The sequence below is a fragment of the Indicator indicator genome, chromosome 5, assembly GCF_027791375.1.
Source record: "Indicator indicator isolate 239-I01 chromosome 5, UM_Iind_1.1, whole genome shotgun sequence".
NCBI lineage: Eukaryota > Metazoa > Chordata > Aves > Piciformes > Indicatoridae > Indicator > Indicator indicator.
In genome coordinates, this window is record NC_072014.1 from 44365719 (window position 1) to 44608985 (window position 243267).

General features: G+C 42.8%; 2 protein-coding genes across 3 annotated transcripts; both read right to left on the bottom strand.

Annotated features, from left to right (window-relative positions):
• Positions 1-17388: 17388 nt before the first annotated feature.
• On the bottom strand, positions 17389-32456 carry SPOPL (speckle type BTB/POZ protein like). 2 transcript variants are annotated; one of them, XM_054380861.1, is made up of 10 exons: positions 32379-32456; positions 32095-32216; positions 31636-31787; positions 27904-28031; positions 23503-23680; positions 23353-23408; positions 21666-21788; positions 19806-19948; positions 19668-19721; positions 17389-17725 (listed from the first exon to the last, which is right to left on the bottom strand). In XM_054380861.1, the coding sequence occupies exons 1-10, from the start codon at positions 32454-32456 to the stop codon at positions 17581-17583; spliced, it is 1179 nt and encodes a 392-aa protein (XP_054236836.1). In that variant the 3' UTR covers positions 17389-17580. The 2 variants fall into 2 exon arrangements, with proteins under 2 accessions (XP_054236836.1, XP_054236837.1); XM_054380862.1 differs by lacking the exon at positions 19668-19721.
• A 47626-nt stretch (positions 32457-80082) lies between these two features.
• On the bottom strand, positions 80083-212347 carry LOC128967232 (histamine N-methyltransferase-like). Its single transcript, XM_054381277.1, is given in 12 exon segments — positions 80083-80426; positions 182602-182691; positions 191185-191242; positions 195283-195400; positions 196003-196242; positions 197428-197551; positions 200524-200617; positions 201167-201299; positions 205062-205167; positions 209093-209145; positions 210083-210279; positions 212270-212347. Coding segments are annotated over 12 exon segments (1635 nt in total).
• Positions 212348-243267: the final 30920 nt, after the last annotated feature.

Consider the following 243267-nt stretch of genomic DNA (forward strand, 5'->3'; position numbering starts at 1 on the left):
ATACCTCTGGTTGCATCAGGGGAGGTTTAGGTTGGATATTAGGAAACATTTCTTCTCAGAAAGGGGGAGAAAAAGGGAAGGCCCTGGAACAGGTTTTCTGGGGAAGAGGTAGAGTGCCCATTCCTGGAGGGATTTAAGTGACACATAGATGTGGTGCTGAGGGATATGGTTGAGTGCTACACTTGGCAGTGCTGGGTTAATGGCTGGCCTCAATCTTAGGTCTTTTCCAACCTAAAAGATTCTATGATTTCTTTCTTCCACTTTCCTCCCCACAAACTAGACCTCCAGAGTTTTGCCATAGCCAAGCACAACCTGGCTGCTCAAAGTAGAAGTGGCAGCACAGATGAAGAGCATACAAGGCCATCCGGAGCCATTAGGTGAGCCAAGCTCACCAGTGTCACCAGATATCCAAGAATATTTATTTTGTTTGGCCACAGGAGTGGAGAGAGGAGCACGTTTGGATTCACTGCACTACTGCCCTTGTTTGAAATACGAGTGTTGAGCTGTGTTGCCAGAAGCAGATTAATTGCAGCTCCCAGGAAAAACTCTGAGCTTATTTCACATTGACTTTGATTCCCTCCTGAATTAAGTTCCTTGTGTTGCACCAACTCATTTGAATTTTCTGAATTGGTTTTGCACAGTATCATTTATTGATGTACTATCTTTAATTACATAACACACATACATTCTCCAGCTGCATTATTAATGAAAGGGATTTTAATTAAATGGCTCTCAACATAATATTCAGTCATTAATTTCCCCTGCTCAGGATGTGAGGTGATTGCATTGCAATGGTCTGGGGAAACTTTGTGCTTTAGATAAGGGACACTTCCAAGGCCACAGGCTTTAGAGTGAGGCTGAATTCATTCTGAGCACTGAATTACCCTCTTAGCAGCTGGTGCCACAGTTCTGTTCTTCAGCTCAAGTGCTCTTTTGCTCTGCCATAGCAATTCTGAAATGCTTCTCGCTGGGTGCATGTATATCCCACTGTGCTGGGTTGCACCCATCCTGGATGGGGCTGAAAGAACCCAGCCCCCCAGGTGGACAAAAGAAACTTAATCCAGGTGGGACGTGGTTCCTTCCCTGCCGGGAGAAGGGGTCCCCTGGCTCAGAGGTGGTCTATTCCACTCCCCCTTCCTGTCCAGCAAGCCTATCAAAGGGTGGACGTCTCACTGCTTGCTCTCTTTCCTGCCTCATCTGCTCGAAAGAACATCGCTGCTGCCGCTGCCTCCTGCACTAACCACATGCCCGAGGCCTGCTTCTTCCAACTGAATCCACTGGCATCCATGGGAATACAAGGCCATCCAGGCTTGGGTTCGTATATTTTCCCATTGACCCTCATTCCTTACCTTTGTGAGCCTTCCCTGTTACTGATATACATATACACACACACATATTTATTTTTTTTTTTTTTTTTAATTTACCTCTTCTACTTCCAAACCGATTCCAGACTATTTCTTTCATGAATTTACTTCTCCTGTCCCCTATCCCCTTTTTTTTTTTTTTCTTTCCTCCCTCTCTACCTTGCTGGGAAAAAAGGGAGGGGGGAGGAATTTCAATCTGTTATCATTTGAGCTCCTAAACTCCAGTCAGAGCTCAAACCACCACACCCACCAGGAATAACACCGGAGTCACCTTTTAGGAACAGTTCATGCTTCCAGCATGGCACTAGGGCTGCACTCTATACAAGGAAAAGCTCTGCATCCAACTTTCTAACTACAGGTTGCCCACCTGCCTCCACTCTTAAACTGGTAGTGCTCTTTGAAGTAACAAAGAGCATTCAGGCTCTTGGCGATGGGGCTTTTTCCCCATCCATCCACCAAACAGGTACAGACACACACCAGTGCACCATGCAGGCATTGCCTGAAGCATTCTCACCATTGACATGCCAAGAGACAAAAGGATATCAACAAAGCCTTGTTTTCCCCTACTAACGCAAATCTACCACTGCCCCACCCAAGACAAGCAGACCTCTTCAGCCCAGCCCACAGGAGCAACCTTGTGCAAGCTCCTCCCCTTCAGTGTCTCCAGAAATTATTCTTTTTCCACCTCAGTTTATGCCTTCTATTTATTGATTAAAAACAAATTCAGACTTAGAAAAAACAGTTCTAGGACAGCATTTTCCAGGATGCTTTGGAAGCCTCAGAAGTTCCTTTTTCTGTCTTTCTAGGCGAGCACAAAGAAACTGAGGAGCAACAAGGCTGCACACTACCATGCACGTCTGCCCTGTTCCCTTGTGTTCCCTTTGTACATCTTCCCCAAAGGCACCTGCACATAAGCAGGACTCTGGTTGGACTGCTTCTCAGACTCTTGCCATCCCCAGGCAATTAGGTCCTAGGAACACTTGATCCTGGACTTCTGGTTTTCAGCCACAAAGTCCTTCCCAAAAAGCTGTCAGCTTACAATGCTTCTCCCCAGTGCCAGCATGCACCTGAAGAGGAGCAGTTCTTGCCCACCCCTCTTCTGAAAGCACAGCATCCTGGATGGCATCCTACCTGCCAACCCCTCTCTGCTCCACCTCACTCCCTGCTCTAAGGGCTCATGGGTTTGCATTCCTCTCTGCTGTACTGCCCTGCAGTTGCTGTGCTCTTGCAGCACTTCCAGCTCTGCTGCTGTAGTTTAACTGTCATGAGTTCCCATGGTGCCCACCTCCCTTCAGCTGAGCACAGCAAACCTTGTGAAGAAGGAAAGGCAGACAGGGAGGGTATCAATTAGAATAAGCATCCAGAAACCTTTGGTCAGCAAGATGAAGTCAATCCCTTACTTCCTTGGGAACCAAAAAGACCAAAAGGACTTCAGGCAGTAAGTTCAAAACCTTGTCAAAAAACACCTCAGAGCCACCACATCCTAGTGTGGAGAACAGCCATGGAGGGAGACCACAACTGGCTGTGGGCTAGCAGCAGCAAAAGATGATTGCTTTGCAGGACTCTAAATGAAAGGGCAAAGAAAGAGGGTGAACACGGACACAAAAAATGAGTAACAACGTCCCGCGTCAAAAAGCCATCAGGGATGGACCTCCCATGCATTTACAGTGCATTTCAGAGAAGAGAAATAATTCCTATTTGTCTGTGACAAGGGTGCTGCTAACATATGCCTACATGCGCAGAGTTCCATGTCTGCATAAAACATTGCACCATAATGAAGATAATTGGAACTATGACTTTCATCAATATTTAATTAGCATTTGGTGCTAACTCATTATTTTGGACCAATTAATTTGACATCTTGCTGTATGGGCTGCACAGACTTCCTTCCACAGAGTGGTTTTACTGGTGGATGCATGCACCTGCCCTAGGGCTTCTAGAGGACTGCAAAATATGGAGAACATGACTGACACTTCAGTCTGCTGGTGGACACCAAAGCGCAGAGCTGTATCTGACCAATGCATTTCTGAAAGGAGGGGAGCACTGAACCAGCATCTCCAGAAGGCAGATCCTACCATCCCCACGCCTGCCTTCTCCTCCCAGATTGCCCTGCCCTATATGCACCCAGAGACACCTCACTAAGCCAAACCAGCAGTGTCTTATATTGACAAATTGAAACTCTCTGACAACAGCTCTAAGAGGATTCCCCAGAAACATGGATCTCCTGATCACAGAACATGAGATTCAGAGGCTAATGGAATGGATTGGGAGGGAACTTAAAAGATAATCCAGTTCCAACCCCTGCCATGGGCAGGGACACCTCCCAGCAGCCCAGGTTGATCAAGGTCTCATCCAACCTGGCCTTGAACACCTCCTGGGAGACGACAGCCACAACCTCCCTGGGCAACCTGTTCCAGCGTCTCCCCACCCTCACTGTCAAGAATTTCTTCCTCATCTCCAGTCTCAATCTCCCCTCTTCCAGCTCCAAGCCATTGTCCCTCATTCTGTCATTCTCAGCCCTTGTCAAAAGTCCCTCCTCAGCTCTCCTGGAGCCCCTTCAGGTACTGGAAGGCTGCTCTAAGGTCCCCTGAAGCCTTCTTTTCTCCAGGCTGAACAGCCCCAATTCTCCCATCTTGTCCCCATAGTGGAGTTTCTCCAACCTCTGATCATCTTTGTGGCCTCCTCTGACACGTGAGTAGTTCCATGTCCTTGTTGTGCTGGGAACACTAGAACTGGATGCCATGCTGCAGGTGGGGGTCTCACAAGGGCCTGCTGGCCACACTGCTTTTGATGCAGGCCAGGATACGGGGAGATGACTGGGATATGCTTTACAGGAGTAGGTAAGATCAAAAAATGCTTTGCAGTCATTTTGTCCACCAGCGCAACTTACAAGGTAGAGAGATCTTAGCAGCAGACATAATGCAACTCACAGTTGTCTTTCTGCTCTTGGAGCAGTGCTTTCCCCCCCAGAGGGCACCACATACAGCTGGTAAAAGGGGTTTTGCTGCCACGAAGGAAGAGATGCAAGGAGGGAAGTCAGCTCAGTCTCAGCTGGAGGAAGCTGAGAATGCATCCTTGTATTCCCAAGGTGTCAAACGAAGCTCCTGAATAGGTCCCAAGCATTCTGCATGCAGGGGGCCAACACAGAGCCCAGAACCAGCCAGCACCTGCGTGATGCTTGGTTAACACCTGGGCCAAGGGACTGCAGTTGGCAAAATCTGTGACAGGGCCTTCACAGCTGCTGTCACAAATTCAGAATTGTTATTTACTGAAACCTTGACCAGTCTTAAGCACTTAACAAGCTGGATACATCTCCAGAATTTGAGGCTGCTCAAGTGATGGTTTTCCTACAAAGCTTTAATGAGCATCCCAGAGGATGAACCACCACGCCCAGCTGCTAAGTGACACCACTGACAGCAGATTTGAGGGCTGCTTTCCTCCACTCTGCACACACTCATTTTTTGTATTACACAACATCCCTCCCAGGTGAGCTTGGTTTTTTTCCTCATTGTCCATTTTTCAAGCATGCACTACCTGCATGTTTTAAGCCAAAGTGGTTCTTTATAAAGCGACTTTCCAGGAAAGGCAAATTCATAACTTTGTTGCTTTCGACAAACAGTAAGACAAGAATATTCACATCTAGCAAGTTTATGTAGCAACATCTTTAAAGACCAGTAAGCAACTGCTCTTTAACACTGAAAAACATTTCTTAGCCAACTTGGCAAATCCCATTTTTGACAGGCAGGTTCTTGTCTATGTTTTTGTTCAAAGCCCTTTGCCAGGCTCCAGCAGGACACTTATTACATCAGCAAACAGTTCCTGGGCAAAGACCAAAGGAGAGTCTGTTCTCTGAATTCTTCCTGCAGACCTCCCTCAGTGCTATTATGGTAGCTCTGCCATATACCTTCTCAGAAACAGGCTGCTGACCACAGCACTCAAGGCTGCCAGAATCCATTTCTCAGGGTCATTCTTCTTCATCTCCTCTCTTAACAGCTGCTAACCAGGAGAGTGGGAGGAAAAACATAATGGTGTAAACTGAAATGGGGAGAATGACTACTAGAGGTTATCTAGGCAAAGTGAGCCCAGTTTAGAAAAGCCCTTGGGTTTATACCACCCAGAGTCATCCTTCACATCTGGTTGCTTTATGTACTTTGTAAAAACTCTAACCAGATCTAACATTCCTCCTCTTGAAAGTCAAGACCTTCACCTGCATTTTCACCTGTACCTGCCCAAAGTCTCACCCTATTGCTCACTGTGTACCTTGGTTGCTCAGCTCCCACCCACAACACCTCTGAGGATCAACACTAAAGAGAACTTTTTTGGCTAACTCTGCTGAAGGATTTTGAAGTTTGTACAGGATCTTCATAGAAGTAACTGAGCCACAGTGCCCCAGCAAACACCATGGATTTAACTAAACAAGTGGCAAGGCAACCAGAATGAAGGGTTTGTTCATTTCTTTGATACCGCATGTCTGAAAAAGGAGTTTTTTGTAGCTACCTCAAGAGATGCTCATTTGAGATGTATAAACTCTGCAGCTCTTGTAGAGCTTGGGCAGACCATTCCCTATGCTTCTGCCAACTCCTGTGGTCACCTTCATCAGCACTGCAAACCCTACCAGTTCAGGAGTCTTGAACCAGTTACAAGAACCCATCTTAGTACATGGGTAACCCCAAACCCTTCACAGGTTCTACCAAACATTAATTATCCCTACCTGAACTTTCTGTCCTCCAGTCTGCAAGCAGGAGAGTTGAGGAGCTGGAGCAGAAGCAGAGATTAAACCTCAGGTTCTGGTAACAGAGCAGCACCATTCCTGGCAAAAGCACACCGACAGGTTATACCGAACCATCTCCTGCATTTGGGGATCTCCAGCACTGCATCCAGCACCACACTACCTAAGCCACCTACCCAAGGCGAGCCAAGGGGAGCCCTTTAACTGTCTTCTGGTGCTATCACTTTACAGCTTCTGGTTGTTTAAATCCACTTGCTTCTCCTTGACGCAGTGAAAGAGGACAGACCTTGGACAGGAGGTGCATCCCCACCTGTACTTCCTCAGTCTGTGTTGCCTGTCCCCATATTCTCCCAGACATGGCAGAATGTTACATTGACCCAGACCCAAATGGCAGCTGAGCACAAACAGGAAACATGTCATGATCCTGGGCTGTCAGTCAGGCATGCTGCCTTGTTTCTGCAAGGCCCCATCTTGCAGGTTGTTCAGTACAGCCCCAAGGTATTTTTCTGCATTAGTAAGCAGCTCCTGTGCACAAAATCTGCTTCAGCTGATTATCCTGCCAAATTTTAAGGTCTGTTTCTCCAAGTTGAATTTTTATTTCCTGCTAATCTATTATGAAGTTTTACCCTACTTTTTTTTTTTTTTTAATCTTCTGCTGAATGAATACTTTGGTTGATCTCAGTTCTTTCCTCTGGATGAGCATTTGTGTCAGAAGAGGCAAGATTAATTAAGCAGAAACCAAAATAGTTTGAGTCTAAGGTTAGACACCTGCAGGGCATCATGAAAGTTTGGGCTCCTACGCAGACAAACGCCAACCAAACCAATAGCTTTCCAAACCTCATGCTACTGATTTTAAACACAAAATTCACACAATATATTTGGGTAAATCCCTCCAATGTGTGCATGTCACGAGTAGGACAAGATATAGGAGGCATGTAAAGACTCAGGAAATTATGCAGCAAAGCCCAACAACTCTGAAGAGCAGATGCCTGACAGGATTTACTTACTTGTGCCCTGCTGCAGACTCAAGGATGAGTTGAGGCTCCTGACAACAGCTTTGCATCCCTTATTTCCCTACCTATCCACAAAGAGTGGCTGGGAAGAAACTGCTTTACAGCAGACCCAAGCTCTGGGTTATGACCAAATCATTTCTTGTGGAAAAAGCCCATTACATGAGCTAAAAATCTGAGCAACCCCAACACCCCAAAAGAGTAACAGACAAACCTGGCTCCCCCATTAACAGCTGCACAGGGTCTTTAGAAACACTGGAGCCTGACTATGCAAATTCTAAGAATGTATTAATTACCAGCAATCATTCCTTCCAAAGACTAGACCTAATTGGAGAAATCATTTGAGAAAATTGAAGTATACAACGGGAAGCATTAAGTGTCAATTGTCTGGTCTGCCAGCTTGGCTAACCCTGCTCTTCTAGCACTACTGGTACACCACCTATTATCTTCCTCATCTTGGACACAACTTAAGCCCTCTTAGTTTGTTCTGATATCAGCCAAACCTGACAGGAAACCCTTTTTCTCAAAAGGCACTGTCACACAGAAACTCCTACCTCAGTTTCTTTGAATGTGGGAAATGGAGCTCATTGGAATTCCTGAATGTGGGAAATGGGGCTCATTGGAATTCCATTCTAAAGCAATTGCAGGGCTCACCAGAGTTTGTGCTTATTGGTGTTATGTGAGAGGTGCCTACACACCACCTGAAAACCCAAACACAAGATATTTGAAGAAAAAGCTACATTCAGAAAGGTATCTAGATGTACCTTATGCCTCAAATTCAGCTTGGCCAGAAAGGTCAATAAACACTTGACAAGTTCTGGCCATTCCTTGTCCTACTGGTTCCAGCCAAAAGCATCTGAGTATCGATAAAGCAGCAGCAAACAGGCAGCTTAGTGCCTTCTTCATACATAGACACAGATGCCTCAGCAATCTAAATCAACAGCTTTAGGAGATTTCAGCTGCACCTTTGGCAACCAACCAGGCAGAGAGCCTTGGTGAGCATGCTTCCCCCATGCCAGTCCTTACAACAGCAGCAGCAAAGAGACAGATTTTGTGTCCCTCTCTTTGCTGCCCTGGGCTAATCCTCCCAGGTGAGCTGTACTGGTACAGATTCTTTTGCTCCTCTGTAACAGGAACAGTGCTACTGCAAGGGAGAAAGGAAGCCTTGGTCATGTGATAAGTCCCATGTATGTCAAGAAGGACAAGCCCGCCTGCAGCAGCAGCCAGGGACAGTGATATTTTCTTGCCCTCATTAACACAGACACTTCAGGCTCTACACCTGGGGATGACCCAGCAACCCCAGCAAGATTTAGTCCTTGCTGACCAGAGTAGGTAGAAGTTTTGGCTGCATACTTCAGCAGCAAGCAGGTGGTTTGGTTTAAAATGTCAAGACTTTACAAACTTACACAGATGGGTTAGAAAGTTGTGTACATACTACATAAAGCTTAAAGTTACCAACTTTAACATGAAAAATTTAAATAGTTTACCTGGCAATTAAGGCTAAAATATGAATTTAGCCTGCAGTTAAAGCTTCAATGCTTGAAGATGTGACTTTATTAAAATTGTTTTGCACATGCTTCAGAATTTACCTCTATCAACAGAAATGGCTCAGTCAGCTATGCAATAAGAACTGTGGGAAGTCAGAACCCAAACCTGCTTAAAATGCAGCACAAAGCTGACAGTGCAATTTATTTTTGGCGTGACTGTCACTGTCAACACATGAAACATGCATAAGTTTGGCAGAGCAGAGCTTTCCACTCATTACATATCTGCTCTGGATTGAAATACAGCACCTGCACAAAAACAGTCTGCCCCAAACTCTACTGAGGATGCCAGACAAGCATCAGTGTCAGGGAATGTTCTCAAAGGGAGCCCAATCTGCTCTCTGCTTCACAGGATGAGCACCACAGACTGCTCCTGCAGCTCCAAGGCTCCTTCAAAACACTTTAGCAGAGAACTCACAACACTGTAGTTTTTCTATAAGCCAAGGCCAAGCAAACTCTGCAAAGCTGTTTTTTGCTTCCTAGGTCTCAAACCACAAGGTCCTTTTATTGTTATTCGTACTTATGAGAAACCAAATTTCAGACTGAAAGCATACGCTTCAGTGTTCAAAATGTAACTTATTTGACAACCACTGGAAGACCATCTCTGTTCCAAAGCACTCCTGAATAGTCACAGCCAAGTCTGGGGGAGCTCTGCCTAGATGCAGCACTTGTAGTGGAAAAAGCAAGTCATTTGCCCCAAACATCTGAAATGCTTTCTTCCACTTCTGTGCTTGTACTGCTTCCAGCTTTCTCTGACAGAGCAAAGATGGCATCTTCAAAGCCAATGACAATAAAAACATGTTCCTCCCGTGGAAAATTACCAAGAAGTTTTCTCAGAACTACCAATTTTCACAGCAATTACCACCATTTCCTCTATTGTCACACAGGTGCAAAGTTACTTGTGTGTAATGGGAGTAATCTGACTATTCATTTAATCAAACTTGTAGTGGAATGCAGCATACTCTAAATAATTGTAACAGAAATCACATAAAACACAGAAAACCACCAAATTCCATAATGGAACACAGCTAAGTCCTGAATTTTTCATGAAATAAACCAGCAAGGTAGGCAAGATTCTAGAATGAACCAGAATTTCTCATTTGTCAAGAACAGCTATGAAGCTGGGAGAAGGGGCACAGAGATGCTTCAGTTGGTATTTCTCACCTGTGAGTGCTCAGGCTGCACTCTGAAATACTTCAAGTGGCAGCAACAGGGACTGCTTAAGCTGGCACTACGCTGCATGCCTTCAGCACATGGCAGGGTTGGCAGCTTTGCACAGTAAAGGATGCTCTGTACTCCACTACAACAGCAATCTTGCCAGTTGAGATTATCTAAGCTTTCCCTTCTAAAGAAAGGAAAGGGCATGCACATCCGAGAATTCTCAGAAAGCTGCTGATTTGTTACTACTATTATTTTTGTGACATCAGATAGATCAACTAAAAGGAGTAAACCCTTTATTTATGCATTCACTTTCCACACAAAAGACCATTAGAACTCATTCTAGAAGGAAAACCAGTGCTAATTGAATCCATTTTGCTGAATAACAGAGGTTATTCAGCCTGGGGTCCAGTGACCACAAAATAATTGAGTTGTCAATATACGGTGAAACCAGGAGGGGCATCACCCTGGACTGCCAAAGGGCAGACCTTGGCTTATTCAAGGAACTAACTCAGAAAGTTCCTTGGGAAACAGCCCTTAAAAACAAAGAGGGCCAGGAAGGCTGGACTTACTTCAAGAAAGAATTCTTGAAGGCACAGGAACAGGCTGTGCCCATGTGCCGGAAGAGGAGCTTACAAGGGAGACAGCCAGACTGGATGAGCAAGGAGCTTCTAAAGGAATTAAGGGGAAAAAAGAGGGTGTATCACCTTTGGAAAAAAGGGGAGGTATGCCAGGAAGAGTTTAAGGATGTTGCTAGGTCTTGTAGGAAAACAATTTGAGAGGCAAAAGCTCATTTAGAACTTTGACTGGCCACTGCTGTAAAGGAGAATAAAAAAATATTTCTATAAATATATTAATGGCAAAAGAGGCGGCAAGGACAACCTCCATTGGATGCAGAGGGGAATATAGTAACAAAAGATGAAGAAAAGGCAGAGGTTTCTTTGCCTCAGTCTTCAATAGTGGCACAGGTTGTCTTCAGGACAACTGGCCTCCTAAACTGGCAGAGGGAGCCAGCGGCCAGTATAGTCCCCCTGCAATCCAGCAGGAAGCAGTAAGGGACCTGCTGAGCCACTTGGATCCTCACAAGTCCATGGGACCAGATGGGATCCATCCTAGGGTGTTGAGAGAGCTGGCAGATAAACAGATACAGCCACTCTCCATTATCTATCAGCAGTCCTGGCTCACTGCAGAGGTCCCTAATGACTGGAAGCTAGCCCATGTGATGTCCATCCACAAGAAAAGCCAGAAGGAGGAACTGGGAAATTCCAGACCTGCCAGCCTGACCTCAGTGCCAGGCAAGGTTATGGAACAGGTCATTTTGAATGCAATCACACAGAACCTACAGGATGGCCAAGGGATCAGGACCAGCCAGCATGGATTCAGGAGGGGCAGGTCCTGCCTGACCAACCTGATCTCCTTGTATGAGATGGTTGGTTGTGGGGCAGGCTGTGGATGCAGTCTGCCTGGACTTCAGCAAAGCCTTTGACACTGTCTGCCACAAGAAGCTTCTGGCAAAGCTGGCAGCTCGTGGCTTGGACAGATTGACTCTGAAATGGGTCAAGAACTGGCTGGAGGGCCAGGCCCAGAGAGTGGTGGTGAAGGGTGCCATATCCAGTTGCCAGCCAGTCACTAGTGGTGTCCCCCAGGGATCAGTGCTGGGCCCCATCCTGTTCGATATCTTTACTGATGATCTGGACAAGGGGATTGAGTCCATCATCAGTAGGTTTCAAGATGACAAGAAGTTAGGAGCAGGTGTGGATCTGTTGGAAGGTAGGAGGGCCCTGCAGAGGGACCCTGACAGGCTGGATGGGTGGGCAGAGGCCAGTGGGATGAGACTGAACAAGGGTAAGTGCAGGGTTCTACACTTTGGCCTCAACAACCCCAAGCAGCACTACAGGTGGGGACAGAGTGGCTGGAGAGCAGCCAGGCAGAAAGGGACCTGGGAGTACTGGTTCATAGTAGCTGAACATGAGCCAGCAGTGTGCCCAGGCGGCCAGGAGAGCCAATGACATCCTGGCCTCTATCAGGAATAGTGTAGCCAGCAGATCAAGGGAGGTTATTCTGCCCTGTACTCAGCACTGGTCAAGCCACCTTGAGTCCTGTGTCCAGTTCTGGGTGCCTCAGTTCAAGAGAGATGTTGAGGTACTAGAACATGTCCAGAGAAGGGTGACAAAGCTGGTCAGGGGTCTGGAGCACAGCCCTGTGAGGAGAGTCTGAGGGAGCTGGGGTACTTAGCCTGGAGGAGGCTCAGGGGTGACCTCATGACTGTCTACAACTACCTGAAGGGAGGCTGTATCCAGGTGGGGGTTGGTCTCTTCTCCCAGGCAACCAGCAGCAGAATGAGGGGACACAATCTCAAGCTGTGCCAGGGGAGGTATAGGCTGGATGTTAGGAGGAAATTCTTCACAGAGAGAATGATTGCCCATTGGAATGTGCTGCCCAGGGAGGTGGTGGAGTCGCTGTCCCTGGAGATGTTCAAGAGAAGACTGGATGAGGCACTTAAGTGCCATGGTCTAGTTGATTGGTTAGGGCTGGGTGATAGGTTGGACTGGGGATGATCTTGGAGGTCTCTTCCAACCTGGTTGATTCTATGATTCTGTGATTCTATGAAAACTTGTATGACAAGATAAGCATCTCAGGAGAAAAATTACTTCAAAAGGACTGAGGATCAAAATAGAGCCTTCTATATTACAAAAAACCAGACATAATACCATTTAATATTCTTTACCTAAAAGCTGAAGCCCAGCTCAAAAACCTGGACTTGCACAAGGAATTCCAGTGCCCACAGCAGTAAGCAGTCGCTGCTCCCATGGAGCTGAAGGCATGGGTTATGCTGACAGCAATACAATCCCCACCAGGAACTTGAGGCTGAATCACTGCAGAGTAACTGAAATTGTAAGCAAACATGGAGAACTCTGCATGCAGCTACACAAACCAATGAGGAGCTAAGCCCTTTCGTGTCAGCTCTGTGTGCTGCTTTGCTACCCAGGTCACCTCAGAACTATGCCACATCCTCACCAAGGCCTGGCTACCATAGGACAACCTTGTGTCTGTTAGGTGGCTTGCAAGTGACTTACCTTGGCAGCATCGTTCTCTAGAGGCCAGGTGTCCAAAGTTGGGCACCTGGAGCAGCATACCCACAGTCCTGCTTGCCTTTGCACAGTATCCAAGCACACATTAACCCCTGAATTACCCCCATAGACCACTCCTGATGCCACTTCTCCCACAGCAAATATGGCGCTCCCATGGCATATGGTCATCACAAGCCTGTACCTCTTGATGGGAAACAAAACAACTGCTTTGTGATGGCAGGTAGAGAAAGAAACCAAGTCTCTTCAAAATCATGAAGCCCATCTTCATTACCACCAAGTAACTCTTCTTCCCACTAAGAACTGGTTCTGACAGAGTCCGTGTAAAGGTAGAGTCATTTCTCAGGGAGGCAAAGTTATGAGCTGCTCAGAGCTCTAAATTACCTCAAAGCATCAAAATGGAAGAACAACTAGGAGATGAGAGCAAGATGGCAATATGACCCTCCCCAGACTTCCAAGAAGGTAGCTGTGTATTTTACACCAGAGTGACTGATAGTGCTGGTAAAATACTTTTCTGAAAGGAGAGGAGCCAAATGCAGCAATGATGATCACACAGATAGAAAGAACCAGCCCAATCCCAGAGCAAATACAAGGCACAGACAGGTTCTGTTTAAGTAACAACTTTATTGTAGCTTGATGTGCTGAAACGCAAAAATATTTTCAGCAACAAGGTACAAAAAGTATTTCACCATTAACATCAGCTGATAAAAAAAGGCTGGATGGTTGGATACAACTGTTCACATATCTCAATTCTCTTCATCACTACCACCGCAAAACAGGTCTAAGTCATTTCACTGGTTCAAATTCTAAAATAGGACTCATTGATTTAAAGCCTTCACAAACCAGGTTACAAACATGAAGTTCCTTGCAAAACCCCTTGAGATAGTGAATCCCTTGACAAGCACAGTCCATTTACTGCAGGCAGAAACCAGGTTGTGAGACTAAGTCAGGGTCTTGCTAGCTCAGGAGCTAAGTTCTGCACTAAACATACTAATGCCAGACAAGGGGCAGTTAACCTTCCATTTGTCAAGTTAAAAAAAAAAAGATAAATTAAAAATATAGTCAATTAAGCTTAGAAATTCTGATTCACTGCAAGATTCAACAAAACGCAACAGTGTTTCTGCTGGCGATGCCTCTACGTTTGCAATCCGCTGCCTTATGAAACAGTTTCCAATACTGCACTTCATCTTATTCTCCCAAGGGAGAAGCCACGGCACCAGGATTTCAAAGGAACAAATCTCCACATGGTGTGCAAAGGTGAATTTTATACTGAACGCTCAATGTTTAGAAAAGCATCGAACTGGAGCCACTTGTGTCCATGACCATCACACACTGACATGCACTCGGCCTGTAACAGCCAATATTTCCACACCAGCTACACCACTGCTCAGTTTTCAGCCTCAACACTCTACTTTGTGTGCAAGTTCTACCATGGTGAAACCCAACTCAGGAAGCAAAAATGAACATGCAGAATTGGAATGCTGAACTTTTCCATCTCAAGTGTGTTTCAAACTGCATTCTCCTTCACCCCTCGAGACCTCGTATGCTGTTACACCATCCCTTCACCACAACCGCTTCCCAGAAGGCACAATGTGTTGGGATTTCTGCATGCAGTAAATGGACCAGGAAATACAGATCATTTAGTGAAGCATCTTCCACCCAAAGCATCTCCTTAGGAGAGGGTCAAATGGAGAAAAAAATATTATATATAATACATAATAGCATTTTAACAGCAAATTGAGTCTTTAATTTTAGAAAGTCATTCCTGACAAGAACACCACACAGTCATACACACACGCACGCACACAGGACACATGCAGGGCTCTCCCCAGAAAGGTTTGCAAGCAGTGGTTCACATCTGGTCTGAGGGAGTAGTGTTGGCAAGCCAAACATGGCACCTTCATACATTGTATTCCTAATCTGGATAGAAGACTAAGAAAAATCCTCTAAGATTTCAGCCTGGAACAACTGTCCATCGTATTAAGACATGTTTTCTATCTGCTGCACTCTGAACTGACAACTGAGGCTTTGAAGGGCAAGCTCTTGAGATGCGATGAATAAAGCCCAGCTCCTCCACCCAAAGGAGAAGGTAATTCCCAGCTATCTTGTTCCAGTGAGAACACTGCATGTAGTTAATTAAAGAGGTGGGTAATTAGTGCACTCACTTAAGAATACAGCAACTGTTTTACCTTTTTCTTAAGAGCTGACAAAACTTGAAAACACAGATAATAAGTAATCTCAGGTCTGCACAGATCAGTTCTCGTGGTGGTTTTTCTTTTCCTGTCAATGTGTGGTACACTGCCTGACTGGAGAAGTGGACACTTCAGGATGTAGATAATACCACACAGTGTCTGACAGGTTTTGGTACAAAACGTGCTATGAAGCTTCTAAAAACCCCAGGTTTTCATAACGGTCCTTAGGTTTTCATTTGATTCCTGTACGTTGTTACTTTAGAAGCAGCTGAACTGGACAATCATTACAGCATGAAATATTCAAGTCACTTTATATGTTAGAGCTGCAAGTTTTCCCAGTGATAAGTAAGACAAGAGATAGTCCTAATGCACTACACAGTGCAGCAAACACAGCACTGTTTGGGTGGGAACCCTTACGGTTTGTTGGGAAGGATGCTTTAGATAAATAGTTAAAAACTGATAAAGGCTCTCTGCAGAGAGACCATTTGCTGCCTTACATACTAGTGAAGTTTCTGATTTTACACTTTGCCCATCATAAAGATTTAATTGGAAGGGAAGAAAATACACATTTAGATGTTATTTTCTTCTTCAGAACTGGACCAGGTGTTTCTCCCAGCTTCCCTTTGCTCATAGTTTCCCAGATACCAAAGTACAGAACTATATTTTCCTCTAAAAATTTCAGAGTAATTTGGATGAATCTTAATGGAATCAGGATGGAGACACATTTTCAGATTGTGAACCATCTGAAATTTTTCCTCTCTCTTCCCTGCACAACTTGATTTTTAAAAGGCAAATTAAAACCCCTCTGCAAGTGTGTTTATAAATTAGGTGAGATCTCCTCCCACTCCCCAAGACACAACTATAGCATATCGTCACTGTCACAGTAAACTCAATGCAGGAAACATTTAGAGTGTGCACTACTGCAGACTTGCCCTCCCAACTGTAAACAAAGCTATCAAACACTGAGGATGTTGATATTAAAGCTAAGGTTCATACAATAAAGAACTGGCCCATGACAAGCAGTTTACAAAGGTTTCATCCTGTTCACATTTTGCAGAATTTCCACAGCATCCAATGTCAGCACAAGGACTGCAATGCAAGGCCAAGCAAGCCTCTGCCTGCAAACACCACCTGAAGATTCCTCCAAGATGCACACATAACCCCCTCAGGTGCTAATGGAAGCTGTGCACAGACGTCAAAATGGGAAGAATCCCTTCACAATTTCACCATTCCCATGCCTTTGTCAAATGAGCCAAAATCTTCTGTTACTGGAATAAGGAAGCTTGAAATAGGCACCTTGGACTGAGCCAAAAACCTTCTGTTACTGGAATAAGGAAGCTTGAAATAGGCACCTTGGACTGAGCCAAAAACCTTCTGTTACTGGAATAAGGAAGCTTGAAATAGGCACCTTGGACTGAGCCTTAACAAGACATGCCTGCCTTTGCTAACAAAACTAAATCCCATGTGGCTGTGGGTATTTGATAACTTATCTAAAAAGTTAAGCCACAATTACCTGTACCTCATTAATTCATCAAAATCAAAATAGATCTGTACCACACAACATACAAAAGTTACAAGTTGAAAGTGCATATTCAGAATCCATTTGGCCCATTTCTTGAATTTACATTTGGTCATTCTCTGCATCCTCTGCTTCTCTAGGCAGCCACAGCCGGGGGACAGTTCTTTGTTTCCACATAGAATACTGTTCTGTGTTCCCACTGAACTCCTCACCTCCTTCAGTTCTGCATTAAATGTAAACTAAGGATGGACCGTCAAGAAACACAAGCATGAGGTTTATTCTGTGTTTCGCTTCACCTTCTGGACAGCTTGGACACACACAATAAGCATTACAAACTGCAATGAAAATACATTTTTGGGCCAAACCATTGCATATTTGCCCCCACAATGAAAAATAAATTATGTTCAAAGCAGTATATTGCCATAAATAGTCTGTAGGCATCCACTGGAGGTAAACAGGCTCTCCCTGTATTTAGCACTTGTCTAGGCTATGTGATGTGCCCCTGGTTCAAGCGCTTCTGACGAGAGGCTAGTTAGAACCTTCCAGTTAGCACAGGACCAAACTACACTCTTTTTTGCTTTTTTCTTCTGAAAATAATGGAAGATCCCTTTCAAAAACTAAATCTTCAGTTATCAACTTTACTGCATTATGGAACTAGTGCAATCCTGCAGAGCCCAGTCAAAAAGACAAGGCACGTTAAAAAATAATTAAAAAAAAAAAATCAAGATACATTAGACTATATGGACTAGAGAGTCATTGGAGATAATTTAAGGCCTTTCAGTGAATTAGAATAATCAGTCTAATTTAAAGCTGAGGATTAAACCATAAATTCTCCATCTGAAAAGCAAACAACAGGCTTTTTCAGCTTCTGTTCTGTGGACAAGGATAACAAAAACTCTTGTTACGGTTTGTGAGAACGCCTCTGGCCACAGAGGAGCAAAGTCAGTTCAGTTTCTCTACAGTTTGTGGAAGCTTTCAGGACTGTTTTAGCCGTTTGCGTGGAATGCCAAACTGTGGACACTGTGCAGACGCTAGCGCGCGAAAGGCCTCTGCTACTAAGTGAGGGTGGGAGTGGATCATGGACTTCCAGCCCGCTGTCTCCATTATGTCTGTTGCTTGGCTGAAAACAGAAGCATTGAGAACAGTCACACAGTTTCACAGGACAAAGGCAGTGAGGTGCAGCGGGGAGCGGCGAGGCAGGCGGAGGGCTGCAGAGGAGCAGCGAGCGCTAGGAGACAGCAGCCTGCGAATGCCAGCAAGGCTGTTCTGGCAAAGAGCTAGCAGACTGCAGCTTGGGTGTGGCAGTGCCATCACACCTAGGACACAGGGCACTTCCTCTGCTCTACTCAGTACCAGTGAGACCTCAGCTAGCAAACTGTGTCCAGCGCTGGGCAATGTATGAAGACAGCCACCATGAAATTGCTCAGGAGAAGCAACAAAAATAAGAGGAAAGCTAGAAGCAAATGAGGTCTAGCGTAGAGACAAAGAGCAAGCAAGGACATGACAGCCACATTACATATAAGGGCATGCTCAGGTTGGAGAGAGAGAAGGATGACAAGATGAATCACCTGAAACTACAGCAAAAATAATGTGGTTCCTACACTAGAGAAAACCATGAAGGCAGATAGCTGGCTGAGCCCTTCACTGGGAGCTCACCGCTTCTCAGGCATGCTCCACTGGTGCTGAAACTGCTTTCTTCATGATGAGGTCATGCACAATGGCTTTCAGTGGCCACGTCACTTTTAACCAGCAGAGAAGCAGCACTGGATTTCAGCACTGTCATGCTGACATCCAGGAGATTCAAAGCCTATGTATTTACTCAATGTATATATTTACATTTTTTTTCTGAAATAACACAGAACCAGAGCCTAAAATTCCCTCTGCACATGAAGGTTACCCTGGCTGTGGTGCATGCCACACTGACACTGATTTGTAGTTTGGAACCAGCAGCTTATGCAGAAATCCCAGGTTTCCACTGCTCTGTGCTTTCCAAAGCCTTTCATGAGCACCATCATACTGCTTCAGGAACACCATTAGGCAGAAAGCTAGCAGCTGACCTCTACTCTGCACAAGCTCTGAACAACCTTCTGCAGACTAATGCAAGCCTTTAATCTGCTGCTGCCAGTCAGTAAAGATAAGTGACTCAAGAAACAATACCAAAGTTCAGACTCCTTGGTACCCAGTAAAGGAAGCCAGGCCCTCTCACATTATTTCCTTGAGTTCCTGTAGGTGCTTTAGCTGAAGCAGGGATGACCAGCACCTTCACTAGCAATTATCCAAGAGTGAAGTCAGCTCAGTAAGTTCCAAATTATCAGAGCCTGAATACATCAACTACTTTACACTTATGTATTCTGACCTGTTTTTTTACTGGGGTTTTACTACTTACCTTCTATCATCCCCTTCCTTTTCCAAATCATGCTCAATCATTAGGCCTGTGAAGACGGCTTTATTTTTATTAAACAAAAACATTCTAACTTTAAAGCAAATGGTAAAATTTTAAATTCTCTGAGGATTCTGAGAGTAAGCAGGAAGTGCTCTGCTGTCCTCTTACTGATTCAGTCCACCACTAGCTGCTCTGAAGCTTGCTGTTTTCTATTCCATGGTTCACTCAAGCTGTTCTAAATACACACTGCACTCAGTCCTACAGCCCAAGCCACATACTCTCAGCCTATTTTCAGTGCAGGCAAAAGCACCTACGAGTCAACCAGGTCAGAGGAACCTGCCTGACTAGTTGTGTGGCCTCCACAGTACTAGTGCTGGCATGTGGGAAGGTGTACAAACACGTTGCCAAAGGCAAAAAGAGCAACTGGCCTCCCTTCTTTGGAGATACTGCAGGCTCAGACTGACCTAAACTGATACACCTCTAGGAGAGGAACAAAACCCAGCTATTGTTACCATCCCACAACTATGATTTAAGGGCTAAGTGACAATCATTAACTGGGGTAGTATCTTGCTGAATCCCACTTTACTCACAGTCAGTGTGGAAATGAAGCAAGAGATGTTAAGATCTGCAGGCTACTTAGCGGTGTTTGTACAGAACGCAACGAGGCAGGGGAACTTACTTGCTATTCCAGTTTTTCCCATCTTTACACCCAAGTTGTCTAAGAACACTGCACCTGTAAGAGAGAGCTGTGCTAATATTGAAAAAGTACACAGAGCATGAACACTGATACATTTAGAGTCTCATAAACAGTACTTGCCTGTTAATAAAGTCTATTGCTTGTGCTTTTAGCTGCTCAGCGCTGTGCAAATCTGCGAGGATAAGAATGTCAGCAACATTTTCTACCGACAGGTTACTACAGAGTGCTTCCTCACACATCACCTTCAGCCGTTCCAGTGCATACTGATGAGAGAAAAAAACTGCACTAATCATTCTTCAAACTCATTCCTTCCACCCTTAGTCTCTACAGTTCCTAAGACAGTTCCAGTCATGAAAATGCTTGGTGCCTCTCTAGCTTAACACCAAGCCACTTCCAAACAGGTAATTCAAAATCCGGTGTGCTGCATTGAAGGCTCTTCCAATGGCAAGACTCACCTTAGGTCTGACAGAAACTGATTAAATGCTTTACTGGGAGAACTTATTAAAAACAACAACTCAGTCAGAAGTTTTCATTTTCCTTCTGTTTGATAATGGAAGAAGAGCAAGGAATGGACGTTATCAAAATCATCATTAGACAGGTTTACATCTCAAAGTGAGGGGCAAAATATTTCACAGTTGAAAGTTTCATGACACTGTCCAAGGAAAAATACATTAGCTTAATCCAGATTCAGCCCTACCCCATCTCTGAATTTCGTATTTTCTTCCATACCTTTGATACAGTCTACCAGAAAAGTGATGTCAAATAATTGCATTGCCATGTTATAGTCTGCTTTAATAAACTGCTTCTTTTGAAGCATGCCACAGTCCAAACAGCTTTCATTCAGCTCTGTTCATTTCTACTGAGATCTCGCCCATCCCACTTTGTTTAGCACCCATCAGACAGTTTTCAAGTCTGAAAAGAACTTCAGTCACAGAAGTGGGATACATCATAGAATGGTCTGGGTAGGAAGGGACCTCCAATGGCCATCTAGTCCATCATGCCACTCATACACTTGTGTTAGCAGCTGTTCTGTGCAAAGAAGAAATACACTTAAGGAAAGTGAAGTTATTGGGCTAACATCTCTGTTGCTAGAGCTGTGCATTTTTACTTCCATTGTGTTACTACAGTACTCTGCGCAGAGTACTTAAATACCCATTACAAACTGTACCTACCAGGTCATCCACCAGTGCAATGCCTTTGGATAATATGCAGAGCACTCAGATTATTTCATAGTCAGAAGGAATAGCAGAAAGTTTCCAGCAGCTCTCAACTGTCAGAAAAAGCTACAGGGACCTCCTAGCTCACTGGTTTTACTTCCTGGTGTTGCAGACAGTCATAGAGCTGTACATTATAATACTCTCCACACGTATCAATTATGCCCTGTACAAAGGCCAGCATTCACTAAATGCTGCTTGGCTGTACTCGACAAAACACAAGCAGTTTTGGAAGATGAGATGCTGGCAAGAAGAGTAAGTCACAAAAGCCAGGGCAGTGCCTGAAAAGACAAAGAGATTGGGGGAAAAAAACCAAACAAAAACACTTGAAGTTGCTTTAAAAAAAATCCATAACCATTTCTTGCAGCTAACTACTGGGATGGCTTGTATCAGGACTGACTGTGAGAAGAGGCAGTGTTCACTACCAACTCTGAAACAGCAAAGGCAGGGTAAGACAATGCCATACCCTCAGCTCAGAGGGAAAAGGGTCCAGACTACACACACTGAAATATTTCCCAGACTCTAACCTGCTTATGTCTCTTCAAGGAGAAACAAGGATAAGCGCAGAGTCCTACATCTAGGAAGGAATAATAAACTGCAGCAGTACAGGTTGGGAGGTGATCTGCTGGAGAATAGCCCATCCTTCTCCATTTCTGATGAGATTCTCATATTAAGAAAAATAAAAATATTCAAAATATAAACCAATTTTTTTAGAACATTCCACACACAAACATCAAGTTTGAGAACCTAGGAGTCAGTTACTTACTTTGTCTGCAGCTGCCAACAAATTGTCAGCCATGCTTTCAAGGTTTCGTGCTTTTCCTGTGTAAATGAATCTCATCATTTCTTTAAAAACTTCAGGGTCTACATCATTAATTTCTACACGATTCTGGCAAAAGAAGAAGAATCAATAAAAGCCTCTAGAATTTAGCTACAACTTTGTAGTGAACATATCAAATATCATCTGCACACACACTACAAGCTTTCCGTTGCCATCTGTCATACAAAATCCTCACAAATTTAAGTTAACATTCCTTTAATTACTAAAAGTCAGTAGTTCTTACAACCAAGAAGAAATTAGTCAGGAGAATTTTGGCAGGAAAAAGTAATTGCAGCTTCTTTCTAGAAATGTTAAACTCTGGACTTCATTGTACATAAAAATCAAGGCACAGTTTCCGGAATGTGTTCAAATGCTGGAGTTTCCAACCCAAAAATTATGTGCTTGCACTATCAGAAGTCAGAGGGACAGACAGAACCAAGTGAGCCACTTTGGGCTGAACTTAAATTCAGTAAACAACTTTCCTTTTGTTCCCAGAATCCAAAGAGCAAACAAACAGCACATCTAACTGGCATCATATAGCTGAAGACAGTCCCAACAAAACAGGTATTGCTTGCTTGAATCCATCCACTAACAGCATTCCCTATACACAACCAATAATGGAGGAAATGATGTCCAAAATGTCAGAGCAAGCATCAGACTTCTGAGCCCAAAAAGAAACCCCTCCACAGGCTGCCAGCACACGATGTGCACCTGCTCTGATTTCCTACCCACTGACCCACATACAGCATGAACAAGTAGAGATGCACTGGAGATTTACTGTTAACAAAGACAAAGGGCCCTGATGGGGCACACCACTGAAGCTGTGACTTATCTGGGCTTCCTTCAGCCCACAAGTCCCAATGAAACTCTTCCAATACTCCAATTCTGGCTGTGAAAGCCTACAGACTGGTGAAGCTCAGTTGCACCACAGCACCATATATATCTGGCATGCCGGTTCAGACGAGCAGCATCCTTGCAGCCCCCAAGACTAAGTGATGATCATCTGTTACAACATCTCAGTAGGCTGATCAGTTTCCTGCCTATAATCAACCAAGTTTAGATGTTCTTCATGAAGGACATAAACTCCTCGCTGCAGGAGAAACAAAGTGCATGAAAGCAGCCGCAGCTCTCTGTGCTGATGAAGTAACCATCCATCCAAAACACTCACACAGGTCAAGTGCCTGCAGAAACTCAGAATGGAAAGAAGCACTTCACTGCCTCAGGGATTTATCTGAGTCATAATTCACCTGTTTGTATCCTAGCTACTATAAAAAGCATTTTCATACACTATAGCAAAACCTCAGTGAGGTCAGCCAGGTTCCCTGAAGGTATCAACTACCTTCAGCAGTAAGGGGCAGTAAAATTACCAGGTCAGTTACAGCAGCTTGAAAACCAAACTGATCTCGGGCAGATACATGAAAGAACAAATCATCCAGAACCTCTCCAGCCAGCCCTGCCTGTTCTTTCTATGCCAAGAAACTCCATCAGAATTAACCAGGGTGGCATTCAGAAGCACCTCCTCCACTCACACACACCCCCCTCACAGGACTTCCTGCCCTCAGCCTGCAATACTTTTGAGTTTCCAGCAACTTTTCCCTTTTTCACAAGACGTAAAGCTTTCCCCATAGCTTACCTTTTTGCTTTCTTCCATTTCATGTTCAAACATTGCATTAAAAACTGGAGACCGTGCTGTAGCAAGAGAAGTAAATGTTCAATATAATAAAACATTAAACTTTTAGCAATTTTAATTACAAAATAGTAGCAATACAAAAGTAGAAAGTACCTGCAAGGACAGACTTATGAGCTTTGAATTCTTGTCCTCCTACATAAAAACTGCAATCTGTAAATCTTGTTGTTTCCCAGAGATTCCCTAAATCTTCTGCTAGTCGACATTCAGGTACCTTCAAAGTGTTTGTATTAGACTGTCCTGATATATTTACTGAGTCTTGGACCACGCTTACCTAACAGAAAATCACAGCAAGACAACTCCTTCATATCTGAATGCCAATAATAATCAAATTACAGCACCTATTGCTACAAGTTCAGCAATTGCAAAGTAAAAACAGTGATGTTCCCACCATTAGGCCAGAATCATAAACTAATGCTTTACAGTTTAAGTAGAATAAACCAAACAGAGCTTTACTTAGAGACTCTAACCTTGTGCATTCATCCAAGCAAAACAAGACAAGAGCAGCACAGTAGCAGACACCACCTTACAGAAACACCAAAGCAAGAGCCTCACATATGGAATACCAGTGGGATCAAAAAGCAGAAGTCAGCACCATTGCAGATCATCCAACAGTTCAGTCTTTATGCTTTTAAGTAAAATATATACAATGTCAAGTGCTAAACACTTCAGCAGCATCACAAGGTCACAGAAGGGTTTTATAAGAATAATCCATGGAAATTTTGAATAGTATGGCAGCACTAATTTTAATTACAGCGAGTTCATATTTGACCTGTAGTGTCATAATGCAAACTAAGTGCAAGTAACAGGGCACCTTCATTATTTCATTTCACTGTGTGCAGCTGAGACAGGAGTCAGGAATGACTGTGTTCCCAACAAGACCAAAAGCCATTATTTTAGATGCACAAGTCAATAAAAAGAAGATGCAGCAGGTAAGTAACTTCAGTCATTAAATGCATGCTGACACAATGCACTAGTTAAGAACACTGTGAAATAGGGGCTTCATTCCCCACATTCAAGTCTTCTCACATCAGTAGTAAAGAGGACAGCAGCAGTCTCACTTGCTTTTTTTTGCCTATCTTTACATACTAAATCAGTAATTTTAATCATTATTTTTGCAAAACAGAAGGGTTCAGCAGGTTTTACTTCTGTTGTCTGGGAGCACACAGTTGAGAATAAACCATACTGTAAGATCTTGATCACTGTACCTCCCAAACACAGAAAATTAGGATTTCATAGTTAGAGAAAATGCTCATACTGTTGAGATCAGTGCTTTGTTTGATTTCCAGAGGCACAGCATCTGGAATAAATCTGGCATAAATCAAAAATAGCACAGCTAAGCTCTGCAAAAAGTCAGATTACTGCAAACCAAACTCCAGATCAGAAGAGGAAGATGATCCAATTACAACAGCAGCTTGGAGATTTGAATCATTGCCTAATTCCCTGTTTCATCCCATACCCCCTTGTGATTATAAGGCATTCTTCCACCTTTCAAAGGAGAGAAAAAAAATCCCCCAAAGCCCTGCTAAGTTCACATTCACAGTAAAACCATGTATTTACAACACTAAACAAATCCACAGAGCTCTGGTATACTCTACTCCAGTTCTCCCTAACAGCCTGATTTCAGCAGACAGACACACACATGGAGCTTTAGCTAACAAAGCCAGCCTTCTGCTGCCAAAGGAGACTTCTGCTTCTCCAGAACTTGAACTCAAAGGTCACGGTCTGAGCTGCCCACATGGCTATAGACAGTGCCCAGGAAGGCAGTCTAGGTGTTATTTGTGTACTTAAAACTGATCTCTGATGTTCCAAACTTGGCTTGGCATGCATTGTTTGGAGATGGCAACAACTTTTAAAGAGTCTATGAACAAACACTTACAGGAGCCTGAGATTTCATATCTGACTTTTCCAGATGGCATGCTCACAATCCAGTGCATTCTCTTACATTTATTTACATCGAGCTGAAATCCAACCAAGTTATCATCACATAACTACTGAAAATTCATCTTAGGCCAAAACTGGTTTATGATTGTTTCAGCACCTGATATAAATCATTAGTTACTTCAGAGACATTAGGAAAACCCCTTGCAAGACTGAAGGTGTTCACTGCAAGGTGCTAGAACTACTGTCTGAGAGTAGTAGCAATGCAGTCAGGATTTCCAGGTACTCAAGTTCTGATCTACTTCTTCAGGAGGTAGCCAGCAACTAGCCATGCAGCTTTTGCACAGCACGCATACTTCCAGTGCGGAGATGCTGTTTGGATTGCAAGTGTGTAACCTAGGACTGGACTAAGCTCTGTGTGTGATGACAATTAACGCGGATAATCTGCATGGTTTTCTTGGTTCCCAGCCTGTAGAGGTCTAACAGCAAAGATGTGATATTTCAGCCTATTCACAATCTACGCCAGGTAAGAGACCCATGAAAGCACTCCCTAGGAACACCCTTGCAGATGATCTGCTATTCTCTCAGCAGATGAAAGTACATACAAGGCCTCAGTAGTTTCAGGTTATATGGAAAGTGAGAACTGAGTAAGAGAGAGTAGTTTGCTTAAAAGAACACAATTACGAAGCTGTATTTTATCAACAGGTCACTTGTCCGTGGCAGCACTCAACTTTGTCAAGTATCTAACTTAACAGCCCTGCAGTTTCCAATCCAAGGACGTATCTAGCTGATCTTACAAAGATCCAGCAACACAGTGAGAATGCTTTTGCTACCAAGGAAGACCAAATAATCCTTTAGCAACCTAACAAGGAGAAAGGAAGAGCCAACCAGCAGAGTGGGGACTCGGCGACCTTTACCAAGTAAGTGCTGTACCTGCTCAATTTTATCAAGCCAAGTGCAATCCAGTTTGGAGGAGCAACAAGTCAGGCTTCCAGCTAGGATATAGGTAGCAAGGCAAACACAAATGCCAGCTTACAGCTAGGTTTTAAAAGGATACAAACTTCAGACTTGCCTACAGAACCAGGTCCTTCAAACATCACCTTCTAGCTGAAGAGCTAGAAGAACACATCAGAATAAACAAACTTTACAACTATTTGGATTTCCAGTCTTCTCCCTTTAGCCTGGCACAAGCCAGAGTTTCAGAAGCTCAGTGTGCACAACTAGGTGCTGTACCTCCTGCACCGTTAACAAGCAGGATAGCTCCAACTCTTCACAAAGGCCACTCGCACTAAAACACTGAGAAGATTTGTCAGGAAACACATCTGTATTTCAAGATTAGCATTACATTTTCAATAATATTTATCTGGAAAATTCAGTATTTGTTCAGTTCATTTTTTTTTTTTTTAAAAAAAACCTATCTCTAAAATTAGCTAATGACCTATTTCCAAAACCAAACACTATTTTTAAGGGCTGTTCATTTACATCAAAGTATTCATTACCAGGAAAACTTAAAATAAGAAAACACTCAAAAGTATCTTTAGAGAGCCATAAAAGCACTTGTTTCATCTGCTTTTATCACTTAAATAATTGCATTCATAACAAATTTATCATGCAGCTAATTTAAATTAATCTAAGGGAAAATAAGATGCACTGCATTTGCAACATCCAGTCTCAGGGGCCACATTTCAATTATTCTTCATAGGAAGCATAATGACATAATTAAATGGCAATCTTGTCAAGACAATTTTACACATTTCCTGTAAATACAAAGATCAAAGCAAACTTATTAGCAGTTAGAGAATCTACCATCCTCCTAAGTCACTAATCACTTTATGGCAGCAAGGATACCCAACCAATGTATATTTAAAGCACACCACACTGACACTGCAACTTCCTGAAGTGTCCTTTTTTAACATCAAGAGTTTATCTGAACATTAATGACAATTTAGCTTACCAACATCACTGATCTTATAACACACCAAAGTCAAAGGTACACCACAGCTCTCAGTACCAATTCTCAGTGTTAAGCAGCCTTATGAGACACCTCCATTTGTTCAGGAAAAAAAAGTGACAATTGTAATAAAAATGAAGCGTTCCCTTCGCTGTAAAGACCTGCTCATTGGTTAAAGCCATCAAATTTATTACAGAAATATAGATTCTGACCGTTACTTTGGGGTTTTATGACACAAACCAGAAGATAGGCATTTCCTTTTGCTTAGTCAGTGAAAAACAATCCTCTCAATTCCAGATACGATATCTTTAAGTAAAAGTGACCTGGTCAAAACAGTATTTCCACAGACAGCAGATATCAGCCACCTTTTGCATAAATAACTCTGCAGCTGATTCTACAGTAACCCTGGCAGATTCATGGAGAAGCCCAACAGTTTACAACAGTTACAACTACTGAAGTGTAGACAGTCTACACTTCAGTATAGATGTACCAAAAGAGAACAAAATGCAATGCAGACACAGCAAGTAAGGCGCACTTGATCATATTTACAGTTTACAAAAGACAAATTTTGTAGCATGCGACTGTTTAAAATCTATATAAACCTCTACTTATTAGAGCAGAAAGCATTTTATTGAAGAGTTTACCAATTACAAACCTATACTCACCTCACAAAATAATGTAAGCTTGTCGTCTGGGAGAAGTCCATTAGCTTCATCCAGCAAAAAATCTCTGCGGATGAACTTCTTGAAGCCCCAGTCCTTGCCTTGCACGAATCGATATGCTCTTTGGCTCTCTGGGGGGAACAGCCATGCACAAGCAGAGCGAGGTCAGTGAACAACCACCACCACCCACACTCCATGTGAAGGCAGGGCCTTCATACACAGAGGAACCCAGTGAAGACCTTGGATCAGTGAAAACTGGCAGAAGAGCAAAATCTGCAATTCAGCCCACCCTTAGGTGGCATGGCAGGCACTATCAGCAAGAGCAAAGTTTTTCAGTTTAAGAATGCCAGTGTGTCAAAATAGAAACCGCTCACAGCAAAGGACCATCACAATGAATTTGTCATCACACATGCAGCCTGACACCACTTGTGCAGCAGCCATCTGTTCTGACTTCCCCCTGCAAGGGGAAACCTTGTTTCACAGGTTGAAATTTTGAAACACAGCAAAAACTTTAACAAAGAAAAGAGAAACAACAGCTTGCAACTAAAACTATTTTTTTGGCCATAATAAGCAATTGCTTAATTTCCTTTTTGGGCATAGTTATGAGAACGTTTCTGTAATCCATCAGTTTTGCTGTGACCACACAACACCTTTTTGTCCAGTTCTAATGTTCACAGTCTGGCAAAGGGTTCCCAGGGCACTCTGAGTGCAAGCACAATGTAATTCAGTAAGATCACTTCTTTTACATGACAAGATCACCACAAGGCAGGACTTGTTCCACAAACTGAAACCTCAGGAAACAGCACCATCCACTTTTATGAGGAACTAAAACAAGTCAAAGGGGAGTTTGGGGAGTGGTTTTGAGATTGTGTGTAGAATAAACCATATTCAGAACTACATTTAGAAAGATCATTCCAAAATCCAGACAACAAGAACACTGCAGAGACAACAGCAGGTTTAAGACAATTTTCTTTTCATACCAAAAAAGCTGAGCAAGAAGTACATTACCATTTCATCTGCTGTATGGATATAAACTTAAGCCTTCTGGAGAATAGTTCAGAAGTTTAGGGCACAAGGTTTTTATAAAAGTACTTCTCATGACACCATCATTCCTTCTACAACATCCAAAATAAAGACATCAGGAAGTCAACCTTCTCTGCATTAGGTAACTTGGTAGCATCACGGAACAGAGTTACCCAGGTACCACATCACAACATTTTCTGAAACACAGTTCTAACACATTGTCCCACTGCCAACAGTTGGGAAATGATTCACAACAGCTCTTCACTAGAGTTAGATCAAGCAAAGGATGCTGTACAGCTTCTGCTTGTTTTCTTTAGCACAATGAAAAACAACCCAGGAACTGATGAAGCAAGAGGGGTCCCCATCTCTGTCACCTGATCACATTCACATCTTCACACACACAAAATTCTTATCCATGCAGAGCACAGCAGCAGAGGAAAATGCACTTAAGTGCAGTATGGGCTTTAAGGGTGACAAAAATACCATCCACGATGTTAAATCTGTGTGCCAAGGAAGAAAAACTGCTATTTTAGATAATATTGTGCAGGTTTTCTAGCATCTGCATTAGTGTTTTTGTATTTTTACCAACTTGTCAAAAACTCACAAGCCTCATGAGATGGAATGAAAAAATAAAATACTTAAAAGAAATGTTCAAAAATTTATCATCTACATTCAGCCCAATTCTTTATTCTTCAGACTTAGGTTTTACTCTTACCAGCAAGAGCCACTGTTAAAAATCTGAAACTAAGTGCTCAGAGGAAATTTAAGTACATAAAACCAGAAAAATAAAGCAGCATGGAAGTGTAAATGTATTGTTTTTCTTTTCTAATAAAGTTTAAATGTTAGTTCATTGCCCATGCTATACAGCTTCAGCACTTGAAACAGCAGCCTGTGCATGAATTATCCGTTTACAAAGTACATGCGAAATCAGGCATCATTATGTTGTATAAATAAAAACACACACTCTCCCCCAAAGCAGATGGTAAATGGCTGGAAAGTACAAGAAATATGATTTCTGTTGGTAATTTCCCAAAATTAAAATATGTTCAGAATTCCTGCAGTGCCAAATGCAGGGCAGCTACTCTGCAGAAACTGAAAACAAATCTACTTGTAGGACACTGGGGCTTTAGCACCATGTGATTGTTAGCCTTTCAAGCAGTCCTTGGCAACTAATCTTCAGACACTCAAAATCCCTCCATCTTACATTGCATGTCCCTAGTGGCTGAGGAAACTGGGATGGTTTAGTCTGGAAAGAAGGGGGTGAGGGGAGACCTTCTCACTCTACAACTACCTGAAATGAGGTTGTAGTGAGGGTGTAATGCGGTGTAGTAACAAGCGATAGGATGAGAGGAAACAGCCTCAAGTTGCACCAGGGGAAGCTTAGATACAACATTAGAAGAAACTTCTTGACTGAAAGCGTTCTCAAACACTGGAACAGGCTCCCCAGGGAGGTGGTTGAATCCCCACCCCTGGAGGGGTTTCAAAGAGGCAGAGATACAGTGCTAAGGGCCATGGTTTAGCTCCAGACTTGGTAGAGCTAGAGAACGGTTGGACTTGATCTTAGGGGTCTTTTCCAACCTGTAACGGTTTGAGCCACATCATCTATATCCCTACCCTGTCCTTACAGTGCTGGCTGAGATCTGTAACACTGGGGAGACGCTGGTGCAGTCAGGGGGCTTGGAGACATTCAAAGCATGACATGGCCCAAGCAAAGTGCTCTAGCTGACTCTGCTGGGGGGGTTTGGACTAGATAGCTTCCAGAGGGCCCTTGCAACTTCAACCCTTCTGTGATCCCATGCTAATTTTAAAACACTTTTTGATGCACACACTGTAGTTTTATTTAATCACCTGCACCAATCCACTACTGCACTGTAAGACTCTCAACCCATCAAATGTATGAGAGGATAGCTTTGGGGCAAGTTATGTACGGAAAAAGCGGCCTAAGCTTTGGGTATGACTGCTGGAGAACTGTGCTTTTCACCAAGAAATTCAGAACTTGCAACAGGACAGACCCTGCAAGATCTCCTAAGTCCTGGAATAAGATAGGGAAGAAAAGCAGAAAGATTCTTCACACAAAGGACTAACAACAGCATGAATGCAGTGCAGAGCAGCACTGAATAACAAACTTCCATCAGAACTGCAGCTTTCTTAAAAAAAGGTGTTTCCAAAGAAAGTTGTGTTTGTAAGAGCCACACATTTTGCATATCCAGAAGGTAATTAAATGACCAATTATTTCAGTCTTCTAATTACATGGGTACACGGCTCATGTTTTTGAATTGATTGCAATGTAAATCAGATGAAGTAGACCAAAACATCATAAAGGCGGGTCTAAATAAACAACCATGTATGTTTAACCTAATTAATTATGGAAATCAAACACTCCCTCCCATACTAGCTAGAAACAAGCAAATGCACGATTAACAAAGTCAAAATAATGTGCTACCAAAGCCAAGTGACAAGAAGCTCAAGTGACAGTAGACAGTACTGAACTGTAGTTTATACTGCTCAGGATAGAATTAACATAGCTCAGTGATCAGAAATGTGCAAAACATGAACAAGATTTTTAATTAAGTTTCCAAAAGGATATTTAAAAAAATATTTTATAGTTTACCTCAATATTAAATTCTGTTCTGCACTGGACAAAGATTCCAGTGCTGATTTTCTTTGGGGTGTTTTTACAAATCCACACACAGTACATTAAGATGTCCTTACCCATTGCTTTTGTTTCTTCTCTTTTAGCATTCAGCAGGGAAAATTTGAATTTTGCTCTCACTTCACTTTTTGGACAACTAACTAAAAGCAAATATAATGACAGGTAGTCTTTGCTTTCATCATCTAATCCTTTTGGGTTCACTCTCAGGCACCTGAAAGAAATGCAGAAATTGCACACTTTTAAATTATATCCAGAATAAATTCAGCACTCTTTTTTTTAAGATACAACAATAGATGGTACTGAAACAAATGTTTCCTTTATGGCTGTTGAAGCTTTGAAATGAGAACCAACCCACACTTGTAGTAAAACTTTGAAAGTCCAAGTTTTAATACTTGCTACATAGCTTTGCAACTTTTGCAACTAGAAAAGCCAAACACCACCACCACCACAACCAAACAAATAAGCCAAACCCACAACCAAACAAAACCCCCAAGCAGTTGCTAGAATAAAGACCTTACCATTTCATTTTGTCATTTGGCCCTGATGAGAAGGTAGAACTCTTTAAAACTTCACCCATTTCTTCTCGGCAAAAACTGAAGTTACTAATGGTCCACATATAGGAAAATTTTACCACTTTAACCTGAACAAAAGATGTAGAAAATGTCAGTGACATTTAACTTGCATATAAAGCAGTAACTATGAGAACTACTGAGACTGTCAGCACAGCTCAACAATTTTAGGTATTTTTCTTAAAAATACAATTATGACTAGCAAACAAAGCCATTGGAATTTAGGTCATTACCTGTGTGTAACACCAGCTTTCAGCCACAGGTCCACTGGACATCTCCCCAGGAGGAGGTGGGGTGGGAACCCTTGACATTGCCACTTATTGCAGGTTTATAGTATCAAGATAGAAATCCAAACTTCAGTAATTCTCCTAGAAAAAGTAATTCATATATTTTGTTCACACTTTATAAGTGTGGGGGAGGGGGGGAAAACAAACCATCGAATTTTGCTCTCCATGTTACTGTTTACTGACCAAGTTCCCTGCAAAGTCAGCCTGGGGACAAGGGCTTTGCTCTGCAGCCCAGCTGTCACACATGAATGGCCACTTGCACCAAACCTGCAGCAATTCTCACACAGTGCTTTACAAAAGCAAGTGCCTACATATCACACAGTACCACTATCGGTGTTGTTTCTACATCACCTTTGCAAATTACCACCCTGCCATGTCACTTTCTTCAGGATCCTCTCCTTTGGTCTGGAGAGTACCCAGGGCCTTGTGAGCACTCAGTTATTGGTCCCTACAGGCTGGCTGTCCACACAGGCATAAGCCACCTGGGAGTAGAATAGATTCCAACAACCCCAGGATTTCTCAAGGGAGCATAGAAATTAAAGCTGCATTTAAAGCAGTATTTTCTTCACATATCTTTCATGGTTGCCTTGTAACTTTGATACCAACAAATTCCACTGTAATTCCCTATCAAAGCTGAAAGCCAGTTTAAGCCAACTCACCAACAAGAGCAAATGAAGCAGTTTTGTTACAGATCATAACATAACGGAGTTCTGCAGTTTCTCATCTCTGTAAGAAATCAAGTCATATTTGTGAATTCCTCACCCCTAGCTACCAACAGGTAACTGCTCATCCTCCTTGCACTAGCCTTTGTGCACAGCTAAGGGAAGGAGACAGACTTGCAATGCAGAGGGTCACTCTGGGTTACTGGGCTGACTTTCCTTTAGGTAGGGTTTGCTATCATCTTTAGACAGGCTCTGCCAGAAGCACAGCTTCTCACTCAGGCAAACTCATTAAGTTGCTAAAAAAGTGAAATGAACCCTGATCAAACCCGATGAAAGTCACACCACACATTTTCTTAGTAGAGAAAAGTTTCTTTAAAGGCATCCTGCTATCACTAAAGCAAGGTCAGAGGACTGCAATCTTCCTGCATCATCTGAACACTTCACCACGTCTTTCATTTGTGACAGAATAACTTTAACTGATGTGACTGCACATCAAGCAGCCTGGAACTCTTCCTTCAGGACTAGGCAACACTTAAAAACAAGGTTTTATGCAAGCATTGGTAAGAGGACACTGCAAGACCACATGCTGTTCAGCCATCACTTGAAGAGCCTCTGTGAATCACTAGGACCCTCCAGGGATGCTTTCCCTCCTGCCTTTCTGCTACCCCTTCTCACTCACAAAACCAATCAGCCCTTCTACATTGAAGCCTGATGACATGAGAATTGCTCTGAATCAATGCATAAAACCTTGAAAGCAACACTCATCATTTTCTAGCTGAAGAAGCAGCAGATGCTATATAATCAGCCCCATCGATGGATCTCTAAGAGATCTACTATGACAAGACAAAAAAAAAAAATATCCTTGAATAGATCTCCTGCAACATACGGATTGAGACATTCCAGTGTAATCACAAACACAACTCAGCTGCCTCTCATAAGTGGCTTTTCTTTCCAAATAAAACTTCTTTATGACAATGTTCACTTTCCATAAACGAAAATGAGTAACAAACAGCCACCTCAAGATACAGGAAGTCACTGGCCTCCCTTCTTTTTAAGCAGGAACTGCACGCCACAGAAGCAGTGTTTGCATACACTATTACAGGTTTACAGTTCGGCTTCATTCCCTGTACAGAACTACCCAGAGTAGAACTCCTGGGAAGGAGAAATGTGAGCATTCTTCTTTCATACAGCAAGCATTAGCACTTATATTACCATTATTTCTGGAAGCATATCCTAGTCAATGGCAAAGCTGTTACCCAAACAGATTTCCCAAAATCTGTTACACAACAGATTTAATCCAAAAGTACATCCTGAAAGCGTTAGAAAGCTTACCTTAGCCCCACTGAACCTGTTCACTATTCTTAGCTCTCCCAAGACTGAAAACAAGAAGGAATGTAGCCCCCTCCTTACTCTGTCATTTGCATGAGAGTCACAGGACTGTCTCAGCTCTAATCTGTTCCTCAATGCTTTCAGTCCATTAGACCAGTCAGCTCCTAGTAACCGTGAAGGAGCAGCAGATCTGAGCCAAGTTTACTCTGAACAGGCCTCTAAATTGAAGAAGGTAGAAAATAACTGCGGTACAGTACCATCCTCAAAGTGTCAAGTGACCTTATGCCAGCTACCAGCAGCTATCTGCCCCCTCCTGTCTGCCAGCTAATCCAGCTTGATTCACTGAGCCTTTAATTCCAAGCAGAGACGGTCATTTTCCATTATTTTCAGGTGTGTCTGCTGTTTTGTTTCTGTACCCAGGACATTTGTACTTCAGAGGCTGTGTGGCTTCTATTATCTATTTCAGGTTCTCACAGAAGCCGTGATTTTACATAAGGACACTTTTCAGATGCTTATGAATAACTTCATCTTTTTGTCAAGTTTCCCATTAGAGCATTAGGATCAGACAACTGATTTTCTTGAGCTCTTGATACAAATCCATTCCTCAGAGGTAGCTCACTTTTTTTTTTGGCATGGATTTACTAAGGCCAATTTTTTAGACTGAGCAAACTAGAAGAAAGCAACAACTTTGAACAGTTTAATATCACATTGGGAGCCTACACTGAGAAGCAATCTCTTTTAGTTTTCAAGATGCCTGGATGCAATTTTTTTTTTAAAGAAAGAAACAAGCCAGCATCAAACTGAACAGTGGAGAGTGCCTGCAAAGAGTGCCAGAGAACAGCAGGTAAACAGTTTGGCAGCACTGCTGAACTGCCCCTCACTTTACCTAATCCATTAACCAGGACTTGGGTGGGGATGTGAGGACATTTACCAAACTCTAAGGAGAAAGAGCACAACCTTTAAAGAGGTTATCATGAAGCATGCAGATGTTTGGGTAAGGAAGGATTTCTTCAGTTCCCATGCTGACATCCAGACTGAGTGAGCGACCACATGCCTTACTGCTTGGGGCCACCGATGGCTACCAGGGCAAAGTGGACCTTGCATGGGCAAAGTGAAGGTGAGAAGAAAGATGCACCTACATGCTCACCATTTGTTCCATGTACCCTACTTTGCTGGAGAAGACTAAACACTACTTTGAAGAAAACGTTTATGAGTCATTGATTAGCCACTGCCATCAGCTCTGACAGAAAGGTTTTCAAGTACCAAACCCTCATCATAGCCAATTAGCTCAAGTGATCGGGAGCTGCTGCAGCCAGCCTGAGAATGACTTGGGTGGAATTAAATCAATGAAGTGCAGGCAGACAGGCCTCTCATCTACCGGACAAAACAACTGACAGGGACAATTCTCCTGCTAGAACCCGCACTTACTCCTCTGCTGGACAAAGCACCAGAGGTGACAAAACATCAGGCGATACCTCCCAGAGTTCTCAGACAATGCCATGCCGTCAACAAACCAGTCAGTGTGGCCATTCTCCCAGGCACCAGTGCAAAAGAAGTTTCTGGCTTTCAAAAGGGAAATGAGGTGTCAGGTACTTTGGATTTTCTAATGAGGTGATATAGTTAATGTGGTGCAGCAGCCAGGGAGGATTTCACTCAGTTTGCTTCATTGTCTAAACTCAACAGACAAGAAAAGCTCAAAGGTATTGTACTTAACCTGTATTCCCAGACCCCAGACAGGATGGGCTTATGACTGCTCCTACCGGGCTGCTGAGGAAAGTATTGGTTTAACTTGCTAATCACCCTGTTAATGAAGGCTGGCAAACAGCTGAGCCTCACTTATGGAGCAGTAGCGGCCAAGTGTGCAGAGCTAACATGGGAAAAAGGGACTTCTGAAGCACATCTCATTTGGGAATTGACTGAGATGCTCTTTGTCAAACAAATACTTGTATTAAACATCACAACATCTGAAGTTGATTATTGCTAGTTAATTACTGGCAGAGTGTAGCATGGCCTACCTTCCATAAACCATCAAGAAGTATCAGCTCTCCATTTTCCAAACTTTTAATACAAGATTTTAAGATTCAAAACTACTTCATACATCAGTATGACATGAATTTCAAACATATTGTCTTGTGTCCCCTCCTCAAAAATGACCATTTGTCAACATTACCTGAAATTACTTTTCAAACTGTTAGAGCTGAACAAGAACACATTCTGAGTATCGGAATCACCTCAACTTCTCTGAAAAAGCCTAACCATATCATTCAGCAATAGTTTCCTACATCCCAACAATAAACCCACAAAACATTTCACAGTATTTGCAATTGTCCTTTTTGTCTCAAAGTGGAAGCTCAGTGTAACAACTACAGCCTAAAAGTTTTCTGGGAGTGCAAACAGTTTCACAGGTGTACAGGTCAGCTAGGGACTGTTGCACTACTTCACCTCTGATATCAGTAAGGTGTTAGCCACCCAAGGACTGGCAGGACTAGCAAGATAACTGCCTTCTGCAGGGTAACCAACACACCCTGCAAGCCACAGCCAGCCTTCCAGAACCTAACCTGCAGATCAGTCCACTAAGCAAATCTTGCTGACCCTCTCATCACTGCTATTCCTTCTTCCCCAAATTCCTTCCTTCCCTCTCCCCAGAATCTAGCTGTTTCCCTCCTGTCTGCATTTTGGCACACAATAGGACTTTGAGTCTCCTCAACTGATGTAACTGCACACAGGTTGGGCACAGCACAGGCTTTTCTCAGGTCTTGCTGAGAAGCTGAGGAACAAAGCAATACTCCACAGTGATGTAAAAGTGCTCTTCCAGTCCACGACCACACAGTCTCCCCACAGCCACAGAAAGGCCACGGAGACTGTCCTGCCCAAGAAAGCGTCTCTACCCCACAACCTACTTCAAGTACTTAACAGCTAGTGTAAAAGTTAGAGTACCTTGCTGTTCAAGAATGTCCAATTTTAATACCATTTAGCAGTCTTTAAGGAATGCCTAATAAATGACCATGTCAACAAATCCCACATGTATTGCATACTCCATTGGAATGGTGACAGCCTTTTCCTGAACAGGGAAGAACAGTTCAAGAAATGCAAAGCTGTTCTGAATTAGCTTTTTTTACCTTTGTAAATATTGGTATTTCATCACTGGCTGAAAAACCTGGGTCAGGCTTGTCCTGCTACTATGGCTGATCAAACTAGCCTGAATGCTGCTCAGATCCACACAAGAGACATGACCTTTCTCTCTGAACCACAGGCTTAATCCAGCTGAAGACTGAAATTTACCATTTTGTTCTCTGTTTAAGACTTTGTCTTAAAGCTGATTATGCTTACAAAAATCTGTAAGACTTTAATAGTAGAAAAATAAATATTCTGAATTCTGTAAAAGACAGACTCATTTCTTCATTAGCAGCATTTGCATCCCTTCACAATCCATCTTCCTGAAAGAACTGTTGCCTGTTTCCCACAGAGCTACCCATTAACTGACATTTTCTGCTGCATGACACAACAAAACAACAGACACTTGGAAAGGTCTGTTAAGCTCAGGCAGTTTCCCAATTTGTTCAGTATCATCATTTGCTTCTCTGAAAGCAGACTAGAGAAATGCCTAGACAATGTAAATACTGTGTGTGGTATTTATTGAAGGTAATCTTTGCCACTGAACACCTGAGTGAGCAGCAACAGTAAAACAAGTGCAGAACAACTGCCACTAAGGCAGAACAACTGCAAGCTGAGGGCACACATTTTACATCCTTTGTAGTACTTCTAACATCCAGAACATTTCCTTTTCAGGGCAAGCAGAAGGGAACAGCAGCTGGACTGTGTACAGGAAAGCCATGTGACACTGAAGTGAGGCCTGGGATAGCTACAAGGAAGAGGCTTTGGGGGATTTCTGGAACATAGTTAAAAAAATGTTTAAGTATGTGATTGCTTTGGAACCACACAACAGCAACCAAGTTTACACAAACCCATGCCAGCTTTGGGACTTAAATCATAAGCTCTGGCTGCTCCTACATGCTTCAAGCTTAAGATCTTACCCTTGTCATCCACCAGCTCCGCTGGAAGCTGCAACCCAGCCAAGTTCAGCACCCACACCACAAGTCAATTCATAACCCTCTCCACAGTTCTCCAAGGAGAACGAAACACTACCCTGGACTGGCCTGTGACAGCTGACAACCTATATGCATCCCCTGTCACCCCTGCTCCAGGGACAGCAAAATTCCAGTAGAGATGGGGCAGGCAGCCAGGGTCACAGACATCTTAAAATAGCTGCAACTAAGACTCCAGAATTTAAAAGTACATCCTTGAGGTAGTTCCAGCAGAAGAGCCCCAGCAAGGCAAAATCCAGCACATGTGAAATGCCCAACTGTTCAGAAAGATGGCGGTGTAGCTGTAACTGGTAACACTTCAGTCAGCAGCTCAAGATTCACAAGACCACACCATTAGTTGTAAAAAAAAAAAAAAACAACACTATAAAACTGAGTACATGCACTTTTGAGACTTTATCTTTCCTATCTTAAGCCTTTAAAAACAAAGCTGAATTTCACCTCAGCTGAGAGAAAACCTAGTGTCCAGCAGAGCTTGAAGTGTAATAGTCCAGTTTACATCAGACAAGTTTATTAGTAAAAAGTGCCTCAGCTTTAGCCTTGCATTATTGTTCTGTACTCCAGGAACGCCTTATTAGATAACCATGACCATTCCCTCCAGGAGTCAGCTATGTGTTTCCCTAGAGAAGAAATGCAGGATTATTTTTTACAGCATATTTCAATTTCACTGCCCAGCCTAACATTATTGGCCCCAAAAGATGGGTATTTCCACTAGGATTCCTCTCCAGAAGTTATTCCATTCCAGTAGCCTACTGCTGTTGGGTTTTTCCCCTCGTATACAGCCAGGGTGATTTTTCCCCTTAGTTTCATTCCATTACACTCAGATAAATAATTGGCATGGGAAAATATACAAATGAAGGTATTTTTCCTTAAATACTTCAGTAACAAACAAAAACTTCACCAAATTGAAAATGCTGATCTTGACTTTTTTTTTTTTTTTTGCAGGTGAAACAGCACTATCCACACTAGCCAACTGAATGTTGACCTCACCTGTAATCAGAACAAGTAATCTTTCTCCAGCAGTTTCACAGTTAGCTTTGGGGTATTTCATTCTGATTTTCTTTTTAAATCCTCCAGACTTGTGGAAAGCACTGGACTATGCTCTCTGGAGACAGGTGCTTTCATTTGTGCAGAGAAGCTGCTCAGAGCAATGCAGCACAACACTCTTCTCATTAACCTCTGCAGACAGCTATCACCTGGAAAAGTCACACTGCAGTGGTACCACTGCTTTCAGGAGGCAAAAAAGCTCCTACTCAGAGATGTTATCAGGAGAGGGTTTTGATCAAATGAAGGTTGCCTTGTTACCTATTGTGGCAAACAGCAGACATTTAGGCATACTGCAGCACCTTCATGGAAACTGAGAGGTTTCCATGGCCAGCTCACCTCAGGCCTGTTCTATGCCTCAGACCAAAGCAGCCACAGAGAATATTACACTGTGTTCATACAACTGATACTTAGAAGTTAAGAAAGGAAGAAAAGACCCCGTGTGTCACTTCCAAACCCTGAAACTCAGTTCCACCAGAGGACCAAACTGCACTTGATGCTAGTTCACCCAAACAGTCTTGAAACTGAACTAATTTCAATTGACCAGGAATTAAATTTGATCCACAACAGCTAATTCAACAGCATCCTAAGAAAGGCAGGTAGGCTGCACACTCACTTGCCTTGGAAGAGTGCTGAGGAGGAATCTCTGAAAGCATAGCCATGTGGAGATGAAAGCTGTCAAGACAGGCAAGACTTGACATCTGTCTTGGACTGCAGCTGAACAGGTTCTCACCCACAGAGGTAAAAGAGAAGATGTTAAAAGTTCACAGAATACCTCCAGTCAGAAGAAACCCATAAGGATAATCAATTCCAGCTCCCAAACTCAGTCCAAGAGAAACTGGTTTCTGAAGTTCAAGGGCAAGTACACTATCTCCTATTCTAGTGTTTCAAAACCATCCAGAGACTAGCTGATTTGCTTACACATTAAGAACAATTCCACCATAATCTGCTTAAGATCCATTTTTCCACAACCTTTTCAGTTCCCTACGACTTTTCCCCACTTACAGCACATTCTGACTTGCTCAAGAGAACAGATGCTATGAAAATTTTCTATCTCTAGACAGAAAAGCTGAGCAAACTCAGCAGCTACAGTAAGTCCTGAGGTCAGAAGGAATATTCACATTGTTTCATCACAAAGGTTATTTCTTTGAAATTAGTTTGAGCATCAGAAGATTTCTACAGCTTTCAACTGATGCCTCAAAAGAAAAGGCTATTCAGCAATAACCACTTCTTGCTCTGCAACACCAAGCCCCACTGCTTGTTCAGCAGCAGTTGAGACTGCAGAACTCACTGCTTACTCTGCAACCTCAAACTGCTTACCTGAGGTGAGAGGGAAAGGCGGCAGGGGATGATGCAGCTTCCTCCACACCAGGCTCCCCTGCTTCAGGTCTTCCTCCAAAAGGCTAACATGTCAACTGCTCACTTCATAAAACCTGTGCAAACTCTTTAGAGTTAAACTGAAGCCCAAGACTACATTCAAATGTATGGGAAAACATTGTCTTGCTAAAAGCCTGTTACCAAGGTGTGTGTAAACTCTTACTCACACCTTGTCAAACAGGATGTCTGCTCACCTTTTTCCCCGCTTCAGCACAGCCTCCCTGAAGCCATCAGTTTGTCCCTCCACAGGCAGATCACTTTAATGAAGTTTAAAAACACCAGCAAGGCAAGCACAATACTAACAGCTGATGCAGGGCTTTCAGGGTGGTCTGGCTAATCCAGGTAGGGTTAAGCAGATTTGTCAGACAAGAGCAATGGGGCTGATAAAAGGCAGTAAGTTCTATCAAACCAAACTCTCCTTTCATAAGCTGCTTCAGCTGCCTTCAAGAGACTCTTGCTGGCAACATGCTGCAGAAACTATCACGGCATGCACACCTGCTGCAAGCAACTGTGCCACTGCAGGTCAGCAGCACCCAGAAAGGGACTGTACAGGCTGTGGAGCACCCAGGCAACCACCCAGCAGCTACACCTGAGCACAGGAGGCCTCCCTCCTTGCTTTCCTGTTGTCCTAGCACAGCTGGGCTTGCAAAGGCCTCTACTGGTCAGTAAATAGACCTGGTTTCATCTTTGGTGCTGTCAAATAAGGCAGACCAAATGCAGATGCAAGGCCGATTACAAACCAGTGACTCTGACAATTAAACTCAGTTAACAAAGAATCTATCTGTTTTAAAACCTGAGAAAAATTGCCACCAAAGAGCACTGGTTTGTTGCTGAGCTACTGTTTAGAGACTAAGAAATTCAGAGCCCTATTGTGTTAAATACTGAAGACAAACAAATGCCACTTCTGAAGAACTTTAAAACATTATTAGCTAACTGATCTGAATAATCAGATTAACACATTAATGTGCCTGAAGCAGCAAACGACCTCTATTCAGATTTTATTTCAGCTTTAAGTAAAAAAATCCCTGGGTTAACTGTCACTCACAGGCTACAGGCTGTGCTGATGGAGAAAACAGATCCATTGCTTCAAAACCAACGATGAACAAAGCCGGGAAAATGAAAACTTTTCCCAAAATTTTTTCCAAAGCAAAAGTCAATGTGGAACAGAAAACTAGGAAGTATGACACAGAGGAGAAAATTATACCAGCTAATCTCAGGCCAGAATGAGTTCTGCACCTACACATAATTTCAGTTGTTCAAGAATCAACAGCTGATGAAACTAACCACAAACCCTTTTAAAGACATCCAGGTCTACTTTTCCACACACTTAATACACAAGCAAACAAGCCATTTAAAAGACACCAACTGCAAGCCATTGCTTCCCCCCCCTGCCTTTCACCGTCATTCGTAATCCCATTTGTGAACTGATTTTGCAAGTGACTTGAGCAACTGGTAAGTGAGCTCTTGGGAGGGGATAAGCTTAAAAGAACAAGCAGGAAGGAGGCAGAGAGGAAGCCTGGCCTCCCAAGTCTCACCCAGTGATCCTCTCCTCTACACAACAGAGGCAGGTACAACAATAAAAGGTTCCCATCCCATGAACTTTGGAAGTTTCCCAACTGCTGGAGATGTTTACTCCCCCCAGCCTGGCGCTGCCTACGCCAAGAGCTACTCTGTTGCATCCTCCCCGGCATACAATTGTTTTTCCTTTCTATAAAGCAGCCAGTTAAATTCACCTTTGAACTACTTAAGAATTCAAGTCACAATATAGTGCAAAGAGCAAATGTCACACGAGCAAAGGTCGATGGTGCGGGCACAGACTGTTCTCTATTCAATTGATTAAGTACCACTAATTAAAGGCTAAGCAGCTGTCAGTTCTAAAACAATACTACAGCAAGAGTACAATCAAACTAGAGCTTCCAATAATGCTTGTCAGCTCAGTGCGCTGAGAGCTGAAGTGTAATTAAAAAAACCCTTCAGACACAGAATTACCATCTTGCAAGTGCTCACAAAACCCATCAGCTCCATTCCATGTATGCAGCAATGACATCAAGGGAGAGCACAGGAGACACTTCTAATGCTGACAACAAAAGCTACAGACAGCAGCCTTTTTTACAGGGGCAAAAACTCAACACAGGAGTTCTCCTCTCCTAGCATTCAGCTTCACATAAAGTCCACTTTGAAAGCACTTAGCCCATCTTTATCTCTGAAGAAACAGCAAAGAAACTGTCAAACTAGAAATAACACACTACCTTTGTTTCACATCACCTAGTTTAGATGATTTCCTCAGAAAGAAAAAGACAAGTAACCAATGAAAAGTGGCAATTGCAGTATTTTCCACCAAAATCAAATACTAAGTGGCTTAAGGGAAATCAAAAGCAGTGTCAAGGGTAAGCAATCTAATTCAGGGGACTGGTACATACCAGCTCCCTAGGTTATTCCATGCCAACGAGTTTCTGAATCATCTCAAAGACTATCTCACTTTCCACCACATATCCTAAATGCTACATGCAAACACAGGTCACAACAACATTGACAGATGCATGCTTGCAAAGCCATTTCTTGTAAAGAACATATAAACCCCTTCATAGCTGACAAAGGGTCACTTTAAACCAGTTACCCTAAATCACATTGGAAAGCTATTAAACTTGGGTAAAATGGAATCAAGAGAGCTGAGGGTTTTTGTTTAATCTCACTCCAATACTGAACATACACTCCTGCCAAAATTCAGACCCACCAGACAAATTTAACAGCTAAAACATTAACAACCCCCCCACACCTTTATGCACAACAATCCACACTCTGTAACGCACTACCTGTACTTCTTCAGAAACCCACTCAACTAGGGAAAAGTGATCATGTCTTCTCAGGAACTATTACAACCTCCAAATTGCCACTATGAAAACACCTCCCCACCCCTCACATCATTGCAACCATTCTCCCCTAAGCATATAACACAAAGCGAAGCAGAGATTTCCTAAAGCTCCTAAAGTTCCAATAGGAGTCTTTTGGGTAGGGGTGGGACAAGAAGAAATTGTTAGAAAAAACGTCTTGAGGACACAAGCTAGAAAGTTTCCTCAAGAAATCAAAGCAAGGAAGAAGTCTCTTGTGAATATGCAACAGATTTTGCACAAGGAGGATAGGGAACCAAGAGTTAAGGTATGAAAACCTCTTGGAGAGCACGTTTGATGTGACAGAGAAGGCATTAGGCAACCAGAGGCAAAGGCCTTCTATTTTGTCCTAAAAACGCAGGGTGCAGAATACACATGGCAAAACTACCCAGATGCTCTTCCTCCTCAGACTATGACCCTTGCAGACTCAGGAGAGGGCTGCATGCCTCTAGCATCTTTATGCTAGCAGACTTCTGAAACTACCTAATTCACACAAGTTCATGCATCATCAGCACCTTGTTTTGCCACTGTTACCATCAGCTGTGTGGCGCTTAGCTGACTTGACGGAGACTGTTAAGGAAGCACCAACTGTGACTTTTAAGTCAAAGTCCTTTAATATAAGTAATGAAGGAAGATCTAAAACATGAGTGGGAAGGGAATGCCACTGATTCTTTTCTGCATGCTTTGATCCACGGCACAACATTTTGAAGATTGCAGGATTTTCTAATCACAACTATCAGGTTGCTGCCTTTAGCAATCTCACTTGGATTGCCTTACTCTTAACCATGTTTTGCTAAATACACAGGTAACAGAAAGGGCAACATGTTGTAGACTGGTTTTTAATTTTTTTACAAAGAGACAGAAATGCCTGTAAGAATCATAGAATCAGTCAGAGTTGGAAGGGACTACAAGGATCATCTACTTCCAACACCCCTGCCATGGGCAGGGACACCTCACACTAGAAGAAGCATATGAGACCCTCACAAAAACAAAAACAAACAAACAAACAAAAAAAACCCGCATACCACAAATATCTACTTGTTATCAAAAAAAAAAAAAAAACCCAAACCACCAAAACAAACTGAACAAAATGGGGTGAGGTAGTTTTGTAATACAAAGCCTATCCCTGAGCATACTCCAGAACCTGGAAACTAATCCAACAGGACAAGCTTATAACAATGTTCATTTCTACAATGGCGTAAGAGGTAAAGAGAAAAAAAGGTGAATAGATAAGGCAGAGACATAAGGAGACTGTATACCAAAGAGTGGAAAAACAACAAATGCAGACAGAAAGCCAAGGAAGAATGAAAAGTTCACGAGCTCTACATGCAAGTCTTAATTATACTACCTATTACTGCTTTAATTGATGCTCTTAATGACAACTGGCTTCACTAGCTCTTCTGAGTATTTATGTTCAGGTGCTTCCAATGTACAAAAATGAAGAGATAACTACAATGCATAAAGAAAAAAGTATTTTATATAATTTCTTCCAAGCATCCAGAAACAATAAGCAGTAGGCACTTAGAGTTAAAATCAGTGATCAGGCCACAGAACTCTTGGTGGCTTTTCAAATTCATTTTATGTTTGTCTATAGCATATTCAAGTTTCTAGTAGCAACAAGTGGCTCACAAGGCCTATGCAAGTTCAGAATGTAAATCTTTATTTTCACTGATAATTTAAAAGCAGGCTGCAAAGAGCTGAAGTTAAAAGTTTGGCAGAAAGCTGTTTCTGGGCAATATAACATCAAGAATATTTTACATCTCAGGTTTCCAGAAGAGTTAAAAGCAGTTTCTGGTAATGTACTAAATCTTTGTAATATTTGCAGCTTCATACACAAAAGCCATATTGTTTAAAAATTATTTTCCCTTTCCCAAGCAAATATCCACTTACAAAGCGTGGGGGGAAATACCATGCAGAAGACCCAGACTGGAAATCCTTCACAAACATTCATGTTTTTCTTAGTCACACATGCCTGACGGCCTGGATAGAGAAGCCAGCTGAAATACATTCAAAAGTGACTGTGACAATTAAGTGTCTCTCCAGAAAGGGATTTTTATTTCCAGAAATCATAATTTTTTTAGTACGAAGAGAAAAGGGAAACAAACTTTTTTTTTTTTTAAAAAGCAGTTAAAATGCCTTGGCAGTCATACAAATGGCTCGGCTTCAGCACCACTGTGGTACGAATTCCTTTATGCATATGGGAAAGCTATCAAAGTAATGCATTCTGCAAACTGATAACAGCAAGGAATGGCCCAGCCTGACTCTCACAGATTGTTCTTCCCAGCAGCAGGTTACAAATAGTCCTTTTTGTTAGAATGCTATCTCCGTAACTCCTAAAACCATTTTAGAAAACAAGAATATCTTCACAAAGCAAAGCCACATCTTTAGATCTAACTGGGGATTTTAGAACGTCACATTTTAAAAAACATTGTGAATTTATCAATCACACTCATGTTGGTATCCTGTGTTTGGGAATTTCTTCCATTCTTTAAGATCCTCGACTACTTCTGCTCTCAAACAGTAAATTTCACAGGGCTTCAGTGAATTCCAGCAGATGACATCATCAGGTGAAAACCAGTGTTAGTCAACCCCACTTCCTGACCACGTATAAAATGATGCACGCAGCACAGCTGAATCAGGTGTGAGCTTTTCAACATTATTAACTTGCTGCTACAGCATCCCCGAAAGTTTGCCACGGCTCAGAGAAGGGAGCCACCCCTCCACGTTTTCTCCGCCGGAGGAGAACTTCCCAGGCGCAAACGGTCGCACGGCGGTTAGGGATCAGCAGCGTACAGGCAGCAAACCAAACGTTACGGGCCGCCGGTAGCAGTGCCTGCCGCAGCCGTGCAGCTGCGAGCACTCCTGCCAGGGCCTGCATGAGCCCATCGGGAAGCGCGTCCTGCCCACGGTATGGGTTACATACATTTATCCTGTCAGTGTGCGCGTGGGAGCCGGCCCCAGCTCCTAGGCGAGAAGGCTTCGCCAGCGCAAAGGCGGGTACGAAAGGCGCCCTCCCACTAGCCCCGCGGCCTGCCGCTCCCGCTGCCGGAGGGAAAAGCCCGCAGGCCGCTGCCCGGGGCAGGGGGACCCGGGCCCGCCCCGCCGGCACGAGCGATGGGCCGGGAAGAGCACAACAAAGGCCTCTTCCCTGCACACATACACCCCGTCTGCCGGCAACACCCCCGCGCCGGCCCGCTCGCTCGGTACGTACCGGAGCGCAGCGCTGGCTGGGCAGCCAAGCGGGTCTCATACTGCCGGGGCGGGGAAGAAGGTGTGACGGTCACCGGTGCCCAGCGGGAGGCGGAAGCGGCGAGGCTGGGCAATAGCGGAGCCGCATCGCTGCTCGCTCCGAGACCCCGCTCCTGCTGTTCTTCTGCCGTCGCTCCTCCCCCGCGCTCGGGACCTCGCCGCTCCCGTACGGCTCCGCTGCTGTCGCCGCTCCGGTCGCCGCCGCACTTCCGGGCAGAGAGAGGTCACGCCGTCTCGCGCCGCGCCGTTTCCATCCGGGCCCTCGCGCGAAGCCCCGCCCCTCTACCTCGGCGGCCGAGGCGGGGCGCGAGGGAGGCCGGCCGTTGGGCGGGGCGCGAGGGCGGATGCCGCCTCGGGAGTTGTGCGATGTCTACGAGTTCCCGCAGTGGCCCTCAGCCCCCAGGGAGCGGGATGGGGAAAGGCGGCCAAGCGGCTGCAGACAGGCGCATTATGTCCGGAGCAAGCGGCGGGGCGCCTCTGCGGGCGCTCCGCATTCTCGAGGAGGGAGGCAGGCAGCGGCGAAGAGAAGCGCGGCAGTTTGCCTGAAGCAAGTTTCCGGTCGTCACCCCCTCTTCCTGACTGGCCCACCTGAGGACTCCTGTTCTAATTTGTTGTTTCAGTTGAACTTACCCTAAAAAATGACGCTCGTGAACTGCATCTGTTATCAGGTACTAGGGCCTGACAAGAACCAGCCCACCGGTAATGCTGATTTCGTTTTATTTTTCTGAGGGCCAGGGTTTTAAAGAAAATACAATCTAAGGAGACAATTAAGACTCGGTGACACCTTCATTGCCCCTCTCGAGAATGAACACTAAGACCTGTACACAGGGTTGTGCTGAGTAAGGACACCCAAACAAGCAGGGTCTCAAAATCAACACATCTGCATTAGTGAGGCACAATGCCCTGGATAAATTCATCCTGCAGAGCAAAGCTGGCCTGACAGGGCCATACTGCTCTTGGTATTTCACTCAGCTGTCTCAGGAACCTGTACAACACTGCACTATATTTTCAGGTGGCTCAGTGGTTTTGTTTATTTGGAGTCTTTTTCATACCAGTCCTTGTAGGAAATAGCTTTACAGCCGTGGCCAGGACTTCATTTAGCTGAACTGGATGCTTGGAGGAGAGCCAGGTTGTTGCCGTTTCTGTGGACCATTACTTAGAAGCAAACATACTCAGCCTTTGTGGGTTGTGTGAAGTACAAGCAGAACACTAACAGCATTCCTGGGTTTGTGAGCAGAGTAGTTCTGTGCCTGGAGACACTGTTGCAAATGAGAAGTAAAAAATGTCCCATTTCAGAAAACAGAATTCAGGCTCTACTACTGGAAGTCAGAAGTGCATTCCTAGTTTTAACTGAAGAGTCTGTGTGGCAGTTTAGGCTGGGTGCCCCCTGCTACTGCTACATGAGATACACCTCTGGTGTCCTGGGTGCCCACCCAATAGGGGTGGACACAGGAAACGGGGTATTTCTACCCATAAATCCTGCGCCCATCTGCAGAGTCATATTCTTTCTCTTTCTTCCCTCTCTGCTCCCGTGGGAGATGCTTTCTTATCGGGTAACGGTGGAGGAGTATCTCTGTAGGCCACTTAGGCCTGTCTAGGCCTAATGCCAGGAGGAGAATGGAGGGGGGGCAGTCTCAGACCTGGCCAGCCTGAGACTTGCCTAGCAGCAGGAGGGGGAAGAAAGAGCCCTGAGGTTTACCCCTCAGGTGGGGAGAAGGGAAGGATTGGGAAGCTTTGGGAATTCTGTGAGGGGTTCTGTATGCTTTTGGGATATTCTTGGCACTATCCTTTGTAGTCTTTTGTAGCTTCACCAATTGCTTTTCCATTTAAACTTTCCATCACTCTCCAATCCGTTTGTGTGAGTCTCATTCTTTTGTTCCTCTTGGGGCAAGAGAGGATCTGTCTGGCCGGAAACCAGCACAGTCTGCAATGGGAATATTGCATTTTAATGCAAAGCAGGGAGCCCTGTGACTTTTCATCTATAATAACTAATTTTCACTCTAGAGAAGGTCTGCAAAGATGGATCGATAACAAAGCCTGTGAAGAACGCATGCATACTTGTCAGCAAAGGTGAGATTACAGCTCATGACTCCCTTGGGCTGAGAAGTTCTTTTGCTAGCCTCAGATCCATAGTGTTCTTGTGTCGGGGGCAAATGCCACAGAAGAGCGTGTAAATGGTTGCCAAGAAAAGCAACTACCACTTTTTAGATCTGGAGTCTCCATTTGGTTTTAATAGAAGTTTTATCTATTTTCCTGTTCTTTTCATCCACCACTGCGTCCTGTTCCCTGCTATTCCCCCTTGAATTCCCATTTTCATAGCCTTGAGTTTGTTTCTCTTCTCCTTGCTAAATAAATGTGCACCACTATAGTACCAGCCTCCTGCACCATGCTCAGGTGCAGCACTGCTGCCTCAGCACACACCAGTGTCGCTTGCCTCATGGCAGCACTTAATGGGTCAGCTGGGATATAGAAAACACACGAGGTAAACACAGAGGTTGTAATCTAATCAGGACAGAAGATGGTTGAGAAAAACAAAATTACAAAGCACATGTACAAGACAAAGATGCTGGCAGAGACCCAAGAGAGGACCAAACTGTCCTGGGCCTAGAGTGAATGCCCTAGATCATGCTCTCTCAAAGCAGGCAGGAGGCCCCATGGAAAAGTGCAGTTACAAAATACACTGCTTTCTGCCTGAAATGAGATGATTTGTCCCTATCAAAGCTTTTCAGGGGAAGGCGCTGGTTTACTTTATTGTCTAAAAAAGAGATTAAGGTCAAAAGAAGAAAAGCATCCTTTACTCCCAGCATCCACTGCCACAGAGCAATGTTTCCAATGCTAGCACAGCATAGCATAGCATAGGAGTAGAATAGAATAGAATAGAATTAATATTTTGGTTGGAAGGTACCTTCAACAATCATCTAATCCAACTCATGATGTTCCTCTACTACTTTAAATCTGGGTCTCTTCTTGAGGGCTGACTTTCTGAAGCATCTTACCTAACAATTCTTAAGGGTTTCTCTGTAGAATAATTTTACTTACAAAAGAGCAACAAAGCACATCCAGTGATAAAGAGATTAGTGTGTAATCTAGTCTAGTGCTCTGGTCTGGCCAGGCAATACAGTCTTCCCTCCTTCCAGAGCGATTAAGTTTCGTGCTGTTGGGACTCTCACCTTAGACAAACCCTTCAAAATACAAGTTCTATTTGCTGTGTGTTAAACATCAGATATCTTGTGTTTCTTGCTGGAGAGAGTTTATTCTCCGTTATTGACCAGATTTCTTCATCTTTGTCTTGTGAAGTGAGATGAACTCCCTGAATTCAGCAGCAGTAGGTGATGATGTTAACTCTCAGAGCATGTAAAACAGATTGATTTCACCATTAGGTGGATGAGCAGTCCACAGTTTTAAGAGTAGTTGCATATGTAAATACAGATTTACATTATTTACAAGGTGAAGTTACAAGTGGAAATCATTCTCTACCCAACCAGTAATGACATTCCAATGGTGAAACAATAGGACCTCATTAGAGATTCAGTATAAACTCTTTGAGATCTTACTGGTGAAGGGAAGCATTAAATACATACATTCGTGTGTAAGCACGTTGCTGCAATGTTTTCAAGATACACAACAGGGTTATGTAACTAGAATAAGCTTTTTGAAATAAATTTAAGACAACAATATTAACCTCTTATTTTTAATGAAGTTAATTATTTGTGTTCATTTATGCTCAGAAAATCAATGACAAACCAAGACAGTGCTAGTGTCACATACTTCCTGTTATCTTTTGCTGTCTGTTGTCCAAATGAGAGTGTTACTGCAGGAATCATGCTAGATCCATAATGTCTTATTTCACTTTACCCTATTTACTTTCAAAAGGGAAAGCAGACAACATGGCATATGTACTGCCAAGATGTACAAGTGATGTTGCACAAAGTAAACGCAGAACCTGTCCTAGCTGATATGAGTCACGATTTTATGGGCAGTTTTAAAAGTGTGCAAAAATTCAGCTGGGAAGTTTTCAGTCTTCATAAAATACAGTGGCTTCAGAATTTGAATTGCTTTCTGACTTTGAAATTGCAGGGTATTAAGGCACTACCCAATTTAGATTGGCTTTTCCACCTTAACTTCTTTTGATCCTGAAAAGGAAAATAATAAAATCTCATAAGCTGCAACAGACAACTAATTTCTTATAACTTAGTGATACAGCTTTAAATTATTCAGTGAAGTTTCAGCAGAATGGGTCTTCACCTGAAAAGGTCGATGTTTTGAAACCAACATTCTTCCCTGTAACACACAGGCTGGTTTTGGCAGAAGGTCTTTAGCAAAGAGGCAATTTCTGCTGAGAGGAGGAAAAAACTGTATAGATAAAGTGTTCCAGTGGCTATAGAGAAGAGCCTAGGGGTGCTGAGTGAGTCAGATTCAAGTTTATTTTTCCTGATTCATGGAGAATTTTGAGATCCTATCTTTCACATCACAGATGCAGCCTGAACCGCCAAACTACTAGCTGGTATGCAGTTAGAGTCTTCCCTGTTCTTCCCTGTTTATGCTTTGTATAAACAAACATTAATTTTATCTGAGACTTGAACATGGGGCTTCCAGTCTTTGCCTGAGTTCAACTGTTCTGTGTGAGCTTCCTTCTTTTATTCAAATCAAATGAATAAAGACTTAACAGATTTTCACACTAAATGTGAAAACATTTGAGTTTTCCAACTTTCACAAGACAGGCAAATGTTTCCCACAGGGCTTTAGTCAGCTTTCCATACATTTCAGTTCAAGCACAGCTTATATGCTAAAAAAGAGTTACTCAATGGAATTTGCTTTGTATAGCCATGTTTCTTTCCCTCCATTTCTGTTTCTTCATTTGCTCGTGCTTACATCTTAAGATAGACATCAAGAACTTCAATGCAGGTGTTATACCTTCTTGTGGATATTTCTTTAATGCATAATGGCAGAAAACTCTTTGGAGATTGGTTGCAAGACTACATGGCATTGGTTTTTCTGCAGAATGGTGGGCTACAAATTGCTGACCATCTTTGGTTTGTTTCTCCCCAGTGTTCTCTAACAGATTGTCACCAGATTCTTGTCTAAAAAAATCCCATATTCCTTTCATCCACTCCTACAAATCTTCCACTATTTCCCTTAGTTTTCCTTCATGTGCACATAAGTTGTTGAATTCGTTCACATTTGCTAGAACTCCACAACCAGGATTGTGCAGCTGTGTGTTGTGTCCTAGGTTCGTTCTGCTCTCTTCACTGCCATTCCAGTGCCGCTGAGGAACACAGGTAAGATGGCAAAACAGTGGTATTATTTGATGTGCAGATACTTGACAGCCACTACTGCTTCCAAGTTGATGTTCCCAGCTGCAACCATGATATGTTCTCGGGTCTTTCAAGTTAAACAGCTCTTTTCCCACCACACACGTGTACAGTGAGATTTCACAATGAGAAGGGAAGGCAATCTAAACAGAGGAATCAGTACTGCTGGTTGAGTGTGCAATTCAAAACAAGGACTACAACTGCCATTTAAAAATGTCGTTTCCTAGGTTGCAACCTGGAAATTAAATATACTCCTGGATATGGTAAGATTTTATAATCATCTCTAGTGGGAAAGATGATTTTTTTATGGTTAATTGAATAGATGCTTTTCAGGTCTTGCTAAAGGAAAGAAAGCCTCTTTAAAGCTCTTTGCAAATCAGCATTCCTCGCCTTTCCCAATGAAAAATAAACCCAAACTCTGTATTTTAAAATGTACTCTGTATTTTTTAAATGCCCAATCTTTTCTCCTCTGCTCCCTTCTGCTCTCCAGAAAAACAATGAAACAAAAAGGGGAATACCCTTTTAAAGTTTTTTTTTTTGTTTGTTTCAGGGAGCGTGGAAGCTTCTTTTTATACCAGATAGCAACAATAAAAAGCAAATTTGTGGCTTATATTCATAAACTTGATAATGAAGCCAGGTGTAATTTTTTCCTAGTTTCAATGCCAAGTAGCTTTTAAAATGCCTTTAAAAGTCAGTTTCATAGAGGGAAGAACAAGCATGAAGTTCTGAGTTTTACATGGATGCCAAACACCATCTTTTATAAATTCAGATACAACCAGCATCTGAGCACAATTCATTTGGCTGAGAGAATCCAGCTTCAGAGAAGAGACAGTAGATTCTTCACCAACTGAAGATCAAACTGCTAAGGCACATTTAGAGAGCTAAAGCTACGCTTCAGAATGTAAGGAAGACAAGTGGTCTTGAGCTTTATTACCCTTTTTGTTTCTGAGATTCTGTGATGTTGCCTCTTTCAATGGCCTCCTGCTTCCTAGCTGATAAATAAATTCCTTAATGATATTACTCACAAGAGTACTTCTCAACATCAATATTCTCTACCATTGTCATGGTGACAATGATGTAATTGCCATCAGGAGGGCTGGGTTCAGTGTTGGGTTTGTATATATTTCTGTTTCTTTTACTTTGTGTTATTATTTTCATTAAAGCTGCTTTCATTTCTTCTCCAATCCATAAGCCTCTCTCCCTTATTCCCTTCTCCCCCACACTTTGGGAAGACTAATAAAGAGCATCTGTCTCTTGTTTAGTGCTCAACTCTAACCCTTGTTTACCAGAAAAAAAGAAAAACTTGGAACACCTCTCAGGATTATTGGAAGGATACCAACACAGATATTGAGTACCAATCTGAGAACCCAGAACAGCCTTACAATGATTTCTAATAGAGTTATGCCTGATAGCTGGAATTCTGATATAGCCAGATTTTTCATTTTGAGAATATAGGGGCTTTTAATCTGTTTTTATTTATTTTGGCCTCTATTTAAACTTAACAGATTTTTCATCTAGCCCATTTCTTCTTGCTGGCAAGGATTGTGTGTCTCAAGATATATTACGAATCATAAGCTGAAGAGCTTCCTTTTGCTCTGGGGTTGAGAGACAATCATGGAAGGATCCTACTCCCAGAATAAACGCTCAGATAACATAGTACAGCCAGAGTGTGCCACTCAGTGATGGAGATCATCTGAGTAGATAGCTTAAAGCTACTGGTCAGAAAAAGGTAGATAAAGGTAGATACTGGTCTTCTGAGTCAGATTATCTCTGGCATGTGACATACCTAGTGACAAAACAGTGTTTGAATCCATTTGCAGTACTGCAATTGAACACAAACCTCATCTGAGATTTTAGCTTTCAACTGCTTTACCAAATTTACACAGCACAAATGCTAGGGGGTGAAGAGAAGTAAGGGAAACTCCCTGCACATTTGCTCAACTAACGGTAAAATCTTCTATTGAATGGTGAAAGCAGCTTCTTCTTTTAAGAACAGTGTGTTGACACTATTGATTTGCAAAGATGTGAGATTTTCAGTGATTACACATCATGATACAGCACATCTGCATGCAGGTTTGTTTCCGTGTCCGCTAAAAACAATTGTAGATAGTTTTCCTACACATACATCAAAAGCTCATTTCTTCAGTTGCTTAATTTCTTTTGACTCTTACTTGTTCTATACTTTGACTACTTTATACTGTCTATGTTTAGCCCGTATCTGGGCTGCATCCTATCACCAGCATGGCTTCTCTGAAACTGCTTTTGAGCGCCTATATGCAGGTGGTTATTTTGCATCAAAGGGGGGGAAAAAGCAAATCAAAAAGCTCAGAGCACGGTGGAGGAAAACCTCACATCTACAATTTAAAAGATAACGTGTCTGTCTCTGAGGCTGAATGGTGGCATGTTATGATTAACAAACAAACTTACAAAAGGAAATGCTTTCCAAAGTGGTGTTGCTGCTCCATGAGAAAAGAACTTGCCTAGCCAAGTTAAGAGGAAAAAATACGATTAACCTGCAGAGTGCAAGCTAAGAATTTAATTAGATAATTCTCATGGCAAAACCTGCTCACACTTCACCAAAAGCATATGTTGGTAATGAATACATCAGATTTTATCTCAAAGGTTTTATATAAGGAGAAGGACTTTCCTGTATGTTAATACTGTGGATGTACAGACTATCTCAAAGCCTGGACTAGGGAGGGCAATGTTGCATTGGTACAATGGTTTGGCCAGAACAGCAGTATAGAATGCAAGGGAAAATAAAGCTTTGTCTATAGAAGTAATTTCCATAGCTGTGTCTGAGAAAGCAGAAAGCCTAAAGAAATCCTAAAGCGAGGGACAAGACCTTACCAGGTGTGCTATACATATATGTACAGCAGAAGAAGTCTGTTACTGAGACACATTCAAGCTGATGCTAGAATGACTACTGTCATGCTTTCTAATGGCTTTTAAATAAAGCTTTGCCCATACCATGTGTCCACCTGCAAAGAGCCAGCCCTCTAGGAAGCAGAATCTCCTGCCTTTAAGGGAAATATGTATGTTCTCTCTTGTGCTGTGTATCAGAAGGATCCAAACCCTCTGAATTCTTCCCAAGTACTGGTTTTCTAGCCATGTAGGCCTATCTAAACTCAGTGTATGGCATCCCTAGCTTCTACCCTTGTTTTCTTGGAACTGGCTTCTTCAGTCAAAGGAAGGAGAATTAACTCTGAGCCCTGAAGTTAACAGAGATCTATCTGTGCTTTTACTCATCAGTACTATCTGTTTCAGATAAACTGACTTCCATAAGTCTGACATGAAATCTCATTCTAGGCAAACTTTAACCGCATGATCTCTTCTGGAGAAGGGAAACAATTCCCTTGTACTGGCCAATTGTTTATCTCAGGTAATACTACCTTTCACTGGCTTCTAGTTCCTGGACTGCTTATGTGCCTAGAAGTGATTAAGTCTTATCTCATGGATGTGTGCTCCTTGTACCAAATGTTTTTACCTGAGCTTGGGAATTTGCCTCTTTTCTGCCCAAAGTGAACTTAAAAGAAACTAGTTCATGAGAGTTCCTTATCAGTGGCAGATATATTTACTTATGAAAAATGTGGATGGTGACATTGTGTTTCTGTTAGCTTCTTTAAAAAGATAAGCCTGTCAATATTTTGCTTGGAAATACATAGAAAACACTGGTTTCACATTCAGTTAGTCTTTTTTATCTGAGTATTTCAGCTACAACATTTAGTTCCTAGCAAAGCTGCAGTTACTTGGTATGGAACCTGATTAATAAAGCCTTAATTAGTTCTTTGTAAACCCAGGCAGCCTCAGAAGTATAAGGCCTGTTTGTACGCTCCTGCTGGCTGCTCTGTTCTACCTGGAAGCAAGCACATTAAGAACAGTGTTAGTGGCAGCCAAGTAGGAAAAGCTTCAGCTATACAGTGAGAGTGGCTGAAACTCTGCAGCATTTGAAGCTTTTCCAATTCATACATTATAAGCCTTTTGTGCAAGCAGTAAATTGGATGGCACTTAGGTGAGAAGCACAAGTTGCAAGAGAGGAGTATAGATAAGAAAGCAAGAATCTCTATGTATGTGACTCAGATACTTGCCACAGTTCTAGGATTTCTTTAAGTAGCAGGTAAAGAAAAAAAATTATTGTAAAGCTTGAGCTGGTACTATTCAGCACTCCCTAGATGAAATTTGATGTCCTGAGCAGATTCATGACACCCACAACATGGGACGAAATGCAGTTAACAAGACAATGTTGAAGAAATGAGGATAAAACTGCGTTTTTCTCCTTTTTTGTCTTTTTAAAACGCTATTCTATTGGGAAGCAAGAACATAAAATGATTGACAATCTTACTAGGAGTAACTCCCAAAATACTGGAATGAGTAATAAGTGTCTGATGAGAACTATGATCTGAGGTTGTAGAGTGGAAAGGATCAGAACACTGAAAGATGTTATTGCAGAACAAATACAGAAGTTCAAGGTAAAGGCACACTGAGATGCAGAACAGGCAGGCACTCTCTGTGAAAGCAGACTCACTGTAGAGAAAACAGACAAAAGGCAGGAAGTGAAGTGATTAACCTAAAATATTATTGAGTGTTCTGGGTGAGAAGAAAGTATCCCAGTGTTTGCTCTCTGAGGGAAGCAAAATATGAAGCACATGTGAGCACATGTAGGGGCTGCCAAAAAAAACCAAAGGTTGTGTGACAAGACTGTGTCCAAGGCTCTCCCCATGTACACTTCTCATCCAGAAAAACCTGACTGCTGGTTTTTTCTCTGCTGTAAGACCAGTAACAATGTAGGTTCTGGCTGACTGACGGCTGTAATCTTATTCCAGCAACATTGATAAGCAACTGATAAGTGACCATGAGAAGAGAACTTCAGCACTGTGAGACCAGTGGCGTTGCTCTCAAAAATATTCCTCACAAGATAATATATTGTCACCTGGGTTTTGTAATAGGTGGCACAGAAATGCCCTACCTTCCAAGAAAACTGCCTCTCCAAACAGCTGAGTAAATAAATCTCAGATGAGCTGTCAAATTGCCCCACCAGAGACATGTTTCACTTTTTTCTAAAATCAAGTTGTAGGATTTAATTTTTTTCCTATTTTTTTATTCCATTTTAAAGTGACTTCTAAAGTGTTTCCTAATGAAAAGCTCAAACTAGACAACTGTGTAACACAGAGCGTTTCTACTAATCCAAAATGTGTTGACTTCTTTCGTTACCTACTATTCTTTTAGACATACCTAGACAAAATTTGACTTTAAATTGGGAGTAACTTTGTTTCTCTTCAGTATTTTGGCAAATAATAAATAGTTCTCTGAAGGAACTGAGGAACATGTGCCACAATAATAAAAACTGCCTTGATAGTGAGTATTATGTAAAATTCACTGCTCTGGAATAAGGAACTGATTTCACTCTCCACATGTGAGGTAAGAGGAAGCCTGAATTTATAAAGCTGTGCAGAAGGAGAGAGTTTGAAGTCAGCTGTTTTTCAATGTTTGTGAAAACAAAGCCCTCACACCTCACATTTGCACAAAACCCAGTCTCTGCTCTAAAAAAATCTCACAATTACAGAAGCAGACTAACAATGTTAACACTAACAGGATATGAAACATTCTCAGTTCAGCAGCTTAGATATAAACTAAAAGCTAAGAAGACGGGCACATGTTTCTGTACTTGAAACGCTTTCTCCAGAATATTCTTTCAGGGATGTCTTTAAAAGACAAATTGTACTGAAGTTCTTCAATCTGTCACAGTAGCGGACAGCTTCTGAGCTGTGGAGAGATGCTTTCAAATGAATCATATATAATTTTACCTGAGAATTTATAAACCTTTCTCATTCAGTTGTTTTTTTTTTTTCTCTTCAAATACAAGAAATACACTACCCAACTGTAACCCAAGTACATACTACCAAAATATCTATCTTAATCCAAGCCAAGTGTTGGAGTGCCTCATTAGTTGAATTTTGTGTATTCTTTTTAGACTAGTTCTCTCTTCAAAACTGAAGTGTCAAGTAAAGCTCAGTGAGTAAGCATCCCTGTGTTAATGGGAGCTCTGGGCTGAACACAAAAGCCCATATTGTATGAAGCTGGAAGGCAGGCTTAGTGGATCTCATTAGGGGAAAAGATGCAGTACAGGTGAGAGGCTATTGGCTGTCATGAGCAGAGAGAATATGTACAAGACCTTACACAACAGGTTAGTTTTAAGGCTAATGAAAAAATACCAGCCTCTGACTCAAAATATGTGGATTTAACCTGGGAGTTTTTCTTGTTTATGAGCAATCTGCATCAGTACACAAAAGCTAGTGGAATCTCATCCTGTCGCTTTCGTGGCAGACTAGCGTGACATGTACACACTTATAGTCACAGATCAAGTAGAGTATCAAGCATAGACCGCCTTTATTATTATTAACAGCACACATTTATATGTTTTCTATACTACTGTGGCCACTTCTAATTGGTTAACAAGTTGTTTTTAACACTCTTATTGGTTATTACTATATCACTAGGGTAGTAGCTATTCTTGCTAACTTTCACACGGGATGATTCAAACCTTATATCTCACAGTTTCCAAGGCACTCTTCATCCTTGCAAACCACCTGCACCTCTGGAGCCTCCCATATCTTCACTGGAACACAGTAATCTGCTCAAGGCCAAGTTCCTCTTTCCCAGGCAAGGAATCTGCAGACTCGCCACAGTTCCCCACATCATCCTGCTCTGACAAGGCACATACAGAATGGAGAAAGAAGGCAGTGTTTTCTGAGCCAGTGATAGCAGAACTGCTGGGGTTCCTGCCTATGCAGTACTCATTTATGATCTTTTGTGGGGTTGTACTTTCGTATGAACTCTGTTCCAGCATCCTGTCATGGGTGATAGCTTTTGCAGTTTGGTACAGTGCTTAAAAATTACCATTTTGCAGCTCATTTCCTTTTCCTTGTGATTCCCTATGCTAACTGTAAGTTGGTTTTCTCCCTTGAGGAAGGTTCATATATATTATTTTTTATTTTGCATTTTCATTAACTGAATCATCAAGACTTTCTGTGAAGTAAGTGAATAACAACATTCGTGTTTTATAAATGTGGAAGCTGAGGAATGGAGGAGGAAAGTGAGTTTTGTGGTGAGCAGTACTGTCAGTGGCAAGGCTGGGAGACCACTGTTCCACAATTGACATCCCCACACAGAACTACACAGAACATCATCATCAGAGCAAAGTCAAGGGTTCACAAGATAAGAAGTGACAAACCAAGGATGCTGATGTAACTTCCAGCCTGTAGGTGTCTGCTCTAGTCTCTGTCTTTCCTACCACCTTATTTTCAGCTTGCTCCAGTCAATGTTGACTATCATCTTTTTGCACAAATCCTGACTGCTGCATCATTGCCTGATTGCAGTTCAGCTGCCTGAGCCTATCCTGTCCTGAATGCTACAGCCCATTCAGACTCACTGTTATAAGAATGTCTAAATACATTTGCTTAAAAGCACTGGCAGATGCAGGGTCCCATCATAACCCTTCCCTACTGTTCCTGATTTTTCAATTACTTTTATTTTTAAAGTCACTGTCCTTGTGACTGACACAAATAATAGGATAAGTGATGCCTTGAGTCACCTTTAGCAGTATCATGCAATGTTATTACGAAATAGTAGGTGATAATTTGTCAGTGTTTTGGAGGAGAAAAAATGCAGATCTTCATTCTGGTTCTTTTGAAATTTCAAACATTAGAAGAGAGTTCAGCAAATGGAGACATATAAAATTCAGCAAATTATTAACAATATTCAAAGAAATTGTTATTAAAGTGAGAGGTGCAATGTCTTAAGGGAAAGGAAACGTGCAGTGGAGTTGTTGTGGTGGTATGTGACACAACACCATTCCTTTGGGATGGTGATGTGCAATAAATTAGGATGTTGAACTCCTAATGGCAGATCAGAAAAAAATCCTGTTCCATCTTCAAACCATCTTGCATAAGATTCACTTGCTAGTTAAGAAGCTGTCTGTCTTCACATCATAGGAGAAAACCATCATAAACTTTATAACTGGTTCAGATAACTCAAAAGCATTGCAGCTTGCATCCATGGGTGACGTGGATCAGCTTTATACAACAGTGATTTCATACTGTGCAGGTATGGTCTTAGTGTGTGTGGAGTCACTGCCCAAGTCAGGACAAACTAAAAAGGGACCTGCTGTCATCACTCCTTTTACTATGGTAACAGTCTCATCCTGTTCTGCTTTCATTCCCATTCTGGCTCATTTATTTGACCGGTCCATGAACAGTTTTTTGGTTACAGCCCTTGGTTATGTCTTAAGCTGACTGTTCACAGTTGTTGGTGTGTTCTTGCTTCTTTGTTTTGTCTCATTTCTCAATGGACATACTATGTCTGTTCATTCCACCAGTATAAGACCATTCCCTCTCTAAAACCTATATGCCAGTGGGATCCTTATTCTAGGAACATTCGAATTCCTTATATTGGTGATAGGCAGATACAAAGTCAGTAGATTGCTAGGGACGTTCTCTGATTGCATTTAAAGCTCTAGTCAGAAGAGCTACTTGCTGAGCTCTTCCCCATCTGCTCTTGGACAGATCTAAGTGTTTCGTTTAAAAACACACTCTTGCAAACTTTACAGCAGATGGCAAACTGAGCTTACTGACCCCTTACCAGCATGTTATAATGGCTGAAGAGCACCACACAGCAGCTTCTGTTATTGTTTGGGGATGGGAGGTGAGCTGGGTTGTGCAGAAAAGCTGCGTGAAATAAACTATGGCATTAAATAACACATTTCAGTACTGAGTAAGATTTTTATGCCTGAGTGATAAAATTCTTGTAATAGAAACTGTAATGGTGTCAATATATTAAGATGAGTAATATTTTCTAAAGGTGTATACTGAGCAATTTCAGTTCCTTTTACTTGCTTCATTAGAACTGAATTCTTGGTACTGTGCTGATTTAAGAGCTCCTGTATTGGAGGTGGTCACCTTCTACCAAGCCTTGGAAAGCACTGCACTCCTAATGCCACCGAGGTTGTGCTGGTGTTACATGCCTCTGGCTTTCTGTAATCTTCATCTGACCTGTGCTAAATCCATGCTGACTGTTCTCACCCTCAAGGAAATGAGGTGAGATTAATGCTTCCAAGGGTGTAAAATTTTGAGAATTAATCTCATAGTCCTGATGCCTCTTGGCTGTTTAAGGAAATGATACAAGTCCACTGGTACAATTGATGAAACTGTTTTGAGGAAATACTAAAACTTCTCCTTGGAAAAGGGCAATATCAGTTGTTCTTGGCCAGTGAAGGTCTCCCTGAAATCCTGCTTGAAATTTCAAACACATAGAGAGGGAATCAGACCAGTATGTTCCATGTCATGGTGGCTGTCACATAGCAAGAGAAGAAAGCTGGCCTAAGTCCTTTCTCTGCCTAGTTCAGATCGAGTATTTGAGTCTTAGCTAAGTCTTTTTTCATAGCAAACACATCATCTGGTCCAGGTTGTTTGGGGGTTTTGTTTGTTTGTTTGTTTTTTAATGTTTATGGACTAGAACAGTTCTTTGGAAAGACATTGAAAACAGGAATTGATGACTGACTTTTAATTTTGAAACATTCTTTGAGTGGGAACTCTTTTGCTCAGATCTCATTCTTCAGGAGCAGACTGAGTGCAGTGCACACAAAAATACGTTAACCACAAATCAAGGCAAAAACCAGAAAAGTCTTAACCTAAAGGGATAGTCCTAAACACATCTGAACAGACACACACAGCAGAATTCTAACCTAAATTAAGAGCTGTGGCTGAGAAAACCATTCTTGTTGTTGGAAGAGGAGAACAATTTTTTTCCTTAAAGAGTCTTCTTCACTGGGTTCTTTCTTGTTGTGCATGAAGTAATAAGGTTATTTTATTCTGTTACTTGCTCTCCTGTGTTCTTACTATGCAAACCTCTGCATATGCTACCGCAAACAGAATCTTTTTTACAGCACTGTAGCAGTGCTTGTCATTATTTGTCTGGCTGCTTAGTATATCTGGGAAACAGGCACTTCTGCAGAAGCAACCAGTAAAAAAATATGTATCAGCAGGAATTGTTCCTTATTTTTGCTGAATGTTCATATTCTCAGGGGAAGTATTTCCACAGACTTTCTTTAAAGGAGTGAAGTACTTGGAAAGCCTAGAGGGACAAAAAAACCCATTTCCTCTGACTAAACATCTCTAAGTTGCTACACGTCATTTTCAGAAAACACACAAGTATCAGCTTCTTCATTTGACTTGCTCCATAAAACACTGTTTTTCTGCCAGCCTGTTCTGTACTTAGCTTCTCTGAAAAAATATATTTGCATTCTGAGGTCAGGTACAGAAAAATTAAGGAATCCCATCAATGGAATCAAAACCAATATCACCTTTATAAGAGATGAGATTGGACTATCACAAAAGAAAGAAAAATATTTCTCTTTGCTGTTACTCACTTTCATTGTGATTTATTAAGGCGTATCCAGAAAAGTTCTTATTCCTGTCTTCCTGTCTGTCCAGGAGCATGTGCAAAACAGTAACTTCTTGTTTTTTCCAAATGCCAGGTACCTACTACACAACGTTTATCACTTTGAGTTCCAGGTTGCTCTTCTCAAGAGATCCAAAGACCCAAAATAAACCTTGTGCTTTTAATCTACCGGGCTACCAGAATCAGCGGAGCTATTCCGATAGATGTAAGCTGTGAGGGGCAGCAGCTTCCAGCAGCACCAGAGCACTGTCAGGGGGCATTTCTGCTGGCACCAGCTATGCTCTGTCTGCTTTGTTACTTGCTCATTTTCTCTGCTCTGAAATTGTGGAGCTTTTTCCTTAACTGCTATTCATTATTTCTCTCCTGGAAAAATTTAAATTTAGAATGCTGATGTCACTGTAATTACAGCAGAGGAAAAACATTTCTGTAATTACTGTTAATGCTTTCTTGCTGTTCAACCAATAGGACATGGCCCCTAGTCTGAGATGGAAGGTGGGTGTAGAGATCTGTGTGAGTGAGAGCTTGCGACAGGGTGATCAGGCTAGTGCAGAAATGATGCGTGAGTCACTTCAGAGCACGCTGGAAATTGGTCTTTAAGCAACCCACTTGGGAAAAACAGAAGCCAAAACATCAAGGATGAGCATGTCATAAAAGTGTAGTTTGTGGACCTGGCTAGCCTGGAAAAAATGTCACTACACTGCATTACAAAGAGACTCATTACATTAGGAGGTTTACATTTCCAAACCCAGGTGGTGATACTGTGGAACTGTCCACATGGAGCATCCTGTGATGGTGACCCCCAGGGCAGGGCTGGAAGTGGTTGCACCCAGATCATTATTCCTAGGGCGGTTTGTTGGTGCTGCACCTGGTCACATGCACAGTCTGTGCCTTGAAGTGCCTCATTAGGTGGGAATTTGAGTTTCAGGCCTCAGTGGATGAGCTGTAAGCAAATGGAGTAGCTGTGCTGGGCAGGTTTTCTGTTCTGCCTGAATGGCTGGAAAAGACCCTCCAAGCTGCACTATTCTGGGGTGTCCCAGGGTGGAAATAGAAATCTGTCCTGCTGATGGTAACTATATCCAGATGATGGCTCCAGGTACCCTTCTGTGACCTGGCCAACAGCAGTTTATCACCATGAACAATCCTTACTACCTAACAGGTTTACCTGATTGAATGAGTGGACATAAGCCATATCCTGGCTGCCTGGTGCTCTGCAGGTTGTTGGTCTCCTGGCAGCGCTGAGGAACACAGCCTGTGTCAGACCAGTCTCACAGTATCAAAGTATATCAGAGGTTGGAATGGACCTCAAGAGATCATCAGGTCCAACCCCCCTGCCAGAGCAGGATCACTTAGGGTAGTCTGCACAGGAATGCATCCAGGTAGTTTTGGATAATCTCTAGAGAAGGAGACTCAACAACCCCCCTGGGCAGCCTGTTCCAGGGCTCTGTCACCCTCACTGTAAAGAATTTTCTCCTCATGTTGAGGTGAAATCTTCTCTGTTCTAGTTTGAACCCATTGTTCCTTGTCCTATCACTGTGTACCACCAAAAAGAGCCTGGCCCCCTCTTCCTGGCACCCACCCCTCAGATATTTATAGACATTGATCAGGTCCCCTCTCAGTCTTCTCTTCTCAAAACTAAACAGCCCAAGGGATCTCAGTCTCTCTTCATAAGGGAGATGCTCAAGTCTCCTAATCATCCTTGTGCCTTGCTTGCAGTGCCTACATTCACTCTTGGTTTAAACTGCAATATTAGAGTGTTGGATGTCAGAGTTTTTGCTGTGAGAGGGAGAATGAAGATATGTGATAAAATGTCCCAACAACAACTGCATTTGATACATGAACACTTCTTAAATCTCTTATTACCCATAATGACTGCATCTGCCTCAGCTGTGTTGTTGGTTCAGCATGTTTTCATTTCTTCAAAGGAGGAAAGATTTACTTTCAGAATCTAAGTTATAAATCTTGCCATTTTAACTTCAGATTCATAGATTTCTGAGCTTTTACTTTACATCTCCCTGTCTGTGATTTGTGCCCTAAGTCTGACTTCATCATGATGGAGATTTCTCTGTTCTGAAGAACTTATATTTGTGGATAACTCTTAATGCAGATCTTACTGGTCAGTCACACTGGTTTAGGCTAGCCCAGCTGGTTCCTCTCTGGATTACAGGCGATTCTCATTAGTCAGAGTATGCTTAGGCAGTCTCTAAGCTGGGCCTAAACTAACTAGTGTACTTTTGCCTTCTGGAAGCTCTTAATGACTGTCTTCATCTTCTAAGTTTATTTCTTCTGACAGTTTATAATGTGACTTTTCCAAACATCATCTTAAATATAGATTGTAGTCAGCAACACTTAGTGGCTGAGACCTGTGCTCCTTGAACAGCTTCCTTGGCTCTGCCTATTATAGTTATTCAAAGCTGTAATGTGAGCTTCCATATCAGTGCATAGCAACACCTGCACAGGGCAGTATAACCTTGAAATGTCTAGAAATACTTTTGTACCATTTAAAAATATATATAGAAATTAAATTTACAGTTATTCAAATTTATGTAATGTTGAAAGAGCATTAAAAAAGAATAATTTCTGCATTGTGGAAATTGCTTCAAGAAATGTCAAGAAATTTCTTTACAGGTCACAGGATCACAGGATTGCAGGATGTTAGGGGTTGGAAGGGACCTCTGGAGATCTTCAAGTCCAACTTCCCTGCCAGAGCAGGGCCATAGAATCCAGCACAGGTCTCACATGAACGCATCCAGACAGGGCTGGAAAAGTCTCCAGAGAAGGAAGCTTCACAGCTTCTCTGGGGAGCCTCTTCCAGTGCTCTGTGACCCTCACAGTGAAGAAGTTCCTCCTCATGTTGAGGTGGAACCTCCTGTACTGTAGTTGATATCCATTGCCCCTTGTCTTATCAGAGGGTGCAACTGAGCAGAGCGTGTCCCCTCCCTCTTGAACCCCAGCCCTCAGATATTGACAGACATTGATTAGATCCCCTCTTGGCCTTCTCCAGAAACTAAACAGCCCCAGCGCTCTCAGCTTCTCCTCATCATGCAGTGCTTCAGCATCCTTGTTGCCCTCCCTGCTCCCTCCGGCAGATCCCTGTCCCTCTTGAACTGGGGAGCCCAGAACCGGACGCAATATTCCAGGTCTTCCTGTATGTGCACCCACTTCTGGGTGATCAATCCCCTTGATTTCCTTCAGCATTGAATATATTTCTTCTTCACACACAAATTACTTGTTTTTTATCTAAGTATGTGTGTATGTATTCAATGGACAGAAGTTCAAAGCTGATGGCTTTTTACTAGAAAAAGTGCTTCTTTGCACACACATAAAACCTGAAGAAAAAAACTGTCCACAAATAAGCCATTATATGAGTTTTGCTAGCTGTAGTGGAGTTGCATTTGCAGAATTACAAACAGAACTGGACACTGATGGATCCTGAAATCACGAGGCTACCACTGAGTGCATTGGTACAGCAATAGGACAGAGCACAGTGTTGTGGAGACAATAGTAACTTCCTTCTTTAAAACCCTGGAAGGTGGCCAGCATGGCACTGTGCTTTGGCTAATGAGCTCTGTCCTGCAGATCCATCTCATTCAGCAGTAGCTCAGGTATCTGGGTGTCCTGTAATATTGTACAGTGCAGCCCCAGCCTGAGAAACTAATCAGTGAAGAGCAGAAAAGAAGAATTAAGTTCTGTTATCGCTATTTTTGCTGTCAAATATTTCCCAAATTCCCTTTTATAGATCCATTGTTAGTCACCTCATAGCCTGCACATGTCACACTAGGTGTGGGATTTTAGAAAAGAGTTTGCAAAAAAGCTAGTGATATGTTTCAGTTCAACACTGGCATCCCCTGGAGGAGCTTGGAATGAGAGAAGCAGCAAGTGCAGGTGAAGATCAGAGATGCTGGAGAGAAGCTGGATTATGTCATAATAGACAGGAGCAGCTAATAGTAAAAGGAACAAGCATGCTACATTAGGAAGAAGATAAATAGGCCTTTGAAACTTCAGATCTTCTCCTTTCCAATTTAACACACAAAAGTGAATTATGCCTGAATGCTTATGGGGATCTAAAACTGAAAAATAGCCAAGCTTCTTTTCTGACTTATTTCAGTGTTCCAGTAGCTCAGTTTTCACTTTGAAACATGAATGGCAAGCAAAATCCCCATAATGGAGTGTATAGATTTTAGAAAGGCATGTCCTCTGGAGATGATTATTACAACAGCAAGAATGCCTTTTTTTGTGTCATCACTGCAGTGATCAGGGCTCCTGTATGGACTCAGAATGTTGTACCAAACTGCTCCTAAATGATTTTAATGATTTGGAATTGCAAATAAGTTGTGGTTTAGCTGTACTAAGAGAAATGTAGTACTGAAATGGTGTCCTTGAGCATGTATTTCTGTACTGCTTTTCAATAGACTAAATTTTTTTATTTTTACCTGGTGTTGTGTCTGTAGTTTGCATTCAATTGTGATCATGGCTAAAAATCTGAGACACCTGAGGTCTTCATGGTCTCAGATTTAGGGCAGGCTCTTTTGCCTAAGTTTATTGTTTCTAATCCTTTTAATCTGTTCTGACTGACTGTGACATGGAATGTCCAGAAATTGGAAGAGCTGTACACCTTTTGTAGAGTTGTTAACCATTGGGGTTATAGAATGCCTGGGAGAATGAAGGATATCCTTTCAATCTGAACAAAACTTCTGTTTTCAGAAACCAGGAGTCCAGCCCTTCAGTTAACTGTAACTGCTGTAATGCAAGGCAAACACTAAATATATCACTTCAGTACACTGGGAAGATCACTGTTCAAGATGTGGTTCATCCCCTTGCTCTCAGGTTCTGTTTCCAGCACCAGCTTTTTCCAACTCTCCGTTCTGTTTAGACTACATCAGGCTAAATTGAAAGCAATCGAAGACGTGCAGTGTAGTAAATCTGCTTGACCAAAACTTAACTTTCACTCCCTCTTCTCATAGGACTATGTCCTAACACTGTGCTCATTCAGCCAGCCTTTTCCCTCTGGTCATAAGGGTGACTAATGGGCTTGACCTTAGTGTTTCTCTGTCTCAAATGCAAAGCATAACACGGGAGCCAGGTTAGCTAAGTATGGCCATACCAGAAAGTGGACCATCATGTTAGACACTCAGCAGTGCTTGCGTTGCTAGAAAATGGAGGGAAGCTGTGGCCTTCTCCAGGAGCTCCCATGTGTATTTCTAAGGGATGGTTCACCAGGGAGTTGGAAGCTATGGTATTAGTGTCTGTGAGCTCTTATGCCTTGTTGAATCTTTCTTTAATATTAATTTCTACTTCTCTTGTGATTTTTGTTGTGCAATGTTCCTTGTTCCCCTTACTCCTTTAACCTTGGATTCCTGAAGACATAGCGAACAGTTCTGTGTCGAGTTCTTGAATACAACGTGTCTTGTTCTGTTTCATTTTGATTTGGTACAGTATGGAAAACAGTGGATGCTGTACGGAATCCACACTGGCTGGTGAGAACTTCTTCAAAGAAAAATCAGATATAATGTACGTATTGATGGAAAACAACATTTCATGCTCTCAGATTCATAGCCAATGGCACAGAACTCTCAAGGACATTTAAAACAATGAGATAGTTTTGTAAAAGAAGTTGCATGAGTTAAACAAGCAAACACCTTTAAAACCAGTAAGTGTTCATTATTGCTCCTCCTCTGAAGCTGTGAATAACATCTTTACTTCATTTTCAAATGCCCATACTGCAAGATTATTTGAGTAGCTTCATATTCAGGTTTTTATCTTGCAAGATAATTGGCCCACACAAGTTCTGCAGTTTTCTGGTGAATAAGAATAGAGCAAGATAATAGCTTTACTACTGCATTTAAAGGTGAAATTTTTTCTTTTAAACTGGAAAATATTTTAATAGATACCAGGCATAAGGTTACAGACAGCTTTATAATCACATCCGGAATCTACACTGATTTTCAAAGTACTTGAGTACAGAAGGAGAGATGGGATGGACTTGGGTTCTGTAGTATCTGCTTTCATAAGACTGCTATCAACTGCACTGGTTGAGGAGAATTGCCAAAACAGGCAAAAAGATTCTGTATCTTTTATAGTAATCTGAAACTTATCTTCATGAACGTTTGCACGTTCTTTAAATGCAGTAGTCACTCCAGCTGAAATTATTTTCTCTTTTACCTTTTCCCATATGTCTAAGCACCCAAGGACAAATCTGTTTTAATTTGGTTCTGTCCTAACACAATAGCTACCCAATGTTATTCATGGCAGAAACTCACAAAGCTCTTAATAAAAGCAAACCAAACAAACATGAACAGGGGAGAAAGGAGAGGAAAATCTTGCAAAAAATGTGGGATAAAAATCTATTACTAATGTTTCTATGAAGTGATGCCTTCGGTGCCCTTTGACTCACAGTTTCCCTTGCCAAATGACTGCTCTGTTTTCATGTCCTGGCTTTTGCCTGCTTAGATAGAAAATACCATTGTGGTAGCATTAATAGTGCATCCAAATGGGTTAATCACAGGAAGGGACAAGAAGTGTTTGTGTAATTAGATAAGAGCGTCTTCCCCTAACTGAAAGTTTAGTTCGTGGCCATTCATAACCTTTCTATTTTCAGCTGAAACCCAAATCCTCATTCTTTACATGGGGAATGATGCTTTCTATCAATCTTTGCCTATAACTGAGTGGAGGGCTTGATTGATGAGTGTGTAGTTATGGATCAGTATTAGGTGTCTAAATTTCTCAGGGCTACATTCACTGCTTATCACATTCTTCCCTGAAAGTGGCAGTTGTGCTCTGTAGCTCTGTAGATCCCCTGACATGACTTAGCTGGCAGTGAGACATAGGGCACACTTTGTGACCCACTACTCAAAACCATAAAGCTGTATGAAGTGCAAAGGTTAGGAGGAGTTCCTGCTACAGCTGTATGCTGTTGTTCAGTGCTGGAGTATCCTGCTGTTTCCCCATCCCATTTTAAGAGACTTTTCTTATCTGTAAAATGGTAGTAGAAATGCTAAGTACACCCAGTGTACTTGGGTAAGTATTTTATTCCACAGCATGGTTGTTAACAGTGAGAAAAAAAAAAGAAAAGAGCTATTTCATGTTTTTCTGGGCATCAGTGGATGTTTGGTCCCACAGTTTTCACTTCAGGGAACTCATTCCTTCCTATTACAAAAGCTTCTGATTAGAACAAAGTATTTTCATATTTGCTTATATTATATATGAATATAATATATATATATGAATAATATATTATTCATACTATGCTTAATTAATATATAACCAAGGTTCAGTCTATGTGATGAGATGGCAACCTCTTTCGGTCCTCACTGTTGTTCAGCTAAGAAATGGTAATTAACTTGGGAAAATACATGTCTGTTTCACAAGCAACTGCAGCAGCCTGACGTGCCCCTTGTTCACAATCTTATAACCAAAATATGATTTTATTAAGTGAGGTTGTATTAGGTACACAGCATGAGACTGTATCATACAGGACCCTCCTTGTTGGTAGAGGCAGATGGTGTATGATATTCTTCAATTTTAAGACAGGGAGAAAAGTGTAAACCCAGGATCAAACCCTGTTAAATGGCTTCATGTTGTTATTTAAGGTGTGAGGACTGCAGCTTGTTACAGATTTTGATGGATGCAGTACAGAATTTGTGTTTTGCCTGTGGCACAGCATAAAGAAAGACAGTTATTGCAGGACCTAAGTATTGAGTGCATGAAACTGTCTGGTCCTGTATTTTAGTAACAATTCTGTCATTATTTTTACAATGTAAAATTGTAGTTACCCCCAAATGAGCTTTAAGTTGGAAGAGTTTCCCAGGTATGGATTTGCTTGAACTGTCACTTGCATTCTCTTCTCATGTGTGTGGTGGGCTGTGGTTTTTCCGATGACACTTGTCTGCTCTGTCTACTCTGTCACTAGGCATTTAACTTGGTTTTGAAAACAGAAGGCCTTTCATGAGTTAGCAGATTTTGCTTTCAAAACTCACTGAGCTCCCAGCCACAGAAGCCCTCTGCAAAGTTAATTCAAGTCAACAGCGGATTTAAAAGTGAAAGGGGAGAAAAATCAGGTCAGCAAGAAATAGGAATAGAATGATTAAATCAGTGGGAAATGATGTGGTAAAAGATAGAGGATTCCAATTCCAGTTATTATAGATGCCTAATAGCAAGGAGGAAGAGTATGCCTTGAGAATTGGATTGCCTTGGCAGAGTACATCAAATCAGTTTCCTTCTAACAGAACAGTTGAATATGTGGTGTAATGTGATCCAAGTGTTTGGTTTCTCTGCGTTTTAAAAGCATTACTTAGCTCCAGAGGAAAAGATCATTTGTGTTTCCTCTTACCACAGGGATGAAGCATCTAGGCACGTGCTTGATACTGTGTGCTTTTGTATTTTCTCTTTTAAAATAATGCTGACAAAATCTGTGTGGACCTTGATCATCATCCTGTTCAGAAAGATCAACATTAAGTCCTGATCCAATGGTTAGTGCTAGAGTCCATATCCCCAGTCATACCTTGGTATCAATATCTTCCAGTTTACTGTCTTTTAAGTCCTAGCTTTCAGAATAGTAAAACCAATCTCTGCTGTACTGGAAATGAATACAGTCAGGAAAGAGTGTGGTTTAGATATTCTTAGAAGAGTTAAGCTGAAATGAAAACCCTGCCTTCTCTTCAAACCTCTTCATAGTAGAAGTACCCAGACTTGCTAAAGGGCTGTCATGTGGGGTTTGGATCATGAGAGGCAGATGTTCCCTGGGGTTTTGTCACCTTCAGAAGAGATAAATGTTCTAGACCTGTGGCTGACTTGTTACAGAGACACACAAAATTACTAACATGGTGGAACCCCAAACTTCATGGGAGATGAGACAGACTTTCTCCCTATGGCAATTATATATGCACCCAGCATGATGGCATTTTAATTCAGTTCCTAGATGGCACAGCACTGTCGCCCCGTAGAAATCAGAGATGAAAAAGCCTGTATCACCCTGTACATTCTCCATGCTACATGGAGGAAAAGCTAGCTGGAGTAACTGAGGGTGCAGAGTCAACAGAGTGCCTGGATTACAGCTTGATGACAACAGTGCACATACCCTGAAGATCTGCCTCGTGTCACTGTCATCTGACACTTCAGAGTGCTCTGCAGCAGTGTGAATCCATGGCATGCTATTTACTCCTCCTCCTGCTAACTCCCTGTGTGGCCATGATTTGTGTAAATGGACTCAGCTGTTGTCACTGCACGGGGACTGAGGCAGATCAGTCAGAGAACTGGATCCAGAGTTTTTTAGCCCAGTTCACTGTCTCCTAACTTCTTTATGTAGAGAGACCCTACCCTAATTAATTAAAGCCCTTCTAAGTGTCCACGGAGAGGTTTCATGCAGTTAAGCATTGATTTTTCCCTTTGCTCCTCTGTGTGCCCTAAATATATTTACCATTTTTTTCTAACAGCCTTCACAAACCCCTCATGAGTCCAAGTTTCCTGATGTCAGAACAGGACTGGGATCTGCAACCCACTTCAAAGTTAATTTGTGGCATTTTTCTTTGCTTTGCTCTTTATAGTTACGGATGCTAAGCTTTAATAATGTGTTTAGTGCTGTAAGAAGCAGTAAAAATGATGCTTCCTGACCCATGGAGTGTGCAGTCTGACAATAGCCAGGCAGCACAAACTGTGCTGGGAGACCTGGGGAACATACTTCTGAGAGAAATATTTGTTTTTTAGAGTAATGGTTGCATGCCTGACAATATTTACATTAACATAGGTTAGTATTCATGGCTTCAAGAGAGATGAGAATTTGAGAAAAAGGATTTGGCTTCTGCAGATTTTATTCTACCACGCACAGAGGGATCAGATTACTCGGCCATTGATGCTAGAGTCATATAGGGTTCTTCTTTTCTTTTTTCTTGTGATATTTGAGCTTTCTGGTTGATCTGTGCTGCTTACATTTTGCACACTGAGTGTCAGGCTACTCACAAATGCGGAGCAGTTTATGTCCTGCCAAATGTGTAATTAGTGCAGTTCTACAGGCACTTCTCTGCATACTAAGGGAGTTTGCTGGCCTTGCATTGATGTCAGATACTGCTGTACCAAAGAATCATCTCCAAGAAAATAAGCTTCTTTAGTCTTTGGCCTTATTAAGTCCTTCAAAGTAAAACTGATATACTTGGGCTCTCATTTCCTCTGTCTTTGTTATGTGGATATGTGTAGGATTAAAACTTCTTCCTCTATTAGTGATCTTCTCTCTCCTAGTTAAATCAGTACATTTTTTGAAGGGACAATTCTGTTAGTAGCAACTGGTGTTGAAGTAAAAAGTGACAAACTTTCAAGTTCAATAAGAGTGCAAATTGATAAACTGGGGGCTGATTTGAAGAATACACATGATAAAATAATTTGTTATGTGCTTAGGTTTTGTTTGGAATGGATTTAAGAGTATGGTATCTCAAATAAAAGTGTAATAAAAGTGAAAAAGTTTGGCACAGCACCCAAGTGAAGCCAGTGAAATTCCCACCTTAGGAACTGGAATAGGCCCAAAGATAAAATAAGAGGGTCTTTGGGGTAAAGCTGGTGATTACAGAATACTTCCTTTTGCTCTAATTCTTTTGCCCTGTTTGAGCTTTTGTTTCAGCTACAGATTTGGTGCTTGCCTGTGTTTTAGTCTTGGTTCTAGAAGCAGCTGAAAGCTCCCTGTCTCCCATTGCACATGTGTGAGAAATCCGGTCTCAGCACACAGTAGCTATCTTTTATTTTGATTGTAGAAGATGGATGTTCCATTTCTAGTAATGATGCTGTCTCGCACTAAACCTGAAGGAACACATCCAGTCCAGGCCCTAACAAAGAAATGTGCAATTATTTAAGTGGTAAATTAGTAGATCTGTAGCTTTACTCAGATAGCAGCAATTACTGTGGTCATGGTTTTTCATAAGTAGTCTGAGAATAGTACTTATCAATTTCTACTCAGTCTGTTTACCCTGAAATAGGTACTAACCACTGATAATGACCAATTTCTCATGGACTGGTTGTATCACCGTTCTTTCCTGTGTGGCTGCCATTGCCTTTAGCATCACCTGCACTGCATGGCTTCAACCAGTAATATACTCTCTCTATTTTGCAACAGCTTCTGCAACTCATCTGCTCTGAGTTCAGAGTCCTCACAGGGACTACTTTTACTTGCAGTGTTTACCTGCTATGCAGTGTTGTAAATGGTTGTTTTGTTGTCTCCTGTACAGTGGCTAAGTGGGAGCTCGTATAGAGTGCATCATGGGATGCCTCTCTGGGGTTATGAAATCCTTAGCATCAGTTCAGTTGGGCCTCTGCACCATATCAAACTTTGTATTTGTTTTAAACTTCTGTGCCAGATTCTCATTAAAATTGTACATTGCCTGTACAATTATTATTTTTCCTAGTACTCCAGACTACACTTCCTTGTGATCTCTGACTTGTGTTTCATAAGAAATGGCAATCACTGGGAGGCTCTGTTTCTAGCTACTTAGATCTAGAAGCAGAGAACTGAGTTTAATTAAAGAAGAGTGTGTCCTGATGATGTGACATGCAGGCTTTGCCCAGTACCACTGGCAGCACACATGCTGCCACAGCTCCACACCTGCCTGATCCCACACAGGGCAGACTGCAGGTCAGAGCACCCTTGTTGACCAGATCATGGCTCCAACAACAAGTCTCAGCTTGATACATTTCATCTCGGTGTGCCTGTGAGTATCTCAGCAAAGATTTGCAAGTTTTGACTTGTCAGTTGCTAAAGCCTCAGTCTGTTGTTAGGCAGCACAGGCCGCTGGGCATATCAGAGCCGGCTGCATTTCTTCCATGGGTTGCACACTGCTATGCGTGTTCAAGCCAGACATCATCAGCCTGTTCTCATGAGTGGGAGGCAAAGCTTTGTCAACAGAGGCCACTAATAATGTGGAAACGGAGCTGGTGGCTCAGCTGTACTAGAGTAAATCAACAATCCGAGTTCAGTCCTTCATTTTCAAGCTGGCAGAGACTAGGAGTGCTGATAGGTGACACACTCAGCTGGTGCAAATGTGCCTCATTTCCCTATATCTCAGCTGCTCTCCAATGTGGGATACATCCAACTTCCTGTGACTGTATTGGTGATTCAGTATGAGACTTCTGCGGGTTGTGGTGAAAGGGGAAGTCCAAAACCGTGACAAAAAGAGGAGAAATCTTCATTTTCAGAGAGCAGCAGGGAGGACAAATTTTGAGACATGGTAATAAAAAGTAGGAGGAAGAAACTTACTTTGCTGTGACAAAAATGTTGCTCTTCACTGCTCTTCATATGTGAACTTTCGTTTGCAAAGGTGTTTAAATATAGGTTATGTTTTTACTAAATCCATGCTGTCATTGACAAAGCTATTTATTTTGTCTGATAGCAGTAAACAACTTTTAACCTTCTAGAAGCCATATTCAGCAGCTATAGAGTTTTTGAGCTGCATATTGTGTGGTTTTCTTTTATGTTGGAAATTGACAGGCTAATAAAGATACCAAGCATTTTTCTGAAGTAGTTGTTCAAGTTGAAATCTCACAGCAACAGTTAGGTGTTTCATAATGAGCTAAAGAGACATATATATCTTTAGGTATTGACTCTTCAAAGTGTGTTGTTACAGTTTGCCAGCCGTTTTGGGATCTCGGGTAAAGGGGTTTACACTCTGAGCCTTCATGGTCACACTCATGCAGAAAGCAGCAGGAGGTTAGAGAGCTTACAATGTTGCAAGTGAAGGCAAATACTGCCTACTGCTGAGAATTGTTTGTGGCAGTGAATATTTTACTTTCCTGAATTCAGAGGTCATAAAACAACACAGAGGAGAAAACATTTGATGTGTATAAAATATTAAGTTAAAGGCTGTGTTGTGGGAAAAGAGTTCTGTTGATGTGGAGATGCTAGAAGCATATCACAGAGCTTTCAGGTCACCTGAAGCTGTAATTGCTAAGGGGTTGTTATCTTCTCCCTCAGCTTTGACTTGTAGCCTCTGCCTGTCTTGCCAAAAACATCAACCTCCCAATCTACGTTTGCTAACAAAGCTGCTATGGTTTTGCTTGTTTCTCCATCCTGGAATGGTTGGAGTGAAGAAAAGTGGTCAGTGCAAGCTGTTATCTGAGTGTGTTTTGTTTAACCTGTTGACATTAGAGAAGATTCACATAATCCTGTAAAGCTTCCAGCTGGTCTGGAGGCTGACTGTGCAGATGGACCCAGAGAAATGGAACAGCTTCTGTGCCCATACAAGCAGCCAAACTTTTGATGTCCAGAACTCTCCATTCCCACTATTGAACTCCTGCAGTGATTTCCAGAATCCAAAATTGAACACTCAGACTCTCTACTGCATGACTGCCTCATGACAGATGTGTCTATAGCAGAGAGTTCTAAGATCTGGCTTTTTGCAAACAGTGCCATTATCAGGTGAAATGAAAGGTGCTGGATTTACAGCACAAAGTTATCCTGCAATGTGGAGGGAAGGAAATCTGGCATGCATCTGTGAAAAGCTGGAAGTTTGCAAAGGTGCAATCCCACAGCTTTGCTGTGACATAGAGACCTATGTACTGGTTGTCTGATCAATAGGTTTTGCTTCTAGGATGATTACTTCTTGGCAGCCAACCTAATGTAATTATGTATGTTTTCCTGCAACAAGCAAACACTTTATGTGGTTGAGGAAGCAGCTGCAGTACACTGAAGAGCTTATTTGCATAAATGTCAGTATAGTTACAGAATTGTAAAGCTACATAGGGCTGCTGTCAATGACAAGGATTATAAATAAATACCTATAATGTCCTTCTAGTTAAAATGAATTAATATTTAGCCATTTTTGAACATTGAAAATGTCATCTGACAATTTAAGTGTGACTGTTTAGTCTAATAGTAGCTGAATATGACTCTGAACTGGAGATCTTTGCATCTTTTATTTTCTCTTTTGAGCTGCTCTTCAGAGCTGGAGAGGCATGGGGAAACCTTCAAAAAGGATGGCCAAGCCAGATAAAATTTGCTTTATTTCGTTCAAACCTAAATTAGGCTTCTTGTTTTCAAATTCATAGATAAGTTTCTGAAGCAACCTAATAAAACTTCTTGTATATGAGCTAGATAACACAGAAACTAAATCCCTGGTTGCTATTAATCTGCAGGCTGCTAATACATGACCAGAGCTATTTACTGAGTAGTTACATTAAGTGCTTCCAGAAAACTCCTAGTTACATCACAAGCATTTGTGCAGATGTGTGCCAAAAATAGAGATATAGTGGAGCAAAACTTCAAAGAGTTGTTTCAGACCCTCACCTACATCACTTTGTGACCATACAAGTGCTTGTGCCATACAGAAGGGGTGTGTAAATCAGGAAAGAAGACTAAAACTATGGAGATACGGAGACAGCATCAGCCAATACTGCCCTAAATTATATGCGGAATTGCAGCACTACACTGGATAGTTGTGCTCCTGCCCTGTGCAGGGACTCCTCAGAAGGGGCACTTCATGAAAAGTTTACAGCTTAAGTGGTCTTTAGCCCAATGTTTTAAAAGAAACTCTGCACCAATTCTGGGTTACCATAAGACAGGAGGTTATAAGATGCCCACACATCTGGAGTGGGTGCAGCAACCTTTCAGAACAGAGCAGTGTAGGCTTCTGGGGCTGACAATTATGAGATCAGCCTTCTCTGTTTCTGCATCCAGACCCCTGCGTACTCACGGGGCAGTCAGCACAGAATGGTACTGACAGAGAAAGGCGTTCAACTGAAGCTTTTGATGCTCTCCCCTTAGAAATGTGTTGCTTTGATTTCTTGGGTGGTTTTATGCAGGTTTGATTGACGTGGTTAGTTTCAGCTGACAGATGCAGTTGTGCAAAAGCTCTTCATGAAGTAAGAACAAAAGACTGTTTCAAGTGTCATGAGAGCATAAGATGAGCTCTAACTCATCTGTTCACGATATTTCAAAATATGTTGCCACATTTTCCTCCAGTTGTTCATTCTTCCCATCTGCTGGAAGCTACATTTCTTGGTGGCAACAGGAAAATCAGCCTCAGTGCCCAGGGGGTGATCGGGGTTATTTTAGAGTTGGTTTTGCTGTCAGTTTTAACTTGTACCTAGACTTGGCACTGAAGCAGGTCAGGATCGTGAACACAATTTGTTGGAATGATGCTGTAGTTCTGAGAGATTGCTGATTGCAAAGAGGATGCTCTACTTCTGCCCCTGCCTCTTGGTTTCTTCCTTTTCCTTCCACTAGCTTTGGCAACAGATCTAGCATTAACCAGAAAGTAAACTACCAATCTCTTTTACCAAAGCAGCTTAGGTTCACTGTCTAGAGAGCACAGCAAGAAGCAGAGGAAGGAGAAAGAGGAAGGGTACCAGCCCTCCCATGGGTGAGTTGTCAGACTGGCTTGTTCAGATTGCTGATTCCGTAAGACGGCAACCGAAATCTGGAGGGAGATTTCAGAGCCATTTTTAGCTTTTCTGACAGCAGATTGTTGAAGCTATTGAAAGACTCAGTTGCATTGACACTTTGGGTCCTGAGGAAGTCAGCTAGTACTGTCTTATTACCTTGGGAAGCAAGCACTGGACCTCACAGGAGCACACACTGTTTTCAGCAGGGTAAAATGGATCACAGAAATTCTACTTCTGTGGAAAGAAAACAGTAGAGAGAAGGTGGCACAGTCTGGGGGCTGAGCCTGTGAGCCTGTGTTTCCACACCAGCTATCACACTGTGTTTGTGCCTGAGGGTGCCACAGGCCAACACAGATGAGTTCTGCTTGCCAGCAGAAGTGCTGGGATAAAGCAGCTTCAATTTGGAAGGTGTCTACATGTGTTAGACATCCAAGACTCTGAGAAATCTGAGTCTAAGCTCTATGTGAAGTGAACAGCCTGTGAAGTGGCTGACGAGCCCATTCCATGTGGCACGTTTGAGAAGTTTGTCAGTAATCTCCATGAAGTATTATACTTAGTCACTGTCAAAGGCAGTGTAAAAATGTAGTGATGAACCCAGACTGAAAGGAGATACTAGAATGTGCTCAGATCATGCTTTGTGTGAGCTGCCAATGGTCCTGAAAGAGCAGGATAAGTGGGTAGAGGTTTGGTGGTAAAGCATTCTTACAGTGCAAGCTGTTTCAGAACAGCTGAAGAGAATCATCTGGCTTTGCATCTGAACCTGCACAAATGATGGTGATAGACTGGCCAAAAAATGAATACTGTCTTGGGTCAGTTTGTCTTCATTTGAAAATTGTAAAGTTTGATCACACAACCTGCAGACATAAAGGGATTACAGTTGTGCTTAATCTCAATGAAGTAAATGAGGTTTTAAAACTGAGATTTAACAGGAGTAGAGTCAGGCTTCTAGGAAAAGTCTGAGGTGAGACTGAAATGCTAGCAGTGGTGTAAAAGCTAAATGAGATGAGTTTTTCTGCTGAGGGAGAATGTGAGAGGATGCAGGAAGTTCAGGTAGGAAGAAGCTGTCAGGGCAATAAAGAAAATACTTGCATATAATGCTTATTTCCCATGAATATTCAGCTGTGAAGACAGTTCACAGTCATTTCTCCAAGTTTAGATTAGAAGTGAGAATTAGAGGTGAGTTGTATAACTATCAAAGTCTTGTATTTATTAGCTAAATGATGTATTTGTATTTTAAAAGCCCTTTACACACATAGGGAAAAATACTTCATTTGCAGGCAAAACTGGCTTAGGACATTCACAGAATGCCTGTTCTCTCTAATTTACTTCTCAGAGTACAGAAACTACATAGTTGCAATAACATAATAAAAGATAAAGGAATGTATGAGGTGAGAGGGGTTAAGGGACTTTTAAATCTGGCTTTTCTACCAAGAGCAAGGGTGCAGGTCCACAACAACTTAAGTTCGTTGGTTCAGGGACATGTCCTCCCATCTACATATTTCTTACCTCTTTCTTTGTGCCAGCAGTGATGCACAGGAAGCTGATTGGTCAGAATTTCCTGGGGGGAGGGGTAAAGAGCTTAAGGTGTGATAGAGATGCTCCTTTGTGTTAACATGTTAATACAAGTATGCGATGAGCAAACTGCTGATACCCCTGAAACTAGAGTTTGATGAGACAACCTGGAGCTTCTGACAGTCTCCTAGGACGCATACTGGCGTTCTTATGTGAATTACAGTGCAAACTTGCTCTTCTCTTACAAATTTCCAAACGAAAATATTGATCAGTAAGCTCTCCACTGGCAGGCTTCAGGCTAGATCCCATGCCAGCTCTCTTTCTACACACTGCGTGAAGCTGAGCTAAAGTCTGAAGCTTACAGACTCTTATGTATCAGTTTGGCAGGTGCAGACCTGTGTGCCGACGTGATCTGGGGCAAATTTGTGCCGGTGGGTGATGAGGGAGGGCACGGAGATGGTTCTGGTGGATCCTGGAAGCTCTACCTGGCGTTCGGTGGCAGGAAGCCTCTTTTCAAGTCGCTGTGCCAGCAGAGCCTCCTGCTGGAGATGCAAGCACATCAATGCGTTTATGAGGTAGACGCGCTGGAGCTCTCTGCATACCGCTGCCTGCACAGGCACTGCTTGCCTACGCTGCACAGGAACTCTTCCTGGCAAGCTGCAAGTGCTGGGGCCTGGCTCTGCTGTAGCTCTGTGCAAGTGCAAAGAGGCATCTGCAAAAACAGAAGCTCAGCCGAGGGCTACAGCCTTTCTCTTTGAAAAATGCCATCTGCATGGCTCAAACTGATTAAAGATGCCTGCTCGAACTTCCCTGGATTCACACTGCCCACAGAGCTCTGCTGGGCAGGGAAGAATGTGTTGGAGAGTTTATATTAGTGTCTCTAGCATTGGCAAGAAGCATGTGCAAAGCTTCCTCGTATGCTTGCACGGGTGCTTAGGTGCCTTCAGGGCTTGATGTCACTTCAGAGTGAAAAGATATCCTTGAACTTCTCTGTCTTGTTCTTGGATGCTGGACCAGGAGCAATGCTTCTGTGAATGACCTTGTTGCATCTCGCAGTGTGATGTTCAGGGTTGAGGAGGGTTCGTAGGGACAGAAAACTCCTGGTTTCTAATGGCAATGTATTGGGTTGAGTTGGAAACTTACACAAGAGTCCAGGTTCAGTTTTGGGCTGTAGCAAATACGCTGACAACCAGTAGGTATTTATAAAAGAGCTAAAAATAACTATTCTAGTAAAGGACCAAGGAAAAAGAAATTAAAACTATGTGGAATGGAAGACAAGTGGTAAATACGAGAAATGTCAATTCAAGTATGGAAGGTGCATGAAGTAGAATTGCTAATACAGTGCCAGTAAGTTATTGTAGACCGATCAGGTGTAGATATAATGAGGAAAGATGAGTGAAGGAGCAGCAGTTCTCTTGTCATTTAAAAAGGGGAGCAGAAATCTGAATGTGTATTTGATGAGCATGAATCTATTTGATATGCCTCCTGGGTACTCCTGCAGCTCTCACAAGGTGCGGGAACTTGTATCTGGTTTCAGAAGGTGACACCTGTGCTTTTGAGATGATCTTGCTGAGGCGAATAAACAAACAGGGCTGGGGGTATGGAAGTGATGGGTTGGGAGGGTCTTTCTAGAATTTAAACAAGTGTTTTATGCAGTTTGGAAAGGCTGTCTGAGAACTGATGAAACCCTGTGGACTTAGACTGGGACTGTTTAGCCTGGAGAAGAGGAGGCTCAGGGGAGACCTTATTGCTGTCTACAACTACCTGAAGGGAGGTTGTAGCCAGGAGGGGTTTGGTCTCTTCTCCCAGGTAACCAGCACCAGAGCAACAGGACATAGTCTCAAGCTGCACCAGGGGAGGTTTAGGCTGGAGGTGAGGAGAAAGTTCTTCACAGAGTGGTTGGCCATTAGAATGGGCTGCCCAGGGAGGTGGTGGAGTCACCATCCCTGGAGGTGTTCAAGAGGGGATTGGACGTGGCACTTGGTGCCATGGTTTAGATAGTCATGAGGTGTAGGGTGACAGGTTGGACTCGATGATCCTTGAGGTCTCTTCCAACCTTCTTGATTCTATGATTCTATTCTATGATTCTATGAAAGAATGGCAATGCATGTGAGAGCTGAAGCTGAAAAGGCATACCAGTTAAAAGTGAGGCTGGAAACGCAACAGGATTGTGTCTTGTTCTCCAAGTTGTTTGAAATTCTCAGGCGTAAGCTTCTTAACACTTGCTGGAAGAAGACATGCTAAAGATTATCAGCCTGAAGGTATTAGGGTATGCAAGGCATTAGGAATGGTAATTACCATGAGCTCATACATAAAAAATCATTTAATAACACAGATGATTTTAACAGTGTGCTGTCAGTGCAGGAAATACAAGAAGAAAATTTCTTGAAGCAGCAAATACCTTCAGTCTAAGAGCCTACAAAAGAAGGAACATTTGAAAAACAACCAAAAAAGCACAAACATGATCATGTTCCATAAAAAGAATGAAGCTGAACCTCCAGGCAGGTTTTCATACTTTGCCAATTTTTACCAATGCTGATGGTACGCTCCCAAACAGAGCAGGCCAGGGTTTGGATGGTACTGGAAAATACCAGCTCCCACTAGGTCAGTACTTTTTTGGTACCTTTTCAGGTCAGCTGATTTCTAATTTATTTTCAAAATATGAACATGAAATGCAAATTTTAGACATACTTGTGTTTGAAAAGTGGGACTTTATCCATACAAATTACTTTAAAAGTCTAGTTTGTTATCTTGTTTATCACTCTATTTTCTGAAATCACATCCATCAGCTTTCAGGTTAGCATCAATTCTGGCTGTGTTTCCAGAGTCCAAAAGAAGCTGCAAAGCATCTCCATGGTGGAAGATGTGTGCTAACTAAAAATTCACTGCCCATTCTGGCAATAATTATTCACAGTCTTAGCATTTACAACCTGATAGATGATTGTAACAATATTGGTAAGAAGGTTCTCAAACAAACAATTCTGTAGCTAAGCAATCATGATGAATTTACATCTGGTGTGATAAATACATTTGATTTTTGATTTAAATGTAACTCCAGTTGGAGTACCTCTGAAGTCATTAATGGAAAGATGATGAAAGTTCATGAATGCTATTAATTATGAGTAGGAGACTAATTATTGTCTCTGGGGTACACTAAGTAGAGTGGCCAGAGGGCCCCTCCACTCTGGCCTAGTAAGGCCACATCTGCAGGTCCAGTTCTGAACTCCCCAGTTCAAGAGAGACAGGGAACTATGGGAGAGAGTCCAGTGGAGGGCTGCAAAGATGATGAGGGGACTGGGGTGTCTCTCTTATGAGGAGAGGCTGAGAGACCTCGGGCTGTTTAGTATGGAGAGACGTTTACAGAATGGGTGTTAAGAGGATGGGGCCAGACTCTCTTCAGTGATGTCCAGTGATATAAAAAGGATCTATGGGCACCAAACTGGAACACAGGAAGTTCCCCCTAAACATAAAGAAAAAAATTCCTTACTTTGAGAGCACTGGAACAGGCTGCCCAGAGAAGCTATGGAATTTCCTTTTCTTGAGACTTTCAAAACCCATCTGGATGCGATTCTGGGCAACCTGCCCTAGGTGAACCTGCTTTAGTAGGGAAGTTGGACTGGGTGATCTCCAGAGGTCCCTTTCAGCTCCCACTGCTTTGTGATTTGGTGTTCCCTGCTGTTGCAGAAGGCTTACATTTCTTATAAACAAGGTTTTAAGAATGAGTCCTAGATCCTTGGTGCAGATTTCTACAGGCTGAGATCTTTGTTAAGGAACACTGGGTAGCCAGTTAACTCAAAAATGTAATGGAAAATGGTAACATTTGATTAAAACATGTAGATTTTGCTTTTTAATATATATTTTTCTCAGTTAATGTGATGGTTTTAAGACTGTCTTTTTAATTTTTCTTCTCACAAAGTTTGAGCAGAGAAAGTGAAAGAATGTAAATAAATCACTATTGGGTGTAAGAAAGCAAAATAATGATTATTCTAAACACTTCCATTGGAGAGATAGAAACGTTTAAGAATCTCTACTCAAAACAAGGTTGGGGAGTTGGGCAGTCTCAGCTTGCTCGGCTTCTGTCTACCTGCTTCTTCTTTTCTGGTTGAAGATAACACACTGACCTTGATAGCTAAGTCTAACAGTCTCTCTGCTTCTTGAGTCTCTGCCTTCTGCCAGGGGGACTTGGGGGGAGTTCTTCTGGCTGGTGGAGGAGGCCCCTTGGGGAAGGCCCCTTGGGGGAAGCAAAGGGGGCTTGGTTGTGATTTTCTGTTGATTGTACATATTTGTAAATGTTTTGAATAATGTATATTTGTACATATTCATTGCATTTCATCGTAGATTGTAGTTTTGCTTGTAAATACAGCTTTCATTTGCTTCCAGACTGAGCTAGCCTGGTTATTGTTGGTGTGGGACAGGGATTTCAGCTCTCACACTGTTACAACTACATAGGATGCAGTTGATGGAAGTTAAAGAATGAAGTACAACAGAAGTTTCCATGCCTGCACTAATTTTTATTTCTTTTTCTCACTCAACATTTAAGAGGTGTGTTTTCTGAGGGCAGCACTAAGCTAGAAATGAATTATCCAGAAGTGTGGGCTTGGTTGTGGGGACAGTTGCTTTTTTTTTTTAAACATTCTCACACCACCCTCTGAGCAGTTGCAGGTTAATGAATTAAGTTAGTTACAGAACAGAAGTAATTTGAGCCAAATCTACTACTAATAATTTCAGCATTTGTTTCCATAACAAATTCTTTTGCTGTCTTTTGACTGTTACTTATTACTGAGAGGCCACCAGGAGGATTGGTGACTGTTCTGTTCAATTCATTTTGTTTCATAGCTCAAACCATTATTGTCTTCTTAGCATTGTGCTTGAATTCCCTCAAGGTTACCTGCAGTACAGAAAGCTTTCTGAAGAGCTCCCATCGCACCATTGTTCTATACAAGGCTTTTTTTTGCTGCAGACACTACTTTGTATGTTGAAATGTAACTTCTTTATAGTTTCCGTTGTTCACTGAATTTTCCAATTAGTGTCCACATCAGCTGAAGCCTGTGAGAATTGGCAGTGAATTTCAATGTTATGTTGAGCTGCAGCAGTTATGAAGGTGCTGTGTCAGAAGATATGAAGCACTTTTCCAAAGCACATATCTGCAATTGCATTTATTTTAAAACTTGAAATGAAACTTTAAATTGAGGTTTTCGTTGAGCTTTCTTTCTAATCTGTGTTTTTCAATCTCCTCTCTTTTTATTTGAGGATCAATACTATATATTGTGCCCAGAGGGTACATTTGTTTGTATTACAGAACATCTCATGAGCCGTTGTTTCCAAGCTGCTGGACTGCAGAGCCAAGCTGAGTAGATTCTCTGCTTTTCTTTTCAAATGTCACTGACTTCATTTCAGTTTTTTTTTTTTTTTGAGTTTTGTTGTTTTTTTTTTTTCCTAGGATCTTGACGGCTAGCTTTCTTTTGTATCTCTTCATTCAGCTAATATTTCAGTATAACATGATTTTCCACACAACAGTTGAAGGCTGTACACCTCTCTCTCTCTCCAGATAGAGAAATCCGGTAATGTGAGTTGGGTTAGGCTGTTGAAATAAATGACTGAAGGGCTTGGATGATTTTGCTTAGCAGAGACTCCAACAATTACTACATCTGATCACTGCTTTGACTCCCACTGGCTACATAATGGAGCAGGGTGAAATCTCTGCATTCCTTCAGGGCATGACGAGACCATCATTGTAATTGTCTACTAGAAAGTGGGCAGCTGAATAATTCTTATAGTCCCCAATACCCCAGTGACAGCTGGAATAATACCTAGAGGCCAGGAAGACTTAGCCTTGTCTGGTCACATGTGAACCTTCCACTCCAGGGTAATTGGAATACCTAAAGCAGAGGGCTCTCTAAAGGGAGCCATCAGCAGTAAGTCTCTGGTATTTCTGCAACCCAGTTTAGATGAGTCACATCAAACAGTTCCCAAAGCTGATGCTGCATTGTTGTCCCACTTTTCTCTTTAGATGAATGTCATGGTTGTGCAAGTGGTCTTTGTCCTTTATGGTTTTCTCTGATGGAGGTTTGTGGTTGAATTCCAGAAGCTGTTCCTCTGAACTGGACACGGTATTTCTGAAGCTTATTCCACCATGATTCAGGGATTGTCTACTTCTTTTCTTCCCATTATGTTCACAGTTACACCAAAGTCTTCAACCTGTGCTTCATTGGGGCAGCAATAGATGAGGGACAACCTGCAAACTGAAGGCAGCAGAAGAGAGAGTTCCATCTCCCTTTATAAAGCAAGAAATCTGCCTCCTGCTTCAATAGTGCATAGCTACACTGGGTGTCCAACAAAATACAACAACTCATTAAATGGTGTTTGGGGATGGTTACTATTAAATCAGTCACTGCTATCATTTAATCAGTTTCTAGAGTTGTGAATGAGACTCCTGATGTCAATAATAGATCATTCATTTCAGAAGGACTAAATCAATTTTCTTGTTATTTATCTTGCAGATGTGAAAAAGCTCAATCAGTCTTCAAATACATAACTACAGAGTGATAAGTGGGATCCTAACTAAGGATCTATTGTTTTGTCTTGTATTAGTAATTGGTTACAGGGAAAAATTATTAACATTCTTGATTCCAAACCAAATTCTTTCTATTAGAGATGGCCATATGATTTAACACAACTGGGAGAGGAACAGAAGAAGGGTAGGTGATAAAGATGAGAAACTCCAACATCTGATCTGCTTCTGCCAGGTTTCTGTTCTTTCGGAACTGTTTTAGAAAGTCCTGTCCCCTACACTTTCCCTGGATCTGTTCTAATCATGGAGAGCAGAAACCTTCAACAGTGGGTGGAGCACAAACGAAAGGTTCATGGTACTGAGAAGTTCTTGTAATACTAATAAAAAGCTAAACTAATTCTTATGCTGAAAATAGTGAAAGAGTTAATATATGAATCCTGATTTTTATCCTTCCCATCCTGTATAATGGATCCTCTTTGAGAGATATTTTAACCTGAATCCTGCTTAATTTAAACTGTGACCTTTCTAAAATACCACTCAGGACAGCTAGGTGTTTTTGGAGGGTGGGGGAAAGAAAGTTACCTCATCTATAGAAATGTTCAAATCACAGACTGCTGCTTGAGTGAAGAGATCCTACTTTAAAGGCAGGTCTAGTTATCAATTTCCTGTAGACTACCTCCTTAGCCTGAGAGTACTCTTGTGTTCTTTCCTCCTACCCTGAAATCCTAACAAGAGTTTGATGCCTGGTGTAGAGCTCAGCTGTTAATTACCAGAGCTGAAAGCCACTTCTCTCTCTAAACAGAGGCAGTGCTGAAATAGCTGGCACACTTTTTTCCCTCTGGCATCTGAACCAGAATGTGTATGGTGCTCAGTGACAGCAGACATTCAGTCTAGAGTCCACTCCTCTTTGATTCAGTCAGGTCTTGGGCTGTGGTATAAACAAAATTTAATCTCTAGTTTTGAAATTGAATTTGTGTTTGAACAGCTGGATATCAGAATTAAATTACTGCATTCTAGGTTCTGCAATAAAGTGTTTTCTTCATATTTGCTACATTTATCATATTTATCTCTTTCTGAACTTGAAAGACCAAATTGTTATATTCCTTGTATTCAGAAACTCTTTGAGATACTGTAGTGGCATTTTGCCTTTTTTTGGGATTAAATAACAGCCATTGATGAAAAAACATTGAAAATCGGAAAAGTAAAAATGTTTTTGTGAGTAAACAGCATCATTTCGACGTAAGGTGATGTCTGTTGCATAGTGTACCTCCACAATTAGTTGTGGTTACTGGAAGACATTTTAACAGCAACAAGAGAAGCTAAGAGATAAGGTGATTTTACTCAGTGATGTTTTTGATAGAATAGTTGGGGAAATGTATCGAATCAGACAGGGTTAACTCTGAGCTCAGATACTTCCTGTGGAAATGAGGCAAAACTGCTTTAGGAGGTTTAGCATTTAAAAGAATTTTTAGCCTTGTAGCTGTGTTAAAAATACAACTAGTTCCACGTTCCTATTTGGCAAGTTTTTTACGTCACTATTTTAATCAGATACCAAACCCTTTCTGTAACCTTGCATCAGAAGCATTTACTCTTTTATTAAACATGTGTTGCAATGTGACAGTCAATAAGTACATGAGGATGGATCAGAGTAACCAAGACATTTATTCCTTGGAATAGCCATAAAATAACCTGAATAATTAGGTGGGTGATAGAAAATCTGCTGTGGATTTGAGCAGGTCTGGCTTTGGACATAGGTGCAGCTGTCTGGGACAGACAGCCACAGCTTTAAGCTGGGGCAGTGAGTTTTGCTGTAGGCCTGACTTGGATTGGCTCAACAGCGGTAGAAGTACAGGTCCTCTGGGCACACTCCTTCCTGACTAGCTCTGGATTCCAAAGATCAATGACCTTTTTGGGCCCAAATTAGGCAGTCCAACTGCTACTAATATCTGCATTGCTCTTCAGTAGTCTTCTTTCCCAGAGGAAGACTGGAAAGGGAAGGAGGCCTGGTGCAGTAATATTTACTAATTTTTTTTCCCCTCTTCTAAGTATCCCAGAGGAAAAGATGCTTCACAATGACTAGCTTGTTGGTTGATTTTAAACCCAGTTACAAACTGGGAAAAAGCCTTTTCCCAAAGCAAACCGCACATGCTACCTCTGTCTTGTTTCACTCTTTTTACTGTCAGATCATGAGTTGTAGGAGGGACATGAAAGAAATGCCTGTTCTTTACCACTCTTCAGTCTTAAGGAAACTTTCCCTTGACCCTATACAGAAGATGTACTAAATATAAGTAATGTGAAAACTGAGAAATCAAAATCCTTGGTGTCCATGACAGAAGCCTGTCCACAATGACTCAGGACAGGGATTTTAAGCCTGGATCTGTTTTGTTGATGATCTCAATTTTTTTAGCTAACCTTGCACAGAGGATTTATTCCAACAGATCATTCTCTCTGTTATGGTCTCTAGTCTTGCTCTGTTTTACAAATTGCCTTTTTTTTTTTTTTTTTGAGATGAGGAATAAAATAAGCTCACATCAAAGCTGTTCTTTCATCTGTCTGTTTTGACTCTCAAAGATGAGTCAGAGGACACTGGCACATACACTTAAATCAGATCCACTGTTGTGAATGGATTTGGACCATCCATTAGAGCTAAAGACTCCGTAAAGGAGGCTGACAAACTAGCCAGGCATCTGATTAGGCACATAATAATTTCAATGGCTAATCAAATGAATGAATCCTTTCTTGATTACATTTCAGTTTTGTATCAGCTAATCATGAAACCAGAAAATACACTAATGGGTGCTGGTTTCTTGCAGCACCTGTTCACAGGTACAATTGCTGTAATTTGAGAAGGAGAAGGGAGGGGGCACTAATTTCCTAATCAAGAGCTGAGACAAGTAGCAAGCTCTAATATCCTTAATGCGATAGGTGGGGTTTCTCTAGAAGAAAGCTACAGCTGCTTCAGGACTTGCAGACAAGTCAACAGTGGGATGCTGGGATCACTCCCCCACATCTCATAGCACACATTTTTGTAACACATATGTGTTGTTCCTCAGGAAACCTTCTGTATCACATGGTGAAAAGAGATCTTCCTGGGACATTGTTAAGTAAGTGATACAGCATCTCTTTCCTCCCACCCCTCAGATCTCTTTCCATACTCACCGATCTGCATTACCAGAGACAAGAAAGGTCCTTGCAGAAAAAAAAAACAGAAAAAAATTGTATTCTGTGTGTGCTTGCACATGTCCACCTTCTTTTGGTGCTCCTGGTGTCTTAAGAGCTTTGATCTCAGATATAAAAATCAGAAGTTGTCATATGGGAAATAGTTCCTGAATGATCTCCTCCAAGGTCCCTAGCTTAAGAAGTAATAAAAATCCCTAGGAACTGTTGCAGTGCTTGAAGGAAATCCAAAGCTGGGCCCTGATTCTTGAGAAGTAGGTCCTACCCTTAGAGAAAGCCAGCCTTCTGCTGGCCTCAACTTTCCATTAGTGTCAGGAAAGATGCACAGTTTGGGCTGGTGTACATTAGGCTGAAACCATTGCTAACAGAGCACAGTGCTTACAGGAATGGCTTTAAAACCTCTGCCAATCAATACTGTCCAGTTCTTTGAAGAACTCTTAGTTTAATGCTGCTTACCCACACAGGAAGGGCCTCCAAAGGCTAAGCAGAGAAAATAGAAAGACCGAGGACAGCTGGATTAGCAATATTAAGCCACAGCCAAACTACTGCATGCATTTTAGTAGCTTTTGGAAAATTTGAGCTCTAGATTTTCTGCTGTGTAAATCAGTAGAGATCCATTTAAACTGCCAGAGCTGTGCTAATTTACACAAGCTGAGGACTGTCCTCAAGTCTTCCAGCAACAGCTGTTTCAAATGGTAGGGTTTGATCTGACTTTTGAAATACTAAGCCACCAGACAGACTGCATTTAAATTATCAGTGCTGATCAATATATGAGATATATCATAAATCTTTCCTAAACACTACTCAGCTGTATTTCCTTTATTGACTTATAAGACATTCATCCTGAATCTCTAACTCTTCATACAAGATCCTAAGTTGTAGGAAAATAAAGTCTTTGAAAAGGCAAACATTTCATTAAAGAGGCATTTTGTTATTGTTTGTCATTTCATTGCTCATATAAAATCTATGTCTAAAAATAATTAAAACCAAAACTACATTGCCTGAAGTATCTGAGTGTAAAATCTGAGTTGCTAGAATCACATCTGCTTTAGCAGTTTTTCCTACTTCTGTGCTTAAGAGAAGGAAATTAAGTGCCCATCTTGCAGAGAACTGAACATCCTTTCAGAGGTACTAAGTAAACTTCTGACCCCTTTCAGAGTTATTGCAGGTTTCCTGGTACTTCAGAGCAGATGCATGGTGTTGAGTCCAGATCAACACAATAGTTGTGTGAACAATCATAAGCATTTGTGACATGAGTTAAAGCTTAAGAAAATACAGTACATCTTTACTATAAAGACAGGAATTATGTTCTGGATGCATTTTAGAGGTCTAAGAAGGAAAACTGTTTCATAGAATAGAATGATATAATCATAGAATCAACCAGGTTGAAAGAGACCTCCAAGATCATCCAGTCCAACCTATCACCCAGCCCTATCCAATCAACTGGACCATGGCACTAAATGCCTCATCCAGTCTTCTCTTGAACATTTCCAGGGATAGCGACTCCACCACCTCCCTGGGCAGCCCATTCCAATGGGCAATTACTCTCCATGTGTTTTCTTCCATAATGTCATAGCCCATAGTCTTCCCTTCCCACTCCTGCCCTGCTTATACTTTCTCTGCTGTCTTTTGCCTCTTTTCTCACCCATGTACCCGAGGGCTGTGCTGAACACATCACTGCTTCTCAGACTCATGCATCCAGAGTCATGCATCCTGAACACCATGCTTCTTCATTCCTCTCTGTCCTTTACTCTCTGGATCTCTCTTGACATGATGCTCTGACAATTGTGCTAGCACTAGTTATTTAATTTCTTCCAGAACTCCCTCATCTTCCATCAATACCAGGAATATTTTTCCAGGTGTAATTTTAGAGGTCATTGCTGTCACTCTGTTCCAATTCATCTCCTCCGTTTCTTCCATGAGGAACTGGAGAACTCCCTAGAAATTCTTGAAAACACAGAGGAAGGAAGAAGTACAGCAGCTGATAAATACTGGTTGACTTTATTTACCTACTTTCTGTTTTATCTTCCTGTATGTTACCGGAGAAAGAGGGAGCAGCAGAAGAATGGTAGTCATGGACCAGAATCGCAAAATCACAGAATTAACCAGGTTGGAAAATACCTTAGAGATCAAGTCCAACCTATCACCCAACACCATCTAATCAACTGAACCATGTCACTGAGTTCCTCACCCAGTCTTATTTTAAACACCTCCAGAGATGGTGACTCTACCACCTCCCTGGGCAGCCCATTCCAATGGTCAGTCTCTCTCTTTCTGTGAAGAATTTCTTCCTAACATCCAGCCCAAACCTTCCCTGGAGCAGCTTGAGACTGTGTCCTCTTGTTCTGTCACTGGTTGCCTGGGAGAAGAGACCAACCCCCACCTGGATACAACCTCCCTTCCGGTAATTGTAGGCAGCAATGAGGTCTCCCCTTAGCCTCCTCTTCTCCAGGCTAAACAACCCCAGCTCCCTCAGCCTCTCCTCACAGCTCCAGACCCCTCACCAGCTTTGTTGCCCTTTTCTGAACACATTCCAGCATCTCAACATCTTTCTTAAACAGAGGGGCCCAGAACTGGACACAGGACTCAAGGTGTGGCCTAACCAGTGCTGAGTACAGGGCAGGAGGACTTCCCTGCTCCTGCTGGCCACACTATTTCTGATCCAGGCCAGGATGCCATCGGCCTTCTTGGCCACCTGGGCACACTGCTGGCTCATGTTCAGCTGCTGTCCACCAGTACCCCTGGTTCCTTTCTGCCTGGCTGCTCTCCAGCCGCTCTGTCCACAGCCTGTAACACTGCATGGGGTTGTTGTGGCCAATGTGTAGAACATGGGACTTAGATGTGTTAAATCTCATGCCCTTGGACTCTGCCCATCTGACCAGCCTGTCAAGGTCACTCTACAGAGCCCTCCTACCAGAACCCCCTGTGCTAGCTGCTCTGTTAACCAAAGAAAAAAAAATAGAAGATAGTCACCACCACCAGAGCTTATACCCAAAATGTGAGACAGGAGACAACAGATGGAGATGGACAGATGGTGAAGTGTAAAGAAACTACTAAACCAGTTGATAAGCACGAAGGCAAACAGTATCAGCATAACAACTGCCTAGCGTTTGTCCATTGGAGACAGCAAGCCAAGAAATGGTACAAGAATGGCCTTGAAGAGTAAGGGCAGAGCTCTGTGGATGGTTGGGGAAAAACCATCCCAAGTGAGGATGGCAGCCGGGAACATTTTGTCTGGAAACTCTGCTAGCAGACAATGGAGGCAGGAGTTATAATTTCTAGTGAGAGACAGGCTACGAAGGGCATGAAAATGAGAACAAGTAACTTACATTTAACATGGCCAACAGGTGGGACCTGTGAAAGGATGAAAAAAAGAGGGCTAGCAGGTCACAGCAGGAAGTAGAAAAACTTATTCTGTACATAAAGATGAGGTAAAACACTTGTAAGACTGAAAAAAGAAAAAAATTAAATCATTGCTGAAAGCTGTGATTTTTAGCATGTTATTAGAAAGAAAAGGCAGTTTCATAGGTTGGATGTAGAAAGAATAATCAAGGCTTTGACACGTCTTAGGCTGCCCTCTCAGTGCCTCAGTAACAGGCAAAAAACATTCCGAGGGTGAAGAAAAGGACTGACAGCGTTATATCCATCAGAGAAAGGAGGCTAACAGCAGCATTTTAGTCATGCTTACTGTAGCATAAAGATAAACACTTGTAAGCAGATACCAGGGAGAAAGGCCAAGATACTGTTTTAGGCTGGTAGAGACATGTACAAACTGGAGAGGTGGATTTCTGTGCTACGTGGATGGCAGTCTGTATAAAGGGATCCTTTGGATTCTGCTCATCAATGTGCTTACCCAGAGAAGGAAAAAAAAAGGACCAGGGCTGTGTGTTGTGGAAACCCTTTGATGAAGGCAGATTCTGAAGAAGAACGACCCTTTAAAGAATGCCCCAAGTGATTGGGAGGCATTGATATGTGCTGGGGAAGGGAAAGATTTCCAACATTGTAGTTGGCTATGAAGCCAGGAAACTCTCTTGATGGCTAAGTGACTCCACTGTTAGAACTTGGCCATACACAGATGATGTGAGTTGTTTCTCTCTTGTTTTTTAATTCCCTGTGGCATTTTTCTTTTTAATGAGAGCCTGCATGGCAGATAGTCCATTTAACTGCAGCTGCTCACTCTTCTCAGAGGTGTTTGGAGAGTGAAATAGATTAAGAATTTAAGCACAGGTGATAGCAACACTGCTTGGAATGAGCAGAAATGTAATATTTATGACACAAGCACATTAGCCTTTGGGTGGGTAAGTGGTTCATAAAATTCAGTGCAGCATAATGTGATGTAGCCAATTACTAAAAGAATAAGCACGAAGATTGCAGTCTAAATAGGAACACAACATGGAATTCTATTAAGAAAAGAACTTAGAAGAGACTGCAGATAAGAGTAAACACTTAGGACTATTTCCTGGTAACAATAACAAAAATGAAGAGGAGCAAACAAGTTTCTGACATATGGCTCTGGCAGTGTGGTGCATACAGCTGCAGGAGTTACTCTGACCTGCTACTAGTTTCATTAGAAAACAGTGCTCAGCTTTAGCCACTTCATTACAGGAAGACATTGCAAAGGTACAGCAGGGGGCAATTCAGGGGGATTTAATAACCAAGACATGATTTACAGAGAAAGGTTTTTGGTAACTAAGGAAAGAGGGATTAAGGGAGGATTCTTTTTCCCTGAAAAAAAGGGAATGGATCAGTGCTAAAATTCAGTTGTTATGGTCATGCACAAACTAAAAACAAGAGATCTGTGATTAATGTTAGAGAAGAAAATGCAAGCAGTTTTTCAAACACGAGGAGATGGAGCTTTGTGCAAATGATGGAAATGGACATAATTTTGTATCAGCTCACTCAAGAAATATATAAGGAACTGACTGTAAATGTGTTGATGGGATTGTTAAGATTCTTCATTTTATTTTTTAAAGGATTAAGTGATGAACCAAGTATTAGTTCCTAAATTTGCTACATACTGATGAAGAAACAGCCAACAATAGACAAACAGATCCCCGTCAGCTGAGCGCTTCAAATTGCAGTTGCCCAGAGGCAGAGCTTTGCTTTCAGTGACCTAAAATCCACCTCTCGAAGGAGACAATAATGTGTAAAATCTACAACAAACTTACCAGGTTCTAAATTCATCATAGCTGTAAGTGTTCCCAGTGCAAGCACCTGGATTTCCTTGTATGGATAGCTCTTTTAAAATTGATCAGGTTGGAGCTGAGGGAAATTGGTCAAGAACCTGAAGACCAGACCAAATTTAAATAGTTAGGGCACTGCCGACCCTCTCAGTTTAGTCCCTCAGATACTGCTGCACTGGTAGGCTTGTACAAATACCTTCAACTGACTGAGATAGGAGCTTCTGTTTGTTCCCAAACCTTTGGCTTTGCTCAGATTACTGTTGATTTACAGTGATCTCTGCTGATTCCCAGTGAGCCTGACACTCTCCCACAACAAAAAAGGGAAAGGAGTCTGTATGCACGGCCACCTTTTACACAGACAAGGGTGATGCAGCTCTAGCCATACCTCTGCTCTGACTCTTCTTCCGATCCAGCTCCCAGCTTTTTCTCTAATTAAGTGAATTTGGTGGTGGACAGAGGAATGTGTTCTGGAAAGGTGTAGGAGAGTGGTAGAAGTAGTGATGAGCACCACGTTAGAGTTTCTGGTGGAACCAGTATGGGCAGACTTCCCTGTATTCTTTCAGCAAATGAGATGGTTGTCTCTCTTTCCTTCTGGCCACAGGTGCTGTCAGATTACAGCCACAGCTAGTGAGATGCAAATGCCACCACAAGTGATGACAGAAAAGACAGCAGTAGTAATTTTTGGGAGAAATTATAGAGGAATGGTTTGAGTAAAATGTATAACAGAGATGGAATATTTTTGAGGGACAGTTTTTGGCAGCAGAACATTAAGACAGTCTAGATTTTCATTTTGAAGGTCTATACACTGATGATTTGCATCCTTTAAAATAAACCTAGGGTAACTATAAGAAAATCAAAGTATTGCTATGTGGTGAATTCAGGTGAGAGGAGCCCACACTAACTGTGCTAATTCTTGCTGATGTGATACATCCCATTCACATCAGTGGGGCAGATAAGCCTCGTCAACAAAAGTCTGCAGGAATTATACCAATGCTTTCAAGCTTTTCCTCCAGTTGGTGACAGTTTTGTCAGAATTACTGACTGCATTATTTAGCCTGTGGGTTTAGATGCAGCTAAAACAACTGGATTTAAGCACTTGTATTAGAGTGATAATGAAATGTACAGTTACTGCCTAGCCCCTGGCCATTAAAACATTGGACTGTGCTGTGTGAGCTCAGTGCTGTGCACAAGTCATGGTGACAGTGAATTGGAATGGGAATGCTTGGAATGCTTGTATGTGTCTTCTCTGCAGTCTCACAGACTTGGAGTCTGCTGCCAGCTGGTTCATTGGCAATGGAACAGAATTTTTTTCTCAAAACATGGTGGGTTGTTAATGATTAAAAGTGGCATTGAGGTGCCCTATCAAGAAAAGCAAAGTGGTCATCTCTGTGGAAGAAAAATGTTTAGTTGGTCTTTGAAGCTTTATGACCTTTTTTTTTTTTTTTGGGGGGGGGGGGGGGGGGGCGCGGTGTTGGGGACAGGTTGTCTGTATTTGGCCAGTAATGTCTACAGAGCAGGAACAGATCAGCTAACAGGAGGGAATTCTCCAGTCACACCCACAGAGCTGTGACTCCAAGTGAAACTGCAGGTGCCTGCATGGTTTTGTAGCATGGATTTCAGTGCATGGAAGCACTACTATAAATTTGGGGTTTTTTTAACCCATAAGCCCACTTTGCTACTGTTTGTAGCTGTGGAGCCTGAGATTGGCTACAAATCACAGAATTGTTAGGGTTGGAAGGGACCTCAAGAATCATCCAGTTCCAGCCCCACTGCTGTGGGCAGGGACATCTCACACTAGATCAGGTTGCTCACAGCCACATCCAGCCTGGCCTTAAAAACCTCCAGGGATGAGGCTTCCACCACCTCCTGTTCCAGTGTCTCACCACCCTCATGGTGAACAACTTCTTCCTACCATCTAATCTAAATCTACCCACTTCTAGTTTTGCTCCATTCTCCCTCAGTCCTATCACTCCCTGACACCCTAAAAAGTCCCTTCCCAGCTTTCTTGTAGGCCCTCTTCAGATACTGGAAGGCCACAAGAAGGTCTGCTTGGAGCCTTCTCTTCTCCAAACCGAACAGCCCCAACTCTCTCAGTCTGTCCTCATAAGAAAGGTGCTCCAGCCCTCTGATCATCCTCCTGGCCCTTCTCCGGACACGTTCCAGCACCTCCAGATCTTTCTTGTAACGGAGGTGTAGTAAGATGTCTACCTGCAAGTGAAATAGCATTTCAGCATTTGGTTTCCACTCAGGCCTGAAGGACTACTCACTGTCAAAGGAGAGCCTTTCCTACAATGCCAAGTACTGGACCGTTCATGCCAGTGCTTTTGTTTCCTTGAAGTGGTTCTATCGCCCAGCCAACTACTGCCAGCAAGCAGGCAAGTTAGACTTTGGACAGTCGGTGAAGCTCACTTCCCTCCCTGGCAGGCGTGTTGTCTGTAGCTAGCTCCAGAGGGCAAGTCACACATCCTCTGCCTCGATCAGTGAGTCAGGCACTGCCTGTTGTGCCTGAGGCACACCTGAACCGGGCTGCTGCCCTCTGCTCTGCTTGGGAGTGGGAGCGTGGGGAGCACTTTCAGTTCTGACACAAACTCTTTGTGAAGCTGCTCCAGACGAGGCAACTTTTTGGAGGGATGATTAATCAAACACATCGAATGACAACTTGCTGTTTGTTTAAGAACATTTTTCAATCACCAATCTACCAGAAAAGCTTTGCTGTTTTGCGGGGTTTTGATACAAAATCACAGTGATATGCTGAGTACTCATCATTATGACATTTTCATATTCCTCATGTCCTTTAGAAGCTTTGTGCAGGATATGGGCTGCTTAATGAAATGTGAAATGTACACTAACCCAAATTTTTCCCATGCAACAAGATAATAAGATGTTACATTACTCACAGGTCCCATTTTAAATTTAAATATAACTTCACTGAATTTTACTTTGCAATCAGGTAAATTAATGAGAGAAAAATCAAAACAATATGCTGTAATTACATTTGGAAATTACCCCTTCTGTCCTTCAAGAGTGTTCTTTGTGTTTAAGATATTGAAATTTGGTGTCTAAATATAAAGTGCAGCAACATCTGGTGCTAATTGCTGGTTTAATGCAGACAGACCTTCAGACATCTCATGCTTTTGAAAGGAGGCTTTTAGTAGAATGTTCTGAGTCAAAGGTTACAAAAAATTCTATGCCACTAAAAATAGCTCATATTCCACTTGTCTTCTAGATCTAAATGATTTTACACAAAAAGATTTTGCTTACTGAAGTACAGTTGTTTTAACTTACTTTATTTGGAAAGAAGCAACACTTTATATGTCTTCTACATCTGCTGTTCATTGATACACGTAAACATAGTGCAAGAGAATGTTTATTTATAGACTCACCAACTGTTGCTTCATCCTCAAGGCCTCTAGTTTTCAGCACGGACCCTTGCGCTTCCAAAATTATAGATCTAAAGTCTTCTATTTGCTTACACTTTGTAAATTATTTTATCATCAAAAGAGGTCAGATCAACACCAATGCTGAAGTGACTTTGGTGAGTAGCAAATGAGCCAATGCCCAAAAATTATTCCTGCAAATCATTTGATGTATTCATAAAAACAAGAGATATATTTGAGGAAAATCATCAGTGGTCCTTTTGCTTCTCAGCTTTGTGTCTTTTTTAATTGAAATGCCTTCATATATTTCATAATAAGCTATGTAACAAGAACTGAGTGAAAGTACTTCACCCATTCTGTGTGTGGTTGGTATGTGAAAAGCACATGTCAAAATGTTGCTGGATCACAACAGTTTTACATAGAGTACATTGACAGGCCCAGACTTGTCATTGTCAGCTGGCCAGGACTCCTCAAGCAGCATGGGCAAGGTGTAAGATAATTTTGACTGACACCCATTTAGTGTGGATGTTTGTCAGGGCCCTGAGGGCACTCACGGTCCTCAATGGTCCCTCTCTCCAGAGATCTCTCTCCTGGCCCTGCCTCTGGATCCTGTGGCTCCACAGAAGCTCAGTCCTTGCCTGAGCTATGATTCATGTGTGTCTGTTTCTAGTCCTGCCTTCTTTAATGAACCTTGGACCCAGGACGCACACTGTATATTATGTATATTATAGCTTGTCTCCAGCCTTATCTTTGACTCTTTGTACTTTGAATTCACATTGCATCCTCGTTCTCTCCAGTCCTGTCCTTGTCTGTGTTTCCTTTCATCCCTTTCCGGACTTCCTGGCTGGACCCTGGACCTGTTTTATCACTTGCCATTTCTGGGGTTCTTGGTGGACCCTATCACCAGCCCTTGGCTCTGACACCATAGTCAGATCCTGTAGGACTGTGTCCTTGTGGGAAGATTGTAGCAAGAAGTGTGTCACTGAAACACTTATGACTGCTAAGAACAGGAATCTTCAACATCAGGGTTCAGTCAACTCTGTGTCACTGGTCGTTGGTGCTAATGTAAGAATGCAGCAATGAGTGACTGTAAGGTGCCACAACGTTCTGGAGGTTTGTGATCAGGGATAGCTTCCACTGCTGGCAGACACCAATTGTGTCCATCTGTTCTTTCCCACTCCAAGAATCTCTCTAATCCATTCTTTAACATGGAAGTTCACAGCGTTATTTAATTGTTGGAGGTAAGACCTTTGGTTGTCTCAGGCTGACACCTGCTGCTTTCATCTGGTGTTCCTTAGATCTCACATTGGAGGACACATGCAACAGCCATTCCCTTCTCAGCTCAAACTGCTCTGTTGGTCTCCTCACTCCTCTGGAGCAGAATCTAGTGGATCTGACTCTTTTCTTTGACACTGGATTTATGCCATTCTATCACACTTACTGCAAAAGTGCTTCAGATTTGGGGTTTAATCCAGAAAAGAATTTAAGCACATGCAAAACTGAAAATGCTGTGATCTCCCACAGATTTAGGAACTCCCCAAACTTAACTAATCTCACCTCTGTAAGTGCTTTCCCTTGGGGAAAGGTTTGGCTGAAAAAGTGTTTCTGTTTTTCTGTGAAGGGTTTGGGTTCTGTGATCATTCCAGCCTTCCCACAGCATGAGTTAACTTGCTTCTAATCTGTTCACCCAGCTGTATACAAGAGCTACAAATTCAGCCTCCCTGAGCCCACATGACCTACAAATGATTCATCGTCTCAGGCAGCAATATTTATTAGTATTCCTGGAAGAACCTCCTCCCTCTCCATCCCACTGACCCCAGGCCACCTTCATGCAAGCCTGCACTTCATTTATTGTCAGAAACCCTGAGAAACAAATCTAAGCAAACCAAGTCAGGATCTGATCTCTTGTTAATCCATTCCCTGTATTTACCATTTAGGCACGGAGATGAAAACTACATGGAATTATGAAATATGGTAAGTGTGCCTTGTGCACCAAAAAGTCATCAACTGATAAAAAGAAGAAAATTCTTCAACCTTGGTAAGGAAATAAATGTGCTGATCCAGATACTGCTTGCACTTTGGCTCATTGGCCTGAGATACTGTGAGATTTTCTGCTATAATGGAAATTTCTTCCAAGCCTGCCTGGCAGTAGCTCAGATCAAGCATAATTCTTTTCACAGCCAGAATGTGCCATCTCACAGCTACACAGATGTGGCAGTTTAGGCTGGGTGCCCCCTGCCACTGCTGCATGAGATACACCTCTGGTGTCCTGGGTGCCCACCCAATAGGGGTGGACACAGAAAACGAAGTATTTCTACCCATAAATCCTGCGCCCTATAAAGCCATCTGCAGAGTCATTCTCTTCCTCTTTCTTCCCTCTCTGCTCCCATGGGAGATGCTCTCTTATCGGGTAACGGTGGGGGAGTATCTCAGGCCTCTTAGGCCTGACTAGGCCTAATGCCAGGAGGAGAATCGGGGTGGGGGGGGGGGGCAGTCTCAGACCTGGCCAGCCTGAGACTTGCCTAGCAGTGGGAGGGGAGAAGAAGGAGCCCTGGGGGTTTGGGTAGACCCTCAGGTGGGAGGAGGGAAGGATTGGGAAACCTCTGGGTACTATGTAGGGAACTCTGTATGCTTTAGGATGTTCTTTTCCACTATGCTTTGTAGTTTGTATTTTTTTTCTGTATTTTCACCAATCGCTTTTCCACTTAAACTTTCCATCACTCTCCAATCCGTTTGCGTGTGTCATTCTTTTGTCCCTTTCGGGGCAAGAGACGATCTGTCTGGCCCCAAACCAGCACAACATTGGACATTCAAGAGAAAAGCTTGTACTATCCAGCATGAAAATACTGACATGAGGGGTTGGTTGTGATAAAAAATAATATCTCAGCATTCCACACAGTCAAGGGCAATACCTTCAGCTTTCCAACAGCAAACCTCTCTCTTAGGATCTGGCCAACCACCACTAATTAGTTCCTGTGCTCTACTGATAGCTACATGATGACTTGGAATCATGCAAGAGCAGCCAACATGAGATCATCCATACCTACAGTCAAATATCTGCAGTCAGGTGAACCAGACCTGCAGCCTTGTACTCTTAAGGAACAATCGAATCAGTTACAGTGGACCCTCTTTAATGTTTTCTCCTTTAGTTTTGAAATAAAGACAGGTCTTAGCTATTTATGGGATCTTTTTCTGTGTTTTACCACAGTTAAGTAGGAGCAGAGTAATAGAAGGTATAAATTTGAGAAGAAAACTGAAGCTCTGAACTCAGGGAGAGCTTAAGAGATCAAAAGCTTCTTTAGCTCTAGTCCCAAACACTCAGGGCACCAACACCTCGAAGACTGAGGTTTTCTGAGATCTGCCTGACCCATGAAAAAATCTGACCAGTTTAGAATCCTAGAATTGTTTTGGTCAGAAGAGACCTTTCAGATCATGGAGTCCAACCGTTAACCTGGCGCTGCCAAGTCCACCCCTAAACCAAGTCTGTATGCTTTTTAAACACTTCCATGGATGGTGACTCCACCACCTCCCTGGGCAGTCAGTTTCAATGTCTAACCACTCTTGCAGCAAAGAAATTTTTCTTAATATCTGATCTAAACCTCTCTGATGCAGCTTGAGGCCACTGCCTCTTGTTTTATCACTAGTTACTTCAGAGAGGAGACCAGCACCCACTTCACTACAACTGCCTTTCATATAGTTGTAGAGCAAGAAAAATCCTGAAAGTGTACTGTGGGCCATTCCTCTGCTGTGGCCATCTGAATTCAGAGAAATGTGGTGGCTCCTTTGTAGGGTATGTGAAGTTGTTACACTTTCTACCTTGCTAAATTTTGTTGGGAAGGTGGTAAAGTACATATTTACCTTCTCCTGTTATTTCCAGTAGGATAAATGATTATTTGGGAAAAAGAATTACAGGTAGTGATTAATAATTTTTTAAAAATCACATCACTTCAGTTTTTAACTGCTCAGCCACCTGTTCTTATGTTAGCTTTCAATACATTTTCATTTGAGCTCTAATTGTTTAGGCAGTAGTACTCTGGTATGATTATTATCTAACAGTCATTCACACCCTGGTCTATTTTTAATGCTTGCCATGTTATGCCCTGCTGGTACTATATTGTTTCATAGTTTTCAGCTTCAGGAATATAGATTATTGTATTGCTTTTTTAGCTCCTATAGATTATTGTATTGTTTTATTTGCTTCTCTAGATTATTGTATTGCTTCATTGCCCCCTATAGATTATTGCATTGCTTCATGGGGGCTCCTAGAGACTTCTGTCTTTTGTGGTTGCTAGAAATCACTACAGAGGGTAGGAAATGGGCTGCGTATTTCAAAACAGAAACTTCAGTCACTGAGGCTGTGGCAATCAATGTCAGTGGTTTGAGTGTTCTGATAAAGATACACAAATCATACTGTGTTCCCATGTGGTGGCAGGAGGGGACAGCCATTCTTTCTTTGTTTCTTCGTTTATTTTTCTTTTGTTCTTTTTATTTATTTTTCTGTTTCTTTTTCATACATTTGAGAAAAGCAAGGCAAATGCCCATCTCAAGGACCATGTTGGTTGTCACTAAAATCCTGACACCAGCAAAATTAACTGTTTAAACACCCTTAAAGCCACTGAATTCCAAGGTCATGCATAACTTGACTGCATAAATATTTTCTTGGGTTGGTGACTTTGTGAATAAATTATTTTAGAAGCCAACTGGAGATACTTACATTTACACTCAGTTGCCCATTTTCTTCTTGCTGCCTTGTACTTTCTGTGCTGTTATTTTAGTTCTTCGTGTGACCCAGTCTAATTTTCTTGAAATTTAAGTCTCTGTGGAGTCCTAGGGGGAAGTATTTCAGCACATTTTTAAGTTCATTCTTCCGACAGTCATTTAAGCCCCAGTGTAATTTTTAGTCAGTGCTTCTGTCTCATTGAACTCAGTGTGACTACAAGACCACAGATAATTTCATCAGTATTGGATAATGCTTTCTTGAGCTGGTGATATAAGTAGTGGGTACATATCTCCTTGGAGTAACTTCTATTGTTTACCATTTCTGGTGCCTGGTGGCACACCACTTCTTCTGTGCTATTTACTACTATCCATCAGGTGAGCATTCATGTGCTTTTCTTCGTCCAGTTTAAGTCCAAGGCACATGATTTTGTTAAACAGTTTAGATGCTAGCTAATCAGTTTGCTTTGATTGAAATAAAGGCAATAAAAGCTTTTTAAAGTGTTTAAATGTACTTATTTTTAATGAGATATTGGCTAATGTTGGCCAAATTAGAAGCTGATCAGTAATTTTCTTTCATTTTCATAAAATCATAGAATCATAGAATGGTCCAGGCCGGAAGGGACCTTCACAGTCAGCAGGTACATCCCCAACTAGATTAGCCTGCCCAGGGCCTTGTAAAGTCTTACCTTGAATATCTCCAGGGAAGGGGCTTCAAGCACCTCCCTGGGAAACCTGTTCCAATATTCCACCACCCACATAGTGAAGAACTTCTTCCTAATATCCAGTCTAAATCCGCCCTTCTCTATCTTGAAGCCATTGCCCCTCATCCTGTCCCTGTAGCCCTTTGCAGTCTCTCTCCATCCTTCCTGTAGCTACCTTCAGGTACTGGCAGGCTGCTATTAGGTCTCTCTGGAGCCTTCTCTTCTCCAGGCTGAACACCCCCAGCTCCCTCAGCCTGTCCTTGTAACAGAGCTGCACCAACCCCTTGATCATTTTCATGGCCCTCCTCTGGACCCTCTCCATCAGGTCCATGTCCTTCTTATATTTTGTTCAACCATATTTGGCCAACAGAATGAATGCTTGTTGATTCAACATCTCATGCATGTTCAAACAAGAAGGTCAGAAAGAGGTGGACAGAGAGGTGATGGTGAGCAATGTTGGTGCAGGTTTGGATCAGTATAGACTGAACAGCTTTATCTGGAAAGCAATGTGAGATCAGAAACTTCAGAGTGTTCTGTCTTGCAAAGAATAATAAAATGCTTTAATACTGACTAATCAAGAAAACTGGTGGGTTTGGAGCTGAAAATGGGTCTATATTTTATATTTCCAAGAGACTGAGGGGCTGCTGTATGACAGATTTATGTCCAGTTGTTTCTGGAGGACTGTGCCAGGTGCTGTCCTGGGATGTGGTCTTTGCAAGCCTCCCTACAAACTGGACATGTTTGGATCTAAGGATTTCAATATAATTAAGATTAGAGCACTATGTGAGTCTCCTGCTGTGAGGAGACTTATTCACTCCTGTGAGCAAATCAAGATTTAAATACCAGTTTCCACCTTATTTCATGCTTGTGACCTTCCACAACTTGTGTTCCAAATAAACATCTTTCAAAATATGTTCTCCAAGTGTAATGTTTATATCAAACTCATCTGCATTTCAGGAAACCCTGAAGGCTGACTGAAATACCGGTCAAGTCTGACATCAAGTGGTCAGATGCTCCCCATCCCCAGTGGAACTATTAACATAGTGCTGCCCCTGGTATCTTGTCCGAAGAAAATCCTCCCTCTCCAGTTTTTCTCTCCATAATTTTTCTTTTGTTTACATGATTTCTCAATGTTCTTCCTACTCTGGTTTCCACCAAGGTCATGGAGTATCACATTACCCTTCCACTCGATCCTGATGAGTCTGCCAGCAGAATGATGGTGTTGTGTAAATAACGCCTTCTTGATATGACAGTGCATAGAAGACCTCTGCACACTCTGTTTATTTTCCCCAATATATTCTAACAACATCTACATCTTTTTAAAACACTCCCAGCCCCTGAGACACCAAGTCCTCCACCTGTGCAGGGGCTAACTGTAAGAGCACTCGCACATCTCTTCCTGTTAGAGTATACTGCAAATGTTAACTCCATTCTCATCTGTACACTCTGAAGAAACTTCGATAGTGATTCATTCCATGATATAGGAGAGGGAATTGGGAGAGAGACCAGAGAGAATTTAAATCTTTGACCTAAGACCTTAAGTTTTCCTGAGTGCCTGCCTTGGGTTCAGCCCTCTGGCTTACTGAGATGCTGCCTTCATGTTTTAGTGGTATTTGTACCCAGACTGACTCAGGAGTAGCTCTGGAATACATGGTTCATGCTCAGCTTCTAGTTCTCCCTTTTTCCAGGGTGAGGAGTTACCCTTTAGCTGCCAGAGGGACATTTTTCATCTCTCTTCTCAGTGATCAGCAGGCTTAGTTTGGCCTGTTCAAGGGAAAATGAATGGCAGGTCACAAGCCGGACAAGATGAACATTTTTATCTACACTAGTGATTTGTCTTTCACTGGAATATTGGTGTGGTTCTGCACCCTGTGCACCAAAGAGACAGCAAAAACATCAGTGCTTCTCGGTGCCTTCCAGTGGAGTCAGCAATGCAAATACCAGCTTCCAGTTTCTCCCAGAAATGCCCCAGCTTGTTAAGAGTCACCACCCTGTTTGTGATTCTGGGGCTCTCCACTGCCTGTTCACAGGTAGGCACCATTGTTTACATTCATCTCAGAGGTGAAGTTATTCACTTCAGTGTCTTTCCTTCTGGTGCAAATTTGCCGTTTTATTCTGGAGCCATATTTCCCCAGGGACCTCAAGCTGGCATAAACCAGTGCTGCTGTCAGAAAATACAGCCCTTCCCCTAGTTCAGCATGGCTATGTTTGCAGCTCCACAGTGAGCTGGATTGGGGAATTGGAATAGAAAAAAAAAATCAAATAACACAAACAAACCCCCCAAACACCAAGATTTCTGCACATCTGATTCAGAGATCTGTTATAATTTAAGTGCTTGATGGTGGGTTTATCCTCTGTGAGCAGAGCTCCCTGCTTGAACTGTGTTTCTTATGATAAAAAGTAGTTTTCATGTGAGCTAAGCGATCATTGCTCACATTCCCAGTCTGTTAGCTGTCTGGACAGCCCAGCTCACTAAGGAGAGTGGATCTGTGATGTCTGTGGTTTAAAAGTCCTACATCTGCTTAACTGGGAATAGTTTGGAAATAAAGTGAGATACACGACTGAACTCTGCATTTAAAAACAGTGCTGTACCTTCTTTTCTCCACTTAATAGGCTCTATTTTAATGTATTTGGGTATGTTTCAGTTACCACTGATCTAATGTTGGTTCATTATCTTTAGTCTCCTATAGTCTTACTGCCTAGATAAATGGTGATGAATCCACTAAATGTTAAATGCACACACATATATTTTCAACGATGACTCCTACTAAAAATTAATTACTACAATAATTATTATAAATTGAAATAGTTTCTTTTTACATAGTATGTGATTTGTACTAAATCATTCTGTTACTGAAGTCCTGGATCAGGCCATGACTAGTCCCTGGACTAGAGTTGGGATCCATACAACACTAAGAAGATGGCAGCTTTTTGCCCCAAGGAGCTGGCATTTTGAAATAGATGGGAAGGATACAGGGTTTGAAACAGGACCACAGAAGATAGACTTCAAAATATCTCCTCAAACATATTTTCAGATCCCTTTCCAAGTTTTAAGGCACAGTGAGCATGAAATGTCAGGGCTGCAAATTAATTTCCAGGTGAAAAGAAGTTCAGAGTAACCCTCTTTTTTTATATATTCTTACAATGTCCATCTTTTTCAAATAGAATATTTCTAGTGAGCCATGCAGTAGGCGTTTTAACCAGATAGCCACTGAATGGCATTGTGGTGCATTTTGAAAGGACATTTTTGAAATGCTAAACTGATGGGTACACTGAGGTTCACCACAGAAAATAAACCCAGTGGCCAAATGGCAGAGCTGTGGCGAGCTGCATCTTATGAGATTTGAAAGGAATTTTGGCCAGAGTTCACAACTGTATTGCAACTCATACAAAATGTACAGTAAGTTTTAGACAAATCTGGGCAGTTCTATGCTGAACAGACTATTCAACAAAAGTGTGTGCATTTTTAACAGAACAAATTATTTTCTTGTTTAAAAACAAACCCAAAACACTACATATGTTGCAGAACTATACTTGCCATTCTTTATTTTAAAGTCATACACAAATGGTTTGTTCTGCTCTGATTAGCTTATTAGTTAATGCTGGATTTGAAAGGCAGTTTTGGGGCATTGTCTGTCAACTTAGTGGAAATTAGGACAGTGAGTGCCTTCAATAGTCTTTGTTCATTAAACCATATCTCTGCAGATGTTCAGTGTTTTACCATTTCGAATGCTTTTCCAAAGCATTCTCATTTTCCAGCTAATGAGAAATATGTGACTGACTACCATTCATGGAGTCATTTACTAAGGACACAGAAGAGGTAGGTTCATTCTCAGAGGCCAACACCTTACATTCATAAGTGCTAAGATACATTTACAAGCCCTCCAAGAGTAAGATGAGAGAGTTTAAATGGTATATTGAAAGGCTTGTTCTCAGGAGAACGCTGTGAGAATCTTCCTGCAAACCAAGAAATTACTAACCCCATAGGGAAATCAGCTGTAGCCAGCTGTGGTTTTTGTGTGAAGAAAGGTTCATACACAACTTTTATCTTAAATTACTATAGGTGCCTATCCAAGCTAGTATACCTTGTGTCTGTAAATAACTAATGAAAAGGGAGATCATCTTTCTTGGTTCAAACCTCTGGTACCTTTGAGTCAAGACTCCTGTCTGAATGGCAGACGGGGTGCTGTTGAAGGTGAAAAGCTTTCTCTTAGTGATGAAGTCAGCAGACAGTTCTGACTGATGCTGGGTTCTCATCACAAGCAGAAATGCTGTATTTGTTGAGAAGTTGAAGCAAAGACAGCTGTACATACTTGAAATGCAGTTTGGAGTAATGGGCCTGGCCAGGGATGGCAAATGAGAGCTGTAATTGATTAGCCAGGGAAAAGGTACTTTATCTGCTTCTCTTTTGTGAGCTTTCCATGGAATTGATCAGCAAGGTGCTAGTGCCGTTCCTTACAACTAATTTCTTCTTCAGGGTATGCACATCATTAGTCAATAGGATGGATGGGAAGGTAGTGAGGTAGTTGTTTGTGCTTCTAAGTAGATATTCATTATGCATATGACTGAGTTTTGTTAGGATTTTTATCTCCTTTTAACTCCAGGGTTTCTTTGGTTGGTTGGTTGTTTTTTTTCTTTTTGCTTTATCACCTTCCAGTTTGGTTAGAAAGTTGCATATACATAGGTAGTGCTGTTCTTTCTAGGTAACTTCATGTGCAAGTTTGTGTGAAAGTCCACTTTCATCAATCTTACCCATTCTGACTTGGTCTTATCTTGAAAGTATGTATAATAACCAAAAAGAAAGAGGGGCCCTCCCTCCCTTCAAATAAGTAGAATCAGCTGTTTATAGCAGGAAAGGTTGTGTGTTTTATCTTGCTGCATGCTCTCAGGTATTGTCTGTGCTTACGTATAACAATGTATTGCAGTGAAAATTGAGATAACACTACAATATGTGGAAATATTAGATTGTAGTAATATAACTGGCTACTGGTACAATGTGCTCTTTATGGAAACGTAAAATAGATACAGGTTGATAGCATAACGAAAAGGGCAGATGTGGTAGCTCAGTATATTAAAAAGGAAAGCATATCACATATGGCAATTACACTAGCCATCAATCTTCAATAGTTTGTGAAGAATACTGCTAAAATGCAGTGAAGCTTTACAAGATTTATGATCACAGAGTGTAAAATATAACAGATGCTACAATATTTAGATGCCTACTGGCATTTACTGTTACCCTACACAGCTCATTTCAGTAATATGAAAATTTTATGTGCTCTGTAACCTCTCTGAAATAGAAACATATTTATAAAGAAACCACAATGGAACAGAGCATTTTTAATATATACACTGCTTGATTTGTTTAATAAGATAAAAAGACAGAAAATGGCCAATCAAATTAAATTACTCTTAGTTCATTATTAAATCACTATTAATACTGAAGCTTTGATACGTCTGATGCTTTCTAATCTGGGCTCTTTGCCAGATCTGTATAGCTCAGAAATGGCTGGGGAGTCCATGCAGCCATTGTTCAGTGCACGCTGAAGTCTTATGGGGATGATCACTGCAAGTCAAACCAATGAGATTAGAGCAGAGAAGACAGCTCCTGTAGTTTGCTGTGCCTTTCAGCTGGGAAGCACAACAGACACACTTTCTTTGTGCAATGTGAATCACATAGAGGAGCTACCAAGGTAGTTGCAAGCCCTTGTGATTACTAGAGGACTGTTAAATTAGGGCCTAGATATACCTGCTCAGTAATACTGTCTTTTGGAAGGATGCCCAGAAGCACCTCTTGCCATCAAGCTGTGTAAGTTGCCATGCTTCTGCTCTTGTGGATGCCGGTGTTTCATTTCATCACATCTCTACATTATTTAGCTTTGCCTAGCTTCCCCTGAGGCTGCTGTATTACAAACATTTCATGGCTGAGTATGTCTGATGTAATTCTGGTAATCACACTAAACACTAAATGAATCAAGGTCAAAGACATCCTCTCTAACTTGCAGGGCTTGACCTCATAGATGTCTGACGCAGTCTTTGATCAGGAGGAGCAATTCACTCAACCCAGACTTGCCAGTGCCATCAAGACTTGCAAAAGTATTTGAACTGGCAGTTTGTCCACCTGGCATTTGGCTTGGCTCCTTTTCTCTTCTGCGTTTCATGGACTGGTTTTGCATGTGGTAACCTCGTAAGTCTACAAGAGTTGGGTCTGGAGGAAACCAAAGGCTCTGGCTGTTTTTTGGGGCAGGGATTATAACACAGATCTGGTCAAAAAGCCACAGCACCTCTTGGGTAGCTGTAAGTCACTTCTTTTTATCAACCCTGTTTTGTTATTTTCAGGAGGAGTCTGACTCCTACTGAGATTAGTGGCCGGTATTTTTCTTAATCCAGACTTTTGACTTTCACCAGCACGGCTTACAACATTTTGACTACTTTTATTTTATCTTCTGCAGCACCGTGCTTTTTGTGTTTCCTATTTACAAACCAGATCCCTTTACACACATGAAACCATGTGAGTGGCCTGGACACGAGATACACTTGAGCCTTGGAGTATGTTTCTCATGTGAGCTCAAATTTCTTGGGCTTTAAAGAGCCATGGCAGAGACCCTTCACTCCTGTACAGTTTTAAGGTACTTCACTGCAACTTGACACTATGCATGGTAACCAAGCTACACTACTACAGCTATCCATCCAAGCTGGACATTCTGTAAATCAAAGCAGCACCTTGTAGTGATGCTGAAAAGGTGGAGAAAAGCAATTTTGTGGCCAGATTTACTATCTATCTCACCTGCTCACTATATAAAAAAATACAAGCAGTTAGCCACAGCCAGACCTGCTAAATCTAAGGTCTGTCTTTCCTGCTGCAAAGAAAACAGCTGCTTGGGATCCTGGAGCGTATTAAGAACAGTGTGTCCAGCAGATCGAGGGAGGTTCTCCTCCCCCTCTACTCTGCCCTGGTGAGACCTCGTCTTGAGTACTGCATTCAGTTTTGGACTCTCCAGTTTAAGAGGGACAGGGATCTGCTGGAGAAGGTCCAGTGGAGGGCTACAAGGATGATTAGGGGACTGGAGCACTGCCTTATGAGGAGAAACTGAGGGACCTGGGGCTTTTTAGTCTGGAAAAGAGAAGACTTAGAGGGGATTTAATAAATGTTTATAAATATCTGAAGGCTGGGTGTCAGGAGGAAGGGTACAGGCTCTGCTCACTTGCTCCCTGTGATAGGACAAGGAGCAATGGGTGTAAGCTGCAGCACAGGAGGTTCCACATCAACACAAGGGGGAATTTCTGTACTGTAAGGGTCACAGAGCACTGGAACAGGCTCCCCAGGGGAGTTATGGAGTCTCCTTCTCTGGAGATTTTCAAGGCCCGTCTGGATGTGTTCCTCTGTGATCTGAGCTAGATAGTACAGTCCTGTTCTGGCAGGGGGATTGGACTAGATGATCTCTTTGGGTCCCTTCCAATCCATGGCATCCTCTCATCCTGTGATCCTGTGATCTTGTTTCCTAGCATCAAAAACCATGCTAGAAGTTAGCAAGCAGTATAATTCCATTTTGTGCTTCTGTAAAACAAATCATGTTCAGATCAAGGTGACAAGACCTACCAATTTCCCTTGGAGATGACTGGAGCTGGTTCTGTATGTGTCTGAGAATATTGAACAGGGTATTCATTATTGTAATTTTGCAATGTGATCTAAGCTTATTTGAAAATAGAAGTGTTTAAATAGTTGCTTGTGGTGGAAATATGTTTTTATCATAGAGTTAGCACTGAAACTTCTGAAGTCTTTGATGTAACTGAAGAAGTGTAGATAAGCAAAGCAATTCAGAGAACTTTAATCTGTAGTATTTCATTGAATTAAAAGTGCTCTCCAAATGCAGACAGTTATATGAAATTAGGGAAAATGTATTATTTTAATAGCCAAAGAATCAAAGTCAATATCTGAACTCATGCCATCTCACCTGGCACATGAAAAACAATTATGTACAGAAATATAAGTTAGGGCTGTCAAAAGCCATTCACTCATCTCTGGTGACTGCAGTGTGTTTGATGGCCACAGTACATCTGGTCGGAGCTGAAACAATTCTGCCTGTGGTTTCTAGAGGCCACTGTGACTGCAGGCTGATGGGATGTCATCTCTGCCCTTCCTGTAGTTGCTGTCCCTAGTGCTCTATCCAAGCACTGATTTGCCCAGGTGGCAGTGGCAGCAGCAGCAGATGGCATGGCAGGTGGTGGTCACAGAAGTTGGAGAAGCATTTTGATATGCTTCCTAGGTGCCCCAGTTCCTTCACTGGAGCCTTGTCCAGTGAAGGTGAAGGAGAGCTTGATCCTTGCCCTCCAAATAATCCCAACTCTAGGGCCATTCTCCCTCCCAGGAAACAAGTGATGTTCTTATAATCTTGAGTCACCTACCTCCTGTCTGCTCAAAGTACAGCCACAGGCAACTCATTCATCCCATCAGATTCCTTACTACAACCTAGCTATAGATAGTTGTATGTACTAGTAGCTACTAGTAGTTGCCGTATCAGTAACTGAGGATGACTTCTGAGCTTTGTTGCTACCTATTTTTAGGATCCCTCAGAGAGATGAGTGATATAGAATCATAGAATCATAGAATCAGTCAGGGTTGGAAGGGACCACAAGGATCATCTAGTTCCAATCCCCCTGCCATGGGCAGGGACACCTCACACTAGATCAGGCTGGCCCTCTTGTACTAGGGGCTCCAGAACTGGATGCAGTACTCCAGGTGGAGTCTCACCAGAGCTGAGTAGAGGGGGAGAATCACCTCTCTTGACCTGCTGGCCACACTTCTCTTGATGCAGCCCAGGATCTGGTTGGCTTTCTGGGCTGCAAGTGCACATTGACAGCTCCTGGTGAGCTTCTCGTCCACCAGCACCCCCAAGTCCCTCTCCTCAGGGCTGCTTTCCAGCCAGTCATTGCCCAGCCTGGATCTGTACTTGGGATTGATGTCTCTAGTCATTGGGCTTCTTCCATTTCCCAGCCCATCTCCAAAGCTTCAGGATCTCTCTCAGTGTGGTAGTTTTAGGCTGTGCCTAGAAAATTTTCCACAGATCTTGAACAGAAAGTGACAGAATGTAAATAAATTACTATTGGATGTAAAAAGGAAAATAATGATAAGGTCTAAATAATCCCATTGGTCAGATATCCAACAAAGTTAGTTTGTATAAACTAACTTTCCCCCTTTTCAACTCCTTCGCTCTAGCAGATACTAGCTTCTGGCTTTCTGCTGGCTTTGCTGACCTTAGCTGCATTGCTTTGGTGTGGCTGAGTATTAAAAACCGTCTCTCTCTGCTTTTTCTCCTTTCTTCTCTTGTCCTGTGTACTGGGGAGAAGGGAGCAAGGAGGGGGAAGCTGTCGGTAGCCCCCTGGTTTTGTCCAGGGGGGTTCTTGTGTTGTTTATAAATTGTATATATATGTAAATATCATATATTTTGTACATATTCATTGCATTCTATATTTTAGATTTTAGTTTTGCTTGTAAAAACAGCTTCATTTGCTTCCAATTGAGCTGTTCTGGCAATTTTATGTTGAGGGTAATTTCAACTTACCACACTTGGCTTAGCCATTTGCCTAACCTCTGCAAGCCTCTTGCTTGGTGGCTGTGCAGAAGATGCAAAGCTGTAGGGAAGTTAAGGAAGGATGTAGTGCTCTAATTCTGGATCTGCCAGTCTGTTCCCATGAGCATCTTCCCACTGACCTCAATGTCTTTTGGATAAGGCCTTTATTCAGATAATATGCTGGAGTAAATCTGCTACTCAGAGATCACATCCCAAGAGGCACAGTTTGCTCTGCTTCACATTCCATGACAAATCCGTTCTGAATCCTTTTGTTATTAATAATAGACAGCAAATTCTCATCTCAGAGTTCCTGAGGTAGAGTCAGTGATATCTGTGTAATTTAAACTAAACCTGCTCTCGCAGCTCTAAGTGAGTTCTACAGACCTTATTAGTGCTATTTCCCTGTGCAGCTGGGCAAGCTACTGCATAATTGGGGATAAGAGCCAAGAACCTTTGGAGTGCAAAAGGTGTAACTAACCTTTGCTAATGAAGGAGATCATGCAAAGACTATTTCATATTTGTGTGTGTCTGATGCTACAACTGAACAAGCTATAGAAAAGCACTAAAATGGTGACTACTTCCCTGCAAACAAAATAGCGACACAGAGATTGTTGCTCTCTGTCTGGAGCTGTGCATGCCCCAGAAATCCAAATCCATGGAAATAGTCAATGGAAATTAGCAATTGTTTGCTAAAGCAATTTTTATTGCCAAGTCCCTGAGAATCAGTAGGACTCCCTGTGTCTGCCATTGCTCAAACCTGGCTCTCTGCTTCTGCAGTTCCAGTAATATGACAACTTCACAATCCACACAAACTTCTGGTAGTTCTTTTGCAAGCTTTTCAAAGGCAGCCTAAGAACTAAAACATGTCTGCCTTAGGAGGTTTTGCTCCTGAGAGGTAAGGTGAGGTGACAGGAAGGTTGGGCTATGTCAGTGCCAAGGATTTTGGTAAGGTTGTTAATAGCATCCCTGTAGCCCAAAGGCCTTTGTAAAATCATCCTTACTCTCGTGGTGCTGCAGATGTGGATGTGATATGCATGAATTAATGTGCACCTGAAGGTACAAGGTCCCCTGGGTGCATTGCACATACAGTCAGTGAGATGGTCTGAATTATCAGCAGGCTTTGAAGCATTCCCCAGGACAGCATCTTCCTGCATTTATTGGTAGGATACTGTTGTGCTAGGCCAAGGAGACTGGATAAATAGCTAGCAAGTTGCTAGCCAGGTTTTCTTTCCTTGACTGTTTTGTAGAAGTAATTCAGGTTGCAAGGGGACTCAGGACGTGTCCAGGACAAAATTCTGCTGAGAGTGTGGTCAGATTTGGGGTCAGACTAGTTTGCTCAGGGCTTAATCCAGCTGTTATCTGAGACCCTCAGGTCCTTTTCTGCAGTTCTGGTCCCCAACCTCTATTGTTTCTGGGGACTATTTGCATTTGTCCTGTCTGAATTCCCTAAAATTCCTCCAGCTTGTCTTAGACCCAAATGGTGACTCTCCTGTGTATGCTTTGGATTTTTTTTGGAGTTTTTATAAGTGTCTGTTAGTTGATCTTTTCCCTTTTCACTTTGCTGACTAATTCTCCAGACAAAGTAAACACCTTCTGGTCAGGGTTTTTCCTTCTAGCCCCACAGTTATTGGTCTCCTGTTAGAGTTTTTTAAAGAAGTTAGTGCATGTGAGCTGTGATCCTGGGTTACTGCTAAGTAATACCTGTGCTTTCCCCATGCTGATGAAGAATGGAGCTAATGGCAGGAGCAGGATCATTACACTGGTGGTGGATTTCCCTCCTGTGATCCAATTAACATTTTGCACACTGAGCACTTCTTCCGGTCTGTAGTTTGTGCTCATGGAGGCATGAATACCCTGGGAGCAAAGTGCTGCCTTCTTGGTTGGGATAATTATATATCCCTATTATAAGACTAGTTGATTTTATCCTCTCTCTGCAACATTTAAGCAGCATTTGTGTAAAAGAGAAAACGCTATTTATTTCCATGTTAATGATAGACTAACTACTGATAGACTAACAGAGGTCTTAACCACTGGTGTATAGCCATTGATTTAGACAGATAGATAATGGAGTAAGTCTGGTACAAGCTGTCAGATATATGAAGCCCTCTGGAGGGTGGTAGTGAGAATCACTTGGTTCAGGAATTACAGCCACTGTTTAATAGTTAGAGTGATGCAGGTATAGCTACCTCAGTCTCCTCCACAGATCTTCAGAGGGCTCAGTCCATAAACAGCAAAATTTTTTATAAAAAAGTTGAGATGAAACCTTGTTCAGTAAATATGACATGTGAACAATATTAGAGCATTTGCTGCTGAAGATAACTTCCTTCTTCTGAACTCTAAGCTCCTTTGGAAAACAGCTATCTCTATTACAATCTGTTAGATCATCTAACATGATGTGTCCTGCTCTGTCTGGAGTACTCCACTATTGAAACTAAGGAACAATAGTATCAGTTTAGGACAAGAAAGTGATAAGCAGTCAGGTACTAACTACAGAGGGTACATTTATTTTCTCTGAAAGATCTGCCAGAGATGAACAGCTACAGAGAGCCAAGAGTAAACTGCCAGAGATACTTTCTCATATTCATCAGCACAGGGGTGAGCATGATACAGGGAGGAGCACACTCCCCTTGCTGTCACCTTGCCTGCTGTCCCATGCAACTGCACCAGTACGTGCACCAGTATGAGCAGTGAAAGCTGTCAGAAGGAAATTGGTTTGTTCATGCAAAAAGAAGGAAAAATGCAATGAAGACTCCTAAAGCATTTGACAGGGAAATAAAGAGAATCCTAACAAAGGAAGAATGACAGCAGTGTATACCACAAACAGTACTAAGAAATGTGGGAAGTAGATTTACTATCTCTACTTGGTAGCCTCCAGACTGCAGGTTCTTGTGAAAATGCTGAGTCAAACCCAGGAAGCATTATTTTTTTGTGTGAGGTGTTTCTATTATGGCCTGAAATGTGGACATCAGCCAGAGCTGGTCTTCAGATGTCCTGGACATGCGTTGGATCTTTACAATGGCCAGACCAGTCTTCAATATTGACCTTGTGCAGCTGGATACCTTGGTGTACAGCTGTGTTCCTTGAACATTTCTTAGCTTTTCTGATTGCTGCCCAGAAGTGCAGCTCAATTTTGGCCCACCAAAACAGAGAGAAATGTATGGATGACAAAGTTGCTAATGAGAACTGCCAGAGTTTCTAATAACTGTTACTCATAGAGCTTTAGTTTGTTTCCTTTTCTGATTTGCACTGGAAATTTTGCAGCATTAAAGGAGGCTGGTTAAATGTGCTCCCCTTTTTGTGTATCATCAGTGACACTCTTGCTAGAGAACCACCTACTGAACTGTTACCTGTGTGTGTGGAGATGTACAACCCTCAGTCACCCCCTACAACTGCCACCACAGCAGGCTACATGCAGGGCAGCTTGTCACCACTAACTGATGAAGAACCAGAAGATCCTGCTCTGACTTTCTGACTTTTTCTTCCGTGGGTACCTGTAACAACAGCAGACTGAAGAATCCAAACAGATTTAATTACACTGATTGATGTTACTAGCCCTTTCTGGATTGTTTTCCCCCTCTATTTAAATAGCAAAACATACTTGCTTGGAATTTGAGGACCAAGATATCCCCTCTATATTTACATTTAAGTCCTGGGAAATGACCAAAAAATATTTATTTTGGTTTTCTTCTCATCTCTCATAGACCTAAGTGGTTCTGGAAGCTGTAGTCTCACATGCTACAAAAGTACTATTTCAGCAGCAGACTTGTTTGCTGCTGAGAAAATAGTTGTTAGAAGTCATGTAACAACCACTGCTGATCCCTAAAGGGGATTGCTTCTCCCACTAGCTGTTATCTAAATGGAATGTTTTCTGGAAAGAGGAACTGAATAAATAAAACAACAGTAGCAAGGCTGGAATGCTAAGGATCCAGAGATTTTGACTCATCCATTTTCATGTTTGCATAACTCCACCAAACCCAGCAGAGTTATTCTGGTTTTTAACATAAGCCCTGGAGCCCAAAATGCTGTAGGGAAAGAAGCTGTCTGCTCCCATCTGAACAAAGGGAAGGCCACAGCATGACTTTATTTACATAAACTGTCTACCAGATGGAGAGGAACCCTGGGGAAAGGCAGGCACTCCCTACCCCCTTCCCTCATGAAATGTAGGACATGGGAGAAGGCTGCATTTGAGAAGTATCTACCTAATTTCTTCCTGTAGCTCCCCAGAAACCGTTCTTTGCATTTCAGAATTGTTTGCTCAGTGGGAATTAACTGGGGGAGTAAAAGAGGGCAATGACATTTGGGACTGGACCTCCTGACATGCATTTTACTCAGTGAATCAATGCACTGCTGGCCTGTACTGAGGACCCTTTTTCATTAGGACTTCTTGATTGGAAAGAGCAGGAGCAGAGTTAGGTCCTGCCTTTTATCTACTCCATATATTGAAATAATTTGAGAACTCAGCTGTATTAGGGTGTAGAGTAAGAGAGCTGGCCTGAAGAGGAGAGGCTCACTGGGGATGCCCCATCCTCTGCACTGGAAGTTGGCAGGGAGGGAGGAAGGAAAGAATGTAAGTTCTAGAGTTTGGTAGGAGTTAACATGCACTTTAAAGTGCTGGGATTTATTCATATAGATGTGGTCTTACTGTATGTCCAAAAGCTGATTTTCCCTCATCTTCTAAATATTGTTCCCACTGTTTCATGTAAGGCCATGGAGGCTGTGTGAGCTTATACTGCCTTTGGAGGACTATAAGGATAAGTCAATGATACTACTATTTGGAAGGGAAGCTGTCCATTTGTCAGCTTTAAGACCTGATATGTTTGTGCTTTCTCTTGTTGCTCTAGCACACCCTTTAAAGGAGCCATAAAGCTATGACGAAGGTGGCAGGTGAGTGTGCTCAGGTGCCTGGCACAACGCTGAAAGGGCTCAGTTGCTGCTACTGAAACCAGGGAGATACAGCAGGAGGAAAGGCAGAGCTTGCATCAGCGGGATTAAAAGGCTGTGTGGACTCAAGGCTGCAAAGCTATGGAAGCAATTCTGAGGAATTTGCCTTCCTCAGAATGAGGCTAATATCACCTTTCAGAGTCCTTATCGCCTCCCCAGGACAAAGTGATGTGAAGGGCAGGGATTTCCTACCCTCCAGATAATGAGCCCAGCAGGAACCCTGCCCTTTACTACAGATAACAAGCAGGTGCTGGCAAAGCCATCACCCTCCTGCTGCCTCCAGCTCCCAAGGCAGCAAGTTCAGCTAGCTTGTCTGTTCCTCCTCCTCACAGCAGACAGAAGGTGCCACCATTTGCCTTTCCCTCAGTGACAGGAACCAGTCTTTGTTAGTGGTTGCTGGGGGATTGCAGCCTTCTGCCCTGGCTGTAACTAAAATCTCGTGCATCGTCCTTACAGAGAGCTGAGGAGGGGTGACAGTAATCTGAAATTTGCAGAGCCATAGTTCTGGTGCTTCATTCTCACAGCTTAAAGGCTCTGAGTCTGAGACTCAGGGTAACACATGGGTCTTGCAGCTGCCTGACCACGTTTTTTTCACTCTGCTCCCATAACAGCTTCAGCAGAGGTCAGCAGAGAATTTGATATCTGAGACAAAGGAGGCTAACTCAAGTGTTAGAGTTTTTTGTTTCAATTTGGTTTTCTTGTCATCAACTCATCTATATAGGATCTCTGTTTCTGGAAAGAGGCAGAGTGAAGAGTTTACTTTAATCCAGTATTTAAATTCCATAAACAAGACAGAAGTCTAATAGCAGGCAGAGAATATATATTGCAGCAATAAAACTTCTCTGAAAGAATTGCAGCAGTAGCTAGAGAATGCTAAAAGGTGTTTCTCTATGTGTGAAGTTTCATTTACAGGCCTAGGTTGGTTTGATTTTCATTTAATAAAAACACTACATTAATATAATCATGATTATATTGTGAAGAGGAAACACTTTGGAAACTTTTTTATTCTTTTCATTAATTACTTCTCTCTCCAGCAGCACCATTGCACTGCAGAGATAAAAAGAGGAGAGTACTTGATACTGAATTTCATTTTTAAAGGAAAATGTGAAGTTTAAATTGGGTTTATTATGTAAACTTTCAGGTAAAAGATGAGATAAAAATACTTCTGAATAAGGAAAATAAATTGCAAACCATTGTCTTCCGATCAGGCCTATCCCAAACCATACACAGACCACCACCAGAAGGTAGAGATTATCTGACATGCTAATTGTGCAGGACAGTCTGTGATGCTGAGAGAAGTGACCTGAGATGGACAATGCTGTCTAGTCTCCGTATCTTGGCCAGGTTTTCAGTTAGCATTTAGTTTTCAGAGATGGGATCTAAAAATTACATTCAAACCCAGAATTTTTAACCTCTGTGAGCTCAGAATCTAGAGGTTTGTCCTGAGACAGGGGCTCCCAAAGTTTAGGATCTAGGGCCAAACCCAGCTGCAACTGTAGGGATCCCCGGAATTTTAGTCATAATTTTTTGGCTACACAATGAATCAAGTCATAGCAAAGATCAAGTAGAAGCTGGAAAGCTGGGTGTGAAAGCAAATCATGTACAAAAGATGAAAGGAAAAAAGAAAGCACTTGTGTTTGTGAGAAACCCTTTTCCATATGTTCTTAGAGTGTTTTTTAGTTGCCGTGTTTTTTAGTTGCCATGTTTTTACAGCATCGGAAATCCTCAACAGCACAGTTAAAATGATCAGAATCTTCACGTAGAAGATTCACTGAGGTGGTTGGTTAAGGAGGGCTGCACAGAGAACATATCATTTCCTTGTACCTTTTAAAACCACTTCTGGAACTGTCCTTTCAGCCTTATGCAACTCCACACTCCAAATAGAAATTACAGCCCCACATGGGCAAGGAGGCCAAGAGCTGGCTGAGATCCTCTGCTGCTGCCTCATACGTTTCCCTCTCTGTACCAGGCTGCAGCTTCATGTTGGCTCATACAAATCTGAGCTGTGCACTGAGTCACAGCAACATCATCTGCCTTCAGCCACAGGTAGCTACCAGAATTTCTGTGTTGCTGGTGTCTTGAAAATGAGAAAACACAAAGAAATTCCTCAGGAAACAGAGTGAAGCATATGCCAGGAATTCATGGTGATAATGCAAAAGAACTGAGTGTTGTGTTCTAATGCTCCAACCTTGTTCAGAAGCAGAAGTATCAGAAAAAAAAGTATCAGAAGCACAATGAAAATGAGGAACTTACTGTTTATTTGGCATATCTGAGCCTGGTATTGGCACTATGTGCCTTTCTCCTTTGCAAGTCAATAGCAATAGCCTACCAAAACACTTTGCCTTTATTTTGTCTGTGAAGCTGTTGGTGTAGGCAGCATTCATTATGATCAGTTATTAGGGAGAAACAAGCTGGCCCATGTGAAATGCCTTCTGCCCTGGGGTTCCCTCTCTGCCTGCCTACTGGCAGCTTCACAGTACTCTACTGCTTCATTTTTTACTTCTCTCTTGCCAGTAATTATATTTCATTGGTGACTGTTGTAGCATAGAGTTGGAGGCAAGGGCTTCTGCCTTACCCAGGAAGCAATATTTTATACTGTATATCACTTCCAATGTACAGAATCTGGGAAATGAGTGATTGCTCATTTCATTTCCAGCATAATTTACTGTGCTGAAGGAACAGTGCTGTCAGCTTCTGTTGAGAGTGGATGCGGTGTGTTTTGTATCTAAGGGCTTGCCTTGCTTCCGTGTCCTCCCCCATGTAAGGCAAATACCCCTTGCATTTCCAGAACAGCTGTGTAGTTCTTGGTACCCCACTCTGTAGTGTTGCCAAAGGAGCAATGACCTGTTGTTTTCCAGAAAAATAAAAAGTGTGAGCACAGAGCAGCATAACTGCTCTCTGTACGAATCCAGGTACATTTTTGTGGAAGTCACTGAAACATAAAGCCTAGAATTAATGTCTGCACAAAATTGTCTCACTTTGTCCCTTTGGCAGCAAACTTAAAGCAGCTGGTGCCCATAGGTAAGAGTAAATGGTGGAACACATGGTACTGACACCATACAATATGTGTCTATGTCAAAGTAAGCTGAAGTGTTGGTGGTGTTACACAGACTGCTTTAAGCTGGAATGCTTCATAGCTGATAGGAACATCTTTACAATGAAGAAGTCAAACATACAGTTCATCTTGTGCAATAAGTGGTTACAAAAATGGAATGAGTTCCATGATTGCTCTGGGCAAGCTATAGATGCAATGATACTGAAATCTTGCAAAATTACCACTTGCCTTCCTGAAGGTCTATTGAACAGAAGTCCTTTGTAAATTGGAATTGACATTCCATAAAACTTTTCTAAATAACCATAGCTAATATATGAGAAAATGTGACTACGACATACTGATCAGCACCTCTTTAGCTTTTCCTAAGCACTGTTTAGAGACAAGCAATGTCCACTGGCATCAAAAGTCCATTTTATTTAGAACATTTTTTAGAACATTTTATTTAGAACATTTAGAACAGGTTTTCATTTCCCTTCTCTTCCCCTCTCCAGCAATTTGGAAATCTGCAATTGTCTTGGCCTAAAACAGGTTTTGTGTAATGTGCCAGGCTTGGGATCCTGGCCAAAACCAAGCTGAACATGTCTGAATTTGTGCTAATAAGATATTCATGCCCAAACTCCCTTGCTTCAAACTCAGCACCATAGGATCCAGTCAGCAGGTGTGCAAGGCAGGTTACATGAAGCCTTGTGCACACAACCCCCAGAGAAGCAGCGTTGGTGGTTAAACATGGTTCAGGTCATTGAGACATGATCCGGCACCTGACACATTCCTAAAGGGGCTGATGTTCATGTTTGTGTGGTGCCTGGTAGCTGACACATTTCAGTGTATTTTGTGGTGTTTTCTGGCCCGTGGAAGTCCATACCTTCCTGCACAAGGTGTCTTATCAGCCTGAGTGAACCAAGCCTTCAGGGTTTTGACCACTGTTCATCCTGTTCAGGCAAGTGTGTTGGATAAGAGCAGGACTAGCTTCTGGGAACTTGCTGTCACACTCTTTGTCCAGGAAAAAAATCACTTGCCATAAAATTAAAACATCCTAGTTGAGAATGTAACAGAGGTTGCTCCAAATTCATCCTCCCTGTTGGACTGGCAGCACACTGCCAGACTTCCTGGCATCTTGGCATCGTTGAAGCCTGTCAAGCAAATTTCTCTTATTGGGGCACAGGGGGCTGACCCAGAGCTAATATATTCCCTGACCCTGGAGTATTTTGGGAAGCCTCTGGTTCACTGCTGGGGTTTCAGAGATCTGAAGGCTCTTGAAAACATTTGCAAACACTGAAACAAAGTGAGATTTTGATGGTTGATTGCAATGTGACATTTTAGAATTTTCATTTCTTGTAGAATTTTTGTTTTCCAAATTTCCAAAATATAGATCAGGTGACCTTCTATCATTAGACCTGTAACACCTGGAAGCTCTTCCAAGCAGATTTCCTTAGAGGGATGAGCTAAGGTTGTGTTAAGCAGAGCATTGCTGTGTGTCAGCAGTTTGCTGTTGCCCACTTCCCTGTTAAGCTGGCGTGACCCGAGCAATGTCCCCTTGATCAAGACACAGTGCAGCAGAGGTTTGACCCTTTCTATCAGTGACTGTGACTTGCCATGCTCTCCACTCTTGGTGATACCTTGCTCCCGAAATAACCACAACAGCCCAACTAATGCTTTTTCTTTGCAGGAGAGAGGGCAATGGCCATATGAACAGCACATCCTAATGTCCAGCAATCTTTTTGCACCTGTGCAGTATGGAGTTACAGAGCCTAGGTGGGGATGAAGGAGCACTCCCTGCCTCAGTTTGCCTTCCAGATGTGTTTCTGCTGTGAATCTCTGCCGCTGACCACGTAACACCAGCCTGTTCCCCAGCTCTAGTGCAGCAAATATTCAGGTGCTGCGGCAGTCAATCCATCATGAGTAGTAGAGCAGATGGATGGTAAAGCAGCACCCAACCTTCTGCAATAAGATCTATAGTATTTTCAAAGCATGGTCTGGATGGTCTACCAGTAAAATCAGATTAAAGAGAGCAATGAAAATGGAAAAGCTGTAAAAAAGAGTGGGACATTGTTGCTTTAAAACTAGAACTGACCACTTGAACAGTATGTAGCAGAGATGTCTTGCCTTTCACTGAGCCTAGAGGCATTTAAAATAGATATCATTAGCACCAAACCTGATAGATTCTTTCTATTAAACAAAATGAAGCAAGTATAATGCAGCACAGCTAGAGGCATGGTAGTGGTGTGAATGTTAAACTGTAAGGTGCTTCAGCTGGGCTCCCATTGTGCCCAGTGTTGGTATTTTGAAATGCTTTGAAAGCTTCTCATTAGTGATAATGAGAGTTGCCAGGTGTCTAGCAGCTCATGAAATGAAGGTCTGTGTCCAAATTATTTTGATTGTCTTGTAAATGGATTTCTGTTGTCTTCTACAGTGACTTGCAGTAAATAAACTAATGCTTGTTAATCAGACCTCTGATACCATGAGCTGTTTGGATGGATCAGCTCGAAGCCATTTTGAATAATACATTCACTGTGACTATATTTACAATGAATATGCTATGCTTTATGGAGCATAAAGGGTTTTTTTAAGTTTAGTGGATGAGAATGGCTTTTATCTCAGTATTAATGGCTCTTACACATAATTTCATCTGAACATGTAATCTAAATTAGCTGTCTTTTGAGGTGATTACATTGCTTACATTTTTTTTTTCATTCAACTGGACCATGTGTTTCTCAGCAGCTTAGTTTGCTGATACTTGATTTGTGGTGATACAGATCATATACAAGTTGGCTTGTTGTTTTTAATGATCTGGATGTGTTGTTTAATAGAATTGCTAGGTTTGTGTTAAATTACAGCTTTGGGACTCATTATGGTGAGATGCTATCTACTTTGAACAGGCTTACTTTATCACAGAGGAAGAAATTGCATTTGCTTAAGATGGCAAAGGCAGCAATAGATGGGTTGGCTGGGGAGTGTCTGGGGGCACCCCACTGAGCTGAGGTGTATTTTATCTGATCTAATTCACATTCTGCCCAGAGGATGCCTACACCAAGACATATGTCAGAGTCCCTATAAAAAAGCCTCAAACAAACAACAAGCACAATATGTTGTTGAATGGTTAAATAGTACTCTTTAGCCATTGGTCTTTGACCATTCCAACTGTAAATTACTGAGATCCTTTCCTTAGGGTATTTTGTTCCAGTTTTCACTAATGTGCATGCAGAAGCTAATGGTTTACTTTTTCCACATCACCTATTTAGCTGCTGCATGGAAATATTTCAGCACATGCACAGAAGCAGTTATCAGGCATTGAAGTTTAAGTGTGTGCAACAGGATATATTCTGCAAAAGCCAAAAAATTTATGTTTCCTTTGACAATTGCAGGCTTGGAAGATGAAGCCTCCATGTGTCATCCTTGGCATTTCTTTTGCTTTGAAAAACATGTTGAGCTTTTATCCTAATGCAGTGATGTTATATGGGAAAACTAGATCATTCTGTTTACTGAAACAGTGTCAGCTGCTCTGAGTGATGATGTACGAAACCACTGCTGTGCACTGACAGAGACTATAGGCGCTCGATGAATGCTTCTGCTCAGTTTACATCAATGAGAAAGGGCTTCAATTCACAGGTGACTTTAACAAAGTGCTGAATGAATGTAATTTAGTTATAAACTCCTCTGGCATATGCTTTCATCTGGCTTCCACTTGGCTGCCTGCTTACTTCTCTAAGGATGCTAGACATCGGAGATGTTAGCATACAATAAATATATCAAATATGAACAAATTCTGCAGTGATCTAAGTTAATAAGCGATTCACTGGGCTGTATCTGCCCCTACTCTTTCATCCTCTAACAGACTCTAAAGTGGTGTGAGGTGTGGTACCTGAAAAGGCAGGGAGGTGTTCAGCGGAGCAGGGAAGCAGACATTCTCCACTGATGCAACAGCCCACCTCCACTTGCACCAGCTTCCACAAACAGTGCTCTGGCATGGAGTGTATTGCTCTAACACTTCTCAAGGGCACAGTTAAGGGCAGGAACTTGTGTTCCTTTAGGGAACCAGAGTAAAGGGAACATGCACAGAGAAAATACCAGGAGCTGAGAAACCCAGAGCCAGCAGCTCCCATGAGCTAGGAGCAGATTCTCTCTGTGTCTTGCTCTGGCTTTGTCTTCAAGTCACACAGGACATAGAAAAATACTCCCTAGAAAGTCTTTGGGGACTTTGTTGCCCTGCAGAGTTGGCTGTTCCCAGAGATTACATGTGATATGAATCCAGCTGAGTGACCCCAGACCTCCTAGTGCAGGGGGTTCACTTTGGCACTTCTACTTTGATCCTGCCCATCACAGCCAATGCATCCCACTGGTCCTTCAATGCACCATTCAGGACCCCAGCATTTTGCAGTGATGCCCATGACGTGTAGGGGCTGATGGCATTCCCTAGGCCCATTCATGCTGGGCACACACATCTATCTAGGCTCCTGGGAGCATTGCTGTGGCAATTTCAATTTTTATTGAGTTGTTTGAATCACTGCAGTTAAAGTCAGAGTTTTATGATAAATGAAAGGAGTTTGGTAGCTATGGGAGCTCAGATGTGGAATGTCACAGTAAAGGTTGTTCTTTGCAGTGCAGCATAACTACCCTCCCTCCAAAAGTAAGCCAATAAGCAACAATAAATATTTTCCTTTCACAGTGGGCTTAGTAACTCATTTTAAACGATTCTTCTAAACTCTCTGTACTCCAGCACCACATGCTGTAGAGGGGGACAGAACTACTAGCTATTTGCTCTCTGCATTAATATTTGGGGTGGATGGCAATGCTGAAGCAGATATTGAACTCTGCACAGGTAATTTGCTTTTGTTGAAATAACCTTTATCCTTCTCTTAAACACACTTCTTTTTTACACGCTGGTAAGTTCTCTGTCCTCTTCATATCCAGCATGCTGCTTTATATCCTTTTTTCCTTTATCTTGCCTACCATTTTTTAATAGATAGGACACTATATACCATGTAACATTTTTTTTTCCACTTTGTTTTTCTGGCTTAAGAAAGTTCCAATTTTTGCATGACCTTGGTTCTGGAGGTCTTATATTAGCAGCTTTACAGAGTCTCTTCAGAGTTTGCTTTATTGAAGAAAACCAGAACAGGTTTACTAATAGAATTTGCTGTTCATTTTTTCCCATGATTTTGCATATGTTCATGTTTTGGCTTTTATGCCACTGCTGCTGGTAATTACGTTGCTTCCCTTATTTTCCTTTAATAGAGAGTAAATGAGCATATGATATTTTCCTATAGCAGAGCCTGAGTGCATTTGAGAGATCTTTTACAATGGGGAGAATGCTGTAGGCATGATTAATAGCATCTTCTTTGTAACAGAACTTACTTAGAAGGACTTAGCTGATCAAGTGTCCTGCTCTTCACTAATCTGCAGCCTAAGTGAGCTGTGTTTCAGGGGCTTACATCCTCGTTTCTCTCTTCTCTAAAGATGCCACTGGAAGGTTCAGACAAGCCTCTATAGTCTCACACTGTAAGCAGTGGAAGTCAAATCAGTTCTTACATGAAACCTAGTTTCTATAAAAAATGAATAATTATAATTCTGCAAAAGGAATAAATTAGTTCACTAATTACATCCATTGCAGACTGAAGTTGGGACTAACATCTTCTCTAGAATAAAAAGAAATGTAATTTAAAATAAAGAAAGCTGTCCTTGAGAGGCAAAGGGGAAATTATTTACAGCAGATAATGCCTACAAAAGCATGCATTATAAGCCGTCCTTGAACCTCACATGGACCTTTTATTGGCCATTAAAGGCACCTCTGTCTTCACTGACTTCACACAGCTCCTTGGGCCAATGTTGCATTTAATTTCACATGTCTGTGCTTCAACACAAAATCATCTGCTTTCATGAAATCCTTTCAAAACTTACTCACATAAAGTGAATTTTTTTTCTTGGTTTTCACCCATTTTTTTTTTTTTTTTTTCCGGTGGACCATTCTGTTTAGCTACACTTCCCACCTGACTCTTGCATTTTGCAGGAATTACCTGTGCTTTCTTTCACCCTTCTCTGTGGTCAAACCTGCCTAGCTACTGAATTCAGGCTGTCAACAGAGCCCAATCAGCTCAAGTATTCTCTAGGAATCGCTCTGCTGGTCGTACCCCAGCAGGTGAGCATGCTGGTATGAAACACTGCCATGTACAGTGGCATCATTTCTTCCACCATCATCTGGCCCTTCTTATCTTTCTAATTACCTCATTCTCTTTTACCAGTTTTGTCTTTCTGGAATCCTTTGCCCTCTCATGTTATCAGGCTGCTGCTTTGCCCTGCCTGGTCAAGAATAAAATCAAACATCTTTCTGAATAACTCTCTAATCCTAAGGCGGCAGAGCCTATCCCAGTCAGAGTGGTGGAGCACCTTTCAGGAAGTTGTGAGTCAGTTCTTCACTGAGTTGGTTTTGTGGATCATTTTCCCCTTCATTTTCTGCTTATGGCCTGCTCTATTCAGACACTGAATGTTTCAGATGGAGGTGTTTTGCCCAGCATGCATCACAGTGGGGCCTCAGTCTTTGTGACAGCCTTTACAGGGGAAAAAAATGGAGTTTCCACTATATTATAGATTCTCATTACCAGATTCACATCATGGCACTCAAAGTGGGGTGCTTGTCCAGAAATATTTATTGTGCATATTAATTAGAGAAGGATGAACAAAAATGAAAAAGAAAAGATCATAGAATCACAGAATCAGTCAGGGTTGGAAGGGACCACAAGGATCATCTAGTTACAACCCCCCTGCTACGGGCAGGGACACCTCACACTAGATCAGGCTGGCCAGAGCCTCATCCAGCCTGGCCTTAAACACCTCCAGGGATGGGACCTCAACCACCTCCCTGGACAACCCATTCCAGGCTCTCACCACTCTCATGGGGAAGAACTTCTTCCTCATGTCAAGTCTGACTCTCCCCATTTCCAGGTTTATTCCATTCCCCCTAGTCCTGTCACTACCTGATATCCTAAAAAGTCCCTCCCCAGCTTTCTTGTAGCCCCCTTCATATACTGGAAGGCCACAAGAAGGTCACCTCGGAGCCTTCTCTTCTCCAGACTGAACAGCCCCAACTCTTTCAGTCTGGCCTCAAAGGAGAAGTGATCCAGGCCTCTGATCATCCTTGTGGCCCTTCTCTGGACACGTTCCAGCATGTCCATATCCCTCTTGTAATAGGGGCTCCAGAACTGGATGCAGTACTCCAGGTGGGGTCTCACCAGAGCTGAGTAGAGGGGGAGAATCACCTCCCTTGACCTGCTGGCCACACTTCTCTTGATGCAGCCCAGGATCTGGTTGGCTTTTTGGGCTGCAAGTGCACATTGACAGCTCATGTTGAGCTTCTCGTCCACCAGCACCCCCATGTCCCTCTCCTCAGGGCTGCTTTATAGCCAGTCCCTGCCCAGTCTGTATTTGTGCTTGGGATTGCCTCAAACCAGATGCAGGACCTTGCATTTAGTCTTGTTGAACCTCATGAGGTTGGCTTGTGCCCACCTCTCCAGCCTGTCCAGGTCCCTCTAGATGTCATCCCTTCCCTCCAGTGTGTCTGCTGCACCACACAGCTTGGTGTCATCAGCAAACTTGCTGAGGGTGCACTCAATGCCTCTGTCCATGTCACCGACAAAGATATTGAACAAGACTGGTCCCAGGACTGAGCCGTGAGGGACTCCGCTTGTCCCTGGCCTCCACTGGGACATGGAGCCGTTGACAGCCGCTCTGGGTATGGCCATCAAGCCAGTTCTTTATCAGTCTAGTGGTCCACCCATCAAACCCAGACTGCACCAGTTTGGAGATCAGGATGTGGTGCGGGACAGTGTCGAAGGCTTTGCTCAGGTCCAGGTAAATGACATCAGTTCCTCACCCATCACTTCGGTTCTTCTCATCTTACCTTCCGTGGTAGTTCAGCTGGGTGAAATGACAGCTCCCTTGGTTCTGCATTCTGACCTCTAAACAGAGGTGTGCACACCTGGCTCTGTGCTTCAGCCAGCAGAGCTGCAGTATGAGAAATAATGATACTTGATCTCTTTTGGCTGCTGCTCGTACACCTTTGACTTCCTTGGCTTTGTGCCAAGTGCTAAGCACTCTTTTATTTCCTGTACTACTGGGGTGGAGAGCAGAGTAAGCAGTGAGTTGGTAAGTGCCTAGTTCTGACTTAACACATCACTTCACAGAGCCAACACTCCCTAGACCCAGATGCTCTTGCAGGATATTGTCTAATCATTTTGGTACAGAAGAAGCTCTGTAAAAGCTATGGTTCATGCTACCTCAACAGCCTTCTACTGAAAAATGTAATGGGCTTAAAATTAAGATCCCCTTCCATAACGGAAGTCATAATGAAGAGCACGGTTCGTAAATTCCAATTGTTCAGTTGTCTCAGCAGGAAAGGTGACTTCACGTTCCCATATTTGAAAGATTTAAAATCCACCTTCAACAATAATGGTAGAGAGCTTAATTTTCAGCTTATATTAAGACCTGAAGACGAGGGACATTTCAACTCTTCTCTACGTGAGCTGTAAGCATTTGACTGAAGATTTTTCTTACCTCCAACGACTCACACTCTAAAGGTATTTTTATTGCATACCTGTTTGTAAAAATCAGACCTTATGGATGCACTTAGCCTAAAAAATCAGAACTGAGCCATGTGAAAAAAGAAGGCAAGAAACCCAGTTTGGTAATTTTTTTAATGTTTGCCTTTACACAAAATATTTTCCAGGAGCATACTGCACATAAGGCCTGTCAAGAGCATTTAAGGAGGTCACTTAATGGCCATTAGGCACAGCAATCAGTAGTGCTCCCAACACAGTGATGGAATTTGTCCCTTTACACTGCAACCTTCAACAACTCTTTGTGGTGCCTGGGAGCTCAGTGCAGCATTACAGCAGTGTCTGTAATGGAGCAAATGCTGCAACTGCCTGTTATTTGATACAAAACTCTTGTAGTTTGTATTGGTCTGTGATGTCTAAGATTGAAAGTCCTACTATGGTAAAAAGGCCCTGTATGGGCCTTCCACTCTGGGGGATGGAGTTTATGGTTTTCTTCAGGCTGGGAAAGCACTGATCCTGTGGTGGGCCCTATTGCAATAGAAATACATAGAAATGACAATAGTAACAGTGTAAGGCTGCAGCAAGTGATGATGTGCTGGCAACCACTGCTGGGACTGAGGTAGTGAGTGATGACCATGTTTAGCCAGACTGCTGATGCAGGAATACAGAAACTGGAAAGGTATCAACCAGCCTGATTTAAGACTTGGAGAGAGTACAGAGCTGCAAGATTGATAGCACTGAAAGGAATCTTTTGGTTGAGGTCTACGGCCTGCATCAAAGCTTTTGGGATTGATAGTGTGCTGCACTATCAATCTCACAGCAGCAAATGGGATGACTGTTCCCCATGAAGGATGGCCCATATTAGATACCCTGACATCCACTAGATTGAGAACTGCAAAATGAGTAAGGAAGAGTACATGTTTGTAGAGATAATGCAGTGCTGATCCTTCATCTAGTTTCTTTTGCAGCAAAAAAGCCTCATGGCTATTCCAGGCTCAGCTCCTGGAAGCTGCAAGTCATGCTGGAAAAAACAACCACAAAAATACACTGAGAATGAAGAGTGACTGCTTCCCAAACAGTGCTGCAAAAAGAGGAACACAGCTTATAGTGACCTGTCTACTATCTTCCATTTGTTTTCCATCGGATATTTTGGGTCTTACATCTTCCATTCAGAAACTGGTGGCAAAGTTTCTTCTTTGTGGAATTTTGTGCTTTGATTATCCATGTGTTACAAAGCTCGTGAAACTGAAAACTAAGTCTGGTTTTGGTAGATGTGTCTTGCTTCAGGTCTGTGGAATTACCTGCAACAATTAGCTTGCATTTATTGAATTCATGTTTTTTAATACAGCCATATAGTCTTCTAAAAAGAATCCTATATAACATTGCTCCATCAGAAAAGTATAATTTACTCACTCTAGCCTTTTAAAGGATGTGGAAATCACCATTTTGCCTGTGCAGACACAGTAGCCTTAGCAGACTTTGCTGTTCACAGCATTGCCAGATGCACTGCTAAATGAACAGAACTACTTCTTGTGTGACACAGTTTCAGTAGCAGTAGTTCACAGATAAAACCATTAAAGGATGCAACCCAACCAGTAAAAAATGTTGTTGCCTTCCAGTGGTAGAGGACTGTGTGAATAGTAGAGGATCATCGCTGAAATCTGGAGCCTATTCACTCCTGTAAATTCTTAAAATTTACTAATGTATTTAGATGCTCCACATAAAATCAGGGGGGAAATAACAAACCTTTGTCACACAAAATAATCTCTTAAAATGTTTGTTCAGAGGTCTGTAAAAAACTGACTTTTACCTAAATGTATCCTGTCTAGTGTCTGAAGGCAAATTCCAATATTTATAATAAAGAAGCAGCCAGTTGCTCTTGGTGGAGAGAATCCCCAACTTTCACTAACGTGACACCAGATTTTAATGTTCATGTGTGACATTTCTTTTCCCCCTTTTTATATTCTAGCTTTTAAAATCTGTTTTTTGTGATTTCCTTAAGTTTTATTTTAGAAGGCAACAGGATTACTTGTATTAAAGATCTTCTGGGCTTGACTTTGCTGGCATGACTCTTAAAGCATTTTGGAAGATGGGAAGGACTTAAAATATCATGCACCTCAATCAGGGGAAGTTCCCATTTCCAGTGATTCAGGGCAGTGCTAAAATAAAATGATGGCAGGCTACAAAGACCACACCTATTGTCTGAGAAATTAATGTTTCCAGCACCAGTGATAATCATTAAGGAAGAGCTAATCATATTTAGATTCTTAGAAGACTATTCATGATAGCGCACATGGGATTTTGAAGTCAAAGGTGCAAACTAAAGTCAACTGAAGAAGTTCTAGAGGTCACTGACTCAGACTTCATAAGGAATGCTGGAGTGAGGCTTACACTAAGAATCAAATGTTACATTAGTGTCAGCTTTTGACTGATTGAAATAATAGAGCTGTGCAGAGGAGAGCTGCAGCTGGTATCTGCAGAATATGCTCCTTAATTATAAACTGAATCTCCAGGTAGTGATACTAAAACATCAACTGAGCATACAAAGGGAAAAACCCATGTGCAGTACAGCTGTTGGGAAGACATCTAGGTTATGGGGCCTACCCATGACAAATGAAACAGTCCAGGTAAATGAATAAACAATGAAAACAAAAGCCATTCATGAACTGGAAAATGTGCTGATATCTAGACAAATAAAGCAATCTGTGTATTTCTGCATTAAAATAATCCTTGCAGTATTCATCCCTATGTGTGCTGGCAATGAAAAACAAATTGAGCAGCAGACTGAATTGAATTACCAGGTCCTGTGCAGTATAAATCAAAAGGAGACCCGAGTGGTTTTATTGCTCTATATGGCAGAGTTCCCCATTATCTAGAGTACTGTTTACAGTACTATTCTCATCAAAACAGGGAAGTTAAAATCGCTACATAAGACGGATCACAGAACAACCTTGAATAAGTGTTAATCTGATCATTAACAGAGAAAAAAAAAAGAATGATAATTCAAATGAACAGCAGCCAAAGGTAAAGAGCAGGGCAGAACTGAACTAATTCTGAGATCTTCTGATCACTGAGGGGACTTTGTGTCTGAGAATAGAGGCCAAAATGGGATGTTGAGGAGGTGAAAGAGTTAAAAAAGAGGGTGATCAGGCAAAATTCCACATTGAAACAAAAATGCACATTTAATAATCTGTGTTATTCCAGTCAGTGGTAAGCTGATGGAAGTGGCATGACCTGGTGTTCTCATGCATGCCTAAAACATATGAAAGGTGGAGATCCTTAGAGGATAAGCTGTGAGCTGGATGGCAGACAGCAATGTATGGGTGTACTGCTGAATTCAGCGTGATTGTTCTTAGAGAGCAGATAATCTTCAGATCTCGAACACCAGCAGTGATACCCCAAGAATTATGAATTAATGAAATTACAAAAGGTGATTTGAGAAATTAATGCTGATGATGTCATTGCCCAGTTTTGTATCACATGTTTGCATAGTAAGAGAAATTAGAGGTCATCGAACTTGGTTCTACCAAAAATAGTGATGGGTGTTGAGTTGGATCTGTTGTCTGCTGCAGCTTGCCTTGCTTATAATTCTGGAGGTCATTGTGCTGGTAATAAAAAAGACAGCAACTCAGTAAATAGCTGGAAAGGCCAACGACACAGGAAGGGTTCCAGGCAAAACAAGCCACCCTGCTAAATATCATCTGGTAGGGACAAACCCAGGTAGCTGCTGGAAGGGTTAACTGCAGCTGTCAAGCCAACTGGAGACCTTAGAATGCAAACAGAAAAGTGTTTGAAAATGAACTGGTGCTCCCTCAACAGGTCTTTTAGGCACACAGAGACCACATCTTGCTATCCCACAGTGCTTGTTGTCAAGAGGTGCTCAGGCAGCTGGCCTGGGAGAGCAAGAGAAGTTGAACAGGAGTGAGGTTAAGGACACAGCCTGATGGAGAAGGCATCGTGGCATGACGGGTATGCAGCGTGCTTTGGTGAGGCTATGACAGGCACAGCTGGGTCTGCAGTGTGCTTTGCTGAACTGTCTCACTGGCACAGCCATCGCTTCATGCTGATGCCATTGGCTGAGAGTAATCAAGGCAGAGAGTTCTTTAAGACCTGTTCACCTTTCTACTTTTAAATTGGCAGGTGGCCTATTAAAAATTTTCAGGTGTCCAGTGGTTTGAGTTTATGTATTTGTGCTTTGTGCTCCAGGGAGGGCTAGCTGACACAGTTTGTTTATTGTAACTTGCCTCAGGACTAAGAGTTTTTCTTTGTGAAATGATAACCTTAGATTTAGGAATTTGTGGACTAAAATAGCTCATTGAAGCAAGCAGATGGGAAAGAGATTACTCTCCCTTTCCACTACATGGATTGAATAGAAATTTTGGAGTCTCCAGTTGAGTTTTCCCTTTTATGGAAGCATTTGGCACTTGTAAGTCTAGTAGAACCAGAATGAATTTTAAACATGTTTCCACTGAGAACAGTTAAACGTATTAGAGCCTGGATGAATTGTATTGTCCTATGCCAAACTAAAGACTGGAAGGAATAAAATGAATTAAACTGAATGTCAGAGCGGAACAAAATCAACATTGAACACCTCCATTAAGATCAATAAAAAATTTGTTGTTGAGTACATTTAACAATGTCCTGGAGATGTGAAATTGTGTCTTCGTCCATTAAAATTAAAACATTGCTAGGAGAGCACAGGTAATGTAGCTACTTGAGAATAGACCTCAATTCTAGCAGCAGCTTGATCATCAAACCTTTGTCTCAAGTGCCAGACTTCTTGCATATAATAGGAACTTGTGTAGGTGAAATGTTAAATGGAAGCAGATGTTTTAATTCCTTCTTTTTAGACACTTTGGTAAAGAAGCCAACATTGAAGCTCAATTCAGTGTATTGCTTTTCATTCCCCAAACTAATATCTATGGGGTTTTGCATCAATAAACACATTAATCAGGAGGAGAAAAATAGAAAGCATTATTCAATGATCCCATAAAATTGATAATATGAAGCTAGTGATGAATAAATTGACAGATGAATGTGAACAGTGATATCAGATAAAAAATAGAGCTTCCCAATACATTGTTTGTGGTGTTTGAGTTTCAGAATTTAGGTATGACAAATTATTCTAACCTATCCCATTTTTAAAGGTCCTCTGAGCTCTTATCATGTGAATTTATAGCATAGTACTTAGACACTGAAGAGCTCTAGAATTTTTTCTGATGTGAGGGAGAAGCCCTAATGAAAACAACAACCCATCCATCTGGGAGAAGCCTGGGAGTTTCCCCCCACCTTTGTTACAGATTCAAGCGATATTTTTGCAGCACGACATAACCCAAAATATCATATTGAATATTATTTTTCTTTGTAAAGGCCTTGCTGTCCTCTTCTACTTCTTCTCACCTACCTTGCTCGCTTGTTTCTCATGCCTGTTCTCCTTTTGTATACTCCTTGCACATAAACTCACAAGGTATTAACAGGAGCTTTTGTTTGTTGGGGGGTGATTTGCCCAGCTCTTTTGTTTGCTTAAACTGCTTAGAGTTGTAGTGAAAATGGAATTGCAACAAGGAATCAGAATGCTTCCAATTTAAAAGAAATAAAACTTGTACCTGATTTGCTTCCTGCCCCCACCCCTTCTGCCCCCTGCCAAAAATACTGATGCTGACTGCAGTTTGCCAAGGTGGGCAGCAGGCTTGGGTGGCTGTGCTAGAAGTGTGTGTTTCGTTAGATTTCTGTCTAGGTGGTTTTCCATGTGTTCACCTGTCTGCTCCTGGGCAACATAATATATAGAACTGTTTACTGACTATAGCTGACCTTCAAAATTGTTATTAAGTATTCACTCTAAGGACTGCTCTGTATATTTAACTACAGCCTCTGTTTAGAAAGGTTGTGAGACCACTTCTACTTAGGGCTTGTCTTCCAGCTTCAATGGAAGGCAAAAAGGAATAGCTGGAAAACACACAGCTTTGCTACATACAGTTGACAACAACCAGTCCAATAGTTTTTGATGCATAGCCTTATTTTATGCCTCTAAATGTCCACCTCAATGTGCTGGATTAGGCAATATTTTATTCATTCCTGTTTCCATGATGTGCTTGCAATCTTCATATCTCTGAGGCTGTGTCCTGACCGCATCTACTGAAGTCTAAGAAAGTGCTTTTGTACCAGTTGTGTGCCCAGGCTGCGTACCTTCCTGTGTCTGCTGAAGCAGAGTATCTTCCTCACAATTTTGTTAAGAAAAACGTTTCTTGTAACCATATTCCAGACAGCATATGAAACTGCTGTGCTTTAGAAGGATAGAAACACCCTTTAAAAAGATACTACAATGTGTTAGCTAATCCTCTTCAATGATGCATTTTTACAGCCTAATCAAGATAAACCCCAGGAGGGAAAGAGAAGTTTGCGAGATGGATCTGTGCCCCGTGTGGTTTTGCAAATGGATTAGAAGTCCATTTTATTAACAGAGTGCAGTGTAGTATGAAATAAACCTGAAAGCATGTGGGTTTGCCCTGCCAGAGAGCCACAGGTTGAAGTTCTGCTGCGATTTTCCCTGTCCCCACCTTCCTTTGCCAGGAAGCTTCAAGAGTGCTGGGCCAAGAGCTGGACCTCACTGCTCCTGTTGCTTTGAGGCTACAGTGGTTACAGTGATTGCAGAGAGCTGGATGTGACAGTGGTGCCAAACTGACTGAACCAAGGTGATCATCCAAGGCTGGAGAGGGTGAGGTTGGGAGTCTTCACTGGAGGTGGCACACTGTTCTGGGTGCACTTGAGTTTTGCATGCTTACAGGGGAATGCCCCTGGGTTGTGCAGTGAGAGGGCAGAATGCAAGGTTGCATTTATGGTCTGCATGGCAAAAGCCCGTGCTGCAAATGGAGCCCAGAAGGTCTTCACATGCACCACATCAAATATGCCACATAGTTCCCTGGCTTTCTGTTGTATTACTTAATACTTCCTCCAAGAGCTTCAAAAACGTTTTAAATTAAGTCAGTTGCAGCTGCTCTGTCAGGAATTCACTAAGCACTGCAGCCACTGAAGCAATTAAAAAAATTGCACAGAAGGTAATTAAAAGCCTTACTGGTTCTTGCTATTAGACTGACATTTTAAACGTCTCTAGATGTTTTATTGTGCCAATAACCTATTTCCCTAGTCTCGAAGAGAAATACAACTGACGTCAGTAATTTACTATTCTACAGGTATCATAACATTGCCGTTAGAAATCTATATTAAATCACTGTGCTTTTCTGCTCTGCACAGCCCTCCCCACACAACTTAATGAAACAGTGGATAGCTGTTAATGGTTATTAGAGCTTAGTCTCATTCTCATTCCCTGCAGTGAGCTGTGTAATATTTGTATCACTTGCGGACAAAGAGATGCTTTCTGGTTATCAGCATCGTGTGAGCTGGAGAGAGGCAGACACAGGTTCTCCTTCTGTACAGCAGTAGAGCAGGAGTTCTGGTTTATTGTACAGGGCAATGCAAGAGGCCTTTCTCTGCTGCAGTGAGCTTTACTGATGAGCAGGGCTACACAGCGTGTGACTGGCTGCTCTCCAAAAGGTGAGCAAGGACATAACTGGGCTTCTTTGGGCAGCTCTGTGTTTGCAGGCAGGTTAAATGAAGGAGGTGCCTCCCAGAGACTTGTCTCAGTCCCCACAGCTAGAAAAGTTAGACTGCCTTTGTATATATCCCTTTCCAAACCACGTATTCCCAGAAAGAAAACCAGGTAGGATATTGAGCAGTTTGCTAGCTTTCCATTGAAGGTACAAGCACTGACTTTAAAAGGATGCAGGGGAAATATTTTGTTATAATATTTTCCATGATATCCCCAAAATGTAAACATGCTACTCCTCTTATTTTTAGCATGCAATTAAAATGCTGTTATTCCTCCCCGATAGGAGGTTATAGGAAAATCACATGCCAGACTGGAATGCAACCACAGATTGCCTAAAGTTTTTTCCTCTTGGTTTATTTTGTAGATCCCACTGGAACATACATTCCAAGTATATTACACTTACCTGCAGAGCACACAGAAGCAAGCCTGTACCAAACTGCATTGTGTTAGGATGGTGTCATGTCTTCAGCTTTGACAGAAATTATTCTGATGTGGAGCATGAGGAGCAGCATTAATGCTGAGCTTTCAGCTTTTATTCCATTTCTTCTCTCCTGGGTAACCTTAATACCATGTAAACAGGGGTAATGTGGAAGGGATTTCAGCAATAAACAAACCCACTCATATTCCTGTGACCCATGAGAAAGCCTGCCCAAGCTGTCTTGCATTGACCTCTGCGGTGCCTCTTGCATGCTGATCAGCACTGCATGTCTCTGCAGAGGGAACGTGGCACAATTCTCTTGACACTAATCTCTGAAGCCACATCTAATTCTCTTCTGTAATGAGGCATTGAATTATTCCATACGTCAGAAGTCTGTCACTTGCCTGCACAGCTCTGTGCATGCTGTTGTGTCACCAGAGATAAACAATCAGTAGGACTGATCAGGCAGACAATCAGTTAAACAAATCTGGGTGGAAAAAAAGTTTGTGCTTGCACTGCTCAGGATGAAATAGATATTTAGATAAAGTTGCATAATGAAAATATGTGATGTTTGAATATAGTGACTGGCAATAACTAATTAACAGAGCTTCTGTATGAATGATTTATTTTCTAAAGGTGCAGTGGAAGGAAGCTCTAGAATCATAGAATCATACAATCATAGAATCAGTCAGGGTTGGAAGGGACCACAAGGATCATCTAGTTACAACCCCCCTGCTACGGGCAGGGACACCTCACACTAGATCAGGCTGGCCAGAGCCTCATCCAGCCTGGCCTTAAACACCTCCAGGGATGGGACCTCAACCACCTCCCTGGACAACCCATTCCAGGCTCTCACCACTCTCATGGGGAAGAACTTCTTCCTCATGTCAAGTCTGACTCTCCCCATTTCCAGGTTTATTCCATTCCCCCTAGTCCTGTCACTACCTGATATCCTAAAAAGTCCCTCCCCAGCTTTCTTGTAGACCCCTTCAGATACTGAAAGGGCACAAGAAGGTCACCTCGGAGCCTTCTCTTCTCCAGACTGAACAGCCCCAACTCTTTCAGTCTGTGAAAGCTCTAGGGATCAGAACATGGAGATCCATTGTCCGTCACCCTGTTTTGCCACAGACTTAATATTCAGTCATTTTGTTTCTCCTCTTTGTAGCAGCTCAGCTCCTCTGTTATAGAAACCAAAATAATGGTGCAAGATACACCTTGCAAGGGCAAGGGTGGCCCTTCTTTTCAAGGGGAGAAGGCAGGGAGTATTTTATGTACTTCTGAGAGAAACATGAGGCAGATATGGAGCTGGCTGTCTTCTTCAACACTGGACATCTGTGAGTGCAGCCAGGTAAGCAGGAGTCAGCAGACAGGTCATGGCAGCTGTGTGACACTCATTAATTGGTTATGTAGCATATACAGGTAGTAAGCAGACTTAAAAGACACAGCACCATCCAAAACCTAGCTATATCCTTCCTACCCCCGTTGCTAAGCCATCCTAACTATACTTGCTGTATACATCCTACCTCTATTTCCTCCCTATGAGGACCACAACAAAATTCTTGGTATATACTTACTCATACCTCTAGGAAATGGTTCAAGTACTGCCTGTGATATCTCAAGTGCTGTTTAATAATCTACGTCATGATCTCATACCACTGAGCCAACATTTTGGTCACTCAAAACTACTCTTCTTTTACATTAAGTCAATGGATTTCTATTGAGTTTGAAGAGCAGCAAATAATCAAATCAGGCATTTTATCACCTGGGTTTGCTGTATCCTGGTTTAACTGTCACTATTTAAGTCCAAGTGATGGATATATTGATTTGTGCATTTACTATATCCTAGCAAGCACATAATTTCCTTTGGATTTATTTGTGCTCAGAGGTGTTCTCAGCTACTTTGCAGAATCTTTTTTTGAAAAATTGTCTGTCACAGAATGTTACCAAATATCAAAATTTCACTAAAAAATTACCTTTGTCCTCTCCTGGGGCTAGAGTGCATTGAGTGTCATTTTAGCAAGACAAGGTGGATCCTTTCTAGCAAAACCCTATGGAACTGGACTCATGCTCTGGCATCTTTGCACATAGAAAAGATCACTCTGAGAAGCAGTGATTCCTTTTGAGCTTCCTACCATGAAGGAAAAGCACATCTGAAGAAGTCACTCTTCAGCTGCTTGTAACAGCTCTTGTTGCCAGAAGTTACCTCCCCTTTGCCCTGCTGGCTGAGCTGTTTATGGGATTTCTCCAAATTAATCATTTATCACAGGCAGCTTCCATATTAACAGCTTCTCAGCAAGCAGGTGAGGCAGCACAGTTAGATAAAGTAGAGGACATGTGCCCACAGCTTCAGGGAATAGGGTTTTACAGGGAGCAGGATCCTCACCTCGGAAACAGATTTCTCTGTCTAATGTGAAAGGCTGATGTAAAGTCTGATGCTCTAAATCCTATAAATATTTTAATTTGAAAGCATATAGATGGCTGAATTTAACTGAGTGATAGTCTGGGAGTGTTTGGGTGGGAAGCTTGGCTGTTTAGATGGAACTGTAAAGTCGTGAGCTAATCCATTGACATGCAGTGTAATCTGTGATTAAGGTTATCTGCAGTATCTAGCCTGTTAGCAAATGCCAGCTGCATAATGACTGTCAGATTTCTCTCCTCAGATATTACATTGCAGAAGGTTCCATCTGACCATAAGAATCTATTTAATAAGACCTTAATGGGAAATGACCAGTATCTGAGTATTACAGATTAAAAGTGGCAATGCTAATTGACTGTGGAGGTATCTGCATGAAGAGGGGCCAGAAAAATCATTTAAGTCTAAATGAAATTGGACTGATTTGGTATTTGAGGAAGCATTACATTCCTCTTGTGTTTAGCAGCATGAATTAATTGCTCCTGGTGTCAGGAGGAACTGGTTTCTGTGTAACAATAGGCTAACATTGATGGGGAGTGAAGCACATGAACTTGGGCATTTAGAAATACATTCGTTTACTATGATTAGAAGTATATGAGAAGGTTTGTATTGGGCATCATTTTCATGGTGAGGAATGAAATATTTTCTATATGCAGAAATAAAATGCTAGAAAAATTTTAATGACTTGCTTCTGTGGATTTGTGATTTCTGGCAAAACAAATACAGTGCACAACCACATTTCTGCTCTTAAGATGCAAATTTACCCTTTTCCTTAGCTTTTTAAAAAGCATTTTGTAAGTAAATAGAATAGGGAAATAGAAAATCACAGTTGGTTTGTATGAGGAGTAATTGATAGGAATCGTAGAAATAGGGAAATGATAATACATGGCATTTGCTTGTCTCCAAAATTACTTAAAATCATTAGGTATCGGTTAAATACATGCTCTTAATTTCTGTAGTCTGCTATGCACAAATCTAAATGTTCAGTCAAAGAGATTCCAGTACAAATTAATTTCTCTGTAGGATTTTTCACAAGTCAAGGAAGGGAATCAGACACAGAGCACTGACTCCAAGTAACGTGCTATCTGCACATAAGGGAGCCCTTTCCTATGTAGATGTATTACAAGGTTTTGGAAAATAAACATCAGACATTCTTTGAAAGTCCCAAGGCAGTGAGAAATATTCTCTTGTGGCATGGCTCTATGTGCCTCAAAATACTACAAGAAATAGAGGTGAGACACAGAAAAGGCTTAGGGGTTCAATATAGGCTGCCACCACCCCCCACTTCCCCAAATGGAATTCAATGTCTGTTGCATTACAGCAGCACACGAGTCACCTTGCCAGCTCTGATTTGATATAGAAGTTAATGTTTCCATTCTCTGGTTGCTTTTAAAACCTACATGAATGAAGAGAAAACTGCCAACGAATTCAATACAACATTCAGTGAGTTGATACAGAAAACAGTTATGTATGTGCTCAATTCAGTGGGTACCAGTTCTGTTGAAGCTGGGGGAACACATGGCATGGTTCAAACTAAATGAATCCGTAAGTCTTTGCAAAATCATCTGCTCAGTGTCTCTGGTGGAAGATAAAGAAGGAGAGAGAGGCATGGTAATTTTACAGGAATATGCATTGAAATATGCCCTGCTTTTCTCTGCCCCTGCTGTAACCCCAGCTCGCACCTGAGACCGTGTGCAATGTGCTCTGTGGCACATTCTGCCAGTGTTAGGAAGGAAATAAAGATGGGAAACAAAGAAGCAATAACTCCAAATTCTTTGAAATAACTGTAATTGCATTATTGTACAATTTTCAGATTAAGGTCCAGGTAATTTATTTTTAAGGTAATAATTTTTGTATTCCGCTTATATAATGCATGGGATTAAGGTAAAATGAAGACTGTTCTTAAATTGCAGAGTGCAGGTTACCTTTACTTTTATACAGGAATTGATAGACCACTCATATAGCTGCTGCAATGTAAAATAATAACCCACAATTACTTACAAAGTGTAGAGCTGAAAAACATCACAATAATCGGCATGAAAGTGAACCATAGAATGTGTTGAACTTAAATATATGGCCTAATTCTCCCTTTGTTCAGCTTAAGGACAATATGGCTCTTGCAATATAAATAAAAACAAAAATAATTTCACTGATTTCAGTGCAGCTAGTCCTTAGATATGTGAAAATGTTTAGACCTTCATTCTGTGCTCTTCAGTTTGCAGTGAAATGCACAATGTTTTTTCTTGCCTTCAATTTTTCAAAATTAAAAAGGAATCAGTAGATTGCTAAAGAAAAAAAGTGTGTGAATATTTATACAAATACTGTAACTTTGGTTAATTTTGATCATAATGGCCTCTGAGGTCTTTCTGTTCCGCAAACTCAAAGCTTTCTGGAGCGGTTCTGCAAAATTCAGTCAAGAACAGATACCATATAGCTGAATATTGGTATTTGCTATTCGGCATCTGGCTGAACTCCTATGTTTGCATCCAGCTCCCTAGTAATTTGGCTCGGCACTCTTATGGCTTACAAATCAAACCCCAGTGTGAGTCTTTTCACATGTGATCCATAAACTGCCACATGCTCACTCCTCATTTTAGAAGGAATATTTTGAAACCTGGTGAGATTCATCAGTAATTGGATGAATTCATACATGTCCTGCAAAGGTCAAAGCTGACCAGGTGTTCTTACAGAGTCAGGTACCAATTAACCAGTGGCTAACTTGGTGAATAAAGTCATTTGACTTTCTCTTTGCAAGTGCTCTGTGGATATCATGCAATTATGTTACCCTTTCCTGAACTCACGGCTTGCCTCAAGGTGAAACTGGGAATCATGTTCCTCAGGACATTTTATGATGAGCATTAGCATGCAGCGGTTCTGCAGAACCAAAAGTGAGACCCTCATCTATAAGGTCTGGTTTATTGGGCCAACTTCAAGACACTAACATCGTTTTTTTCCAAGCAAGCATTTTCTCTCCTGTACAAGCTCACCTGCTCTTTGCTGAGCTAGGTTCTGTTCCCCCACTCCCCACTCCAGCTTCTAGATGTCAGCTGGGAATGTCTGTTTCCCTCTGTGCAAACTCTACCTAGATAATCCCGTGGCTGAATACTGGGGATGACCTCTTTCTCACTTTAAAGCAGAGATAAAGGGTTGTTTAATGTTTTTTTATGCTGTTATGATAGCAAAAGATATGACTGTAGTCAGAAACAAGAACACATTAGCACGAGAAGGAGGTCCATATGAAAATGCATGCCATGGTTCCTCGGAATGGTGTTTACTGAACATTGTGGTGATCTAAAAAATGTGACAAAGCAAAGATCTTGAAATACTTTACTTTCAAGAGGTTTAGCCAGTTTCAAAAGTTATCCCTTAACCAAAATGTAACTCAGAAATGGTATTTTATTTTTGTTTTTCATAATGTAGTGAAGGGATGAACACAAAAGTTAAGAAAGGTTCCTCTTTCTGGAGATCACCACTGTGCAGAGGGATGTGTGTCTGCACAGTTTTGCACCAATAGCTCCAGCAGGCAGCAAACAAATAAATCATTTTGAATACCACAAGATACAACAAAAAATAGTTCTGATAGTTTTTCCTGGTTTATCTTCCCTAGTTTATGTAGGGAAAATGCACATATCCATGAAAAATATGGCTTACTCTTTAAAAAAAAAATCAATATTGTGCCAGAATAATTTTTAACCTAGCTGTGGAATCCATCGCTGTCAATAGATTATAAGAATGGCTTCATTTTTTTTTTCTTTCCAACAACTTACCACTTTGACATGTAAGGAAGAGTCATTTTGTAAAATTCTAAACTTTTACAAAGGTAAGAAATGGCAAAATAATAACAACATTTGTCTTCTGTCAAAAAATATTGACATGGTATTACTACAGCAAAATTGGTTTGTGTTGTGAAGTGTGTCTCACAGATAAATCAGGTCTGAGATTTTTTTTAACCTAACTAAATTGTACTTTAGTACTGATATATAAGAATATCAAGACATGTGATGCTGAATTTCTGCTTTTTTTTTTTTTTTTTTTTTTATTCCTAAGGTGGGATAAGAGCACTTCAGTTGGAAAAAAAACAAAACAAAACCAAAACCAAAACCAAAACATCTCCTGCTCTTTATCTGCCTTCACCTTTTTTACACTTCACTCTAATATGACTCTATAGGTCAATAACTGGACAGTGCATGACTCAGCCTCATCATGAACAAGCAGAGGTGAGGTCATATATATACAGATTTATGGAAAGATGCCTTTTCCTTGTCAGGTTACATAGATACCATCCCCAGCATTCTATGATTAATGTGTGAGACACAAGGACCCCAAAAGGCTCTGTAAAATCTTTAAGAGAAAACATTTATCAGACTCTTCACTGAATAATTCTGCAGCAGTTGTACAGCTTGGTAAAAGACTTGCATAAGGTTGGGGAAATAATGCTCCTCATGGTCATGCTTTACTGAGAGTTGTTAAGCTGACATCTGGCTGAGCATCTTCTTACTTCAGGGCATCCTCCATGCAGTTATAGGAGGTGCTAGGCCACTTCTTCATGCCTTGCTCTGCAGAACACCAATGGCTTTCCCCGGTGAACTTGAGAGAAGCAGCAGCAAACAGTTCTTAGCAGTTCTTCAATACTAGAAAATATTCATCTGCTCTTGGCACAACTGTTTGTCAACATGTAAATAGCGAATGGAGCGATTTCTGCATCTGGCACATGCTCCTCCCCTCCCTGCACAAGTGGCATTTGCAGTTCCATAAAAGGAATGAATATATTCCCAAAAATGTCAGTTCTTGCAGCCTTATTTTAAAATGAGAAGTTTCAGCAAATAAATGGAAACATGGGGATCCGTTGGAAGTTTTTTTTGCTGTGTTTTGTGGCACTCTTAGGGCACTTTCACGCTCAAAGTGGGGTAAGGAACATGTCTGATGGGCTCCATTTAAGTTTGCTTTTTGTAATTAGTCACCTGGTGGAGCTTCTCCCAGCTTTTCTCTTTGCTTGTATAAGGGCTAATCCTAATCAAGAGAGAAACAAGTCATTCTGTGACCAGTGGAATTTAAGAGGCTTCATTTCCTGCAGCTCCCTCCCATGTGGTTTCTCTAGTGTCTAATAGCTTGGTTGAGTTCACGCTGCAGGTTGTCCCACAAGAAGACACCCAGATTAGTTCCCTTTCATTTGACTTTTGCTTTTTTCAGAGCAAGTAGAAATTTCCTCCAGATGTAACATCATGTAAAAATATGGTCCATTTCTTTTTAAAAAGTCAGATAAAAACATCGATGTTTTAGAGCAACCACCAAACTGCATTTTACTTTTTCCAGGTAGCCAATGATCATAAATGTATCTGCCGTGCAATGCAGCCAGTGGTAGTGCTTACACAGCTGTTGCTGCCCTTGATCCCCACACTGGGCTTTCTGAAACTGCAGTGTTTGAGCATTTGGAAAGGGCAGATAACTCAGAGTTTCCTCAAATACCAACAGATGCTGAGTGGGAAAACTACTGCTTTTTCTAGAGCAGCCTTTTCTGTTCAGAAGACAGAAGATTATACATTTCTGTGTTTGCTGTGGGGGATTCCTGGAACTGTGTCTCAAGACTTGGAAGCTGTCATACCTGTGACAGGTAAGGCAGGCATCTGTTGTGCAGTAAAGTTTGGGTCAGCCCAAGTTCTGCCAGTGAAGGCACAATCTGACTCATGTATTTCCATCTGCCAGCTCCCCTTCCTTCCACAATTCTGTTAAACTGCAACAGCTACTCTTAGTGTCTGTTGATTGCTGAATCAATGAACCCTTAGGCTTATAATCTAATCATGGTGGGACCTAAGAAATAGCTGCTAAGTCTGGTTTAGTAAATTCAGTGTTGGTTGCATTTTTTAATTTGTTTTAGAATTTGTTGCATTTTTAATCTGTGGGTTTCAATCCTCTGCAGCAGATTTGAGAGTCAGGTTACAGTTAGCTTTGTTTAAGTTCAGAGAAACTTCATGCCTTCCAGTTTTCCTGGGATTGAGATTCACGTGATAGGAGGGAATAGGCAGAGTGTGAAGCTTTGTTTGAACTTGTCTTCTAATACACTTATTGAACATAGCAATACTAGTGATACATTAATGAAAAACTCTTACAGAAAGCTCCAAGGGATTCCCTGAGTCCAATCCAGATTGAACTGGAATTATCTGTTGAAGAGTCAGGTGTTACTGCTTAAGCATTGAGAGATCCCAGATGACCAAGCTCTGATCTCGTACCAACTCCATTTGCTTTCAAACACGCTGGCCCCTGTGGTTTCTCCATTCAATCTGGCACTGCTTAGACATTCTCATCCTAAGCGTTAAATGCTTGTGTAAAGCAGTTTGGTTTCTTCCTCGTCTGGTGGTGTCAGACACGTTTAAAAAAATGTGAGTGGTAGAACAGACACAAAAGGACCTCCTTGTCATTGCTAGATCTTTGCAGGTGTTTAGTTTCCTAGTATAAGAAAGTATTCTCCGTGGGCTGGATGTTTTCTTCTATAAATTGCAATCAAGGTAGGTTCCTGTCATTTGCAGGTTCTCTGTGCTCCTGACCTAGTCTCTTTTCAAATCAGCATTCCGTTTTGAGGAAACGAGAAGTGGGGAGAGGGAAAAAAAAACCCTATAGCACGTTCCTGCTGAATTAGTCCTTCCAGACTCACTGGCCAAGCACAAGCCATGGATGTCGGTCACCCAAAATGCACAGGCTAGGACACATAGGGACTGGGAGTTACTTAAATAAATTTGAGTCTACCATTACCACTGAGGAACAGAAACTCTGATGTGATTTTTGCAACAGCCTGTCTGCGTGCAAATTCTTGTCGTGTTGCAAATTTGATGCTTTTTTTTTTTTCCCAAACTGAAGGTGACCAGCCATTGTGCAGGCGTGGTGCTGGTCAGTGGGATTTGTGCTGCCTGCAGAGTTGTCTTTGACCTGAAGATGTCCTGTTGTTGCTGTGTTATTGGACTTCTAGCTGAGAGGGTACTTGCTTCAGGAGCTGGGAGCTAATATTGACTAACAAGTGGCAAGACTGAGATTTGCAAATAAATTTCTGTATAGGTTGAGCCAGAGAGATGAAAGCCCAGGTCTGCTATGCTTCATTTCCCAAGGCTGGAAGCAGCCCCTATTTTCAGTATAAATTTGTCTGAATTTGGGACCCCTTAAACTAGGAAAGTGTTCAGAGCCACTCTGTCTCATTAGTAAACAGGTAACACTAAACATTTTGGATCCAGATCAATTTTGCATAGCAGGGCTTGATATGTTCATTTTCTTCAAATCACAAATTTGTCCTATGCCACCTAGGTTACGCCTGAGATGTATGGGAACCTGCCTGAGAGGATGGTTGGTCCTCATCACATCAGCGGGATATTGTGCTTTAGGAGCTTTTTAGCTGCTTATATACTATCTTGAAGAAATAGTTGCTGTTTGTATTTACCTGATGGACTACATGTTAACTGAGAAGATATTTTCAGAAGCCTTTATTCTTGGTCTAATAATGTTGGCGATACTCAATGCCATTAATGTCAAAGCCTCACCTCTATGTATTTACATCAACTATCATGTAGCAGTAAATTGCCAGATAGGATTTCCTTCATGTTAGCAACTGCTGCTTTAAGTCTTGAGCAAGGCAAGCTGAAGCCAAATCACCTCATTTCCACCTTCTAGGAAAGCAGATTATGGCATTCATGGCATTCTGTGATTCATGGTGCTGGGTGTTTGCTCCTTATTTCTACAGTGCCATTTCTTGGTGCTTGGATAACTGGGAGATGTTTCATCTGCCCAGAGTTTGAATCCAGTGACCGTTTCTCTGAGACAGATTCAAAAGGAAAAATTTCTCTTGTATGCAGAAGAGGAAAGATTGGGTTGTTTGAGTAAATGTGATGTTGGAGTGCAAAACCACAGAAAAAAGCAAGGTGATTTTAGATATAATTCACTCAAAGAAGTATAGCTCTTCTATTAGGTTATTTGTTACGCATTTTCCTTGACAAAAAGTCAAGCACGGCTTCTTGCAACGTGTGAGGTCAGTGTCTGGATTAAGAAACATGCATTTGATGTCTCCAGATGTGAGTACAAAAAAAGGAGAACTCAGACAGGAATTTAAAACTGCATCCTTGGAGAGTTTCTTCCCATTCTTGCCACCCTTCCCATTACATTGTGGATGCCTCAGTGGATCTAGGAGACAGGCACACTTCTAGTGATACAAAGCTTCATCTTGCCATCCTCAGATTCACGACTGCATCCTGAGGCTTCAGATTTAAGATTCTTAGATCATGGCCCATGGAGCATAGGACTGATGTGTTGCAACTATGATAGTAAAGGAAGCAATAAACCCCCAACCAATAAAAACAAACAGCAGAAGAAACACTTGGTGAGTGACAACGATATTTTGCATTTGTCACCAATAGCTTAGTCCCTTCAAATATTGTGCTCAGGCTCTGCTTTTAGAAGTTTAAGCACATGTGGACAGCACAGCAAAGCAAGGTAGCATTGGTGGCCTTCAGAGCTGTCATTAAGATTTCTCAGGACTTTCCTCAGTTTCTCTCCAGAGTGTTATAAGCAGCATGGGGGGACTGAAGGGGGTTTTGCAACTTCTGCTGTTTTTCATATGATGACTCCCTTTTAATTTCTCATTTGGACCAGCAGACCTCAGTGCAATGATTATGCACATGGTGTGACCCAGCTCCATGAACACACAATTCTGTCTGCACAAAATGAAGTGGAAGCAGAACGCTGCTTCATAGTCAACATAACTGGCAAACAATACCATACCAAATGGTATTTTTTTAAGGCAAATAGTGTGTTTTTGAAGGGATTTTAGTTTAGTAAACTTTATTTACTTTTGATGGACTTTCCTCAGGAATATTTAGGATTTCCAGAAAACAAAAAATAATATTGTGTGCGTTTAAAACCAAAAATCCCTTGTGCTCTGCAGAGAGAATAGACCTGCTTTGGTATGCATACATTCCAGAGTAAATAAAACCCCTGTGGAGTTTGGTTATAGACTAGGTATAAATTCAGGCTTGATGAAAAGCTCTGGAGCTACGAAATGCTCAGAAGCAGGGAGTTTCAAATCTTCAACCCTGGCAGCTGGTGATCAAAGCAAGGTGCTGCCAGCTTGTCCAAGGGGTTGGGAAGACCCCGCTCTGTCCAGCCCCAGGCTCAACCCCTGTTTGCTGCAGGCTGGTGTGATGATATTGAAGCACTTGTGCCAGGAGTCTGTGGTTCCAGCATCTGGACACAGTGGTGGCACAGATCCTTTTTGACTAAAATCCTGCCCTAGAAACTAAACCTAGAGTAATTCAGCCATTGTTAACCTAAATATGCCTTCTCATGTTTCATTCAGGCTGACTTCAGTGAGGCTGTTTCTCGCTGATTGCAGCTGAAATGAAGACAAATCAGGCTTATTATGTTTAAAGCTTGTGAATATTTTTATTTTTGGTTTTTCAGTGGGCCTGATTCTAAAGTGGTAGCCATTTCTGGCAGAGTAAATTGGGAGCAATCACCTTGCTCCTCGTTGTCATTCACCCTGAAGTTAACTTAGACTCTTATTCCTGGGGGCAAAAGGTGTCTGAGCTCTGGATAACAGTGCCACACGGCAGAGCATTTAGCAGAGCAGGGACTGAAACACCAGTCCATGGTTCCTGTAAGTGCCCCAAGAGCCTGCAGAAAGTGGCTGCTGGCACTTGTTTCTTTCTCTCTCTTCCCGTTTACATAAAAACCTAAGCAGGGGGAAAGTTTCACTTTACCAAGAAGAGAAACTTGGTGTCAAGTGATGATAATGGGAGATGTGGGGTTTAATCCCACTGGAGAGAGCAGGCATTGAAACAGACACCTGTGAGCTGAGTGAGCTCATCTGCTGGATGAGCCTTTCTTTTACACAGGAGGCAAGCTTGGGCTGCAGCTTGGAATAGTCATGATGGGGCATATGACAAAAGTGTATGAAACAATGAATGGCAGAGACAGGGTGAACCGGGTCCTTCCAGTCTCTTTGAAGACAAGAGCATGACTAAAACAAACAGGATCCTTTTTTCTGTTGTTTTCCCACCAAACCTGTGATTTAACTTAAGAGCTTCTTGCCAGATGAGGCTGTGAATGTTGGAGGTTTAAGTGGATTTGGGCAAGACCAGAGAAGTCCATGGAAGAGAAATCTTTTAAAGCTCAGGGAATGTGGATAAATCACACTTTGCATGGGAAGGCCAGGAAGCACAGGTTGTTGGAGGCTAGGCTGCAGTCACATTCCAGGGGAGGCTGTGGATACTCCTGCATACAACCAGCTGCTCTGCTCCTGCCCTTCCCAGCACTGCTGCCACAGACAGCAGTGCGCTCTAACACCCTCAGCCTGAGCTAGTTTGGAATGGATAAGGGACTGGGGAGGGTGTAGTCTCCTATTGTCCCCACCTGTGAATCCTGAGCTTTGGCTATGTCCTCTGCATGACTGGGTCCCTGTGTGGCAATGCTGAGCCAGAAAATCCTTCTGGGATACACACAGGAGAGAGCTGCCATGTGCCGGGGGGAGAGTGAAGTCTCCTGTGCTTCCCTGATGTTCCCAGGCATAAGTTCACATGTTTGCACATCCCATGTCACTCACAGAAGTTCTTACAGGCCTGGAAAACTTCATCTGTAGGTGAAGTCAAGTTCATAGTCGAGTTTAGATTTTACTACCTGAATCCTCTTGTAGATCCATCCTTAGAAACCATTTCAAGGTCACCCAAACATGCACTCACTGGGACCATGCAACTTTTACAATTATTGGCATAAAACTTTTTTTTTTTTTTACAAAGATTCAGCAGCACTGATTAAAAAAGAGGTTTCTCTGTGATAATACTTGCATTTAATTTATGAAATTCTTAGCATAAAGGAAGTCTGGTTACTGTAAACCTGAAAAACAGAAGCCTTTGAAAACACTTTTTTCAGCTCGTGGTAAGAGCAACCTTGAAGTGGTTTGCCAACCTTTGAATTATAATGTATGTCCTCAGTAATGTAAGTTGTTATAATTTAGTTCTGACATTAAGATCTTGCTTTTGGGCATATAGTTGCAAATGTATCCTATTCACTTTCTTACTTTCTAAATGCCCTCCATGTTTCAGTAAGACAATCCAATCAAAACTAAAGACCAAATGTATTGTAAAACAAATCAAGCATACAAACAATTCTTAAGCATTTCTCTTACCCCTTAGCTTGCTTGCCCAAAGCTTCTAAACTTTTTAAGCCATGTAATTGTGAGGCACACACAAGTTTACAAAGGGAACAGTTATACCACACATTTTCTCTGCTGCTCAGGTTGGAATTTGTGAAAAAGAGAGTTGCATAGATAAAGATTTACCACAAATCTAAACAGATTGGTCTAATGCTCACTGCTGCTGAACATCCGTATTCAAAATGTGGGAGCTTTCCGATTCTCTTAAGTTACAATTTAAAATAAGTTTCATGATGACAGCGCTCTGGAGGTGACTAATTGTGCTGAGATACGCAACCACCACTGAAAAAAGTCCCCTGTGAGGAGAGAAGCTTTAATTTAATGATAGTCATAAAGCCAGTTTTTAAAGCCATAAAATTCACTGCTTCTCTGTCTTTAGCCTTAGGCTGAATCCCATATTCTGAATGTGCTTTCCATCAAGGCCGTTTCGTATTCTGCTCACAAAGACACAATATGTGTGCTTCTGCCTTTTCCCACCTGCCAGTACAAAGCAGATAGTTCTTTTTTCAACAAGGATCCGTGAAAAATGCTTTGAAATCTAGGGCAGGAGTGTGGTCTTTATTAAATCTTGCTATTAACCTGTGCTCCAGATGCACCGGGACTGTGCACCCTGGTGGCAGTGTGAATGCAGATTCTTTGGTTTGGCAGTAGCTGCCTGAGTTTGCAGAGCATCCAAATTGCTCCATTCGCTTCATCTTGGCAGCGGAAGCAACCACTGGGGGGTTTTGCAATCCCAGCACTGAGGACTTTGTTGACAGCTAAAGCACAGCAAGGAGCAGTGGCTTAGAGATTTCCAGGACAGGGTCTCCATTCAGGGAGACTGTGGACACGTGCTTACAAACCTCCTCTAAACCTCTGGAAGAAATCATGCGGCTTAAAAACCACCAGCAAACAGAAAAGAGTCAGGTGCTGACAGACAAGTTACCAGGGGATGGGACTGAGGGAAGTGCAGGAATCCTAACCGAGTCCCCTGGTTTGGGGCTGATGCTGACAAAGCAGAGGATTAGATTTTCCTTGTGTGATAACCATCTCCCTGCCCTCCTCAGCTGCGAATAATTAAATGAGTTTCAGTAAGTGTGACATACGATCAGATCCCAAGAGTTCCTGCCAAAGAGCACTTATGAGGCATGAATTAAATAAAGGTTGAAGTACTTTTAACCAATCATCCAGTTTCTCACAGAGAGCCAGGAGCTTCTTCATTTAGGAGCCTGACATTTAGTTGGAGCTGTGCTGAGCAGAACAGATCACGCCAGTTAAGGCGGTAATTGAAGAAGTGATGGTGGCATTTGCACTTGACTCCAACGTCAGCATAAATTCTGCTTCTGGTCCAGGCCAGTACGGCTTCCCTGAAATAAAACATATTATTACCTCATTAACCAATTTAAGATCCAAAATGAAATGAGATAAATTGAAACTTAAATCCATTATATCGAGGCTGGGTCTGTAAGGCTGCTCCTGCAAGGTAAACTGTTCTGGGCTTTTCAACAGGCCCACCTATCCATCAAGTTCCAGCTGTAGATACTCAGCTCAGACACATGGAATTCTGCTTTCTTGAGGTTACTGCCACCCATGAAACCTTGCAGAGTGCCTGAATGAGAGGTTCAAACAATAAACGAATTTTAGTGTGTTAAAATGGTCCATTTATCATTCAGCCACCAACACAAAATTAAAGCAATAACTGCATTTTTTAAATGATGCCTGCACTGTAGAATAGCCTTTACTTCAAACTGTAGATTTCAGTTATGTTCCCACCGTATTAAATCTGCTTCAATACTTTCACTTTTCCCAAAGTGGACAGCTGAGAAATAAAGATTGAAAGGAAGTTACATTTGCTGAGATACCTGTTGTGAGAACTGCATTGTGGTTCTCCAGGCTCAGCCCAATAGGTGTAGTTTTTCATGAATTAATTCATTTTCTCTCAGCACTAGTACAGCCAAATGTAATACTCAGAATAACCTGTTTCTAGGGGGTCACCTCTGTGTGACACCCCTGTGTTGGTGTCATCAAAATTAATAGGAAAACTTGCCTTAAGCTTAATTGGTATTTTAATGCCTACGTTTTTAAATTACTAGAACATTTTCTTAATTAAACTGGAACATTAAAAATGAAACTGCTCTTTATTTTTTTTTTTGCTGTTTTATTCATATTAAAATATTTCAAAGGTAATTGCAATCTATATGGAAGAGTGCTTTTTGAAAAAAAAAAATCTTGTACTCAATCCTACATGTTAATTAAAAGAAAGAAACAGCAGGGGGGAAAAATGCAATGGGTAGTCCAAAGGCCAGCAATGATTTCACCTGACTGAACACAGCAATTGTTTCCCAGCTGCTTAGATTGTAATCTCATTGTGGATTTGTATTGCTTCCACCCACCATATCTTTAGTATCTACATGGACAGATGCTACTGTGGTTGTTAAGACGTTTTAGGAAACTTGCATCTTCTATCACCATTGTCACAAGTTAAAGGTCCAGAGCCCTTCAGCTGATGGTTCAAACTCATCTTGCCAAAGCAGTGAAGTGAAAAGTGTATCTGGTTTCCCTATTGCACATTTTAAAGAGAAGAGTGATGAGATTTTTCTGCGTCAATAAAGTAATTCTTTCCCTCAGCTTCCTGTGCTTGTGGAGCTTTAGTCAATGGATAACTTCTGACATCTTTCTTATTTATTGACCATTTACTGTGCAGATGTATTTTAACATCCACCCTGTTCTTGCATGCTCACTCTCCATCCTGGAATTAATCGTATTCAGCAACTAAACTATACACTTGTTTTCACCCAGCAGTATTCCAGTTAAGGGTAGAAATGTGCTCTTAAGCTTAAATTAATGTACTGATTCATTAAATATTTTCAAGCTGTTTGCCCATATTTGTTAGAGAAAATGATAGCCAGCTGCTGTGAAAAGCCTTTTACACTCCAGTATAAGCAACCTAAGCCACCTCAGCTTCAGGCTCACACAAATCTAACCTACACTGAGCTGTGGCTGCTGGAAATTAGATAATTTTCAATTGGTTGTTTTACTCTGGTCTCATTTTCTTTCAGGTGCACCTGTGCCACTTCAGAGTGACTCCACCACAGCCTGTTTGTATCAGCATAAGCAAGACCAGAATCAGGTCCTAATTTCTCTCCAGTGTATTGAATCAGTTTGGGCATTGTGCAGCTCTTCATGCAGAAAGCCAGTGGCTTACCACAAGATACTAGGCTGCAGGAGGTTTGTCCATATTTTCTTCTGAATCTGTTTAACCTTGGTATTTGCTGGAAGACAAATACATTGCTAGTGCCATCTTCCATCAGAAATGTCATTTATTTTCCAGTCTAGGGGCTCAGCTTCTAAAGCATAATAAGGCACCTCTAATTAATTGAGGCCTGGAACTGTAAATGCCTTCTGAGTTTGTAAGCAAGTGATACTTTGCAGAGAAATTAGCACTCCTCCATTTTTAACATGGGGACAAATGGAATTTCTGTCATCTCCTGAGCTCAGAGCCATTGTTGTCTTTTCCAAAGCTGCTTTATGCTCAGTTGCTAGAGCAGCCTCCCTGATGAACCTGTCCCAAGAGAAGCGGCAAAAGAGGCAGAATTGAAGGAGAGAAGGAACAAAGGTGCTTGTTTGCCACTTATCCATGGTATCTTCTGAGCAGGGCTGCTGTTTTTCCAACAAGACATCAGAGCAGTTCTGTGCTCTGCAGCCCACCTTACCCGCAGTAGCTGTAACCATGTGCTGACCACAGCCTGACACCTATGCCTGCATCCTAGCCAGTGATGCAGCAGTGCCACACCAGTCACTGCAGGGAAAATCCTCTGGAGCAGCTTGGCCCTCCTGCAAGTCGTGGAGAGGGGCCACCGGTCTGTCCCTAGACAGGGGACAAAAGCTGCAGCCATTCCCTCCTCGTATATTGACGGAAAATAGGAGAAATTCTGCTGCCTTGTTTATGGTGGTAGAGGCTGTGATATTTGGCTGGCTGGATCCTGCTGCTGGGTTTTTTTCTTCCTCTTCTTTATCCAGCAAAATACATTGGGTAGCGGGTGCACTCGGAAAGGGCCTCTCATTTCCTCCCGGTTAATTCTGCAGCTGAGCCCGTGGTCTCTGATGTCGCTGCTGTGAATACTGATAAAACTTCAGGAGCTTTGGAGAGCGAAAGCTGCTGCAGCCAGTTCTCCTGGCTGTTTGTGTGTCAATAGCCTATCGAGTCAGCAATTATCTCAAACCTTTATTGCAAGTCAGTGCAAAACAAAGGAAAAATTTCTCTGTAATCCTACTTTAAAAGACCCTTCCCAAGATCCCTCTCCACGTGCAAATTCACATATGCCCGCAGGGCTTTACAGGGTTGCTGGAATTACTCTTCAAATTGTTTTCACTGTTATTGCAGGTGCTGGTGAGCTACCCTGTTAAGGTTAGCATGGAGGAGGGAAGGGCATATCCACCTAGAGACACTGGTGACTAAGCTGACAAGATTTACCCTTCTGTGTGATACTTCCTCCCTTGCATTTGTAATAATGTGTTTCTTGAACACACCGGGGGAAAGGATTCTGCATTTAAAAATGCCACAGGAGTGAAGATTAAGAAAGGAAGAGCAGATGTCCAGCTGTTGAAAGCAAAACTGGGGGTGGGGGACAGAATTAGCATTCTCCTCACAGGCTTGCAGCCTGCTCTAATCACAATGCAGGCATTATCAGCCAGCGTTGAATCTTTGTATTATTTCCAAGTTTCCCCTATTGTCAGTCATTGTGACAAAGTGCAGGACAACCTGACACAATGATGAATCGCTACAGACATTGAGTTTTCAAATGGCTTTCAGATGATCTCAGTAGGCTGTGTCACCTGAAAATGCCAGGAGACTAAAACCATGTTGTACTTCAGAACAAAAAAAAAAAGGAGTTTGGTAAAAACTCCACCGATTCAGGATATCAACATGGGAGTCTGGAGGGTTGCCTCAAATGTCTTTTAGCCAGGAAATCTCTTCATTTTTCATCCAGATTGAATGAAATCAGAATCAGAGCTCAGGATTTGTTAACATGTCAGGATTTACTTGCATGTCTTTCATGTAAACCAGGCAGATAGGTCGTCTGCGATTCTAAATTCCATTCCTGCATGGAAGGATTTGTGCTTTGCACATTTTCTAAAACACTCTGTTGAAGATGTAATGACTATCAAAGTACAGGGTGGTTTATCCTAATAGTTTCAGTTGCAGATGTAAAAATTAGTTTCTTGGAGTTTCTTTCTCCTGCAGTTCAAAGTTATCTTGCAGGCTTTTTCTTTTCCCTGCAGGTCAGGTAAGATGTAGCTGTGATGATAAGTGATTGATATATAGTCAAATGCAAATACACTCACTGAAGTACACGCCTTGCTTTTATGTGTATTTGCTTGTTGGTGCTATTGTGAGTCCAGCCCAGAAGAACATTGCTCTCCTACATTATTATTCACAAAAGCAGCTTTCTGAGTTATTTCTGTTCCTGCACAATATTCATGATAGCAATTTGATACCTTAGCAGTTTCAAGGTTATCAAGTGATTGAAAATCCTAGTGCTTACTTCAAGGTGTAACATACACACCGTACTGCCATCCATTCCAGTAATATAATAGTTTTTCTTAATGCCTTTCATGAACTCCCGATTTAAAGCATAAGCTAACTTCAGAAAGGGCTTATCAACCCCAGACTTCTTCAGTGCAGCTCGGTGGCTGAATACAGGCCCCCTGAGTTTGTATCACTGCATGTAGCACTTAAGCAGGCAATATTTAATCTCTTTCAGAGATATCGATAGATCAGCTGCTGAATGAGGAGGTATAATGAGAAACAAAGAGCAGGTTATTTATCTGCCGTGCCAAAGGACCGGTGCTCCTCTGATATGCATCTCCCGAGCAGGAAGTGCAGGTTATAGATCCTGGGGATTCACTTCAGACCAAGTAGCAGCCACAGAGCCATACATACAGCAGCTTCTTTAATGATGAACAAATAAATGCCATGGAATGCTTAATGAGGACGTTGAAGAAAAGCCTCAACCTGGTCTGGAGGCTCCCAACCACCCACGCAATTTTGGCTGCAGATGTAGTTTGGGTGGTTTGTGATTGGTGGAGAGTATTGCTTGGTGGAGCCTGCATGGTGGCATCTGCTTAAGTAACAGATGTCTGTACCACTAAGGTGCTATGTTCTCACTTTTTATATAGCAAGAAATTGCTTCTCAAAGAGTTTTTATTGTCTTTATGCAAATTAAAATACAAAATTCCTCTCCTTAAATGATCCTCATTATAACAGGAACCTTAAATAATCATAAATACATATGCAGCCTCATAAAATCTTTTGCTCTTTAGATATCAAAGAAGTTCCTTCTGTGCTGCCAATTGTGCATGAAATTAGTTCTTATTTCAACTACTGGTATGGAGATACCAGCTTTTATTTAGTGAAGTCCCACTGGATTTCTAAACAAATCATGCAGAATAGTTGTTTGTGCCAAAGCATTTCAAGGAGGAAATTTTGCATTCTGCTTCTTATGCAGTGCGGAAGAGTAAGATAGAGCTCTGTACTTATTCCCTAGAAGCCTTGTGACAGCAGTATATGGTTTTTATCATTCCTTTGTCAGTTCTCTTCAGTAGGCAAATGCTTGACATGTTTACAGATTCTTTTTTTTTTTTTTTAAACTAGAAACTGAAAGGAATTCCTGTGAAGGAATCACGCCTAGAAATGTGCCCACACATGCCAGCCTCCTTTGGGCTCAGTGTTAAGGCACCCAAGTCCTTACATTGGTGGTTGATCTCGCATGGTAACTTTGCAGCAGGTATGACTGCTTTGTACAGCACTAGATTCCTCATCTATTTTGCTGATTTTTATTGACAGAGATGGATGAAGGACCTTTATCCTTTGCATTACCTCTGTATGGACCAAGCAAGATGAAAGGTGCTCCTTAGCACAGCGTCTTCAGGCAGGATAAAAGGAAGAGCTGCTAAGGGAGGCCAAAACCCCAACCCAATTTGTACAGGAGTGAAACCAGACCCTGTGGCAGGTAAGACTGTACTGCAATAGGATGTGTTGGAGTTTTTTCCTCTGGGCTATACAGTTCAGGACAACAGACTCTGAGCTGGACAAAGTGATCCTTGATGAGGAAGGCCAGACTAGAGCATCTACCAATCGCTTCCAGACCCTCTACAATAAATGAACTGAAAAACACCTGCCCCTCACCTCATCAGCCTTAGGCAGGACAAATAACCCCACATGGACCTCTGAGGTCAGCCTTGGCTGCCAACCCCAGAGACGATTTGGCTGCCCCTCCGCCTCCTTGCCACCCACACAACTGGGGCAAAACAGACACAGGGCTGCTGCCCAGCAGATGGTGTATCTATGCATGTTCTCTCCCTTCATGTGGGCTCAGCCATCACCAAACCTAGAGGAAACTTGAGAGAAATGCGGGAGCCTGGATCATGTCTGGTCTCATCATGTAGTGCTGCCTTTTCAGAATATATTGTATTGAGGAAAAATGAAGTGAAAAAGAAAGTGAAGGGTACAGAAATGTGATTCTTGATTTTTTCCTACCTGTGGGATGTGATGCTGTAGAGTACAAAACCAAAGCCAGTTCGATATTTCAGTGGGCAAACTTTATTTTAGATAGATATTTCTGATACAAACTTCTCCTAAAAATTCTTTTTCATACATCTGTCCAGAAGACTGAGTGAGGAGGCAGTGGGTGTGTGGTGTGTTGTTAACCTGATGGCAACGTTAGTAACACAGAAGAGTGCTTTATTCTGCTGTGAGTGCTTGCAGCCACTTCACAAACATTACCAAGATGCTCACATTCTTCCTGCATCTGCTTTGCTTTAGCTTACACAGATAAATTCAAGGGTAATGCACCTTGTCTAAGCCAATTCTAAATACATGCCTCAAACAAAACCAAAAGTGCTTGGTGTGTATTTTGACCCAATGCACTACATCAAACTAATGACATAAGCTGTGAAAGCTTTGAAGAAAATTGAACAAAAGGTGGCATTTGTCCAGTCATGGTTCTGACTGGCAGTGGAGTTTTAAACATTCCCTTTATGTGAATATGCATCCAATCACAGGGCATCTGTAAGTTATTCAGTGAGAGCTGTGCTGAGATAAAATGTACAGCAGACAGTGGGTGCTCAGGTCTGAGATCAGTCCTGGAACTAAGACACAACCTTTTCAGACATCCTACAGGTTATCAAAATTGCCTGTATATGATGACACATTTAAGACCATGCTCCTAATGTGGAAGAGCTCTGGGTCTAACTCACTGTGACTTTGCCCAATGGATCCAAACATTAACTCCTGAAAAATGGAATCATGAAGATTATTGTTGAAAGTGAGGTTAAATGGAATTAAGCAAAATTGATAAACATTGTAAATTATGTAGTTAATAAACCCAGAATGTTTGTTGTTCATTGAAAATCAACAAGTGGTAGCAACTCTGAAGGAATCCTTACACCCTTGCTGGAGCTGTGCTGGTTGCACACTACATGTATCAAATCCTGGTTAAGTGATACCAGTGACCGCTGCATCAGCAACTCATGTTAGGTACTGTGATCAAGTAATAATCTAAGGTGTGAGAAGCTCAAAATAGTAGCCAGGAAGGAGGAGAATTTATGAAGGCATCATTAGCATTTCCTTTTCCAACACCATGCAAATTTCTTGGAGCAACCTCCTCTGCGAGGCCCCCATTAGCACTTGGAGCCAAGAGGAGTCTCCTCCTCAACACTGGCTGCTGCCTGGTATGTTCTAGAAATTATGCCACGTGCTTTCAGGTGGCTAACTCTACACTGACCATCATTCCCTTCATAAGCTTCATTTCTTCTAATCAGAACCCGTTTTCAAATGTTACAAGTCCAAATAATCTACTCCTATTTGCAAGCAGAAATAGCTTAACCAACCTTATCAGTGTAGTTCAACTGGTGCTCGACGGACATTACATTGAAGTGCCTGTCGACATAAATGAGCAAACAAAAATGAGGACTTTTCAGCCAGCTCCTAAGGTTTTACAGACAGAAGAGGTAACTCTGAAACCCTCCTAAAACAAAACGCATGTAGCAGAGCAACATCTGGAAAAACAAGATGGTAAAGACGAGTTTTCAACAGGCTTCAGTTCTTCCTCTTTCAAGGCAACAAAAAAAGGAACAAAGGAAACAAATTAGTTACAAATTAGTTTATCTCCAGTAGGAAAATTATTTAATGTCTCCAGTAGGAACATTATTTAGTGTCTCCAGTAGGAACATTATTTAGCACTAAGAGATCTATGAGTTTTCTCCCTATTGCACTAATCATGCACTCATGGAACTGTAGCACAAATCTGACTTGATGAGAGTCCTTGTTTTATCTTATGGAGCTGCATCAAATGGTGGGGAGTTTGTCCAAAGGTTAAGAACTGCACCAACAGTCAAAAGACATCCTGGATTCAGTCACTCATGTCACCAATGCTGTAGATTAAGTTCTAGGGACTAATTTCAAATTCAGTTGGGTATAAATATGTGTTAATTTATGCCTATTTTATCTTTCTTTGCTTTTCCTTTTCCAGGTCACTAACATACTGCTTTCCTACCTTGTCTCTACTGTTTTTCTATCTATGTCATTTTTAACTTAAGATTTTTATAACGTTATAATTGCTGTAATTCCTCACAAAAATCTAATACAATCCCATCATTAATTAATCATTTAAATTATAAGCAATATGTGATTGGAAAACTTAGGAAATCTTTGAGCATGCCCAGTGGTATTCAGATATTGTCCAAATGTAATCTGGCTTGCAACCACTGGTGCTGTCCATGACAATCCCTCACGGCCAACAGGAGCAGGGAACAAACCAGGATGAAAGGCTAGATGCTTCTGCAGCTTGTAGGAAACAAAACACTGCCCTGTCACAGGGAGTAATAGGCAACAAATTGGTAGAGTCATTAGGGAAATGAAAATGAGAAGTATAGGAAACAGCAATTAAGCAATTTCAAGCCTAAATCATAACAGCACAAGAGAAACTCCCCAAATACCTTCACAGCCTTTCAAATAGTTACTGGGCAAGTTTTGCTAGAAAGAAAAAAGAAAAAAAAAAAAAAAAGAGAGAGGGAAAAACCCAACACACACACACACACACAAAAACAGAAAGAAAAATCAAGCATATACTCAGGAAAACACAAGACTGCAAAATCAACTTAACGAGGAAATTCCCAATGGAAGAGGAAGGGACATGCAAGGACTGCACAGTCCCCCGGGCCAGTGGTGCAGGACATGGCTTTACAGGGAGGAGCTGTGCAGGAGCACTGTGGCCACCAGCCCTGTCCCAGAGCCCCGCTGCGTCCAGCATGCTGTGTTCTCCCAGGGACCTCCTTGTTTCAGCATGGGATTTCTATAACTGTGTCCATGATGGAGAAGATTCACCTTCAATAGGTGATTCAGAGGACTGGAGGGATCTCCTTTGGGAGGCTCCCCTAAGAATCTGTTCTCCCTACAGCCTCTCCCCAGGCTCACACCCATCAATCTGATCCTCTCGTCTCAAAACACATCCTGGTAACCAGAGCATCCTGAAATCCTTCACCTTCACAGTCCAGATAAGCTGACCTGGATAACCTGGCCGCCTAGGAAGTGTCCTCAGCAGAACTCTAACAGCACTGCCACCCCTTGTCTGTCTCTGCTTGTGAGTTCACATCATCATAAGCAACACTATCTGATCTTCCTAGTCCCCCAAATCTGTGCAATTACTCAGATTTATCCTTCTAAGCAATTCTGCAAGGGAAATAATTTGTCTGTCTCTGATGAATTCTCCAGGACAGTTTAATATGGAAGCCCTCAGTCTCTTTGCCTGCTGATGAAAAAAGTGCTGGGATTTAACAGGCTTGATATTGCCTGTGGTTTTTCTGGTGATGACCTGAGCTGGAGCCCTAACACTGCTGTGAGTTATCTTTCTTGAGGCCAGCCTCATTTTCTGCCAAGCAACATTCTCCACATGTATATTGAGAAATATATATATATGTATATTAAATATGTTTCCAAACTAACTCAATGACTCAGGATGAGTCTGACTGGGAGTTAGGCACGGCAAATACCTTGTAGCTGTTGGTCTAACATCCAGCGTGGCCTCAAAATTATGTTTATCCCTTTCAAATTGCAAATGTATTTTGCATATTCCCAGAAAGCACCATGTTTTTGAGACAAGCTTGCTTTGCAGGCATGTGCCAACCATGTGGGCAGTGTGCATGTAGGAAGGGGCCTGTTTTCTGGAGAATCAGCACCCATTACACACAGGTATATTTCTTCACATATAATGTGAAATATACCTTGCCAGAGCTGTGTCTTTTCAGGACTAGTAAGACAACAATGCAGTGGAGGTCTTGAGCATCTGTTTATGGTTAGCAAGTCATGTCAAACATTAACAAACAAATAGAAGAATCAAACAAGAGACAGATAACTATATGGCTCTAGGTAGTGCAGGTGTCTGAATATCTTTCTTCCTGTTTGTGTGATTAATTGACATCTTGTTAACTGCTCATTAGGGACACAGCAAATCAGCACAGAACAAAATAAACACTTTCCAAAAGAGAAGAAGGTCTCTAATTGTGAATTATATGGAAAACAAAGCTGGATTTTAAAAATACAGCTAAGGAGTCAACTTGCATTACAGGCAAGGTAAACTGGAGATTAAAATCTCTCCGGGCTGCTGCTGGAGAGTGTATGTGGCAGCATGCGCTGCACTCGCAATGCTGCTCTTACTTTGACGAATTCCAGACTGTGTGTTCTCTCTGGCCGGTGACCTGAACAGTGAGAAGTAGTCACAAAAAGTGTTTTTTAAAAAGTTATTCAAGCTTATTGACATATTAGTCCAATGGTTAATTTATACACATCTGCATGCTCAGGTTTATATGTGAATAAGATTTCAAGCCAAGAAGCAGCCTGTCCTGACGATGAAGGCTCTGCTCCAGAGTTGTGGTCTGTAGATATAGAGTGGCAATATCTAATCTACAAAGTACCTGCTTTCCGGAGTACTTTAGAGGTAGTAGTGCTGAAGATGGAAACCAGAAGTAGTCCAGCATGCAGAAATCCAGTGCTTAAAACTTTTCTGAAAGGTCTTGAGGTCCTTTCTTTAATAAATGAAGGCCAAGCAACCAATATAATTTACCTGGCCCTGAGCAAAGCCTTCAACACTGTCCCGCACCACATCCTGGTCTCCAAGCTGGTGCAGTCTGGGTTCGATGGATGGACCATTCAGTGGATAAAGAACTGACTTGATGGCCGCACCCCAAGAGTGGCTGTCAATGGCTCCATGCCCCAGTGGAGGCCAGTGACAAGTGGAGTCCCTCAGGGATCAGTGCTGGGACCAGCCTTGTTTAACATCTTTGTCAGCGACATGGACAGAGGCCTTGCATGCAGCCTCAGCAAGTTTGCTGATGACACAAAGCTGTGTGGTGCAGCAGACACACTGGAGGGAAGGGATCCATCCAGAGGGACCTGGACAGGCTGGAGAGCTCAGGCCATGACAACCTCATGAGGTTCAACAAAACTAAATGCAAGGTCCTGCATCTGGGTTGAGGCAATCCCAAGCACTGATATAGGCTGGAGAGCAGCCCTGAAGAAAAGGACTTGGGGGTGCTAGTGGATGAGAAGCTCAACATGAGCCAGCAGTGAGCACTTGCAGCCCAGAAAGCCAACCAGATTCTGGGCTGTATCAAGCGAAGTGTGGCCAGCAGGTCGAGGGAGGTGATTCTCCCCCTCTGCTCAGCTCTGGTGAGACCCCACCTGGAGTACTGCATCGAATTCTGGAGCTTCTATTACAAGAAGGATCTGGAGGTGCTGGAACATGTCCAGAGAAGGACCACAAGGATGATCAGAGGGCTGGAGCACCTCTCCTATGAGGAGAGACTGAAAGAGTTGGGGCTGTTCAGTCTGGAGAAGAGAAGACTCCGAGGTGACCTTCTTGTGGCCTTCCAGTATCTGAATGGGGCTACAAGAAAGCTGGGGAGGGACTTTTTAGGCTATCAGGTAGTGATAGGACTAGGGGGAATGGAATAAAGCTGGAAGTGGGGAGATTCAGACTGGATGTGAGGAAGAAGTTCTTCCCCATGAGAGTGGTGAGAGCCTGGAATGGGTTGTCCAGGGAGGTGGTTGAGGTCCCATCCCTGGAGGGGATGGCTGGATGAGGCTCTGGCCAGCCTGATCTAGTATGAAGTGTCCCTGCCCATAGCAGGGGGGTTGGAACTAGATGATTCTTGAGGTTCCTTCCAATCCTAACAATTCTGTGATTCTTTCCATGCCTCCAGGCAGTTGTCCATAAGTTTGGTAGGATTACGTGCATGCTGGGGATGAACCATTACATTGATACTTGAGTGCTGGAACCCAGTTAATACGTGCAAGCCCACTTGAGATACTCAGGTGGAAGGAAGTAGCAATGGGCTGAGGTTCCTTCTCATCAGGAAAGGCTGTAGCTACCAACTCCTCCTCATACACTGGAATGAAATTATTTTCCCTTTATGGTCAGAGTAAGAACATTGAAATTGCTAGCATTAGCCCCACACAGTTCTTTGAACCCCTAGGAGTGGTAGTGTGAGGACAGCCTTGATTAAGAAGTTGATGGCTGCAGTTCTTACTGATGGTGGGAACTTCCTAATGACTTCCCAAGGAGTTTCCACCATGACACTGTGGCTTCCTGCCACCTTGGAAAGGGGGCAGCGCCGGGACGAGTGGGCAATCTTTGTGCATTCCCCTGTGTGGTGCTTACCCAGGAGAGTTAACAATTGCTTAATGCTCTTCATATCACAGCAGCTGTATTACGAGATTTTTCTCCCTGTTGCTGCCTGGCAGTTCCAGAGGGAATTCTATGCTAAGCAGCATTTTATTTCCATGCACCAGAGAGTAATTTAATTTGTTTTCTCTCTTGCTTTTTTGTACTGCTGCAGCAGAAAGGACAACAACTGATAAAGGGAGAAAGCAAGAGAGCTGTGGCAGTGATTTTCCATTTTATTTATGGTGAAACTCTGTGGCAAAATGTAAAAATAGATCTCCGTGCTGACAGGTTTGTTCCTTCTTATCTCAGGCTGGCACTTCAGAGCTCCCACCAACACCATCTGTGAGGAGCAGTGCCTGAGCAGAGAGATGGGGCAAAGGCCTGCATCTGACAAATGGGGTGGCTCTCAAGAAAGCAAAGGTGGAGGCAAAATAGTGAACAATTTATGGTTTCTTTTTCCTGACGGAGACTAATTCTTGCTGTCATGAAACTGAAGTCAAAAGGATAAGTCCTGTGAATGATGATAGAGAAGACTGGGAAGAAGAGACACAACAAAATCCTCCCAGAGGACAACATGAGAGACAGCATTATAGCTGAAAACACAAATCTCTACCTTCTGTCACAGTCCTTTCCAAAGAGTGCCCTATTTGCATGAGAGGTGAGCAGTGAAGCTCTGTGAGATTTTTTGATCCAAAAATACCATACTGAAGGAGACAATGAGCATTTCACAATCAATGGCCTGAACAATCAGCAAGGTATCAGCGATGATAACTGCCTGCTTGGAAAAAAGGCAAAAGAGCCCTAGTGCGGTGCAGCCCAGGAAGTAGAGGATCAGTGATATCATTGACTTTGCTTTGGACACCCATTCTTATAGAGACACACCTCTCACTGCACTGCCTCTCCATGCTTCTTATTTTATTAGAAAAAAAAAATTATTTTTAAAGCATGTAGGCAAATGCTGAAGGGGAACAGTGAGATGACAAAGGAGACTGACAATGGTCATGGTTTCTTTTCAATCCAGAGGACGTGCTCATGGAGCACAGAGAAATAATGTGTTGGCATCTTCTCAAGTAAGGCCAGCTGCATCGAAGGGCATGGGTTTGTCAGCCCTGCCTGTTGCTTTGGCTGCCTCTCACCACACCCTGCAGGAGGTGGCAGCTGCAAGGCCTGTTCCTGGCAGTGCTGCAGGTGCAACGCCAGCAGTGCCACACTGCTAAGCTTTTCACGTCCTTGAGGGACTGCACAGGGGAATGACTTTGATGGATTACAGCTGCACTTGAAAGCGAGCTGGGAAAGATTAGTATTGTCTGAGATAGGGAGATTCCACTCACCTGATGACTTTTTTTTATTCTGATGAGATAATTTTTCTAATTAACCTTGATAACATTTCCAGACACACGAGCCCATCCACACCTAGATTGGAACACATCTTTAAATGGATATTTCACTTCTGCCCATGTTTTCTAGTAGACAGTAAAGAATTTTAACACCTTGGTTGCCAACTGATTAGTTTGGAAAACTGAAGCTGAATCTCTTTAGCAGAAGTTGACACAAGAGCCTCTGGCAGAGAGTGACACTTCCACAGGCACTGATGTGTTTTGTACACTGTGAGTGAGGAGAGGAACTTACAAGAAATATTACAGTGTCAGGTGCCAATCCCTGTTTATTCTTCTTGTGATGCTTATCAAGGAAGTCAGTAATACTGTCATTTTCTGAGCAGGGTCTGAATGACTGTACAGGAGTTCTGAAAGTCAAAGCATGCCAGCACTTGGTCATCCGGCAGTGTTCAGTGTCAGATGTTGGCCCTTCACACCATCTCATAATCATGCTGTATTTACATGAAAATCAACCTGGAAGCAAGTTGAACTATCCCCCCTGCTCTCACCTGCTTCAGTTTTGAAAGCATTCAATTGTCCAGTCAGCATCCTTCCCAAAAGTTTTTCAAAGCATTCCTGAGTCCCTTGATCTTGCTTGGCCTTACACCAACAGTGATTTTCTGCTACATATACCTGGAAAAACAGTTCTGCACTTCCCAAAATTACCCGTGACACCTGTCAGAAAGAACCCAAAAGACATTTGCTCATGATGGCTCACAACATACTTGGCAAAACCTTTAGGCTTGATACTAAGTATGTATTTCTTTGGTTGGTGAGTAACACAGTCCTGGGAATGTATTGATTTTCCAGGCCTCCCTGGTGAGAGGTTTTGTTTCCCTTTGCTCAGTTCTGAGGCATACAGTCTTTCTATCTCATCAGCCTTGCCATAACATTTGAAGGACACAGGCAGGAAGAGGCCAGATGAAAATAATGCAAATTGTTTATTGTGAACATTGCAAGAAATGCAAAATGCCAATAAGGTCTCATCCTTGTACTTACGTTGCCTCCATGAATGTAGGACTTGAGCACCTCATCAACTTTTAGGAATTTATCCTCAGGACTACAAGAAGTGGGGGAGTATATTTTTCCCTATTTCATAGAGGCAGAGAAAGACTTTATATGCTTCTCAAGGTTATACACACTGATGGAGCAGAAATTTGTAGCTGTGTTTCGAATTCTTTCCTTACTATGATGGTAGCCAAATCCTGCATGCAGTCATGCTGAATAGGTGAGTTCTGGATCCAGCTCACTCTTGACAGGCATCTGTCATCTTTCATCCTTCCAGCCATGTGTGAAGTGGAGTACCAAGTGTGATAGTCTGCTTTAAACAACTTGTTTGGGCTAGTCACACTTGAAGGTTTTATTCAGACAGAGGCATTGGTACAGGCTGCCCAGGGAAGTAGTGGAGTCACCATCTCTGGAGGTGTTCAAGAAATGTGTGGACAGAGCACTGTGGGACACGGATTAATGGCCATGGTGGTGTTAGGCTGGCAGTTGGACTCAATGATCTTAGGGGCCTTTTCCAACCAAAACAGTTCTGTAATTCTCTGATTCTACATGCACCAAGTGGTGGATCTCCTCCCTTCTGGATGAAAGCGGTGAATAGTTACTGCGACAAGCAAGCCTGCAGCAAAGGGAGTCTCACCAGCAACCACGAAAGTGATTGTTTCTGAAACAGAAGGCAAGAGTGCTGGTTCTGAAAAGACATGCAGTGTTTTAAACAACACAGAGAGTAAAGTGAGATTTGAGGGTTAGAGGCTGGGGTGATGTTTGAGTTTGGTTGGTTGTGGGGTTTTTTTATTATTTAAGAAATAAACCCCAGAATAATACACAAGCATTCTTCAAAATTCTATCTACACATCTACTACACATGCAGTTCTTGAAGAGTGCAGTTCTGGGGCACGGTGTGTGACACCTGTAACAATAACACAGATACTCTTTGGAAGTCAACATGTACTGCACACCATGCTTGAGTCGTTTCCAGCGACTGCCTAAGGAGAGCATGAAGGGCTTAGCCATGGGGATTGAAATCATTGAGGGAACTCAAAAAACATAGTTAAAGAACTTAAAAAGAACATCTGAAAAGATGAACCTTTTGATAGGATTTAAACTGCCTATGGGATTCGAGAGCTTTAATCAACAAAAGCAGCTTATTCCAACGTGAGGAACAGCAGAAAAGGCGTTGTCAGTGCAGAACACTGTAGAAAACAATTTCTTAGGTTTAAAAATCTGTTTAGAGAAATATGAGACTCCTCCCTTTGTCTGGCGACCATCTGGATGGGTTTTGCCTTGGAAAGCCTGTCCTGAACTTGAAGCAAACAAACGTTTGTTCAGATGGTGGGAAAGATTGAATCAATGTGCCAGATCTGGAAAAGCTGCTCATGCATATCTGTATATTTATTTAGAGCAAGGAAAATGTACTCTTTGTTTCTAGAACATTATTTGTACTCCCCTTGCAAAGGTCTCCTTCACCATCCTGCATAGTCTAAAGTCAGGGAACATACGCTTTTTTTTTTCCCATGTATGATATCTATTTCTATAACATACCTTTGCACTCAGTATCAGCTACCAGAAGGTACTTGCATTGTGTTGAAGGCTCTGAGGGTGAATTTTCATGTTGCTTAATGTGATTTTAGTCACTCCAAAAGCAGCTTGTGGTCAACAGTTTCATGGGGAAGGAGGTGCTGCCTTGGCCTGGCAGTGCTGCTGGCAGCCCAGCCCCAGAACACACCGTGGGGTTGCTGGTTAGTTGTGCAGGACTGGTACCCAGCAAGGTGGCAGTGCCAGATGGTCCCCCCTCTGCCAGGCTGGGCTGCCAGAGCCATTTGGGGCAGCTGGCTGTTGCACTGATGGACCCGAAGCCATCAGCTGGTGCCGGGGCCCTATCCAAGACCTATAAAGCTAGATGGATAGATTGTAAACTCCTTAACGGGGAGGAATAATGCAAAGAAGCAGAAATGTTTATTTTCTTTTTCTTTCATGGTAAGCTGTTACAAAATTGGGTGCCACTGTTTTAGATGGACCCCAGACAACTCTGTCTCTGTGCTCCATAAATTCACTCCAACACTCATTGAAATGAGCTGGCAGTTCAGCTGATGCTTGTTGCCTATTTCAAACTATTTAGCATCCCTGGCTGTTCCTTTCCTAACTGAAATATCTGATATCAACAAAAAAACAGTGGCTGCTAACTATATACATACGCAACCCAGAGAGCAACTAGATTTTTATACTTTTTAGCATTCTGTATTGCCAGTTTTTGCTAGACCTCTGAACCTGCCTCACCCGATGCACAAAGGCAGGAGGAATATTGCATTTCCTATTTCTGTTCACAGTTGTGAGTAAAGTACAAGTAACCTCTCCTCTAAAGTCAGCTGATATGATCCTTTATCTCCGACCTGTTATTTACAAATGTAAAAGTCATGGGACATCACATTTGTATGAAAATGTAGAGCATTTGGGAAGGAGCTGATCGGTACTGCACAGGGGACACCAATAAATCACACCTCAGCTCTTGCTCATTGGGGCACAGTCACTGCTCTCCCAGAAATCGCATTGCCTGACTAACATCATGGAGCTCAAGGCTACTTTGCCAGGGTTTGTTTCAACAGTCTAATGTGCTTTTCTATCAGGTGCAAATAGAGATATATCTGAGAGATATACCTGGGAGATTTTATGTTCAAGATACAAAACCTTTCCTTTAAATAAAAAATTGGACTTTTTATGTTGCAATTACCTTGAACTAAAAATTACTCAGTGTTAAAATGATCAACAGAAGTTTAAAGAAAGTATATGTATTAAAATGTTAGTCAAATCTTTCTGAATTTCTTTAGAGCAAATTGAGGGCACCTCTGCAGCCACACATTACCATCCCATCAGCACTGCTGAGTCTGAGAGCTGGATTACTAGGAAAGATCTTTTGTTGGGTTTCAGACAAATCACTTTAATATGCCAAAACTGATTTGGCATGAAATCATTGATAGACTCTCCAGAATACTAATAGCATCAAAGGCAGAGGCCAGGGCTGTCAAACTTGCCTGGCTAAAGTTAAGCTCATGAGTTTGTTGTTAGGCAACCAAATGAAAGTCTTCTACTTCCAGATGTGCTGTGTGTCCGTTGGTCCAGCTGAGGACATTTCAGTGGAATGATGGGAGTACTGGGATGTTGAAGAGGAGAGGAAGATTTTCTTTAACGGCTTTGCTTCTTAGCTTGAATCTTCATCTACAAGCCTCAAATACTCTAGGTAATCACCCCAAGTACTTGCTAAACCACTGCAGTTTCATACATTTGGGATTTTTGTTAACAAATCACCGGAACTTGGCTCTGAACCACTCATCTTTCTTTTCATCCATTGGAAACATCAGTGCAGCCCAGTGCTCTGAGAAGAGAGCTGCACTTTTAACTCCTGTGACCTCACGTGAAACTTCTCCCAGCCTCTATTTTCTTGTCCATAAGACAGTGATGACAATGTTTGTTTCCCATGTATGCTGTGAATAGCTCTCATACTCAACATCTCTCCCTGAAGTACAAATGTAGTGTAGAATATTTGGTATGAAAGTGTAGAGCAATATGCTTCCCCTGGCTAGTTGTATTTATAGAATTTAAGAGTATGAAGTAGAATTTGGACCAGGTCTTTAGTCAGTGAGATACATATGTGCTTTCTCTGTAGCACTAGAAACAGAAGCCCTGGGTGACATACATTTGCTTAAGTGAACTTCAAAGAATTACCTTTGGTGGAGGTATTGACTCAGTTCAGCTGAGGTCCAAGGCTCTACCTTTTACTAACAACATTTCCTAGTATGATTGGGAAAAGTACAGTACAGGAGAAGATCTGCAGCCAAGCAGCAACTCAAGGGAACTAAAACTGTCATAGCTGATTAATAGAAATGAAAGCTGTTCAGAAACAAATTTGAGTATGAATTTAGAGCACATGAATTAATTGAGAAGGGGATTCTCTTTGTACTTCTTTTAGTAGGTTATGCAGTTTATCCACTAAGATGCCTTTGAAGCTGCCAACAAAAGAGGCATCACTGGAAAGATGAAACAAGCCAGTGAGTGAAGTCATCTGTTTGTCCTAAGCCCCACTGTCCTCACTGAATTCTCACTGCATGGTGAATAACAGGAGCCTAAAACAAAGATGCTCCATTAGCCTTTCCAAAGAGAGGATAAGAAAGGGGTAGCTGTGGTGAGGGATGTGTTGATGGTAACATGTGAAAGAACAGGGGTGTAATTTCTGCTTCATTCACACAGCTCTGTGATATTTCTGCTTTTACTGCAGAATCCCCAAAGCACTGAGCACAAACCCACAGTGCTCCCCTCCTGATGGCCCTCATTGAACAGCAGTGTGGGGCAAGAGAATGTTACGGTGATATTGTGGTGACTTAGTGGACAGCTACTCACAAAGCCAGGATTTCAGTGGGAGTTTTTACATTGATTTTAATGGAATGTGGCAGAAAAGAAAAGTAAAGCGAAGAGAAGAGAAGAGAAGAGAAGAGAAGAGAAGAGAAGAGAAGAGAAGAGAAGAGAAGAGAAGAGAAGAGAAGAAAAGAAAAGAGAAGAAAAGCGAAGAAAAGCGAAGAAAAGAAAAGGAAAGAAAAGGAAAGAAAAGAAAAGAAAAGAAAAGAAAAGAAAAGAAAAGAAAAGAAAAGAAAAGAAAAGAAAAGAAAAGAAAAGAAAAGAAAAGAAAAGAAAAAAGAAAAGAAAAGAAAAGAAAAGAAAAGAAAAGAAAAGAAGAAAAGAAAAGAAAAGAAAAGAAAAGAAAAGAAAAGAAAAGAAAAGAAAAGAAAAGAAAAGAAAAGAAAAGAAAAGAAAAGAAAAGAAAAGAAAAGAAAAGAAAAGAAAAGAAAAGAAAAAAGAAAAGAAAAGAAAAGAAAAGAAAAGAAAAGAAAAGAAAAGAAAAGAAAAGAAAAGAAAAGAAAAAAGAAAAGAAAAGAAAAGAAAAGAAAAGAAAAAAGAAAAAAGAAAAGAAAAGAAAAGAAAAAGAAAAGAAAAGAAAAGAAAAGAAAAGAAAAGAAAAGAAAAGAAAAGAAAAGAAAAGAAAAGAAAAGAAAAGAAAAGAAAAGAGAAAAGAAAAGAAAAGAAAAGAAAAGAAAAAACAAAAGAAAAAAGAAAAGAAAAGAAAAGAAAAGAAAAGAAAAGAAAAGAAAAGAAAAGAAAAGAAAAGAAAAGAAAAGAAAAGAAAAGAAAAGAAAAGAAAAAAGAAAAGGCATCTATAGGTGTGGCAGTTGATCAGTACTACGTAGGAAATGGATTGCAGTTTCTGCTGAAGGCAGCAGGAGGAAGGATTTTCACTAGTGACATACAGAAAGATGTCCAGGAAAAAAAAGTGCATATGGAGCCAAGCAAGTGAAGTGTTTGTTTGTTCTAGCCCTTGGCTGCTTCAAGATACTGAAAGTAGAAAAATTCATTTTCTAAAGCTGCTGTTTCTAATGCAGAAAGAGAATGTGGGATATTTGTCCCAAAGAAAGCAGGAATAAAAGAGCTATTAAGATATCCCAGTCCTGTTCTTCTCCATCAGAGAGGAGCTGTGGCAGACCAGTGTCCTCTGCCTGCAGCATTCAATGTTATACCTGAGGAATCACTCATCCCTTGCTGAGGATCACTTAGGTGTAAGAAATGGATGCTCTAGTCACAGAATATGGCACATTTTAGGAAGCAAATTGTGATAACAATTCTTGCATTGCCCATATTTTTCTGTACCTATAGCTCCAAAACCAATAAAAGAGACCTTTTGTCGTGATGCTGTATTATGTTGTATTTATTATTTTTCTCCAGCCTAAAGTGCTTTGTGTGTGAGATTAAAAAGCTGCAAGTCTCAGACCATCTGGCCAGCCAAATGGATTTAGTGTACACATGTATGCCAGTTTTAAGTTTAATTTTTGAACATATAAAGTGCCTGGGGTTCTGTGTCTGTTCTTCAGAGGAAATCACGTTCCAGTGTTCCAAAAGGATCCAGGTACAGTTGGCTTGAAGCTAGAAGTGTTCTCTTCTGCACATGTTTTAGGGGCATATTCTTTGTTTCTCGATGGCAAGAGAATTTTGCATGTACTTTACATGTTACATATGTTTGTCACACCTGTCTGACCTTATGGAACAGCAAGAAACGAAGCAGTACGTTTTCTTAGGGAGCTTCACTGAAATTGTCTGAGTAAAAGATAAAATTTCACAGAGTACTTTAGATTAATTTGCACTTGCATTTGTTTGCAAACTTGGAGAATAAATATGTTTACAGGTATATAATAGTTTATAATATCTTATAAATTATATTCAATTGATTTGGTTTATTTTGAATGAGATATATTTTTAGTTTTACAGACTGTAAGAAGGATAAAGTGCATTTAACGTTTTCTTTTGCAAATGTTTTCATGTAGCAAGGTCTACAGCATATCTGAGATGGATATTGTGAACATGGGGAAAGGTGTGAGCACAGATAGCTCTGGCCTTTGCAAACAAGGTCTAGAGGATGCTGCTTAAAACCCTTCAGCTGAAATCCAGAGTAGGGCATTTCTTTGCAGCTGAAATACCGAGGTTGAATTACCTTCTCCTAAACAGACCTGAAGGCCCAGTGAATCAGAGATAAATGTCTGGAAAGTAAAGACTTGTTTGTCATGGCAGAGTTATTCTGCCCTGTCTGATGGAGCAGCAAGGGATGGGCTGATAAAAGCCAGACATCTGCACCAGCCAAGGGATATTAATGTGCTCAGGAGGCATGGTGTGGGGGGCATCCCAGCCCACTGCACTGTGGTGGGATTTGGCCATTTCTATCACAGTCGAGCTAAAGTATGCATAGGCAAAAATAGAATCAAATGTGTGGAAAAGGAGAGCAGTGAAATGTTGTTAGGTGCTGCAAAGAAGCACAGCCTCTGGTAGTAATTAATTTGTAAATGTCTCTAACACTAAAACCAATCTCAGTCTTCCAGAGCAAGAACTGCATTAGCCTTGCAATCAGCAGGGCTAATTGCATTCTTGCACCTGGAGATAGTCAAGAAATTTTGGTCAGCAGCTCAGGTGCAGCTCAGACAATTACTCGTTGAGAAAGAGCTTCTTGAGAAGGTTTCTGATGCACCTTTCCAATGAAGAGCCATAAAAGAAAAGCTGGCACTGTAATTTGTACATTTTTTTTTCTTGAAAGCAATTTTCCCTGTGATATTAGTCATTATTTTTTCTCCTGTAAACTCATCCAGAGGAAGAGAATTAGGGAAAGCAAATAAAGAGTAGATTTCATAAAGAAAGGAGCAGCAAATTGAGCAAAAGGAGGATTATGAAGACTAAATCTTTTGTTCAAAGAGTGATTAAAAAGCATTAAGTTGGATGAAGTCAATCTAGAGCTTAACTGCATGAACCTCTTGCCCTGTTTTTCTTCTGTTTGCTTTTACACGTATTAAGAAACTAAAGGAGTAGGAGAGACCTCTTGAGGCCTGATGATGCTGAAGCTTTTTAAAAATAATAGTTTAGCAAAATCAGTTGGACATAAACTCTGTTTCCTGGTTTCCAGGCAATGTAAATTGTCCCAGCCAGCTGTGTCAGAGAGCAGCAAGAATAAGCTGAATGCTCTTTTCCAGCAGAGGACTGGAGCTATTCACACCCAAATGTGTGTTCCTTGGGGATTCCTCCAGGCAATGAAATTCTGAGATTTCTATCCTCCTGGCTTAAGTGAAAACAGTTCCCCTGCCCAACAGCAAATACAACTGCAGTTCACTGCTGAAATAAAGAAGTGGCATGGGAATTGCTCTTTGCTCTGTCTTCAGAACACTTTTTTCCCCCACTTTTTTTCCCCACTTTTTTCCCTTTTTTTTAAAATGTGGTTTTAGATGAAACCTGCATAAGATGAGGGTGTCCAGATCTTGGGGTGATGTTCACCTTAAAGAAAACTGTGTTTAGAGCAAGCAGCACAACTCCTTTACAGGGAGGAGCAGAGGTGTCATGTAGGTGTTAGCAGTGTATGATGTATAATAGCCATGGACATATATCAAAGAGAGACTAAACCAGACAGCTGGCCAGGTTTCTGAACTCTGCACTTGGAAAGTCCTGAGCCTTTTCTCCTGTTGTAGTGTGGTGGGCTGAAATTCCCCTCCCACAACAACAACTCCAGACTAGTTCTGTTCAGAAACAAATGAAGCTGTATTTACAGGCAAAACTACAGTCCATGATGAAATGCAACGAATATGTACAAATATACACTATTCACAACATTTACAAATATGTACAATTAACAGAAAAACACAGCAAACCTCCCTGGCCCCAGAGGGGCCCTGCCTCTTTCCCCCCGCCTTCCCAGAGCTATCAGGCAAAGGGGAAGAAAGCCAAGAAGCAGAGAGGTTGTTAAACGTAGCTTTTCAAGGTCATTATGCCAGTATGTTATCTGTGAAGAACAAAACGCATAAGAGAAATGCAGACTGCCCAGCAGAGAAACACCAGACAGACTAACAGACAGAGAGACTGCCTGTACCTTCTTTTGAATGCTGACTCTTAAATATTTCTATTTCTCCAATGGAAGTGTTTAGAATAATAATTATTTCTCTTTCTTACACCCAACTGTGATATATTTACATTCTTTCACCTTTCTGCTCGAACTCTGTGAGGAGAAATTAAAGGCATAACCTTAAAACTATCACATCTCCACACTGTTGGCATTTATTTTCTTTATGCACAGCTTTTCTGTGTTCTCTATTTACTGACTTAATTGTTTTCTTCTGTTCAGACTGTGGTCTTAAATGAGTTGCTAGCTAGATTTAAAACTAATTGTTATTTCAAAATCATCTCTCTCCAGCAATTTCTCCTCATGGGCTCATTGCTCTATACATTTTTGTGTCCTCCCAGTTTGGCCTGATGACATTTTCTTTATCTGAAATATATTTATTTCTGGGCTTTGATGTCCTTATGAACATGATAATTTCAATCTGCTTCTGGAGAACACTGCCCTTGGACAGGAGCTGTGCCCCATAGCCCTGCCATGTGGAGAGAGGGCTTGTAACACAGCAATGTGAAGCTCTCCCAGTACAGCAACATTAAACTGAGTTGTACTCAGTCAAAAATGTGTTCTGAAGCATTTTGCTGTGCTTGGATTTTACACTTCTCTTTCTGAGGAAAATCAGAAGGAGATGTTGCCTGTCCACCCCCTTACCCACCCCAAGGTTCTTGAATGGAGCTTGTAGAAAAACTTTCCTTCCAACAGTTGTTTTTGGTATTTCAACATTTTTCTCACCCTATGATTGAGTAAAAAACAGGAATTTTGATAAATAGGAAGCTTCCCCCTGTAAAGAGTTAACAACTAACCTAAGGGCAGAAGACAACAGATAGCTCCTCAGCCTGGTCCTTACCAGAGACTGAACTTAGCTCTTGTGCAGTGCATGTTGTGGGGTGCCTGATCATCTTCATCTCCCTTCTGCTTTCCCTCTAGACATTCTTATCTCTCCCTCCAAGTCACTAATATTCCCATGGAAACTGGCTTCATCAGACATTTAGCAAAATAATCCATGAGGTTCTAGACAAGAAAGTTCAACAGCTGAAACAGAACTTGAGTTGGTTAGCTCCAACCGTAACGGACATACATATTTTATATAATCTTTTTCTTCCTTCCTTTCAAGTATAGTGGATGATCACAGAATCATAATGTCCTCTCAGAACTGCTTTTCAAAGGGATGATGTTGCATAAATCATGAAAACTAGACATGGAAAATGTTGAGCAGGTCTCCTGGTCCAGCCATCTGCCAGGAGAAGATTGTTCCCTGCAGAATTTTTACCAGGGCTCTGCTGTAGCAAAGTAGCAGAGAGATGCCTCATCTGCAAAACAGCTCCATGCCTGTTTATAGTCCTGCAGAACTCATTATCTTTAGTTACAGAGAAATTACTTTAGACCCCTTCTACTCCCCTCCACAGTGATGCAGCCTGGTTTGCTCATGGGCATTTCCCCAGAGCCACAAGTGTGAAAGTTGCTATGCATTTGCAGCTCATAACTAAATCAGAAACATACCTTATCCACCACGAGTACACATCTTGTCCTTCTATCACACATTGATAACCAACTGGCAACCACTTGATTACTCCTCCATGAATAATAGGCACCACAGCAAAATGTTCCTGTGCTTTTAAAGCAGAGAAGGAGGATTTCATTGCCAGATCCTTTCTTCTTCACCAGAAGCTACCAAACAATAGAATGGAAATGAGAGATATAGCTTGTGGCATCTGTCAGTGCAAGCATCCTTTGGTTCAACCTGGGCTGTTATAAATATTATATCAGAAGCATTAGGGAGAGCAGATTGGATTGCAGCACATCCAGAGCGAGGCAGCCTGAAGGCTTGCAATGAGGCTGGGGAAAACGGAATGGTTTGGCATAGGTATCTCCTGCTTTGCATTGTGCAAGGAATGAAGAGGGAATCTTTCTGCCTTGAGTCAACTCATGTGACACAGCTCTTTAGGAGAGCCACTTCCAGCCCCCTGCCAGAGATGGACCAGGCCTGCATGGGCCAACACTGTGCCACATGGCACAGTCCTTGCAAAGTCCATTTAATGACCCTGGGCAATCTGCTGTGCATATCTGGGGGTGTTTGTCCTTTCACTGAGGTTGGATGTGTGTTCAGCCTGCACTTTGGGCCAGGAAAAGGACTACCTAGAAAGCTGATGGCAGGCAGAGTAGGGAAGAATCATTCCAGCCAGTTCTTAGGCTTGCATCCTTTGCTTTACAGCACTTTTATCACAGCAGAAATATTCACACAAACGAGAATAGCCTTCATCATCTTGGGCAGAAGGCTATTACATAAACAAGTGTATATTTAGTTGTCCTCTTTTTGCTCCCTGGAAGGACTTTACTCCTGGTTCACGTTGGGGATAGGTCTAATGTCAAGAGCACTCAGCACAAAAAGGCACTTGAAGTTTGCTGTTTAAGGATGTGTAGTCACACAGCCTCTTGGAGTAACTTCAAAGAGGTGCCATGAATGGCAAGTGGAGAAGATGCATTATTCTTAGCTCCCACCTGAGGGGGAACAGTAAGACACTGTCTGACCCAAGATGGATCAGAGGCACTGGCTATCAAGGAAACAGCAGTAAAATATTCCCCCCTGCTCTGCTACTGTTAGCCACTTCTGGTGCTGTGCCTGCCTTATCAGATGCACCAAGGTTAATCTCCACATGCAGGACTTTAGCCTCTGCAGGATGGGACAAGGCAGCCACACATCTTATGCTGCAGTTATTGATGTCCATCCAAGACTCAGTCTTCAATAGTGGGACAGGCTGTCTTCAGGACAACTGGCCTCCTGAACTGGCAGATGGAATCAGGGACCAGTACAGTCACCCTGTAATCCAGGAGGAAGCAGTAAGGGACCTGCTGACCCACTTGGATCCTCACAAGTCCATGGGACCTGATGGGATCCATCCTGGGGTGCTGAGAGAGCTGGCAGATGAGCTGGCCAAGCCTCTCTCCATCATTTATCAGCAGTCCTGGCTCACAGGTGAGCTCCCTGATGACTGGAGGCTGGCCAAGGTGATGCCCATCCACAAAAAGGGCCTGAAAGAGGAACCAGGAAATTACAGACCTGTCAGCCTGACCTCAGTGCCAGGCAAGGTTATGGAACAGGTCACCCTGAGTACAATCACACAGAACCTGCAAGATGGTCAAGGGATCAGGCCCAGCCAGCATGGATTCAGGAGGGGCAGGTCCTGCCTGACCAACCTGATCTGCTTTTATGATCAGGTTACCCATCTGGTGAATGCGGGGAAGGCTGTGGACGTAGTCTACGTGGACTTCAGCAAAGCCTTTGACACTGTCTGCCACAAGAAGCTCCTGGCAAAGCTGGCAGCTCGTGTCTTGGACAGATTGACTCTGAAATGGGTCAAGAGCTGGCTGAAGGGCTGGGCCCAGAATGCGGTGGTGAAGGGTGCCACATCCAGTTGGCGGCCAGTCACTAGTGGTGTCCCCCAGGGATCAATGTTGGGCCCCAACCTATTCAACATCTTTATTGATGATGTGGATGAAGGAATTGAGTCCATCATCAGTAAGTTTGCAGATGACAAGAAGTTAGGAGCACATGGGGTATAAGGGCCCTGCAGAGGGACCTGGACAGGCTCAATTGGTGGGCAGAGGCCAATGGGATAAAATTTAACAAGGCTAAGCGCAAGGTTCTACACTTTGGCCTCAACAACCCCAAGCAGCACTACAGGCTGGACAGACAGAGTGGCTGGAGAGCAACCAGGCAGAAAGGGACCTGGGGGTGCTGGTTGTTAGTAGGCTGAACATGAGCCAGCAGTGTGCCCAGGTGGCCAGGAAGGCCAATGGCATCCTGGCCTGGATCAGGAATAGTGTAGCCAGCAGGACAAGGTAGGTTATTCTTCCCCTGTACTCAGCCCTGGTCAGGCCACACCTTGAGTATTGTGTCCAGTTCTGGGCTCCTCAGTTTAAGAGAGATGTTGAGGTACTAGAAGGTGTCCAGAGAAGGGCAACGAAGCTGGTCAGGGGTCTGGAACACAAACCCTATGAGGAGAGGCTGAGGGAGCTGGGGTTGTTTAGCCTGGAGAAGAGGAGGCTCAGGGGTGACCTCATTGCTGTCTACAGCTACCTGAAGGGAGGTTGTAGCCAGGTGGGGGTTGGTCTCTTCTCCCAGGCAACCAGGAGCAGAACAAGAGGACACAGACTCAAGCTGTGCTAGGGGAGGTATAAGCTGGATATTAGGAGGAAGTTCTTCACAGAGAGGGTGATTGCCCATTGGAATGTGCTGCCCAGGGAGGTGGTGGAGTCACCATCGCTGGAGACGTTCAAGAGGAGACTGGATGAGGCACTTAGTGCCATGGTCTAGTTGATTGCTTAGGGCTGGGTGATAGGTTGGACTAGATGATCTTGGAGGTCTCTTCCAACCTGCTTGATTCTATGATTCTATGATTCTATGACTGGAAATGGTTTTCCATTGCCAACCCTGATACTCCTGGACTGTCAGTTTGCTGGTTTGAAAAATCTGTCTGTGGCTCTCTTAATCATGACCCACGCTGATGACAGCAAGTGAAGCCCTTGTGGATGTGTCTTGCACATCTGTAAAGAGGAGAGCGATGCTTCTGTCTTCCCAGGTGATGCAAATGTGTGGTGTGAGTTGCTCCTGCCCCACCTGCTGCTCGACCTCAAAGAGCTGTTTCCCATCCAGCTGTGCTGTGAACAACCTGCCTAGTACTTGAGCACCGTTCTGTTGGGATGATGTCCAGTGTCAAGCCAACAGGTCTGGCCACACAGCCTCTTGCCGTCCCTTTGCTACAGACAGCTGCTATTTGGGGTTGTATTTACATCCCCCATGCAGTACAGGGTGCATACAGTCATTTCCCTTCTCTGACTTCTTCTTTCACACTGCACACTGCAATTTGTGCTTTGGCTCTCTTCCTAATGACTGTATTATTAGCTCTATTTTCATCTGCTCTCAAGCTGTTTATTCTGCATAGAGTTATTTTGGCTGCTCTACGTATCACAAACTGAGTAACTGAACCAAGTCCACAAAACCTAACAGAGGAAGTACCCTGAGCAGGGATCTCTCTGATCAGCATCACTGTCACCCTTGCATGTGTGGCTGCTCCCTGCCCACGCTGCCATCCCTACTGCCATTCTGCTGCATTTCCCAAAATACAGTGGCACAGCGAGGAACAGAGTAACCATATGGCCTGAGGCAGCTGGGCCATGAGAGTCTGCATTTGCAGCACCTACTTTGTGCTTCCTAAGACACAGAAGGTGTTTAATATGTTATGTGTCACTCTATGGCCTATTCCAGCCTTAATTACACAATCTGAAATGGTGCACAAAAGCTGTCCTCCTGAATGTGTTCCCTGCAGGAACAGAAGGCTTTGTCCTTCATTCAGAGTGTTTTTCCCATTTGTATCCAGGACATCCAGGTAAGGCAGCTGATGCTCTGCAATATTCAAGGTGGCTGGGCCTACTCTTTGCCATCTAGCTGTTATCCTCCTAGAAGTCTATCTATGGTTTTAGTACAGGTGATGGAAATGACTTGCAAAGGGGTGGGAGAGGCTTACAGGGCCTTCCATGGGTTTTTGGAGGGGAAAAGATCTGTGTGATGCCAGTTTTCTCCTGGTGTCCTGGCAGCTTCTTTCCACAGAGGTGGGTTATTTGGGTATGACAGGGATGGAGTCATCCTGAATTAATTTCTCATAGACGTCTCTGTGCTTTCAGAAAGGCCTCATTTACATATACATATTCCCAAAATATGTCTCCAGAGAGCCCTCACTGTGACCAACATCCCGCAGGTATGAGCCCTGCAGACTGCAACTGCATAGGAGCTCATTGGTTTCCCAACAACTGCCCATCAAGCAACAAAAATGGGAATTTCCATCTGCACTGTGCAAAATGTCCCCAGATTGTTTGTACAGAGGGAATGAATTGAGAAGGGAAGGAGCCCTCACCTTCTGCTTTCCTGGGAGCAAAGCTTTCTCAAAGGTCCCATTTTCTTCTGGTTCACTGGAAATCCTTGAGGGAATGAGAGGAGGAAGGATATTAGGAAGTTCCCTAAGAGCATACAAAGCAGAAGCACCTCATTGCCTAGGGAAAAGCAGAAACAAGTGATCTCCATTCACATCTTCTCTTCCTACTAAATAAAGCTGAAAGCTGAAAAATTAGGTAAAGCTACCTGTCTCCCTGTCTAGAAGAGGAAGGAGCATAGGTTATGTGTACATGGTGTTACAATAGAAAAGTTATGTAACAATTTTAGCTCCATCCATGGTGTTAGCAGCAACCCAGAATCTCTGGTTGGTGATGGCTTCTGTGGAAGCTGAGTAGGGTCTTCAGTGTTTAATGACACAAAGTCAATTAGAAGTGGTGGCTGGCTTCCACAATCAATTTCAGAAGATATCTCAGAGAACAGGAGAAAGCAGGAGAGTTTCCATTAACCCTGGAAATCTCATCAAGGAAAGGAAAATGGTTATAAACAACCCCACACTCCAATAAATGTATTAATAATTTTGTCCTCACTCATTTCTCATGTCTCTGTAAGAGGATGCAGTTTGTCACTGTTAAGGTCGTATCTTGGTTTCTGTTCCACCTTTTATTTGCACAGACACAGAAACATCCATATGTTTGTCTGCACCTGAACAGGGCAAGCTCTGAACCATGGCTCACAGTTACTGCCCCATGAGCTGCGCCTGGGCTGGGATTATCCGAGGGGCAGGAATCACAGGGATTAATCTCCCTGCCTGCAGGCTCTGTCCCGTAGCAAAAGGTATCTTAGCCAAAATACAGGGTAAGAAGCTGTGCCACCCTATAGCTGGGTGTGAAGGGGGTCCCCAGGGAAACACGGGGCTCCTCACATGGCTGCACACAGGAACCTACTGCTGCCAGATTCCCCCAGATGCTTGTGGCTGGCCACACTCAGGAGCTGTTGAGTCAGCAAAACTTTGCCTGCTGATTTGGATGGGCTTTATGCCATTTACCAGGCTTAAATCTTCGTGGCATGAAGTGCGCTTTTTCTGCGCTCATTGTGCCCAGGATGGGGGAGTATGATGCCTTCTGCTGTCTGGAATCTGCATGGGGGTTAAGAAAATTTACTTCTTTTAAAAATCCCAGAAAGGCTCTGCAGCCCCTACTGCAGCTCAGCTTTAGGAGTTTGCAGGTTCACCTCAGGACTGCAGCTAAGATAAGGGAAGGCAGGGTTTAATGCACAATGTAATCAGTGAGTTTGTGGAGCTGGAAGGTGTGCTTAATTCAATATTGTTTCTAATGGCCATTGTCTTCATGCCTGCCTGCTTCCCTGGTGCTTTTTCCTTTTGTAATTACTGGAATGGGCACTTCCAGGTGCACTGCATATATTAACAAGCACTTAAATTCTGGGAATGAGTGAGAGGCTTTTAGTGTTTATTTCTGCATTGCCCTAATACTTACTTTATTAAAGGTCTTGATTCTTCTAAAAGAAAAAAATGGACATTTATTGCTCATTTCTACCTCATTTTCTTCCACATCCTTATGATGCCCTTGAAAACAGAAGAGTTAAATTACTTACAGGCCAGGTTTAGACCAGCTTTATATTATCAGAGAAAAGTAAAGATGACACCCCTCAGGCTGTGCTGCCGTCCAACGTGACCTGGACTGGCTGAGAGCTGGGTGCAGGCAAACCTCATGAAGTTTAATAAGGACAAGTGCAGGGTCCTGCATCTGGGGAGAAATAACAACAGGCACCAGGACAGGTTAGAGGCTGCCCTGCTGGAAAGCAGCTCCACAGAGAAAGACCTTGGAGTGCTGGTGGACAGCAAGTTCTGCATGGGACAGCAATGTGTCCTTGTGGCCCAGAGAGACAATGGGATCCTGGGGTGCAGCAAGAAAAGTGTGTCCAGCAGGGCTAGGGAAGTTCTTCTACCTCTCTGCTCTGCCCTGCTGAGACCACACCTGCAATATGTATCCAGTCTGGGGCTCCCCAGTTCAAGAGAGACAGAGACCTGCTGGAGAGAGTCCAACAGAGAGCCATGAGGATGCTTAGGGGACTTGAGCATCTCCCCTATGGAAAGAGACTGAGAGCCCTGGGGCTGTTTAGTCTGGAGAAGAGAAGACTGAGAGGGGATCTGATCAATGGCTATCAATATCTGAGGGGTGGGTGTCAAGTGGAGGGAGCCAGGCTCTTTTCAGTGGTTCACAGTGATAAGGAACAATAGGTTCAAACTATAACATGGAAGATTTCACCTTAACATGAGGAGAAACTTCTTTACAGCGAGAGTGACAGAGCACTGCAACAGGCTGCCCAGGGGCGTTGTGGAGTCTCCTTTCTCTGGAGACTTCCCAAACCCGCCTGGATGTATTCCTGTGCAGACTACCCTAAGTGATGCTGCTCTGGCAGGGGGGTTGGACCTGATGATCTCTTGAGGTCCCTTCCAACCTCTGATATACTGTGAGACTGTGAGACTGTGGAAAGGAGATGCTAGGTCAACTTATAAATTCATAGAATGGTTTGGGTCAGAAGGGACCTCGAAGATCATCTAGTTCCAGCCCCCTGCCATGGGCAAGGACACCTCCACCAGCCCAGGTTGCTCAAGGCCCTGTCTAGCCTAGCAGGGGACATCCACAATCTCCCTGGGCAACCTGTTCCACCAGCCTCACTGTCAAGAATTTCTTTCTCTTATAACAATGCCTGTCCTCAGCCCTTGTCAGGATAACAAGTAGAGAACCACTGAACCTAAAGCCCCTGGCTGTCAGGATCTCAGGGCTATTTCAAGCTCTGTTAAGGGTACCTGAAATGCCTGTCTCCTATTCCCCATTACTATCCCTTATTCTTTGAGCCTTTTTCTGCTCCTTGACCCATGGCTTGCAGCCCGGAAACTCGCGGGGCAGGAGACCAAGCCTTGCCCGGCCACCCCAAGCTGCTGCTTAATGCCGTGGCAGGGTTTCAGCATCAGCTGACAACCTCCACCCTTTGCCACATGCCAGTCTAATTTTCAGATTAACTGTCTATTAGCATTATTACAAATACAGCTCTTCATCTTCTGTTAAATGGTGCTGCAGCCACTGTGCTCCCACGTGGAGCCTGTAGTGAAGCACTTGGTTCACCAAATTATCCTGCAAATGTCAGACTTGCTCTGTGTTATTTGCTGTATGTCTTACATCCTCTTTATTAGGATTCTGTGTCTTGAAAGTGCCCTGTGACGTAGAGATTTTTTAAAACACAAACCCATGTCACTTCACTGTTGAAAAGAACATTTAATTAAACTGGATTCATTGCTTGTAAGGGGGAAATTAAATGAAAGCTAAATAGAAGGCATATGATTACATGTTATTAGGAAGAGTGGCTACTCCAGAGACCAAACTCTTAACATTAAACTGAGCTTGTTTCTTATGCACAGGTTAGCTCTGGCCTGTGAAGAGAACATATTTTGAGAAAATCAGCAGAATGGGCACTGATTATGGGTTATGGGCACTGAAGAACTTTTAACAAAATGCATGTTTCAGGGAAGGAACGTTTCCTAAGCTAGCTAAAGACAGAAATCAAGGCTTCGCACTCATTCTAGGTGACCTTTTGAAAATTATCTCTTTTTCAGTGTCAGATGTAAATGGTAAGGTTGGCTTTGTTTGTTATTTCACTAGATAGAAATTAACAAAGGGCTACAATGAGTGTAAAAATAAAATTTGAAGCATTTTGTAATCTTGAGTTGTTGCTCATATCGTGACTTTTTAATGCTTTTTTTAGGAAAGCAGAAAGCACCTTATTTAAAAGCTCCTTTACACAATTTCCTACTCCCCACTCCATTTATGAGAACACTGCTGGTACAATCCAGTTTTGTTTTATGAACCCCACTCATCAAATTCCCTTTCCAGGAATCCTAAGGTGCTTTTTGAAGGTCTTTCACACCCATGTCCTTCTCCAACCCCATCCCTAAAATTCACCATGGCTGTGAGCCTTCAGTAGTGGTGTGGCACTCAGAGGGCTTTTTTTGCTTTCTTGTTTTACTCATGAGTTGCAGCTGTGCCATTGTGCTCTTACAGCTCCCAGTAAAGTTAACCTTTCCAGAAGATTTCAGTTTATGAATGTTTATGGTGGAACATGAATTTCCTGTGTCCACAAACAACCCGTCTTTTGGTCTGAGGAGAGTAAAGCAGTGTTCAGCCCTGCTCCAGAACTGAGAAGCCCACAGAGGGTGCCCAGAGAGTTTATGGAGTCTCTTGTGGAAAGATTCCAAAGTTGCCTGCACATCCTGATTCAGGGCAACCTGCTCTGGGTGACACTGCTTTAGCAGGGGGTTTGGACTAGATAATCTCCAGAGGTCCCTTCCAACGCCCACCATGGTGTGATTCTGTGTGAAATGTTTCTGGTAGTGTATCTAAATCTGGAACTACCTGTTTCTTCCAGTAAAGTAACCTAAAGTCAGGCTGTTGGATGCAGTAGCTGTTGGTAGGGCCACTGCTGTGTTCCCTGAGCGTCACTGCATTTCATGCAAACAGCCCATGTCAGTGGTGAGGACTTTGCTGTGGGAGGATTTAGCTCACAAACCTCCAAATCACACAGCACAAGGGAGGGGCTTCTCACATGTGAAGTAGATGATCTCAGAACCCCTCGAGTATGGCTCCCCTGCCCTCTCTGGAATGAAGTGCTGGTCACCCTGTTCTGCCTGACCCACCCAGTTCCAGCAGAAGCTCTGTAAATCCCCTGTGCATGAGGATGCCTAAGAACCAGGATAAATAATTAAGTCATAAAAATGGTGGAGCTTAACTTCCCTGCTCAGCATTCTCCTGAGTGGGTATAGGCAACTCTGCTTGCTACCCTCATGCTCCTAGCATGGCTCTGGGCACCTTGCTGCTGGGCTGCTCCAGCCCCTAGGATGCTCCAAGGATTGGGCTGACGAGTGCTGCCACATTACATGTCCTTGATTCATAAACAGAATCAACGTTGCCTGTGCATTAGGCCAGACCTGTCCCTCTACCTCTATCTAGGTCAGCAGGAGCCTTGGGATTGCAGAATTGTGCTCTGACAAAACAGAGGAAGGGACTTCCCTATTTTGAGGTTGTTTTAATGGCTTTTATGCTTTTCATAACATCTGAGAGGAAACTCTTCTCTGGGAGTGCCACTTCCCCCACTTAGGCTTCTTCTGGGAAGACCTAGAGATCTCAGCCTCTCCTGCACCACAGCCCAGGTGCAGCACTGGCTCTGCTTCTCTTGAGTCCTTCTCCAGCTGATTTCTCTTGTCTCCTCATCATGTCCACTCTTCCTGTTTCTTTGCTGATTGCAAAAGGAGCAGAGCCCTTCTGTCTACTGCTGATGCCAGCATACAGCCACATATACATGAGACACAGAAATGTAGCAAGCAAGCTGAAACAAAGGCGGTTGTCTTGGAGCAAATCTGCCTTCCAAAGGGAAGTGTGGCTGTCCAGAGGTCAAGTTTATAACTTCTGGGCTTTGAGACAGGCTCTTAATCAGAGACCCTGCATCTTTCTTGTTGGTTAACACAGCCCACCCTTGGGGCACATCGGTACAGCTGCAGCTTTGAGGCAAGTTGTAGCCAATACAGCAACATGCAGAGACTTAATTAGCAGGGTTGGAAGGGCTGCTGTGGGCAGATGAGAGCCGAAAAGGCTGTGCTTGTTGTGAGGCAGGCTTTTATACATATTGGCCTGGGAGTTTAAAGCAATGTGTGATGAATGAACCTACACATCAGTAAGCCATTTGAACATCAAACCATGGCATCTGTGTCCCTTACTTGGCTACAGAGCAGTTAGACCCTGTCTATAAATCATGCCAGAATGAGGTTTCCCTTAGAAATCTGAGTTAATCTCTCCTGCTGTCTATGTTAGCTACCCCAGGGTTTAAATCAGCTGTCCAGCTGGGTGACCTGAGGTTCATCTGTGAGGTGGAAACCCACAGATTTCTCTGGCCATAGTCCTTTGCCTTCCAGTAGACCCTGGGTTCTGCCTTAGATGCTGTCAGGCACAGCCTCAAAGCCTCAGCAAGGTGAGAGAAGGTGGAGCCAGGACCAGACCTGTTGTAATCAGAAGTACCGCAAAGTTTGTGCTGCAAAGCCAAAGGCAGAGGATAAGCCTTCAGTTGTTGGTTTATTATGTTTTTTCAGCCATAGTTTTTTATCCTACCACATCGCTGCCTGCTGCCTGTGTGCAGAGTTACAGCAGTCCTTAGGTTCTTGAGTGTTCATGCCCTAGTGTGTGCCTTCTGTCTGAGCACCACCTCACCTGCCTTACTTCAGGACAGATCCCAGTCCCACTAATAGCTTCTGATGGCTGCTGACTATTAATCTTTCTTGAGTTTTGTTTACCAGAAAGATGTAATTTTGTGCAATCTTTGCATTGACTTTCACATTTAAAAAACCAAGAGGACTATTTTGTCCACATGCACAGAAAAAGCCTTTTACTCAGAATCTAGTTACAAATATGTTTCTAACACACCACTGCCTGTGTCTTCTCTGGGACTAAATGCAGGACACCAGAGGTCACACTCCTTTGGGCTGTGAAAGCTCTGCTTTCAACAACCTAATAGTTGCTATGGGCTCGGACATCAGTCATTGTTAGGAGGAAAGAGCGGACCTGAAGAAGAAGAGATACAGTGTGTAAAATGGGGAACAATACTTCTGTGCCATGATATCTTGTAAAGTATCTCCAGGGATGGTCATTTCATCTAGGGCTTGGGCTACAGCAAGCTCTAAGTGTTGGGACTACCATGATGGTTTATTCAGTGTTTCTCTAGCTATGGTTATGGGTGGAGACCAACGGAAGGGTGTCCTGTATGTCTTATACACACACAGGGGTAAACACATGTGACAGTTTTCCTCAATACATTCTCACCCATTTCGGTTCTGGAACTTCCTGCACTGAGGAGGAACTTCGTGTTCATCCTCAAAACTTTTCTCATCTATGTGAAGCTTTAACATCCCTTCCCCTTTCAGGAGGAAAGTCCCAGAAGTCACCCAGCTGCCATGGAAAGAGCCACCTCCTTCTCTGGGGTTTACAGAGCTGAGCAAAAGCAGTCATAGGGGAGGCAACTGCTGTCAAAAAACCCCAAGCCTCATCCATGATCACTGATTCAAAGTTGAAGAAAATTCTCTTCCATAAATAATTCTCTGTCCTTCACATCAAAAATTAATTTGTTATTTCTACCACAGATACACCTAAAACCCGCCAATAAGTTGCGCTAAGCACTATGGAAACAAGCAGTAATCCCTCAAAGAGCTTTTAAAGTAAGGAACAGACAGCTTAGTTCTCCTGGGTTCTTGATAGCAAGCACAAAAGCTAAACATGACTGCGGCTTGAGTTCCAGACAGAATATGTGTGCAAATCCTGCCAGATACCTTTGTTGGCTTCTAAGCAGAAATTTATCTCTGAATCAGAGAAATCATGAGCAGGGCATGATATTCTCTCTTAAAATATCTGCCCTGCAGTGGAAAATCTGATTGCAACAGGCTTCAGGGAGAGGAGCAATCCCAAATCCTTAACATAAAAGCATATTTCTGACTTCCTGCTGTTGTTTTCATGGACATGCTCAGAACAATCATTTTTAGAACAGCTTGACTCCTGAGCTTGCCTCAGTGCAGTTTGAAACAGTCTGTTCTAAACAAGTCATGTTCACTATCCTAGTCTGACATGAAGCCTGATGGAAAAATCTGTGATCGATTACAGCAGCAGGACAAAGAGATAAAAGAGGAAAGCGATGCAAAGGAACAGATATCAATCACTGGCTCGCAGCCAGCCTGAAGAAGGGAGCTGGTGATATTACCAACTTTGAAAGCAGCATAGCACATCTTCTTACTGTTGTAGGCAAGCATTCCAAACTGCAGACTGTTTGTCTTACGGATAGACTGATTTGGTATGAAAAGTGGGTTTGGAAGTATGGATTTTGTTGGAAGGGGACAAAATAACCTGTTGCTTTGTTACCTTGAAAATGGTGTAGCATATAATAGGTGTTTGCATAGGTTTCACAGCTGTGTATTGCTGTTATTTTTAAGCTTCCAAGTGCTTTTATAGTTATATTTTATAAATTGATTTAATATAAACTATGTGACTGAACAGATTTGTATTGAATAAGAAATAATGTTCAGTTAGGTTTTTTCTTGTTGGTGGACAAGATTATACTTCAAAGCAAATTAAAAATGTGAAGGCAAATTGTGATGGCAGTGCAGGCAACAGACATCTTTCTGTCAGCCTCAATAAAGCAGTGTAAGTTCTCAGTGTTCATCCAATTCATCCAATTCACATGTCTTTCTGTCTTTATCTAATCTAATACATGCTCATGAGATAAATTACAGAAGGGTATGATAAATTGCATTGCTATTCAGTTTTGGCAAAATCACCTATACCCTGGCCACTAATTCATCTCTGCCAGGATCCACTGTAACATACTAGATCCTTGAAAATGCCTCCAAATAATGTCATTTCATTTTCTTTAAGAAAACAAATAAATTATATCTGCTGACAAATACCCTGCTTATCCTCAGCAAAATTAATGAGGTCAGTTGTAGGAGGTTTTGCAAGGCCAAGTACCGGGTCCTGCACTTGAGTCATGACAACCTCATGCAACACTGCAGGCCTTGCACAGAATAGCTGGAAAGCTGCGCAGAAGAAAAGTACCTGGTTGACAGCCAGCTGAATATGAGCCAGCAGTGGGCACAGGTGGCCAAGAAGGCAACCAGCATCCTGGGACAGTGTGGCCAGCAGGAGCAGGGAAGTGATCATGACCCTGTACTGGGCACTGCTGAGGCTGCACCTCTAATACTGTGTGGCCCCCTCACCACAAGAACATTGAGGTGCTGGAATGTGTTCACAGAAGGGCAGTAAAGCTGCTGAAGGGTCTGAACATGTCTTACCAGGAATAGCTGAGAGACCTGGGGTTCTTTAGTCTGGAGGAGAGGAGGCTGACAGGAGACCTCATTGTTCTCTATAGCTCCCTGAAAGGAGGTTGCAGTCAGGTGGGGGCTGGGCTCTTCTCCCTGTTATCAAGTGATAGGAAAAGAGGAAATGGCCTGAAATTGTGCCAGGGAAGGGTTAGGTTAGAGATTAGGAAAGATTAATTTACAGAAAGAGCAGTCAGGCATTAGAACAGGCTGCCCATGGAGGTGGTGCAGTTAAAAAAATCTGTGGCCATGGCACTTTGGGACTTTGGTTTAATGGCTATGGTGGTGTTGGGTGGATGGTTGGACTCAATGATCTTAAAGGTCTTTTCCAACTGAAACTATTCTATGATTTTCATTGCCACCTCTTCAAAATCATGGTTATACAAATATCAAAATGCATTTATAGCATGACGAGTCTCAAAGATATTAGCTCTTTATATTCTCTTTGAGTGGAAAACTGTGACGTAATTTAGGTTGAGGGATTTCAAAATGGAAAGGGTAACGTGGTTTAGACTTAGGGATTTCAAAGACTCAGTAATTCGGTTATTCCTGTGTCCGTTGTTTTATTGGCTAGAAAATTGGTAATACAGGTAGAATGCACAAAACAGTAGGAAATCTGCTATGTGCTGTAGTATTTTTTTTTCTAGGGCTTATTTAGAGAAGTTCACCACTCTTGAACAAAAGCATTATCCTGATTCTCACCAGTAGCACCCTGGATCCATATACTCATGCATCTATGATAGGTACCATTCATATCCATCTGAAAACAGAGAGAGGAATAGCACATTAAAGCAAAAAAGGAAGGTAACTTCTTTTCCCTTACAACCATCAGCTCCATTCCTGCCTTCTATTTGAACTCTGCTGGGCAACGAAAGCTGGCAGTGACCTCCTTATGTGCAAGAAAACAGTGAAGATTCGGGTGTGAGGGAGGTATGAGCAATTGAAGGCTGACTTGGTAAGGTGTAGGAGAGCTCCCCATTGCCACTAGTGTGAAGGAGCACCAGGACACTGCAAACGGGTGGAGCTGCAACACGAAAGTTGGCATCACACCTTTTGATGGTAGACAGCCTTGGTCTCACCACCAGCATGAACTGTTGGATGTACTGGTGTGGTAGTGGGCACTGAGCTTTATGTGAAGCCAGGCCCACATCCCACCACTCTGCTGCTGAGGAAGAGGGGAAGAAGTGAGCTGATGGCAGTTTTGGCCAGAGGAGTACCTATGCCACCGCTCAGTGCCATCCTGGGTAATCACTTTCTGCTCCTCCTCCTCCTGTTGCCAGTTTGCCTGTTGACAACCACCTCCTCTTTGTCCTGCCATAAATTTCTGTGAACCATCCAACAGCTGCTGAATTTCACCCAGGAGATTGCTGCAGCTCAGTGGTAAGGGAAATGGTTTTGTATATCAAGATTTTGAAGCAATTTGGGGCATTTTGAGATAGAAGATGCCACTGTAAATTCCATTATCTGCCCCATAAAAACATGAGCAGCACTTCAAGACAGAGTGTGTATTGCAGGATGTTGTGGAAACAAGGCTTTGCTGGTGGGAGGAGTTTCCTGGCGATTTCAAGGAGGCACAGGCTTCCTATGCTGCGTAGGAGCAGTTGAGGCATAATGGTTTCATCCAGCTAATTGGATATATTACTATAGGCACTTGAGAAATACGTTAGACAGATGCATTCAAGTAGGTAGATATCTCCTGGTGTAGAGAGCTGAAGTCAGACACGGAGTCAGATTGTGAAGATCTGACCTGAAGTCACTTATACCTCGAGGCATAATTAACACTCTATGGCAATAATAACACTTCAAAGCTATATAGAGCTCAAGGAATTGCACAGGTGTGATGCAGGATGACTTGAGTGGATGCCAGAGTTTCAATATTAGTAATCAATCCTCAAAACAGGGTAGATGGGCAGCATCAATTCTCTTCAGCTTCTCATTTGAGGAGAAGCAGATTTGCCCAACACCTCCCCAAAGTCTGTGGCACCTGGAGATAAGGACTGGGGCTTTTTCAGGTGCTAAACCAGGGAACACTGCTATCAGCCCAGCTCTCAGCTCTTTGTCTTGATGCATTTTTTCATAATGTATTTTTAAATTCTACCAAAACCTTTAGGAAGATTATGGATAAATTGCATGTCAGTTGGCCTGGGTTTTCCAGTGAGCAGATATGAAAATGCAGAAGAAAAGATCTGCCATAAACACAGCTTCTGCTTCCAAGATTTTCATGTGGGGGAAATACAAATGTTACTTGGGCAAGAAACACGCTTTTGGGTTGAGAGTTTGTAAGCTGATGTTCAGCTTGCTGCAGATTTTTGCGGTCAAGTTATAACTGCCTGTAAAGCAGAGGTTTAAAATGGAAGCGCTGACAAAACTTTAAAGCTTACAACAGTGGAAATGGCGCTGCAATAATTTATAATCTACAGGCAGCTTTGGATTTATTATCACAGTGACAAATGCACAGTCATTGTTAATAGGATATTTCCCAGCAAGGACTTATTGTTATGCAAGCCAGGCTCACTATGTCATGCGGCATGATAGCAATAAAGTCTACAAGAATTTGTAATGAACTTCAATTACTAATAGATTATGGTTAATGGGAAATATGTGCAGTAAAGATATGGGTTTTTATATGCGCCTTCTGGTACTCTACAAGGCAATGATTTATGCTACAATTTATGCTAACGTTTCCCACTACAAAAAAAAGCCTGAATTGGTGGCAAGCCACTTCATCCATAACAAATATTTAAGATAATTCTGTACATCATGTAAATGAAGATGTAAAATTAGATATTAATCCGTTTCACTTTAACATTTCTGTTTCTATTAAAAAGGAAGGCTCTGTCTCACTGTGTAAGGACATTAAACATTCCCATCATGGACTGCCAGTGTGAACCACACCAAGGCAGCAATGGCCACGGCAGCTGAGCTCTGGGTGCGTTTGCTCCATTTGTTGCTGTAATTAACAGAGCAAGGAGAATGGTTTTCTCCATATGATTTAAAGCCACAGCTTTGAGGCTGCTCAGGCAGATGTGTTTGATGTGAGGGGATAGCTAGGTGAAGAGCAGGCTCCTTTGGAGGGCTCAACCTTTTCCTTACCCATTTGTGCTCTTCCCCAGCATTCCTACATGGCATCCCTCCAAAGCCATGCCTCCCCCACCTTTGTCGGGTGGTTCCCTGCCCTGCACAGCCAACCTCCTGCGGGAATCACTGTGGGAAGTAATCACCTGACACAGCATCAGAGCCACCAGCTCATGCTCACTTATCAGAGGCACGCAGGCCTGGCTGTTTGCTGGCTATTTCAAAGAAGAGTTGTTCCTTCTCCTCCTTTCCTCCAGCTTTTTCCTGATGTACCTGTAACACAATCTGTATATTCCAGGTTTGTGTGGCCGAGATACAAAAGGAACAAAGAATGTCTGCCAGCTTAAAACCAAACACTGTTCAGAACCACCTCTGGTGAGCACAGGGGTACAACATTAAGGATTGCATTTACCCAGTCATGTTTCTGCACAATATTTGCACTTCCTGTGTCAAATGTGTATTTAGTCAGAAAGGGAAACCCATGCGTAAAGAACCTGCAGCGTAATTTCTAGTGTGTTTAATACAGGTAGCCTGATGCCCATCTTGTTGCAGTGTTAGACTGGCGTAAGACAGTAGCTGACAGTGAACCACTGTGTAGAGCCTGCAAGGTCCCTTTCTGAGGGTGCAGCAAGGAAGACCCATCCCATTGCACAGGCAGCTTGCACTCCCCAAGTAAGCTCTGCAGTAGCAGGATCTCACTGCATAATTAAGGGTGACTCTCACATGAAGATGTGGTTCTCAAGTCTATTAGGAAGTTGTTTGAGAGATTTACACAAACTCAAAATGAGCATGAAATTGTGCTTCCCCACACTCATTTCCTACTAAAGAATACTTACAGTACTTTCTTGCTGGAACAAATGTGTTACAAATTTTCGATTAATTTATCCTTGAGGGTGCTCTTCTTGTTCAGTTTCCCCACAGCCCCTTAACAGAAGCCACTGTACATGGATTGAGTGTTTTCACCCATTTTTTTTGGTGACATTCACCAAAGAAGCATATGCAATGGCCTGTCTGGGTTTAAATGAGAAATTTTATTCTCCAGCCTGCAGTGAAACTGCCTTTTCACCTAGTAAATTCTGCTTTTGAATAAGACTCCATGCAACATCATGCACCTAGCGAGTGCTACCTCTCCTCAGCCTCTCCTTTTCTGATTAAGGAGAGGAAGGAGCATGGATTCACTTTGAATTTCCTTCTTTTGGGTGTGTGTGGTCATATCCTCCTCTTTTTCCTCCAAATAATTTCATTTATTCCTCATTTTTCCATCTCTCTCCCAAATTTTCAGCACAAACCTCACCCCAAACATTTAAAATCCTTTTTTCTTGTATTTTTACAACTGCTAAACCAAAACCCAAACAAGCAAACAAGCAAAAACCAACGAAACAACAGCAAGAAAAAGGACATGCACATGTATCTTATTGCTGGCTTTTGTTGTTGGATTTTGTGGGGTATTTTTGGGGTTTTTGTTCTGGATTTAATATCTGATTACTGGGAGAAACGTATGTTTGAAATAATTCACGCTAAAATTAATATAAGCAGCTATTAATACCCAACACATTCTCTTGCTAATCACTTCAGAGCTTTAATACTCTATATTGTATCAGCAATGTATATGCAAAAGTAAAGCATCACTTCATGCAGCTAAAACATTACATAACGTAAGCCATTTCAGTGCTGAATCAAATCATTTCAATGTCAGTAATCAAAGCTGTCTAACAAAGGCTTTACATCAGGGCTCTTTAGTGAAATCCACATCTCCAGGACAGCTGTTGCCACTGGTGTGCCTTGATCAACTTCAGCTGCTCTGCTTTTGCAGTGCCAGTATGGACCTGGTCCACAAACGGTTCTGCAGATGCAACATCATAAAAATGAAGTGAAAATATAAGGAGAGGGAAGCAGTGCCATTAAATGGAGTTGACTGTGGAGACAGCAGCAACCAACCACAGTATGCACAGAAGCAGTGAGGCCACTACTCTGGTAACTGGAGATATGAGACCTTGAACTCACAGCAAGTTCAAGATACCCCACTGAGCAATCGCCCAAATGATCAGTCATCCTGAGCTGCCACTCTTGCCAGCTGCACCGAGAAGCTGAAATTTGTCTGCTTGGTCTGTAGAGAGTTCTTGAATGAAGATGATAAAATCATGAACTGTTCTGGGTTAGACTTAGGAAATGCTCAGGTGTCTGCAGCACCTGAATGGGTGATCCGACCTACATTTGATTATGCACCATCAACTGCTTACCAAATCAGACATTCATAGACCAGTGCAGAATTAATTGGCTATTAAAGCTCACTTATAACAACATGTATTAATATCTGTTTCTTAACAAGATCAAAAAATACAGGACTAAACTAAGTCATTTATAAGTATGAAAAACGTTATTTCAGCTGTTAACAACTTATGCCTGACAGTTTGTTTTGGATCAAGAAACAAGAAGTTAACTCACAGCTCAAGCACTATTGCACTCATGTTATTAAGAAGCACCTTCCCAACTCTTTCTTCACTGCATACAGGCTTTCTTAATTCTTCCATTACCTGATGCTTTAGTTCAGGAGGAGCAGTTTTAGAAAAGTCACAAGTTGTTGTCAGGAAATCCAGCAACAGCTCTCTGTCCTTGTTCCCCTCAGTAAAGCAGCTAGTTATGTCCAAGTGGGATGGGAGCTCCTGGACCTGATATTTCATGATTCTACGATTCTTTAGCATTTAAAGCAAAGACTTTAAATCTACGCCAGTGGAGTAAAGTGCCCCAGGTTATCCACCCATATGTGAAAATCCTGGCTGAGGCAACGTGAAGCAGCATGACAGCTGAGCTTGGCCTCTTTCTCTCAGTCCCTTCCATCAGCCATAATACTGCTGCACTAACCCTTCCCTCCCCACTACTGGAAATTGTGCTGCTCAAGAAAAGCACCAGCTCAGCCACAGGATACTCTCATCCTGTGGCTACACTTTCATCCCAAAATGACAGGCACAAGGGATCTTCCCTTTCTTTCCAAGCTCCACTGCCAAATTGCTCTAAGAAAAGCAACAAGCTCTCCAACCTAGGGACCAGCTCTCATCAGTTATGTTTGCAATGATGTGTTCATCAAGAAAGGGGCTAGAAAATAAGATTTTAGAAGGCCTTATTATGTTTTAAACATTTCATCCATTTTCAAGTTTTCATTTCTTGCCTCTCCCAAAAGAACCTGAGCTGCAAATCCTGCCAAACCACAAAAGCTGGCTTCAACTTGCATCAAATCAAAAGATTGAAGGAGAACCCAGGCTGTTAGCAGCAACAAATAGTAGTAGTCGAGGATTATTTGAGTGCTGTATTTTTGCTACCCTACTCCTGCTTCAGTTCTTGGAGACTTGCAGTGTCTGCTGAGGACCCACAAAGAGCCTGTGTATTTTCTGAGTTGCCCATCCCCTTCTATGTCAGTTTTAGCACAGACAGCTTCAGCATACCAGAAATGCTCTAATTTAGATAAAATCAATTACAGAAGCTGAGATCTGGCCACAGTTCCTTGTGGTTTACAGCAGTAACTACAACAAGACAAGGATGATGAAGATGATTTTGCACACCCAGGAGATGGCTCATTCTGACTGTTAATTTCCAAGGAACAGCTGTTGACAGCAAGGCATTATTTTGAAGTACTGGCCCTCCAGTTCTGAAGGCCAAATAACAACTGCTAATGCAGTGCAAGTCTGGAATAATTCCAGAGACCTGAATCTGCAACTTGAAAAATTTTACTTGGGGCCCCATCCCTGGAGGTGTTTAAGGCCAGGCTGGATGAGGCTCTGGCCAGCCTGATCTAGTGTGAGGTGTCCCTGCCCATGGCAGGGGGGATGGAACTGGATGATCCTTGTGGTCCCTTCCTACCCTGACTGATTCTACGATTCTGTGATCCCAGCTGAATCCAGAATCCTTTTGATGTCATCAGAGGAAACGTAAGTGCAGAGACCTTCTAAAGAGAAGGAAGTTTCATACTTCCTCCACAGCCTTTTCCAGCCACTGTTTTCTGAGAGATAAACCACCAGGAAAATGCTCAGGAATCAGGAAAATCACCATTTGAAGACATTTCTGATTATCTGGGGTTTTTAGCAGTTGTTCTAGTTAGGAATAGGGTCTCTCCAGAGCAGGGATGTGTACTGAGGCATGGTGGCCACAGCTGCCTCCCTTGTTCTGTGCCTCGGAGTTGGGGGCTGCCGGAGGGGTGGACATGTTACCTACCCTGGAGCTCCAGCACCTCCCACCTAGCCACCAGCTGAGGCCAAGGCAGTTCAGTGCACTGAATCCTTCCCCCTTCTGCTCCGAACCTGCTGCACTCCTCTGCTTCATGCACACAGACAGTTTCTCACAAGGACGTCTTTACAGTCCACATACTGAACATGAGCTATTCAGTGCCATTTCTTGTTTAAAACTATTGCCTAGATTTCATCTGCCTGTTTGGAAGACCAAATCTCCTAGGAGTTCCTTCACCTAAAAAATGGTTGAGCTACACGTGTGCTCCATTGAAACACTCATTACCAGTAAACTCTGGTAATGCTCTGTGAAATATGTGAGGTACAAAACCCTATCACATTGTTCATGCAGCTGGATGGGTGGTGGAGAAAAGGGTGAGACGCACAGACCCTGGGAGGAAGATGTGCCATCCTCCCAGCCTTCAGCATTTGCTCCCATCATGCTCACACGCTGTCGGGCATGGGCAGTGAGAAGGCTGTGTCTCACCCCAAGCAGATCTTCCTAGTAGTGCCATAAGGACTTTTTGGTTGTGTACTCTTTGCAAAGATGAAGAATGAGGAAGGAAAAGATTTCTACACCACCACAGTCACCTCCAGAAGTAAGCCCATTCCAAGCCCATGTTTGTGCATGTACCTCTTCTCAAGGACCACTTCGCAAAGAAAACCAGCTGGGTAAGCTGAAACCTCCCCAGATGTGTCTTCACTTCTCTATTTTCCCTCAGCATGGATCTCTGATTCAGCATTTCTGCTATAAATCATTTATAAAGGGATCACCCAGGATGACTGGACAGGATGAAAATACATCGAGCCTAATGAGCAGCTCTTGAGAGTAGTGACTATAAATCTCCATAACTACTAAAACAAGTTGGTTGGCAGTTTTGCAAATGCTTTATCTGCAAATAGTTATTTATAGTCAAATAGACAGTTTGGTGTTTAGAAGAGGGGCCACAATATTTTCTTTCACCTGGTGGAAATTGAATGTGGAGCACTAATTGCAGAAAATGTGCTGGTGTCAGTGTTGTGTGACTCAGTGCCAGCTCTGAGCCCAGTAATTATGCACTACCTGAACACAGCATTATTGTAAAAGCTCTCCACAGGCTCAGCATCTGGCACTGCTTTTGTTTTCAAGGCCATGTAAACACCCTCTCTAAAATGTGTTAAAAATAGCACCACACAGCACTCGCCACTCACCTGCTCTCTAGGCAGGGATGGAACAGGAGGGATTGCAGCCCTCACAGACTGACCAAGCCCTCTCCTATCAATGCTGTTCGCAGGCTGTTTTTTAATTAACACATCCTAATGTGTTTGTGTTGGAGACAACATTACCTTCATTTTTGACAATGAGCTTTGTTCTGCTTATCTTTCACCCCCTCTTCTTGCTTCAGTGCTCATTTTCACAGCACTTCTTCCTCCCCCTCTCTACACTTTCCTTTCTCCTTCCTTTCCTCTCTGCTATTCTGAGCCTTACTGCTCTCTCCCATTTTCTTTCTGGCCCCAGCAATTTCTGGTCCACCAGAAAACACAGCATTGCCCAGAGAGCACTTCAGATACTTTTCATGACTTCAGATTTTGAGTTATGTTAATTTTGAATAGACACATTGCTCCCTGTATTCACATTTTGTGAATATCCAGAGGGACAGCTTAAGCAACTGGAAGAGTTTCAATTAACTATAAGCAGGTAATCAGCAATCATCTGATATTATGATCTGTTCTCATTCAGCCAAAGAACAAGAACGGTATCTCACATCATTTGAAATACAGATTTCTTGTAGTGAACTGCTTGAAAACACTTTAAACCAAAAACATTTTGGAGATTAAATAAATTCAGGTCAGAGAAGTGTCACTTGCTTGTGGATGCAAAAAAACGGAACTTCATCAAACACATGACAATTTGCAGTCATGGCCAAATGGAATGAAAAGTTAAGCTTAAACCTCTGAACAAATAACACAACATCCCTGATAAAACTGTCAGCTGTGACTGTTTACACAACTACAATGTCCATAGCTTTGTAAGGCAAATTAAAGCCTTTCTGGGCTCAAATTAGACCCCACCATTGCAGTCTCTGTAGGTGCCTTTCCCACAGCATTCAAAGGTCATGGTTTACTCTTTTGCCTTTTCCTGCTTGACTGACCACAGAGCCTCTCTTTGAGATCTGAAACAGCCTAAGAATGCTGTTCTCCATCCACAATGCTATATTAGGGAAATAGGTAATTTGAAAAACAAATGAACCATACATGCTCCAACACCTGCTGTACGGCATGAATGAGCTCTGGCATAGCTGTTTGCATGATGCCTCAAGTCTCCAGGAGCACAACAACGTGGTGCCCAGCCTGAAAAGCCTTTTACAGAAAATAGCAGTGGCTGAAGGAGCCCCTGTGAGTGAGAAACGTTAGACAGGGCCTCTTGCCCACCTCAGGGCTATCTGCTGCTGTCCGTCATTGGCCAGGCTGTAGGATGGGGAAGGGCAAGAAAAAGGCATTTTGTGCCCATGGGTTTGCTGGCTTGCAAAGCCTTCAGCTTTGCCATCTGCAGCACAGAGCTGTGCAGATGTAGACAGCATGCAGATGTCAATGGATGTAGATGAGTGGACACATTTGCTAGACAGCTAGTACACCTCTATATGTGATAAAGGCAGTTTGAAGTAAAAACATGCATTGGTTTATAGCTGCACTGTGTTGAACTAACAGGAAGCCCAGAGGTCCATGCAGGCCTTGCCTGGCTGAGCAGCACTGCTGGAGCAGCTCTCACCTGAGCCCACAACAATGAGGAGCCTCACCTGGGTTTCCAGGGAGCTGTGGAAATACCAGATAGTTCCTGGGATGTCTTTCACATAATACAGCACCTGGAAAGAGCAGAGATGCAGTCCTAGTGAATATTATAACTGGTACCTGAAGGTAAAAGAGACCAAACTGGGGCAGTCTTGTGAGACAAGTAGCAGGACCATAAGACACCTTAGCACAAGTCCAGGCAGTGGGCTCATGCTGCAAGTTCAGGGCTGTCACCTCCTTCTCTGCTTTCTGGCTCTCCCAGGACCAAGCTCATTCCTTCATTAACCTGAGAGAAAGAAATTTGCCTTTCTCAGCACTGAAGATGACTTGCAATGGCTTCTGTAAAGTTGGAAATACAGAGGCAGTTTCATTGAGAGGACAAGAAGCTTTGAGAATACCGGTTAAAATGTACTTCTGGTTGACTGCCACCCACAGCCTGCTGTGCTCAAAGCTGCTTTGCTGTAACTCATCTTTCATTTTTGCAGTTCACTTATGCTTAAGTATTTCAAAATTCCAGGGAAATAAACTCACCCTTCTTCCCTTGATTGGATAATGAGGTTACATACTTCATGCACACTTGTACCAGCTAAATCTTTGACTAATTACTTTGCAGAGACCTTTACCTGAATCATGTGAACGAAGTCCCATTTTTTAGACTTCTTTTCTGCATTCATTCAACTTTCAAATTTGTAAGATGTCTCCTTATGCCAGGTAAACTTTACATTCTCAAGGTCTGACATCTTAGCCACACGCTCTGAAATACAGGAGAAGGCAGGACAGAGTTATGTCAATTGCAAATTCAGGACCACTTTCCATTCAGGACTTCGATACATACAGAAGTCCTATTTAAGTAGGGAGTCTTGGTACCAGTTTAACACAGCTGTTGAATAGTTAAGACTCTGGGTCTGTATGTGAGAAAGGAGCAGCCTTCCCGTACCTGAAAGAGGCCCACAAAAAAGCTAGAGAAGGAGTTTGTACAAGGGCATATGATAGGACAAGGAGGAATGGATCAAAGCTCAAGGAGGGCAAATTTAGACTGGAGATTAGAAAGGGATTTTTTGCAGTGAGGGTGGTGAGACGCTGGAGCAGGATGGCCAAGGAGGTTGTGAATGCCCCCTACCTGGAGGTGTTCAAGGCCAGGTTGGATGAGACCCTGAGCAACCTGGGCTAGTGCAAGGTGTCCCTGCCCATGGCAGGGGGCTGGGATGTATCTTTGGGATCTCTTCCAACCCAAACCATTCTATGAAACCATGATTCTAAGGTCTTTGTAGGATTAAAGGCTTAAGAATGTCTGATGCTTTTCCCTTTGCACTCTCATATGGTCTCCTCCAGTCTTTACCTGAAAACAAAACAAAACAAAACAAAGAACCTCTTTCCCATGACTGGCTCAAACTGAATTAAAAAGTATTGGCTGGAATTAACAGTTATGGGGTCCAAGCAGCATATTTCATGTTGAATGAGAGAAGAGCTGATGGCTTCTTCACTTAGGTGCCATGCAAGACCTATGTGGCTGAGTGAAGACCAGGCCATGGCAAAGCTTTTGCCAGAAACTGAACAATGGATTGAAGGGGTTTATATTTGAGAGAAGCACAATTAAAAGCTCAAGAAGGGAAGAGAAGGCAAATGGCTTGCTCTGGGAATGTGTCATGGAGATGGTGGGATAGGAAAGGTGCTTTGCTTGGTGAACAAAGACCCATCTCTTGACATTTGCCTTCTCTCGTCTTCAAAGAATTTTTCAAAAACCCACAGTTTTGGCCAACTGTTTCACGTTAAATGGACAATGGTGTTTTAAAGCAAAGACTAGTATAAAGAGTGACAGATGGCATGCTCCCAGACCTTGATACGATGCTCATTCAACAACTGAGGAAAGCAGAAATCTGGAGAAGAGGATTCAGGGAATAAGTTGTTCTGAGAGCCTGGCTCATTTCTGCATGTTTTTGCCTGTTCCTGTTATGGGAGCAAAACTGAGAGATAATTTCATAGTTTAGAGGATGCTGGAATACTAATGTCCATCTGCTGGCATATGGAGCTCATCTCACTGCACTCCTGCCTGGCATAGGGATTGCTCCAGGGCAAACCCAGCCCTGATGTGATTCCTGTACTTCACTGAAGATAACATAAACTTCGAACTTAGATGGCCCAAAGGCAGACTGAGACTTAGCTACAGAACATGTCCACGACAACATGATTTGCTAAAAACAGTGCCTTTACACCACTAATCACAATGGGCTCTGATAAGGACATAGCCACATCAGGCAGACGAGAAATGCTCCATCAGTGCTTGTCTCTACTCTTTTATGGTTGTAAATAGGCCACCCCTTTCAGACTTCGATTCTGTTCACTTCCATTTATCAGTCACCAGCCCCAGGACTTGCAGTTGGGATTTAATTTGCTCTTTTAAACTCAGGTTTCATTCAGCAATATTTCAAGTCACCATCACAAATAATCTGGTGCAATCTGGTTCACTTCAATTGCTAGACAGCCTGCAAGGAGACGCTAGAAAGAAAACTGAATTGCTTAACAAGGTGGGCTGTGGAAGCCAAAATTTCAGAAAGACAAACTCATTCTTGTTATGGGAAGTTTCTGCCCAAAGGTTCATCTGAAACCACAGCATATCATCCTAACCATTTTGAAAAGTTTTCCTTAATTTTCTGCTGAGTTCGACCCAGACTCTTGTCTGGGTCAGAAGCTGCTTGTGTGGCCTTAACAAATGCCATCAAAACTGAACTGCCTGCCTTTGTGCCATGCAGGCACTGGCAGCACAGCTCAGCTGGGGGATCACCAACACTCCAACCATGGTCGCCCAGAGATTTCACCTGGACACCAACCAGGAATGAAGGAAAGCTGCATTCTGGACAAGTGGCTTTGAGGAGAGCCTCTGTCATATGACACAGCCTAGACAAACCTCAGTTTGTCGTCACTGCACGTCCCAGTGTGAAGTTGCTCTTGTGAGCATGGCTTCTCCTTCCCAAAGAGAAAGTATCTGGTTGGGTAAAAAACATAACTACTGAATCCTCAGAGGCACAGATAATGTTTCTAATTCTCCCTGGAAAACCTTAGGGCTCAGAAACCTCATTAATGATACCTACTGGGGATATGATTAATTACCAAATAATAAAGTTTAATGAAAAAATTCAGATGAATATTTCATTTCTAGTTTGGCATAAAACTTAAAATAAGGACAATGACTTATATTTCCCTTAACTTTCTTCTACATAGAAACTCACTGAAGTGGGATTGGACTGCTGGTTCATTGGTGGTAGGCGGTGGGACCACTAGGAAGATTCAGCACAAATCCAGTCTCTCATAGTCTGTGGTCCATGGCCAGACAGTATAGCAATGCTGTGTGCAAGCACCCAAACTCTCCTTTAAAGAGGGCAAATGTTCTGCTGCCCATTCTTCACCATCTGAGCCTGAAGAAACGTAAAACCTCCTGGGATTTTGCATGAGCCATCTTTCCAAAGATCAGGCCCATGTAACACAGAGACAGATATTAAAAAGCTTGTGTTTCCTGGAAGCCTTTGGTGCTTCCAGTGACTCTGAACACACCCCACCCCACTGCAAAGAGAAAGGGGTTGTTACTACTTATAATCCATAAATAGTTTTTCTTTTGACTTCCACAAGTTGCTTTATACTGGGATTGCTTTCTTTTTAAGGACTTGAGTAAGTCTTGGAGATTTACAGTGTGGTTCTGCAGTCTGCACTCTGCTTTGGAGCATTTCCAATGACACAGACTGATGATGAGGTTCCTTCATTACTGCCGTCCATTCAGCAACCACCTTCTGGCAAGGGATGCTCCTCCTTTACAGTGTAGCTGGTGTCACTTCCAGACCAGGCCATAATTACGTGCTAAGGTAAAGCCTGGTAGGTTTTAATCCAGTGCTAATCAAACTGTGGATTGATATTTAATGCTTACTTTGTTGGGAAATTCAACCAAAACACCCCTGCTAACATTCAGTCCTCCTTGGAAAATGCTTGGTTTTCCTTCACAGATGTTGCTCAGACCTTTGGGCTGGTAGAAGGAAACAAGCTCTAAGCCACAGAGCTCTCTGCAAAAGTCTGTCCTGTCTCTTTTGCTTTCATTTCCACACTTTCTGATTCAAAGGATGGTGACTAATTCAGGGTAGCACTGTGAGGTTTAGCTGTTTTTTATTGGGAAAAGATTTTTAAGATATGCAAGAATTACCATGAGACACTAAAATTTTCCCTTTGATGCTGAAGAAGGATCCTGTTCCCATGCAATCACCCATCAGTTCCCACCTTGAGTAGCTTTTAAAGTCTGCCTAGCCCAAGCATTTGCCACACATTCTTTGCTGTGAGACTACGATTTTAATGAGACCAAACACTGTTCAGAAGCAATGCTGGCAAAGAAGCATAAAATAGTGACTTTTTTAACTTTTAAGAGCCAGTATTGACAAAAAGGAATTTGAATGTTGGGTCATCCAATGTCATTCAACCCCTTTTTAATGTATTTGTTGTACTTGATGTAAATTTAATTTATGTAGTGGAAAAATATCTTTGTACATTGTGATGTGGTCACCACTTGGCTCTATCGCTTCATTGTTGACGGTAACCCCTGGATATCTGCCTTGTACTTTGAAGAGGATCAGCAGATCTGTCTCACCTAGGGAAGCAAGAGACATGAAATACAAGATGAAAGCAAAGTTTAGTCAGATGTCATCTCCACCATCATCACATCCCCAGTTCTGAAGCCTGACACTTGCCCTTCATGTACAGAAAGTGTACCACACAGACACGTGTAGCTACCTTGTATTCTCACCTGATTTCCACCGAAGGTTTAGCTCAAGAATTTGAGAAAAACATAAAGCTCAGTTCCCATTATCTTAAGCCCTCCCCTCTGACTACCACCTTCAGTTGCAAGGGAAACCCAGATACAGGCATGCATCTGGCTTGACTCCGTATCTTCTGGACATAGCCTTGCCTCCTAGCAGAGATTCTAAATTACTCTGACAGCTCCAGTTCTGGGGCTCCCACGTCACCAGCAAACCTGGCATGATTTCTTAGGGGCCAAGCACCTCACTGGTGGGTGAGAGAGAAGAGAATGTGTGTTGACACTGCAATCAGGAGCAGCACTCATGTCTGTCTGTCCTTAGTACCCTGGGACCTTTTCCATGAGTACAATGAGCAGCACACACACCACTTGTGTTTGTCCAGCCTTGTTTACAGATGACCCAGAACCAGCTGCACTTTCTTTGTGAGGAATAGTTCTCTCTGGACACTGTTCAAGCCAGCAGCAATTATTTCACTGGATCCAGCTTGGTTAGCTTTCCTAGGGATCACTTGTGCTTATTGTTCTTGAATACATTTTATATGGAAAGTATAACAGAAGAATAAATTAAGGCAGAAAGAGTGAAGCAGAGAGTAGCTGTGGTGAATGATAGATCTACCCAGGGATTGCACTACAGACAATTATTGAGAATTTTCTTGGCTCCTACACACAACTCCATGTTGTAAAATCCCCTGCAAATAAGCAAATGAATGGAATATCACCCAGCAAACCCTGATGGACAGACAGGCTCTTGCTGAGGGACTGTGAAGGGAGGGCCCCATTGTATTTGCACATTCTCTGCCCGTTCTCATGAGTTGCAGTGTCCCTGGATTCCCAATGGGTTGGATCCATTATATAGAGGATTTGAGGTAGAAAAAGAAGATATTGGGGATTAAACAACCATGCTGTGTTCCCCAGAACTCAGCTAGCACACCAGGTCCTCCCCTCAGAGGGTCCTTTTCACTATTAAGAGCTCTCTGTCTTCCACCACCACACATCAACCATAGGTCAAAATCAGACACTCCAGCTGCCCATTACTGACCTGAGAATTTAACATAAAAAATGAGGAAAAGTCCGCTTTTTTTCAGATTTGTGTGCCCTAAAGCAACCGATAGCACCAAAATTTGCATGGCATCTGTGCAAGCATGTTCTTTGGGGGGGGGAGAATTGAATTTCTGAAGCAGCAGAAATAACTGCAGCTTTGCTATCACTGCAAGCCCTGCAGTCAATTGAAAAATCAGAGCAAAACCACTCATCTGTGGACTGCCCTGGTAGAATCTGGGAACACAGACTGTGTAATGAGCTACTGGAATGTACTGATTCTTGGTTACTTTACCAACTTTCTGTAAAACGCATCAGCCCCTTGCAAAGGCTGAATTTTGCATTTCCATATGCAGACAGGTTAATACTGTGCTCTTCTGTGAGCAAACCACCATTGTGGTGTTCTTAACCAAAATCCCCACCCCTGTGTTTCATAATTTTATCCACAACCTTAACCGACTTCCCTTAGCTCTTTTGTATGCAAACAAGCGTCCTGAGGCATTTTGCAGTGGAATCAGTGGCAGCTTGCATTATCAACAGTTTGGCAATCAGGCTATCGAATTATTTAAACTCTCCTACACAATTACATTTTAAAGGCTACCGCTATGTTCACCATTAAGTTTCTAATTAAACATTTTATGGAACAGGATAGTTTATAGCACAGTTGCTGCTTTCTAGCAGCATTGCTGACTTTCATGGTTTTTAAAGGTACAGAGTCCGAACTTAATAAGGCAGTGGCTGTAAGCAAAGGCAAGCACTGTGGATGGGGACTGCAGCAGGACATGATGCTACATTAAATGCTTTGCTTGTCTCCTGAGGTGGAAAAGCAGAAAGGAAATGTTTTCCTTCTATGTTCCCACCCTGCAAATCACAGGGTCAGGTTGGTCCAGGGCAGCAGCTCTATCACTGCCCTGTGACATCAGCCAGGGTTAGCTGGGGGGATTTGGGAATTTACACCCTCCTCACCTCCCACAATGGGAACAAGCCAACAAGCAGCACAGTTTTGGTAATTTGGGGGCTTTTATATCAGAAAATGAGCTTTGCTTACACATTATTGTTCAACATATTCATCAATTTCCTGGATCAAAAGGACAGAGTGTACCCTCAACAGTGGTACACTCTGATGTACGTGCTGATGACATGAAACTAGTGTCTGACACACCATCAGGCTGTGCTGCCATTCAGCAAGAACTGAGCAGGCTGGAGAGTTAGGCAGAGGAGCCTAGTGAAGCTCAACAAGGGCAAGAGTAGAGTCCTGTACATGGGAAGGAATACCCCTTGCATCAGTACAGATTAGGGGTTGACCTGCTGGGAAGCAGCTCTGCAGACAAGGACCTGGGAGTCCTGGTGGACAACAAGCTCACCATGAGCCAGCAGTGTGCTCTTGTGGCAAAGGCAGCAAGCCTTTGGTGCATTAAAAACAATATTTGAGGGAGATTCTCCATCTCCTCTACTCTGCCCTAGTAAGATTGATTAATCTGAAGTATTGTGTCCAGATCTGGGCTCCTCAGTTCCAGAGAGACAGGGAAATACTGGAGAGAGGCCAGTGGAGGGCTACAAAGATGATGAAGGAAACTGAAGCACCCCTCTTGCAAGCAGAGGCTGAGACTTGGTGCTGTTTAGCCTGGAGAAGAGAAGACTGAGAGGAGATCTTCTCGATATTGATCAAGAGCTGAAAGACAGATGTAAAGAGTATGGGGCCAGAATCTTTCCAGTGGTGCCCAGGGAGAGGACAAGTAGCAACAGGCACAAACTGTAACACAGGAAGTTCTATCTGAACGTGAGGAGAAACTCCTGCCTGGACACATTCCTTTGCAATCTCATCTAGGTGAACCTAGACATTCTGTGATTCTATGATTATTGATTCAATGTCCATCATGTTAATTTGCAGTACCCCAGGTTAGAGAGTTAAATAACTCACTGAGTAAAGTGTTCTTGTTAAAACCTTTTGTTTTGGCAGAAGAATGATTTTGTTTGTTTGGAGAGCAATGTTCCTACTTCTCAGTCTGTCTGGTTTAGAAATATTGTCCACCATTCACAATTATTTGTACTTCTTAGGAGAGATTGACAAAGCTGGGATTAGTCTTTGGACATGGCACAACTAAAGCATTTAAACCAAATTAACTAAATTCCTACAAAATTTAAGATTGATGACCTAACGGGCAGAGTGGAATCACAAAACCCAGGCTTTAGTTGGGGGGGGACTTGAGCAAGAAGAAGCCACTTGGTGTTATTGTTTTTTCCACCCAGGGAGCTTCTTCTGATTTCTCCTGGATTTCTTCTGCAGCTTATATTCAGCTTTGGTTTTGGGGGGACAGTAGCTCCAGGAGGGGGTTGTGCATTGACCATAGTCGGCAAATATCTACAGGCAAAGCCGAGGTCAGCTGAGGCTGTCGTGTAGCACGTCAGGAGGCAGCAGTGATGGGGAGTTACCCCTCCGTAAATAGTTACAAGGGAGAATAATTACCATGCAAGTGACAAAATTACATTCTGAGGAATGTGAGACATTATGGTGCTACTGGGGGGTTTTGTTTGCTTTTTCGGGTGTGTTTTGTTTGTTTTGGTTTGGTTTTTTCCCACAAAAATGCTTTGGGAGAGTTGAAGCCTCTCTCAGCCTTCATGGAGGCTTCTCATGGAGGACATAGAAGAATCAAGACATTTTCAGACTATGTAGCCACACACCAGTGAATGCATAGCATTGTTTAAGTTCATAGCCTACCTGCTCCACTACCAACACTGAGAATATTGATTGTAGACTTCCCATTTCCAATACTGAAAAAAAATAGTTATACATTGTAAAAGAGCTACCCAGCAGAGAGTGGTACATCCATTTGATGCAGCACCAGAGATCCCATGAAGGCTAAAGACTGCAGGACAAAATGAAATGCAACATGGACATGCATAAGCATGTCTGTGAGCTGGAAAGATGGATCACATTCAGAATTCTGCTCTTTGGCGACTTCTGATTTCCAGTTATTTTGGCAATTTGTAAAGAATTCCTGTGTTTATTATGAATGCACACAAGCAGCAGCAGATACATCTCCATGTCTGTGCTTTGACGACCAGAGACCTCCCTGGATCTAGACCAGCAGCTTAAAAGCCATTTGTAGAAGCTTTAGATTTTGAAGATGGGAAGGAAGAAGGAACAGTAAAATACATTTGAAATCCCCTAGCATCACTTTGATAGGTCCATGAAACCCCGGGCCCAGAGAAGGGCCTCTCTAGAACCAGGATTTGACCCCAGCTGCCTGCTGCCTGAGTCAGCCCAGAAAGTGAGGGGTTCAGCAAAAAGCACACACTAGCAAGCAAACCAGGAGTGCTATTTACACATGCTGGAGAGAGACTAAATATTTACTGAAAATGCTACTTTAAAACTATTAGTTCAGTCGAATTTCATGTTAGAAGGCAACAGCTGTTACTGCGTTTTTCACATGTTCAGGTTAATTCAAGGTAAGCTGTATCTGCATGCAAGGAAACAATTTAGCCTTATCTTCTCCCTGCTAGGCAGGCTCCATCCTAAGAGCATCTGTTCCGTGGTGTGTATAAAGGAAATCTCCAGCCAAGCCCTGTTAGAGATGTATGGACAGGACTGATGAGGAACAGCAATCTGCCCCTTGCAGGCAGCCCCCTGAGCCTGGTTGAGCCCATCACCACCACGGGACCATGCCCCAGGCTCTCCTTCATCTCTCTGTGGCCACCTGAGTGCTACCTTGCTATCACAGATGGCAGCTGTGTCTCCAGGAACTCCCTCATGCTCTGGTGCTCGGTTGAATTGGCAAGGAAGACGTTGAAAGATTAGATATATCTGGCACGGTTGGAGACCAAACCTTTCATGGGAGTTGCCACGCTGGGGATTGGAAGGATGCAGGAGCAGACAGATTGTTCCCTGCAGCTCTTCTTTAAGACCTAGAAAAGGAATAAAAAATGTTGAAGGGGTAGCAGCCAGCACATACCTGGACATAGCTTCTCATCCTTGGCCCTGATACAGCACCTCAGTACACTTGAAAAAGCGTTATGCAATTCTGCAATAGAAACTGTAAATCAGGTCTGAGCAGTAAAAGGTAATAGATCATCTTTAATCTGCACAGAAAAATGCCAGCATTTTTAAACTCTGCTGACACAGGGCTCTGCTCAAACATAGTAAAAGGGTCTTTAGATGGTTCTTAAACTAAAGAAAAATTCCCCTAGTTCTTGAAGGCATGGAGAGGCTCCAAAGACTTTGTCTAGATTAGAAGAAAGTGCAGCACACATCTCCAGAGATGCTGGCAAATACTTTTTTAATCTTTTGATGTTCTTAAAGGGAGTGTTAATGGTGGAGTGAAAACAATAACGACCTTTTAAATGCCCTCTTTCTTTTTCTGTTTCCTCTGAAGATAACAGCATGAGTCCCTTGGGCTAACCAGTTTAAATCATGAAAGACATGCGAGTTGGTGGAATGGATGTTGTGCTAAACCTGGTTTGCACAGAGCCAGGAGCAGGGAAGGCAGTGTGCTACCAGGAAACGTCAGGTTGTACCTTGAAGAGCTCACACAAACATGTTCATCCCCTCTTGAACCGCAGTTTAAGTCCATCAAGTTTTGTTTTAAGTGGCAAGGAGAAAGAGGAACCCTCTTCCTCCTCATGGGTTCCATGCATAAGGACCCCCACAGTGTTTCTTATCAACTCCTCTGGCTTTCCTGCAGAGGTTACATCCCAGCCACCTCTTATTAGTTTTATTGCTCCATTTGAACAGCCTCCAGGCAAGCCCTGTTGTTGAAGTGCAGCCCCCTCCCACCACTGGCATCCCCTGGCATCAGCACAGCCAGGACAGTTTCCCTCACCCTATCGACCTCCCATGCCCCTTGCCCTCTGTCATGATTTAACCCCAGCCAAAAAGGAAGCACCAGACAAGCATTTGGTCACTACTCCCATGGGTGAGGAGGTGAATAAGAAAAAAAGGTAAAACGTGTGGGTTAAGATAAGAATACATTCATAATTGATATAAACTATAATAATAAGAGTAATACTGTAATGAAAAGGAAGATAATAAAAAGAGAGAGAAATAAGCCCTGAGAAAGACAGATGAAGCACAATGCAGTTGCTCACCACCCTGCCTAGACAGTACCGAAGCGGTGATCCTCCCCTCCTCAGCCACCTTCTCACGGTTTATGTACTGAGCATGACAGGCTGTGGTAGGGAATATCCCTTAGGATAGGTCAGGTCAGTTGTCCTGATTTTGCTCCCTCCCAGCTTCTTGTGCACATTCTCTCTGGCAGATCCTGGGAAAGTGAGAAGTTCTTGGCCTGGGATAAATGCTACTTAGCAAGAATTCAAAAATCAGCTTGTTGTTGGCCTTGCACTAAATGCAAACCACAACACTATATGAGCTGCTACGAAGAAAATTAACTCTACCCTAGCTGAAGCCAGGACACCTTCTCTTGCCAGTGTGAGCACTGAAATACAAACTATGTGCTTGTTTGAGACTAGCTGTCTCGTCCCTTTGAATTAGAATTCTGTTCTCTGTAGCACTGAAGTCCCTCCCAGCTCCACATCAAATAAGAACAGTTTTGTCCCTGCTTCAAATCATGAGCAGAAGTATAAAAATGTATCAGGCTCACATTCACACTCATCATCACATTCACCATCACCTCCCTTTCTGACAGCAGACTGCTGGTAACTTTTCTGACTAACTGTCCAACCAGTTTCTCACCCACCTGTCTCATCGAGGCCATATCTTCCTTACTTGCTTATGAGAATGTCAGGCAAAGGTGTTGCCAACCCTGAAGTCTCTGCACGGGAGCATATCCTTCTCCTCTATACACTGGGACAGTTACACCACTGGTGAAAAGATGAGCCTTGCTGAATGTCTCCGTGGCATCATCCCATTGCCTGGGCAGACCCTTATTCTCTTGCTAACGCCCATTCCTCCTTGAAGGACTGTTTCTAGGGACCAGTCATCACGCTGAGCTCTCCCCTTTTCAATAGTAACGTACATGCTGCTTGGCTTTGACCACTTTCTTTTGCTGCTCATGCCAAAGAGAAAGTTAGGACATGTTTTGGGTTTACATCCTATGAGCTACGTCTCTTTGCATCCTACAAGGCTCCTGCAGGAAGATGCATAGTGAAGACTGGCAGCAATACATATTGCTACCAGAGTCATTAGGTCAGTTAGCAATGACTGCTACTTGCTGGCCTTGGGTCAGTCCTGAAGGCCAGTGGTCCAGAACAGGACCCAAGGTATGACATTCCACTAATATCACTGCCAAGGCAGACTCCCCCACCCTCTCAGACAGTATGGATGCTTACAAGGGAAAAAACAAAAAAACCTGAGTGTGTTGAAGAGCAAAAGGGAAGAGGCCTGGTAGCAAGTAGAGGGGAGAGCTTTAAGAACTTTGCTGGGTCCCAGATGCTCATGAGGGTCATTCAGAGTGAAGTGAGATGGCGGTAGTCCCTCCACGGCCACAAAGCTCACCCCACTGCTGCCTGCTCCAGTGAGCCTGGTCATGTTACTTGACAGAAATGATCAGACCAACAAATTGCAGCTGAATTGACTCTGTGAGGTGAAGGATCACAGTTCAGGCTCCCAGTGTGGTATCTGCTCCTCATGTTGCTACCCACTCAGTTCAGCTGCCACATGTGAGCCTCAGACTGACAGCCTCAGATCTCTTTCCCAGAAGACCAATGCTTGAATCCCATCAAAATCCCAAGTAACCTGGAGAAATTAAGAATTTATTTTGCCGGAGAGTATAAGGAAGAAAACTCCTGGATGTACCTTGGGTGAGAATTACTCACTGCTAGCCCACCCTGAAAATAAAATGGTGTATTCCTTGTTTACCCACTCCTCTGCCCAACTTCTCACCTTCTACTTCAGGATGAAGAGGCTTTGCCATTTACCACTAACACATTTTATTATCTACAATTGTGAAAAAAAAAAATGTTGCTGTTAATAAGAGGACATATAGATAATCATCTTTTTTTCTACCCTCCCTCTGCTTCCTGTGATTTAATGTGCCATGTCCTCTGCGTGGCAGTCTCTAATGAGCAGCTGAGATTAGGTGCAGTTCAGGAAATTTGTCTCATTCATTTCATTATGCTTTCAGCTGTTTGAATCTGCCTCGTTTATTTAATTAGGTGTTTTACTGTTTAGATTGTGACCAGTTAACTTTAAAAATGAGTAAAGAGAAGGAAGAAAAGGATTTTACTCGGAGTCAGGCTGATAGAAATGTTTGGATAATATTGCTGGCTTGGGCATGTCCCCTTGGGTGATAATGCCAAGTTATATGTAGCTCCCTAAAAAGACTGAGGAGTTCAGAAACAGGCTCAATGTTTATGCTGCAGTTACTCGACCCATCCCTACTTTGTGCCAGCATTAGCAGAATTAGACCTTCTTTAAACTCACTGTAAAACCCTTTAGCCCTTCCTCATGAAGCCAGAAAGCAAAGTGAGCATGCCCTCAGCTCCAAACTATTTGCAGCAGGAGCTTGGGCTTATTAGCACAGGACTAGGTCTTGTGGCTGAGTGGTAGCAAAACAGAATCCTTCCTGGAGAAGCAGAATGGGTCTGGTAAGCTGGTGCTCACCTGGCAGCAGCCACACTTACTGTTGGCAGTCTGTGCTTCTGGGGCCCCAGGCTCCCATGATGAGATGCTGTCACGCTGCTCAGGACAAGCTGCTGGCCAGACCCACTCCCATGATGCCACATGGGAGGAAGTAGCATGGGGGAGGGAGGTTTTGCTGCCTCGAAAAGGAGCAGGCAACATCATAACCTCATTAGGCAGCAGCTGCCTTCCGTTTAAACCGTGCCCATCAGGCATACCCTACACTCTGCGTGTTCCCTGCCAGCTGTCTCTCAAGACACACAGACTTCTGTCAAGGTATTTGTCCTTGCGTGAGCTAGAACAGAGCTAATTCTGTCCAGTGACCTAACTTTTCATCTCAGGTTCTTCTCATGAGCTGCACTTGCTGCAGCTAACAGCACGTTCTCACAGACAGGCCTGTGTCCAGTGGTGGTAGCGCTCAGTTTGTGGAGCTGCTACCAAGGATGGGTGTGCAGAGCAAGTATAGAAAGAAAGGCTCTTGCTTATACTTGCTCCTACGGAGACGAAGGTCACTGCTGAATCTTGGGCACTGCATTGAAAGTGCAGTAAGAAAGAGTTGACATCTGTGGGGGTGGGGTTGGGGGAGGGGGGAGGGAACAGACCCTAAACTGATTAACAAGGGATCTCATTCCATATAGCTCATACTTGGTATAAAGCTTAGGGATCACAAGCGTTAAACCTTCTCTTCAATGGCCAGCATCCAAGAAGAACTCTGTCCATCCTGCCTTTGATCCCAGTTCCTGTGTTCCTGAATCCAGGTCCTGAGTCCCATCTGAGACTACCCCCCATGCCCGGCACAGCATCAGAGGTGACGGTGACAGAATTTCCATCAGGGAGTTTGGTTCCATATTGGTTTTGTACATATTAGTGTATATTTAATTTCATTATTATTATTTTTATCAATGCTGGTTTAGGGACTGAAGCCTGGAGTCACCGTATCACAGTCTCACAGTATATCAGAGGTTGGAAGGGACCTCAAAAGATCATTGGGTCCGAGCGCCCTGCCACAGCAGCATCACTTAGGGTAGTCCACACAGGAATGCGTCCAGGTGGGTTTGGAAAATCTCCAGAGAAGGAGATTCCACAACCCCTCTGGGCAGCCTGCTCCAGGGCTCCAGCACCCTCACTGTAAAGAAGTTTCTCCTCATGTTGAGGTGATAGCCATTGATCAGATCCCCTCTCAGTCTTCTCTTCTGCATACTAAACAGCCCCAGGGCTCTCAGTCTCTCTTCATAGGGGAGATGCTCAAGTCCCCGAATCATCCTCGTGGCTCTCCTTTGGATTCTCTCCAGCAGATCTCTGTCTCTCTTGAACTGGGGAGCCCCAGACTGGATACATATTGCAGGTGTGGTCTCAGCAGGGCAGAGCAGAGAGGTAGAAGAACTTCCCTAGCCCTGCTGGACACACTTTTCTTGCTGCACCCCAGGATCCCATTGTCTCTCTGGGCCACAAGGACACATTGCTGTCCTATGGAGAACTTGCTGTCCACCAGCACTCCAAGGTCTTTCTCTGTGGAGCTGCTTTCCAGCAGGGCAGCCTCTAACCTGTCCTGGTGCCTGTTGTTATTTCTCCCCAGATGTAGGACCTTGCACTTGTCCTTATTAAACTTCATGAGGTTTGCCTGCAGCCAGCTCTCACCCTGTTCAGGTCACACTGGATGGCAACACAGCCTGAGGGGTGTCAGCCAACTCCCCTAATCATCAGGAACTTGCTCAATGCCCTCACTCAGGTCATTGATAAAGATATTGAACAAAACTGGACCCAGTACTGATCCCTGAGGAACACCACTGGCCACAGACTTCCAATTTGCCTCTGTGCCACTGATGACAACCCTCTGAACCCTGTTGTGGAGCCAGTTTGCAATCCATCTCACTGAGAGCCATCTATGCCACATCTCCTGAGCTGTTCTATGAGGATGTTATGGGAGACTGTATCAAAGGCTTTACTGAAGTCAAGGTAGATTACATCCACTGCTCTGCCCTCATCTACCCATTTGGTCATCATTTCATAGAAGGCTATTAGATTAGTCAGACAGGATCTCCTCTTGGTAAATCAATGATGGCTACTCCTAATAACCGTCTTGTCTTCCATGTGGGTAGAGATGACCTCCAGGATGAGCTGCTCCATCATCTTTCCAGGGATGGAGGTGAGGCTGACTGCTCTGTACTTGCCTGGCTTCTCCTTCTTGCCTTTTTTGAAGACTGGCGTGACATTTGCTTTCTTCCAGTCGTCAGGCACCTCTCCTGTGTCACAGCTGAGCAAAGCTGAGCTTGGAAACAGGCAGGGGATAGATCCCTGTGTAATGTCCCACCTGCCTTAATACAATCCAGGAGTCTAGAGTATGTGGGCCAAATCTAGGAAACTGGATTTTCAAGAGGCAGTGGGAAAAGCTGGGCAGGAAAGACCTAATATCTATCCTGTTACCAAAGTTCAAAACATTTATAGATGGAGCTAGATGGAGCCTAGAGATCCAGAAGTTTATTTGGCTTACCTCTGGATCTGATTTAATCACACTCAGCCAGCCCGATAAAGCAGAAGCCAGTCTTTGCTTAATGTCTGCAGAATTATTTCTGCTGACTCCTAATAAAGCACACCGGTGTAAGCTGGAGTTGATAACAAGATGGCTGTGCCGGCGTAGCAAAATATCATTTTACAGGACAACTGAACTGTCAGTGCCAAAGAGCAGACAGATTATTACTCATGGTCCTCCAAGACTGCATGCACACACGTATGGCCACGGTGCAGGCATCCCTTTCATGGATGAGGGGACAGCCATGAGGCCATAGTCACCGTCCTTGTGCAGTTGAGTAGCTACAGCCCATGCAAACCATGGTACCCTGGGAACACAGCTGGTACTGCCCCAGCTGAAGGGCTCCATGTGTTCACAAGCCACATGCTCACCATGGCTTTGGGGTGGTTTTGGCAGGCTCGGCAGCCTCAGGCATGTGCGATGCACTCCACAGCCGCACCCCATGAGTTTCCCACGTGATTTTTCTCTCCCTCTTCAAACCCAGAATAGGCATCATCATGGAGCAGAGTGGAATAGAATAGAATAGAATAGAATAGAATAGAATAGAATAGAATAGAATAGAATAGAATAGAATAGAATAGAATAGAATAGAATAGAATAGAATAGAATAGAATAGAATAGAATAGAAAAACGGAACTCTTTCCATTAGAAGTAACCTGTGATAACCATCCAGCAACCCTCCCCATATATATATATATATATATATATATATACACACATATATACACACATATATACACACATATATACACACATATATATATAAATAATCTCACAGTCTCACAGTCTCACAGTATATCAGAGGTTGGAAGGGACCTCAAGAGATTGTCAGGTCCAATCCCCCTGCCAGAGCAGCATCACTTAGGGTAGTCTGCACAGGAATGCATCCAGGTGGGTTTGGAAAGTCTCCAGAGAAGGAGACTCCACAATGCCCCTGGGCAGCCTGTTGCAGTGCTCTGTCACTCTCACTAAAAAGAAGTTTCTCCTAATGTCGAGGTGAAATCTTCTCTGTTCAAGTTTGAACCTATTGTTCCTTATCACTGGGAACCACCCAAAAAATCCTGACCCCCTCCACTTGACACCCACTCCTCAGATATTTATAGCCATTGATCAGATCCCCTCTCAGTCTTCTCTTCTCAAGACTAAACAGCCCCAGGGCTCTCAGTCTCTTTCCATAGGGGAGATGCTCAAGTCCCCTAAGCATCCTCGTGGCTCTCTGTTGGACTCTCTCCAGCAGGTCTCTGTCTCTCTTGAACTGGGGAGCCCAAAACTGGACATGGTATTGCAGGTGTGGTCTCAGCAGGGCAGAGCAGAGAGGTAGAAGAACTTCCCTAGCCCTGCTGGACACAACTTTCTTGATACATCCCAGGATCCCATTGAGTCTCTTGGCAACAAGAGCACATTGTTGTTCCATGGAGAACTTGCTGTCCACCAGCACTCATATCTATGAGATAAATGGATAAAAATTAATGCCTGTCTGTTTTCAGTTTTTGTTGTTGTAATACATTGAGCAACTACAACAGGCCAAGTCTGAACTTGTCTGCCAAGAACAATGTGTTCAACAAAAAAATATTTTTATCTTCTCAAGTACAACTGGGGAGCAGATTAATTTTTTACATATATGTGTCTTAGTAAATTTTTTTTTCTCTCCCCCTTCTCTGAAATTACTTAAATCAAAGATTGTTAGTGAAAGGTCTCTGAACTGCTGGCTTGAAATCAGTGCTCTATTGCCAGACAGAACACAAAACAAAATTTAAACTATTTCAATTAGTAGTTTTTAACCAAAATTCATAATTACATCAATCTCAGAAATTCAATCTCATAAAAAGTCTTGGTCAGTGATTTCATTATTGTGTCTGGCTTTGGAGTGCTAAAGGCTGATGTACATCCTCACTGACAAGTGGTCCTTAGCAGAGAGAGCTGAGAGAAAGAAATTATGCTCAATATCACCCAAAGTCCAGCTCTTGCCCTGCAAAGCCATGGCATGACACAGGAGGCACAGCTTTTTGCTGCCTCTGGGTGGTATGCAGCTCACTTGTTCCTTGGGGCTTCAATCTCTGCCAGGAAACTTGTGCTGAATATACCTGAAGGACTCAGCAAAGAGCTGGCTCAGGTTATTGAGGTCATGGGAAAGCAGAATTGTGCCAGGGAGCTGGGTTTTCCTTTGCCACTTTTGCTACTGGTAGAGGTTTTCTACACAGGATGGATTTTAGCAAGCAACTATCATTCATTATAAAAAAAAAATTCTTAGGGCATCTTACCTATGTATGGGAATAGTTGTTTTCCCTTTTCAAGATACAGTGATACAGGGCAGAACTGACAGAAATCCTCAGCTACCTGTAAATGACAAATACCATCTTGAACAGGTTTTTTTCAGAGCCTATCCCATGGGCCTGCCCTTGGTACCTGGTGGGGTTTCAGACCTCCTTGATGAAAAGGGCAGGAAGAATTCATGCAGCTCTCGATACCTGCTCACGTTTTAACTTGTAACAGAAAAAGCCTGTTGGTTATTTTGAAACAAACACTCCAAGATCAGATGATCACTGTCTTCTCAGTACCTACACACTATACAGTTGTGATCAGCACCCTCTGCATTATTAATTTCTACTTACCTCCTCCTCTAGCTGTTGCAACAAAGAGGAGCAGAATGAGCTGTATCTGAAAAGCAATGACCTGAAATTAGCAGGGCTTTCTCTGAGCCCCTGTCTGGGAAGCCATCACCCCCCCAGCACGTGGTGCTGTCACTCCAGCTCTGACATGTCCCTGCAGGGAGCGCAATGGTTACCATCACAGCATTATTTTGAGAACTGAATATTCCACTTGCAGCTCCTTGGCATGGCCTCCTAAACCTCTCTGCTTGAAGTGTAGCATTTTCATGCCATTCACATCTCTTCCTACAGGAACTTGACTCTGGTGATCCCTCAGCTTTTTGCTGAATGTGACATGCATGGGATGGAATCCCTTCTTGGTCAGTTTAGGGTCACCTGTTCTGTCCACTTCTCCCCAGAGCTGCACCCCCAGCATGGTACACACCATTTAATAGTTACTGTGGTTTCTATAGGAGTAAGTACAAGCAAAAGCCTTTCTGCACAACAGTCCTTGGCAGTAACTACAAAAGTCAAGCATTAGCACTTCAGAAGCAGACATTATCTGGAAACATGCCCTTACCTTCAGAAAGTGCCATCACTTAGAAAAAACTGAGCTGAAAAAGAAAATCACTGAACAGAGAATTGATTTTATTTTAGCTCAAACCAGGATACTGGGAGAGAGAAGGATGTCTTGCACATGGGGCTTCACAGCCAGCAAGTCCAGTCCCTCCATACCAGCCACCTGGCTTTGCTTTTTGTTAGTTTGCCTTTCTTCTTCCAACACTCAAGTCTTTGTCCCCTCTGCCAAATGCATTCCAATGACATGATGTCCTCTCAGTGCACTGATGAAAACACATTTGATGTTGGAGGGCCAGTAAGCATCCAGATCTGCTGTGTGAGCAGCCAGCTCAGCAGCGCTGGACTTTCTCAGGGGAACCATACAGCCCCAGACCTCCCCCTGGCTTTGGGCACAGATGGGAAGAGAAGTGAAGCCATACTGTTGTCATTTCTCCCAGGCCTAACAATGGTTCAAAGGCGGAGGGATAAGGAAAATAAAGATAAAATACTGCTGCAAGCAGCATGAGTGGAAACAGAGGGCTGCTTGGCTGCACAATCGTCCACCTCTCCAGCCTTCAATTTTCAGCAAGCCCAACCAGCAGACTGTCTTAATGTCATTGTAAAACTTGTAACCACGAAACAAACTGCCTTTAGGACCACAGGCACTGGCTGAATGGTTTGCAAACCTGAGATTAGCAATGACCTCACTTGTTTTTTTTACATGGTGTTATGACCAACTACTGTCATGTGTAATTAGACCCTTGTGTGGAAAGCGGATGGTCTGCCAGGGTCCCACATTGCCATGCTATGGCTTTGCTTTGAGCACACCGAGGCTTTAATTTATACCGCATTTTGTAATACAGTTTGAACTAATATATTAGCTTCAGAGTGTACCACCTACTTCAAAACTAGTATCAAATGTTGAATTTCACAGTGAAATATTGGTACCAACCCCCTGCATCCTTGCTAGCAGTTATCAGTGCTAGGTATGTGGGTCATGCAAAAGCTCTTGACACAATACTCTAATGTTCCTCAAGCAAAAAAGTGCTGTGAATATATCCCCCTCTGAAAAGTGATTCCCAAAGAAATGATTGTTGTTTCTTCAAGCCCTAAACTAAATATATATTTGCTTGCACTAAACCAAATATGAATAATTTTGTCTGAAAATGATTTTTTCAGAAGTTTATGTGTGGAAGAAGGGCTCTCTGAGGGACATATGCAGGTAGACTGACCCCTGGCTTGCAGTAAAGTGGACCTGAAAGGAGGTGGCTTGATGCTGCCCGCAGCACTTGTGGTCCCTGAAAGAACTCCTTTGAGTTCTTTCCCCGATCACAGCCCAAGTAATTGCCATTCCCAGCATGGTGTTCTTGCCTTTTTACTCTCCCTCCTTATCTACAGCAATGCTTCTTGCTCTCCCTTCCCTTTCTGCCCTGCAGCCCTACAACTGTTGCTTGTGTAATTTATCTTTTATACCATTTCTGTCTCTCACCTCACTCCAGCCACTGCCACTGTAGGCAGTTTCCATGTGTCACTGCTTCTTTCAAGAATCATATCCTTCTGCAAGATACCAGCAGAAACAGAACAAGTGCTGCGCACCAGACTCTGTATCCATGTGTGGCCTGGTAGAGGGAAAGTGGGGACAGGTTGGGGATGTGTTAGCCCAGGTTTGATGGGCTAACCACAACAAAACCCACCAAAAAAAAAAAAAAAAACCAACCTCCCAAAACCCACAAAAAACAAACAAGGGGAAAAAAGAAATGAACCACAAAAATGGCTAATGAGTCAAACTTCCAAATTTCCCAGAAGTTAAAACCAAAGCACACACCACAGAAAAGGTAATGTGGCAAGAGCTAGGGAGAACCCAGGGGACTTCCAGCCTCACCTGTGCATAGCCTTAGGCCTTTGTGTTTCTGTATGGTGGGGACAATCCTCCTTTTGTCGACCCATCTTGTTGCATAGGTGGCAGAAGAAGTTTGGGGGGCTCCAAATGTCACTATAATTAAAACTGGCTTATAACTCCTACAGGTGGTATTTATCCAGCTCCTACCTTCAGGATATATGTGTAAAATACCCCAATTGACTCTAATTTGTATTAGAGCAGCCCCTCACTTTGAAGTTATGGTGGCCAGCTCCAGGTAAAAAGAGTTGTCCTTGTTGTATCATCAAGAGAACTTAAAAAAAAAAAAAAAAGTGTGAGAATAGCAATGAAAGCAGAAGAAAAAAGGAGAAAAGTGTAAGAGCAGAGCTGTTTGCATAAACACTTTTGAAAGTTATTACCTAAGTCCATAGGTCAAGGTGCAGGAGGGTTAGAAATCCACTGATGCCTGCAAGGGCAAGCTGGAGCTTGGGAAAAACCTCTAAATGACTGGCAGTTGGATGAGGATAGAGATAAAGCCCAAGCATTCATCCTGCTTTCACACAGCTCAGCCAGCAGCAGCTCCTCCTGTAGCTGTTTCTTAGGAACTAGGAGAAAAGCTTCAACTACTGCACAAGTAGTGCCTGTGTTGTAAAGCACTAATGAGCCAGAGAGGAGCTTTGACTGATGGCTTGGGCAGTTTGCATTCCCCAGGCTGCAGGGTGGCCAGGCAGAGGATGGACTCCTGCCATGTGCCAGGTCTTAGTTGTGGCTTGTCCTGAGCAATGGGCAGCTGCATCCTAAACAGAAAAATTAAGAAAAACATATTTATCATAGAAGAGAATCATAGAATCTTTGAGGCTGGAAAAGACCTCTAAGATCATCAGGTGCAACTGTCAACCCAGCACCTGCTCACTAAATCATGTCCTAAAGTGCCATGTCTACATCTTTTTTGGACCCCTGCAGGGACCGTGACTCCATGTCTTCCCTGGGCAGCCTGTTCCAGGGCTTGAATATCACTCTTGATGGAAAAAATCCACCAAGTCAGATAACAAGAACCAAGGTAGAATTGCTGGGTATGGTCACCCACAAGCCAAAAGCACCAATTTTGATGAAGCCCAGTTTCTACCTGAGACACTAAAGTGTTGCAGTCATGATTCCCTTCGTCCATCATGTCTTTGTCAGTGGCTTAGAACAGAAAGATTCTTGGGAGAAGGATAGTCAGAGACGACCCAGGATTTTAAGAAAGGGGATATTCAGAAACCACTCAGGATTTTGGGGATGGGTATAGTCACAGACCACCCAGGATGTCAGGATGGAAACAATCACAGACCCCCAGGCATCTTTCTCTCATCATCAGAGACACTAAAGCCTTCAGGTGCAGTCTCATTGCAGCCTGAGGTAGAACAGTCTCCTCCCAAAGTAAATGAATTTAAGGCCAGACAGAAAGCAAGAATTCCATTTTGTGAAACATTTGGGTTTGTTCCACAGGGACTTAATTGCCCTTTGTTTTGCTTTTGTGCAAAAATGAAAGTGTTTGGCGGAGAGAAACGTGCTGCAGATAAGCGTATAAACCAGGGCTTAAGGCACTCACTGGGGAGACCAGAGCCTCTACATCAAATCTGTGATTTATTCCAGGAATTGGGCTGCTGTTAATCACCTATTTTCTTGGTTTGTTGGCCTAGTTGTATTTTGGAATGAATGTAGCATTTTGTCACATCAGAAATGGAACATTAATAGGAAAGTGACGTTAATTTGAGAATGCTTGTACCCGCTGAAAAGAAATAAATGATGCTATAATTAAGGTTGAAAAATAATTCACTCAACCCCCCTGGAACACTTACAGGATGCAGAAATGCAATGCAAATTTTCATGCTTGAAATATTCATGTTGTGAATCATTACGTTTCCCCTTGTAAACAATTGTTTAGGTAGCCAGTGCTTCACTCTCAGGTTTGTGCTCCTACTCCTATGGGCTGAGGATTCTTGCAGCCTCACATCACACCCAGGATGGGTTGGGGCCCTGGTCCAGTGTGTTGAGGCTGGGCTGTCCCACCCTGGAGATGGAGATACCCTGTGGTTTGAGCAGAAACATGGCATGGCCTTGCCAGTGCTGGGACGCCTGGGCTGAGCTGGGGAAGAGCCAGAGCCACACCTGTTGTAAATAAGAAAGAGGGCTCCCAGCCACACTGGCAATGTGAGGACAGGCCCTCAGCTGGGGATGTCACAGGTGCTGAATGCAATATTGCACTGTGGGACCCATCCCTCCCCTTGGATCAGGGATTCACATGGGCAACCATCACAAAGACATTTGCAGCATCTTTCTCTGTTGCAGACAAACCCTTCCCTGCAAGAAACCTCACAGCACTTCCTGGGCCAGTACCCTGAGGCATTGTCTCCTAGAAAATGTTTTTCACCTCTTGACCACCCTGGAGCTGCTTCCTCATCCAAATTCAGTGCTGGCAGAGGAGTCTGAAGGCTGCCAACAGTCCTGGCAGAAGTGGAGGAATGAGTTTGTCAGAAACCCTGCTAGTTGCCAAGCAACCTGAGAGGGTAAAAAGTAGGAGAAAAGGGGTTTGGGCACCTGTGGCTGCTGAGGGGGTAAGTGAAGGCTCTCCTGGTCTCTTCAGCTGGGCTTGATCTCCTTTGTGCACCAGGACCAGTGGTTCCACAGTCACTCCTGCTGATCCTGCTTCTGACATCATTGTCAGGATCTGGGAGGATTTGGCACGCTGTGAAGAGCCAAGCTAGCCTTATGTTGATCCCTCCAAAAAGAGACACTAGGAAGTTTCCGCAGCTCTTAAAAGCTGCAACTACCATGAGCAGTGGATTTAAAAGAAGCTTAATATAAAACCTTGGAGCCATCTTTTTTACATACAGAGACTTTACAGCATGAGAACAAGACATAAAAATTGGGAAGAATTTTTCTTATTTATTTTTCCTTGGTGTTTTTTACTGCAATTTGCCTCAAGAATTTTCCCACTCCAAAGCAAAGGAGTGGGAGCTTTAGTAGTTACTCAAAAACAGGGACACATCTCTGTTTCTGACCCCTGCAGCTGAGGTCTATACCTCAAAGAGAAGAGGACCCCCGTGCAGCAGAAAGATGCAGCTGTGCCATCCAAAACACCTACTGAGCTGCAGAGTGTTGCAGTGACATGAAAGGCCCTGACAAAAATGTGCCTTAACTCTCCCATTGATCTTTAAACTGGGTGTGCCAGGCTTGCTCAGAGAAGGAACTTGGCAGATGCCCAAACAATGGTGCTTTAATTTTCCTGAAGTTAATGGAGAGAGTGCCTGGAATTACACGTGGCCTTCTGGAACGTTCCAGTTTTTGCAGTGAATTTGGAGACATCGTGATGGCACTTAACAGCTATTGATTATCTAAACTAATGGCCTGAGACTGACTGAATCTATTGCTGCAGCCAGTGGATTCTGCATTGTGTTTCTTCTCTGAGCTCAATAGAAAACATCTCTCAAACTGCAGAGCAGACAGGTGGGTGGACCAGTGAGTACCCACATCCAGGCTGACCCAGCCATGGTGCTGTGATGCAAGGAGTGGCTTCTTCACCTTCATGTGGCACCACATCCAAATGTCTTGAGACCAAAGCTGCTGTTAACACTCGTCCCACTGGTACCCTTCTCATTTTTGGCTTAATGAAGGTTTGTCATGGGGCTGCCTTGCTCAATTGCCTTCAAGAGACAGGGAATTTAAGAAAGCATAGAAATATATGAGATACAGTAAGCATCTGAGGGGTGCTGAGGGAATGGCAATAGAAGTTTGTTCATCTAACAGACTTCAGTGCTGGTCTTTCTAGACAGCTTGCCTAGACCAATCCAGCAAAGTCTGACAAATTTCACATATTTTTGAGGTAATTTCCTGTTGAGCTTCAATTGTATGGCTGATGCTGAGGGCCAAGTTCCCCAGGTTTACCACCTAAATTTCTCAGCATTACTAGGGATACACTAAATCCAGCCTTCAAAAAAAAATTTTTTTTTTGTTGTTTGGTATTCAGCCCAAATTTAGCTCCTTTTGTACCTCCTGGAGGACAAGGAGAAAGATACAGTAATATTGAGTTCTGTCATTTCTCTCAGCCCAGGCCAAAGGCCAGACAGCACCTCAGCCATTCCTGTAGTGACCATAAAAGCCACTTTGGTTTGCACAGGTGCCAATATGGTCCTCGTGGGCTGTTCAGGCTCCCAGGAAGACCTTTGCATGGTGCCACTTCCCTGCTTCAAAAGGGGGCATACAGTAAGTGCCATACAGCATGTCTGAGGGAAACTGTTGCTATCAAAAACCTCTGGAATTTATTATGAGATTAGGACTTTGGCTTATTAAGGCAACAATTTGACTTGTACAGCCTCTGGCTTGGTGATGTGTAATACTTTGGTTATGCACCAAGAGTGATATAACATTTGCACAGTGATGAACATAGAGATTGAAAACTGATTGGCTGAATTACTCAAAATGTAGGTAAAAGCCCCGAAGACTTCAAAATAAAGACTACTTCTAATCAGAATAATGATTTTCCTAGTTCAGAAAAAAAATATTAGGGACTTAGGACAGCAAATAGGTGGCCTCCTTGGTAGATGGGCTTGCCTAACACAAGGATGACGGCTCTGTTACACATTTCTGAAGGATAAATCTACCATGGGCTGGAGTCACAGAGCAGGCAAAAGTGGATAGCCATAAAGGGGCCCCTGGACAGCCTGGTATTCATACACACAGAGCTAAAGGCATAGGGTATTGAAGAAAATGGTTCATAGATTTGGAGTCTGAGTAAGCAGTTACAATGCACAGCCTAGACTGCTACACCTGTTACAGGTCTTTGCGTGTTCTTGCCCAGACACGACTGCAATGGCCACCAAGCATAAACACAACAGTTCTGTGTTAAAAGCCTCAACTGACCCTTGGGTCTCAGACCTCTTCTGGAGAAATCACACTTTGAAACAACAGAAGTTTCCAGCCCTTGTGAATCTAATGCTGCCTTGATGCACAAAGATATTTTAAGGGTTGGTCAGGAGTGTACCACATGACATGCTCAGGGCCATGGAAGATTTGCTGTCACCTCTGAGCCTTGATTTAGACCAAGGCTTGTACATCCGACAGCTCAGCCCCCAACAGGAAAACTTGTGCTCTTCTCCAATGGCAAGGCCAGACCCCTTCCATGGCTGACTCCCAGTGTGGGCAGTGTTGTAGAGTTTCAAGGCCTTAACATGCTCCTCTGGACAGAGATGTCTGCTCACGTCTCTGTTTCCTGTCCTAGTCCTACATTATATCCAAAATACATTCATGAAGAACAACTGATTATTTACTGGACTAACTAGACTGTCATGAAGTTATTTAGAAGTGTTATAATTATCTATATGCAATGTCACTTGGCCCAATCACATGCTTGTAATATCTCCTAGCTATATAAATAGATGTAAATAAGACAAAATATAGTCCTGATACTAATGGAACTAGAGAAATGTCCCCAGCATGGCCAAGACCACCAGGCTCCATGGCCTGTCCATGTCTGGGGAACATTTGCAGTGTCAGGGTATCAACCTCTTTGCTGCCAGTATTCTAGATGGACACAGGTGTGCCACAGGCTGGTGGGAGCATCCTGATCACATCTCAGCTGTGCCCATGCGCTTTGAACATGTGTGAGACGACTTCACCACCCCCTTGCCACCTCCCTTGCAGGCACAGCTGGTGACTCCATCACATGCACCCTCAATGATCTGCCGAGGCTCAGGGACACAGTTCACCCGTTTCACCACAGCAGAGGAACAAGGACTAGTAACAGACGATCTTGGCTCTGCTTGGCGGCCTGCAGTGGGGGAAGCAAGGTGGCTCATCAGCAGGGCAATGCTGACCTCTGCTGCCTGAAACCAAAACGATGAAAGAGTGTCTAAAGCAGCACCAGCGTGACCAGGGGGGTTGACAGCACAATGTACGACTGCGATATGATTCTCATGTCACCCAGCCTGGCTGAGGACAGGTTTGTCACTTCAAACCCACAAGCCAGATGTTGAGGAGATGCTATAAAAGCCAAGTGGGTTACAAGTCGGGACCCAAATCCTTCGTGATGGTGATGCTGAGGTCTCAACTGCCTCCTATGGCAGGGAGAGCTGGGGTCAGTGTCCTCAATCTGGCAGCTGTTGTTGATGTGCCCATCCTACCCAACTTTCAAGAGTTCCAGTGGGTGGGCATGCAACCAGACATCAGCTCATGTTCCTCTGCTTTCTTCAATGTTTTGCTGTGCTGGTTAGGAAACTGGTGGAGAGAAAGTGCCACAGAGCCAGAAAGTGGTGTGTCAGCTGATCAGGCAGAAATCTGGATTTTCAAAGCCAGAAGAAATTACCTTGTCTAAATAATTATTAAAATAGCAGGTTATTCCTCTTGGGGACCAGCAATGAATAGCACTGAAAGGAGCACCAGACCCAGAGGCATTTCTAGGGTCTTCCTGAAGGGTCAGTGTAACTGATCTGCCTTACTGAGGACCTGTGCTGGAGATGAGACACAAGTGTGACCCCTGTCCTGGGCAGGTTGGATTTGCTGTCCCAAGCACTGTATGAGTGTGCAGGAGCACAGCACCTCCAGAAACCGTTTCTGAAGCAATTCCGGGAGGTTTCCCTACTCAAGTTGTCTCTGCAGCAATCTGCCAGGTCTCCTCTGCGCTCATTACCATGGATGCAGTGTACAGGCTTAAGTCCATGGTATCTCTGTGCTGCTCTCTGTCTTCTGCCAGTTTTACACAGTTTGGTAAATGAGTAGTGCCCAGTCTGCCAGCAAGCTCTTGTCTAGGGGCTTTGGAGAGAAAAGTTAATGAAAGCATCTCATCTCTGCTTTCCTTGCAAGGAAAATCAAGAGCAGCTCTGCAACCTTTCCAGGCACTCACCTCCTTCACAGACCCGGAGATCCATGCTGCAACTGTCAGCTGCAGATTCTTGTCGGTTAGAGAGTAAGAAGGGATAGATATTTCTGGATTCAGATCCACCAAATCTGTCAACTCTTGGAAGAACAAGCGAGAAACAAAAGGATCAGAGGAAGTAATAGAGGAGCAGTTGCATTATGAACCCATGATATTCCTGTCGAGCCCACACTGATTACAGCCACAGAGAACCACTGAGGGCTTTTTGCTAGAAAAACTCTTTGGATTGACATACAGCACAGCAAATTTCCAACTTGCTGCCAGCTGGGGTACAGGCAATAGAGAACAAGGCATGTGTCATTTCTGAGAAGGCAGCATGTAAAGGGAAAGCTCACGTGCTAATGCCACACTCCTGGAGAGATTTTGTGTCTTCTGGTATCTGTGTTTTCTATTACTGCTGCTAATTTACAGCTGGGCAAACAGAAAGACAGAGGAGTCAAGTGATCGACTCGTACAGGGAAAAGGAAGAGTCAGGGGCCTAGCAAATGGCTGCCAACTCCTCAGCACACAGACAAACCCAACAGCCCTCCACTCTGAGCGAGTCCTGGTTGAAGGATGCACCACATAACCCTCTGCCACTCTGAAACAGAGGGAGAATTGTGTTTGTGGTCAAGGTGGTCTATTCCGGGACCTGTATTTCCTAGTCATTGTCACAAGGGCTAATTTATCTTTGGTAATTAGTTTCTGTGCCTTGGAGCAGTGAACCGAAAGTAAGCATTTAACATTGATCTATTATAACAACACTTCCCTGGGTAAATAGATGGCTCTGGTGCTCGTTGACACTGATGCATCAGTGTCTTTTATGATCAGAGGGATCACTCAAGCATCAGCTCAGCCAGAAGCCAAAAAACATGCCTAAGCTTTTAAAACCAAACCCAAGGAACTTGTCTTCTGTGACCTGCTCGTGCTCTGGAAGACCACAGCAGCATTTCCCTCCTCCTGCTCCAAGGCACAAGCCCAAAACACTGCCAGGGGAAGACCATATCAATGCGAAACACAAAAGCCTGAAGATTAGGGCCAGCCTAGTTTCAGTTTTTACAGCCAGTACACAAACCATATAGCCAGGACCATAGGTGGCCTTAATAAACCTGCTGCCAGTTTCTAATCAATTACATGTGATTATATGTGTTTTCCTTCTGGATGTAAGAATGCAGTGTCACAAGTCTAGGAGGAAGGACCTCTAATAAATCTGTCAAATTAGGATGGGCCCTAGTGACCTTGATTGTGGGGCTGGTTTTGGTGCAGAGGCAGGCAGAAACTTTAAGTGAAGAGGTTGAAATGGGAAAAAGGGTGCAATGCACTGTGGGGTTCTTAGGCAGGAATGGATGAGTTCTTCTTTGGGAAGATTAGTTGCCTATCACAGAATCACAGAATGTTAAGGGCTGGAAGGGACCTCAAAAGATCGTCTACTCCAATCCCCCTGCCAGAGCAGGATCACCTAGAGCAGGTCACACAGGAACACATCCAGGTGGGTCTTGAATGTCTCCAGAGAGGGAGACTCCAAAACCTCCCTGGGCAGCCTGTTCCAGCGTTCTGTCACACTTGAAGTAAAAAACTTTTTCCTCTTGTTTCCATGGAACTTCCTATGCCTCAGCTTCCACCACTGCCCTTGTGGTGGCATTGGGCATCACCGAGCAGAGCCTGGCTCCATCCTCTGGGCACTCACCCTGCACATAGAATCATAGAATCATAGAATCAAGAAGGTTGGAAGAGACCTCAAAGATCATCGAGTCCAACCTGTCACCCTACACCTCATGGCACCAAGTGCCATGTCCAATCCCCCCTTGAACACCTCCAGGGATGGTGACTCCACCACCTCCCTGGGCAGCCCATTCTTTATCAGCATCAATGAGGTCACCCCTCAGGTTTCTCCTCTCCAAGTTCAAAACCCTTGTCCCCTCAGAGGCCTCATAAGGAAGATGTTCTTCCAATAGAGACTGCATAAGGTGGCACATGAGGCATAATTAATTCAACAGAAATCTGGGAATGACAAGGAGCTGGGGTTTGGGCACTGCGTGTTGGAAAATGGCTAAAAAGGAGGAAAGGGAGGTGCTAGATGGTGTTTTGGAAAGGCATCTGTCAGACCAAATCAAATTTACTGTGAAATTACAAACCAGTAATTTCATTAAAAACATTAGCAACAATGACAGAATGCTGTTAAAAAACAAACCAAGCCACAACAACAAAAACAGTGTTGAAAAAAAAAAAACTTTTTAGACCAGTAGCAGACTCCACCAGCAATTCATTGCTGCAGCAATGTCCCCTAACAGAGGCATTCACTCTTAACCTGAGCCCTTTGATGGGACCCCCAGGGAAAGAAAGATGCGCTGTGGCTGTTTTAGCCCAAGCATACAGAACAGACGTAAAATATCTGGGGGGAAAAAAAAAAGAGCAAAGAAAATCTATTTTCATTATAAGGAAACTGTATTAAGCCATTCATTGAAAAGAAGAAAAGAATAGATGTAGTATTTGCTAACCTGCATGGAACAGAAGCAGAAATAATAATTTAAAAAGCATTACTACACACTAAGTGAAGTAGACTATAAAATACCCATGAATCTAGAAATAAATTATAGACACTAAAATCTTCCAGAGCTAATATAGTTTTTCCCATAATTAAGTGTGTTATTATTTGGTAGGGAAGTGCTTTGTTCTGTGATACCTAACTACTTCTTTGAAGTTGTGTATTCATCTTTATGACTGTGAAATTAAAAACAGACCATGAAGTCTTACTTTGATTGAGACACACTTCTAGAATATGGAAGGAAATATTAATTCAGTGCCTATCACCTGGACACACACTACCCTAGATGCACTGTCTCTTTCCCAGTCCTATTTAGAAAGTGCAGTTTGAAAACTATTCCTTCCTGCCACAGGGGCTGAGAAGCATTAGCTGCTTGTGGTGCTCAAAAATTATCCCAGTTCTTTGTGTCAGGTATGAAACTGGGCTAATTAGATCATGGCCCCAAAAATGTGTAGAAACTGGAAAGTAATTTCTCCTCATCTCTTAGCTCCATTGTTCTGATTAAATACCTTTTCTTTTGCTGATTAGATTAGAGATTAAGAGGACTTAGAGTTGCCATTCATTATCACATTACTGAGTAATTTGATAGCAGGGGATAAGTTGCAGTAGTCAACATTTAAATTGTGGGTATTCTGGTTTGTCAACTTAAGACCTACTTTTCAGGCCCCTTTTCTCTTCTCAAAGCTGCAAAAATACTCACCAGCATCTGTAAAAACCAGATCACCAGTATGAACTTCTAAAACAGAAGCAGGAGCTAGGTAGCTAATTCCAGGTGCCCTCATTTGGAGTCTCACAATTTTGGCTACCTAGAGCCTGTTCTAATGGCAGTTCAAAAGGAGCTCCTAGTTTTATAAGAGAACCAATACATCATCAATTTATAATTTAAAAAATCTCTTCAATTCTGATTTTTTTCTACCCCCTGGGTTTGTTTTAGTTTATCATCCTCACTTCATTTGAACTTTCACACTTTTTTCCCCACTCTCTGTGACTTTCTTTCTCAAGACCTGCAAAGCACAGGAAAAGCAGAAAAAAACTGTCATGGTTAGATCTTCAAGCCTGTGTGGTGTAAAAAGAGTCACAATTAGACAAAACTAATTGAAGGTCTGGTGAGCTGATGAATAAAACATGCTTCAATAAAAGGATCTGCCAAAGTCATACCATGGCTTGGGTACAAAAAGACTTCTTTCCTCAATCAAAATTTCTCAGAGCCAGGGAGCTTTTCCAGACTACTATGACTGAAATAACCATCAAGTGGTTCAGCAAAGTAGTTATCCACCTCAAAAATATAGGTTATCAAATACAACTCCATTTCCAAGTAGTTCAAACACAGAATTCTCTCAACTGCAGATTCAAAGGGAAGCAGATGCCTAGGAGCCTTATTATCAGTGGAGGAGTTGTTAAAGAATGGAAATCATCAAGACGGAGTGTGCTAGTTGATCCAATTGAAAAGTGCAAACCCCTATTTTTTTTCTTGACCAGTCAAATACCAAAATAAATTCACTTCAGGCACATTCACATCAGTTTTCATCAGTCTTCTCACAAGACTTTTATTGGCATGAATGATCACAGGAAGCAAACTTCACACTGAAAATGTTCTACCCACCTCGAAGGGTAAGTTCATTAGGAAGGATTAATTGGGCAAAGGCACCATCTCCTCTGAGAGGTCTTTTTCATGTCAGCACTTAATAATGTTCACTCTATTCAAGCTAAGTCAGGAGTGAAACTTTCAGCTGTCGTTCTGAACAGACAAAACACTACTCTCTCATGTCAACTATTTTTATTTCCATTGTCATGAAACAACCATCCTTTACCCAATGATCAAAGGCAGATAGATGCCGTAATTGAGGACAGAACTGGAGGTATGGGAGATTCAAAGGGCAAATTATGACCTGCTTTTTCTCAGTGAACTTATATACGAGCATCTCGACTCAGGCATACAATGTAGGCTACAGTCTTGTGCAATGCTTTGTGTGGGAGCCCTGCAGTAGCTGAGACCAACTTCTGCCTTTAACAAAGATCTTTAGTCACTTTTTGGGCATTGTGAAGGCCTTTTCCATATTTGTCACTGACTAACAGCCTGCAGGAGAGGTGCATGAAATATTTTTATGAGCATTTAAAAGCATTGCCTCCTGTTGAAGTCATCCAGTTTTAAAGAACTCAAGATTTTCTGTTGCTACTTAGCAAGCTGTCTTTTATACGTCTTTTAACTTTTATGATTAAAAGAAGTGAAATCTGCCACCTTTAAGGTTTTTAAATTGTTCCTATTCTAAGTCTTGGCTTTCTGTGTTTAAGAACTTCCCCCATGTTCTTGTTTCTCAAGCTGAAATTTCTCAAGCTTGGTTTCATCCTGAGAATAAAAGTCTCTGGAATGCATGAAAACAGAAGGCCTAAAGAGAGTGGTTTTACATTTCATCTTTTCATAGGAAAAAAAAAATAAAAACAACCTACACTTTCAGAACCTTTAATCACAGGATAAAAACCATGAGAAGAAATGGTTGTCCCTGAGGGAAGGGTTTTTTCCTTGTTCTGCAATAGACTGATGTTGAGTGATTGGGTTATAGAAACCTTTGTGGCTAAAGCAAAGGTAAAATTTGTCATCCCAGTTTCCTTCTCAAGGTGTCATCAGAAGACTGCTATGTGCTCAAAGGGCTGAAAGAAGCCTGAGGTCTGGAAAGTGTGACTGCTGGCCTGGCTGGAAGGGAGAGATGGTGTGGGAGCCCTTGGGAGAGGAAGTCACAGATCACTGGCACATGGGACTTTTTCAGACAAGTAGTGTCTGTTTCACAAAGAGAAGCATTTGTGCCCTGCTGCTGCAGGGTTTGCTTTTGTAGAGCTTCTTTCCATGCAGCATTCAGACATTATCTGCTTAGGCACCTGTTGGTTAAAAGGTGGGTTTCCCTCTTTAGTGATCAAAAGCAGAAAAAGCTGAGAGATGCAGAGGAGCCTCACAGTCAGAAAGATGATGCTTGCAGCAAGCAGAGGCTGCAGGTGAGGGCAGACCAAAGCTGGATTCGGGGATCAGTCACGAGGGTGATGCCAAAGTCCTGGACTGCTTTTATGGGCTCATATTTTGTAAGGGTTCCCAGGGGAATCAATGCAAAAAGCTTTCTTTGTTGATGTATGCTGGCAGGAAGCTCTTGGGAAGCTTTTCTCTTTGGTGACCCATATCCACAGATGAAATTTTGAGGGAAAATAGGAAGCAATTCTAAAAGCACACAAATAGAAAAGCTTACAGGATCAAGTGATGTCTCCTCTGCCTCTTGGAGGGGTTTCCCTCCATCTTTGCACTCTGGCACAGTCATCTGAGCTCTCATGGGAGAGATGGGGACTTGCACAGGTGATGTCTTGCAGGGTCAATGCACCATGGACATTTCAGCTGAAGAGAACCAGTTTCTTTTCACAGAGCAAAAATGTAGCAAGAGAAAAACCTTTAGTCTGTTCTGCATTCAATCCCAGTCTACAGACACTACAAGTGCTTGAATTACAATTAATAATATCAGACACTTTTGCACTTTTGGAGGAGTTATTTATTATTACTATTGTATAGGCATGACACTCATCACCTCAAGAATAAAGCATCTCACTGTAATGGATCTCATGACCCGCCTGCAAGAAAAGGAAGGTTTTAAAGGTGGAAAGTTGGAGTCCAGCAAGATGAAGTGATTATGGCCAGACTAAGGAAGCCTGTGGCCAGGCCCCACACACAATGCAGCTCTCCTGGGAGCTGAGATGGCTCTTAACTACAAAAATGAACTTCCCTTTGCATGCTCAGATTTAAGTGTTTCTCTGTTGAATAACAAAGTGAGAAGTTTTTAAGAGCAGATAAGATTTCTAGCCCAATTTTGGAATCAGAAGATGATGGATCATTTTGCAGTCATAGAATCACAGAATCATAGAACTGTTGAGGTTAAAAGAGACCTTTGAGATCACCAAGTCTCACCACCCACCTAGAATCACAATCCCACCACTACTGCTAAGATACTGCTGCTAAACCACATCCCCAAGCACGCATCTTTTAAATCCCTCCAGGGATGGGGATTCCACCACCTCCCTGAGCAGCCTGTTACAATGCCTGAGAACCGTTCCTGCAAAGCATTTTTTCCTAATATCCAACCTGAACCTCCCTTGACACAACTTGAGGCCATTTCCTCTTGTCCTGTTACCTGATGCATGTGAGAAGAGATCAGTCCCCACCTTGTTCCAGCCTCCTTTCAGGTAGGTGGAGAGAGTGATCAGGTTTCCCCTCAGCCTCCTCTTCTGAAGACTAAACAACCCGAGTTTCCTCAGCCGTTCCTCACAGGACTTGTGTGCAAGGCTCTTCACCAGCTTAGCTGCTCTTCTTTGGACTCACTCCAGCCTTTCAATGTTGTTTTTGTAGTGAGGGGCCCAAAACTGGACTCAGATTTCAAGGTGTGGCCTCACCAATGCCAAGTAGGAAGGAATAATCACATCCCTAGACCTGCTGGCCACACTATTCCTGATACAAGCCAGGATGCCCTTGGCCTTCTTGGCCACCTGAACATGCTGCTGCCTCATACTCAGCTAACCATCTATCAACACCTCCAGGTCCTTCTCCACGGAGCAGCTCTCCAGCCACTCTTCCCCAAGCCTGTAACGTTGCATGGGGTTGCTGTGGCCCAACGCAAGGTGCACATGGATGTTAATGGCAGATCTAGTAGTGGAGTGGTACAACAGGAGTCACAGCCAGCCCTGACAAACCTGGCATGTGGGCTTTCAAAGGAGGCAGGGATCATCTGGCACTGAAGTCCTACCTAAACTCAGCCCAGCACAAAGCTGATGCTCTGCCTTCAGAGCAACTGAAATCTGGAAAAAACAGATATCAGCCTCTGGCACCTTACAGACAACCCACTGGCTCTGTTTTGCCAGCTGGTAACTGTCATCTGGAAACACTTTCTCACCATGATGAGCTCATATGTTTCTCCCCAGAGGACTGAAATGTGATGGAAAAACTTTTCCTCCATCCCTTCCCCTTGCAATGTTAGGGAACATCTCCTGGCCAGCACCTAGTGTCCAGTTCTCCTCCTCTGGACTGCCAGTGCTGGGGCTGGTAAGAGTTGTATCTTCTCGTTGCTTGCCAAGGAATTGATGACTCTGTGGTGAAGCAGCTACCATCCAGCTCATAGAAGCACTGAAATGAAGAACACAGCTGAGCTGTCATGTTTGCGGGGGCCAGATGGTTCTCACATTAGAGGGAATAAATAAAAAATTAAAATAAATAAATAAAAAAGAACAAAGACATCTTTCACCAAGATAATAAGTGACTGTGGGGAGGCACTTGGGATGGATTTATTTGATACCCATATTTGCAAAAAGATGTGGTAAGAGGTTAGGCAAATTGATGAGGAAAAGCAAAGAAGAGGTATGATTGCCTGGCTGCATCCTTTGGTATGATAGGTCTTGTGTCAGTGTGAGCTGAAATTCCCCCCCCCCCACCCCGACAATAACCAGGCTAGCCCAGTCTGGAAGCAAATGAAAGCTGTATTTACAAAGCAGAATCTACAATCTATGATGAAATGCAATTAATATGTACAAATATACAAAATTCACAACATTTACAAATATATACAATCAACAGAAAAAGCACAACCAATCTCCCTTTGCTTCCCCCCAAGGGGACCCTCCCAAAGGGGCCTCCCTCTCCCAGGAGCTTCCCCCCCAGACCTCCCTTGGACAGAAAGCAGAGTTAGTTAGAGCAGAAAGTTGTTAACTTAGCTGCCAAGGTCAGTACTTGTTATCTTCAGCCAGAAGAGAAGAAGAAGAAAACAGCAGCCAGACAGCCCAGCAACTGCCCCCACTGCCGAACGCAGAATGTGCAGAGTGCCCACTTTGTTTTGGGTAATAGTTCTTAAACATTTCTATCTATCTAATGGAAGTGTTTAGAACAATCGTTATTTTGCTTTCTTACACCCAATAGTGACTTATTTACATTCTTTCACCTTCTCTGTTTTGAACTTTGCAAGGAAAAATTAAAAAGACAGTTTCAAACCATCACAGTCCACCCCTTCTAAACAATTCCATTGGCTGCTACTATCATTTATCTAATCTAAAATAATATCTACAACAATAGGTGAATAAAGACCATAGTCCATTCCGGCTATCTCAGATGTAGATGATTCAAAAGAGTCAAATCACAGGAAAAACAGCAAACAGCTTGTTTCCTCACAGATGGAGCGAAGGAAGGAACAGGGACTCTCAGGTGACTCAGAGCTCTCAGGGTTCGTGCACCGTAGATCTCATGGACTCTCCTCTTGGGCGCGATGCTGTATCTGCGACAACACTCTGAATTTAACCTCTCTCAGCCAAAGTTAGATTTCTTTGTGGAATACACTGAATTTCACCATTTTCTTGCATCACCCAATAGGTGTGACCAGGACCTTCAGCAGAAACCACCCCTCGGACAGGTTTGGCCTCTCCTGAAGGAGAAAATACCCAAACAGTTTTGCCTAACAGATTCTTTTCTCTGATAACAGGAACTCTATCACCTTCCTCCTTTCGCAACAAATCTGATTGGGCAGGTCCAGCTCGATTCACTGAACCTCTACTATTCACCAACCAGGTTGCTTGTGCTAAATGTTTCTCCCAGTTTTTCAAAGATCCACCCCCCATGGCTTTGAGAGTGGTTTTCAGCAAACTGTTGTAGCGTTCGATCTTCCCTGCAGCTGGTGCATAGTAGGGAATGTGGAATATCCACTCGATGCCGTGCTCTTTGGCCCAGTTTTTTACAAGATTGTTCTTGAAATGAGTTCCGTTGTCTGACTCAATCCTCTCTGGAGTTCCGTGTCTCCACAGGATTAGTCTTTCCAGACCAAGAATGGTGTTATGTACAGTTGCATGAGGAACTGGATAAGTTTCCAGCCATCCAGTGCTTGCCTCTACCATAGTCAGCATATACTGCTTACCAGATCGAGAACGAGGTAGAGTGATGGAGTCAATCTGCCAGGCTTCACCATACTTGTACTTGGACCATCGGTTACCATACCACAAGGGCTTGATCCTCTTTGCCTGCTTAATAGCAGCACAAATGTCACAGTCATGGATGACTTGTGTGATAGCATCCATGGAAATGTCAATGGATCTGTCACGAGCCCATCGGTAGGTTGCATCTCTGCCTTGATGTCCTGATGAGTCATGGGCCCACCGAGCTAAGAACAGCTCACCTCGTGTTTCCAGTCAAGATCAGGATCAGGATCAGAGTTTGTGTCCACCTGGGAAACTCTTGCAGCTAGATCTGCCTGATGGTTGTGTTGTTGTTCCTCTGTAGCTTTGCTCTTAGGAATGTGAGCATCAATGTGTCTCACTTTCACTGGGATTCTCTCAATACGAGCAGCAATGTCTTGCCACAGATCTGCAGCCCAGATTGGCTTTCCTTTTCTCTGCCAGCCATTCTTCTTCCAGTCTTTCAGCCAACCCCACAAGGCATTGGCTACCATCCATGAGTCGGTGCAGAGATAAAGCTTTGGCCATCTCTCACGTTCAGCTACGTTAAGAGCTAGCTGGACCGCTTTTACCTCTGTGAATTGACTGGATTCTCCTTCTCCATCTCTCGCTTCTGCAACTCTGTGCAATGGACTCCACACTGCAGACTTCCACCTTCGCTTGTTTCCAACAAGACGACAGGAACCGTCTGTGAACAAAGCATATCTCTTTTCATCATCAGACAGATCACTGTAAGGAGGAGCTTCCTCAGCACGAGCTACTCTCTCCTCTGGAGGTTTTGCACAGCTTGTGCCTTCTGGCCAGTTTGTGATCACCTCCACCAAACGAGGCCTTTCAAGATTTCCCATTCGAGCTCTCTGTGTTATCAGAGCCATCCACTTAGACCAGGTAGCATCTGTTGCGTGATGTGGTGAAGAACCTTTGCCTTTGAACATCCAATTCAGAACTGGCAATCTAGGAGCTAGAAGAAGTTGTGACTCAGTTCCAATCACTTCAGAAGCAGCACTAAAATCTCTTTCTCTGTTGGAGTGTAGTTTGCCTCTGAGCCTCTGTAGCCACGACCCCAGAAACCAAGAGGACGTCCTCATGTCTCACCTGGAGCTCTTTGCCATAAGCACCAGGTTGGACCATTGTCACTCGCGGCTGTGTACAGAATGTTCTTAATGTCTGGACCAGTTCGGACAGGTCCCAGACCCATCGCTTGGACTACCTCTCGCTTTATCTGGTCAAAGGCTGCTTGTTGCTCAGGACCCCATTGGAAACTGTTTCTCTTTCGAGTCACATCATAGAGAGGTTTCACAATCTGACTGTATCCAGGAATGTGCAATCTCCAAAATCCCACTATGCCTAAGAAACGCAGAGTTTCTTTCTCGTTGATGGGATTTGCCATGATGGAGACTCTGTTTATCACAGCCATTGGAATGTGACGGCGACCATCTTGCCACCACACTCCCAGAAACTGGATTTCTCTGGCAGGTCCATTCACCTTGTCTCGCTTGATAGCGAAACCGGCTTGCAAGAGAATGTCAATGATTTTGTTACTTTTCTCGAAGACTTCTTCAGCAGTCTCACCCCAAACGATGATGTAATCAATGAACTGAATGTGTTCTGGAGCTCCACCTTTCTCCAAAGCATCATGGATCACTGCATGGCAGATGGTTGAACTGTGAATCCACCCCTGGGGCAAACGATTGAATGTGTACTGAATGCCTCTCCAGGTGAAAGCAAACTGAGGCCTGCATTCCTCTGCTATGGGAATAGAGAAGAAAGCATTAGCAATGTCTATGGTAGCATACCATTTGGCCTGCTTGGATTCCAGCTCATATTGGAATTCCATCATGTCTGGTACAGCCGCACTCATGGGTGGAGTTATTTCATTCAAGGCACGGAAATCAACTGTCAGACGCCACTCTCCATTCTGCTTTCTCACATGCCAGATTGGACTGTGGAAAGGTGAATGAGTTTTGCTGATGACCTTCTGACTCTCCAACTGACGAATCAAGTTTTGAGTGGGCACCAAAGAGTCACAGTTGGTTCTGTATTGTCTGTGATGCACAGTTTGAGAAGCAACCGGCAGCTTCACATCCTCTATCTCATGTTGTCCCACAACTGCAGATTCATCTGAAAGCTCAGGTCTGATAGACAACTTCAATTTTCCTCCATCAATTTCTACAGTTGCTATTCCAAAAGCCCATTTGTAACCCTTAGGGTCTTTAAAATGCCCTTCTCTCAGAAAATCAATTCCCAAAATACAAGGTGCATTAGGTCCTGTTACAATAGTATGTTTCTTCCACTGCTTCCCAGTTAAGCTTATATCAACCTCTAACTTAAACAACTCTTGAGATCCACCAGTGACTCCCTGAATAGTTATAGATTCTCCCCCCTGATAATTTGATGGTATTATGGTGCACTGAGCTCCTGTGTCAACCAAGGGCCTGTACTTCTGAAATTTTGAAGTGCCAGGCCACTGGATGTACACATCCCAATAGATTCTGTTATCTCCATTATCCCTTACCTCCCCCTGGCGGAAGGCAGGGCACCCCTAATGGTGGGGATTACCTCCACATGTACAGCTGGCACAATGTCCAGCACCAGAATTAGGATCACTGTTGGAGCTATCAGAGTTGTTCTGGGAAACTGAGGAAGCGACAGCTACCCTCCTGGTATTGCTACCTCGGGATCTGCCCCTCTGCAGCTCCCGTAACCTCTTGAAAAGATCAGAAGTTGGTTGACCATCCCATCTGTTCATGTTCTCACCAAACTGATCACGCAGAGTTATCCAGATACTGCCACGTGATTGCCTCTGCTGTCTGTTTTGGTTTGACCTATTCTGGAATGGCCTTCTTGGAGCACGTCTGTTCCTAACAGCTGAAACTTGTATCCATCTGGAGGAAGAGGAATCAGAATCATCCCCCTTCATCAAGTTGGATATGGAGGTTTTAAGTTCCTCCTTCAGCTCTTTCATGCAATTCTTTATTTCTCTAGACAGAGTTTCAATGGCTGAAACCAAAGAAGTACGTGCAAGACTATCCTCTAATTGCCTCATTTGGTCAGTGAAATGGCCAACAGTAGGAGGCACTCCATCATAATTTCTTGCCACAATCCTGCTTGCCAGAATAGTAGCATAATTAGGAGGAGCAAGCTTAATGAGCTTTTTGGCAAGGCCTGTTCCAACAGGAATTTCATCAGGATTCAGAGTCTTATGATCTCCATACATTACTTCTCTCACAGCAAATTCTCTCAGACGCTTGATTCCCTCAGCTATTGTAGTCCAAGGCTTAGGGTTCCATGGTAAATCATCTCTGCTGGGGTACCTCAGCAAGACTGCCAGTAGGAGGCGTGCCCACAGTGAAACTTTACCAATGCACTTGCCTAGGTGTCTGTCTATGCTGGTATCCTTTGAGAGCACCCCCAACTGGGAGGCCGACTTGTCGCCTACCACCAATGCTGGGGCTCCCATATCAAAACACCTGGCTAGCCAAGACAGGACTGGCTCATTATCTCCTCTGATGTAATCCTTCCTCACATGTCTAATTTCCTTTCTGGGTGCATTAGCTGACTGTATATCATCCTCATCCTCATCATCATCATCCTGAGGTCGCTGTCCCCATATTCGTATTGTAATCCTCCATTGAATTTCCTTGATTTCAGAGGCATTACCAGCAGTTACTAATTTAGCAGGGTCTACATCCTGACCTACAACTCCATCATCCATGTGGGGTCTCAAGAGGTCTGCCAGAGTTTTAAGGCTAACCTTCTCTTCCTCACCAGAAGGATCTTTCTTAACAGAGGGACCCTGAATAGAAGGACCCTCATCTCCATCTGCACCATCTCCTGTAGCATCTGCATCTCTTCCTGCAGCACCTTTGCACTTTCTGCTGATAGTGGCAACCAAATTCACTGGTTGAGCTTTCACATTGACAGCAGAGATGGAAGGAGTAGAGGAATTTTGTGCAGGGTTAGCAGGAGCAGAGGGGGTCTGTGCAGGGTTGGCAGGAGGTGTGCTTTGAGATCCTGCAGCCACTGCTGCGTCCGTCTGGGCAGCAGAGGGAGGAGGAGGAGACTGTGCCTCGTTAATGGCGTCTGCCTGCACAGCTATGTCTGTCTGCGCAACCATTTCTTTCTGTGTAACTATGTCTGTCTGCGCAGCCATTTCTCTCTGCGCAACTGTGTCTGTTTGTGTAGCCATGTCTGCCCGTGTACCCCTGTCTGCCTGTGTGTGATGGTTTGAAACTGTCTTTTTAATTTTTCCTTGCAAAGTTCAGAACAGAGAAAGTGAAAGAATGTAAATAAGTCACTATTGGGTGTAAGAAAGCAAAATAACGATTGTTCTAAACACTTCCATTGGATAGATAGAAATGTTTAAGAACTATTACCCAAAACAAAGTAGGCATTCTGCACATTCTGCGTTCGGCAGTGGGGGCAGTTGCTGGGCTGTCTGGCTGCTGTTTCTTCTTCTCTTCTGGCTGAAGATAACACACTGACCTTGGCAGCTAAGTTAACAACTTTCTGCTTAACTAACTCTGCTTCTCTGTCCAGGGGGGTCTGGGGGGGAAGCTCCTGGGAGAGAGAGGCCCCTTTGGGAGGGTCCCCTTGGGGGGAAGCAAAGGGAGATCGGTTGTGCTTTTTCTGTTGATTGTATATATTTGTGAATGTTGTGAATTTTGTATATTTGTACATATTCATTGCATTTCATTGTAGATTTTAGACTCTGCTTGTAAATACAGCTTTTCATTTGCTTCCAGACTGAGCTAGCCTGGTTATTGTTGGTGGGGGGGGAATTTCAGCTCACACCGACACACTTTTTATTTTTGGCGCTCCAACTCGGGGCTCGATTGCTTGTTTGATTTATTTCTGCTCAGATTAGGAAGCAAAATGAAGCTGTTTTGGATTTTGAGTAATTTTATTTCATCTATTATCAGTGTGATTGTTTACAGATGGGCCGTTTCCTGCATGATAGACAAGATTGTGAGATATGTGGCATATAAGTCGTTTCTTTGGGTTAAGAACAAGTTACTGAATGTTGGTGAATTCTGTTGTGGTCTTATTGGGCTAAGAAGCTATGGTAACTCAACTATGGATCTGCTAGCAGACACATATGAGTTTGTTACTCCTCTTACAACTACAGAGGGTCTTTGTAACCAGTGGTACCCTAGATATCTTGTACTAGCCTTAATCTTAATTTTGTTGCTTCTTGGAATAATCATATGGCTACTGATAGCACTGTATCAAGAAAGACATAAGGCTACTTGCTCTTCCAACTCTGCTGTGAATGTGAAAACCAAGCCAGTAAATTTGGTGGCCACTGTAACCAGAAAGCGTAAAGGAGATGCAGATGCTGCAGGAGATGGTGCAGATGGAGATGAGGGTCCTTCTACTCAGGGTCCCTC

Bases quoted from the DNA above. Each gene is read 5' to 3' on its own strand.
- SPOPL (XM_054380861.1), bottom strand. From the start codon at position 32,456: ATGTCAAGGGTTCCCACCCCACCTCCTCCTGGGGAGATGTCCAGTGGA. The intron at 28,032-31,635 runs GTAAGGACATCT...TGTTCCCCCCAG, and splicing joins AGAAGAAACAAAAGCAATGG to AGAGCCAAAGAGCATATCGA. The intron at 19,722-19,805 runs GCAAGTACTGTT...TCTCTCTTACAG, and splicing joins GCAATAGACTTTATTAACAG to GTGCAGTGTTCTTAGACAAC.